Source organism: Anabrus simplex, chromosome 1 (assembly GCF_040414725.1).
Source record: "Anabrus simplex isolate iqAnaSimp1 chromosome 1, ASM4041472v1, whole genome shotgun sequence".
NCBI classification, from domain to species: Eukaryota; Metazoa; Arthropoda; class Insecta; order Orthoptera; family Tettigoniidae; genus Anabrus; species Anabrus simplex.
Window position 1 is genome coordinate 1,166,556,234 of NC_090265.1, and position 288,358 is coordinate 1,166,844,591.

Sequence of the window (288,358 nt, forward strand, 5' to 3'; positions counted from 1 at the left end):
GCTATTTTGAGCTACGTACCGCGCACGCTGATTGAAGCATTGAAGTAGCGCTACTTCTTCCGACTTGATTTACAAATATTTAAATTTCAAACTGAAAAGTTATAAGTTGTAGCGATCCGTCGCAAATGTTTTAATTGTAAAGCCTGCGGATCGAAATCAATAATGACGGATCAGTCTATCGCCACCATGAAATGAAATGTCGTATAGCTTTTAATGCCGGGATATCCCAGGACGGGTTCGGCTCGCCAAAGTGCAGGTCTTGTTTTTATTTAACTCCCGTAGGCGACCTGCGCGTCATAATGAGGATGAAATGATGATGAAGACAGCACATACACCCAGCCCCGTGCCATAGGAATGAACCAATTAAGGTTAAAATCGCCGACCCAACCGGGAATCGAACCCGGGACCCTCTGAACCGAAGGCCAGTACGCTGACCGTTCAGCCAACGAGTCGGACATCGCCACCATGATCGTTGCTAACTAATCCCTTCCTGTTTCCCTTGGTAATATCATTCTAACAGTTTTATCATGTATTTCCACATATCCACTGAAGTGAAGTTTTTTTTTTGCTAGGGGCTTTACGTCGCACCGACACAGATAGGTCTTATGGCGACGATGGGATAGGAAAGGCTTAGGAGTTGGAAGGAAGCGTCCGTGGCCTTAATTAAGGTATAGCCTGGTGAAAATGGGAAACCAGGGAAAACCATCTTCAGGGCTGCCGATAGTGGGATTCGAACCTACTATCTCCCGGATGCAAGCTCACGAAGTGAAGTTTAAGAGAAAACTTTGTTATTTGACGAAATGAATTTTCTAAACAATCAGCTTGTTGTTCTCTTTTGCTGTGGGGCTATCCATCTATTCTCGTAGAATACATAATATTAGTGCCGGGCTGAGTAGCTCAGACGGCACAATGCTGGCCTTCTGAGCCCAACTTGGCGGGTAATTAGATAGATATGTAACAATTAAACGTTACGCCTTCCCCTAAAGTACCATTTCACTTAGCGGCACGGTAAAACTGTACAAGACATAAGTGATCGAAAATACACTGCTGTTTGTAGAAAGTGAAACACTCAGAAGCAAAGGTCTGAAACACGCCAAAATCAGAGGACGTGTAGAACAGTGGAACCGTAATACAGTAAGTGATTTAAATTGCAGAGAGATGGCGTGCACGTAGGCCCAGCAGTGCCCTTCTGTGTCTGACTGGCCAGGGCAGTGTTACGCAACGCTCAGTCAGTGCGGAGCCGGTCATACGAAGTGGAAACGTGTACCTAAGTGCCACTATGCCTCGCCGACATCACAGGAGGGAATATCAGCGTGTGAGTGCGTTCGAACGGGGAAGAATGATAGGGTTCCGGTAGATGGGTCTGTCGTTCCGTGGCATTGCTGCTCGTACAGGGTACGCTGCTCCAACAGTGAGGCGTATGTGGAACCAGTGGAGAGAAGAGGACCGTACACAGCGTCGACAGGGTACTGGACGACACAGTGTGACCACAGCGCGAGATGACCGCCATCTTGTCCGCTTGGCCGTAACGAACAGAACAGCTTCGTCCACGGTGTTGGCTCGACATTGGAGCACTGCAACGGGTGTGGGGATGTCTGCATCGACGGTTCGACGCCGTCTTCTGAGGGCCGGACTGGTGGCACGCATGCCATTGCGCCGGCTTCCATTGACCAGCAACCACCAACGCCGCAGACTTCAATGGGCACGTGAACACCGACACTGGCGTGCTGAGTGGCAAAATGTAGTGTTTTCGGACGAGTCCCGCTTCAACGTGTCCTACAGTGATGGTCGCATACCCGTTAGTCGCCGCCGTGGTGAACGCCATCAGGCAGACTGTATTGTTGAGCGGCATAGCGGACAAACGCCAAGTGTGATGGTTTGGGGCGCAATTGCCTATAACATGCGATCTTGCCTCCTACGTCTTGAGGGCAATCTGAATAGCTACCGCTACATCAGGGAGGTTTGACAGCCCGAGGCACTGGCCCTCCTGCAGGCCGTTCCAGACGCCATATTCCAGCAGGACAATGTCCGGCCACATGTGGCGATGAATGTGCAAGCCTTCTTCGAAGAACAACGGATACCACTGCTTCCCTGGCCTTCCCATTCGCCGGATATGTTATCCATTGAACATGTCTGGGATATGGTCGGTCGGGAACTAGTTCGTTCAGGTCCTCCTGCAGCCACTGTTGATGATTTATGGACGCGCCTACAAACCGTGTGGCAGAATGTTCCCCAGCAGCATATTCAGGCTCTCTTTCATTCCATGCCACGACGTCTAGCGGCTCTGAATGCAGCGCGTTGTGATGTTACGCCGTACTGAATTTCCACGGTCACCGTGCAAGTACAGTTCGGTAATTGTAATCATTTGTGTCTTGTCATGTCCCTAATATGTGGAATAAATTGCATTGTGATCACAGGTCTCGGTCTTGGTGTTTCACTTTCAGCAATTTCTCTATAAATTTCGTTATGTAGTACAGTACTTTTCGACAGGACCAATACCCATTTTTTTTGGATATCATCCCCTCCCCAGAGAGTAAGTCGTATGTGTACTAAGTTTGCTTGAGAGCTATGCTTGAGCGTACATGCATACATCCATAATCTTGGTCAGATTGGACATTCCGACTGGGGCTGAAATATGACTTAAACGGCATGCAGATCGTCATAGTTCCTCTCGGGATTCGACTATGGATTCGACATTAACATCTGTGTGCTAGGGATGTCTTGACCCATCAGTCCCTTTTTTTAGATAGTAAGTCGTTTGTGTACCACGTTTGGTTGAGAGCTATGCTGGAACATACATACTTTCATCTGTAATCTCGATCATTTTGGACATATTCCTTTCCACCCCTTCTCACCGCTGTGCCAATGGTGCTGATCTTGGGTTTAAAATAATATCTAGAGTATGGCTATTCACCTCAGCGACCCCAAAAACTATGGATTCCACATTAATATAGGTCGTTTTCAATTATTTTTATACTTCACCCCCGTTTCCATCACCGCCCAAAGGAGTCCTATGAGTGTCTTACACAACAGTATATTTTTTCCAGATAGTAAGTCGTATGTGTACCTATTTTGGTTGGCAGCTATGCCAAACGTACATGCATAATCTCGCTGCTGTAGAATCTTGGCTGACGTTGCCATGGTTGTGGCAGTTCATTTCTTTTCAGAGAGCAGGTTTAGTGTGGTGACAATATCTCCATAACGGTTGATTTTAGGGCCTTAAACCATGGTTTACGGGCCCGTAGGGCTTACGGAGTTTTGTTCTTAGGGCCAAGGGGCTTAAAATGAGCTTTGTCTCGTCCTTGTACTACAAATTCGATATTTCGCCTATTTTAGCCTATTATTTTTATATCTTCCCCCATAGCACCCCCCCCCCCCCTAAACATTGTTTTGAAAATAAAATACAGCCCATGTCCCTTGGGGGTAATGTATACTTACATTATTAAAATAATTTTTAGAATCTGTCTACTAGTTCCTGAGATACAAACAAAATTTACTTCTTTATATACTAGTATAGATTAGGGATTTGATAACAGTGAATTTTGGAGCACCATGCCATGTCGAGGAACAAGTTATCATGCGAATTAAAAGTATTTTTCTTGTGTGTAATTAATCGGTTTAAATATAACCTTAGGTTGTTTCGGCTCGATTAAGGGTCCATTCGGTAGCTGATGATATCCTACGTGATATTTTGCGATCGGTGGATAACCTTAGTTTTAAAAACTTTTGGAGTGCGGTTACGGAAACTGAATCTTCACGGATCAAGTGAATCGACCAGCGGTGTTACTTGAAATCCGATAATAATTTTCAGGTTTCCTCTTTCCGTTGTTTTTATTATTGAATTATATTCTGGAATAGCAATTAACGTTTGAATTAACTACATATCAATAAAATAATTCCTGAGATCTTCGTATTTTTATTGTGTCAAAGTTATAACAGCTGTTTTGTTAATACACCAAATTTACTTTTATTATCGAATGCTCCACATCTATGAGACGTCAATATTTTCTTTTTATAATAAACCCATTTTAGCCCACTTCTTAAATTTTATTTCAAATAGTAATTAGATTTTCTTATGCTACCAGTCGATTGTGTCAACACGTGACTGACGAGCCCGGAATCTGCTGAGAAAAGAAGAATCTACATGTGCAAGAGCCAGAGGCAGAGGTTGATTATCGGTAAATAAGAGTGAAGTACACTCCCGGGAACTGAAAAAAAATATCTTGACGTAAGTGAATAACGCCCGCCACACTTGCATGGGACACTACGACAGGGCACTTCATGTGATGATGATCAAATGCGCAGCGCTGCTGACCCACCAGGATCCACCTTATCAGCCGTGCAATGTTGTAAGCTGGGCAACTGCTGGTCATCTCCAGAGTAAGTGGTAGCCAGTTTGCCGTGGCTTACGGGGGCTATCTGTGTCTGCAGCATGTACGTGAACCGATTTTGCAATTGGCGGTGTTTGAGCAAGGGCGTATTGTGGGCATGCGGGGGCCGGCTGGTCATACCGCAGAATTGCGCAACGCAGAGTGCATCGATATTGGCTGAATGGTCAGCCTACTGGCCTTCGGGTCAGAGGGTCCCGGGTTCGACACCCGGCCGGGTCGGAGATTTTAACCTTAATTGGTTAATTCCAATGGCTCGGGGGCTGGGTGTGTGTGTGTGTGTGTGTGTGTGTGTGTGTGTGTGTGTGACGTCTTCAAAATTAGAAATCATCCTAGGTAGGGTCCTCATCTTCATAGACATGCAGGTCGCCTAATAGGCCATCTACTAGAAAAAGACCTGCACCAGGCATCTCCGGAGGCCATACGTCATTACCATTATTTAGGCAGAAGGTGCATATGCCCGTCGGCCTGGGTCCGAACAGCGCGACGCACAAATGCATGCCAAGACCGTCGCATCTTACGAACTGAACTACTGAACCACTCCGGGACTTCACAACAAATCAGGGAAACTGTTGCTCCGGAGGTACCATGGAGGACTATTCGCAACCGTCTCCGTGAAGCAGGGCTACGATCCTGGCGTGCCGTTAGTGCATCTCCCGCTCACGCCCCAACATCGAGCAGCCCGCCTCCATTGGTGTCACGATAGGCGCTTATGGAAGGACGAATGGAGACGTGCCGTCTTCATTGATGAGAGTCGCTTTCACCTTGGTGCCAATGATGGTCGTACGCGTGTATGACGTTGTGCTGGTGAATGCCAACGTTTGGAGTGTATACGACAGAGGTACACAGGGCCAACACCCGGCACCATGCTTTGGACAGCCATATCCTACACTGACCGTTCTCCGATGGTGATCATGGAGGGAACATTTAACAGTGCACGGTACCTCCTGCCAACGTACTTCACTTATGCCAACTACATCTAACTTTAGTCTATCCATCTCCCTTTTCAGATTCTCGAACCTACCACAACGATTCAAACTTCTAACATTCCACGCTCCGACTCGCAGAATGTCAGTATCCATCTTCATGATGATCGCCCCCTCTCGTGTAGTCCCCACCCGGAGATCCGAACGGGGGACTAGTTTAACTCCGGAATATTTTACCCGGGAGGAAGCCATCATCAGTACATCATTCATACAGAGAGAGCTGCATGTCTTCGGGAGTTAGTTACGGCTGTAGTTTCCCGTTGCTTTCAGGCGTGTAGCAATATCAACACAGCTAAGCCATGTAGAGTATTATTACAAGGCTATATCAGTCAATCATCCACACTGCCGCCCTTGGAACTTCCGAAAGGCTGCTACCCCCTTTCGATGAACCATTCGTTAGTCTGGTCTCTCAACAGATACCCATCCGATATGGCTGCACCTGCGGCTCGGCTATCTGAGTCATTGCGACACGCAAGCCTCCCTACCGCGGCAAGGACATGTTATTAGCTTTGAATCATTGTGTACGGTTACGAGGGTGTTAGGATTAAATTAGGTTTGTTCTATAGTTATATAAAGTAGTTTTATTCTTATTGGGGATTAATTTATGGAAGCCCGAGGAGCCAGGATCATTGAAAATTAAAGGACGGAGGTGCGTTATAAGTGTCGAATAAGGAGACTCTTACAGGAGTGGCAGGTGACCTAAAGAATAGGAATTGAATGTTATGTTAATGTGCATGAGTTTTTCAGATTTGCAGAAGAAATCCCAACGTTGCACTAGAAAGGGTTTCCGAAATAATTATGCAAGCTAAAACATAGCGCTATGCACACGGCATGAACCGGGGTCTGTTACATGAAGAAAAGAGATTTTCTGAGTATATTCCGGTATTCTGGATGGCCTGAAGCAAGGTCAAGCACGTAGGCCTGTGAATTACGAACCTGAGGAAAATTATTCCAGACCGGAGATATATTCTATTATGTGTTATTGAGAATCCATACGCGCTTGCAGCTGAGTGCTGCCTGGTACTGTCTGGCGGAAAGGGGACTCATTAGCCATGTGACGATAAGAAGATGTGGAAGCGGCTTTTCCCTGTAGCTATTTGTATCTGCAGACAAATGTAGTATAAGTTATTGTTTGAAAGAGCGATGGTAAGACGGCCTTGCCAGTCCCCCAGTGAAGGTAAGGTCAATGAACGTCGCTCCAGAAGACGACCCATCACCAATCCCTCAAGACCAATGTGTATTTTTTGTGTTTATTTCAGACCCAGTGACTTATCTCTGATTTTTTTATTGTTGTGGTATGTTGTATGTTAGTGTTCGTATTTGTCTTCTTTTTTTAAATTGCTAAAGTGAAAGCTCGTATGCATTTTAGGGGTAGGCCTATATAGGTTCAATCCTCATCTTTGATTAGGGCTCATATTACTTTCAGTGTCTTTTTGGGGGTACCAGAAAGTCCCAAAGTAAGCATTCTTGCGGATTATGTGTCCCAAATTACATGGGAATAATTTTAATCTTAGTTTTCTTATATATGTGAAGTTTTCTGTTGCTTATCTCATGTACCAGGACGTTTAAGTACGACACAGATAGTCGAATCTGTTCAAACTTCTCTAAATATACAGTGCAGTGTTTATGTAACCGCACCACGGATTGCAAGATTAATGATTTTTGACTTGTTTAGACAGGATAGGTCCTGTTGCTACTTGATGGCTAATAACACTAATTGCAATGGAAATTGTATCGAGCTATCCAAGGGAATTTATTTTTCTTATCCATTTTTTATGTTTTAGCATTAAAAAAATTTCATGAAAATTTTAGACCTCATTCACGCACAGAAATTCAATTTCAGTCCTACTTACATCTTTGAAAGAGATCTTATTTGGTGGTTCTTGGAGACCAAAATTACGGACGTCACGCCGTCGATGCCGCTGAATTCGGCAGGTCAACAGAGGACAGGCAATACGGTAAATTATGGCTTATTACGTGATGTCTCATTTGTTTTTTAGTGATTTATTTGTTTGCCGACCTAGAAAGTGACAGTATATAGGCCTATATTACGTTTTGCTGAATAAATAACGGGAATGTTATTTTTCTTAATGGAAATTCCGTCATTCCCATCCAAGTAATTGTAAATAGAAGCCGGTACGCTTAAACCCCGTATCTTTGTAAACCGTAACAGGAAAATTGTAAAGTGGTAGTTTTCTTTGAATGTATAAATATAAGAAAAGAGAACTATGACAGTTAATAATGAGCGCAGTATAAATCAAACTGGAATATTTGGATAAGATCGGTTTTTCTTGCGATTGCAGCGGTTTTCGTTATTACTGTACCCCAATCAACATTTCGCTAAGTAGTGGAAGAGTGATTCGTAGTAACAATCGGACGTTACTGCTGCACGTTCCTGAAAATAGTGTTTGCTATCTCCCTTCAATGTGACGTATCCTTGCTACGTAAGCTGTCCGCATTACAACACGCCAGCCATTTCGCACTGAGCTAGCCTGGAGTGTGGCAGTGAGCGGAGGTGAAATATGGACAAAGTCTAGCTCAGAAAGAAAGAGAATAGAAGCTTTTGGAACGTCGTGTTACAGAAGAATACTGGTGGTGAGATGAGTAGATCTAATCAAGAATGAAGAAATACTGAAATTTGACCATAAGAAGAAATAGAACACATATTTGATTTTTGAGGGAAGTGTGGGCGGTAAGAAAGTTAGTGGTAGTCCAAGGCATGAATATGACAAACAGATTAGGGAAGATGTAGGATGTAATAGGTAGTTACGAGAAATAAGACCGTTAACATAGGGTAGAATGGCAATGAGATCAACAACAAACCAGTCTATGGAATGCTGACGAACCAAACAACAACAACAACAACAACAACAACAACAACAACAACAACAACAACAACAACAGTGTAGGTTACATGTTGGCCTAACTGCTGTCAGATGTCGCGTAAGATATGAGTAGCTGCATATGTTCAAGAAAGAAAGAAAAAAAGGCACATCTGATTCAGCCGGAATAGACGATCAAGAGTACGCAGTGTATCTACATTTTGGGCAGTTGGTAGTACTGAGAGTGATGAGGTATTGAGATAGGCCTACCATTTGTTGCTAACAGTCGATGGTCTTGAAGTGTAAGTTATACAAAGGAACTCCGGGTATTCTTCATCAATTGGTAGACAAATACAAGTAAGTTATTTGCCAAACAATAATCACTACCATCATCATTCTCAAAAGTATAACAGCCTATCTCTTGTTGATATTACAAGGAGTTCAAGCAATTCGTAAGGAACATTTATAAACTTTGATGTTGTGCACAAAAGTTTCGAGTTAACTCATGATAACGTGCGATTAGGGGCGCGCAACTGTGAGGTTGCATCCGGGAGACTGGGTTCGAACCCCATTGTTGGCAACCCTGAACATAGTTTTCCGTGGTTTACTATTTTCAATCCAGGCAAATGCTGGGACTGTACCTTAATTAAGGACACGGCCGCTTCCTTACCACTCATAGCCGTTCCTGTCTGTGTCGGTGCGACGTAAAGCAACTTGTAAAAAAAGAGTTATTTTTCTGTACTTCCAACTAACGACATTTTTACGGTTTTCGGAGACGCCGAGGTGCCGGAATTTAGTCCCACATGAGTTATTTTACGTGCCAGTAAATCTACCGACTCGTGACTGTGTTTGAGCACCTTCAGATACCACCGGACTGAGTCAGGATCGAACGGGTCAATTTGGGGTCAGAAGGCCAGCGCTTCAACCGACTGAGCCACTCGCCCCGGAAAAAAAGAAAAAGGAAAAAGAAAGTATATTGTTTGTGGGCAATAAAATACTAAGTGCCATACTCTTGTCAGCCTTTACGCTACTAAATAAATGTCTGTCTGTCAGGTCATCAGCCCAGAGACTGGTGGGATCCTCAAATAGTGCTACCAAAGGTTAGACCGTTATAGGGAAATTATAAAAAAACCGATGGCAGCGACGAAATCAGGTGAACTAGGCAAGATGAGGAGTGAGGTAGTTTGCCAGTGATTTCCTCACTGAGCTAGAAAGTGTTACTGCAGCAGGAACAAACGGGGCACACTGGCTGTGCTCTGAATGCCATTACTCAGCACCATCCATATCCCAGCGGCTACCATATTGTCACAGCCGTGGATGAGACTGGGACTTCGGTGGAAGCTACACTTTGCTCTGGTCTGTACCAACAGACAGATACAAAAGTGCTGCATCCATCAAGAAATGGCAGTAGGCAGACTAAATAAATAGGTAGCATAATTAGCAATTGATCCAGGTATAGGCCTAACTATTATTTTTTATAATAATTCTCAAATTGTGCCATACTTTCAAATTGTCTTAATATTGAGGATTTAATTGAGCCTTTCCTGTATTTTATCTCTATAGTCAATCGACGTACCGACACTCACGTCATTTCTGCTCTGATATTAAAAAAAAAATTCATTGTTCGGCGTCGCTGTATCAATTAGGCCTAGACTACAGTCGTAAAGTAGAGGTCGGTACAGTAGATGCAGAGTGGCCACGGCTGATCCGTGGTCCAACAGCTCTGCTCTACGACCTGCCAACCGAGCAGAGGAGGGGTGGTTACGGCTCTATCGTGGCTCTACGCCTCTGCATTCGAGAGACGGAACAGGCCTGGACATCACGGCTGGCCCCAACCGTCGGCTGTCCTGGTTTTCCATTCTCCTGCGAATCCCGGGATAATTCCTAGTAGGCCTATAACTTAGGCCCACGGCCGCCAACCCCCATCACTGTAACAAACCTTCAGGCCTGAGAGACGGCGGCACCGTCTTAGAGGCCCGGCTCCCTCTTCAAGGGAGGAGTGAAAACATTTTAGTTGTAGGCCTAGTAGCAGTAAAGTAGATCTTCTTCCTTTATTAGCCTATTATTATTATTATTATTATTATTATTATTATTATTATTATTATTATTATTATTTAATAATTTTAATGTTTATTATGTTCCACTAACTACTTTTGACGGTTTTCGGGGACGCCGAAGTTCCGGAATTTTGTCCCACAGGAGTTATTAAAGCACCAATAGTTGGGGTCGGAAGGCCAGCGTCTGAACAGTCTTAGCCACTCAGCCCGGCATTATTATTATTATTATTATTATTATTATTATTATTATTATTATTATTATTATTATTTAATAATTTTAATGTTTATTATGTTCCACTAACTACTTTTGACGGTTTTCGGGGACGCCGAAGTTCCGGAATTTTGTCCCACAGGAGTTATTAAAGCACCAATAGTTGGGGTCGGAAGGCCAGCGTCTGAACAGTCTTAGCCACTCAGCCCGGCATTATTATTATTATTATTATTATTATTATTATTATTATTATTATTATTATTATTATTATTATTATTAAGGTAATTTAGGGAGATCCCGACGTGAAGGAGAACTCGACACTTTTAAGCTTGGCACCAGTGGTAACTACAGTACTGAACAGGACAAACTTGCAACTACATTTGCTGAAGCCGTATTTTTTGTGCTCATGGTCATCCTGTTTGATGAAGATTATCACTGTAAATATAAGGCATATGAATAGTTCAAGGGGAGTAAGTAAGTGATATATGATTTAAAAGTAACTTGCTATAATATGATGGGTAGGTTGTGCAACGAAATAGGCAGATGTGCGATACTTTTAAGATAATGTTTTAGGTTAGGCGCACATAGCATGTTTACCTTCAGCTAGGTAAGTGTTGCGACCTCTTGCCTACCAATGAAACTCGAGGAGATCTCGACGTGTCGAGATCTCCCTGAATCTCTGAACCGGGATCCTATTTGGGGGGACAGGGTTTAATGATGCGTTAATACTACAGTTTAGTAGGAGTAATAAAAGATGACAATGTACAGTAGTGTATTAAGCTATTTATAATATTTTTGTAATGCGATATTTTTATAATAATGTGTGTATTGTTTTGTTAAGTTAAACAAAAATTACTGATGATAAAGTAGAAGTTTCGCATTAATAGTTTTGCATCCAAATGGTTATAGGTGGAGGATGCCACGGAGATATGTGTACAGAGGTCTGCTTGGACTATGGAATGCAGAAGATATGGCTGCTGCTATTAAGGACGTGAATGAAAATGGAACTACTTTGGCAACAGCTGCAAAGTATTTCATTGTTCTAAGGAATACACTCAGATCCAGAATACTACCTGGTATGTTATATCTACCAATAGAAAACTGGAAAAAGGAGCTACAATTGACAAATCTATAGAGGACCAGTTAGTCAACCATCTTTTTCATCTCGATTCTAAAGGGTTTGGGCGAACAGTGACCGACTTACGAGAACTGGCTTTTAGGTTCACTCAGAGGATTGGTGTTAAGAAGCATATTAAAAAAAAACAAAAGGCAATGGTTGGATATGACTGTGTTTTCCAAGAGCCTGGTACTATTTTCAATGCCAATTTAAGGCAGGGAAAATTAACAGTGAAAAAGGAAAGAAAAACCTGTTTTACAGCACCACGGCAGAAAAGGGATATACGGTAACAGTAATGGTGTGTTGTTATGCTATACCACCCTTTGTTATAATGAAAGGTGTAAGGCAAAGATACACTCAAAAGGAATGCCCAGTAGATCAGTGGTTGATAATCAACAGACAATCCGGATGCGCTTGATAAGGCATCAGCTTTATGAATAGAGATGTGTTGTTTCCCCCACCCCCCACAGTACTCACCGCTGCCAGCCGCTAGATGTGTCTAACTTCAAGAGCTTCAAAGTTTCTTTACAATGAGACCACCAGGAGCTGTGTTCGCACACATCCGGGAAAAGGGATTACTAAAGATAATTTTGGAGCCCTTATAAAGCTGGCACGGGACAAATCGGCAACGCCAGGAAATTTTACTGGCGGATTTCGGAAATGTGGCATTTATTCGTACAATCCTGATATCCTCCAAGACGACATTTTTTAATATGACCTTGTGCTGGACGAAAATGGTTCAAATCATTTACACGTTGGAGAAAATAGAAAATAATGCCAATAGTCCTACATTATCACAGGAACATGAAGCTTCACCTGCATTAACACCTCTCAGTTGCTCAGTTCAAGAATTGTCTCCTGTTCCTATATTAAGACTCCCATCTGGAAAAGGAAGAGGAAGAAGAGCGCAAGAATCCGCTACGGTGACTTCACAGGATTATCGGGAAAATTTAAAGAATAGTAAACGCGAAAATGAAAAGAATCCTTCAGATCGAAGGACAACAACGAGCACTCGGCGTGTGCAACGGAGAAGCTAGTTTCTCAAGCAGTCTTCTTTGTTCTGAGAATTACTGCGCGGTAACTTACGTGACGACAACCGTAATGAGGCACGGGTCCAATGTAGTGGGAAATGCGGAAAATATTTCCACGAGATGTGTGTGGAAAACGGAAACGATGAACAGTTTATATGTACCCACTGTGTACAATAGTTGTGTAACAATTCGGAGGTCCTACCTAGTGTCAGGTTCTCCGTAAGTGCGGGAGAAGTGGACATTATTGCATCTTTTATTTATTTGATAATTTAACATGTTACGAAATGTTATTTTTTGCTATAGGTAATAGAAAACATGAACTAACTGTGTACGAAATCACCAGGGAAATAATTGAAATATTTTACAAATAAAGCATGATCAAAATTACAGGTTTTTGCTTAACGTGTCGAGATATCTCTAAATTAAGTTATCTTATTATTATTATTATTATTATTATTATTATTATTATTATTATTATTATTATTATTATTATTATTGTTATTAGACCTATTATTATTAGACTGTTAGGCCTATTAGGTCCGTCTTCAAATATTCTTTGAATGTTTAAGTAAGGTCCGAAGTACACTTGGGTTTCATTTATTTATTTATTTATTTATTTATTTATTTATTTATTTATTTATTTATTTATTTATTTATTTATTTATTTATTTATTTTTAATTTTGCTTCATGTCGCACCGACACAGACAGGGCTTATGGCGACGATCAGATAGGAAAGTGGTAGGAGAGGGAAGAAATTGGCCGTGACCTTAATTGGGGTACAGTCTCAGTATTTGCCTGCTGTGAAAATGGGTAACCACGAAATCCATCTTCAGGGCTGCCGACAACAGGGTTTGAACCCACTACCTCCCGAATGCAAGCTCACAACTACGCACCCCTAACCCCACGGCCAACTCACTTGGTATTGATTTTATCTTGTTACGCTCGATTTAGGATGCTTAAGGCTATGAAGCCTTCTCTTACACTAAGCCAATGTTGACAATAACATGAAACTAATTTTCTGTTTACAACTGCTTGATAATTAGGCTCCTATATGAATTTGCTTTGCCACGCTGAGCAGTTCAGACGGTGTCCCGACATTTGTGGTCACGGAGATTTGCGGTCAGCACAAAATCAGGGATATTTGCGATCACTGAGATTGTTTATGTACCCAGATTGTGTCGGCCGAGGTGCGAGAGGTAACTTATCTGTCTCCGGAGAAGTGCGGTCATCACTCTAGTCGACCAAAATATTATGTGTAGCCTACTCGAGTTTGGAGGCTGTTTATGAAATATCCAATAGGCGTACAGAAAATTTAATAACACCATCATTTCCCTTGTTTTATGTCACGTTAGATCATGTAGGTGCGGAATGTATAATTCATATTTTAATATTTTTATCGCAGGTGGAACGCAAATAGTACCCGTTTTTAAAAGTGTTTCAACGATATGTCAACTTTAAGACATTGTTTCTCTAAGTAATCTCCTGTGACTGCAGGGAAATTTCTGTGAGTGGGCACATGTAGGTTAGGCTATATCTCAGTGACCGGAAATGTCCAGTGATTGCGAATCTCTTTGACTGCAAATATGCCGGCAACCGCTCATACGGTACAGTGCCAGTCTTCTGCGTCCAATTTGATGCGTTTGAACCTGGCTCAGTCCGGTGGTATTTCAAGGTGCTAAAATAGCCTACGGGAGCCAAGTGTCTGGATATTTAACGGCACAAACATGAACTGCTGCGGGACAAAATTCCGACATTTCTTTAGGCCTATCTTCGAAAACCGTATATTGTAAGTCATTAGCGGAACGTTAAACTAGTAATGTTCTTTTTTATTTTTCTTCACTCCCAATTAGGCCTACTTGGGGTGGGCACTTGAGCCCAGGTTTACGGCCATATGCCCTAACCTAAGTGAAGGCTTGTTTTCAACACTGCGTGTTTCTAATAGTTTATGTTATTTGTTTTACGTCCCATTCAGGGGCGTAGCTAGGTTGATTCAACCGGTGCACCGCATTGGGACCCCCGAATGATGACGTCGAATATTTGTGAGGTTCCTGTTCAAAAAGATGAAAGCTATTCCTTATTAGGCCTAATGCTTGCAACTGCATGTGAAAGAATTATTATTTCGGAAGAAACAAAAAAAAATATATAGCTACTAGCAGACGGTGGTTAAGTGAGGGGGCGATTCACTGCGCGTTCGCCGCGTCGTCTGGATACGAAAAGTCATTTTGACGATCTTTGTGTAGATCAAAGACTCACTGACCCAAATTCAAGTTTTAAGGTGACAATGTAGAGTACATGATTGACACTAGGCTATAGGCTATGCTCTCAACTTGACAACCGGTTCAAGGGCATGATGTCAATAGTGGATGATCAACTAGAAAAAGAAACGTTTGGCTATATCAGTTAGGGGCTCTATCTGGACCTTCTGCAGCGCGATCTCGGAGAGTTTTACAATTTTCGGAGACGCCATGGTTTCGGAATTTAGTCCCACAGGAATTCTGTTACTTGCCAGTAGGTAAATCTACCGACACAAGGTTGACATATCTGAGCACCTTCAAATAGCCTACTATCGGACTGAGCCAGGATCGAACCTATCGACTTGGGCTCAGAAGGCGAGTGAGCAACTTAGCTCGACAATTGCATGTTTCTGTGATTGTTGGTAATGTCGTATGTGTGTATATCAAGACGAACACAATTACCTATCCCCTGAGCCAAAGGAATATCTGGAAGCGGCTGAAATCCCTGACCTGGCCGACATTTGAACCCGAGGCCCTGTGAACCGAAGCATACTACTGTGACCATTTCAACAAGGAACAACTTCTTCTACCGAGCAACTGACTGTATTTTGTTTTGAGTCGCATAACTATCAGCTTGCATTCGGAAGATAGTGGGTTCAAACCCCACTGTCGGCAGCCCTGAAAATGGTTTTCCGTGGTTTCCAATTTTCATACCAGGCAAAAGCTGGGGGTGTACCTTAATTAAGGCCACAGTTGCCTTTCCTGTTATATTTGTGTCGGTGCGACTTAACGAAAATTGTAAAAATATCATCATCATCATCATCATCATCATATTATTATTATTATTATTATTATTATTATTATTATTATTATTATTATTATTATTATTATTATTATTATTATTATTATTATTGTACTCATGGAGAAGATGAAGTGTTCTAAGTATACCGCATTGCAAATATGTATAGCCTAATATGACACAAACTGTAACTAAGTTGTCAGAAAATGTATCTTGGATATATTTTTAAAGCACCTTCTTTTCAGCATAATTATGAAATAATTTTGTGTACGTATCTAATGAAGATAACAACAAACCTCAACTCTATCCTCCATCTTGTAGGCCGCACGTTTACATCACTTCATCACTGTGTGGGAGGGGCAGAACTAACCTCTGACGTTTCTCCGACAAACACGGGGGGGTAGCGACCAATCAAGTGCCGGCTGAGGGGCGTGGCTCACAGATGTAACAGGGGGGTGAACTCCGGAAGATCCTCCACTGTCTGTGTTTCACAAGTGGGAGATATTTTCAAGTGAGCATTAGTTTGTTGTATCAGCTCAGCAAGTTGCTACCTACTGAGTGCTTTCTGTAACTACCGTAAGTTCATCAGATAACCCACAGCATTTTTACAACAGTACTGAAACACACTGGCGATATTTTGTAGTCGAAATGGACAGCAAAATTATGGTCGACTTGCAGTTTTTTTTACTTATGTTTGACTAATACAACTTTAAAGATTTTCAATTTGTCGAAACACTAATTTATAGCATTAGAACATACTTGTAAAAACACTAATAAATAATGACATGTTTCGTTCTGTAAGAAAGGTATGTTGTAGAGTGTTATTTCGCCGTTGCGCCTTCGAAAACCGCTATGCGATAATATTTTTGGAGAAATACTAACCCGCAGCACATATCTTATGAAGATTGAGAATTCCTTGACAATATTCGCACAGTATTGGACATTAGATGACAGAAACTTACCACCTAAAGCTCTAAGCTAAAAATGTTTACAAAGCGATTTTTTCAGGCACTACACCGATAGGCTAAGTTATTTGTTATAATTAATGTTTCGACATACTTAGTCCCTTTAAACTTGTGTTAAGTGAGTCGTCACTGTAAAAGCAAGGCTTCCTTATTTAAAAAAAATATTTTTGAATGTAAACTCCTGCCAATTTCGACTGCATTTACAGTTCTGTTGACCGCATTATGTTGTCCATTTTAAGTGCAGACATTTTTATGTGTTCCTTTATCAGTATGATGTCTGAATTCGAGTGAATGGTGCGAAAATTGTTTGAAGAGGGAGACAGACAGACAGATGGAGAGATATGAACAAAAAAGTAATCACATGTAGGCTATCTTCTTTTCGATTTATTCGAAATGAGGAAGTAGATCGAAAAGGAATTTGATATTTAGGATTAAAAGTTTTAACCTATTTCATTTTCGTACTTTGTACTAGCGTAGTGACCTTCAATTCAATTCGTTTCCCAGTCGGTCGGGGATTTCAGACACGGTTCGTTAATTCCTCTTCCTCGGGAGTTGGTTATTTTTAATTGTCGTAAAACACAGCACATATTAATTTACCTACCACACTACCAACCACCACAGAAAAATGCAAAGGTGAATACATCCCTAACATAAGGTTGGTGTGAGGGAGGCCGTCTGGGATTAAAACTGGGCTTACTCCACCCCAGTGCAAACCCTAGATAAATGGGAAGAAGGCTAGGAAAGAAAACACTTCATTTTCATTTAACAAAATTCGAGACCATTCCACAGATCTCTGACAATTCGATTACCGTATGACTGAGTTTAATTATTCCACTACCTATGAAACCCGTCAATGACATTCTCGGGGACTGGGTATGCATGCGTGTGTCGTCTTTAAATAGAAAATAGAAATAAAAACAAATAAAAAAGATGAAAAATGACAGGTTAGTTTTTATACAACTGCAGTAGTAAGTTATTGTCATTTAGTAGAAATTAGTGTGTGAAAGAGAACACATCACATATAACAGCAATCAGAACAATGTCGATCAGTTAGGGCTTAAGATATCGTCGTTGCCGGGACAAAACCTCCTATGTGAAATATTTTAGCTTAGAAATTTGGTCGGTAAGGTTCTGTCATCTAAGGTGCAATATTGTGTGACAGTTGTCAAGGCATTCTCGCTCTTCATAATGTATGTGCTGCGGGTCAGTATATCTCCAAAAATATTAACACGTAGGAGGTTTCGTCCCGGCAACGACGATATTGTAGGCTACTACATTTCTTTTTCTCCCTGCTCACCGCTTTTAGGGTGTATGAGGTCAAGGGAGTCTTTCATTTTTACATCCCTTCATGACTCCTTCGTCTCGTACCGTACTCATTTTCTTCACGTTTTCCTACTCATTTTGCTGGTTAACTTAATTATCCAGCTGATCAATATGGGCTGATAGTAAACTCGCATCCTCATCCTGAGGTGGTGCAGCTCTTTTCAGGCATACCCCCAATGGAGGTGAGCTGCATGTACCACTTCAACCACATACCAGCCCTCTTGCTATTCATAAATCTCTGGCAGTACCGGGAATATAACCCGGGCCCCCGAGGACGGCAGCTTATAACACTAACCGTTACGCTACGGAGGCGGACATATGGACTGATTATCACGTGCTTTTGCGTTGTATTACAATTACAACTATCACTATCATTTAAGTCTTTTTTTTAATGCTATTTATTCTGCGCGTCGACCTAAGAAGATATTTTGTCCCTACTTTGCACCATATGTTATGAACCTGCGTGTATTTTGGAAATGGCGGAAGTGTAATGTGTTGAATGTGAGGAAAGGAACGTTAAGGACGACACAAACACCCAGTCCCCAGGTCAGGGATATTAGTCATTTACAATTAAAAACCGCAGACCCGGCCGAATCGAACCCGGGGCCGCCGGGTGACAGGCGGACGCGTTGCCCCCTACACCGCGGGTTCGGACATTGGACTCGTTACGATAACGATTACACATTGTTTCCATGCCAGGGAAGTTCGGCATTTAAATTCGTGATCATCTCCCTTATAATAGCCCGCACGGTGGAAACTTTACAGACTATGGAATGATTGGATTTTTTGGTACTATTTGCTTTACGACGCATCGACACAGATAGGTCTTATGGTGACGGTGGTTTAAGAAAAGTCTAGAAATGCAAAGGAAGTGACCGTGGCCTTAATTAAGGCACAGCCCCCAGCATTTGCTTAGTGTGAACATGGGAAATCACGGAAACCATCTTTAGGGTTACCGACAGTGAGGTTCGAACTTGCTATCTCCCGAATAGGCCTACGAGCTGATAGCTACGTGACCCAAACCACGCAGCCACTTGCTCGGTAATTTTAGGTTTTATGTATGTATGTATGTATGTAGGACTAGCTATCCATTCATAAATCGTATCTCCTTTGGACGTACAGTAGCCTACATCAGAACAATTCCCGTTGAGCACACTTTCCTATGCTTGTGTGTAAAGGAAAATGAACCTTACTGTAGGAATGTATGTTTGCATGACACATTTACTGACTCTTAGAGTATGATGTATTGAAGATTCATTTTACTTTATGTAGCTTTATGTGGCTGGGAGACATGATCAGTCGTAAGGGAAGCAAAGGACAGGAAGAGCATTGTCACATTCGTGGTTTTGACGCAGGAGCGACGATACGTATGTCTGTATACTTTATATAGGCTTACCATTTACGCTACTATAGTCTCGTTTCCTGATAAGGGTCGGAGATGAAGTGAGATAAAATAATATTCCCTGTTTTACGATCGGATGTCCTTCCTGACGCCAACCACAGTTGAGGAGCTAATGAGGATGAACTGATGAAGTTGGATAAGGTGGAAGGAATCAGCTGTGGCCTATGAACAGGAAATGTCCCGGCATTTGCCTTGAAGTACAAAAGGGAAACCACAGCACACCATTCTCTGGACAGCCAACGGTGGGATTCGAACCCACTCGTCTCCCAGATGTAGAGTTTGGCTCCATAGTCGTAACAAGTGCAACCACTCCGCTCCGAGGAATTGTAGGCTCCGTAACATTCTTCATGTACAGGTTTTAGATAGAACATATATTTCCGGACGTATCTAGAACTTAACAAATGTAATCATCATGATTATCTCATTTCCAAAGGTAAAAGTGCACTACACATAAAAGATCGGAACTTATGTTTTACAAAATTGTCATACTGTAGTGTTTTTCGATACCTGTACAGTTAATATTAACACAGAAATATGGCATTTTCTCTTTTGGTCCCCTTAATAGACCTACTGCTGTTAGTTTCAAATTCCAGCTTGTTTGAAAATGTGACTATTGAATGGTTCAAGAACAGTTCTGTTTTATGGTAACAATGAGATAGGATGAGGCTGGGACTGGGAAGTAGGCGACCGTCGCCTTAGTTAGGGTACATACAGCCTCTAGTATTTGCTGGTTTGAAATTAGGAAACCACGGAGAACCATCTTTATGTCTGCCGACTGTGGGATTCGAACCCACTATCCCCCAAATATAAGCCAACAGGTAGCCGCGTCGAACAGCGTAGCCAACTTACTCAGTGATTTAAACAAATTGTACATTATATGACAAAGGTTTTCTAACTGAAACTGACCAATATTCTCACATTTAACCACATTTTTAACGATACCAGCAATTTGTGCAAATTATGCTATATTACTGACCGTCCCAAGTCTATAAGGTGTCGTCCTGATTGCGAACAAGTGGGTACCTGAAGGGGATGATTTGAGTTTGACACACATTAACGAGTCAAGATTGCGGCCAGGCATAAAGTAGAGGCGCTTAAGGGGAATAATGAGCAAGAATATATCATTTTATATACGTCACGCTGCTTATCTGGGTGGATTGTGACAGCAGTATGCATTACTAGAGGCACCTACAGTATTCTGAAGGTGTTTAGAAAGCCGCTTTAATTAAGTTATTACCAGGGAGATTTGAATTTATTCACAAACCAGCTCTGGCAATAAAGAAAGCGGCCGTCAGGCTTTGTCATTCTAAATTAACCTAACATATAACAATCCCGTCACCTAAAATAAATGATATATTTAGAGTCAGTATTTACAAATATAGGGAGCCTCCGTGGCTCAGACGGCAGCGCGTCGGCGTGTCACCGCTGGATACCGTGGTTCAAATCCCGGTCGTTCCATGTGAGATTTGTGCTGGACAAAGCGGAGGCGGGACAGGTTTTTCTCCGGGTGCTCCGGTTTTCCCTGTCATCTTTCATTCCAGCAACACTCTCCCCTCTCATTTCATAGCATCTATGCGTCATTAATATTCACTTTGGGAGTGGCGACCCCATCGTACTAACAGCCTATACCTGCTTCATTCATTCCATCCCTGACCCGGTCAATGACTGGACAACAGGTTGTAGGTTTACATTTTCATTTACAAATATACATTTACGACTTTCCTCAACAGCTTCAGCACTACTGTCGAAAAATTAACCCTTAGTTGGTACACCAAGTTCTGGTACACACAATTGGAATACTGGGTAATAAAAAAAAAGTTAAAAGCATGTAAGAATAAACCCACTTGTTTCCATATAAACTGACTATTTCACTTCTTATGTATTATTATTATTATTATTATTATTATTATTATTATTATTATTATTATTCTAAAGGCTAATTAATGCCCTTGTCGATGCAACCACTCACTTCTTTCATTGGCATAATAATAATACCGGACGAGTAGGGTGTGCGGTTAGAGGCGCGCGGCTGTGAGCTTGCATGCGGGAGATAGTGGGTTCGAATCCCACTGTCGACAGCCCTGAAGAAGGTTTTCCGTAGTTTCTCAATTTCACACCAGGCATATGCTGGGGCTGTACCTTAATTAAGGCCACGGCCGATTCCTTCCAAATCTTAAGCCTTTCCTATCGCATCGTCGCCTATCTGTGTCGGTGCGACGTAAAGCCACTAGCAAAATAAGAAAAATAGTAATAATAATAATAATAATAACCTATTAATAACAAAACTCTTACTAATCCACCATAATCAACTACTCCTCTAGTTATGTTATACAATAAAAATGGTAAGATTACCTCAAAATAAATTATTAAACATTTCACTAAGAATTTTTTTAAATATGGTTATGTTATCTAAAACATCCCATTGTACCACTTAATGTTAATAGTCTACTACTAGAACAAAAATTACAAATGAGATTGTTTTGAAAATTGTAGGCCTATCTGTTTTATGTAGCCTATCTCACGTCAATACTAACCTCTTGTTCGCATTCTGGACAGGGTCTATTTAGTTGTTCGGAATCTGGACGGTTTTTGCCTTGTTCGCAACCTGGACTGTTCGCAATCAAGACATAACCGTCTATAAATCTGGAGGAGAACATGCTTAGAGCGACGTAGGCCTACTTATAAGCGGGAAGGACGTACACTGTCTCAGCTTAAGACGAGTCAGTTCATTCCCATGTCAAATGTAAACAGGAGGCAATTTACGTCATTTTTGACCTGGAAAAGCAATTTACCGTCTGCGTTTTAGACCTGCCTTACTTCGGGGGGAGGCTACACCTTTATTTATCTAAAATTTAGTAAAATTCAAATATTAGTGGCTCAGTAACTACAGTACAAATGCTGCCTAATCAATAGTGTTCATGCTTAACATACAGTTCTCATCGTTCATAAAAATACTGTTTCGATTTTTTAAACGCGTATTTTTAATCAAATTTGCATAATAATGATTTTACAACTAAATGAGCTTCCGTCTATAAACTGTGTGGACTCGGCTAAATTCCCAATATTAAGGAAAAACGGGAAGGATGACGCAGTTTGAGAATTATTGACAAAATATCAACTGTTACTGAATTTATGTTAGAGACTATTTATTTAGTTCCGTAATTCAAAACAATATTATAATGTACGCCTACTTATGCAATCCTCTTCTACCACATCCCCATACCTGTGGTGCTGCGGGTGCAAACTTTGTAGCACGTGAGGATTTGGTTCTGTTTTACGGCCGGATGCCTTTCCTGACGTCAACTTGTATGATATGTGGAGGGAGGTAATCTCTATAGCGTGTTTCTGTGGTAGTTGGTAATGTGTTGTCTGAATATGAATAGCAGAGTGTTGGGGCAAAGAACCAGTCCCTGAGCCAGAAAATTAATCGGACGCGATTAAAATCCCCGACGCGGCCGGAAATCGAACCCGGCACCCTCTGAACTGAAGGCCTCAACGCCGACCATTCAGCCGGGGAGTCAGACATATTGTATTTTTGCAATGGATTCACTTATTTGTAATATTTCGGCTAAATTCACAGCAAGGCGTGTGATTTCGCTGTAGTCTGTGAATTCATTGCTAATAACACTGCAAATATTAATAGCCCACTTGATAATAATAATACATATTTTAGAAGTACTCACCTTAAAGAAACCTGTCTTCTAAGCAGTAAACAGAATAAATTCTCAAGTTTCTTGATGCTACGACTGCACAATTTACAAGTTTTACCAGCAGAGTACAAGGTATTTAGAGGACGTAATAAGCCGATCAGACATCCCCCTCAGCCACAGTAAAGTAAAACTTCAGTTACTGCGGAATTAACGGATACTCCCCTTTTTTAAATCATTAAATAATTTCATTACAACATACTTTAGAATCTCTAAGGCATTCCTCGATATTTTTTCCTTAATCGTTATCTTTCATTATTTCTGATTTTTGTGCTAGTCGACGAATTATTTCTTTGAAGTAAAATAGGTCTACCATATTGGTATATTAAAAACGAGCCTGCAGCATGTTGTTCATACAAGTAAAATACACTAGCCTATCGTAAATTATATCACGTAGTTCTAAATATCCACAACAGTTTTTGCATTAGGGCCTATAATGAAATCCACATCCACGTGTAAGAATGAAAACGTTGTTTATGTCCGATGAACTATTTTACAGGAGAAACTATCTTAGAACTGTGTCTCTTTAGATGTACACATCTCTCTCAGTAGGTTTGATGATAATTATTAAGGTTAGGATCTCAAGGAGAAGTCATATCTTATTCCTGAGGTCATTCTACCCGAAACTTGGAAAATAACTGTGAATGATGGTTCCTGATACCGTTTAGAGCAATTTTATCTTGCATATAAATGCATATTTTGACAATTGTTATTGTTTCCGTCATATTTTGCTCTTCTTAGTGATATAAGGTCATATTTGGTTATATTTTCGGCATTTTTGTGTAACCGAGGCCTCGTTTTTAACAACATAGTCTACATGTTATCTGCGTCGATTTTGAAGCACATTATTTCAAAACACTGTAGTAGATGTATTTTTATTTCTTTTACAGAAATAGATAGGTAGCAGGTTTAGAAAATATGATTCTGAGAAATAGATGCTATATGAACGTACGCAGACAAATACCAAAAATCATGCTAGTACTTCATTTTTTTTAGGGAAACAGAATGAGAACCGCGCCTCAGGATTATTATACTGAATGAATGTATAAAGATTTACTTTACCTACTGTAGCTCTGTCAGTTTGCATCATTATATCGTCGCTGTTCGAGCAAAAGGTTATATATCACAATGCTCTTCCTACCCTTTATTTCCTTAAGACTGGTCACGTCTCCCAGCCATATATTTATATGCAGTCCATCAGAATAAAGTTCGTTGTGTTCATTTTGCTATGCCAGCGTGTAAAGGTAAATGAACCTTAAGTACATTATACTGTAGGAGTGCGTAAATAAGTTATAGAAACATTCATACCTTTACACGTAAGCATTGAAAATGAAATCGAAATGGCGTATGGCTTTTAGTTCCGGGAGTGTCCGAGGACAAGTTCGCCAGGTGCAGGTCTTGTGAATTTACTCCCGTAGGCGACCTGCGCGTCGTGATGAGTATGAAATGATGATGAAGAAGACACATACACCCAGGTCCCGTGCCAGCAAAATTGACAAGTGACGGTGAAAATTCCCGACCCTGCCGGGAATCGAACCTGGAGCCCCTGTGACCAAACGACAGCACGCTAACCATTTAGCCATGGATCTGGACGTAAGCATAGAAAAATGAACTCAACGAATAGTGTTCTGATAGACTAAATATCCATTTGTGGCTGGGAGGCGTGACCAGTCTTATGGCAAATAATACTGGATAGGAGGAGCATTGGAAGATAGCCTATAGCAGGGATGGCGAACCTATGCCACGCGTGTCACTAGGTGACACGCGAACACGATTTCGGTGACACGCCACATGAAAATAATGTTTAAATATACGTCTTGTACCAGAGACAATACATATCTTATAGCGTTTCACGTGTAAGAAATATGCAATATGGCAACACTGCTACACTGATAGGTCCGGAAGTCAATCGAGATAAGTGTCGTTTTCTGGTGGTTTTGTATACGAACGTCGCGAACATGTTTCCGGCGCTGAAAAGAACAGAAACTTTACAAAGGTAGTGATGACCCGATTTTTCAAGAACAGTGGACAAGAGAATTCGGACTGATAGAAAGATGTGTTGCCTGTGTTCGAAAACAAGTGTATCCCTCACATTTAATGTAAAGCGCCATTTTGAGACTTATCATTCAAATGTTTGTTCCATTCCAAATGAAGAAAGAAGGGAGTTCGTGTCACAAAATTTCGAACATTACACAAAACAACCTAGTTTTCTTGTATCATCTTTCCGGCCAAGGAAATATTTCAATCTGTATCCCAAAGAACATCAGTGCGTCTGTTTCCATCTGTCTCACTGCATAGTACAGCATGCATGGAAAACTGCTTTCTGACGGTGAGTTCTTGAAATAAACTTCCTTATTGATGTTCGACACATTATTTGAAAATTCCCTAACAAACAACAAATAATTAACAGAATGAAAGGAACGCCAGCCAGATGAACTGCTGTCAAGGATAGAATAATAAGAATGAGCGAAGAAGTTTCGGAGCAATAGGGAACATGCATGATCCGGGGTTTTAATTAAAAATATGCTAATCTGATACAAAATTGCATGCAGAATTCAAAAATGTGATCAGAATGTACAAATAATAACTCCAAACATGATAAAAATCTACGAAAATGTCACGTCACGCAAGTACGCGATCTCATTGGCCTGACGTCATCGTACAGGTTGACTGAATTAGCAGACGAAATAACACGCAGTGTGCTGTGAGAAGCAGGATACACTTCGCGTATTTCTACTTTACGTTGGTGTCTAGTATGGTTAAATTCGAGGTCTATACATTGGATAATAATCTGAGTGGTATATTTTAGACTTAAAATGAATCCTGTGCAGACAGTGAGGCAGAAAACTTATAAATGGTGTAGAGTTCCGATGTGCAATAGCACATCGCATACCATCCCAAACAAATTGTTTATAAACGTTCCAAAGACGCTAAAACTAGGGAGAAATGGATTTTGGCGAGCTGGAGAAATGCTGGTGATATATCGGAAAAGTCTACAGTTTATTTTTTTGAAAATTTTAACGTAAGATGAATTTGTTTGAATTTTCAAATCACTTTTCCATGTCAGCTGTTCTAGTGGTCAAACTTTAAATTTTAATGTATGATGCTTTATTTAAATGCTTCAATTACATCTTGGAATATGAAAGTAATAAACGGTGCATTAAATAATGCTGATTATTAAAGTATTCTCCAAACCTAACCTATGTTTTGGGTGATCCATGTCAAGATAATAAATCAAAGGGATTATGAACCATTTTGACAGCTCTAATTCTACCAATATATCTTGGCATGGGACAGTTATGTATGCCTTTATTGAAGAGCTTAATTGGTAAAGAAATTTAGGCTATATCTAAATACCCTATAATGTAGCAAAGAATATGCGTGTACATCATGAAAGGAAACGACGTGAATTTAACAAATGTATAACTCTACACAAAACCAATGCTTGTCTGTTGGAGTCTTATAAGTTAACAATGCTCAATTATAATAATTATCATAATATTAATGAAATAAATAACATAATTGCACACAGGTGAAAATAGTGATGTAGGTGTTTAAAATATAATCCAACTTAGCCTAAGTTTTAGGTTATACAAGCCAAGTCAATAAACCGAAGGGTAAAAATACCGCGCGAGTTGGCCGTGCGGTTAGGAGCGCGCAGCTGTGAGCTCGCATCCGGGAGATAGTGGGTTTTGAACCCCACTGCCGGCAGCCCTGAAGATGGTTTTCCGTGGTTTCCCATTTTCACACCAGGCAAATGTTGAGGCTGTACCTAAGGCCACGGCCGCTTTGTTCCCATTCCTAGGCCTTTCCTGTCCCATCGTCGCCATTATGTGACGGTGTGACGTAAAGCAAACAGAAAAAAAAATTAAAGTCACAGCACCCAAAGACATTCCTGTATTGAACGACTAAAATGTCACCAGGACACTTTTCTTTCCTGATATGCTCAGCTTGTTAAAAGCCAAATGTAATTAATGTTATTGGCTTCACGCCCCGCTAGCTACTTCTACGATTTTCGGAGACGCCGATGTGCAGGAATTTAGTCCTGCAGGAGTTATTTTACGTGCCAGTAAATCTACCGACATGAGGCTGACGTATTTGAGCACCTTCAACTACCACCGGACTGAACCAGGATCGAACCTGCCAAGTTGGGGTCAGAAGGCCAGCACCTCAACAGTCTGAACCACTCAGCCCGACTTGTGAAAACTAGATGAAGTCATATTTACCTTTATCATGTTTAACTTTTTCCCTCCACAAAGATATTTAATTCTCTTTCATGGGCCCCGGAAGTGGGTAGGCCAGTTGTCCCAACCATAAATATATATATTTTTTGGGAATGATAGATTATAGCCCTATAGTACTATGATCTTTCTTTCTTTCCTTCTTTCTTTCTTTCTTTCTTTCTTAATCAGTTTATCCTTCAGGGTTGGTTTTCTCTCGGACTCAGCGAGGGATTTCACCTCTACCACTTCAAGGGCAGTGTCCTGGAACGTGAGACTTTGAGTATGGTGATGCAGCTGGTGAGGAGGGCCATTACCTCGCCCAGGAGACCTCACCTGTTATGCTCAACAGGGGCCTTGTTGGAGGATGGGAGGATCGGAAGGGATAGACAAGGAAGAGGGAAGGAAACGGCCGTGGCCTTAGGTGCCTGGAGGAGAAGTAGGAAAATACGAAAAACCACTTCGAGGATGGCTGAGGTGGGATTCGAAACCCTTCTACTCAGTTGACCTCCCGAGGCTGAGTAGACCCCGTTCCAGCCCTCGTACTATTTGTTTTCAACTTTCATGGCAGAGCCGGGAATCGAAACCGGGCCTCCGGGAATGACACACATTAACCACTACACCACAGAAGCTGACTAGTACTATAATGCTACCTATATGTTTATGTTAGTGCTGAAATCCGATTTCTTACTTTACTAATGCTGAAAGCCCGAAAATGTAATGTTATTCTTTAATAGGGGAATCAGTCTAGAAGGAAATGTTGAAAGTGATGTGATAGATATCCAGGTTCAGTTGTTATCCTAATACTATGGGTTACAGTACATTGCACGTATATAAAAGATGCCACTTACAAACTTGCTTTTTATCCGCGAAATTCTGCGGCCACAAAAGTCACTATTTTTCAAGAATGATGACATCTACACATGATAGATTGTCTGATTGTGCTGTTTTGAACCTTTCTTCTGTCATTCTGAAGTTATTCGCGATCATGAATAATAAACAATCGGCTTTAGCAACGGCTGATGCACAACGGCTGGTAGAGCTCCATGCGATACGGGATCGTGACGTCACAGCGCGCCGCTTACGTCAGAGGCCGTTTCACTCGCCTTGCGGAAAGGCACTATTAAATATTTTTTTAATGGTAGAAAACAAGGCAACATACCACAATGTAATACGTTTACGTACTATTTCATTGGTGTACTTTTCAAAAAAAATATTTTTGAAAATGATGCATGTTCCCAATTGAAAGCTAATTTGGATAACTCCCAGATGTATGCAGTATATTTTGATGAAAGCATGGGTGTGACCTTACAACCAAGGACAGCTGTTTCTTCTGATTTCCTTGTGGAAATGTGATGACGTAGAAATTAGTTAAATTGTTGCATACGAACTGTGACAACATGGAAAGATAATGAAGCTAATGGAGAAAGTAAAGTCCACTGGCAATATTAGTATTTTTAATGTTTATATCCAATAATATTTATCTTTTTACAATTTGTTTTATGTCGCACCGAAAAGGCGACGACGGGATTGGAAAGGCTTACGAATGGGAAGAAAACCGCCGTGGCCTTAAATGAGATACAGCCCCAGCATTTTCCTCGTGTGAAAATGGGAAACCACCTTCGGGGCTGCCGAAAGTGGGGCTCGAATCCACTACCTCCTGGATGCAACCTCACAGCTGCGCGCCCCTAACTCCGCAGCTAACTCGCCCTGTAATAATATTTAATGACGAAGTGTGTTACAATGGGAGCTTATTATTTATTTATTTATTTACAAATAATAATAATAATAATAATAATAATAATAATAATAATAATAATAATAATAATAATAATAATAATAATAATAATAATAATAATAATAATAATAATAATAGGTATTCTCAAAACTGGCATATTTAAAAATGTATTTTTTGCAGTATTTGCAAAATACGACCATGGAAAATGCAAACAAATGTATGCAGAGGATGTATATCTAATAAATAAATAAATAAATAAATAAATAAATAAACCAGTAAATTAATTAAATAAATAACATATTATGAAACATAATTGTGAATTTGGTAAGGGAGTCGCGGGGGAGGGGGTGTTGTAGGTTGTAGCCATTCCTTAAAGGAAAATTACAAATGGCACAGCCAATAGTTGAGAATAATAAACCGTATATATAATGGCACACTTGGTGGAAAAGGTTCGCCATCCCTGGCCTATAGCATTTTGCCCGAACTTCAACGAAATGTATCTGTTCTACGCTATTATCGCTAAATAATTTTTGACAAGTTTAATGCTAGTAGTTTTTAAAATGCTATTTGTTAGGGGCGTCGACCTAGGAAGATCTTTTGCCCCTACTTGCACCATATGTGAGGAACCTGCGGGTATTACGTAAATGGCGGAAGTGTGACGTGTAGAATATGAGGAAAGGAACATTAAGGATGACACAAACACGAAGTTCCCAGGCCAGGAATGTTACTCATAATGCTAATAGTTCTCTAATACTTCCAACCTATCCCTAAAATCTTTAAGTCATATTTTCCCTTTTAGGGCATATTTGCTTGCATATTGTACTTCTTTAGGTCATAAACTTCCGAATCTTAATAATTATGTTGCATAACGCCTTAAAAATTTCTCGAATGGACGGTTTACGAAATGTTTATTTTGTAGATCTGTACCCTTTATTTACAATCCCGTTTATGTGACTTGCCCAATGCAGATCTTGCCTTATATTAACTCCTAAGGGCCGTTTTCCCCAAATGAGTTTAAACTAGGTTTATTTTAATCTGGTTTAAGTCTGAGTTTAAACTAACATTCATTTTCCCCATATTGGTTTAAACTTTGAATCAAGTTTAAACCTGGCTCAGAGTTAAACCTTCTATATTGTTGGTTTAAACTGCTGTTTATATTCAACCTTCTTGACATTTTATTAACGTATCTGTGATTTTCCTAATAGAAGGGTTAGTTTTGACTACCAGCACTTTAATGAAAAACGTACTAAAATTATAACCTAGTATTAGCATTAGAAAAATGGGAGAATTTATTGAAGTCTTTGGTTAAATAGGAAATAATTTTGATGTGCAAGAGAGGTTAAGAAGCCGCGTTCCAACAAAAGTTTACAATCTTGGAAAATCGGATGTAACGGAGTTCTTTGATGGATTTATAATTCATAAGCGAACAGCAAGGATTGTCTAGTATCGAAGAAGGATTCATTTAAAACGTCAACTGCACGAAATAATGCTATTTCGCTACAAGCAATGATTCTGGTTGCTTTAAGATATGATGCAGCAGGCATTTTTTTTTTTCATTAACAATGGGGACCACAGACCTTAAATTGCAGTCTCCTTATAATATTATATACTGTAAAATACTGTTGGTGGTATGAATACTGTAATGTGAAGCATAAAAATATTCCTACATAAGTCGTGTAATACGTCCGCTTTACATGCGGTACCTCGTGGCTGTGGTCGCTGAAGCGTTAAGACCGCATCGCCCGAATCCGTGACAAGACGGTTCGAATCCAATTTGTTGAAAATATTTTTACCATCAGAATGTTGACCGGCACGGTAGGAGAGGCGGTGGTATACAATTTCTAATCGCTAGATTATATATTTATAGGATCAGAAAAACAATAAAGTGTTTCATGCTTGCTAGCAAACTTGTAATAGAATAAATTATAGTGAATAATGTTTCATCGTATCTATTGCCAGCATACCAGCAATAGAAATATTAATGCTATAGGGAGAAGAGTATTATGCATACAGTACGACATATCGCGAACTTGGTTATGTTATAAACGAATATGGAATCAAGTAATACATCTCCAAATAATACATCCTCAGTGGTCTGTCTGCTGGATCCAGGTTTGTGAGATTGATCCCGGCCGAGGGCAATGGATTTTGATAGGAGATAGATCCCGGGCATGCTTGGAATTTGTTTACTTGAAATTCACATAGCCTAAATGTTGATTTTCTGAGGAAAAGGAATACCGTAGGCCTATTGCTGAAAGACCAGGATTTTAATATTTCAACGTTCCCGTGTGTTCCATAAGACAATACAGACATCAAAAGACACGTATTAGGCCCACGGTACTTGTTTATGGTAAAGCATGACAGAGAAAAATAAGAAATAAAAGTGCGTTCCAATAAATTGTAGACAGCAATAGGTAGAATTATATGACACAACACTTCGCACAAATGTTAACAATTTATTTATTAGTAAAGCTAATATCCCGCCGAATTTGTTCTTTATTCACTACGTACGAAAGCATTAATTCGCCACAAACAGCTGATATTATTACAAAAATGTCGGTCATTGAATTACTTGGCTCTGATTGGCCAATTCCAATCGACCATGCCTTCGACTATTCCTTCAGTGCAGCCAACGTTAGCGCCAACGACAGCTCGCCCGTTTAAACTAAACGAGTGTCAGAAATTGGTGGAGAAAATGGACGCAACTTTAAACTAGGTACTAAAGTTAAACGGGTTTAATTTATACCAGGTTTAACTCGATTTGGAGAAAATGGCCCTAAGGGAATCACAGTCCAAGGAGAGGAAATCAAAACCTTGAGATTTACCGATGATATTATTTTATCTGAGACTGCAGAAGGTCTCGAGAAGCTGCTGAATGGTATGGATGAAGTCTTGGGTAAGGTGTACAAGATGAAAATAATTAAGTCCAAACCAAAAGTAATGGAGTGCAGTCGAACGAAGGCAGGTGATGCAGGAAATATTAAATTAGGAAATGAAGTCTTAAAGGAAGTAGATGAATATTGTTACTTGGGTAGTAAAATAACTAACGATGGCAGAAGTAAGGAGGACATAAAATGCAGATTAGCTCAAGCAAGGAAGAGCTTTCTTAAAAAAAGAAATTTGCTTACTTCAAACATTGATATAGGAATTAGAAAGATGTTTTTGAAGACTTTCGTGTGGAGCGTGGCATTGTATGGAAGTGAAACATGGACGATAACTAGCTCAGAAAGAAAGAGAATAGAAGCTTTTGTAATATGGTGTTACAGAAGAATGCTGAAGGTGAGATGGATAGATCGAATCACAAATGATGAGATTCTGAATCGAATTGGTGAGAGGAGATCGATTTGGCTAAATTTGACGAGAAGAAGAGATAGAATGATAGGACACATCTTAAGACACCCAGGACTTGTTCACTTGGTTTTTGAAGGAAGTGTAGGTGGTAAGAACGGTAGGGGTAGACCAAGGTATGAATATGACAAGCAGATTAGAGCAGATGTAGGATGCGCTAGTTACGTAGAAATGAAAAGGTTACCACATGATAGGGTGGCATGGAGAGCTGCATCAAACCAGTCTATGGACTGATGACTCAAACAACAACAGGTACTTACAATGATATCGGTAAGGAAGTTTCACTCCATCAACGCAGTAACTGAAACTAAGAGAACTTTTTCTAATAGTGAAACTCACAACCTGACTTTTAACCCCGATTCTATCAGACATGTTTGCGAAATTAATAAGTGGTTCGATAGAAGGCAGTTGAGGTGTAGGAAAGGTTATTCCACTGAAGTTCAACTTGTAGGATTCCAGCAAGACATGCAGATATCTTAGAATCAGGAAGTTAAATGGACTGTACGGCGATTGACCTATTTAAGGCATTTGATAGGGTATATCATGGTAGACTTCTGGCAAAAATGAATGAAACTGGACTAGACAAAAGAGTGACTGAAGGGTTGTACATATTTAGGCGTTGAAGTAAGTATGCAAAGGATAGGGCATATAAGTCTCTGGTAAGATCCCATCTTGAATATCTGTATGGGACCCTCCTCAGGATTACTTGGTTCGAGAATTGGAAAAAGCCCAAAGAAAAGCTGCTCGATGTTTTCTGAGTCATTTCCGACAAAAGAGTAGCGTTACGAAAATTTGTAAAGTTTGGTCTGGGAAGAAATGGTGGAAAGGAGACGAGCTGCTCGACTAAATGTTATGTTCCAAGCTGTCAATGGAGAGATGGCGTAGAACGACCCTAGTAATAAATTTGAGTGGCCTTATGCCGACGGTAGGATAGGAAATGCTAGAACAGGAAAGAAAGTAACCGTGGCCTTAATTAATATACAGCTCCAGAATTTGCCTGGTGTAAAAGTTGGAAACCACGGAAAACAATCTTCGAGGCTGCCAACGGTGGGATTCGGACCCATCATCTCCCGAATGCATGCTCACAGCTACGCGGCTCTAACAGCACACTTCTGAGTAAACAATGTTTATTAAAATACCCATATATATCGTATTATCGTAAGAGTATCGATGTGTATTTCTATCAATGTACGATAGGCCTAAAGAATAATCGACTCCTACAAGTGAGTACTAGGAGCTGCCTAGCCGAGGCGGTAAAGGTGGAAGGACATGGGTTCGATTCTTCGTCAAGAAGTCGAACATTTAAGAAAGCAGATTCCCACTTCCGGTGATCAATATTGGGTTATGGTTTCTATCTGCACAATCACGTGGTGTCAGGAAGGACATTCGTCCAAAACCCAAATGAACCTGGGTAGCTCTAACGATCCCAGAAATAATTAGGATAAGCTGAAGAAACGTTTTTAATCTACTATGATACCGCCCACAAGAAAGTTTAACGAAATCTTATCTATGTCGAGTTGTTGTAAAACTTCCAAAATATTTCTGTAAATAGTTCATCGGGCACCATACAGCAACCTTTTAATGTATGTGCGGTTTCCATAGCGATCGAAATACTTTTCACGCAAATGTGGGATGCAGTTTTCGTGGATATAGTTTTTTTTTTCTTTGTCAACTTCATCAGCCTGACGACCACAGGTTCCCTACCTCAAATTGTTCAGTGGAGCATTCTCTATGTCCTGTTACATTTTTGCACGCCCTTACGAAACCACCTGCATAATAAAAGTCATAAGTTAAATCATACATGCTTGTGTCGCTCCATTGTTATCAAAATATATATTCTACTCATGCTTTCATGAAAACACTTACGAGAAAATATTTTATATTTTGCAACGTTTCTCATGAAAACGTTAGCATGGCCTTCGGTGTTAAAATAATAAACGAGATTCTACTCTTATTCAGATAAGTTTATCTCGAGGAGACACCCATCAAATTACACATTATGACAAAAAGTCTTGGTGGTAAAGGGCAACGAATTTCAGTACAATTTGTTTTCTAAAAGAGGCAATAGCATAGAGCAGGGGTGTTCAACATACGGCATTTTTAGTGCCCCTCTGGCTGAGTTTTTTAATGTGCTGAAGTTTCAGTTTATGCTCTTAAGTTATACAGAAAACCTAGTTAATAAGAACTTTGTTGTAATGGTAACTACAAGTCAAATTAATAGAACTCCAGTGTGTTCCCAATTGTCCGACTCATTGGCTGAATTGTTAGCGTTGAGGCCTTCAGTTCAGATGGTCCAGGTTCGATTCCCGGCCGGGTCGGGTTTTTAATAGCCTCTGATTAATTCCTCTGGCCCGAAGACTGGGTATTTGTGTTTGTCCCAACACTTTCATCTTCATATTCAGACAACAGTGTTGGCGTCACAAAAGGCATCCGGCCATAAAACAGCCAAATCCACATGTTCGACACAGTTCGCACCCGCGACCCCACAGGTGTGGGAAAAGCGGTAGAAAAGGATAAGAAGAAAGTGTGCTCCCAATTAAAGGAGTGTTGGCGGAGTGAAATCTTATTAACTTTTACAAGACGCTTAATAATGAAAATGTTTACGGCTTTCTTAAAATTTGCGAGAAAATACTCGTGTTTGCTCTGCGAGTACTTACATTTGTGAACAATGATGTTCAAAACTGAAGTTTATAAAATTAAAATTACGTTTCTGGATCAGTGATGAACACCTACATTCCATTCTGAGGGTGACTGTGTCAAATCTACCTCCAGACATTTCAAAACTGTCACTTCAAGCGAAGGCCTCTCATTAATGTGTAAGTTTATACGAAGTTAGAGTATTATTTACTTTTCTCACTTTGTGTTGTGTGTGTCAGGTTATTGTTTGTATTGTCGAATAGCCGTGTGAGAGATTGGTTGGTTAATTGGTTCATGATTAAAGAAGGGGCACCTGGGTGTGTGGGTGTATGTGTGTGTGCTAGGGGGAGAGAATAATGTGGTCACGGCGCGGTTATGAATCTGTCATTTTGTCCGCCCGCAAATTAAGTTGAGCACCCCTGACATAGAGTAATTTTCCACTACATATTTTCGTAATTTTAACAATACTTGGCCAACCTCAATGAAATCCGATGACATAGGCTATATGAATTACATGGAAGTGTTCAGAGAAAAAGAAAAACTCACTAAGTTCCTACGACACACGTTTGGGATCAAAGTGACATAGCCTTAAATTTTTGATTGGTACTGTACTTCTGGATTTAAAAACATGAAGCATTAGCTGATAATTTGAACGGTTCAGATTCGAGAGGGTTGTGGCAAGTACGGCAGTCGTAGCTATTGGGAACATACTTCACCCTTGGTTAAGTAAGGCCTTTGCACACACAATACGGGCTGCGACCACTTCCTGCGAACTCTGCCCTCAGCGGGAAGAACGACACCCAGTGTTTGGTAATATAGCATCATATCTATTAAACATGTCCGCCTTTGTGGTGTAGTGGTTAGTGTGATTCGCTGCCAATCCCGAAGGCCCGGGTTCGATTCCCGGCTCTGCCACGAAATTTGAAAAGTGGTACGAGGGCTGGAACTGGGTCCACTCAGCCTCGGGAGGTCAAATGAATAGAGGTGGGTTCGATTCCCACCTCAGCCTTCCTGGAAGTGGTTTTCCATGGTTTCCCACATCTCCTCCAGGCAAATACCGGGATGGTACCTAACTTAAGGCCACGGCCGCTTCCTTCCCTCTTCCTTGTCTATCCCTTCCAAACCTCCCATCCCCCCACAAGGCTCCTGTTCATCATAGCAGGTGAGGCCGCCTGGGCGAGTTACTGGTCATTCTCCCCAGTTATATCCCCCGACCCAGAGTCTGAAGCTCCAGGACACTGCCCTTGAGGCGGTAGAGGTGGGATCCTTCACTGAGTCCGAGGAAAAAGCCAACTCTGGAGGGTAAACAGATTAAGAAAGAAAGAAAGTTCTATCAAACACACACCAGTATGCGATAGAGATCTCATCCAGGACAGCGGTCTGTTGAGTTTAGAGTCTGTTGCCCACCTAGTGTATCGCGTTTTTTGGTGAAAAGGTACGGAAGGATTGATCGAAGAGGTGTAGAACCACCCATTTTCATACGACCGAGAACATGTCGGCTATAAAAACGCCGACAATAGAAACGTGGAGGGAGATAGGAAGTATCTGAACGGTAATTGCAACAAATATTTAATTAATTACATTTCCACAACTACTGATTTAATTATCATCCTAAGTAATTGCTCCGCTAAATAATTACTGATAATGTAATTATTAAAGCTATAAGTATATTTTAATTTAGACTGGATAGCAATACTAGAGGTGCAATGTTTTGTCGGCTTATCAAAAATGGAAAACTTGGTCAGTTCATTAAAGAATATTGTGTATATTTCATAATTGCTTAGAATGAGTTCAAGTGCTTTTCAATTATTTGTGAAATAGGCCTAGTTCACAAAGTATTGGCGAGGTTCCAGGCAGCGTTGTTTGCGCGGTACTTGGTGTTTAAGGAAGTAAAGCACGTGCTTTAGAAAGACTTGCTTACGTCGCAGTTTTTATCTATAATAAATGGAAGTGCCTGTCTGTCTATCTGTACGCGATGCCCAGCTAAATCTACGACACACAGGGATCTGAAATTTCTAACGTAGGCTTATTCTTAGACTATCTTTACGCCTATACAGGTTTCATTGATTACGTAAATTACTTTTAACCGTTTTATGTATTTATTTATAAATTTATTTATTTACTACCATGTACCAGCGGCATCGCCTGAGTTTATTAATCCAACCGTTAGATGTTTTTAAATAATTTATTTTAAAGCTAAAATATCTACATATGGGGGGAAGCATGGACATGTTGTAACAATAATTTGAATTCATTTTTTATTAATAATGATTCATATTGAAACTAAAAGCAATAGGGAGATGCTTTATGATTTTATCTATCAAAAATGCAATTTTAAAAATAATTTGAAAGTAATAATGTATCTCAGAATGAAAATTGAAAAAATGAGTGTCCCCTGTTGCAATGTAGGGATAAGTTGCCTATAGGATGGTGGAACACTCCATCTGAGTTTTCATTATTGTTAGAGCACTCTACACAGATAGAATATAGTATGGATTGTTTTTAGTACGCATCCAATGCGACATCCAATGCCCAGACACTGGACCCATTCCTCCTCTTTTTATACACGTTCCCGCAATTCAGACAATAATAGTTCTTTTCTTCTCAACAGGAGTCTACAAATGTTATCTTACTTCTCCGTCAAACACAGTTTTTCTTTTCATTGAGCCGGAGTTTCCCACACGGTTATTTTTCCTCTTGTTATTCCTTCTACCTGTCTGTTTCAAAACACAGTTTTTCTGGAGTGCCGGCAAGTATAACACAACATCTTGGTTTTCGTACTCTCTTATGGGATAGTGGATATTGAGAACATTTTAGAAATTTTTCTAATTGAAATATCACCGTCTCCTTTATTATCAAGAACGAGTTTTGCAGCTCCAATGGTGTCAAACCTTTTTCTGTTTTCGCTTTTTAATGTTGCTTGCCTAGAATTACACAACTAGGCTATATAAAGATCTTTCAAATTAAATATTACCTAGTTATAGAGACATACGATTAAGCCAAAGCTCAGATTCTAGTTTTACATGACTGTCGACATCGTGATCATAGTCACGGTTTTACGTGGAATCCAAACCACAGGGACGAGACTTTTCATTTCAAAAATCTCACATGCAGTGATCGGGATTCGAAGCTTGCCCGCCTTGGTGAGAATCCAGCAGCTATCACGCCCACAAATGCGATTATGAGAGAGCAATTATTATATATTAAGCGGCATATAGTAGTGTGAAGTCGGGATTAGTTGGAACGCCTGCTGGGGTTAGTTGCAACACCCGTTGCAAAATGCCCCGTTACGCATTCCTTGACAGAATTGGCGGTCATTTACAAATAACAAACCGGAGGCTAAAGCACGTATTGCAAGTTTGAACTAAAATAATTTTCCCTTCATCTTCATATAAAACTAGGACAAGAACTCTAAACGGTATTATCTACTAAATAAAATAACAAGGTCAGAAACAGTTACTCGCCAGGCAGAAAAACGGACAAAATCTCAGAACACAATACAAAAAGACCAGATATTCTGACATTCGTACTCAAACTGAAGGTCTAGAACAGTTGCATAAACTGTCACAGAGTGGCAGCATTTGATTGGAAATTTCCGAATAAAACGTAAGTGTTGCAATGTACCTCTGTTTCAACAAGCCCTGGTCTCCCCGATCTTGTGGCGACGTGAAAATAATCTTTTTGCGAGGGAGGCTGTATGCGACTTGCCGGCCTGCCTCCTATAAACATTTAGGCCTATGTATGTATGTAAATGACACATCTCCTCCTAAACCATTGGAGCAATATCAACCAAACTTGGTAGGTACACTCATGACTTAATATCGGAAGACGAGCACTGTGGGGGTAAGCCATCCCTGCTCCAGTTAGGGCTGGGAGTCAGGAGCGTAACGTATAAAAATAATCGAAAATAGTCTGGAACCCATAGTTTTTGGGGTCGCTGAGATGAATAGTGACATTCCGGATATTTTATAAGTCGAAGTTCAGCCCCTTTGTGGTGGGGAAGGGTGAGGGGGATAAGATATAAAAATAATCGAAAATAGCCTCGATTCCAAAGTTTTCCGCGTCACTGAGATGAACAATGGCACTTCGGAATTTTTTAAAGTCCAACTTCAGCCCCCTTTGATATAGGGGCGAACAAACGTGAAAAAAATGACAAAAATGACCGAATTTATGTATGTATGTGTGTCAACTAAATTTGGTACAGATATTACTTAATATCTGTGAAAAATGCAGTTGGGGTGAGACATCCCTAAAACCCCAAGGTAAAGGGTTGAAATATAACTAAAAACGACCGATATTAGTCTCGAGTCATAGTTTTCAGGACTACTGGAGCGATTTCGACCAAACAAGGTTTACATATGACTTACTGTCAGGAGATCGTGGGGATCATTCATCCATAGCACCCTTTAAGAGGGGGGGGGGGTTGAAATATAAAAGTCGGAAATAGTGTCGAATCCATAATTTTCGGGGTCGCTGAGATGAATAGTGATACTCCGGAAATTTTTGAAGGGGTTGAGAAAGAGTGAAGAAATGAAGTGACAAAAATGACCGAGATTATGGATGTATGTGTGTATGTTCTGGCATAGGCCTCAACGAAAACGGATACAAGTATCACTTACTGTCTGGAAAAAATACCTTTGTGGGGTAAGAGACCCCCTAGTCCTCTAGAGTAGGGGTGAAATGTAAAAATGATCGAAAACGACTGATATTGGGGTCGAAACCATAGTTTTCAGTGTCGCTGAGGTGAATAATGGCACTCCGGATGTCCTTGAATTTCATATTCAGACCCCATCGGTATGGAGATGAGAAGGGCTGGAAAAGAAAATGTTCAAAATGACCGAAATTACCGATGTATGTGCGTTTCTTCCAGCCCAGGCCTTATACAAAATTGGTATAAATATGACTATCTGAAAAAATACTACAGGGGTAAAACACTAATAGTACACCTAGGGGAGGGGGTGAAATATAAAATAAACGAAAATGATTGATATTGATGTCGAATACATTGTCGACGAGGTCGCTGAGTTGAACTGAGACACTCTGGATGGTTAAGTAATACTTCAGCTGCAATCGGTATTGAGGTTGAAGAGGGGTGAAAATGAATGTAAAAATAACCGAAATTGTGAATGTAGGCTACTTGGGTCTGTTCCAGAATAGCTCTCAACGAAACTTGGTACAGATATGAATTACCATCTGTAAAAAGTACTATGGAGATAAAACATCCCAACCCCTGCTAGGGGTGGGGAATAGGATGGGATGACAAATAAAATAATGGAAAATAACTGATATTAATGTCGAATCCATTGTTTATGCGTCGCTGAAACGAATTACTGTATGGCGCATTGGATACCGTTTAAGTTCACGTTCAACTTCCATTGAGATGGAGGCTAAGAGGGGCTTAAAGGTAAATAGTCTAAAATAACCGAGATTAGTGTTGAATCCACTACATATGTGGTCGCAAGATCCGTGGCAGTCTCAATAACAGTTGAAATCGTGTACATCATATGAATTTCTAAAGCGCCATGGGTAATTCCATAGGCTATAGCTGTCACTTATTATTTTTTCGAAACGATGAAATACTTACCATCAATTCGAGCTTTCACAAGGACATAGGTTTTACTAGAAAGTTGAATAAACCAAAACGTGAATTCAAACACTTCTAAATGACTCTTAAACTACATAATAGATAGTAGCCTAAATTCAACATCTAAAAAAGTAATTCTATACAAATTCACTTCATACATAACTAAGTGGTAGGCCTATCTTCCTCCCCTGCGAACAATGTCCCAATGAAACAGTAGACGAGCCGCAGGTGCAACCGTATCGGATAGGTATTTGTTGAGAGACCAGACTAACGAGAAGTTCGTCGGAAGCGGGGTAGTAGCCTTTCGGAAGTTAGAAGGGCGGCAGTCTAGTTGATTGACGGATATGGCCTTGTAATAATACTCAGCATGGTCTAGCTCTGTTGAAACTGCTACACGGCTGAAAGCAACGGGAAACTACAGCCGTAGCTAACTCCCGAGGACATGCAGCTCTCACTGTATGAATGATGTACTGATGATGGCTTCCTCCCGGGCAATATATTCCGGAGGTAAAATAGTTCGCCGTTCGGATCTCCGGGTGTGGAATACACGAGAGGGGGTGATGGATACTGACATTTTGCGAGTCGGAGCATGGAATGTTAGAAGTTTGAATCGTTGTGGTAGGTTAGAGAATCTGAAAAGGGAGATGGAGAGACTACAGTAGATGTAGTTGGTATAAGTTAAGTACGTTGGCAGGAAAAACAGGATTTTTGGACAGGCGACAACAGAATTATCAACACAACATCAAACAGAGAAATGCAGGAGTTGGATTGATAATAAATAAGGAAATAGGGCAGCGGGTAAGCTACTACGACCAGCATAGTGAAGGAATTATTCTCGTCAGGATAGACACCGATCCAATGCCGACCACAATAGCGCAGATCTATATGCCTACTAGTTCAGCGGATGATGAAGAAATCAAAAGAATATATGAAGAAACAGAAGATTTAATACAATACGTAAAATGTGACGAGAATCTAATTGTGATGGGAGAATGGATTGCAGTGGTAGGCCAAGGAAGAGAAGGTAATACAGTAGGAGAATTCGGATTGGGGCAAAGGAACGAAGGAGGAAGTCGCTGGTTGAATTCTCCACTGATCATAATTTAGTCCTTGCCAATACTTGGTTCAAACACCACAAACGGCGTCTGTATACGTGTACGAGACCTGGGGACACCGGAATGTATCAAATAGACTTCATTATAACTATGCAGAGATTAAGAAACCAGGTGTTGGATTTCAAAACCTTCCCAGGAGCAGATGTGGACTCTGACCACACCTTGTTGGTTATGAAATGCCATCTGAAGTTGAAGAAATCGAAGAAAGGAATGAATGCAAGGAGATAGGATCAAGACAAGTTGAAAGAAAAGGGTATGAGGGATTGTTTCAAGGAACGTGTTGCACAAGGACTAAATGAAAAGGCTGAAGGAAACAGAATAGAGGAAGAGTGGATAGTCATGAAAAATGAAGTCAGCAGAGCTGTTGAATAAATGATAAGAAGGAAGAAAGGATCAACTAAGAATCAGTGGATAACTTAGGAGATACTAGGCCTGATTGATGAACGACGAAAATACAAGAATGCTAGAAATGAAGAGGGAAGAAAAGAATACAGGCGATTAAAGAATGAAGTGGATAGAAAGTGCAAGGTAGCTAAGGAAGATTGGCTGAAGGAGAAGTGCTAGGATGTCGAAGATTGTATGGTCCTAGGAAAGGTAGATGCTGCATACAGTAAAATCAAGGAAATCTTTGGAGAAAGGAAATCTAGGTGTACGAATATTAAGAGCTCAGAAGGAAAGCCACTTCTAGGGAAAGAAGGCAAAGCAAAAAGATGGCAGGAAGATATCCAACAGTTGTATCAAGGTAAAGATGTAATTGATTTGGTTCAGGAGCAAGAAGAGGCTGTTGATCCTGATGAAATAGGAGACCCAATTTTGAGGTCAGAAATTGACAGAGCTGTGAGAGACCTAACTAGGAACGAAGCACCTGGGATTGATGACATTCCTTCTGAATTACTGACTGCCTTAGGAGAAACCAGCATGGCAAGGTTATTCCATTTAATGTGTAAATTGAATGAGACAGGAGAAGTGCCATCCGATTTTCGGAAGAATGTTGTTATACCTATTCCCAAGAAAACCGGTGCTATCAAGTGTGAAAACTACCGCACCATTAGTTGAGTATATCTTGCGTGGAGACTTTTAACACTTATTATTCACAGAAGAATGGAAAGACAAGTTGAAGCTGAGTTTGGAGAAGAACAATTTGGCTTCAGAAGAAATGTAGGAACACGTTAAGCAATCCTGAATTTACGTATTATCTTAGAGGATCGAATTAAAAAGGACAAGCACACGTACATGGCGGTCATAGATCTAGAAAACCCGTACGATGATGTTGATTGGACCAAGCTATTTAAAATTCTGAAAGTGATTGGTACCAGATACCGAGAACGAAGAAATTATCTATAATCTGTAAAAAAATCAGTCTGCAGTGATAGGAATCGAGGGCTCTGAAATAACAGCAGCAATCCAGGCAGGAGTGGGGCAAGGCTGAAGTCCCCCCCCCCCTCCTTTCCAGTGTTTACATAGAACATGCAGTAAAGGAAATCAGAGAGGAACTTGGAAAGGGGATCAAAAACCTTGAGATTTGCCGATGATATTGTTATTTTATCTGAGCCTGCAGAAGATCTCGAGAAGTTGCCGAATGGTATGGACGAAATCTTGGGTAAGGAGTACAAGATGAAAATAAATACGTCCAAAACAAAAGTAATGGAGTGCAGTCGAACGAAGACAAGCGATGCAGGAAATATTAGATTAGGAAATGAAGTCTTAAAGGAAGTAATTGAATATGGTTACTTGGGTAGTAAAATAACTAACGATGGCAGAAGTAAGGAGGACATAGAAATGCAGACTAGCACAAGCAAGGAAGAGCTTTCTTAAGAAAAGAAATTTGCTCACTTCAGACATTGATATTGGAATTAGTAAGATGTTTCTGAAGACTTTCGTCTGGAGTGTGGCATTGTATTGAAGTGAAACATGAACGATAATTAGCTCAGAAAGAAAGGGAATAGAAGCTTTTGAAATATGGTGTTACAGAAGAATGCTGAAGGTGAGATGGATAGATCGAATCACGAATGAAGAGATACTGAATCGAATTGGTGAGAGGAGATCAATTTGGCTAAATTTGACGAAAAGATGAGATAGAATGATAGGACACATCTTAAGACACCAGAACTTTCTCAGCTCGTTTTTGAAGGAAGTGTAGGCGGTAAGAATGGTAGGGGTAGACCAAGGTAAGAATATGACAAGCAGATTAAAGCAGATGTTGTATGCAGTAGTTACGTAGACATGAAAAGTTAGCTCAGGATAGGGTGGCATGGAAAGCTGCGTCAAACCAGTCTATGGACTGATGACTCAAACTCGTGTACGTTGGTGAATTATGAACGGAATGCCGGCGGAAAACGTGTCACCAGAGTTAAATGCGTAGATTCATTGTTGCTAGACAACGTGCATAAGATAGGTAATACAAGTCAAGGAGCCATTTTAAATCAATGGTGTAGGAAGCCATTTTCGGTCCCCGACACGAGGAGCCACATTTAGTCCGCGATATCAGGAAGTGCTTCTCTGTGCGTATATGTGCGATGCCCAGCCGAATCTGGGCGCAGAGAGCTGTAATTTTTAACGTATGTGAGCACAGCATTTCACCGATCACGCATGGCTGTGTCAAAGAGAAACTCTTGCTTCAAGAAATGAAGTTGTCAATGTCATCAACAAGCAACGTGTACAATAATTACCCGGTGTTGTACAAATTTAGACGTCTATTGACACGGCATGCAATACAGATGGGGCTATCATCCACACTACAGAGCTTTTAAACAACTAGGAGTCAACTGGAGTACCCTCGAACATCTGGGAGCGGACGATTATGGCACGGATTTTCCTTGTCAGGAATATAAATCCTCCTTCCTTCGACAGCGGAACACGACTCTCAGTCAAGAAACTGATTCCGAATATTATTGAAGCCACCGTCATTACTGGGCATGCCGCGGGCGAAGTAATATTCATTCCTCGGATTCATTTAAATAATCCCTTTGGATATTTAGTTGTCTGCAATTGGCAATTATTTTGAGTTTCGCTGCGTGCATCAACAAGGTACAAGGACAATTGCATAAAGTTGCAGAACTCAATCTTCGTAAACCGTACTCTTTTCCGTGGTCAGCTGAACGTGGGTTGTTCAAGAGTTGGAAAGGCAAACACTCTATACATCTTAGCTCCAAATGGAAATAGGGTTTATCCGGAAGCTCTATAAGGAAAAAGTACTTTGTTTTAATATAATATAAACCAAACCAAACCAAACCCTATGGCACTACAGCCCTTGAAGGGCCTTGGACTACCAAGCTACCGCTGCTCAGCCCGAAGGCCTGCAGATTACGAGATGTCGTGTGGTCAGCAGAACGAATCCTCACGGCCATTATTCTTGGCTTTCTAGACTGGGGCCGCCATCTCACCGTCAGTTAGCTCCTCAATTCTAATCAGGTAGGCTGAGTGGACCTCGAACCAGCCCTCAGGTCCTGGTAAAAATCCCTGACCTGGCCGGGAATAGAACCCGGGGCCTCCGGGTAAGAGGCAGGCACGCTACCCCTACACCACGGGGCCGACATTTTAATATAATATGGTATTTTATATTGTTTTAATATTATTTGTACCATATGCCGACCCGGTATCTTAAGTATTGCAAGTAACCATTTCAATACAAATAAAATAATGTAATTTAAATAAAAAAGGATTTGTGTTAATAAATAGGCCTATAATGGTTTTTATTTTGCTTTTAAATACATGGTTTAAAATATCTAACGGTTGAATTAATAAACGCGGGCGAAGCCACGGGTACATGCTATGTTATAATAATGTAATTATGTAGACAACAACAGACTTGGACCATGAGCTCCGCCGTGTCGATGTCAGTTTCTATAGCTCTATGGAAAATACTCCATTTATGAACTAATATACTAAGCCCGTTTTCCAGAACTCGTCAAGCTCTTGAGAGTCGTCGGTTGACTTGCTTTTTATGTGGGTCGTTGTTAGCAACAGTCTTGGGGGAGGGGCGCATTAAGAATGTGTGTAATATAAGCCCTTCATCACCAGCAGGGAGAATTGTTTTTCCGACAAGGAAATCACTGTAAAAGAATGAGTTTTCAGAAATACCGTGGTCAGTCAGTCTCTCGTATCTGTCAATATCTACCACTAGAAATTTGTATAAGGGGTCAACTATAGGCAGAAGAACTACGGAAAGAAATCGCTTAGAGCAGAAGTAATTTGAACCGCTGTTGGGTAAACATTTTATTTTTAAATGTTTCCCGTCGATGCTCTCTACACAGTTGGGGAAGTTCCATATTTGTCGAAGTTCTATCTCAGCTAATCTCCACGTTTCGGCGGTTGGCATAGATAGGTCTAAGGGTTGCAGTACATTCCAAATTTCTTTGCAGACTTCCCTTGTAATTTTTGAAACAGTTGAGTACCCAACTCGAAAGGAAAACGCAATAGTTTGATAGGAATCGCTGGTACCAAAATACTTGAAACAAACAAAACAAAATCTATATCACAAGTGACAGAACATTTGTATATTTAACATTTTATTAGAAATATCATCGTCTTGTAAAATATAAGGCAATTCGTTAGGTAATGATGAATAAATAGTAAATGCTTAAGTAAGGTCTAGTCTACTCTCTGCCAAAAGACATGAAAACGAAAAATGAAATAAATAGACAAAACGAAAATCCAAAATATTCAAAGCGGATTTGATGTCCCATACTTGAGACTCAGGTAGTTTAATTCTGGAAATACTACTTTACAAATGTGACAAAAAAATGGGTTATTTCAATTTTATCCACTTTTCCATTGTTTCAGGAGATTCGTAAAAAGTAAGTGGTGAAATCTGAAAGAATTCTGAATCAGATATAAAAATCTGAAAAAAAAATAAGTACGGGTACAGCTGCATAGACTAAATACAAAAAGTGTCCGTGGAGTTCCTGGATGGTTCATTAGTAAGGCCTTCAACAGAATCAAATATTCCATCCGAAAACCCAACATCAGGAACTGAACTTAATGGAAGCTTCCCCATGAATATTCCTGCTCCTTCAGGGAGTAGTGTTCCTGTGACTCAAGAGTAGCAATCACCCTACTCAAAGACGCGGCTATACCCAAAACAGGAAGAAAAATGCTAAAGAGCAGAGGGATGACGTCAAGCAACTAATAAATTATTTTTATACGGAAAACGACTCAAAAAGTCAGCCTGAAAAAGTAGATTTCCTTTTGAAGACCTACGCTGCAACATTAAAGATTTTTCTCCGAGAATGCAGGCCAACCTGAAAATGCAGTTTGGTAAGGCTGAACTCCAGAAATTGGTGAACATTATTCATATTCTTCATGTACTTCACGTTGGAGTTTACTGGGCTCAGATATAGATTTTACTCTTATTACAGCAGTAAAGATTCCAGTTCATTGACTGGTCAGTTCTCTCAAGTTTAGAGCACTTCTGCAGCTAAAGAACAACCTGTGCATACGGAACAATTTCAACCACAGGAGGCTGATCCTTCTGCGTCACTAATGACCGGAAATCAAAACACCACAAGACATTTCGTCGCTGTTCGGGCAAAAGGTCGTATCTTTCAATGCTCTCACTATCCATTATTTTTCTTAAGACTGGTCACGCATCCCAGCCATATATGGATACTTAGTCGATCAGAACAATACTCGTTGTGTTCATTTCCGTATAGCTGACGTGTGACTTTAACTACATTATACTGCAGGTGTGTAAACATACAATCCTAGAGTGTGGTACGGTAAGGTTTGTTTTTCTTTACACGCAAAAATAGGAAAATTAACACAACGAATAATGTTCTAATGCACTAAATATCCACATGTGGCTGGGAGGCGTGACCAGTCATAATGAATATAATGGATAGTAAGAGTGAGTAGCCTCCGTGGCTCAGACGGCAGCGCGTCGGCCTCTCACCGCTGGATACCGTGGTTCAAATCCCGGTCACTCCATGTGAGATTTGTGCTGGACAAAGCGGAGGCGGGACAGGTTTTTCTCCGGGTACTCCGGTTTTCCCTGTCATCTTTCATTCCAGCAACACTCTCCATTCTCATTTCATAGCATCTATCATTCATTAATAAATCACTTTGGGAGTGGCGACCCCATCGTACTAACAGCCTATATCTGCTTCATTCATTACATCCCTGACCCGGTCAATGACTGGAAAAACAGGTTGTAGGTTTTCATTTTCAGTAAGAGTATTGGGAGAGATAATGTAACTTTTACCCAAACAGCGACGATATACAAATGCAGAGCTAATTATTTTGCTTAGCAATACATTGGACATCCTTTTATTTCACGTAAATTTTGTTAGTTCTTCAATCTAAAGACATTTTGTGACATAAATTAAAATCACTTTTTTCTTTAAGTGGCAAAATTTATCATTTGCACTTTACAATAAATCTTGTTTGTTAAGTAGCCTATATTCATTATTTTCAATAATAAACCAAACGAAACGAAACCCCATGGCGCAACAGCCCCGAAGGGCCATGTTTTTCCAAGCGACCGCTGCCTATCCCGAAGGCCTACAGGTTGCGAGCTGTTGTGTTATCGGCACGACGAATCAAGGCAGCACTAGATAGATAGGCCACAAGGCTCGGACCGGATCGTCACAAAAGTGGCCCACGTAGAGCATGGCAGTCACCATGATATTGTTAATTTATTGAACCTTAACCATATAGTTAAACACGCCTTCAATTGTGGTTTTATTTAGGCTTGTGTACTACACGAGCTTCCTGCGGGGCAGTTTATATACTTTTCTTTACATAAACTTGAGCTGACGGTTTCATGTAAAAATTAAAATACATAAAAAGTGCGTATAAAAATTGTTTTAATATTACTAGGTAAATACATGATAGCAAATTCACAACAATAGTTTGGAACCTTTCTTAGAAATTAGGCTTCAGCTTAAAACTTACTGTACGTAATAATTCCTAAGGTTGCAGTTTATCAATTTTTCATTGCCGATTTATGAGTATCCTTACTTGCGGTTCTTCTTAGCCATGAGGTTGTCTGGGATAACTTTTGCACAGTTATTCAATAATATATTACAAAGGACGTATATACATTTGTCAACGAAATATTTAAAACTACATCTACTGCATGTTTGAAACATGACGTTTTCATTTTCCAGAACATTGCTGACAAGCAAATTTAGAATGTTTCTCTGAGAATCACTTATATGTTGTTATTTGAGACATCAGTCCATAGACTGGTTTGATGCAGCTCTCCATAACACTCTAACCCCTTGCTAACTTTTTCATTTCTACGTAAATATTGCATCCTAAATCTGCTGTAATCTGTTTGTCATATTCATACCTAGGTCTACCCCTACCGTTCTTACCACCTACACTTCCTTCAAAAACAAACTGAACAAGCCCTAGGTGTCTTAAGATGTGTCCTACCATTCTATCCCTTCTTCTCGTCATATTTAGCCAAATCGATCTCCTCTCACCAATTCGATTCAGTATCTCTTCATTAGACCTTCAGCAAGGTCTTGATTTCCTCTCCTGGGATTGCGATTCCCCTTCCAAATTTCTCTTTGATTTCCTTTACTGCCTGTTCTATGTAAACATTGGAAAGGAGAGAGACACACTGCAGACTTGCCCCACTCCTTTCTGGATTGCTGCTTCTTTTTCAAAGCCCTCGATTCTCATCACTGCAGACTGATTTGTATATAGACTGTAGATAATTCTTCGTTATCGGTATATGATCCCAATCACTTTCAGAATCTCAAATAGCTTCCTCCAATCAACCTTATCGAATGCCTTTTCTAGATCTACAAACGCCATGTACGTGGGCTTGTTCCTCTTAATTCGATCCTCTAAGATCAGGATTGCTTCACGTGTTCCTACATTTCTTCTGAAGCCAAATTGATCTTCTCCGAACTCAGCTTCAAATTGTTTTTCCATTCTTCTGTAAATATTACGTGTTAACATTTTGCAAGCATGAGATAATAAACTAAAATATCTATCTTCAATTCTCGCCATAATCTGTGATTTATTTATTTATTTATTTATTTATTTATTTATTTGTTTATTTATTTATTTATTTATTTATTTATTTATTTATTAATGTCTTTCTATACATGGCGTGGCTCAGGCTAAGAAGCCTGCTATTATACCAAGCCATATAATTATGCACCTGTGCGTTATAATTACTTAAAATTAAAAATAAGTGTAATATAATTTAAAGATAACATGAAATGTAATTTAACTGAAATTTAAAGTATCATAAAAATAATTTGAACACTTTAAAATGAATACTATTATTAAAAATACATCTCGAAAAATGTAAACTATAATGTTACTAACCTTACATTAACATTTTATTAATTTAATAATATAATATTTGAGGGTATTTCTTAGAGTAAATTAATCTCAATGTAGGTTAAATTTCCAGCTCATTCTTGTGAATAGCTTTAGGTTGCTTATGTCTCTAATTTTAGCCGGGAGAGAATTCCAGGAACGTATGGTCCCGGTACAAAAGAGTTGTTATGCGTACGACTGTGGTGAGTGGGAATGGACAGCAGGGATCGTACTGATGACCTTGAGGGTGCTCTACCTGAAGGAGAGAGGTAGTTAGAATCAAGTCTGACGTAATCTGGTTTACCTGTTTGCAGTATTTTGTGCAGAAGAGAAACAGCATGGTACTTACGTCTATCACATAATCTTTACCAGGACAATTGACGGAGGAATGAGCTGATGTGGGAATGGAGCGGAACATTCAGTATGAATCGAACGTGCCCGTTGAAGTTTAGAACCAAGTGAACAATTTATGTTATACTGGTAGTATTAGTCCTTGAACAAGCAGTTTCCTAGTTTTGACAGGTAGAAAGTCCCTCATTTTGTACAGTGAGTGTAATGAACCGAACGCACGTTGACAAATTTTCGTTACGTGCTCTGACCAACTTAAATACTAAACTTATAAAATAAATATTCCAACGTTCTTAACGGAGTCTTTCCGTGTTATAGGTGTTTCATTGATCTTGATAACCGGTATACTGTCCAACTCGTTGGCTGAATAGTAGGCGTACTGGCCCTCGGTTCAGAGGTTGCTGGGTTCGATTCCCGGCCGGGTCGGGGAATTTAACCTTCATTGTTTAATTCCAGTGGCTCGGAAGCTGAGTGTTAGCGCTGTCCCCAACATCCGTGCAATTCACACATCACACATAACACTATCCTCCACCACAATAACACGCAGCTATCTACAAATGGCAGATGTCGCCCACCCTCGTCGGAAGGTCTGCCTTACAAGGGCTGCACCCCGCTAGAAATAGCCATGCGAAATTATTATTATTACCGGTATACTGATGCTTTCTAATTTGACATGCGTTTTGTTAGATCCTATTATGTTGGCTTGCGATTTTAATGGGTTTACCTTCAGGCAGTGGCTACTAGTCCATTCGTTAATGTTACATAGGTGTTCGTTTAATTTCATGGTTCCTTCTTGTATGTCATTCGGCTTGGTATGAAAATACATTTGGATGTCATCTGCGTAGAAGTGATATTTACAGTTCGTCAGTTGTTCTGATTGGTTTTCATATATAGGGAGAACCGAAGGGGTGGTAATACCCCACCCTGTGCCACCCCTATCTAAGTATTTTGCCATCTAGATACATTATCTCCCACTGACACACATTGTCCTAGTACATGGATAATACTAACAGGGCGGCAATCGTCAAGGGTTGGGGGTACTATTTTTCGGCAAGGGTCGGATGATGGCATTTTTCCAATTATCATGAAAGATTCCCGCCACAAGAGAGGTGTTAATAATGTGCAATATTGTAAAAGAATGATGTCTATCGTTATTCTTAAAAGGGACAGCTTTAATCAGTCGTGTCCAGTAGACCCTGATTTTATGTCATTGAAGGCGCTCTTTACATCACCTGGAGCCACATGTGAGAAGTAGAATGTTTCTCCGCCATGCTTTCCCTTTGAAGATATTCTGTCAATAGTGGCTGTCTTGGTAATTCCGTTCGTCTGGACGTTCCTTGAGCTAAAATAATAATTCAGATCGTCCAAAGGTACATTACGGTTACTATCCTTTTTCTCCATATCGCGGAGAGCTTTCCATACAACAGCAGAGTTATGTGCATTTAAAATTTCACACGAGTAGTATATTTTAGCGTTTCTTATTGTTACGGAGTTTTCCGTGGTAGTTAGAGGTGAAAGAAGGTGCGGGGGTGAACAGGTCTCAGGCTACGAAATTAGAGTTAATTTAAAATTTAACAAGGTTATATTTTCTTAGCAAAATCAAGAAATGACAATAATGGCAGGTACAGAGTAGCAAGGTAACAAATTACAATTACAGTATTTACAGGATTTGGGCTTCGAGCCCCGAACTCACAATTCTTGGGCAATTAGCCCAACTTTACCCCAAAACAAGTTTTAACAGAGGGGCAGAAAAACCCCATTCATGCCCAGGAGCACTTGCCCCAAAATTGCACAGTAAAGCCTCCTTGAGGCACCCAAAATCAATTTCAAAAGAGCAATCCGCTCTCAAAGTTTAAGCCTATCAAAGGCCACACCAAACTCGACTTTCAAGCTGTCCTCCAAGGACATAGACACAGGAGTAAAAAGATACCCAACCTACTGAGGCCTATTAAGTGAAGAAACAGAAATATTACATGGCCTCGACAATACCAATTTGAGAGGAGGCGAAGCTGCACTCCTAATACATTTTGTTTAAAACCTAATCTGGCTCTAGGCCGCTAATGCAAGGGCTAATCCCATACTAAAGAGGTGACCTTAGAAAAGAAACAATTTACATTACTTTAAGGAAGAATAGTAGAGAAAATAAGTTCACCTCAATGCAATATGAGTGGGAGCTCGAGAGGGTTAAGCACTCTCTATCCCGATCTGCAGTTTAAAAGATAGAATAGATACTAAGTGTCTTTACATTTTAGGGAAAAGTTACATGGTGGAAAAGCTTCGGACCCGCCCCGAGAGTTAAACTGCTGAGCTAGCAAGAAAAGAAGTTATTAAACGGCCATTACCTTGTTGTTGAGCTGCTGCCCGAAGAAAGAGGCGCTACCCGCCCCCTGCTATGTACTTTACACACTGAAAGATGTTACTGAAGTGGCCTGGAGACCCTAAAATCAGCAGTTTATATACTCTCGCGGAAAGTTCGAGGCGTTTTTGGAATGAGAACACCCTCCCACAAAAACTTTATTGGCTAGGGTTAAGCAATATATCCCCTTTGGGGAAGATACACCTGATTGGTTATAAATTAATTAAAGAAATTCGGGATTGGCTAAATTCAAAACAAGGGGAAAGAAAGGGTTATACAGCCAACTTAAACAATAACAGAAAGAAATTTAACAAGAAACAAACTTTTGAAATAAAAATTTCTCCAAAAAACAGTTCTTTCACTTCGCACTAGGGTGCACTATTGTAGTTCTTCAGTAGTGTCCTCTAGAAGAGAAAGTTCACACTTCTTACTACAGGTAAAACAAAAATACATCAAAAACGACCCAGTTCAGAAACTTCAAAATTTCCAAGTAGTGACATCTTCACAGAAACTTGAAAATTAACTCATTAGATAAAGTTCAGACTTCCTCCAGTAGGGGAGTTTCAACTGGCGCAAAGTTTGAATTAGCGACGTGGATGTGTACCACCCGGTACAGACCTCCACCCCCCCCCCCCAAAAGTCCCTCCAAGGGGTAACACAGAAGAACGTAAACTTTTATTTCAACATAAGGTCCCAGCTATGATGTTGATACGGAAGTTAATTGCGGAAGTATTTACCAAAAATTTTTTTTTTTAATGATTGGATCCAGGTTCAAAATTCTTGTAGTAACTGTTGAAGTAATGTCTTTATGTCTGTAGAAGTTGAATTCTGAAGGAAACTTTTAGTTTTTAAAGTTGAGGAAAAATTTTCTAAGTCCACCAGGTATTGCAGTAAAATCCAAAAAAAAAAAAATAAATAAAAAAAAATAAAAGGTAGTAAAGTTGAACTGGAATGTCCATATAGCTGGATATGTACTTTTAACGTTGATAAGTTTGACGGCCAGATCAGCCGCCGCTGCTTGAGTTCAGAGGAGGCCGCTCGGACCCCTCAAGTACCCTGAGATACCGCTCGCCCGCACTATGAGAGGAGTAGTGGTGTTGAAGCACGCCGCGCCCGCGGCGAACATGCAGGTCGCGGGCCAGTTACAGGTTGTGCGCCGCACATCAGCCTTGGCCGGGAGGAGGGCTCCGGCTCGCCGTACACAGGTTGGCCTCACTGGGGAAGGGCGGGCCCGTACCCTGCCTCAGGAGCGGTACGGCGCCGCGCTGCTGCGGGGTCACTGAAACATTAAAGCTCGGCGGGAGAATTTTGTTGGACCATCATCATTTTTTGAGGGCACAGGCTTGTGGAGAGGTTGAGGGGCCAGCGGCGTGCAGATATTCATGGCATTTTATAAGCCACTGTGTGTTGTGGAGCAGGAGACGGGAGCGTGGTAATGGCCGTGGCAAAGACAGGATGGCAGTTTAACTGTGCGGGGAAGGTTTACAATAAATAATTACACACAAAGGAAACAGATTCCAAGGGCAGAAGGCCTTAAAAGTGAAACCCCTCAAACAAAATATAACCTTCATATTTCCTTCAGGATTATATGAAAGAAGTTAGCACAGAAATTATACAGGTTTCACCTGCGACAGGTGAACCCTAAATATCCTCTCGGTGGCTGGATTGCTTAACAATAATGTGACCGGCGTAAGAAAATCGAGAATTATGCACGGCCCCTGAAATCTGGGGGCAAGCTTGCCCGCGGGAACAAAATTTTTGACCATCACCTGGTCACCTATCTTCAAATTGGTGGGTCTCCGTCCACGATCATATCTTTCCCTAACCTTTTCATGAGACACCTTAAGATTGGCTTTAGCCTTCTTCCAAAGATCTTTAATGTTATCCGGATCTATTGTCTCAGGTAGAATGTCACTCAGAGACCAGAGGTTAGAGAGCGGCGTGTTGGGAACGAACTTGAACATCAAAGAAGCTGGAGTAAACTTGTGAGATTCATGAACCGCCGAATTCAAAGCAAAAGCTAACCAATGCAGGGACGTGTCCCATCTAGAATGATCTTCATGATGATAGGCAATAAGCGCGGACCTGAGATTACGATTAACCCGTTCAGCCAGAAATGGTTGAGGGTAATAAGCAGAAGTAGTCACATGAGAGATGGACAGGTCAAGGCAGAATTTACGAAATAAATTAGATGTAAAGGCCTTAGCATTATCAGATACAATATATTGACACGGACCAAAAGAAGCAAAGATAGAATTTAGACAAGTAATGGTGGACTGAGCGGTAGCCAGCTTAGTCGGAAATAACCAGGAAAATCTTGTAAAACCATCTACACATACAAAGATGAACTTGTTGGCATTTCCCTTTGACTGGGGGAAGGGTCCTACATAATCAATATACAGGCGTTCCATGGGGCGCGACGCTTGATGAGAAGACAAGAGGCCTACCTTGGTGGACATGGTTGGTTTACTAAGCAAACAGGATTTACAAGCCTTTACTAGTTCACGGATTTCACCGTCCATACCCTTCCAGATGAACCTTTCACGAATCTTTTCACGAGTTTTAAAGATTCCAAGATGCCCCCCCAATGGGGTCTCATGATAGTACTTGAAGATCATAGGTACAAGAACAGCTGGAACAACGACTTTCATATCTTATCATGCCTCGAAGGGCAACATAAAACACCATTCCTCAGTACATAAGGGACGACATGTTCCCCAGAAGAACAGAGCCAGCGTCGGATCTTCACGTTGGTATTTTTCAATGTCCCTAAAGAGCATGGGAGCATCTGTTAAGATGGCATTAACATCAGATAGCATGGACTCGGGAGGAGATGAACTATCGACCGGTTCATGGGTCTCAACGTCGTTGGAAAACATACGGCTGAGTCCATCAGCAACAACATTTTCGGTACCTCTAATATGCCTGACATCGAATTGGAAGGCAGAAATACGGATGGCCCAACGGGCTATACGACCAGTACGACGCGGCCTACCTAAGACCCAGCTTAAGGCTTGATTATCTGTCTCCAGGTCGAATTTGACATGTTCCAAATAGAGACGGAACTTTTCTAAGGCAAATAAGACTGCCAAAGCTTCGAGCTCATAGATGGAATACTTGGCTTCTTGAGCCGACAGAGTCCTAGATGCATAGGCGATGGGTCGCCTCCCTAGTTCAGTCTCTTGAAGAAGGACTGCAGCTACTGCTGACGACGACGCGTCGGTTTGGACGATGAATTTCTTTGAGAAATCAGGCATAGCAAGGACAGGGGCATTACAGAGCGCTAATTTAAGACCTTCAAAAGCGGCTTGTTGAGAAGGTCCCCACTCGAATTTGATGCCTTTCCTACGGAGAAGGTTCAAGGGCGCCGCTCTATTAGCGAAGTTAGGAATAAACTTCCTGAAGAAATTCACCATACCAATGAACCTGACGATACCTTTGATGTCCTTGGCAGGTTTAAAATCACGGATGGCCTGTGTTCTAGAATGATCGACTGCAACACCATCAGGTGACACAATATGCCCTAGGAATGACATGGAGGGCTTAGCGAAGGCAACCTTGGACAACTTAACAGTTAACCCAGCCTTATGAAGGCGATTGAGAACTTCTCGCAGGTGATCTAGATGTTCTTCAAAGGTCTCCGAAAATACGACGACATCATCCAGGTAGTGATACAAGTACTCAAATTTGATGTCGGAGAAGACCCTATCTAGCAGTCTAGTGAGTACAGCTGCTCCCGTGGGGAGCCCGAAAGGCACGCGGTTGTATTCATACAAATTCCAATCCGTGGCAAACGCTGTAAGATGTTTAGACTCTTCGGCAAGGGGAATTTGATTGCAGGCCTGATTCAGGTCCAAGATAGTAAAGAACTTGGCCTTACGAAACCATGAAAAGCAAGAATGAAGGTCAGAAAGGGGCACAGATTGTAACACCACCTTCCGATTGAGAGCCCTATAATCAATGACAGGCCTGAAGCCACCTTGGGGTTTCGGGACTAGAAAAATAGGTGAAGAATACGCCGACTTAGAGGGCCGAATAATACCATCCTTCAACATCTGATCGATGATTTCTTTCAGAGCCTTCATTTTAGGTGGAGATAGCCTATATGGTGGAAAACGGACAGGAATCGAATCCGTGACCTCAATTTTGTATTCGATAAGGTCAGTAACACCAAGAGTATCCGAGAACACCTCTGGAAACGACTGACACAGCTTACGAATACTATCAGCCTGCTCCTCCGGTAGATGTCTAAGGTCTAACAACATCTCATCCTGGGTAGGCGAAATAGATGAACATGATGCAGAATTACATTTCAATAATGGGATTTTACAATTAGACGCAAATTTGAAGGTGCACGACCTACTCTGAAGATCGAGCACAAGACCAGTGTGAGAAATGAAGTCAGCTCCCAATATAATGGGGCAAGACAAGTGCTTAGCCACAAACAATTTGATTTTCCATGTAAATTTAAAAATACGAATTTTGACATGTAAGGAACCTAGAATTTCTAATGGAGATGAATTAGCCGAAACATATTGGATTGGAGACAAACAATAGTCAGGAAGCTTACAAACAGATTTCAATTTTGAATACCATTCAGCCGAAATAATCGAACAAACACTGCCTGAATCTAATAGAACCGTTATAGGCTCATTATTTAACTCAATTTTGAGAAAAGGCACCGGTGCGGGGGTATCCGCCGCAATTCTAAGACATTATTTGGGGCATTCAAAAGATGAATTTGAAGACTGAACTTTCCCTGAATTTTCGACCTGTTTACCAGGGGCTGAGCCTCGGAAAGATGGATTAGTCGACTCAGCCGAAGCCACTAGTCACTTTTTATTATTGACATTGGTGGAATTTGCACCAGAGGTTCAGCAGGAGGGGGTGCTATTTGAATTTGGGCAATTCTTGGCGATATGTGAGAAAGCCCCACATTTAAAACAACCTTGTGAGGAACCAGCTCCATTATTTGCCCTACTAGATTTGATCAATGGACACTTGTTCCTAAGATGGTCAGGCGACCCTCAAGCATAGCATTTACGAGGTGTGACAGGTCGGCGAGGTGGAGGCCGAGGATTACCAAAAGAAGGAGGAGGTTCTTTCGCGACACGCAAAGAATCGGCGTATCTAACTCCTTCCGCTGAGACGGCCAATGCTTCAAGTTCGGAGAAGGTTTGCGGGCACGCCGCGAAACACAAGTATGACCTATACGATGGTGAAATACCTTCCACAATAGCTTGTACAATCTGATCCTCCGGAAAGTGAAGAGCAAACACCCTAGTATAGAACTTAATATCTTGGATGAAGTCTGCCAAGTTTTCATCCAAGCGCTGTACACGATAATAGTACTTCTGAATAAGGGAGGACCTTGCCCTAGCCGGGATGAAGTTAGCTAGCAAGTGGGCGTGGAAATCCTCAATAGATGATTGCTCGGCAATGACTCTTACTATTTTGTCTGAGAGAATACCAATTGCATAGGGATAGATGATTTGCAAAATCTGACATGGGGAAAGAGAAAAAACAAGAGCATGATCCTGAAATTCAACTAAAAACCTTAAGAAAGAAATAACTTCACTGGTAGTGTTAACAGAAAACTTCGAGATACCTCTGAGCAACATTGCCAATGGATGAGGCAAGCTGCTGAACCCAGGTGACATAGTAGGTAAAGTTTTAAGTGGCAAGGACGTTAATTCAGAACGTACATTATTCAACGAGGTTCGGCGTTCAGACTCATTGTCCAATGGGGCAGAGGTTGTTTGAGCTGCAATGGTTTTCCTATTGACGTCTCCCTTAGGAGGCTCTTCCTCGCTACCTACATTCACCGTGACGGGTTGATCAGTTTTGGGAGGAACTTCCCCAGTTAACAATTGGGTGACCTTACTAGATAATTCAGAAAGATTATCGAGAACCATACTAGCTTCCTTCCTCTGAACGTCATTCAACTTTAGAGAACTCTATTTGAAAAATGAAATAGCCTGGCTTGCACACGCTTAATTTGATTAGGCGAAGGATCATTTTCTTCAAAAAAACTAACTACAGATGCTAGCTCAGTAGTATTGTCAGTGATCGTGGAAAGAGAGTCGTCAATTTCTTTCTCTCCCAAGGTGGGGATGGAAATGGGCAAATCAAGGGACTCTCTAAGCTTATTTGTATCTACCGCAACCGTGCCTCCAGATTGCACATTACCGGGCGAGTTGGCCGTGCGCGTAGAGGCGCGCGGCTGTGAGCTTGCATCCGGGAGATAGTAGGTTCGAATCCCACTATCGGCAGCCCTGAAAATGGTTTTCCGTGGTTTCCCATTTTCACACCAGGCAAATGCTGGGGCTGTACCTTAATTAAGGCCACGGCCGCTTCCTTCCAACTCCTAGGCCTTTCCTATCCCATCGTCGCCATAAGACCTATCTGTGTCGGTGCGACGTAAAGCCCCTAGCAAAAAAAAAAAAAAGATTGCACATTTCTAATAGTTAACTCATAGATCAACTCCTCCTTGCGCAAATAGTTAAGATGGAGAACATCGCGAGGGCCGGGCATGATGACAGAACAATTTTGAAGAAAGAAAAATCAAAAAATTCCAGCAACTGAGAAAATTGTTTAGAGTTCAGATTAAAGCAATGTTTAGCCGTCAAAAGGGGCTAAATTGAGACCCATTCAACCACGCTCTGCTACCACTTGTTACCGAGTTTTCCGTGGTAGTTAGAGGTGAAAGAAGGTGCGGGGGTGAACAGGTCTCAGGCTACGAAATTAAAGTTAATTTAAAATTTAACAAGGTTATATTTTCTTAGCAAAATCAAGAAATAACAATAATGGCAGGTACAGAGTAGCAAGGTAACAAATTACAATTAGAGTATTTACAGGATTTGGGCTTCGAGCCCCGAACTCACAATTCTTGGGCAATTAGCCCAACTTTACCCCAAAACAAGTTTTAACAGAGGGGCAGAAAAACCCCATTCATGCCCAGGAGCACTTGCCCCAAAATTACACAGTAAAGCCTCCTTGAGGCACCCAAAATCAATTTCAAAAGAGCAATCCGCTCTCAAAGTTTAAGCCTATCAAAGGCCACACCAAACTTGACTTTCAAGCTGTCCTCCAAGGACATAGACACAGGGGTAAAAAGATACCCAACCTACTGAGGCCTATTAAGTGAAGAAACAGAAATATTACATGGCCTCGACAATACCAATTTGAGAGGAGGCGAAGCTGCATTCCTAATACATTTTGTTTAAAACCTAATCTGGCTCTAGGCCGCTAATGCAAGGGCTAATCCCATACTAAAGAGGTGACCTTAGAAAAGAAACAATTTACATTACTTTAAGGAAGAATAGTAGAGAAAATAAGTTCACCTCAATGCAATATGAGTGGGAGCTCGAGAGGGTTAAGCACTCTCTATCCCGATCTGCAGTTTAAAAGATAGAATAGATACTAAGTGTCTTTACATTTTAGGGAAAAGTTACATGGTGGAAAAGCTTCGGACCCGCCCCGAGAGTTAAACTGCTGAGCTAGCAAGAAAAGAAGTTATTAAACGGCCATTACCTTGTTGTTGAGCTGCTGCCCGAAGAAAGAGGCGCTACCCGCCCCCTGCTATGTACTTTACACACTGAAAGATGTTACTGAAGTGGCCTGGAGACCCTAAAATCAGCAGTTTATATACTCTCGCGGAAAGTTCGAGGCGTTTTTGGAATGAGAACACCCTCCCACAAAAACTTTATTGGCTAGGGTTAAGCAATATATCCCCTTTGGGGAAGATACACCTGATTGGTTATAAATTAATTAAAGAAATTCGGGATTGGCTAAATTCAAAACAAGGGGAAAGAAAGGGTTATACAGCCAACTTAAACAATAACAGAAAGAAATTTAACAAGAAACAAACTTTTGAAATAAAAATTTCTCCAAAAAACAGTTCTTTCACTTCGCACTAGGGTGCACTATTGTAGTTCTTCAGTAGTGTCCTCTAGAAGAGAAAGTTCACACTTCTTACTACAGGTAAAACAAAAATACATCAAAAACGACCCAGTTCAGAAACTTCAAAATTTCCAAGTAGTGACATCTTCACAGAAACTTGAAAATTAACTCATTAGATAAAGTTCAGACTTCCTCCAGTAGGGGAGTTTCAACTGGCGCAAAGTTTGAATTAGCGACGTGGATGTGTACCACCCGGTACACTTATCATCTGCGTTGTTTTATTTCGGAATCATTTACAGTTCATAAAATTGTCTTGTGCTGGATGTTTCACATAGTAACTATGGGCTGGGTCTCTGTCTTTCATTTGATCTCGAATTTCTTGATTGATCCAAGGGTTAGAGGGTATGTCTGTCGTACAAAGTTAATATCGTTAAAATGAGATACGTTGTCATCAATTTCCTTTATATACAGAATTGTGTGCCATGGTTTGCTATGAGCGTCCTCAATGAGGGCTTCTTCGTTCAATTTTTTTAAATCCATGTATGTGATCATCTTAGGCTTGTATTTTGGACACTTCAACGAGTATGCAGCGTAAATCATATCTTGCCGGGAAAGACATGGCACAGACATCTGTCCATGTGACAATATAGGGTCATTATTGTTTACAATGATTAGGTCGAGGAGTGTGTGCGAGGTTGCAACATGGTGTGTGGGTTGTAAGGGCAGAATTGCCATATTAATCGATTCAAACATGCATGTTCGTCGCCCAGTCTCAGTAGTTTCATTTGTCAGGCCAGTGTTAAAGTCCCCCATTAAAATCATTCCTGGATATTAAATCCTGTAGCGCTTCCTCTACATCCGTGATGTTTCCAGTCTTTCGTGGGCGATACATTAAGCCGAGTAAACACTTCGTACCACGAACTTCAATTTCTACGAACAAGAACTCCGGTCTATGAGAGTATACACTTGGTGATTTAAATATTACCTTATATTTCAAATCATCACGCATGAATATTCCGACTCCGCCTACAGGCTGTCCCTCTCTATCGTTCCTAACTAAAGTGTATCCACTCATTTTAATTAGTGCTGAAGGGATAGACTGCCGCAGCCATGACTCTGAAATCATTACAGCATGCAGATTACAGTTTGAAAATATTTCGGAGAATTCTGAGAAATGTGGGACAATGCTCTGTGTATTGATATGTGCCATTTGTAGGGAAGTAGGGTAGGACGCAGGAATGACTTTGAGACGGTTAGCGGTATTCTGCGAGGGGGATGGCACGACTGGGTAATGATTGACCTGCTTGATCAGTGGTGAAGGGAAGCTGAAATGAGAGACATTTCTTTCCTGGTTGCTTAATGCTGCCAAATTGAAAGTTAAATTATGGCAACTGATAGTAAGAAGCACCTACTGCAACAATAAGATTACTATCTAAATCAAAACTACAATTATGTGGAAAATTAACTTTGGTGAACTAAAATGACTGTGGGGGTTCTTACATTGCAGAGAGTCTGCTCATGGTTAGGGAATACAGTTCAAATCTGAACGATTATTTATGGCTATTTTACGGTTCCCTTGTATTACATATACGATCCCATCTCTAGGCCATACGTTCTGGACGGTAAATTTTGCGACTGCGTCCTGAAGAAATCGGAGTCTTGCTGGAGTTAGGTCCTCGCGGATGGTTTAATTCGAGCCCTTAAGTTTCTTTTTGTTCGTCAACATAGCATTTCTCTTACAGTATGGTACAAACTTGACAATTATAGGTCGCGGACGCCCGTTCTGGCTTTTCCCAAACCTATGAGACCTGTCAGTGCCATCCACGGAAAGACTGACCCCGATTTCTTTCGCAATGTCAAGAACTAAATTGTCAGTGTTCTCGTCCGCAGTTTCAGGTATACCGAACACACGTAGGCACTGCCTTCTTCGATACTTTTCCAAACAGTCAGTTTTTCCTGCAGTTCAGTTTTTAAATCACTGATTGTTTTGTCTCGCTCCTCCAGAGCCCTCCTAAGTTCTTCAATTACACTCGTATTAAAATTAATAGTCTCCTTTAATTGTTCAACTGAGTTTGATACCTGGTCCTGGATGAGGTTGGCAAATGTGCAAAGTGTCTCCTTGTTGCTCAGCGCTTCCTGTATGGCCTGTTTAACTATGGCTTCCATTGGCACTCGCTTTACCTTGCGTGGCATCATTAGTCTAATTTATTAAATTTTTACCTTTTGTTTTCACCAATTGCTTCACTAACACTCACTCGGAACCACTGCACTGGTAGAGATAATGTAACACATTCTGAGCTGCCACATTACGAAAATTCACCTGCTAAATTCACGTTCACCATGAGCCTCGTATTCTGCGTCTATGCACTGTCCGCCATACTTACACCATATTCGCCAATTCGTTCTCGTTGAAAATTTATTTCATGAACCCACTTCCGCTTCTTGGTATTTCTCGTATAAACAAAATGTTAAAATTTCCTCTTCAACAGAAGAACACTACATATTTGTATAATTATGTTTTTATTCTGCTGATAGCTCATGTTCTTTTCCGACCCCTACTGTATTAGAGCATTCGAGGTCTAGGGAGATTTTCATTTCTACGCTCTTCGCAGCCCTAGTCTTTCTTTAGTCATTTCTTGAAGTGTCGGATTCCTTCCAAGTTTTCCGGTGATTACTATTAATAGAGGGTAGTTGCCAAGTTCTACTTCCTCTTTAAACAATAACCACCACCACTACCATTGCCACCACCATCACTTCATCTGTTGAATAAAAGTAACTGGGCTTTCTAGCTGCCCGCACGCAAATGAAAGTTCTCAGGTTCAGTTCACATTACATGTGAAATGAAATATGTTGATTCACTTTTAGGCTTGAATAGATTTTACATAATGGGATTACGGAGAAAATGTGGCAATGAACATCCTTATCCCCTTAACTGTGTTTGACGCCTTTAGGCGTTCTTGTACTTCTAAATGTGTTCTTACGTAGGGTTAGCTTTCTATAGGCGTCTGACTATTCTTAATCACTACTGTCATCTAATATCGTAATTTAAAAAATTCCATTCATATTAGATGTGATTATTGCTGTCCTATTCATTTTTATCCGGTCTCACGCCGGTCGGGTAGTTCGCGCCTAGGCGGCAGCCCAACAGCTGTCTCGTGTTGCCTCGTACGGTCCGCGCCAAATTCTTCGTAAATAATGTATTTGTGTATATGTACAATGAAATAACTAAATTTGCGAGTTGTTGCCGTCGTCGTCGTTGTTGTTGTTGTTACTACGATACAGTTGTTCTGCGAACTCCGTTGTCCATGTTCTGATGACTTTTTGTAAATTGGTCTGTATATGATGGTAAACTGTTCCGTGTGACGTGATAAAGGCTTGGTTAGAAAAGACGTTGAATTATCTTGAGAATCCGCCGACCGGATGTAGGAATCACTCAAGAAAACGTTGTGTTGTGTGCCTGTCAAACCAGAGGCGACGGATAACTGTCTACTACTGTGAGGAATGTGACGTGGCACTTTGTGCTTGCCCGTGCTTCCGTATTTACCACTCTGTATGCAATTTCTGAATAACCTATGAACTATAAAAAAAAAGAGCATCCAGCGTTAAGAAAAGACTACAGGCCTTATGGGCTTTTACTTCTGTTGGTGTTACCCACTTTAGTTCTACATGTATATAAACATTATAATGAATTCCTATCAAAATGTATACTTTTTCTTATGAAACAAGGATTGGTTGTGCCATACAATACTAAATAAGACGTAAAATCATTTTGACATCTTTGAGTTTATCCTTTTAAATATCGTATATGCGGTTCAGTACACGGAACAGCCGGCCATGCTTGTCGCATTGCGCGCCACATTTCAGCGTGTAGTGCGGAAGTGTGTACAGTAGACAACACGTGTAATAACTCAGCTTAACCACTGCGAATCATCATTGGTGAGGTCAGTGCGGCATGTTTCCTTTTTTGTGTGTGTCACTCATTACAATGATTGGGAGATATTCGGCAGAGTGAAGTGATCGTCTTCCTGGGGCGCATAGTGTTTTGTTATAAATACAGTATAATTTATTGTGTTTCATTTTTCGTGTATTGCATTGCTTTTGGTTGTGTGTATCGTGTATAGTTTTTGTCTGTTTAGTATTTTTTATATAATCAGTCAGCGAGTAATACATTTAAATTATAGCTGAACATGTGAAAAGGATAAGTAGTGAAGTTGTCAGGAGAAAGGAACGGCAAATGGTGCTTAATTCATTTTCATATTTAAAAACAAAGCATCCAGGACGAAGTGTAAACTGGGTAGTAGATAAAGCCGCAAAGTTTTTAGGAATTTCGAAGACTTCCGTCTTCAAAATAAGGATGGAAGCCAGCGAAGGGCACTCCAGAGTCCCAGCAAGAAGCGGGAAAGGAAACAGTTAATTCGCAGTAATTCCAGACTCATTAAATACCATGATTTTGTCAGAAGTGAAATACGGCGCACTGTTCATGAATTCTATTTTAGAGATGAACCGCCAACTCTGAACACAATCCTCACTTCCGAAAAACAGCAACTCCGAACTACCTGATTTTAAGAAATCATACGAATAGGTCATTCAGCATTCCGTATTTTATGTTGCGGAAGAATATTTAAGTTATCGTATTTTGTGATAAACATGAAGCCCTTGCATCTGTTGTCACTTACGAGAAAATTTATCTGAAACTAGCAAGTTACCCGTGCTTCGCTACGGTATTATACTGAAATTTATAATTGAATGCTTATTGTTTTAGATATATAATCCGCCGAAATTCGCGATCTGACTCGTTTTCTGCGAGAATCCACCAAAATTCCCGATCTGACTCGTTTTCTATTAGATTACGGCACGTTTCCCCTATTTTTTCAATCTTCCTTTCCAGCAATCGATTTCGTACTTCCCGGGCTAGGTTCAGGTATACCTCCCGAGCAGTTGGGTCCGTAAATCTTTGCAATCTTTTCCTATAATCATTTTTAATATGGATAAAATCCTTCAGGAGATCCGGCGTGGTGTCATATTGGGTGCCTTGGCGGCACTGAACCCGCAGCCGTACTGCATTTTTAGTCATTACCCGTCCAGGAGCCGTTTCCAGCACGGTCCGCACATTTGACGACGGTCCGGAACATTATTATTATTATTATTATTATTATTATTATTATTATTATTATTATTATTATTATTATTACTATTATGTGTTGCTGGAATCAATGATGACAGGGAAAACCGGAGTATCCGGAGAAAATCCTGTCCCGCCTCCGTGTTGTCCAGCACCAATGTCACATAGAGTGACCGAGATTTGAACCACGGAACCCAGCTGTCAGAGGCCGGCGCGCTGCCGCCTGAGCAACTGAGTCTCCTTATAAGTACATTATGAATAGTAAAATCAATTGGTCTCGCCTCCTTTTACACCCCACCGCGGTTAAGTTTATTTACCCCCCCCCCCCAAAAAAAATTAAAAGAAGGCGTGTTTCTTTATGTTTAAAGGAGATTCCAAACACCAATGTTCACGTCTATTGCCTTCAGTTTTGAGATATCCCCATAAAAATAATTTACTTTTTCACTTCATTTCACACTAGCCCCCCCCCCCTCTCAAGTGAATTTTCCAGCAAAAAATACTTTTTTCTTTAATAGTAAAGGATCTTCTAAATACCAATCATCACGACTCTAACTTCTTCAGTTTTTGATTTATGTGTCCTCATGAAAGGAATTCCACTCCTGTACACTCCCGCCCCCAAGATGATCCCCCCCCCCCATACGCGATTTTCTTTTTTTTTTTAAAGAGATCCAAATACGAATTTTCACGTCTGTAACAACTTTAGATTTTTATTAGATGTATGTATTCTCATTCAATTAAGTCAATTAATTTTCCATTTCTGTTACCCCCCCCCCCCTTCATTGGTTTTTCCGAGAATACGTGTTTCTTTATTTTTAAAGCAGTTTGCAAATATCACATTTCATGTCTGTAACATCTTCATTTTTGAGATATCAGTAGCCTAATTAAAAGAATTCAACGCCATTTTCAGTCACTTTTATCCGCCCCCCCTTCCTCCCAAGTGATATTTCCGAAAACTAAATATACACGTTTCTTGATATTTAATAGAGATAGAAAATACCATTTCTCACTTCTGTAACATGTTACGTTTTCTCAGCTATACTGTAAAAATTCTCATCTTAAGATTTCACCCCTTTTGAGTTCCCCTTAAGTGGAGTTTCCAAAAACAAATCACCTATGTTTCTTTACATTTACAGGAGATTCCAAACACCCACTTTTTACGTCTGTAACATTTTACGTTTCCAAGATATTCTGTACATATAGTCTTTCAAAAAATTCACCCCAATTTGTCACTCCTGTTTTACCGCCATTAATTGGATTTTCCAAAAACTAAAAAATACGTGTTTCTTTATTTTTAAAGGAGATCCCATATACGAATTTTCAGTTCTGTAATATCTTCCGTTTCTGAGATATATGTATCCTCATTAAAGGCAATCAACCCATCTTTCACCCTTTTACACCCCTCCTATTGGGGTTTACAGAAAACAAAAAAATACATGCTCCTTTAATTTTAGAAAAGATTCTAACTACTAATTTTCACATCTGTAAATTTTTAAGTTTTAAGATGTGGACACACTCATTTTAAAAATTCACCCCCCTTTTCACCCCCCATTATTTGGATTTTCCAAAAACGAACAAATACCTGTTTCTTTATTTTCAAAGTAGATCCCAAATACCAATTTTCAGGTCTGTAATATCTTCAGGTTCTGAAATATTAGTAGCCTCATTAAAGGCATTCAACCTATTTTTCACCCTTTTTCACCCTTCCTATTAGGATTTTCCGAAAACAAAAAAGTACGTGTTTCTTTATTTTTAAAGGAGATTTCTAAATACCAAATTTTACATCTATAAACTTTAAAAGTTTTGAGATATAGATACACACATTTTAAAAGTTTCATCCACCTTTTCACCCCCCAATATTTGGATTTTCCCAAAACGAAAAAATACCTGTTTCTTTATTTTTAAAGTAGATCCCAAATACCAATTTTCAGGTCTGTAATATATTCAGTTTCTAAGATATAAGTATTCTCTTTAAAGGCATTCAACCCATTTTTCACCCCTTTTCACCCCTCCTATTGGGATTTTCCGAAAACAAAAAAATACGTGTTCCTTTATTTTTAATGAAGATTCTAAATACTAATTTTTACATCTCTAAACTTTAAAACCTTTGAGATATAGATGCATTCATTTTAAATATTCACCTCCCTTTTCACCCTCGCATAATTTGGATTTTCCAAAAACAAAAACATATGTGTTTCTTTATTTTTCACAGCGATCAAAAGTACCAATTTTGAGGTCTGTAATATCTTCAGTTTCTGAGATATAAGTAGCGTATCCTGATTAAAGGCATTCAACCCCTTTTTCACCCTTTTTCACCCCTCCTATTGGGATTGTCTGAAAACAAAAAAATACGTGTTTCCTTATTTTTAAAGAAGATTCTAAATACCAATTTTCACATCTGTAAACTTTTAAAGTTTTGAGATATAGACACACTCGTTTTAAAATTTCACCCCCCTTTTCACCCCCTTAGCGACGGAATATCCAAAAATCCTCTCTTAGCGAGCACCTACATCTTAATATGAATATATCCCCAAAATTTCATTTCGTTATGTCCGGTAGTTTTGGCTCGGCGATGATGAATCAGTCAGTCAGTCAGTCAGTCAGTCAGGACAAGCTACTTTATATATATAGATGAGCTGAAGGATACGTCACCGAGACAGAGATATCTCGCCGTCAGCTTCCTGTGTTGTAACCGCATAGTATATGTCTTAATAATGAAATGTTTCTGGGGGCTAATAGACTCAGCACTGCGCTCCCTTAAAGCAACAACGATCATGAAACTTTCTCAGATATAAGAAACAAGACAATCATTTCGGTTTCTGGATATGCATATTATTATTATTATTATTATTATTATTATTATTATTATTATTATTATTATTATTATTATTATTATTATTATTATTTAGTTCGCATCCCTGCATGTTCAAACTCTTCCTCTATTTCGAATGATACAGTCAGTGGGCTATTATCCTTAGAAACGTTATGGCAAAACGAAATTTCATTAATTACTGGAGATAATCTGGCATTTATATTATTATTAGTCTTGCAACAGCTGTACCAAGCGTTGTATAATTTTATGTCATGACTGTATTTCACAAGCAGTGTCCGAGCCGCGCTGAGTGAGCGAGTATGGCAACAGTGGAAGGCAGCAGGCCCATAAGACCTGTAGTCTTTTCTTAACTCTGGATGCTCTATAGAAAGTATGTAGACCCTATTGATGCATATCTGAAAACTTGAAAAAATGTCATAATAATAATGAAAGGAACACTTTTTAAATTCACTTTTGTATGAACACACTTTGTCTATATGTATATATTTACGGTTTACAAGGAAAACGGTAATAACATAATGCTATTGAATTTCTACTATATCACTCATAATTTAAATAAATCAAGTAAAATATATGTTTTCTGTTGAGTATTTGCATCTACGCCGGCCCATGGTGTAGGGGTAACGTGCCTGCCTCTTACCTGGAGGCCCCGGGTTCGATTCCCGGCCAGGTCAGGAATTTTTACCTGGACCTGAGGGCTGATTCGAGGTTCAGTCAGCCTACGTGATTAGAATTGAGGAGCTATCTGACGGTGAGATAGCGGCCCCGGTCTCGAAAGCCAAGAATAACGACCGAGAGGATTCGTCGTCCTGACCACACGGCACCTCGTAATCTGCTGGCCTTCGGGCTGAGCAGCGTTCGCTTGGTAGGCCAAGGCCCTGCAAGGGCTGTAGTGCCATGGGGTTTGTTTTTGTTTTTTGTGTTTACATCTGCCGCACGCTACTGTACCCATTCCAAAAGTGCGCGTTGCGCTGAATAATCACCCACTGGCTGGTTGATGTTATGAAACTATTCCCCAGTTAAGGGGTTATTGCATAAATAATATCCCCCTCAATAACTGTAGATATCATTCTCATCTTCGTGTGGAAAGAGAGATCTGGAGGGGAGTATTTGTGTATAAAGATGCATGTTTAATAAGCAAAATTAGGCTACCTTATATTTCTTAATGACATGTGGCTCCTGGAGGGGTCTGGTGCAGATCTTTCAAGTTTGACACCTTATAGGTGACCTGCGTGTCTGTGGGAATGAGACCCTATCTATGATGAATTCTAATGCTGAAGACCACACACACACACACACACACACACACACACACACACACACACACACACACACACACACACACACACACACACACACACACGCGCGCACAAATCTCCGACCGGCCGGAAATCCAACCCGGACCTCTTGAAACAAAGGCCAGCACCATGGGGCCGGACAGTGAAATTATATTGATCATATATTAGTAACATAAAATAGTTTACCTTATATGTATTCACATGAAAATATTTAACATTTTCAAACGTTTCTCTTAATTAGAAATTGTTAATAATAAATGGTCTTCAGTAATAAGAAGTAAACAATATTTCACTTTTTTCAGTCAGATAACAGACAACGTAGGTAAATATACGTTAATCAATAGACCTTGAAGAACTGAACAAACAGAAAATATAAATAAAACAATCGTTAAACTAACTTTTCCTTGCGTGTAGACTTTTCTTTATTTGTTTCGATATTTTTGACTCCACAAGTCCGTGAAACCATCGTGACATTCGAACTTGTTCCACCTTTGATTGTGTTGTGCGGGTTACAGGGCGGGTATCAATCAAACCAGCCGATGTAGAACAGTCTGGCCATGGCTGGGGCTTATACCAGCGGTGTCAAACTCAAACTGATGTGCGGGCCACATGACTTAATAAAAAAACACAGAGAGTCATCAGTCCAGATAAGAAAATGTCAATGTGGGCTTATGGTTCCATATATTTAACTGAAATGGATGCAATATAAATGATACTCTATTACAATCTTATGTAACTTAATGTGGAAGAATACTATTGCAATAAATGAACGCACTGCAGGAACAGTCATACACAATGTAAGTATGCAATATAAAAATTTACATTGCCATGTGGGGCAAAATAAATACCTTTTCCTGGAAGTCAGGCAAGTGTTCAAAATCTGGTGAAATGTTATAACAAGATACAAATTCCATAATAATAATTTGAAATTTTCATCTCTAAGCTGACTTCTTAACTGGGATTTGTACAATATTAAGAGGGAGAAAATCTTAGAATATAAGTGGTACCCAACATTAAAAGTATCTTAGTAGCATTCATGTTTAAACTGGGATAATTTTCACCTAAGTATCTTCAGTAAAATTCAGGTATGGGCACATGTTTCAGTGCTTCCTGTAAGACCAAATCACTCTGGAAATCAATAACTTCTTAAAATTTTTCACTATAAATTGTAAAAATAGCAGATTACAAAGGAAATTAAGATATCAAAGGTTGGAAATGTTGGGATTTCCCATGAACTTCGTTTTTGGAGACCACATACCAGTGTTTAATAATAGCTGATATGGGACGTACATTATTCTTCAATGCTGTTTATTGTTATAGAGAAGTAACATATAATTTCGTGTGGCTATTTCTAGCCAAGTGCAGCCCTTGTATGGCAGATCGTCCGATGAGGGTTGGCGGCATCTGCCATGTGTAGGTAACTGTGTGTTATTGTGGTGGAGGATAGTGTTATGTGTGATGTGTGAGTTGGAGGGATGTTGGGGACAGCAAAAGCATCCAGCTCCTGAGCCAGTGGAATTAACCAATGAAGGTTAAAATCCCCGTCCCGGCCGGGAATCGAAGCCGGGACCCTCTGAACCGAAGGCCAGTGTGCAGACCATTCAGCCAACGAGTCCGACATAGAGAGAAGTAAAGATCTAACTCTCCCACTGCCATAGCTTCATTTGAGGACTTGAATATGAGCATAGAGCTCTGTAGCAATTTGGTTCTTTTCCTGAAAGCAAATGTAATTAATGTAGGTGTTGTAAGATGTTAACCAGAACGTTACCCCGGTCTTGTAGTCCTTCTCCTCAATCCTATACTCTTGATAGGAAGTGGTGGCTTTCATGATTTTACTATCCTGATATTCTTTCTCCAAGTCTGGCGGTCTGTCACTAGTCTGTGGAAAGATTTCTCTCACCAGAGGCTGCAGCTGGTCCATCCATCTGATTGGGTGTTTTCCTTGCGGTCTCTTGCCATTGAATTTTGTCTTCATACAAGCTTCTCCAGAATCCCTGTACTTCTGGTGTTGTGTCCGAAGTACCGCAGGTAAGGCTAGCTGAGCCGCTCGAGAATCCTAGTCTGGATACCTAGTTCTTCAAACATGTACATATTGGTTAAGTGTTCAGTAGTGATGGGATATTCGATCATGTTACTGAATCGATTGATTTGATTCCGTTCACGTTACTGAATCGATACAGTGATTCGATTCACGGCACATTAGAATCACCGTTCCTATTACATCGTGTAGTGTCTACTGATAAGATAGCAGCAACAACATTCAAAGCTTGCTGCTGCGATCTGGTCTTCATTCTATGAACTACTTTCCTACGCGTCATCTAGCTTTCAGATACAGGTTTCTCCTGGCAGTCATCTCTTTGCATCAAATTTTGTTGTTAAAAAGCCTTTCCCCCACATTGACAACTCCATTAAATAAGTGTGTGGAATCAAATTAAAAAATATCTGTACGCACAATCATCAGTGATCAGCATTTAGAGCTGTCGCTCAGGTGGGAGATTCCCTATCAATTGTTTGCCTAGTCTTTTCTTAAATGATTTCAAAGAAAATGGAAATTTCATGGTATTCATGGTAAGTACACAAACAAAACAAATAACTCAAAAATGAAATGCAGCAAAAAAAATAGGCACTTGTGCGGTACTATACATGCTCGTTATATTACAGTACAAAACTTGCGTAGTTAGTAATAATAATAAAAATAAGAAGAAGAACAACTGACATAATTCAAATTTTGTAATCAACTTATGGTTTTCCTTCAGTCCTCTGAAAGTCACAACTCTATTATATATACAGAATTGGATGCAAAACTACCTGTGTTCGCAATAAGTAGTCTACACATTAAATATAAATCAGATAAGTTGCTTTACCTCGCACCGACAGAGACAGGTCTTATGGCGACTATGGGCTTGGAGTGGAAAAGAAAAGCCGTGGCCCTGATTAAGGTACAACACCAACATTTGCTTGGTGTGAAAATAGGAAACCACGGAAAACTAGCTTAACGGCTGCCTACGGTAGGATTCGAACCCACCTTCCCCCGAATGCAAGTTCATAGCTACGCGACCTTAACCGCATGGCCAACTCGCTCGGTCATCTTTGAAAATGTATCTCTTTCTATCAGTAGAGGATTTTTTTAAATCGTCATATTTTGTATAGGCTGCCCGAGATGAAGAGTAGCCCTGTGGTTTTCTTATTCAACATCATCTTATTTCAATTATTGCGTGAGTCGGCTCACTTATCCACTGTCCACGTACACCGGTGATCTTGTGATCGGATTATCGAAGTCTTGTGCAATGATGCGACATAAGAACTAAGAAAATACTGAGCGGTTCTTCCCAATATAAAACAGACAATTTCGAGTGGTCGCGAACATGTCTTATAGCTATAAGCTGGGCTAGAGAGTTGAGTTTAATTAATTGTCGAATATAAACTATGTTATAATACTGATTTTTAATACTGATTCTTTAAACTAATAAATATATGAACCTAATAGCCTACCTATTTACTAGCTAGTTGCTTTGGAATTATGCTTTGATTACCTTTTTAACACTGCAAATAAATCCATATCTTTTTAAACCTCACTGTAAGAAGAGGATAGTGAATGCAAATGGGTATTATTTTCAAATGAGCTGAGAGCGAGAGCCCGTCCTAGCGTACGATTCTTTCAGTGTGCCATGACTTTGCATGTCTCGCTGCAGCGGAAGTTCGGCTCCGCGCCAATGTCCGCTGAGCCGATATGAACCGTGTGTGTGTTGTGTCTTACTGAACCGTGATTGCGCACGATTCTTTCAGAGTGCCATAGCTCTGTATGTCTCGCCCGCAACTGAAGTTCGGCTCCCCGCCAATGTCCAGTGTGCCAATGATGAACCGCGCGCGCGTGTGTAAATGTGTGTTTTGTCTCTCACTGATACGTGAGTGAGCCACTCAGTACTGTCTGCTGCGAGTCAACTGAATCGTGTGACGTGAGCTCGCAGTTCCTGTGAATCGATTCACTCGGACGCTTGAATGAATCGATGCACTGCTTCGAATCAAACACTCAGTAGCCAACACTAGTGTTCAGTCCAAGAAATTCATAGAATGTGTCGGTAAACTCACATATCAAATCTCTCTATTTTCCTCTCATCTGTCTGTTTGATTGTTCTTTAAATACAACTCTTTGTCTGACACTCGCAACTAGATTATGGTTAGTTTCAATTAACAACTTCATACTTTGCCTCGACCCACGAGGAATTACATGAATATATGTATTCTATGTATGAAACCGCTGGCCAATGCTCACCTGCGGTGCGTCCAAAGCACTTGATAACTGCCGTGTTGTGTTGGATTTTACTATAACGAAATAACCCTCCAAACTGCATACTGTATGCTGTTTAAAACTGTAAACTGTGTGTGTTGTCTTGTTCCAGCATGATGAGTGCCGGCCCCGGCTATCCCACGACAGAAAAGGGCGCGCGGCGTCCCAAGTGTGCGCGCTGTCGGAACCACGGCATGATCTCGTGGCTGAAGGGCCATAAGAGACAGTGTCGCTTCAAGGGCTGTGTGTGTCCAAAGTGTAACCTCATTGCAGAGCGGCAGCGTGTCATGGCAGCTCAGGTACTTGTTCATCCATCTGGCTTTAGAATAAATCGTCGCTGTTCGGATATAACCTTTTGTGTTCGACTCGTTGGCTGAACGGTCAGCGTACTGGCCTTCGGTTCAGAGGGTCCCGGTTTCGATTCCCGGCTGGGTCGGGGATTTTAACCTTAATTGGTTAATTCCAATGGCACGGGGGCTGGGTGTATGTGTTGTCTTCGTCATAATTTTATCCTCATCATGACGCGCATGTCGCCTATGGATGTCAAATATAAAGACCTGCATCTGGCGAGCAGAACCCGTCCTGAGATATCCCGGCACTAAAAGCCATACGACATTTCATTTCATAACCTTTTGCCCGAACAGCAACGAATGCTCTAATGATAACCTATCCTAATTCGAGGTCGTAAAGCAATCACGGCTTCTCATTAGCCTTACAGAACCACTTACCATTCAGAAGCTACCGGTATTTACTTGCTTGTCTATTGTTTTCCCTAGTGTAAAATCAGAAAGGTTACTGCTGGTTATTTGGCTTCCTTGGTTTAGAGGTTAGAGCCTGTTCAGCCTGGTGATTGATTGTCAAGTGAACCGAGATATGCTTCAACTCTAGGGGGTAAAAATAGAACAATATAATCCAATACTATCTTCCACTACTTTCGGATCACCAGGAACTAAAGAGAGAGTATTCCTATACAGAAATGCAAATGCTTTTTATCAAACTTCTTATAGTTAGTTTGATTACAAATATACTAAACAATATAACTGAATTAAGAATTGTTTTGTACCAGGTTTACACATTATTCAGTTTTTTTAGTCCTAGGCTTAAAGTGGTGTTATATCGTCGCTGTTCGGATAAAAAGGTCAGATCTCACAATACTCTTCCTATCCATTATTTTCCTTAACACTGGTCGCGCCTTCCAGCCACATATGGATATGCAGTCCTTCAGAACAATTTTCGTTCAGTTCAATTTCGTATGCGAACGTTAAAGGAAAATGAACCTTAAGTAGGAGTGCGTGAGTAAATCATGCTAATATACATTCCTAGAGTGCGGTGTGGTAAGGTTCATTTTCCTTTACACGTAAGCATAGGAAAGTGAACAACGAATATTGTTCTGATGGACTAAATATACATACGTGGCTGGGAGGCGTGACCAGTCTTAAGGAAAATAATGGATAGGAAGAGCTTTGACACATTCACGGTTTCGATCTCTGAAACATAAACATAACTGTCGAGTACTGTCATAACATTTCTCAGTTACTTGTCACATACTGAATACCTGCTGATCCTAACACCACCTCCCTGGTATAAAACCACATTGGTTTTCATCCAACGTACTCTCAACCAATGATCGCACCCTGCTTTTCGTAACACTTTTCCTAATATGCTGATCAATGAAGTACTGCGATCGTTATTCCTGTTCCCTTGCTTATACATAGGTGCAGTTACAGCACTCGCCCAATCACAAGGTACCTCACTCCAACCCATGTTAATAATATTATTCTAAGAACCAATTTGATCCCCGCCTTCTAACCATATTCCACCTTTTCAAGTCTATTTTAATCTATTCCATCTGTTCTATAACGTTGTGGTTTATTTACTCTTTTCCACGTACTCGATGGTAATTTTACTGCCTTCATTCTTCTCCTCTCCATGAGCATCATTGTTTGGGATTTCTCACGTTAAAAGAGATTTTAAAAATATTCCTATCGTCCCTCTGGTGATTCCCTAGAATTTACAATAAGTTCACTTACCCAATCCACTGTACGTTTTCTTTTTTCTCTCTTTTCTCTTTTTACAGTCCAGAAAGATTACCCTATCACATGACCAAGCCTTTTAGACTATTATTACCAGAATTTTTCTATGATTTCTTCTTGGACCCTACAATGATTTCGTTCCACTCTGTTTCTTTCTTCTACGTACAATTCCCTACCTACATCAGTTCTTGTTTGGAACCTTTCTTCAGACGCTTTCTTCTTACGTTTGCAATCTGCTTTGTCATCATCATTCCATCAAGAGCGCTTTTCCCCATCTTTAAATACAGCCGTTCCTAGGCATTCCCTTGCGTTTCTACTACAGAATTCCTGATTACCACCTATTATTATTCTACATCCTGAACGTGCTGACAATCTATTGTTTGGAACGTGTCACTTATTATATTCGTGTACTCTTTAATTTCCTAGTCCTTGGAAAATTCTACCCTTATCCGTCTATATACAGATTTCACTTCCTTCCGTAAAAAGTAGTTAGTGGCACGTAAAAACCAATCGCATTATTATTATATCCACAGAAACTGTGTTGTGTGCCATGGTGTTCCCGATGACCAGCCAAACCACACACTGTTCCCTTCCACTTTTAACACCTGTTAAGAAGACTTTATAATCTCCTACCTCTTCCTCGTCATATCCCCTTTCCCGAATATCATTAACTTCCAACACATCCAGACACATCCTCTTTGCTGACACACCCAATTCTACTCTCTTCCTTCCATTATCCTCCATCAAATTCCATTTCATTCACCAAATTGATTTCAATGAGTTTTTTAACCTGTCAGAATAAGAGGGACTGTGACCCCCATAGGACTGAGACACACTTAGAATAATCTGAGATTGGTAATTTCTGTGAAGTAGGATGCTACCCTTACAGACTTGAAAGTTTTTATGTCTTAAAAGCTATCTCGGTTGATTATGCAATGCTGATGTTCTTTGAAGAGGACTTTGGGGACACGTGGAAAAATTTTAAACTGATTTTAACGTAGAATACGGTTTCTTCGGAGGATCCACTTGGTCAAGAATGACGCACGGGGGGCGTTATCTACAGTCATACAGCGAATGTGCGCACACCGTCTTGGTTAAAGTTACGACAAACCATTAAGTAATACTTCAGTATGGAAAAAAGAATATTTTGTATATTACGTAGTTCGTTTATCCAATTGCGTTTTTTAAACACTGTTCGGGTAAATATTAATACGATTCGCTATTTGAATAAGATTTTTTTACAATATGCTTTACGTCGCAGTGACACAGATAGGTCTTATGAAGACGATAGGATTGGGAAGGAAGCGACCGTGGCCTTAATTAAGGTATTGTCCCGGGATGTGCCTGGTGTGAAAAGGGAATCAACGGAAAACCATCTTCATGTCTGTTGACAGTGGGGTTGGAACAAGATAATAGTTATAAACATATTGTGAATACAGTAGTTATCTATTAACAATAACTTACGAGCTTAATACCTCTATGGTGGATACTTGGAATAAGTATACATTCCTTTAGAAGGAGTTAGTGAATCTGGATAATGAAACATAACAATTTTGTATTTATATATTTGTGCCTTGCCTGCTGCCATTTCTTGATGGATACAGTACTTTTGTATCCATCTCTTAGCACAAGCCAGAGTAAAGTGTAGCTTCCACCGAAGTCCCAGTCTCATCCATGGCTGTGACAACATGGAAGCTGCTGGGGTATGGGTGGTGCTGAGTAATGATATTCAGAGCACGACTAATGCATCTGAGTGTTATGAAAGGTGTTGCTCATAGGGTCAGTCGTGCTGCAATAGCACTTTCTGACCCAGTGAGGAAAGCAATGGCAAACTACCTCACTCCTCGTCTTGCCTAGTACGCCTCATATTGGTGCTGCCATTGGTTTATGCGGTTTTCTTATAACCGCATAACCTTTGGTGGTGCTATTTGAGGATCCAACCAGCCTCTGGGCTGATGACCTAACAGACAGACATATTTGTGCCGTTTCATTGTTATAAAAGCGTATTGTATACATGATGATTTCATGAAACCTGTTTGGAAATGTAAGCTACTTGCTTAATGCTGATAATCTAAAAAATAACTAATTCTTCCTCACATTTGGTAAAATTCTTTGTGATGAAAAAGCAGTCATCACCAACACAAATTCATTATATTTCTGACAACTGTGAACAGTAACAGAGCTACCAGTGATCTGTCAAGCTGTAACGTATCTCAGCTCACTTGATTCCATTAGTCCAGCAGACGGAGCAAATCGAATGAGTGCTGGCTGTTTGTGTTTGGTGTTATCCGCAGTGCCGCGGGGAAATACACCCTTCACCGCCTTCTAGACAAACATGAAACTCATACATTCATTTGGAGATACCAAGGGACTGTGCGAAGTGAGCCATGAGATGATCAGTGCGCAGTGTTGACTGTTCCAATGTAATGGAAATCAGGATTGGGTAACATCGGGATATTTCAAGCCAGAAGTATCTTTGATAGAATATTCTTACATGGTTAATTAGACATATTTCCGAATAGGATACGACTAATGAATACGTCCTCCCATATTAATAATTAATTTTATCTGCTAAATCCATAACATAGAGGAAAAATTGGAAGTATGATGCAATTTAAGAATGATAATGAAAATATTATATATAACATCTAATACTTATCTACTTTAGTACTTAAAGACAGTATTACAGTTTTCTTTTCCAATTAAATCACGAAATTGTATTACTTCGGCTATATCCGCAGCACTCCAGGAATTCCGCAGCACGGTACGTTTAATTCCGCAGTACTTTGTGAGTTCATTACCAATAACAATGCAATAATACTACCTGAAATGAGTAATACATATTGTAGAAAAACTCACCTTAAAGAAGACCGTCTTCCAAACACAGCAAACAGGATAAGTACTGAAGTTTCTTGATGCTTCCACCAAAGGGATCCGCTGTACAATTTACAAGCTTTATTACCAGAGTACAAGATGTTTATAGGACGTAATACGCCGATCAGATCTTCTCCTCACGCTGTGATAATGTTATATTTCAGTTACTACGGATTTAACCAAGCCCGTCCCCCCTACTTGAAGTAGACTTTCTGCTTATTATATCGTGTCGAGTACTCATGGGAACAGAAGCTACCCTTGTCCGTTGGCCATTTTTGATAAAACATGTCTCCAGCATGTATCAGTGGTGGTTGGTGGTTTGGAAAAATATTGTTACACAATGGATGCTAAAAGGGCATTTGAACATACTTTAAGAAAATTTGTACCTGATGAATTCTACAGAGATTACTGAAATACTATTTAATATGATTGCTAAATAGAAGTATAAGTTACATATTTTTAGAGAAAGTTCTTCAAAACAATTTTACCTAAATGAGGAACAACAAAATGTCTTGTTTCAATAGATCAAACTGAAATGCTACATTTTTGGTCTGCCAGCAGTCAAGGGAGGTAGTACCATGACGGGAGCTTCTATCGCCTGACATCTTACAAAAAAGACTTGTTTCAGAACAAAGCTTTAGAAAGTTAATGCCGAAGATAAGGTCTTAATTACAGTGTTGAATGGTGCATGTTGTTTTTATGCAAAATAATAGTAATGAATGTTATTTGCTTTACGTCCCACCAACTACTTTTTAAGGTCTTCGGAGACGCCGAGGTGCCGGAATTTAGTCCCGCAGGAGTTCTTTTACGTGCCAGTAAATCTACCGACACGGGGCTGTCGTATTTGAGCACCTTCAAATACCACCGGACTGAGCCAGGATCGAACCTGCCAAGTTGGGGTTAGAAGGCCAGCGCCTTAACCGTCTGAGCCACTCAGTCCGGCTTTATGCAAAATAAGCGACGGTTCTTTTCACTAGCCACTTTCAACAAAAGTCAACTTGAAACAGAAACTTTCCCGACGTATTCTAGTTTCCTCTGTAAGTACGTTAGTACCCATGCCAGGGAGGGTGGGAAACCTTTCTCACCAGAAAAACGAGCCACGGCCCTAACCTTCGTGGTGGGGACCCGCACAAGCCGAAATCATCGAACACCTACCTTCTGTAGGTCTGCAGCTTGCCAGCAAACGTGAAGGCTCCTACGGATGTACAAAACGCCAGATACAGATAGACATGAATTAAGGCTGTGGAATATTAGTCTAGAAACAGAATCGGGTATTCAGTAATTTGTCTTGCAGTTCAACAATCCTGCAACCACCCGCTGGAAAAGCCGAGCATGGCATGTTCTACGTATGTAGATAGATAGATAGATAGATAGACATGATTTATTTTAACTGGCAAAGTTAGGGACACGTGTCCCTGTCTTACACTTAACCAGTGAAATACATATGTACTGTACGCCATCTAATTAGCTGAAGGTCTATTTTAAAATACAATGTTGTCGTGAAAGCAAAATAGGCCCTATTCAAGAACATAATATTTTAGTATATTCGAATTTCGCAGAGAGTTCTGAATTTTCGAAATGTATAACGTAACCTGTTATCTGGGAAATTCGTGGTCAACTGTAAAGTTTGACTGATACAGACAATTGAATACTCTAATTAAGAGCTCATTTCTCTTGTTGTTGTTTCATATAGGCCTAAGTGATTCGAGACCACATCGTAAACATTCTAGTACATAAGGCTGGTGATATTTAACTACAACGATGTTATCTGAAATGCTAATAAATGTTTGAACTTCTGTGCATTTTGATTTTTCACCGCCCACAAACAACTTTGCATTGTTTAGAAAATTAGATATTATATGAAATTGTGTGCAAAATTTTCAATCAATCAATCAATCAATCAATCAATCAATCAATCAATCAATCAATCAATCAATCAATCAATCAATCAATCAATCAATCAATCAATCAATCAATCAATCAATCAATCAATCAATCAATCAATCAATCAATCAATCAAAATGTTTTCAAAGAACATGGAAATTTATCGATCATTTACCTAGATAAATTATTCCTCTCAACCTACTCCTCGTCCTATAACCGAATGAAAACCTACAACCTGTTTTCCGGTCATTGACCGAGTCAGGGATGGAATGAATGAATCCCCCATCTTGCGGTGAGGATAGGAATTGTGCCGGCTGCTGAGGTCTGTCGCACTCCTCTGGGACAATGATTAATGACTGACAGAGGGAATGAAATGATACTGGAGAGTGTTGCTGGAATGACCGGGCGAGCTGATTGTGCGGTTAGGAGTTCGCGGCTGTGAGCTTGCATCCGGGAGATAGTGGGTTCGAATCCCCCTGTCAGCAGCCCTGAAGATGGTTTTCTGTGGTTTCCCATTTTCACACCAGGCAAATGCTGGGGCTGTACCTTAATTAAGGCCACGGCCGCTTCCTTCCAACTCGTAGGCCTTTCCTATTCCATCGTTGACATAAGACCTATCTGTGTCGGTGCGACGTAAAGCCACTAGCAGGAAAAAAAGTTGCTGGAATCAAAGATGGCAGGGGAAAACAGGGTACCCGGAGGAAAACCTGTCCCACCTCAGCTTTTTCCAGCACAAATCTCACATGGAGTGACCGGGATTTGAACCACGGAACCCAGCGGTGAGAGGCCAACGTGCTGCCGTCTGAGCCACGGAGGCTTATCCTATAAACGAATATTTGCCTTAATTCCTCCGTTTAAATTCCAACTTTATCTTCATAGTATGATCCTTCCTACTTTTTAAAACCTCCACTCAAGCTTATTCGTCTACTTATGTCATTCCACGCCATCTCTCAACTAAGAGCTCGGAACTTACCACTTATTGCAAGAAATCAGGTTCATTTCCCGTATAAAATCTTTTTTTACATTAAATCAAAGAAAGCAAACTTCCACCTGTCTGACACCATATACCTGCCATCAGCAAATAAATAATTTGTAGCACTTGCCCCGCTCGTCAGGAACATCCTCAGCCACATTACATTGCATAGGCGAAACTGCAAAGAACCTTCTGCTTCTCCTCAAAATATCCCCAAGAGTACCCTTAGTTTCTACGGACTTAGCCGAGTCTCCCCTGCTTGTAGCAGACTTTCTGCTTATTAGATCCTGTCGAGAACCCATGGGAATATAAGCTACTCTTGTCCGCTGGCCATTTTTGTTCTGTACTCAACATCTCTTCGGCTTTATTTAAATTTTCTATTTTACTTCTGAAGAAATAAACTGAGGATAATGATCATTCTTGGACTACCGGAAAATGCTGTTGTCGGTTAAGCTCAAATATCAATAGTTTGTCCAAACAGCTCTGCAATGCATTTAGGGTCCTGCGAATGTTTGTACGCTGAACGATATTTCAGCAGAGGCGACTGTTCGCCATCAGACTAGGGGAGCTGCAAATCTGACTTATAGAGAACAATGCAGGAGCTCGATACACAGAACGGGGTTTGTTAATGCTATATACTAGTAATAAATGGCCTATGTTTGTTCTAAGCAATATAATAATGTAAACAAACGTGTGCAGCCCTCCCAATCCAATTGTAAGTGATAGCAGAACACGAATGACAGATTGTACACAACAGTGTTACTGATTTATGAACATGACTTTTTAGCATCTTTTATTATAAGTAGTCTGATTTTCAACCTATATAAATTTTTTCTTTTAATGTCTGGGACTTAGCGAGTTCGTCGTGCGGTTAGGGACATGCAGCAGTGAGATTGCATTCGAGAGAAAGTGGGTTCGAACCCCACTGTCGGCAGCCCTGAAGATGGTTTTCCGTGGTTTCCTATTTTCACACCAGGCAAATGCTGGAGCTGTATCTTAATTAAAGCCACGACTACTTTCTTCCCATTCTTAGCCCTTTCTTATCCCATCGTCGTTATAAGACCTACCTATTTCGTATCTGTGTCAGTGAGAAATAAAGCAACTTGTAAAATATATATCTGGGATGCGGTAGCCTATGACAATTTAAAATAAATGTACATGTTAATTACTTCTTATGCATTTTTTCTGTTATCTCCAAACGCGATTCTAATTTCTCTTTAATATTATAAAAAACATTACATAAATTATTTATCAGAATTAGCTCAAATTCTCTGTTTTTCTTCAAAACGCAAAATGTAATGCTAAATTACAAAATTATAAAAGCTACACAATACCAAAGTTCTGTTTTCAAAACATTTCAAATGATCACCCCTACTTGAACTCTCGACACTCACATTTTCAAACGCGGTGTTGTATTGATTTAATTTAAACATAGCTACAAAGAGGCTAGCAAGGAGTTTAGCAACAGCTAGCCTGAAAAAGACGAAAACAATTTATTTATTTATTTATTTATTTATTTATTTATTTATTTATTTATTTATTTATTTATTTTAACTTTCCCTAACAACTGGAGGTTGCCTCTGAGGACAAAGTGTACAGTAAAGTAGGACTGAATTTAAAAGTAATTGCGTGGAGTTGAGTTGATAGTAAGGGATGATTGTTTCATATGTTTCCTTCTTTTCCTCAAGAACCTCACTGATATTAGAAAAGTATTCTAAGGGCATTAATACGTTGAATTACTGTCTTCCAGAACTTCCTGTGTCTGCAATAACATGCTGTTAAGCGGGAACTTGCAAGTTTTCTTTCAATGTGCATCTGATCATGTTATCTAAACCTTCAAGAAAGTTTACAGGAGATTTCTCGGAGGGAACTGTTTGGAATTGGCATATAAGAGATGGACAAATTGAAGTATTCCGAATGAAAGAAATGTGATTAGTATGCAAAACAGTCGAGGATAATAGAGATTCTAAATTGCATCTTAAGATCAATTATTGAAGCTTGCGGACTGAATTATAACACACTCAAAATCTACACCCAGATATTTGATTGACTCTCCCAGGTACATGCTCTTGACATCACCGCCGTAAGTTGAGACAGCTTCAGCAACGAGTTCATTATCATAACAGAAATATTGTTCGTAATATTAAAGAAACACAATTACCAATACGATTAACTTATTTGTATAAGAAAATACGTTTATTTGTGCAATCTTTGCCTCTCTGACTTGATCGTTAGGTAGGGTTAGAGTAGTGACCTTCAACTTTCTCTCACAGAATCTCCTACAAATGACACACTTCCACATGATGGCTCTTTATTTTCCAAAAAAAAAATCCGAAGAATACCTAACAGTGTATTTCCTCCTACGTGACTGAACATGCATGTAATGTATCGAACGTTGAAATACTGGAAAATCTCCTGGCAAAACCGCTGAGCTAAGAAACTCTTCTTGATCCTACCTTTCAGTTATTCGTGTCTTGACTTGAAAGAATTGTAGTGAAACAAGTCCTTTACTTTTTTTTCTTGAAAGCTTTCCTCCTGAACTAGTCTTCTTATGACTACTCTTTCAGCTCCTATAAATTCCGAACATGTCAGGTGTCGCTCGTTTTTGTTCTCATTCTGACAGTTGTAAATAAATCTCCTGATTCACACTATTAACCTTATTATACGCAAGTAGAACCAGTTTTTCCTTAATACGTCTTCGGTGGCCAAAAGAATAGTAACTGTCTTCCGTATTTTTGCTGATGATTTACTCTTCGCTTGCGATACTTTCTTCCAGTAGCCATTCTTCTGGACGATGGTACAACCAGGGAGGTCCTTCCCACCAATTTTAAGTTGCTAACTGAATGGAAATATACCCTCGGCGTGGTATGTCTGCAGGATTGAGGGACCCTGGTATGTGTCTCTATGATACATTGGGCTTAAGCTGGTGAATTTTTACTATCAATGTCCAGGAATTTTCTCCTCGAATCTATGCCAACATTGTGGTCGAAACAGTTCACATGAAGAGAACTTAAGTACTGAATATTTCCCATATGGTTGACACCGGACGTGAACTAACAGTGGCTTCCACAATTCCAGCCGAGAAATTGTTGGTCGTTTAATAGGTGCTATTCTTACTTTGCTTGGAGCAGCTGAACGTACAGTATATGCCCGTCGAGGTTTCGGAACGGAAATATACCACTGCAGAAAATGGATTCAGGCTCGCATCACAAAAAGCATGTAGACTGATACTCAGTGCTTTCTACGCTAACGCTTCTCGCTAGCTTTACCTTTAATTAATCTTTATCTTCAAACCATATCAAAAACTTGATTCTGATTTCTTCATGAACTTCTTCATCATATAGACTATGATTTATGTACTGAAGTATTAATTTAGGAAGAAAAGTAACAGGTACCCAAGAAAATCAAAGATCTTGTGAGCAGCCGAGGGTACAGTTCTTTCGTAACTTTAACAGGAAGCTGTTTCGTTAACTTGGCACAGTTGAGACTGTGACTGTCTTGCTTCCGGTCCCACTCTATTCCTAACACGGAAAGAGGTTGAACTGATTCTTCAAGGGTTACATCTGCATACTCCAACCCTCTAAGGCCGAATTTGTGCTTACCAAATACATTTTGAGCTGCCTGGATAAACTGCTGTAGGTCACGTTCGTTTGCAAATCCTATGTCACAGTTTACGATATAAAATCTTCCTTTCAACTGGGTAACGATACTGGATATGACAGTGTCCCTTTTCTCTTGCGCCTCCTTCCAGGCTTGTTCCAACAGATCATCGATAACTGTACCAAGCAGAAAAGGACTCGAAGAAACTCCAAATACGTCTCGCTTATATGTAAATGGTTTTACGTCTTCCTTGCCCCACAAAAACCTCAGCAATTTCTCGTTCTTCTGGAGCCAGCGAAATCTCCATAAAAATCTATCCGTATATCAGCTAAGACACCTTTCTTTTTCCAGAAACTCATTAGTAAAGTCGGGATGAGCTGGACGAGATCTTCGCCCTTTTCTAAACAGTCATTGAGAGATGGATTGCTTCCATTCTCAGCAGACGCATCAATGAGTGGCCTCAAAGAAAGTGTTCGCTTCATCTTCTAACTGTTTCCCCATTCCTTTTTTCTATAGGATATTCAATACTTAGCACATATAACTGACACAAATTTCTGACCTGCACAAGGTTAAACATAGTCGGAGTAATTCGTGTTTTTGAAAGAAAGTCTGCAATGGAGGACTTGCCAAAGATTGTACAACCTAAACGAGTCTTAAATGGAGTCAGTTCTCCAACATTCTAACATTCCTCAGTGATCAGTGGCCTTAGGTAGTCATCCCCAATGAAAATCTCAGTATCATTATTATGATCAACATACAAATTACACAATCCAAAATCTTTCACGCTTGTAGTCTGCAACCGAGGTACGTCGTTAAAAATCTTGTGTTGATTGCAAACAATTAAACTAAAGTGAAAGGTGTCTTCTGCGCTCTGAACAACCAACGGAAACACATCATGGAATATTGGAGAACTAGTATGACAACCAAAAACGACATGAGTCATTTCTATCCTCTCAACTGGTCTAAGGTCTTGTTTTTCAACACTCTCAGTCAATCTACGAACGCTCCGATGCCGAATATAAAAGAGGACATATCACTTTCACTCTGCTACAATGAACAACTTACAGAAAAAGAAGTTTGGCGGTAAATACAAAGGAAATCAGAGCAGCAACTTGTTACTGACCTTTCTTTAGATGCCAAATCTTCCTTCTCGTTTTCATGCTTCATCCTCGAAGTATGACGAATAGTGAGGTCTCTCATATAAGGAACAGCTGGGTTATTGACGACACTTCTTCGCTGTATGACCAAACTTATGCCAGTTAAAACAAGCACCCCTTTATTGACAATACGCTCTTCTTCTTCTTCTCCAAGGGCATATCATTAGTTCGAAAGCAATCTGAGGATGAATGAGTATCCTCGTGGCTAAAAGTGCATGTAATAGCTGCCTTCACGGTACATACCAAGCCATATGGAGAGAGAACCAACTTTTCGCGAGGAGTTTCTGATCTTATTTTATCTAAGACACCATTAATCTTCCTGGTTAATTGAAGATAGTTGAGATGGGCGAAGTTGTACTTTTTTCTGGAACAGTTCCGGTTGTTCCTGTTTTGAAAAATACTATGTTCCCAATAACATTTCCAAAATAACAGTAAAAGGTTTAGGCAGTGAGGAATTAGAAAATATTATCGAACCTCATAAATGCTCATTCGGAAATTGGTTCCTCACTGTTTTTTCTTTTTAAAAATGCTATTTGTTCGGGGCGTCGACCTGTAAAGATCTTTTGCCCCTTACTCAATGTTAGTTTCATGCTTTTAATATCTGTAGAAAACTCTGAAACATGGTTTTATTACAGAAACAAAAAAATGGGTATTATAAAACCTGAGAAAGAAACACCTTCATTAAATTAAGTTCATTTTTAGGCTTGATCTGTCGTAAAATTTTTCATTTTTCAGGTATTTAATAAATTTTATTACTCATAAATTAGTTTCGACAGACAGAAGAAGAGTTATAGATTAACTTAAGTTTTTATCTGACAAAATAAGACAGATACCAGTCAAATATGAAACATGTAGGCCTTGTTCAATAACATTTAGTATATTGATATTGCCATGTTTTTATATGCCGGTATGTATAATAGTCTATTGCTATCACTTCTAATGAACACATTGCAGTGGACAGCACAACATAAACAGCCGTAAATCGCGGTAAAAGAATACTTTAACGACGCACGTGGTTTCACGCAGCAAGAATTCATACGAATAAAGATTAAAAATCAGTGTCATGCACACTTACCGTGGATCACTGTCTGTCAAAATGCTGACAAAGATGCACGCTTCTACGTCTTACAGTTTCATATTTCGTGGGTTCCCTTCCCATTCCCCTTGATGTTCCAGTGCAGTCAAGTTTCAAAGAACTTCGAAACCAGTGCAGAGAACGAGCAGTCACGTTCGCCCGGAGTCGGAACAATCAGCCAACCAGCGGAACATGCGCGGTTCTCAAACACCTAAACCTATCAAGACCGTTGGACTCGCTCTTGGACCAATCGAACTGAGTGCAGGCGATACGGAACACTGTTTTTTTGGAACAGGGTATTGCACCGCCGAGTGCAGGCAATAAGGAATACTGCTCTTTCGGAACAGAGTGTTGCCCCGCCGAGTGCAGGCAATACGGAACACTGTTATTTTGGAGCAGAGTGTTGCCCCGCCGAGTGCAGGCAATACGGAACACTGTTCTTTTGGAACAGCGTGTTGCAAGACCAGTCCCGTCGAATGCAGGGCCCTGTCTCATAAACCATTTTCACTAACATTTTTAGTAAGAGATCAGTAATATCAACTAATATTATGAGTATTATGTTTCATAGAGTTATTAGGTACAGTAGAACCACGTTTGTCCGATAAAAAGGGAGAGGAGCCACTTCGGTTGACGCGTTTCTTCGGATGGCACATAGTAAATATTTTCGGAAGTTAAATATCGAAATAAAAATGCATAAACTCTGTTAAGCAAAGGTGCATACTGTATGTTAACATTACAATGTTTACATAATGTCACTCATTGTGTAATATGAGTGATTTTCTTCTGAATTTTCTTGGTGCAGCGCTGTCGTGCAACTACGTCGCTCCATCGTTTAATCAACAATACATCACCTGGTGTAGATTCATTGCTTTGTTCAATAAAGCGCAAAGCAATCTGAAATAATTAAACAATGAATTGTTTTGTTACTAGTGAACTGAATACTGTATACAGTAATTTTATTACAGTACTGTAATTAAAGCGTGTGGCACTGTATTTTAATAAACATTCTAAATCAATCTTACCTCCAATGCATTAATTCGATCATCTGCTGTAACTCGATTCTCAGAACTGCTATTGTCAAGATCGGAGTAGTCTGCATAATCTTCATGACGATAATACAGTAATAATAATAATTATGATAGTAATATTAATAATAATGCAGTAATAATAATAATAATAATAATAACAATAATAATAACTGATTTGTTTTATGCTATACGTACATCCTGGCATAAGTCATACATAAAAATTGGGTTTGCCTAATAGCTCTCAGTACGTATAGCAAGAGAATTACTAATATCGACGGCTAGAACGAGAGGGTAAAAACAAAATATTAAAATACAATTTTGCCAGAGCATTTCGGTTAAGGCGGGTTCCAGTTAAGCGAAGCTCGGTTAAGCGGGATTCTACTGTAATAATATTAGTTAGGCCTATTAGTTTAAGAGTAAAAATTATTAGTAGATATCCCTAATAATATTTGTAAATTGTCTCATAGACAATATAACTAATAAAAGTTACTCCTATTGTTGGGATTGTTTCCATGAGTGTATTTTGATTCATAATCTATATTATTAGTGAAACCAAAGTGAGTGGTCTTTTAATATTTTGGTATAAAATTGTGAAGATCAGTGAAATGGTAGACTCTGATTCACATAGTATAAGTTCGTGTGGCTGTTTCTAGCCGAGTGGCAGCACTTGTAAGGCTGTAACACCCTCTGATGAGGGTGGGCAGCATCTGCCATGTGGAGGTTACTGAGTGTTATTGTGGTGGAGGATGGTGTTATGTGTGGTGTGTGAGTTGCAGGGATGTTTGGGACAGCACAACACCCAGTCCCCGGGCCATTGGAATTAACCAATGGATGTTAAAATTCCCAACTCGTCCTGGAATTGAACCCGGGACACTCTGAACCGAAGGCTAATACGCATACCATTCAGCCAACGAGTCTGACATTCAAACAGTGATGAGGAGCTAGTGTATATTCACTATCCAATGAATTTTAGACCAAGAACAGCCTGTAATGATATGGAACAAACATGTGAATACAGTGAGAGATTTAGGTTGGATTACAGAACTTTTGAATATGTGCTTGATAGAAGAGGTAATATCTTATAATGTACCACTGCAAGGAATGAAGCACTACCATCAAAACAGCAGCTTCAGATTGCACTCAGCTGGTCAGGTAGTGATACACAGTATCATTGTGTTTCTGATGTACATGGTATATCAAAAGCTTGAGTCTGCAGAGTTATGTCAGTGACAAATGACACCCTTCCTCATGATGTAGCATGTTGGTTGGCTGACTATGGCGAAGTGCTGCATTTGTCATATTCACTTAACTTGGCGGTATTCCGTTACTTTGTGGAGTACTTGGTGGAACGCTAAAAATTGATGTACCAAGTGCGTATGAACCAGCATTTGCTGATCGATATGGAAAACATTCCTTGAATGTAAAGCTCATATGTGTACCAAATTTAGAATTCTACAGTTGAGAGCGTAGTTTGGCGACCATGGGTATCTTAGCTGAGTCCTGGCATTGCTTACGCTTACTTGTTCCAGGCTCGTCACTTTCATCTATCCTATCCGACCTCCCTTGGTCAACTCTTGTTCTTTTCCAACGCCGATAGTATTAGGTTGCGAGGCCTAGGGAGACTTTCACTTTCACGCCATTCGTGGCCCTTGTTTTCCGTTGGTCAATATCATTTATCGAAGTGTCGGATCCCTTCCATTTTTTCTCTCTGATTAGTATTATACAAAGGATTGTTGCCTAGTTACACTTCCTCTTAAAACAATAATTGGTATTGTCAACGATGCTAGGGCTCTAAGGCTAAGTGACTTGAACAGTAAGATGGCTAATGGTTGGAGACCTTTTCCTGGTGCAGTTTTGCCCGGAGACTCAATCTATCCTTTTATACTTGGCTTCTACCACCAGTAAACCGAGATTTTTTGCTAGTCCATCTGAATAAAGCACATAACAAGATATAAAGCAAGGAGGGTTATAGAGTGTGCAATAGGCTGCAACCCAAAAACTTTCCGCAAAGAACATTTCTTATTTCACATTACTTTCAATTCTTTTACCGGTACTCATTCTCCTATGTACCCAAAAGTCAGAACAACGAAAACAACAAGTGAGCCTATTGAACATATGGATTAATAGCCAGTTGTAGTCAAGCACTAGCCTACTGCTGGAAACAAACACAAACCAAGAACATATGCAACAAACCGATTCTAACCTCCAATTGGATCAGATGACTAATGAATATTATGAGTGAAGACATTTCATTAGTTTTGTATACATCTTTATGAAGCAGAATTTGGTAAACTAATCATTATTCTTATGTGTTATATTATTAGTTAGTTTTATGAAACAGGGCGATACGGAACACTGTTCTTTCGGAACAGGCTGTTATCCAAGAGGACCCAATAAAAACAACCTGCAGCTTTGTGAAGGAAGCAGATATATCTAGGTGGGAATGAAGGAAAAGGTAGCAAAAGATCTTAGAGGTCGACGCTAATTAGGAACTAATATTTAGAGGCCCCATGAAGAAAAGAAGAAGAAGGAAGTGTAATATACCTTGCACGTATAATTCAATAAATAAATCTTCACAGCGAAAACGTGCTCAAAGAAATTCCACAGCCTTACCGTATTTTTCTGCTTTGATGGGGAAACAATTTACCTGATAATGGGCTCGTGTTCTTGGAGTCAACCACTCCGTATGATGGAGAAGTTTTTCTCCATCACCTAACTCATTACTTTCATTAAGTCTTTTGAACTGTGCCCAAAATGGTAGCCGGTGTTTAATCTATACAGAGAACTTCACAAGACTCAACTTGGGTAACTTCGTTAACAATCTGCTGGGCTGAGACATGTCTGAAGTTATGGACTGAACGTCATCTGGCACATTTGCTTGGAGAATCTGTTCATACCGGCTATAATGTGTGAGCCATTTCTACCTATAGGATTCAGATATCTCAAACTCCCGATATGAATTCTCAACTTCAATAGTGTTTCTAACCTCCCAAATCTTGTCATCCACCGCAAGCAAGCGATCTTTATGTTCAATTATTTTAAATCACATCATAATATCTCGTCTTGATGCAGTTGCTTCTTTGACAATCTCTTCAAAAGAATGAGAAACAGGTGTAAGAAAACCACGAAGTTGTGTCTGCTCTTTATATCGGTATCCGTCATTGTGTACTCTGTTCTTGAAGCTTTTCTTTCGAAGTTTTACGAGACCTTGTAAATTGTGCGACCTAAGAAGTCATGTTATGGTCGGCAGATGTTATGGAAGTATAGTCCGTAATATTAATGAAGCACAATTACAAATCCAATTAACTTATTTGTATAAGAAAAGATGTGTAATCGCACAGTGTCTAAGATACTTAGAGCCGAACAATTCGTAAGAAAAAACACAAAGCAAATGATCAGAATAGGTCCAACTTATACTGACTTGGAAAGATTGATATGCAAACCAATCTCAATGAATCTTTGAACTGCTGTTCGTGCAAGAGAAGAGTTTTTATCTTTGCCTATTATGTCGATATCATCCCCGAAGCCTAAGCCTGGCTTAAAAAAGTGTGTTAGGAAAAGTCCATATTCGGTTGCAACAGGCTCCTCAGTGAGTTCGCTTGCGAGTTGCTTTACGTCGCACCGACACAGATAGGTCTTATGGCGACGATGGGAGAGGGAAGGGCTGGGAGTGGGAAGGAAGCGGCCGTGGCCTTAATTAAGGTACAGCCCCAGCATTTGCCTGATGTGAAAATGGGAAACCACGGAAAACCATTTTCAGGGCTGCCGCCAGTGGGGTTCGAACCTACTATCTCCCGAATACTGGATACTGGCCGCACTTAAGCGACTACAGCTATCGAGCTCGGTCGTCAATGAGTCCCTCCAGAATATTATTACTTGCAAGATTGTGTACTTAACACTGGAGATAAAGAAAATCCCTGCAAAACGCCCCTCTACGTGCATTGGGTTGATTGTAAAGTGGTTAATTTCAATTCAATGTTATTATTTCCTTCTTGTATGATAAGACCAGAAAGTTTTGAGGAAGCAGTGGGACTTTCGAGAGTTCTTCGGAAATATGCCTATGGTGTCGAAAGCTTTCTAAATATCTAGGAAAATTGTGGTAGCATTACTTCTGTTTCTCCACGCACAATTTAATATTGACTGCAATAAGGGTGTGTTCATTACTGTGCCAGAAGAATCTGTGAAAACATTTTGGCACCCAAGTCAATGTTTGAGGTTAAACAACGTCTAAGTACGGCTGCTATGTTGAAAAACTGCTAAAGACATTGTTTAATCTCATATTTTAGGAGTTAGTCGCAATCAGAGGTTATGTACCATAATCATGTTGAGACGATTCCGGGAAGAAAGTTTAGTCCGACAGCCTCTTGTGGGTCGTCTGGTTCGAAATCGCAGCAGTTCATTTGAATTGTACGGGAAGGCACAGTATAAAATACGATTTTCAATATATAAGTTAATATAAGGGACTTGTTTCTTGAGCCTGGCGCAAGAGAGAGTCCGGTTACTGTCACTTTGGCTACAATTCTTGACAAACGATGTATATTATTGTATTTGGGATAATTTCCCTGGAATAATAGGTCACATCGACTACATCTATATCAGAATAACTCGTCCCGATTGTCAGAGGGCTGTCACATACATCATCCAGGAAGGATTCAATATACTTACTGCCAAGTTAGCACACATAATAGTGACACTACAAAGTAGGTTGTGTGTCTTTGGATTTTGTTTGCGGATACTCGTCGCGCTAATTCAGTTCAGTTTTCGGCAACTATGTCAGGAAAACGCAAGGACTGGGAAGGACGAGCCGTGGACATAACAGTCCCACTATTTTTCTGGTGTAAAAATGGGGAAACTACGGAAAAATGTCTTCAGGGCTGCTAAAGGTGCGTTTCGAACCTACGAACCTCCAGAAGTAATATCATTTCATCGTCCTTTCGCAGATGCTTTAGAGATTATACTCACCGTAAGGCTCCTTTCACACTACACGGTTTCGACCGTACGGCAAAAAAACCGTACGGCGACATTCCTTTAGTGGCGCGAAGAAGAGCATTAGACCTTTCACATTACACGGCACGGCAGCCGTTGACTCAGTGGCGCACACAGCTAAATGCATGTTTTCACACTGCACTGTTTTTTAACCGTACGGCAGCTCTCGAGTAGCTGTAGAGGAGATAACGCGAGGGTATCTAGACACAACTTATACGTATTGGTATCGTAGTGTTTTATTGTTTTACTTTGTTATTAAAATGTTCAGTGCATTGCTTTGTAGGATTTATCGTTGGTTTTGTGAAATGGCTGACGCAGATTCTGAAATTCTTATTACTCTGGTCCATACTGGGACATAACGCTAGACATTTATACAGTAGTGGCGATTGTATTGGACGTGTGTGTTGGGGGAGGGGGGCGAAATGTACAAACAACAAAACGTACCCGGGTTTGTGGTGTATAGCGTGGGGGTGTGGGGGTGTGGGGGTGTATATACACCAAAACGTTTAAGAAAAGCTCAAAGTGGTAGGCTAATTTCGACTGAGAGGTAAAGATTGTCAGACTACCAACATAAGTGCGGTAATAGTTTTTTTTTTAAGATTTTGATTCAATACCATACAATAAAACTTTCATCAAAGGAACAATTTTACACATGCACTAAAATTAAAGAGAAGTACGGTGTGATAATACAATTAAAATTCGTTTAGAATTTGACTACACACTACGAAACTAACACTTTAACGAGATTGCCAGATAGACGAAAACGCGCGGCAAGCGAGTGAATCATATCTCAGCGTCCATGACCTTGGCAATAAAATATACCCCTGCTACCCTTCCTCACAGGACATGCAAAGTCTCCACTACTTGGTATGGCGCTATACAAATCGGTTAGCCGCGACAAACTACATTCTGTGCGTATTCCCGCTAATAATTTTATTGATAATTAAAGAAAATAAAAGAAAGATTTATCTGATAAGACAACAGGGCTTGTACAAATTGCTTTTTTAAATAATTAAATTAAGTCCTTGTTTCAGCCACCTAAAATGGAATAATAATGTAATGTTTTCTCCACTAAGGGGCTGCCTGGCCGAGGCGGTAAAGGCGTGCTCGGTCCGCCCGGAAGGACGTGGGTTCGAATCCCCGTCAGGAAGTCGTAAAATTTAAGAAACGAGATTTTCACTTCCGGAGGTGCATATGGCCCAGGTTAATTCCTGGGGGCAAAGGCGGCCGGGCGTAGAGCTAACCACGAGTGGTATGAGTTGTATCTCAATAATCAGAGTTCGATAGAATAGTGTTATTGTCAAGTACTAGCGATTCTTGGCGAAAGATAAACAACAGCACTTCAACAAGCAGGAAGCGAATGACTCAACCTTGGTGAAGCATCGAGCAGCAGAACGCAGGGAAGCGTGTAGTATAAAGAATTCTGCTCAGTTCAAGTTTCCACAAGCAGCGCAAACCAGTTCCCTAACACTAGCGATGCATCGTACAAATAAGTTTCAGGCCAGTTTACCTTCCACTCCTCCAAACGCCTTCATGGCCTGTACGGAGGTGTCTTTGTTCTTTTCCTCCCTCGCCCCCCTAATCGCCGCTACTGCATTTATAAAGATCGGAATGCGACAAGAAAAGCCTGGCGTGAAGTTTACTTAGAAATAAAACCAGATTTTGATCTAATTAAAGACAAAGAAAAAAGTGTGTTTGGTAACTTAAGTGTATTTTCAGTATATATATATATATATATATATATATATATATATATATATATATATATATAGTGTATATTATTACATAATACAGATTCACAAATATATACTTATAATACAATTTCACAGTTTAATATACAGCCACAAACTACTAATATTAAGAAATCATCCTATTATTAAAATGACTCTCTTGTATGACTAGCATCAAGACATGCACTGAGTTTCCCACGGCAAAAAAAAATAAAAAAAAAATAAAAAAAACCGTACGGCACAAAAACCGTTGCAGTGTGAAAGCAACATCCACGGCAAAAGAGCCGTACGGTCGAAACCGTCACCATAATCAAAGCTAGACTTCCTCGTACGGTGGCGTGTCACTTTAGTCTCGATAATATTATGAGATATCATTTCAGTCGAAAGCAATATTCTTATCTGTGGGTGAGTCATAATGCTCATGCTTAGGCATAGTTGCGCCGGACCGACGAATTTCATTGCTTGAGACAAGCGAGCACTTGCTTGGAAGGTACGTCCATTTTCATTTTCGAACCAATATTAAACTTTAAACGATGTCTAGCCAAACACTGGCTAAATATTTTTTATGTAAAGGAATATTTACCGTGCGTAACTTAGACGTTGTCTAAGGCTTAAAACTAGTCTTCATTTCTGCAATCAGCCCTAGGAGTTCCCGTCGCTCGATCACTCTTCTCAGAACTTTAACTCCACTGAAGAATTTGACGTCTAGAAGGGCATCTGGGCGTAAAAACTCGTTACGAAGATTCATCTCACTTCGTACCCGATCCTGTAGGGAAACGGTACAAGGGATGTATACACTTCTCAGAACTGACACATTTGTGATTGGTCGCCATTTAAGAACTAGACATCTCATCTCCAGATTTAAATATTAATACTGTTCTTGCTTTCTAGAAGCAGGGTGGTTCATGTGAGGCCTCCAGCATACGTGTAGCTATAAGAACAATTTTCCTGTCCAGTCTAATAACTATCAGTAACACGCGATGACTGGGCGATTTTCTGAATTTCTGATAAAATTTCCTCTTGAGAAATGATACACTGATACGTGTAATACAAATTAACTATCTGAGGATCTGGCATTTAATTAGGATATGAACTACTGATGCTGTTGTTAACCGAAAAATTATCTTCTATAGGGCTTTAATTGAAGTTTTACACTGGGGTCCATTATTACTAGCAATAAGGTGAACTGCTGTTATCCTCTGATTACAGTATTGATGTTGCGATTATTGCTATTCATGTTTTGCTTGTCTCTTTTCCCCATCCCGCTTGTGGACCTTTCTGATTTAAATAGCCATGTGCATTTCCTCTGAAGACTTCGATCCTTTCTAGCTTTCCTTAGTTCATAATACCTGCGAAAGGAGTGCTTAGGTTAGGGAAGAATATCGGTAGCCTAGGCGAGAAACTGTGTAAATTAAATGTATCCTTTCTAAAAGCTGACTTTCATCAATATTCTCCTCGAATTTCCTTTTCCATTCCATATTTTCTGATTTGAATAGATCAGTAATTGAGTCAGAATAGGAACTGAAGTAAACGTGTATTCTTCTCGCGAAGTAGTGAATGTCTTTACAGATCTCTCCCCCCTACCCTCACAATTGGAGGTTAGCTGCATGTACCATTTTAACCACATACTAGCCTTCATGCCAGTCTTAATTTGTGGCAGTACAGGGGATCGAACCAGGGCCACTGAGGATTGCATCTAATAATGCTAATCGTTACGGTACGGTATGGAGGTGGACAAAACAACAAGTGTTATCCTTGATCGTCGAGAAAGAGGGAGCAGACATCAATGATCAAGAAGCGTTGCCAGAAATATTCGTCTCACGAATCGTTCAACATCAGGATGAGATTTGCTTGTGTAAATGATAATGCCTTTTTCTTCCACAAAACTGATATTGAAGTTATTCGGACATCGCTCAATTGGATTGTGTGCAAGAGAAAAACAACTGTAGCTACTAGTGATGGGATGATCGAATACTTTTAATAATCGAATAACCTCCAACCGATTATTTAAATAATCGAATGAATTTCAAATATCATTCAGCTCCACCGCGTAAAATATTCGGATGCGTCATGAATCAATTGTTTTATTTAAGCGTGTCGGGTGGATCATCGATTGAAATAAGCAAATAGATGAACTCATATGTAACAGAAATACGCCTTTTTCCAAACCTATCCGCAAATGTTGAAACTAAATGAGTGAATTAACTCTCTTAATAACACTTTTCATTCGATTATTTCGAAAGCATTCACAATTCAGTTGCCTCATTCATTCGAATGCAGCTCCGAATGAATAATCGAAAAAATAATCGAATGGAGTTTCGAACGAGTAATCGAAAAAATAATTGAATGGAAAGATATTCACTATTCAACTGCCTCATTCATTCGAATGAATAATCGGAAAATAAACGAATGAGGGATATAATCGAATAAGCGATTACTTTGTATTCGATTATCCCATCACTAGTAGCTACTTAGTTCATCAGCACCTCGGACGGATCGAGAGCAAGCTAAGAGTTAGGGTACGTCCAAGATGCACGCTGGTTTTCTGAGTCAGACAGTCGGCGCTGAATGTCTGACTCCGAGTGGCAGGTGGGATGTGGCCATTATGAAAGCTGGTTGTCAGCGCAGACAGAGCTGCCACAAAAGAAAAGATATGAAATACAACTGATCAGTGTAGCATGGAACTAACAAGAGAACAGGCTGCAGCTCTATTGCTGCTAAGTGACAATGTTACAACCAAGTTAAAACGAATGAGAAGTGATATACATCCAATAAATGAATTGAGATATATTTACGGGGAGTACAAACACCTTTCTCCACAGTTACTTGTCGACGAAAACAGATTTTTGAATATTTCAGAATGAGTTCGGATACGTTTTGTTTTATTTTGTTAAAATTTGAACACAGGCTTACGAAGAACTGGGCGAATTACCACACTCAACACGAAAATCAACAGCCTGCGCGGCAGGTTGTCTGAAACCAGAATGAACGAATCATTCCGGTAAATATCTGAGTCAGACTACCAGTGCGCAGGCTTCCTGCGTGCAGGTGCATTATGGCCAGTCCCGCTTAAAAACACAAGACATACTTATGTCGACTCGGCGCCGACTGTCTGACTCAGAAAACCAGCGTGCATCTTGGACGTACCACTACAACATTCTAATGTCTTTAGAGCTGGCCAGAGAATGAGACTCTAGTACACCAGGGATAAGAAGCGGGAAATAAGACAAATGGTGATGGTATGAACGGTTATTCTTGGGGCAGGTGAATCACTTATAACAAGACATTAACCTCACCAAATATTAGTTGATATATTGATATACGAACACGTAAAATAACATCAATATTGACAACGAAATAATACAAAGCCTACGTTGAGCACTGATGTTGAGATGAACGCAATATCAGCTGTATCTGAGAGGATAAGAATACGTATTACATAGTATAGTATATGGACGAGTGTAAACAAAATGCACCTTCTGGATAGCCTTACAGCTCTACCGTCGGGAGGCGGAGGGGTGGTCCCCACCATCGGCTCACCTGAGAATGGTTTTCCGTGGTTTTTCCATTCTCTCGCACTAAGGCAAATGCCGGGATAGATCCCTTTTATAGGCCACGACCTCTACCCAGTCACCTTCTCCGCACCACACATTACCTCTACAAGTTACAAATCTCCTTGGGCTGTAGGAGGCCCGCCGTACCTCGTCAGGGTACGGAATACGGAATGAAAGCTTGCTTAAAAAAAAGAAAAATCATATACCGTAGCAACTAGGGAATAATATTAACTGACTCATCATGTACAGTACCACTCAAAAGTATTTTAATAATAATGTTATTTGCTTTACGTTCCACTAACTACTTTTACGGTTTTCGGAGATGCCGAGGTGCCGGAATTTAGTCTCGCAGGAGTTATTTTTCCGTGCCAGTAAATCTACCGACACGAGGCTGACGTATTTGAGCACCTTCAAATACCACCGGACTGAGCCAGGATCGAACCTGCCTAGTTGGGTTCAGAAGGCCAGTGCCTCAACGACTCAAAGTACGTTTTCAGCAAGTTGTTGTTTATTGCCAGTTCTGTTTGTGTGTGAGCACAGCACTCAGTCAAGTGAGGCAGTGTATAGTGGTATGTAACCGTTGTACCATCCATAGAAACACATTTTACGTTGGCTCATATGTTTTTAATGTAATATTCCGAATAGTACGAGGTGTGTTCAAAAAAGACCGAACTTTGTAAATTACGCGCAAACCGCAACATTGAGCGAGTTGTGACTGTGGCGGCGCCTAGCGGCAACTTCTGACAACAGGCCGCTGCTTTCCGCATTCCATTGCCTGCATTATCAGTTAAGTTAGAGCCGTTGAAGTGATTTCGTGTGTCACATGTTCGTCGAATTCTATAATGAAACAGCTTGAAGAACAACGCGTGTGCGTGAAGTTCTGCTTCAAAGTTGGGAAAACGTTTGTGGAAACATTTGAAATGTTGAAGACCCTAGGCCTGGGCGACCTTCCACATCAACAGACGACCGAAAAAAGCACGAATGAGTCGTTCAAACATCAAGGTGATGCTGATTGTGTTTTTTGATTGGAAAGGCATTGTCCATCACGAGTTTGTACCCGAGGCCAGAGAGTGAACAAAGAACTGTACCAGAATGTTTTAACGCATTTGAGAGATGCTGTGCGCAGGAAGAGGCCTGAACTGTGGGAAAACAAATCCTGGATGTTGCACCATGACAATGCGCCAGCACATGCCTCTCTCTCGCTCCGCAAAACACCAAATTCCTGTTGTGCCCCATCCGCCCTATTCTCCCGACTTGGCTCCAGCAGACTTTTCCTTATTCCCCAAATTGAAAACCACCTTGAAAGGACATCGTTTCCAAGACATTGACGAGATCAAGGAGAATGCGACGAGGCAACTTCGCGCCATCAAAGAAAGTGCAAGAAACGTTGGCAACACGCTGTTGATAGTGCAGGGGACTATTTTGAAGGGGACAGTCTGTGAAATGATGTAAGCTACATAATAAAGTTTTTCTAGCCACAGTTCGGTCTTTTTTGAACACACCTCGTATATCGTGCTATTAAATGGTAATACGTTATATTTATATACTCACTTATTTTAAGATAGTTGTGAACATTACAAAACAGAAGAAATATTCTGTTGATCTTAAATATCTTTAAAGGAGGGAAATCTCAATCTAGTGTTGCTAGGAAGTTTAAAATATTCAGCTGCTGGAAAATATGTGGAATGGGCGTCAACAATAAAATGAAGTGTACACAACAAACCCAGGTCACTTCGGATTTGCAAATCAACCTTGGGGTGGACAGCATAATTCGAAGCAATCAGTTATTGATCCTAAAAAATCTGCGACGAAAATCATTAATTGTCTACAACAGCACCATGTCTGGTTTTTCATGTTTCCACCGTAAAGCAACGTTTAGCAGCTGCTGCTTTAAATCGTCGGCGAGATGCAAGGAATAAAAAGAAAAAGAAAGACCAAGTCAGAGTTTGCAATGAAGTATGTTATATGGAGGAGTAAATATTGGTTGAATGTCTTACGGAGTAATGCGAGTAAGTTCAACTGCGCGTTGACTGACGGTATCAGATTTATTTGTCGATCGACAAACCAGTGAAAGAATATACGCCACCAAGGACCAACCATTAAACATGGAGATTGTAGCATCATGGTGTGGGCTTGTTTTTCCAGACGTGGAGTTGGTCTTCTCACACGAATAGAATGGATAATAGATCTACTACATGGAAAGAAGAATAATCCTCGAAACGGGATATTTCAGCAAGACAATTGTCCAAAGCATTCCTCCGGTCGTATGAAGAATTTGTTTTCAGTGAATAATGTCAAAATTTTGGATTGGCCAAGTCAAAGCCTAGAACTGAACCTCGTTGAATATGTCTGGGAGAAATTGGACACTGTCGTTGCACGTCATTTCTGGAAATTATGTCGATTTTATTTTGCTAGTTGCTTTACGTCGCACCGACACAGATAGGTCTTATGGCGACGATGGGACAGGAGAGGGCTAGGAGTGGGAAGAAGGCGGCAGTGGCCTTAATTAAGGTACAGCCCCAGCATTTGCCTGGAGTGAAAATGGGAAACCACGGAGAACCATTTTCAGGGCTGCCGACAGTGGGGTTCGAACCTACTATCTCCGAATAGTGGATACTGGCCGCACTTAAGCGACTGCAGCTATCGAGCTCGGTATTTCGATTTTAAAACTGACATGTTTTGTAACGCTTTCGATTACATACATACATAGATTGATTTGTTTAGCACGACAATAACTGCCCTGCATTTTATGTGTCCTGAAAAAAGTTTATATTTAGTTGGAATTCCTGTGGGTTTGTTCTCAAAGATTCTTATAAGAATGCTATGTCTATTTGTAATTCCGTGAATACAGAAAGTCGTTCGGGATCTCTAGTGACGAGTTTGAAGGCCAGTGGCAACGCTGTTATCAATTTGAGCACGTAAACACGGGGGGTGATGACTCACGTCAGTACTAAGAATGTGCGTGTAGAGTTTCGTGACATTACCTGCAATGATGCCGAAGCGGATTGACCCTTACTGGGAGGGCTGCATAACAGCCCTTTCCGATGCAAAATATAGCTTTTCTGCAATCCAAGGAATGTGCAAGAAGCGTGATTTCTTGATATCAAAAAACGGTAGCTGTGCTGTATTGAATAAAAAGGGCAAAGACAGACTGGGGATAACTCCAGAGCGGAAAAAGCAGGCAAATTCACGACCAGCCATCAGCCGTACGTGGTGAGGAAAGTGAAGGCCATTGTCTCAGGTGGTAACCCTGCCCCCAAAAGGACTATCGCACGTGAGTTGGAGATGTCTGTTCCAACAGTTAACACCATAATCAACAAGGAACCGCTATTAGAGAAGTGACATAAGTGCCGAGTTCACAGTTGTAGCCTCGTCACATTTCGGAACGTCTGATTAATGGAAGAGAGCTGTACGAGAGCTATCTGGCCGGGAACAGATGGAAAATGTGGTGACATTAGACCTAACATATGAGTAACTTAGTGACTGTAACAAATAACGCTCGTTTACTACCACCCTAGAGATAAAAGAAAAGAATGCCAGGAAAATTTTCCAAATGGTTTCATGATCATCGCTGGAGACTGCTACAACGGCAAGTTAACCATTCGCCGTGTCGCTAATAATTTGAAGGTGAACTTTACATATTATCAGCATGAGGTTTTAACACCCAGTTACAGCACAGATATCTCAGCACTGTACGGAAGGGCGAACAATCAGGTATGGGAACATCCAGCCACACCTCTCGTTCCACTCGTCTGTTCTTAGAGAGAATGGAGATGGACATTGAAATCCGTGCAATTTATTTTACTGACATTCCGACGAAGAAACCCGGTGAGTCACCCATGGACTTTTGTGCATTTGGACTCTTAAAAAGGACCTGTCAAGACTAGTGAGATAAATAGGTATGCTAACTCTGTGAAAAAGTCAGCTGAAATGGAAATTACGTTTTCGGGCTATAGCTAGAAATGCTGGTTTTTCCAACTGAGCATGCTCGTTGGTGGAGACATGAATTTTCATAAGCTAATTACCCTTCAAACATCACCCCCAGAGATCCCGAACGACGTTCTGTAGTTGTACAGCATTTTATGCGGCTGGTTTTGAATGTTGCAGGTTTATTTTTAGGCATCTTATAGGTGAGTGCCGGACCCGTGGTGTAGGGGTAGCGTGCCTGCCTCTCACGCGGGGGACCCTGGTTCGATTCCCTGCCAGGTCAGGGAGTTTTACCTGGACCTGAGGGCTGGTTCGAGGTCCACTCAGCCTACGTGATTACAATTGAGGAGCTATCTGACGGTGAGATAGCGGCCTCGGTCTAGAAAGCCAAGAATAACAGCCGCGAGGATTCGTCGTACTGACCACATGACACCTCGTAATCTGCAGGCCTCCGGGCTGAGCAGCGGTCGCTTGGTAGGCCCAGGCTCTTCAAGGGCTGTAGTGCCATGGGGTTTGGTTTGGGTATCTTATAGGTGACTTTTCAGGGTGAGAGTTGTACCTCAGATTTTGGTTGTTGATCGGGACATTAATAATCTGTCTTTCCTTGACATTTCCTTAAAACAGCTAGTAGGCTTGGAGAGATTTTGTCTAAAAATGAATGATTGACACATATTTTGTCTCCTTTAGTTTAACTATTGTACGTTGCTCAGTTAATGCATTTGAAGTCTACCGAGGAAGCTGTGCATTCTTTCATGTTATGTCTTCCTACGCGCAATGGGCAAGTTTCTTCTGATTCACAATTACATAGTTTGTGGGTGTATCGGCTGCACTTTTAGAAGTGTTATGAACTCAGTGGGCCACTGGACGGTGAAGAAATACGAACTCGTGGACACCTAAAGGAACTGTCTAAATTTGAAAACAAAATAAAAGTTGACATCTTTCAACGAGCAAGCAGTTAATATTGGAAAAAGACCTGTGTAATTAATTGTATATAGGGTACTAATTAACACTGTCATTATGCATAAAAAAGCCTGTAGTATTACTTTCGTCCGCCTATGTGGTGTAGTGGTTAGTGTGATTAGCTGCCACCTCCGGAGGCCCTGGTTCGATCCCCAGCTCTACCACGAAATTAGAAAATTGGTACGAGGGCTGGAACAGGGTCCACTCAGCCTCAGGAGGTCAACTGAGTAGAGGTGGGTTCGATTCCCACCTCAGGCATCCTGGAAGTGGTTTTCCGAGGTTCCCCACTTCTCCTCCAGGCAAATGAGGGGATGGTACCTAACTTAAGGCCACGGCCTTCCCTCTTCCCTGTCTGCCCTTCCAATCTTCCCATCCCCCACCAAGCACCCTGTTCAGCATAGCAGTGAGGCAGCCTGGGAGTGGTACTGGCCATCTTCCTAAGTTGTATCCCCGACCCATGTCTCACGCTGCAGGGCACTGCCATTCAGGAGGTAGAAGTAGGATCCCTCGCTGAGTCCGAGGGAGAAACCAACCCTGGAGGGTAACCAGATTAAGAAAGGAAGTTTTACTTTCTGTAATGGAACATGCTGTTGATAAATTATTTATGAACAGTATTTACATTATACGTTATTGACATATATTATACGTTATTTACATACATACATACATCTTCATTATCGAGAGTTGTGGCTTTCAATGTTCAGTTTGCAAACCTCTGTGAATTAACTATCTGCCTCTACAATCCTCTATTTACAACTACCTCTATTGCCTCGTTCAGTTCCGTACCTTCCACAGTGACTAAAATTTATGTCCACCCATCGTCGTCTTGGTCTCATTCTACTTGTCTTAATATCCACGGCCAAGTCAATTATTTTTTATTTAACTTACCATTCTCCATTCGTTTCACAAGATTCCACCATTGAAGCTGGTTCATGTGCACAGTTTCGTCTATTGAATCTTTTCCTAACCGGATCTTTTTCTACTCTCCTGTCATTGTTTCCATCTGTTTGTAGCAACAATCATTCTCGCTACATTCAGGTCTATTGCTGTTTAAAAAAATACTAAAACAACAATATTTTGATATATTCATGTACTGTATATCCAACTCATTGGCTGAATGGCGAGCGTTGAGGCTTTCTGTTCAGATGGTCCTGAATATGAAGAGGATAGTGTTGGAACAAACACAAACACCTAGTCCGCGGGCCAGAAGAATTAATCAAGGGCGATTAAAATCCCCGAACCGGCCAGGAGTCGAACCCTGGGTTCCTTGGATCAAATACCACTCAGTCATAGAGACCGCCTTCATAACGTAGCTGTTAACTCTATTAGCTGACGTACCGGCTGTGATTCCCGCTACTGCCAGAGATTTAAAAATGGCAGGAGGGCTAGTACGTGGTTTAAAAGGGACATGCAGTTCACATCATTGGAGGTGTTCTCTGGAAAGAACTGCACCACCTCGGGACGAGGATATGAATTTACTCTTTACACCACCATTGATTTTGTGTTAATAATAATAATAATAATAATAATAATAATAATAATAATAATAATAATAATAATAATAATAATTTCGTGTGGGTATTTCTAAGCTGGTAGAGTCCTCGTAAGGTTGACCTTCCGACGAGGGTGGAAAGCATCTCTCCTGTGTGGAAAACTGTCTCACTTCTGTGGAGGATAGTGTTGTGTGTGGTGTATGAGTTGCAAGGATGTTGGGGACAGCACAAAACTCAGTTCCTGATGACAAGGGCATTAACCATTTAAGATTAAAATCCTCGATCCGACCTGGAATTGAACCCGGGGCCGTCTGGACCGAAGGCCACTACACTCAACACACAGTCAAGGAGCCAAACACTCCAAAATGATTATCACCATTAAATTTAGGATTTTCTTTGAAGCTTGTCTGGTGCAAACCAAACAGTTCCGTTGGACACCGAAGAGCTTCATTGTCCTCACCACACTTGTGTAAAGATGTAATCAATATGAAGTCTGCAGGACGAGTGGGGTGACGTTGTGTGTATATGTGAGACGCCTCAATCTGTGCTAATTCCCACATCAGCTGCTTAACGTACAGCCAGGCACTCGTCAAAATGGAACACACCAATTCATGAGTGTTCGTTGCAAGAATTAATGTTATGACGATTGCTGATGATAGTTAATAATAATAATAATAATAATAATAATAATAATAATAATAATAATAATAATAAAATATATATGTATGTACCGGGCCGGCAAAATGAAACCGGACTGGAAAATATTTACAACAGGACAGACGCGGGATTGATCCTTGTCAATGAACATCACAGAAGATGGTGGGAATGGCCTCATCTGCAGAAATGAAAAACCGAGGATCCAAGGGTCCTGATTGCACTTCACTCAGAAACCACCGGCAGAACTCAACACGCGAAGATTCGTTTGGATGCTTTAACGCATGCACAACACGCGAAGATTCGTCTGGACGCTTTAACACATGCACATGACGCGAAGATTCGTCTGGATGCTTTAACGCATGCACAACACGCGAAGATTCGTCTGGATGCTTTAACGCATGCACAACACGCGAAGATTCGTCTGGATGCTTTAACGCATGCACAACACGCGAAGATTCGTCTGGACAATTTAGCGCATGCATAACACGCGAAGATTCGTCTGGACAATTTAGCGCATGCATAACACGCGAAGATTCGTCTGGTCGCTTTAACGTATGCACAACACGCGAAGATTCGTCTGGACGCTTTAACGCATGCATAACACGCGAAGATTCGTCTGGTCGCTTTAACGCATGCATAACACGCGAAGATTCGTCTGGACGCTTTAACGTATGCACAACACGCTAAGATTCGTCTGAATGCTTTAACGCATGCATAACACGCGAAGATTCGTCTGGACGGTTTAACGTATGCACAACACGCGAAGATTCGTCTAGACGCTTTAACACATGCACAACACGCGAAGATTCGTCTGGACGCTTTAACACATGCACAACACGCGAAGATTCGTCTGGACGCTTTAACGTATGCACAACACGCGAAGATTCGTCTGGACGCTTTAACGTATGCACAACACGTGAAGATTCGTCTGGATGCTTTAAGCATGCACAAGACGCGAAGATTCGTCTGGACGCTTTAGCGCATGCATAACACGCGAAGATTCGTCTGGTCGCTTTAACGTATGCACAACACGCGAAGATTCGTCTGGACGGTTTAACGCATGCACAACACGCGAAGATTCGCCTGGACGCTTTAACGTATGCACAACACGCGAAAATTCGCCTGGACGCTTTAACGTATGCACAACACGTGAAGATTCGTCTGGACACTTTAACGTATGCACAACACGCGAAGATTCGCCTGAACGCTTTAACGTATGCACAACACGTGAAGATTCGTCTGGACGCTTTAACGTATGCACAACACGCGAAGATTCGTCTGGACGTTTTAACGTATGCACAACACGCGAATATTCGTTTGGATGCTTTAACGCATGCACAACACGCGAAGATTCGCCTGGACGCTTTAACGTATGCACAACACGCGAAGATTCGTCTGGATGCTTTAACACATGCACAACACGCGAAGATTCGTCTGGATGCTTTAACACATGCACAACACGCGAAGATTCGTCTGAATGCTTTAACGCATGCATAACACGCGAAGATTCGTCTGGACGGTTTAACGTATGCACAACACGCGAAGATTCGTCTGGACGCTTTAACACATGCACAACACACGAAGATTCGTCTGGACGCTTTAACACATGCACAACACGCGAAGATTCGTCTGGACGCTTTAACGTATGCACAACACGCGAAGATTCGTCTGGACGCTTTAACGTATGCACAACACGCGAAGATTCGTCTGGACGCTTTAACGTATGCACAACACGCGAAGATTCGTCTGGACGCTTTAACGTATGCACAACACGCGAAGATTCGTCTGGACGCTTTAACGTATGCACAACACGCGAAGATTCGTCTGGACGGTTTAACGTATGCACAACACGCGAAGATTCGTCTGGACGCTTTAACACATGCACAACACGCGAAGATTCGTCTGGACGCTTTAACGTATGCACAACACGCGAAGATTCGTCTGGACGGTTTAACGTATGCACAACACGCGAAGATTCGTCTGGACGCTTTAACGTATGCACAACACGCGAAGATTCGTCTGGACGGTTTAACGTATGCACAACACGCGAAGATTCGTCTGGACGCTTTAACGTATGCACAACACGCGAAGATTCGTCTGGACGCTTTAACGTATGCACAACACGCGAAGATTCGTCTGGACGGTTTAACGTATGCACAACACGCGAAGATTCGTCTGGACGCTTTAACGTATGCACAACACGCGAAGATTCGTCTGGACGCTTTAACGTATGCACAACAGTAAATTTGTAAAGATACACATGCAGGTCCTTTTTGATAATGTTTCGACACGACGATCTGGTAATTCCCACCTGCACAGATAAACGGCGTTCAGATTTCGTTGGACTTCGTAAAAGGTTTTCCTTCACTCTAGCAATGTTTTCTGGTGCTCGAACTCTTTTCGGAGACTTATGGTTTTTTATTCGCCACAGAGCCAGTTTCACGTCATTTTGCCACTAAGTTTTGCATTGCAGATTTTGCTGGAGGTTTTACGAAAATTCCAGTCGTTAAACTCTTGCGCAAACAGTTCCGTAGAGGTTTTTCAAGAACCGTGCTTTGCATAACACTGGACAATGAACACGCGCTGTTTTATCGTGAGCATTATTTTGTGTTGCATTCAACTGGTCACTAAGCACGTCTGCTTCCCTCACTCACTCACACGTAAGGGCGCCGTACTCGGAACAGAGCATGCGGCAGACGCGCACGCGCAGACACGTGACAGCAACCGATTGGTGCATCGAAATCACAGTTCCCAGCATTTCCTGTGATGGGCAGTTCTCCTGTCAATTCCGCGTCAGTCTTATAAATAATTTCAATTTTATTTTGACCATCCTCTATGTTGAATCCTCAACAAGCAGCATTAGCTGTTATATTTTAAAAATATAATTGCTTTTGGTTTCACGTCGACTCAGAGTGGTCGTACGGTGACAGTGAGATAGGATGAAGCTATACTGGGATGGAAGCGACTGCGGCCTTAATTATCGTACAGCCCCTCGCATTTGCCTGGCGTGAAAATTGGAAACCACGGAAAGCCATCTTTAGGGCTGCCAGCAGCGGGAATCGAGCCCACCACCTCTCGAATGAAAGCAAAGAGCTACACGGTCCAAACCGCACAGCCAACTCGTTCGGTATCTGAGTTAATATTTAGTTCCTATTTTTCATATTCATCATCTAACTCCTGGTTTAATATTGGACCTAAATGTTTTGAGGGCAAGGATCTGTAGCGGAGTGGGTACAACTATGAAAAGTAGCCTCAGCGGAATTTCCGTTCAAACGGAATGTTGCGAATATTCCGCTCTAACTGAATGTTGCTTGCGGGCTTTTCCACATTCCTATCCTGCATAGTATATGACTCCCTGCTCTAGGAGTAATCACAGAATCAGAGACGTTGTACTTCTCTTAAAAAACCAACAACGAGAAGTATCAGCCTTTCCATACGTGAAATCTGAGATAAATTTTAATGGAAAGAGAACTTAAACTGCATACCTCAGTTTGGATGAAAGAATAGAGAACACAGTAAAAAGCGATCTCATTCTTACGAAAGATGGAATAAACTCGATGAAATGTAGTCCCATCCCATGACTTATGACCTAATGCTTACACGGTTGGCTAATTGTATATAAAATGTTTCAACGTATTTGATAATTAAGGTACAGCCCCAGCATTTGCATGGTGCGAAAATGGGAAACCACGGAAAACCATTTTCAGGGCTGCAGTCAGTGGGGTTCGAACCTACTATCTCCCGAATACTGGGTACTGGCCGCACTTAAGCGACTGCAGCTATGGAGCTTGGTGCTGGCCGCTGTCATCAACCAACCGTGATAAATGAACACTAGCGCATCCAAGCCCAACTGCAATCGCTTCTTTAATACGCAATATACTATCACGATAGATGATAGATATACTGGTATATTTGAAACATTTAGCTAGGCAGTGTATTAAACTATTCCATTCTGATAACCATGTTTATTAAAAAGCTAGTTGCAATGTGAGTGACGGCTGAGTAGCCTAGCTCGTTGCTTCTCATCAAGAGGGATAATAATGAGAAAGAATGAATTAAATCAATTTTCTCTCACACTTTTAACCGCACTTCGGACTGGCAGCTTTGCAACCAATTCAGTTTCAGAAAACAGTTTTCGTCTATTCAAAGTTGTAATCTATCTGTATTCTTTGTTACATGATACTGTAGAGTAAATACAGTTATTTACATCTTTTCACAAATTTTCACGTTTTCCCCGGCTTGAAATCAATTTTTTTGTATTGGTATGACATAGGCCTTACACATCATATCTCGACTTAGAAACTGAATGTTGAGTATCTTATTGGGTGTTGCTGCGTTCTAAATACGTACCTATAGACAACAACTTGCAATTTTTGTATGGCATCCACAAGCACACAATCCCTGGGAGGTGGTGGTGATTATTGTTTTAAGAGAAAGTACAACTAGGCAACCGTACTCTATATAATATTAATCAGAGATAAAAAGTGGAAGGGTCCCGACACTTCAAAAATGAAGGTATCAGGCAAAGAAAGACAAGGGCCACGGAGGGCCTTAAAATGAAAGACCCCCTATCCCTCGGAAACCTAATATCGTCGGGGTCGGAAAATAACAAGAGTTGACCAAGGATGGTTGGATAGGATAGACGAAAGTGAGGAGCCTAGCACAAGTGGAAGCAATACCAGGACTCATCTAAGGGCACTGTGGTCGCCAACCCACGCTCGAAAGTTCAGAGCTCCTGGGGCCTCTTTTAGTTGCCTCTTACGACAGGCAGGGGATTGCGTGGGTGTTATTCTACCGCCCCCACCCACAGGGGGATAATACCTGGGGTACGAGGAGTAAAAGCTAATAGAAATCTCGCGTGGAACGATTCACAACTATTCGGCGTCCAAACAGATGAAACTGATTCTGAAGCGCATACCCTGGAGGAAAATGTGCATCCACGCCGATATAATTTTTCAGCAGATTAGTAATCTCTTCTTCCGGTTGGTGTGAATTCTAAGACAGAGACATCACCAAGTTTCTCTGCATTCAAAAGCCTCAGTCCAAATGTTCTGCGCAACCATTTTCTTGTTTGAGAGTTTGATTCCCTGTACTCATTAATCAGTCCCAAAGACTGGATTTTCTCCACTGTGCTCAAGTTAAGTAACACATGGCAATAATAATAATAATAATAATAATACAACATAAAGTATGTCAAAGCGGTTCGAAAGGATGCAAGGGACAACTCATTGCTGATGCAGTTGTATGCGGACCGGCCAATACTATGCATCGCAACCTGTGCACGACATACATAGATTACAAGAAAGCTTTTGATTTCGTACCGCATGGATGGCTACTAATAGTGCTGGAGATTTATAGGGTTGATCCACAACTCATCAACTTCCTGTCTGACGTCATGCTAACTTGGAGAACAAGAATGCATCTCAATACATGTACAAGACACATTGAAACAGATACCATAAGCATACAAGGTGGAATATTCCAAGGGAACTCCTAAATCCATTGTGGTTCGTCTTGAAAATGGATCCATTGTCAAGGCTATTGAACTCCACTCGATTTGGTTATTCCATCAAGTCCAAATCACGAAGCCAGTACCGATTTTGTCACTTTTTGTACACGGATGACAGCAAACTGTATGCAGCCAAGCAGCAACAGATTGAACAACTACTGAGAATCACTGAGAACTTCTCGAAGGACATTTGTATGGACTTTGGGATTGAAAAATGCCAAATGGTTAGTATGGTCAAAGGTAAATTATGTGAGGAAGATTCGTTTGAGCTGAGAGATGGGCGATCAATCAAAACGATGATTTCAAATTTGCCTTACAAGTACTCGGGTATCAAGGAAACATCGCGCACAGAACAGACAGTGGTTAAGCATGAATTGGTTGAGGAATTTGTTAGACGGGTCCGATTAATCCCAAAATGAGGCCTGAGCAGCAAAAGTATGACTAAAGCAATCAATATCTATGCGGTACAAGTTATTAGCTATTCCTTCGGAGTTATCAAGTGTAGTAAGACTGACATCGAAAATCTTGAAATGAACCTGCGCTGCCTGATGACCAAGGAACAAAAACACCACCCAAAGTCGGCAGTTGAGCAACTCCCTCCCGGTGGTCGTGGTATTGTGGACATTGTAGCTCAGCTAACATGGCAAGTAGTGTCACTGAGGGAGTATTTTCATACATCAACTGAAAATTCAGACCTCCACTGAATGAGATGTGAAGTGGATGATATAACTCCGTTACTTTTTCACCACCAGCGAGAAGTAAGAACTGATTTGCAATTATGAAATACTCACCTTCCCGTGAGTCAGGTTGAGTAGCACCATCCGTTGTTTAGACGAGCATCTCCCAGCGGTCTGTCGGTATTTGAGAGTGCTGAAATGCAAGGCTCATGTTCATAGACTTACTAATTCGATAAAGAACTCTTCTGTCATGAATGCACTTTCTGTGACTATTTGTGTTTCAAAACATCACATCGCTTGAATATTTTCTGTATCTCAGAGACGCTAAACAGACAGTGAAGTGTGCCTGCGCAATAATGCATTCTGTAATATTATTAGTTGTTATGTTCCTATTTCCTTATTGGTTATAGCATCTGTTGTTCTTTCTCCCTTCCCTTCTCAAACGTAGTCTTGATGGTTGGCTGCGTTCAGTGCATCTCTCTCCTTTTTGACTTTATTTTGACTTTATTTACTTGTCTAGTTAGGGGTTCTTGGCGAACCCAAGACTGTTGGGCTGCGAGTATCGGAGTGTAAGTCTTGAGTGTATGGTGAGTGAGAGGTTGATGATTCTGGCAGTGAATGGGCGTGTGAATTTGTAAGTGTTTGCGTTCTTCGTGTGTGTGTAGTACATATGTTCTGGGCTCGTAAACCATTATGCTCCTTGCTCTGATTGCCTGTATGGCATTATTGCTCTGATGCTTATTGTCTAAATGGGCCTAACATCTAGGTCATCGGCCCACATTATTGCTTTAACCATGTTCTTCGTTGATCCAGTATGCCCTTTACTACCTTTGTTTTCTGTATGATTTACGTAAGAGAGGTGAAAATATGTTCGACAGAACCTCAACTATGTTGAATGGTATGTTCAGAATTAACTTTGTTATTTGAAATCAGTCGAAATACGCTCCGGTCGGAGAATTTCCTTTGGGGAACTTTATTGAACTTTAACTTACTTGTCTTTCTACCTATGTTTGCTCCTTGTATTTTTTAAAATATTTTTTGCTGAATTGTGTAAATATGAATTACACATGATTAATCGGTTGTTAAACACATTCCATCCACCTCTATTTCCACTCTAGCTAATTCCTTCCCCAAGCTCCTAATGCTAGTAACTTCTCATGCGGTAGCAGAGCGTGGTTTAGATCCACAAACCTCTGGTTTATGGACCCAGCATGCTTCTATATTCAAAAAGTGTATTTTAGGTCGATGAATAGCCATAATAACCAGGTGACTCACATGAACCGCATTCAACAAACTTGATTGATCAGAAGAACCATCAGGTTCAGGAATTAACGTCGACTGATTAACGTCAAGAGTTTCAGGAAAAATTTCCTTTGCCACTCTGTTAAGTGGTGGCTTGCCTAGTCAACTCCTGTTGCTTCGCTCACCTTTGAACGTTTGGGTACGATCTCGTTGAAGTACTGGACATTGAGGACCTAAATGTGAGGGAGTGGCACACTCGTAACTATTATACTTACTTTTAACGGGCTGAGAACCGGAATTACCATTGCTGTGTTTAGAGATCTGTCGTGTAGGACATGCATTTCGTAGATTATCAACATACACAGAAAACACCGTGGTGTTTTGTCTATAGAAGGCGGAAGAGGACAAAAGCACTACTAGATGACCGTCTGTTGATATTCCGGAGTGAGTCCGCGTATTTCACTCCTTTTGCAGCTACACAAGATTTTTAATAGCTCAAAGAAAGAAGTAGGCCTGAATACAAATGACAAATAAGACCTATATTCAGGTATCAGACCTTCAACACTGGAACTCACAATCTCATTTTCCGATTACTTCAGGCGCAAGTTCCTCGAATACATTTTAATTTCCTTAATATACTCGGATACTGATTCATTAAGTCTTTGTACTCTAAAGAAATAGCGTTGCACTGAAGATAATTGTGCTCTATTAGGAAATTCCAAATAGAGTCACGCTCAGGCATAGCCACAGCTATGCGACCGGCTAACGCTTCAGATGCATACTGATAAATGATTTAAAAATGAAATAGCCTAATCTTGAACCTCATACACAGCACTGTGCACGAGACATTCAGTCAGAGTTCGTAAGATCTCAATAACTTGTTCGATAGAGTCTATAGAATCAGACTTCATCCTTTTAATAAATAACTGAAGCGGATGGGGTAGCTTCGTGAAATAAACAACCAAAATCATTTTTGGTAGCACACGAGTCAGCGCTGGACAGAAGGCCGTGAACAGAGGGTAGTTGCGAAATATCCTGATCACTAACTTCTCTGGGCTTACTTCCAACTTTGACAGAAGACAAGTTATATCCTATTCTCAAATTATACTCAATTTTACCTGATTACAAGACTAAGAGTTTTCACATCATCACATCAATCGCAAATAATAACCGGAGATCAGACACATAGTTCCTATAATGCAGAAGGCGAGCTTTAATACGACGAATCTGTTTTCGACTGACGTTAACTTGAACTTGACTAAACTAGGCCAGTGTGGACTCGATTTATGACAGAGAAACCTCTATACGACCTAACGCAATTTCGAGAATAATGGAAGGTTCACAGCTCGATAGAATATCAGGGTCTATTAACGAGCAACGAAGCAATTTAACGCTATCCTCTAATGTGGCCGTCAACCAGCCGTAGCCGTGTTGAAACACCGGATGACGTGAGATCTCCGAAGTTAGGCAACATTGGGCGTGGTAAAGATTTGGATGGGTTGCCACGCACTATTGGTGGGGGTCAGGGAATGGAGGAGCAGAAAGGAACTAGCCACCCTACCGTACGTAAACACCGGCTCACGCACACCTTTGCGGAGGTTCGGACCTGCCTTCGGGCGGAATACACCCTTACCTTTTCCTAATGTGGCAGGAGGTGAACGCCCCTAATACTGAGTTCATAACTTAGTTCGCTACTCTTGTCCCTATGAACAGGGTCAGTTGACCCTTGTGCATTCTTATTAGGATCCGTCGTGTTTCCTTTTTGTAACAATAACAAAAAAACTAGCTAAGACTGACTTTACAGGTGATAACCACACCAAATGCTACCACCTGAAAAGCCTGAGAAGGGAATAGCATAAAGTCCTTAGGAAAGGAAGTGCCCAGAGGCGAAAGGAATGTGGGTCGAAAGTGTATAACAGCTAGTTTATCATCTGTAATTCATATTTACACGACTCAACAACAAACTTTGCAAAGAGGAAAATAGGCCTGAAGGCAAGTATGTTAAAGTTCAGTAAAGTTACCAGAATAAAATTCTCAGACCGGAGCGTATTTCGACTGATTACAAATAACATAGTTAATTCTGATGTACTATTCAACATATTTGATGTTCTCTTGAACATATTTTCACCTCTCTTATATAAATCATACATAAAATAAAGAGTAAAAGGTATACTGGCTCAACCAAGAACATGGTTAAAGTAATACTGCCATACCGGCAATCAAAGCAAGGGTGCATTCTGGGTTACGAGTTCGGCACATACACACAGCACACACAGAGATCACGAACACTTACCATTTCATTGCCACAATTATCAACCTTTCACTCAACATACACTCAAGACTTCCACTCCGATGCTCACAGCCCAGCAGTCTTAGTTTCGACTATATACCCCAACTAGAGATGTTAGTTGTCAGAGAAATAGAGGGAAAATGAGGGAGTTCCACTGGACGCAGCCAACCACCAAGACTACGTTTGAGAACGGAACGGGAAGGAACAGGAGGGGGAACACCCCAGACAGAAATAGAAAACATAGCAACCTATTACAGAATGCATAATTGCGCAGGTGCGCTTCAAGTGTCTGTTTAGCGTCTTTGAGGTACAGAAAATATTCAAGAGGTAATGTCTAGCGATGTGATGTTTGGAACACTAACATTCACAGAAAATACATTCGTGACACTTCTCAGAGAACAATTATGGCACTCACGCATGTATTAGGACATCATTTCAAGAGATGCTAAGCACGTAACATTATAGTTAGTTGTATATGGTTTTAAAATTTACAAACAGCTCTATGTAGGATACGAACCAGAGAGACGTGGATTTCAATAAATTCTCGTTTCCATTGAGTGGGAATTTAAAAGTTTTGTACGCAGATGGCCCAAATAGTGAAGGATGTAGGAAAACAAAAAATGTCAGTATATAAAAGCAAGGGAGCAGCAGTAGTAGAATTATGTATTACAATTAAAAATATGACAATAGGAACTATATTTTACTGAAAGGAAATTAAACGCGATAACTTAGTGGTTGATGGCAGTTTACAAGAATAGGGCCATAAGGCAAACAATAAGGAAAGTCAGTAATCTTTGGATATGGAAGTGGCATGTCGACTAAAAGACTGCACATTAACAAGAAATGTATAGATGTAAAAGCGATAGGTAGAATTGAAAATGTATTGAACAGAGAATGGAAGAAACCAGGAAGAGCAGCAAACCTGTGTGATATTATCAGAGGAACGTGAGAAAAATTTCTAAGTAAGGTCGAAATAGAGAATAAGTATGTATCTAGTAATAAGCGTATACCTAAGGAGGTAACGTTGACTCTACAGCTTAGTTCAAATCCAGGAAGTATCCCAAAATTCTAAGTTCGTCTTATTAAAGATAAGGTAGGACTTATGGGGGCCTGGTTCCTTGGCTAACGGCCTTCTGTACAGGGGATCCAGAGTTGTTTCCCGGCCGGGTCGGGTTCGTTAACCACGTCTAGTTAATTCCGACTCGGAGGTTGAGCCTGTGCTTTTGTCCCAGTGTACTCCTCTTTAACAAATTCGACACCAGATATGCTCCACTACCTACCACCTCAGAGACCTGCAATTTTGAGTACGTCTCTCCGCATCTGGCCGTAAACTAAGACGAAATCCGCTTGTCGGCATAGTTCGCACCAGTAGGCTAATAGTACCCCCTCATTCTCCTCGTTCACTAAATATCAGGATGTAGCTTAAAATTTTAAATGTAGAATTCGGTAAAGTAAATGAAATGGGAGTGTCCGAGGACTTGTTCGGCTCGCCATGTGCAGGTCTTTTGATTTGACTCCCGTAGACGACCTGCGCGTCATGATGAGGATGAAATGGTAATGAAGACGACACATACACCCAGCCCCCGTGTCAGCGAAATAAATCAATGATGGTTAAAATTCCCGACCCTACCGGGAATCGAGCCCGGGACCCCTGTGACCAAAGGCCAGCACGCTAACCATTTAACCATGGAGCCGGACTTCGGTAAAGTAAACTAATTTTACTTCAATTATTTTTGTAACATTTTGAGTGCACTTTTATTTTTTTTTGTTTTTTTTGTTTTTTAGAAAATAAGTTTCTACATTTTAAACTTCACACTTCTGGCAATTTAATTACAAATGTTTTGGGATTATCGTTTTTTAAATTACATATAGTAACGACTTTGAATTTTATTAAAACAAAATTGAAGAAAACGAAATTTAATTAATAATTTTCCTTACTGTAGCAAACTAATTAATTATTTAATCAAAATTATTGTTCTGTAGTTCCTCTTATTCAATACTTCTTGACCCATACACACTCACGAAACAATAGGCTATCAACACATCTCAGAGTGCCTTTGTTTACACAACGATGTAACAAATCTGCCTTTGTCTTTTTGTTTTGAGAGATATGTCATTAGTCTCTGCCGCATTGAAAGTGAAGCCATAGAAACCAAACATATTATGTATAAACAAGATGAAACTATATCCTACACAACTTTCGTGTTTTCATGGTTTTGGTCATTTATTTATTTATTTATTTATTTATTTATTTATTTATTTATTTATTTATTTATTTTATTTATTTGAGTCAGCCAAATGGCGTCTCTCCCTTACATTGGCATTTACAAATGCCATGGCTGCGCCAAACCAGCCTCATCCACGAAGCCACAAAAGTGTGAGAAAAGCGTGAAAAGAAGAATTTATAAGATACGTATATAAGCTAATTTTATTTTAATTATTTTTGTAACATTTTGTTAGTTGGAATATTTTTAGTATTTTGTATTATAAACTAACTGCAAATATTAATAATCATTACAATAAATGAATACTCTCTCTCTCTTTCTCCATCAGCTGGTCAACCGTGATCGGGAAAAACAGCGTATTCAGTTCACTCATTAATTCATTTATTCAAAGAGTTGAAAAGCTATCGACTGGCTGAGAAACTAGTGATGATATTACTGAACTCCGCTAAGGAAGATATTTTTACTTCAAGATGACAAAGGCTAATATTTTGGAGTTAATTCTCTCCCTCCTATATCCGACTTCTCCGTGCTGTAAGTGCTGTCGTCTAATGCGCTCTCTCCCCACAGTAGGCGATACTTGAGATTATGTGTTAATACTGAATCTAACGAGATCTTATGAACTGATGGTGGGGATGTGACTCCTGCCTCTCCGTGGGTGTTCTGCGACTGTACCTTCCTCTTTGTTGACTCTACGCTTTTCCATTAGCTGTGGCGACCCGCAGTCACTGGAGCCGTGCCATTTGTTGACAACCGCACTTAAGAGTCGGCTACAGGGCCTGCTAATATCTGTGGAAGGGAGAAAATATTCGCTAGTGATACCTAGGAGGTTTTCTACAAGTACAAATAAAATGGGTTTTAACCCTTCCAGACCTGAATTCTTCTTCAGAATAAACAATTGTAATTTTATATCCTGAAATTACAAAATATTCTTAAAGGCAATACACTTCTTACTTTTACCTTAAGTACATTATACAGTAAGAGTGCGTAAATAAGTCATACAAACATATATTTCTAGAGTGCGGTACGGTAAGATTCATTTCTTTACACGTAAGCATAGGAAAATCCAAGGTAAAGTAATCTAAAAAAAGAGTTATTGGAAGCACATCCTTAAATATCCTACTACCAAGAATGAAAAGTGCAGGAAATGCAACAGCAGCTCAGAAACCGTTGAGCACATCATCAGCAACTGCAGATTCCTAGCGTCAACATCGTACACTGACAGACATAATGATGTACCAAGAATAAATTGACCTGACCCGATCCTTGATCTACAACGGGGTGCCTTACTACAAATACACCTCTCTGAATAAAGGGTATTATTGAATAAATCCAGCCATAATCGCAAACACTGGAAAATGAAAACCTTTAACCCTGCTGAGATCGCACAATACAGACAAAACAGCTCCGCACAATAGACCAGACATAACATTAACAAACAAAAGAACCCACACATATACTGTATCTCTTTGATATCGCTATCCCGATTGACCACAATATGAAACAGAAATACAGCTGGGGAAGATCGACAAATACTGTATACTCCTTCGGTTACGGAAGCAGCAAGAATCTGGAAACAAGAGAGAGTGACAGTTCTTTCTTGCACTGGTCTTACACAAAAGAAAACTTAAAGACACTCAGCTCTCCATCCATGGCACAAAAGGGTGCAATACGCTACGTAGGCGGACTTAATAATAATAATAATAATAATAATAATAATAATAATAATAATAATAATAATAATAATAATAATAATAATAATACACACAAGACGGTTACAGGTTACAATCAATAAAGACAACAGAAACGTTCTCAAATATCGAAATTGACATTAGGAAAAGACGAATGAAATTCTTCGGTCATCTCACTAGATTACCAGGAAATCGATTCACAAAAAAGGATAATAGATTATGTAACCTCACTTAAGAATTCAACACCCTGGCTTAACGAACTTCGAAAGGACCTCAAAAATTCAAACATAAGTTCAAAATACATTCTAGAAAGGGACATCTTCCGACACAAAGTAAACATTTGGGAAGCTACATCAGAGCAACCACAACAAAAATAGCACAGACCAAAGTAATTGGAAGAACACAAACAAGCCTTGTCGGAAAAAATGAAAGCCTATTGAACAAGAAGAAGAACCCTCAGAAGAATTGATTGAGTTATTTGCTTAACGTCTTGTAATATTGGGAGAATTCGGTAATAATAATAATAATAATAATAATAATAATAATAATAATAATAATAATAATAATGTTGCAAATGAACTAGCAATCTTAAAAATGCACCATCCCTTTGACGAAATCCTGCGCACGCCACTGTTTCATTCTTCTTCAAGCAACATTTAGGTGAGGGTGGGGCTGCCATAGAAGATCGACTGCTGCACGGCAGTAGTCATGTCCCCGCAGCAGAGCCTTAATGTGAAGCTAGACACCATTCAACCCTCCAGTCAGCCGAGAGAGAGAGAGAACGATTGTGCTGATAAAGTAGCTGCTAGAGTTTCATTTGTTTGAAGAGCTGTGTTTGATTGGTGTTTGTTAATGTGGTATATAAGCTAAAGCTAACAGACCGACCATGTTGTGTCTAATGAAAACATATTTAGTTGTTAAGTCAAGAGGGGGAAGGCCTGCAGAAGACTATACGTCAGAAAAACAAGTGAGAAACAGAGAACACACTGTCTGTGACATTCACTTCAGTTTAAAAATCTTATCCCAGCCTGCCAAAGTAGTATAAACAGCCATCGGTGTTGCCACAGAAATAACTCAGACTGGGTCACCCAATGCTGAGAGTTGCTCTAAATATTGCAGTGATAATTTAAATAAAGAATATAACTCACATGAACTCAGCACAAGTTGGATGGCTTACGTTAGGAACTTATTGCAATACCATCATTATCTACCTCCTGAAAATGTCTTCAGGAAGTGCTCCTCCTCCTCCAGGTCGACCTGAACAAGAGGACATCTTCATCCGTTCGGTACCGCTTGACTTACACACCTCTCGTATCATTCAGTCCCTCACTCTGTCTTAAAAGGCTGAGTGAATTGGCTTATAAGAACTGATCATTCTTAAAGAAAGCTGAAACCTCCCAAAACTCAGTACATTTAACATGTTTTTACCACTAGTCCTTTTCATCAGTTATTTCTCTCATGGTTTGCCTTTTTATAATATCTTACTGTTCTAATCAGGTATATCACTCATGCTCAGTTTTCTTCGGTTAGTATCAATGTTGCTGTGATAACAAGCAAGTTGCCATTTATAGCGACCTGAGTAAGCGCAGGCCCATGGTATGTGGCTGCAAACAGAGCACAGTGGGAACTGACTGATCCTATAGGAGCCTCACTGATTTTGATAACTTGATTTAGAACTCGCTATCTTCTTCCTCCGGGCCTTTTCCCAATTACCTGGGGTCGGTACTTTTACGGTCGGACGCCTTTCCTGACGCCAACCTTATGTTGCTTCTTTCTGTGGTGGCTTACAGTCTGATGTATTGTACGTAAATGAAGATGCGTTTTAAATCGAGCAAAAATACCCAGCCCCCCGAGCTAGAGGAATTATCTAGACAAAGTTAAATCCCGACGCAGCCAATAATCGAGCTGGATCCTTCTGCATCAACCATTAAGCCAAGGAGTTGGACTGACTGAGAATTCACAATAATGATATTACATAGAAATAAATGTACGACTTTAATATTCAACTTAGAATGATAATAGACAAGTTCCTCTTTCGAAGCTTGTAATTTGAACACGTCCGTTTGCAGTGATTATAACTTATCAGCAAAAAATCTTTATTAATTGCCAAATGGAAATGAATATATGATATTCGGTAGTTTAAAGAGAGGTTTTAAATACAAACACTGGATTTAAGTTCTTTTGTTAATATCTCATCCTCCAGAATAACATTAACATTATGTGATCTCTAATAGGCTACCTCACGCCAATGTTAGCATTACAAATAATCTTCGTCCATTGTTAAAAGTTAAGTTTCTATCCTACAAAATCTTTCAGAGTTTTCCAATCATTTGTTAAGAAACTGAATCTAGGAGCATGTTGTCTGAAATCATGTATTTATAACTTAAATTGTATCCGTTTTTCAAACGCTTCTATTGAATCTTCTCCATATTTCCGTCTGACTCAACTTTCCAAACTGGCGTTCCGATTTTTAAGGCGTCCTATTCGCTCTAAAAACCATGGGCAAATTTTGCTTCCCGTTGGTATTTTTGCGACATAGGAAAGAATCACCCTTTTGCAGCATAGCATATTCACTTGCTATGATGGAAGGATTGTTCCAATACCGTACTGTATCTATTCTGAACTGCCTCCTCATGCGCAGTAATATAAATGCTGTTTCAACAGAAATCAAGGACTAGTTCTAAACTTCGAGTTCTGGTCATGCGCATTACATTCGAATAATAAGTGCCGTGATTGCGTACTTCCCATTTTACGAGTGCTATTTCCGCCTTAAGGAAGTTGTGGGAAAAGCGTAAGAAACGTAAAGTAAAAATTGGAACGGATTTCCACCTATTTCTAATTCTGTAATTCGTCAATACGGAAATGAAGATTATAGATTACGTAAAGTAAAAGGCACATGGAACGTACCCATGATCGCGTATGGCACACATTTTAAGGATTTACACCTTTCTGGTGTGTATTGCTCATGGCAACTGATAATATTCAACTACTCTAATGCACGTGGACGAAATGCTGATTTATATTTTGGAAATGGAAATGGCATCTTTGGAACAGACACTCCTCCTTGGAATAATGAGAACATTGACCATCCGTCATTAAGGAACTTGTAATTGGTAGATAAGGTTGTTATTACGTGCTCCAACAAAACGTTACCAAAAATCAGTTCTGGAATCGTTCTGAGTTGTGCATGCTCATTAAGAAAATTTTGAACTAGTACAGGTTCGGAACTGTTTGTTGGAACAAACCTGAAAACATACCAAATTACTAAATTTCCCATTGAAGTTGTCACATCAGTGATTTCCTGATTAAAGCAGATTGTTCTTCCTAACATGAATGACAAATGACCTAATTTTTAAAAGTATTTTCAACAGTGTATGCTAGTTATTTTCCGCTAGATACAGGTTGCCCTGTAGATAAAGCAATCCGAACATAAATTACAGAACGTCTTAGAATCAGGTCGTAAAAAAGATTTTCATATATCAGTCGTAACAATTACACGCCAACGGCCGTAGCCGTGTTGAAACACCGGATCCCGTGAGATCTCCGAAGTTAAGCAACATTGGGCGTGGTCAGGAGTTGGATGGGTTGCCACGCGCTGTTGGTGGGGGTAAGAGAATGGAGGAGCGGAAAGGAACTGGCCACCCTACCGCACGTAAACTCCGGCTCAGGAACACCTCTGCGGAGGTTCGGACCTGCCTTCGGGCAGAATAACCCTTACCTTACAATTATACAGTCCAACTCCTTGAATAAATGGTCAGCGTACTGGCCTTCAGAGGGTCCACGGTCGATTCCCTGTCGGGCCGAGGATTTTATCTGCGTTTGGTTAATTCTACTGGCAGTGGACTGCGTGTTTTTGTTCGTCTTAGTCTTCTCTTCATCAACATACACATTTTATCAACCATCACAGAAACACGCAATAGTGAATTAATCCCTCTCTATAGGTTATGTGTCAGGAAGGGCATCCGGTCGTAAAACTGGACGATTATGTATGCAGACCTCAATCAACTGAGTAAACGGCCAGGGAGAAGAAGTCACAACAGTTATAACATTACTTTTTCAAAATAGCCACCAAGGCCACCCAGTTTATTGTCCAGTCTGAACACTGCAAGTATGGCTGTTCAACGCTTCTGTAGTCCCAGCTGGGCACACCTATTGCCCCTGTGGTAGAAAATGATACGGAACTCATGGTCTTGAAAATGTGTAAATTTATGTAGAATTCGGAAATAAAATGTGAAGAACACAATTTCATATCCTTACCACCAGGTTCACATGGTTCGTAGTTTACGTCAAACTTTCGACTGTGACCCCGACACAGCCCAGTTCGAGCTCTTTGTGGAGGTGCAAGAAGAAATCGTCCTTGCGCTTTGAAATACCGCTGTGACAATGTTCAGGGGAGAAATACTGACCCGCAGCACATGTGCGGCAACGAAAATTCATTGACGTAGTTCATGCAATACTGTACTTTAGATAACAGAAGCTTATGGAACAACGGAGAGTGCACAGAACAACCAGTTGTCTTATGTCGACACTTGAAGAACTATCAGAAGAAGAAGAAAGCAAAACAAACGCGGGTTTACGTTGTAAAAACTGAAGATCTTGAAAACAAACTTGACAGTTTCAATCTCAGAAACGAACACAAAGATAGTCGACAGCGAAAGCAGAGCCTTCTGACCCCAATTTGGCAGGTTCGATCCTGGCTCAGCGTGCTGGTATTTGAAGGTCCTCGGATATGTCAGCCTCGTGTAGGTAGATTTACTAGCACGTAGGGAACTCCTGCGAGACTAAATTACGGCACCTTGGCGTCTCCGAAAACCGTTAAAGTAGTTAGTGGGACGTAATTATCTCGACATCTCAAACAAGCTTGTTGTGGATAAAGAAGAGCAACTGGAAGTTTGGAAAACTGCAGAGTTGATGTCTTAAGAGATGATTAATCACAATCCGATGATGTCGAAGAGAAACTGGATGGTCCAGATATTTTCAAGGATGAGCTGAAGAAAGCCTTAGGCTTATCAAAATCTGGTAAAGCCGTCGACCCTGATCAAATGAATGCATAAATCTTTAAATGGATAACGTTAATAACATCGACTTCCTTTTGAAGCTGTTCAACCACATCTACACCAGAGGGAGCATTCCTGCAGGTTAGGTGCCAAGTAAATCGAACTTTAAACGATTTAGTGATTACGCGCTGATAATGTTAATGAGTTCACTCTGAAACTGTTTGAAGAATACTACACTCCCGAATTTGGAGATAAAGGAAAACACCAGAGAAACTCAGCCTGGTCTTAGAATCGGTCTTTGTACGAAAGAACACCGATACCTATGCAAATATTAATTCACACATGTCTTGACCAACAACAAACTGTAGGAACTTGCTTCATTGACTAGGAAAAAGCTTTCGAGAACTTTGGACATGACATACTTCTACATCAGCTGAAACATACTGTGCTTGAGCGATAAGTTAAGATTTGACGTTACAGAGAAGCTGTATTTGAACCAAATAGCTCTCCTCAAAATTGGAGACCGTGTTACTGAGGAGATCCCGACGAAAATGATGTGGGATAAGGCTGTATCCGCTCTCCAATTCAGTTTTTGGTGATACCATTCACTGTGGAGATGACAACGCGATATTTGTTGATGATTTCGATCTTCAAGTCAATGAAATAAGCAAGGAGTTTGGTCTTAAAATAAACATTAAGGAACCTAAATTCGTTATAGTCAGGAAGCAGAAAATCACCAGTGCTGTTATCATTTTAGACAAAAAAGGCACAGAATATATGTCACGGTTCAAGTACCTTGGATTCTGGTTAACACGGAAAGGGGATCTGGATATAGAAATAAAAACGAGATTCTTCATCACAAGGACTGTGTTTTTGATGTTAAAACATCTTTATGTGCATTCTCTAATTCGAGAATCGATAGCATTTAGTGGAGTGTTATGTGTTACTGCTAGTGGTTTATGGTGTTGAAGTACGAACTCTAAATGCTTTGTCAGTGAATCTACTGCTGGTATTTGAAGTGAGGATGTATACAGAGTGTTCAGGATTTGTTGAGAAGACCAAATCAGCCACAAGGAGGTGCACCGTCAAGTCAGAAAATCATGTGATTTCTTAAACTCAGGAATGCAGCATATTTCGGTCCATCTATAGAAATGACAAATCCTGCCTGATACAACTGATCATGGAAGGTAAGAAGAGAAACGAGGACATGGGCGGAGAGGACCATCCTAGATGAGCAGTGTCCGACAGTGGATATGGGAACTCGGATAGAGGAAACAAAATGGAAAAATGTCTAAGATGATTACTAAAGCCCGAATTTTTATGCAGAAACATGTTAGATTGCACAGTAATTTGGATAGTAGGAAGTGTCGGCCACCCGCTCTTCCATAATGTAGCAACGGTACCATAAATTGTAGGGGTTCTGATGGGGCCGTACCCCTAAATTTTATGCAAACCTCATAGCATAATCGTTGTGAAGTTAGACTATACTTGCTACTCGTTTCAGTAAGTTTGCATTCTAACATATTAAAGCATAAAAAGCCGGGCTCTAATGATCACCAATCTTCTGCGAGGAGTCCGGCTCCATGGCTAAATGGTTAGCGTGCTGGCCTTTGGTCACAGGGGTCCCGGGTTCGATTCCAGGCAGGGTCGGGAATTTTAACCTTAATTGGTTAATTTCGCTGGCACGGGGGCTGGGTGTATGTGTCGTCTTCATTAACATTTCATCCTCATCACGAAGCGCAGGTCACCTACGGGTGTCAAATCAAAAGACCTGCATCTGGCGAGCCGAACATGTCCTCAGACACTCCCGGCGCTAAAAGCCATACGCCATTTCATTTTTTCATTTCTGTGAGGAGATGATACAGAAGAAGATGTGGAAGTAAGCTAAATACAAGCTTTGAGAATTGTCATACAGAGGTGAATAAGAGTAGGATGCCTATAAATTCTGAACTTTAAAGATTTATCACGTAAAGTAGTAAAATTTCATCTTGTGTTGATGATTAGTATAAGGTTTACCCAAATGAAACTCAGACTAGTGTCTAGAAACATACACTATAAGTATAGGGCAAGATACGCCATAAAGAAACCACATCATACTAATGATTTGAGAGAGTGAACTCCATCATCCATAATGAAGGACGCTGTTATTCGTTGAAACTCTCTTCAGCGGTACCAGGAACCGCGTGGTCGGTGGTAAACTCTTCACGGTTTCCTTCAGCTAACCAGATACGTGACTGTCGTGGCACTAAGATGTGTGATCAGTTAAGACCACAGCCACTGCCCTGACAGTGTGTTCTCGAGCGTTACTGTGGAGAACAAGCACACTTCGTGTCAGTGTTCCCGATAAAAGCATATTCTTTGCACAAGAATTAAATCACTCCACTTTACATTCGTTTGGAAGTGACCATTAAATACGAATGTTGCTTCAACTTTTTCTTCTACTTAGCGAACGCGCGGCTCAGATTGACCACCTCTTGATTTGTTACTGTTGTCCCGTCAATTATCTGTAGTGCTGCCAAACCTGTCTCTGTTTCAATTGAACATTCCTTACCTGTTTACCTCTAAGAGTAGATACATATTCAGTAATGCTTTTCCAAAAAGTATACATACGTGTAGAATATACAAACTTATTCGATTAGTAAGGGTTAATCGAAATTGATGTCTGGTTCAATAGATGATTGGTCATTGTCTTGGTCATCTGGACTGCGGGTCCTGGATTCGGTTTCCAACCGGGTCGTGGGATTTTAATTGTAAAAGCCAAATTCCCTTTGCTAGCGGACAAATTGTTTATGCTGTCACTAACATTCGTGCAACTCCCACACCATACACGATATTATCCTCGTCCACACTACCGTACAGTTTCCCATGCATGGCAGACGACGCCCTCCCTTATCGGAGGGTCTCCTTACAAGAGCCTCATCTGGCTATAATAGCCACACGAAATTATTGTTATTATAAAAATGTCTGTGTGTAGTACGAATATTACTACTCCTATGATGTAATATCAAATTCTCAGGAGAGATCTAATCACCTCAAATAATTACAATTATTATTTTTCTTCCTTGCCTTTTCTCAGTTACTTGGGGTCGGTGCTTATCTGGATTAAGCCAAGTTTTACGGCCCGAAGGCTTTCCTGACTCCAATCCTATGTGGAAGGATGTATTCACTATTGGGAGTTCCTGTAATGGTTGGTATTGTGGTGTATTATATTTAAATGAGGATGTGTATTAATATGAACACAAACATCCAGTTACAGACGCAACCAAATTCCTGTTCTAGCCAGGAATCAAACTTCAGCCCTCTGAACCGGAGGCCATTACGCAGACTATTCAATCAAGGACCCAGATTACCAGGACTAAGTATATTATTTTACAATACTACTACTACTACTACTACTACTACTACTACTACTAATCATCATCATCATCATCATCATACTTGGTTGGCCTCAGCCATCTTATATAGGCATTTTAATTTGACATATTTTAGACTGCCTGCGATTCAATTTCAATGTTCGGTTTTACTCTACCAGTAAATCTGATCTCTTTAGGGCGAGCTATGGCTGAGTTTTAGTTAATTTTTCGGGTAAACACCAAATGTGTCACCTCACCAGAGATATTTTGCATGTCGACATCATTAAATATGGAGTGTCAAGGCGACTTTTTTTTTCACCTTTCAAAAATCCGACTACCTCTGTCGGGTTTACACCCGCGATCTTCGCATCTGGTGGCCAGCACTCTACCACTGATGCAAAATTGTTTATATTTCACTTTTTTGTCCATGCCAACATATTTCTCTAAAAATTAAGAAAATATGTACGTAGCAAACTTAATTTGGGTTTAATAGGTTTACAGTAGCTGTAGTGTTCACGATCTTGAGCAACCATTGTCAAAGTGACCTGAGAAAATTGATATTCCCTCGTAATATCCGTTCATGGTAATTACGAAGTGACAGGAGCTTACGAAGGCACAGAGCATCTGTTGACTTTCGGTGGTAACTTGTCGTGGAAACTTCTTGTGTGCAATCCCTGTCGGCTTTGACGTGAAGTGGATGTCCATGTTACCATCAACTTAACTATCTTAAACGTGTACAGTTTATTGATTTCATACAGAATGAGATCACTAGTATTTAAAACGAATAATAATAATAATAATAATAATAATAATAATAATAATAATAATAATAATGATAATAATAATAATAGGTATTTAACGTTCCTCCATTTACTGTAGATTGTATAGGGACGCCGAATATTGCTCTAACTCAGGATTGTTCAACGACGGACAAGAAGAACAATACCGATTCTGAGGCAAACAGGAAATCAAAACAAAACACGAACATTCACAGTGACATTAAGAAACGCAGGTTAAGATTTTATCGACATATTAAAAAAATGGAGCCAGAAAGGTTTACAAAACAAATAATCGAGTTCTGTAAAAACAAGTAATGCCAAAAGAGACGGAATGAAATGGATTGGTGAAATCAAAACCGATCTGAAACAGGAAAGAATTACACCAGCAGTTGTCCAAAACCGGGTAATCTTCAGATCCAAAATTCAAAAATGGTAAATTGGCCAAGAGGAAATACCAAAGACGATTATAACGACTTGATCTGAAGATAGAAAGGAAACCGACATTAAAAGAATGAAATAAATATATTCACAAAGGAAGGCAAAAGCACGTCTCTAAATAGGCCTACATTGCTTAGTTCTAGTTGGTTTATTCACTAATAATAATAATATTACATATTTAACGTCCTTTCAGTTACCGTACAGTGTATAATCAATCGTTTGGGGATACCGGAGTATTGCTCTAAATCAGGATTGTCTAACACGTCAGACGCGGGTTTGTTGCATTTAAGCACTCTTAATGCCAAATGAATGCTTCAATATTCTATTCTTCACGTCAAGTTGAGTATAGAAGGCGATCGTCTGGCCCAACTACACCACGCAGCCGGTCAGAGATGAGCGGGTGGTTTTCCTTTATGTTTTGCTAAAACCTTCAAATAAATTGATGTGACTGGTTAGGCATACAACATCTGGAAATTTAGACTTGTCTGTTATACACTGACACTGTTTGTTTGCAACAGTGACACACTGTCCGGCTACATGGCTAACTGGTTAGCATGCTGGAGTTTGGTCCAAGGGGTCCCGGGTTAGATTCCCGGTTGGGACAGGTACTTAACCTTCATTGGTTATTTCCTCCGCTTCGCGGATGGAAGGTCTCTCAAAGGGGTCAACTCGAAAGACTTGTACACGGGCCGCAGCACACCATTAAGTGGCACAGTATCACATACCCTCTCAGCATGCTTTTGCCTATCTTTGTTTCTAGGCACAAATGCAACAGTGGATTATTGGTTATGAAGTAAGTTACTTTCTATTTTCGGTAGTATTTCCTGCTGCAGTCAACAAGTACATAAGTAATTTGTAATTTGCATTATAGAGAGGGGATTTTTGCTTCTGAAGAAAGGACCATGGGGGTCACTAAGCCTGCAATAGAAATGAGTACTAGGTTAATTCCTGGGTGACAAAGGCGGTCATACATAAGGAATTTACAATTCTAAAAAAATAAATATCTCGGCATTTTGATATTTTTCATCCTACGAAGTAATTTCGAATTTCTTGCTGTTGATTAAGTTATTGTCTTCTTCTTCTTGATCCGTTTACCGTCCAGAGTTGGTTTTTCCCTCGGACTCAGAGAGGGATACCACCTCTACCGCCTCAAGGGTAGTGTTCTGGAGCGTGAGACTTTTCGTCGGGGGATACAACTGGGATGATGACCAGTACATCACCCAGGGGGCCTCACCTGCTATGCTGAACACGAACCTCTTGGAGGGATAGACAAGGAAGAGGGAAGGAAACGGCCGTGGCCTTAAGTTAGGTACCATCCCGGCATTTGCCTGGTGGAGAAGTGGGAAACCACGGAAAACCACTTCGAGGTTGGCTGAGGAGGGAATCGAACCCCCTCTACTCAGTTGACGTCCAGAGGCTGAGTGGACCCCATTCCAACCCTCGTACCACTTTTCAAATTTCGTGGCAGAGCCGGGAATCGAACCCGGGCCTCCAGGGGTGGCAGCTAATTATACTAACCACTACACCACAGAGGCGGACTTATTGTCAAAAATAATTTTCACGTGCTTCTCTATACTTTGAAACTAATCGAAATGGCTATGACTTCCTGAAATTTGTTGAGAACACTTAAAGCAACTAGCAAGAAAAAAAAAAGTCTTCCTTACATATTAATACTTTCAAACTTCTTCACATTTTTATCAGAAAATGCTATATGTAATAGGAAACCATAAATCTTGTTCAAAGGATAAGGATTACATAATCATGGTTCACTGAACTTACAATAGGTGCAAAAATACGGTGTGGGGGAGGGATTTCAAAAGATATACCTGCCCTAGAACAAGGGGTACCGTACGGAAACAGCATAATAATAATAATAATAATAATAATAATAATAATAATAATAATAATAATAATAATAATAATAATAATAATAATTTCGTGTGGTTATTTCTAGCCGAGCGCAGCCCTTGTAAGGCAGCCCCTCCGATGAGGGTGGGCGGCATCTGCCATTTGTAGGTAACTGCGTGTTATTGTGGTGGAGGATAGTGTTATGTGTGGTGTCTGAGTTGCAGTGATGTTGAGGACAGCATAAACACCCAGCCCCCAAGCCATTGGAATTAACCAATTAAGGTTAAATTCCCCGACCCGACCGGGAATCGAACCCAGGACCCTCTGAACTGAAGGCCAGTACGCTGACCATTGAGCCAACGAGTCGGACAGCATCAAAATGTTACTAATGTATTGCTACTGCAATGTTCATAAAGTAGGCCTACTTATAAGTATAAAGTGGGGTTATATATTTTTAATTCTCAAATTCCCCTGCTGTACAGCTATCCCCGACGAAAAATACTTTTTCTTTGAATGAACCATATAAATGGTGATTTTGCAATTGACAGTGACTTGCGCAAAACATCTAAACAAATATCTTTCAAAACCAAATTTGAACAAAAAGAGTAGCATTACAAAAAAAAAGTTGCATATTTTGGGCTGGGAAGACTTGGGAGAAAGGAGACAAGCTGCACGATTAAGTGGTATGTTCTAAGCTGTGAGTAGTGAGATGGCGTGGAATGGCATTAGTAGACGAATAAGTTTGAGTGGTGTCTTTAAAAGTGGGAAAGATCACAATATGAAGATAAAGTTGGAATTCAAGAGGACAAGTTGTGGCAAATATTCGTTTATATGAAGGGGAGTTGTACGCCTCTGTGGTGTAGTGGTTAGCGTGATTAGCTGCCACCCCCGAGGCACGGGTTCGATTCCCGGCTCTGCCACGAAATTTGAAAAGTGGTACGAGGGCTGGAACGGGGTCCACTCAGCCTCGGGAGGTCAACTGAGTAGAGGTGGGTTCGATTCCCACCTCAGCCATCCTGGAAGTGGTTTTCCGTGGTTTCCCACTTCTCCTCCAGGTGAATGCCGGGATGGTACCTAACTTAAGGCCACGGCCGCTTCCTTCCCTCTTCCTTGCCTATCCCTTCCAATCTTCCCATCCCTCCACAAGGCCCCTGTTCAGAATAGCAGGCGAGGCCGCCTGGGCGAGGTATTGGTCATACTCCCCAGTTGTATCCCCCGACCAAGAGTCTGAAGCTCCAAGACACTGCCCTTCAGGCGGTAGAGGTGGGATCCCTCGCTAAGTCCGAGGGAATAACCGAACCTGGAGGTTAAACAGATGATGATGATGATGATGATGATGAAGGGGAGTTAGGGATTTGAATAACTTACCAAGGGAGATGTTCAATAAATTCACAATTTCTTTACAATCATTTAAGAAAATGCTAGGGAAACAACAGAGAGGGAATCTGCCACCTGGGCGACTGCCCTAAATGCATATCAGTGTTGATTGATTGATTGATTGATTGATTGATTGATTGATTGATTGATTGATTGATTGATTGATTGATTGATTGATTGAATACTAAAATGAAGAAAGAACATTTTTTCAAAGGACTTTCGATAGAGGTTTTAGGTTTATACGGGCATAAATTTGTCAGCTGCAACATACACAAGATTGGTAAACGTCGTACCAACATGAGTGGTTTTCAGGCTGTGAGAGGAGAGGTAAAGGATAGAAATGGGAAGGTAACGACGAAATCTTAATTAAGGTACAGCCGTAGTACTTGATTGGTGTGAACATACAGTCGAACCTCGATATCTCGAACCTCCATTACTCGAATTTTTAGTATCTCGAAGTAACTTAAATTTCCCGGCTGTTTGTCTCTATTCTTCAAGTGTATTTATTTTTCTATTACTCGAAATTCGGTTACACGAATACTTCTTCCCTTGAAGCAAAAAATGCTCTGTAACTCTAATTTTGTGCAACATTAACTGTGCAATACAGCATTTGTGGTTTGTGAGGAAGAGTTAACAAGTAAAGAACGGTTTACAGTGATGCTGGGAGCTAATATGACGGGAACCGAAAAACTGAAACTTCTAATGATAGGAAAATCGGTGAAGCCTCGTTGTTTCTCGGGTGTCAATTAATTACGGTCACGTTCGAAAGCAAACCCCGAAGTCGCGGATGACAAGCTCCATTTACGAATCTCGGCTGCGTGGTATTGATGAGACGTTTCAACGTGAAGGCAGAAAGATTAACGGTAACAAACATAAGAGATTAACAGATTTTTTTACAAAGGTGTTAACCGAGGTATGTTTCATGTTTCACCACCGTATTTATTGTATACTGTCTTCTAAAAAGTGACTATAATAAGGTTTATAATGAAAGTGATGCCGTAAAATAGAGTTTGTATATTTTAAAATAGGCCTACTGTTGACAATAATATAAGGCCGTAGATAAATATGATTCAATTATGTGCTATACATGCTCAAAAACAGTATTCTCTACATCAGAGGTTTCCAATTTGTAAGGTATCGGGGGCCATTTTGGAGACCTTAGTCATGTTCGCGGGCCACACTTGAATAGGCCAATTTTCCTAAAATTCCGCAAATAGCACGGAAGCACCATTATGAAATAAAATGCATAGTTCAATTGAAATGAGGGTTTGATCATTTTAATTGCTTCAAACATTATTTTAAAATTGCATAAAGGAGTGAAATTTGGAGCCGGCTGAGTGGCTGAGACGGTTGAGGCGCTGGTCTTCTGGCCCCAGCTTGGCAGGTTCGATCATAGCTCAGTTCGGTGGTATTTGAAGGTGCTCAAATACGTCAGTCTCGTGTCGGTAGATTTACTGGCACGTATAAGAACTCCTGTGGGACAAAATTCCGACACATCGGTGTCTCTGGAAACCATCAAAAGTAGTCAGTTGGACGCAAAAATAATAACATTATTTCTTGAAGTTTAGAAATTAAATTTTAAAAAAATAACCTGTTGGGAACAAGTGAATACTTGAAAAGAGGAATTAGTATTAAAGAATAATTAATTCTGACTTGGGTTAATATGGTGTATAAAATTAATAAGTTTTTGAACGACCTAATAAATATTTTTGTGACTTTTCTTCACGTTATTTATTACAGTGCACTAGCGGGCCGCAAAAATGGCTTCGGGGACCACATGCGGTTCGCGGGCCACCATTTGGAAACCCCTGCTCTATATCTTGAAATTTCGATAACTCGAAATAAAATTTAGCTCCCGAGGTGATATCGAGGTTTCACTGTATTATTTTACGTCCCACTAACTACAATTTTCTGTTTCCGGAGACAACATGGTGCTGGAAATTATGTTCAGAATATTATAATTTTCGCACTTCTTCGCGCCACAGTTTTATGAAATGTTCTCTGTTTGATTTTTTCCCAGCATATAGTTGTATAACTCACTGAGGCGGACCAAATGACACCTCGTACGACGCCGGAGTCGCACGCCACCCTTTGTACTTCAAGATGGTTGCACTATTCCATCCCCCGATGACGTCTTACCGAGGTTGTCCGTGTTGTATAGAAATTATTTGTATTTCAAAACTTCCATGTGTTTGTAACGATCACCGGGCCAAATACAGTTCCGACACTATAGACGTGCCCTGCGTAAAGATCTATAATCTCCTGACTCGTTAGTCAATCATTGCCAGGTCAGACAAGACGGTCTGTATTTTCAATGTTGGAAACTGTCCGGCTCCATGGTTAGCGTGCTGGCCTTAGGTCACAAGGGTCCTGGGTTCGATTCCAGACAGGGTCGGGAATTTTAACCATAATTGGTCAATTTCACTGGCAGGGGGGCTGGGTGTATGTATGGTCTTCATCATCATTTCATCCTCATCATGACGTGCAGGTCGCCTACGGGATTCAATTCAAAAGACCTTCACCTGCTGAGCCGAACTTGTTGTCGGACACTCCAGCCACTAAAAAAAAGTCATACGCCATTTAATTTAATGTTAGAAACTGTTAGCAATGTTGGCAATGTCAAATTGTGTTTGAATTTAATTATGTATTTTATTTATTTTTAAATATATTTATTTAGAGCTCGTAACTAGAACAGAATACCCCCAACCCCTAGCTCCGGATCGCCTGGAACTGGGGAGAAAGTAATCATTTATTGTAATCCAAATTACTTTAATGTTTAAAACATTCTATAGCAGACAAAGTAGGGTCTCTATACTATGAAAAGTTAAAATTAAGCAATTTCCTCAATTGTGCCTAAAGTTCAAGGGCTAAAAGGATCCAGAAATGTTTCAAATTGCGAGTCTTGGATAGCTCTATCAAACTAAAAGACAAATTTGGAAACATCACTTTCGGCCTAAATGCAGTTCCGGAAAAGCAGCTTAAAATCGCTTATTTCTTTACTCCTAGTCAAATTAACTGTTTTGCATAATTCTTTCTGTAATGTGTTACTTGGTTCAACGCCCTCTGATTTTAGAAAAATTTCCAGACCGAATGTAGTTGTAAGGGCTTAAGTGAAACTCTACAATGACTGACATCAGCGCTCGTAGTGGTAGAAAAGGTAAACGACTAATCTTTTTTTAATGCTATTTGTTCGGGTCGTCGACCTATAGAGATCTTTTGCACCTACTTGGACCATGTGATATGAACATGCGTGCAATTGGAATTGAGGAAGTGTAGGGTGTTGAATATGAGGAAAGGAATGTTAAGGACGACACAAATACCCAGTCCCCAGGCTAGGGATATTAATCAATTACAATTTAAAACCCCTGACCCTGCCGGGAATTGAACCCGGGGCCGCCGGGTGACAGGCGGACTCATTGCCCCCTACACCGCGGGGCCGGACAAACGACTAATCTAATCGACGGGATAATGATTATAAACGAAAGTATTGTAATATTCAGGAATAAATAAATATATTCTAGTGCTGTATTATATATTTTATTTACCTAATATTCGTATCTCATATCCCTTCTTCCGCTTTTTTTCGTCATGAGGCCTCTAAATATTACCTCCTAATTAGCGTTGACCTCTATGATCTTTTGCTACATCTCATATTCCTAGGATAATTTCAACATTGAGTTGCTTGCCTGAAGTCCTAAAAGTCTAGATTTTTGATACATGCACGATTTTCTTGTTACAAATAATTTATCTATTACTTCATTAAACATTACAGTTAGGCCTAATCACTATTTACACATAAACTCTAAACTGTCGTTTTAAAATGGTATTCATTTTTCTCCTAGGCTTTGTTGTATAGTCTGTGTTAGTGCAAGTATTCATTAATGTCACGAGTCTGAACTGAATTATCCTCAGCTTACAATAGCACTTGCGAATTAAGTCAATGACTGTATGAATGGATGAATTATTGCATCACTGAACTTTATTCATGCACATATTTATGAATAAACACTCCTCTGTCCGGCTCCATGGCTAAATGGTTAGCGTGCTGGCCTTTGGTTACTGGGGTTCCGGGCTCGATTCCCGGCCGAGTCGGGGATTTTAACTTCGTCTGGTTAATTTCTCTGGCTCAGGGGCTGGGTGTTTGCGTTCGTCTTAAATGCATAAGTTCCATTCATCAATTCAGTTCATTATGAATCAGTAAAATACAAAATTGTAGCTAGCTAAATTATCGTTAAGACCGAAAGCCAAAATTTTAAATTGAAAGAAAAACACTCCTCTCTCCCAGTTCTGGATAACCACCACCTGGGGAGAGAGGTTTACTAATTGAATGAGTAATTGAATGACTTGAATGCTTTCAGCCTCCATCTACGCAACCCCAGCAGCTAAGGTGAGATCATTCCATGTATGTATAAAAAGAACGAAAGAAAATACTCCTCTCCACCTGTCACGGATAACCACCAAAATTTGAAAAACCTTATCATTGATTGAAGGAATAAATGAAACAATGAATCAATGATGAGCTCGTTTACATTGTCTTGGCTCTTTCACTATAAGGAATTTTCCTTGTATATGTAGCCTATTTCATCGTAAAACAACGCATGTTGTAGAAGCAAAATTAAGTTCGGAGATTTACGTGACTGTTGATAGCGGGACGTCTACTTTTATGTGGAATCACTCAGGCAGGTCATTTCGTTTGAAATAGCCTATCCCACATTGATTGGCCGGCAATGAAACTGCAGTCGCCTTGGTGATACTCCAGTGACAATATAACTCGGTTTTTACTGTCCAGTTTTTAAATGGGCCATACATATACCAACATTGTTTGGTGAACATGGCCTTTTTGTTTTAAAGCTCACGAACCAAGATCTCTTACACGTGTTGTCTCACGAACCATGTGAATTTGGTTCGTGGAGTGGACAGCGATGAAAATGAAATGGCGTGTGGCTTTTAGTGACGGGAGTGTCCGAGGACAAGTTCGGTTCCTCAGATGCAGGTCCCTTTATTCGACGACCGGAGGGGTCCTGCCCATCGGGATGCAGATGAAATGATGATGAAGACGACACATACACCCAGCCTTCGTGCCATGGAATTAACAAATTATGGTTAAAATTCCCGACCCTGCCGGGAATCGCACCTGGGCCCCTGAGAGCAAAGGCCGGCACGCTAAACATTTAGCTATGGAGCCCGACAATGAACCATGTCCATGTGCGTGCAGTGGGTTGGGCAAACATGGTCTTCCCGGCCGATATATACTTTGCTTACGTGGTAGTGCGATAAGTGAGTCAGACTGAGGACCTGCCGGCCGGCCTGCGGGCACGTGACAGCCTCTGTTTCTCTACTCCCTCGCATCTCTGTGAATTTTCTGGAAGGCGAAATGTTTATATATACAGTAAAAGGTGGCTCAGATGGCAGACACCAACTTTCTGAACCGAAGGTGCTTTAGTTTTAGTCCGGTGGTGTTTGAAGGTGCTCTTGTGAGCAAATGTAAAAGTACTCCTTTTCTTTTTTTCTAAATATGCTTACCCTTCAGGGTCGGTTTTTTTCCACGGACTCAGCGAGGGATCCCACCTCTACCGCCTCAAGGGCAGTGTGCTGGATCGCGAGACATTGGGTCGGGGAATACAACTGGGGAGGAGGACCCGTACCACGCCCAGGCGGCCTCACCTGCTATTCTGAATAAAGGCCTCTTTGGAGGGATGGGAAGATTGGAATGGGTAGGCAAGAAAGAGGGAAGGTGGCCTTAAGTTAGGTACCATCCCGGCATTTGTCTGGAGGAGAAGTGGGAAACCACGAAAAACCACTTCCAGGTTGGCCGAAGTGGGAATCGAACCCACCTATACTCAGTTGACCTCCCAAGGCTGAGTGAACCCCGTTCCAGCCCTCGTACCACTTTTCAAATTTCGTGACAGAGCCAGGAATCGAACCCGGGCCTCCGGGGGTGGCGGCTAATCACGCTAAGAGACAGAAAGATACTCCTAGGGACAAAATTCCCGCGCTCGGTGTCTGGTGTGTGGTGGGGGCCATGTAGCTGTTCGTTTGAATTTGAGAAGGGTAGACTCCACTATCAACAACACTGAAGATGGTTTTCTGAATGGTTTCCCATTTTGGCACCTCTCCACGGTAGATTCTTTCCTGGTCCTGACCCTTTCGTATCCCACAGTTGCATTAAAATTTCGCCCTAAGTTGGTGCAATGTTAAACCACAAGCAAAAAGGAAAAATGTTCACACGTAAGCTCTAGTAGAATTAAAGAAACTGATGTCTACTTTCTACCAACAGGTGGCTCTGAAAAGACAGCAGGCAGCTGAAGATGCGATTGCCCTTGGTCTTGTGGCAGTGACCACAGGTGCAGAATATGGCTACCTCCCACAGGGACCCATCTTCGGCATGGCTATCACTGCTCCCGAAGAACATCAGAAAAATAAAGTCACAGGTGAGAATGTTAAAGAATCCGACAGGCAAACTATGACATTTCCTATTATAAACCGTGGCTGCTAGCGATATGGGAACAATGTTTACGATTTACAGTGTGTAGAATTTAATTCGCACGAATATTTTTCATATTTCACAATGCTTTTGTAATATTTTCATTTTTCTTAATATCTTCAATTTACTGGAAATACGTTGAGCTTATTATGTCGTATTCAGTACATAGAGTGCATGCCGAAGATATATTAAGTACAAAACAAAAATGGCCAACTGGACACCAGTTGAATCCTGACCTACACCTTTCCGATTTCGTGTTGATGCTTTGGCGATTAAGCTGTGGTTGCCTATGTCATATCTGTTCTTTTGGAACGAAATGAGATACAGCACAACTTTAGAGTGCCCCTGAAGGGCCACTGGTGTCTGGTCAGCGATTCTTCTGTAGTAAACATCTCTTCCGTGTGTACTAGACGTATTAAACACAACCTAATAACATAAAACTTTATTTCAGTTACGATACAGTCGTGAAAATTTTACACATCTTTAAATTAGTTAATATTTTTTTAAATTACAATTTTTCGCCTTAAGAAAATGAAAAGGTACCTTTCTTATTCTTGAAATATTTCCATTAGCAATGATCTGGCATCTCCAGGGGGTATTTAAATTTAAGGAATTAATAAGAGAAGTAGCGCACATACAACATATGCACATTTGGTACTTGGAGGTAAAACAGTGAAATACCAGCAAATCGTCGTTGTCAGGACAAAACCCCCTATGTGAAATATTTTAGCTTAGAACTTTGGCCGGTAAGGTTCTGTCATATAAGGTGCAATATTGTGTGAATATTGTCGAGGCATTCTCGCTCTTCATAACGTATGTGCTGCGGGTCAGTATATCTCCAAAAATGTTATCACATAGGAGATTTTGTCCCGGCAACGACGAAATATTGCATGATGCAAGTATTCTCCCATTACATCAGGGCTGGCCATGAATCTCGCACAGAAGAAGAACTTTCACGCTCATATAAGTCACTGGCATTTTACCTGTACACTTTCCCCCCACTCTTATTTTTTAACTTGTCCTACTTTGCCAGTCTCGCCATTTGCAGCTTCGCTGTGAATTAAATGCACTCATCAACTCCCTTTCCACAGCTCGATGCAAGAAACAGATATACAATCTGACAAGATGAAATGAAACCCTGATAGCTGGGTGACGCGAGCGCCGAACTCTGTTCCTGGGATTTGCGAGGTAGCAACAAAAAAAAACAAGCCTTCTGACTTAAAATAAAAAGAATTTGCTTTATGTCGCACGTACACAGAGAGGTCTTATGGCGACGATGGGACAGGAAATAGCTAGGAGTGGGAATGAAACGGCCATGGCCTTAATTAAGGTGTAAACATGGGAAACCACGGAGAACCATCTTCAAGGCTGTCGACAGTGGGGTTCGAAACCATTATCTCCCGGATGCAAGCTCACAGCTGCGCGCCGTAACAGCCCGGTGGTCCAGTGACAAGACAGCGTGAAAGGAATAGAGCGAGGGAGGGGGCACTATGTTGACGCTGTTTAGCTGCGAGAGAGTTAAGGAAACATGTATGCTCAGACTCCACCCTCTCCTGAATGACGTCATTAGCGACCTTACTTCACAGATTCCGTGAACACAGGATAGTTATACGGAGGGAGGGGGTGAGTATCTGTGTGTGGGTAAGAGTGAGAGAGAACAAAGCAGCGGAGTAGAATGGCCAGATCAACAGCATGGGAGTTATCAATTTTTTTTTAAAGAAGACTGACATTAGGCGCGGTTTGTGTCCACTGTATTGCCTTTTCAAAAAGAACATTCGTTTACCTGAAATTTCAGGAAGAAGTGCAGGTGAATATTGTCTTACTGGGTACTCTCTTAAACATACCCTCTTCCAGAAGAACATCCGCTGTACGTGTAGCAACTAGGGTTCGATCAAGAGCAGAGGGTAGGTTCGAGTATCACTACTGATCTGCATTTAGGGCAGTCGCCCAGGTTGCAAATTCCCTATCTGTTGTTTTCCTAGCCTTTTCTTAAATGATCGCAAAGAAATTGGAAAATTATTGAACATCTCCCTTGGTAAGTTATTCCAATCCCTAACTCCCCTTAAGTCGCATATTTGCTGGGGATTCAGATCAACTTGTCAGACTGGAATTCTCGCAGTTTCCTCGTTAGTGACCGGCACGCTTTCGAAGTCCACACTGGCTTCCAAGTGAAATATGTCATTTACAAAGGGAGTCATCTGTTATTGGTTGATAGTCGAGACGGTGGCCGATCCTGTTTAACCGTTCGAGTAGCCGTTCGTTAAAATTAAATTACGAGAACTATGCACAATATAATAACGACATACTAGTGTTGCAGTCAGTCTTTCTCCGCTTGTTATTGACCCTTTTGCGTACCTAACTGCTTACGTAAGGGAATACTGAATGAAAAAATGAAATGTTACTTAACATTGTTGTTGACTGCCGGCATGATATAAATCCTCTGATTTCTTCCTGTGATATGCTGCGATGTTTAAATTGAAATACACTGACTGACAGAGCAAATGCAACACCAAGAAGGAGTGGTCAGAACTTTATGCCAATTGCAGGGTAGACTGACGTCACTGAGGTATGCTCATGATGTGAAATGCGCTGCTGTGCTGCGCACGTAGCGAACGATAAATGGTGACACGGCGTTGGCGAATGGCCCACTTCGTACCGTGATTTCTCAGCCGACAGTCATTGTAGAACGTGTTGTCGTGTGCCACAGGACACGTGTACAGCTAAGAATGCCAGGCCGCCATCAAAGGAGGCATTTCCAGCAGACAGACGACTTTACGAGGGGTATGGTGATCGGGCTGAGAAGGGCAGGTTGGTCGCTTCGTCAAATCGCAGCCGATACCCATAGGGATGTGTCCACGGTGCAGCGCCTGTGGCGAAGATGGTTGGCGCAGGGACATGTGGCACGTGCGAGGGGTCCAGGCGCAGCCCGAGTGACGTCAGCACGCGAGGATCGGCGCATCCGCCGCCAAGCGGTGGCAGCCCCGCACGCCACGTCAACCGCCATTCTTCAGCATGTGCAAGACACCCTGGCTGTTCCAATATCGACCAGAACAATTTCCCGTCGATTGGTTGAAGGAGGCCTGCACTCCCGGCGTCCGCTCAGAAGACTACCATTGACTCCACAGCATAGACGTGCACGCCTGGCATGGTGCTGGGCTAGAGCGACTTGGATGAGGGAATGGTGGAACGTTCTCTGTGTTCTCCGATGAGTCACGCTTCTGTTCTGTCAGTGATAGTCACAGCAGACGCGTGTGGCGTCGGTGTGGAGAAAGGTCAAATCCGGCCGTAACTGTGGAGCGCCCTACCGCTAGACAACGCGGCATCATGGTTTGGGGCGCTATTGCGTATGATTCCACGTCACCTCTAGTGCGTATTCAAGGCACGTTAAATGCCCACCACTACGTGCAGCATGTGCTGCGGCCGGTGGCACTCCCGTACCTTCAGGGGCTGCCCAGTGCTCTGTTTCAACAGGATAATGCCCGCCCACACACTTCTCGCATCTCCCAACAGGCTCTACGAGGTGTACAGATGCTTCCGTGGCCAGCGTACTCTCCGGATCTCTCACCAATCGAACACGTATGGGATCTCATTGGACGCCGTTTGCAAACTCTGCCCCAGCCTCGTACGGACGAGCAACTGTGGCAAATGGTTGACAGAGAATGGAGAACCATCCCTCAGGACACCATCCGCACTCTTATTGACTCTGTACCTCGACGTGTTTCTGCGTGCATCGCCGCTCGCGGTGGTCCTACATCCTACTGAGTCGATGCCGTGCGCATTGTGTAACCTGCATATCGGGTTGAAATAAACATCAATTATTCGTCCGTGCCGTCTCTGTTTTTTCCCCAACTTTCATCCCTTTCGAACCACTCCTCCTTGGTGTTGCATTTGCTCTGTCAGTCAGTGTATTTTCTTATATATTAAAAGTATTTTACTTCATATTACGCATAATGTAGACTTGCAGTAATTAAAAAATCAAGTGTTTTCTTTGTTGAATGAGGATGTGTCCAAGATAAGCTTTATACGATAAGAAATGAATGGACACAAATAAGTTTTCATGGCGCAGTAAATTACGCCCATAACGACGTTTTGCTGAAGCGGTGATGGATCTTACACCCAGCACAAATGTACGACACACAGATACATGCAATATGCTTCGCAATCTTTCATTGAAGTTGCTTGCTCGCAAGTGACCGAGACTTCTGAAGTTTCATAACAGAAATCTTTCATACACGTATGTTGTAGGCCTACCTAATATTGACAGAGTTTATCTGCTTTGTGATGGAAGTGTGAGAAATAATATTAAGGAACTTTTCATAAGTTTTCTCTTGCTTTATACGAGGAAGAACTTACTTTGAAGTTGCGAATTACACTGCAGATCGATCAGTTCCATCTGTAATTGATCTGGGTCGTCCCAAATGATACAGTGAATGGGAGAAGACAGACAGGAAATATCATGAAATCGTTTTTAAGCATGCTCTTTAAGTTATAAACTTACTGATGCATAATATTCAAATGTAGCACATTCATGGACAGCATTCAAGTATGGAGTTTCACTGTGTTTCCACACCCAAGTTAGCTTTCCCAAAATGCAAGACTTCTGTTGAATGATTTCACTTTTTCCATATATAAGAAATGGCATGGGTTTCACCTTACACAGTAACGCTGCGAACGTTGGAATCATTGGGAATATCAGCTAGAGACACGGAAGGTCTGCTGTTCAACCTGGATCTTCCAATTGCGGCTCATTTCAGTTTATTCTTGTTCCAAGAAAATAAAGCAGTTCTCAAATAATAATAAAATCCAAAACTTCCACCTTACTGTTCTTCTTCTTCTTCTTCTCCTCCATATTCTTCCATTAAAATGGTTGAAGCTGCTGATAAGTCAGTTGGTAGGACATGAGATAATTCACAGTGCGTACAAAATCTTTAACGACATCTTGAAACTTCGTTGACTTGGCGGAAAGCGCCTGTTGGTAGAAAATGCAATGAACGCTAGGTAAAGTGAGCTGAGTGCGCACAAGTCTTTCCGGAACAAGGCATTTTGATCGTCTCACATGGTCGGTATTCCAGCATAGGAAACCGATATAAATCGAATCCAACCCAAAACGGCTGCGTCGATTGCGTCTCGTGCGTCTCATAATATATCCGCACTTGTAGGTACCATGCTTTCGAACTTTCTGAGATTAACAGGATACAGATATTCTATTACATTAACCAATCGCAAATGGTTTGCTCAATCTTATTATTTTCATTGCTGTGTTTTAACTGGCGCATAATGCCAGTGAGTCACAATTTTCTCCCCGAAAGTGAAACACAATGAAATATTATTAAAATGAAAACCATAAAAAATAAAACATGAACATACATACAAATGAAAACTTTAGGCACAATCTAATAGCCGAATACGGTCATGCGTCCGAAGATCCCGAAGCTTTCCATCGCGTTCTCTGCCTTCATCCTTGTGGAAGCATTATAAAGGCGTTTTAGAGAATATTTTTGGTCACTGGAAGTAGTTCGATGGCATAAAAAATAATTTGAATTGTTCTTTTCAAACAAAAGAGAAAGCTGCAGCTCCCAGTCGTTTTCGAAGGATTGTGTAGTGTCTCCACTTCTTCGCATTATCGATGCACTTTGCATGTTATCATGTGTTACTACAACACTGAGATAGTTGAGACCCAGACGAGTAACAATCAGTCTAATAACATGCCTGACCGCCAACTGGTTGGTTGATCAGACAGCCTTGTCACTCTCCACCCAGCTCTAACGGAATTCGAACTCTAAATACCTTAAGTAAGTTGATATTGTATTCTGTACTGTACTTAGAAATATTTTTGTTGAATAAAAACATCATTACCGTGTTTTGTTGCAGTTTTCAATGCATTGTTTAACAATATTTTCCAGGTAAGTTTCTCATTTGCATGAAAGCACATATACTTTCACTTAGGTTGAAGAGTCGGTAATCTTTTGGTGTAAGAAATTGAACTTGCTAACAACTGCGCTACGTTGAGTCTTGGCTGCTAATACTGTAACTGTACACTCATCAGCATATATTTTATAATTACGTATTTGAAATACGGTTGCATTCGGTCATGTCAGGGACTGCTGCTTCTTTACGTCCGATGGTCTGTCATGCGGCTCTGTCACCAAGTACTGCAGCGCGCTAATGAATGCTCAGTAAGTCAGTCGATCAGTCCTTGATGACATAGTGGTTCATTTCGCTGTATCATCTTTAGCTCCAGAGCGATTAAAGCACCTTAGATTCTGAATTCGCTTCTTTGGTTTTGCATTTCTAACACTTGTAAATTATTCTCTAAAATCCATGTTTTCTTGGTGGTAAGGTGAGACTCATGTAATGACTGTACTTGTTTCAGTGACATGTCCCTATCCGCCCAGACGTCCTCTACTCACTGCAATAAACGATCACTAGTGACGCAACGCCCAAGTGAAATCGTATTTTGAATGAGGAATACATGTTTTTCGAATACTCTGAATGTTTAAAATCCGAACACACCACAGCCAGATTACCGGGGTCCTGCTTCATTATATTTTTGGGGATTTGAATACACTGACTGACAGTGACAATGCAACATCAAGGAGGAGTGGTTCGAAAGGTATGTAAGTTGGGGAAAAAACAGAGTCGGCACGGAAGAATAATTGATGTTTATTTCAAACCGATATGCAGGTTACACAATGCGCACGGCATTGACTCAGTAGGATGTAGGACCACCGCGAGCGGCGATGCACGCAGAAACACGTCGAGGTACAGAGTCAATAAGAGTGCGGATGGTGTCCTGAGGGATGGTTCTCCATTCTCTGTCAACCATTTGCCACAGTTGCTCGTCCGTACGAGGCTGGGGCAGAGTTTGCAAACGGCGTCCAATGAGATCCCACACGTGTTCGATTGGTGAGAGATCCGGAGAGTACGCTGGCCACGGAAGCATCTGTACACCTCGTAGAGCCTGTTGGGAGATGCGAGCAGTGTGTGGGCGGGGATTATCCTGCTGAAACAGAGCATTGGGCAGCCCCTGAAGGTACGGGAGTGCCACCGGCCGCAGCACATGCTGCACGTAGCGGTGGGCATTTAACGTGCCTTGAATACGCACTAGAGGTGACGTGGAATCATACGCAATAGCGCCCCAAACCATGATGCCGCGTTGTCTAGCGGTAGGGCGCTCCACAATTACTGCCGGATTTGACCTTTCTCCACGCCGACGCCACACTCGTCTGCGGTGACTATCACTGACAGAACAGAAGCGTGACTCATCGGAGAACACGACGTTCCGCCATTCCGTCATCCAAGTCGCTCTAGCCCGGCACCATGCCAGGCGTGCACGTCTATGCTGTGGAGTCAATGGTAGTCTTCTGAGCGGACGCCGGGAGTGCAGGCCTCCTTCAACCAATCGATGGGAAATTGTTCTGGTCGATATTGGAACAGTCAGGGTGTCTTGCACATGCTGAAGAATGGCGGTTGACGTGGCGTGCGGGGCTGCCACCGCTTGGCGGCGGATGCGCCGATCCCCGCGTGCTGACGTCACTCGGGCTGCGGCTGCGCCTGAACCCCTCGCACGTGCCACATGTCCCTGCGCCAACCATCTTCGCCACAGGCGCTGCACCGTGGACACATCCCTATGGGTATCGGCTGCGATTTGACGAAGCGACCAACCTGCCCTTCTCAGCCCGATCACCATACCCCTCGTAAAGTCATCTGTCTGCTGGAAATGCCACCGGCCTGGCATTCTTAGCTATACACGTGTCCTGTGGCACACGACAACACGTTCTACAAAGACTGTCGGCTGAGAAATCACGGTACGAAGTGGGCCATTCGCCAACGCCGTGTCCCATTTATCGTTCGCTACGTGCGCAGCACAGCGGCGCATTTCACATCATGAGCATACCTCAGTGACGTCAGTCTACCCTGCAATTGGCATAAAGTTCTGACCACTCCTTCTTGGTGTTGCATTTGCTCTGTCAGTCAGTGTATACCTCACTCATAAGATAATAAGCTCTCTCGTATCGTTCCCTCAATTCTGTGGATCGTGATCTCCGAGGAAACCGTTTTCGACCATTGAGTGGGAACTCATCCACGATCTTACTGTCGGGAACATTTCCAAGAATGATCAGTTTTTCTATGCTGTCATTCCCATGTCGCATAGTGTATCCAAATAATTGTACAACTACACGTTTACATATCGATGATAATATGATTCTGGCGTTGAGCTGGTTTATAATGGAATCATTGGTGCAATCGACCAAAAAATTGCCGCGAAGGACACGTTGGCCAGGCCTGATGTGGGATAATGTGTTCTTTTCTTCTGTACTTGGAAGTTTGATTGTTTACGAATTGTCTTTGCAGATGACAGCGAATCGGTGGCATCTACTTCAGCGACACCAGTCGCGTCTCCTGACCCTGATGGTGCCACCTCGGAGCCAGCAGAACAGCCTATGCGCGTGTCTCCAACTCCCGCGCGGCCCATCACCAAGAGCCCCACTGTGACGCCCGCCTCCCTTGAAATGTTAACTCGGCTTTTCCCGCAAAAGAAACGCTCAGTACTAGAGCTCGTTCTACGACGCTGTGGGGACGACTTGCTCAAAGCTATTGAGCAGTGTGTACCTCGAGATTCTTCTACTCCAGTTACTCCTGTTTCAGCTTTCAAACCTGTGTCTCCATCTTCCAGTATCGTGTCTACTGAAGTGACAACTCAGCAGCCACCCACTGCACATCAGAACAGCCTACCGTTTGCAGCCATGTCGTCCTTGCTGGCCCTGCACCATCCGCAAAGTACAAGTGCTGCCCCAAGTCCAACAGGACGATTATCCATGTTGTACCCTCCAGGAACTTCTGATCTGCTCTTCCAGCCACCACACCTGCCTTTCTTCGTACCCCCAGCCTCCTTCTACGACGCCGGATCTGTGTTCCTTCAACCATACCACCGCACCGTTCCGCAGGGACAGGCGTCTGTGTGCTGCAATCTGCCGGGTTGTTCTGAGTGTCCCAATCTAACCAGCAAGGGCGATACCTCCCGCAAGAATTTCTCTAAGATGTCTGTCACCTGAACAAGTTTGAAGACAATGCATACAGATACAGTTCTATTGTATGAGTAGCGAATGAGAGACACTTCTTTCTTAGGTACGGCCAGACTGAAACCTGTAAATGGGTAGTGATGCTTTTTATAGAGAGAGAGAGGAGAGGACAGAAGTAAATGAAAGTAGTTGAACATGAATTTAGAGAGGTTAGACAGTGAGAGCAAGAGAAGTGAAGGGACAAGTGGTGGGGTACAAAATTACTCTCTAAATCATTAGCAACTTTCAACTGGCTGTACCCAAAACATTCCTGAAAATTAGTGATCTCTCCAGAAAAGGCAGCAAGTTCTTCAATCATTCACTCAGTGGACGTCATCTATAATGCTATGAAAAGAAACTGTGTGACGGAATATGTGATAGGCGGACAAAGTTACTGAGACAGGAAATACGAGGTAGAATCCAAAAGTTCAAAAACTCAGTGTATAGTTCCTAGCGTGAATACTTTTGAAACATTATTGTTCATCTACCTTCAAATAAACCCCTTAGGTAACTGTGACCTTTTGCGAGTGTTGGTAAAGCTACTGGAAGCACCATTAGAATCCATTATTTGCTAAGTCCCTTAATACCTTTTGTGATGTTACTTTCACACCCATTTTCTGATGCAAAATGATAGCCTGTCTGATGTATCTTCATACATGCAAAGAGGCAAAAGTTGCAGAGGGCTCAATCAGATGAAATTCAGTGTTAGGTGTGGAACTCCGAAAGCAGTAGCAGAGATCTTCTCCATACAGAATTATTGTCCATTACAATGTGCTGAGTATTTTGACTTTTTTCCTAATGTTTCATCTCAGTTTACAACTTTCAAATTGGCTTGTACTACTTCATGGATTTCTCTACTGGAAATGTCGTATGACTTTTAGTGACGGGAGTGTTCGAGGACAAGTTCGGCTCGCCAGTTGCAGGTCTTTTGAGCTGACACCCGTAGGCGACCTGCGCGTCGTGATGAGGATGAAATGATAATGAAAACGACACATACACCCAGCCCCAGTGCCAGCGGAATCAAACAGTTATGGTTAAAATTCCCGACCCTGCACTGGAATCTAACCCAGGACCCTTGTGACCAAATGCCAGCACGCTAACCATTTAGCCATGGAGCCGGACATTTCTCTACTTCATCTATAGTAACAGGACTGAGAGAAACTTCAAGAACAAATGAACAATAGAGTGCAAACATGGTTTTAGTGTACCAGCTAAGGCAATGGAAATCTATTCAATTTTATGAACAACTGAGTTTTATTTAATGATATAGGTAATTATCGTGGATAAATGTCACATTTAATACAACATGTAGTCGTAAGAAGATTAGAGTAGACAAGGACACTTTTCAGTGTGACTTGTTCATAATCATGGATTATCATGGATGTTAATAACAACGATAGCAAACTTTTCACTTTGTGGATTTTCAAAATGTCCGTTATTATGAAGTGTCCATTATTCAGAAAAGTAAATGGATTTGGGGTCACATTTTTCATATGAGACACGCACCGCTGTAGTCCAAGAACAGACCATGTTCCATTAATAAAATAAAGTTTAGCGGTAGTCTAATACAGTAATGCAAAACACCTAGTATAGGGTCGTTGAAGAAAGCAAACCCACAATGCTCTTCTTATCCATCATCCTCCTTAAGATTAGTCACGCCTCCTAGCTACATATGGCTATCCAGTCCATCAGAACTACGTTGTGTTCATTTTCCTATGAGAAATGACCCTTGAATGTCTTATACACTGTAGGAGGGGGCGAATACGCCACGCAAACACACACTCCTACAGTACGGTAAGGTTCATTTTCCTTCACACACTCGCATAGGAAAATGTACATAACGAAATTTGTTCTGATGGACTGAATATCCGTATGACTGGAATGCGTGACCCGTGTTAAGGAAAATAATGGATAGGAAGAGCGTTGTGTCATACGAGGTTTTGTTTCTTCAGCGACGATAGGGTACATTAGTAGAATGTAGTGGAAATTATATAGATCAAAATGAAAGCAAATGACATTAATTTTCCTGTTTTCTTTAAAGAAATCGGACGTGATATAATGTGCCCTATAGCATCCAGTTTCTTTCAAGCAAGCGCTGAGAACAAACTGGAAGTGCTATAGTTGGTAGAATACTCACCTAAATGGTTCGTAAACCCTGGCACATAGCTTACCTTAATTCCTAACTTCCTCTTCTACAGCTCCAGACTACAAAGCCGGCGAGTACGGTGGCTTAAATAAGGGCGTCGATAAATTCAATTGAAGAGGAACAGGATAATTTGGGATTAAACTACCATAAATTGACCTTAATAACTTGAGTTGCAGACTAAAATGTCATAATCAAATAAAAATGTTATTTACAAAAGAGAGAAATGAAATGCAAATGCTATCTGGATAGTTAATGAATTCAATAAATTTGTAAATGAATTTTACAAATGGTACTGCCAAAAAGGGGCATCTTCAAATATTGTCAGATTTCCAGCAAGGAAGTTCGGTTAGGTCTTCATTATCGTAGTTTGCTGAGTGATTTCCTTACTGCTTTCTCACGGTGCAGACAGATTCTATGTGTAACGGTGTTCGCTTAAATAAAGGTTAATAATGAGTTAGAGGTGAATAACTTCGCTTGATTTTAATCTAATGACTTCCCTGTATTGGGAGATATTTACATTACACTACAGGACACCTTAACCTATGAGACAAGTACTTAAAATTAAACATGCAAATCTCGTCGCTCACTATTCTGGAAATGAACCTACGACCCGTCTTGGATCTATGCAATACCTCAACACGAATCTAAATGCAAGTACAATACAGTGGCACCGCACGGAGTAGCGTGGACATCACCAAATTCCTGTAAAATAAATAATACAAAGATATGCGTTTTTCTTTTCAGCTTTCAAAGCTTGCCTTCGACCTTGTTAAGAATGTGTCTGCAATGGCAATGACCTTGCCTTGGCTAGGGCACTGATAGCCCAAACAAATGACGTCAGAAACTCACCCCCCACGACACAATTCGAGAGAGGGATTTGCGACGGCCATCATGGATTCCACACTTGATTTATTGGCTCACACAGCTGACGATGAATGGTTTCGAACTACTGTGAGACTTCTTTCACTCATTATATGCCCACAAATAATAAACGGAATTAGCCGACATAGTTAATGAATTCAATAAATTTGTAAATGAATTTTACAAATGGTACTGCCAAAAAGGGGCATCTTCAAATATTGTCAGATTTCCAGCAAGGAATCAATCGTGAAACCGTAACTCATATATTTATTTTTGTGAGTATATCTGCACGCAACATTGCTCATCTACAGAGCCATTTAATCTCTCATTATCGTACGCTTATACTTGCGTATCTACACACATTTGGGATCATTCTATCTCAGCATCTCTGGGCTGATTAAACTTCTATATCTCGCCTGGGCCTTATCTCTCAGCATTGAACAGTCTGCCTTTCGAATCATTAAACTTATATATCTCGCCTGGGCCTTATTTCTCAGCATTGAATAGTCTGCCGTTCGCATCCCGCTTATTGTCTAGGAGAGTGTTGGAAGGAGCTGATACGAAGATCTTAAAGCATAAAACGCTGATCACTAATATGAAATTATATCTCTAAGGCATACACATGCTGTTATCTAGATAGTTCAATTAAGACACAAGGTCCGCCTATCACATTTTCCAGTTCGCGCAGGTCATTCTATTGTGACTGTACAGAATAATCCCTCCTTTAACTGACTGACAAATTTATGTACACAAACAAAGAAACAACTAGAACTGTGACCAATAGAGAATAACACACCCATAAATAAACTACACTACCAATATACGCCTGTCCTGAGCGCAAACTTTAAATACATAGCCACCTGAAGGGCAAAGTTCATTTTACAACATTAGTGAAGCTTAGGATAGCTTCACTATCTCATACTTAAATGGTAGAATCTGTCTGGCCTTAATTCGTTGCTCATCATAACGATCCTCCATGGCGGACTGCAGTTTTTAGCAGATCATGCTACTGCCGTTGACACAGGGCAGCACTCCTCGGCTCGAGTCCAACAACCTCACCACGGTCTTCTGTCTTCTTAACTGGAACACTTTATATTGATGTCTCGTGCGGAACGTGATGACCCAATGCTGCACAATAATGGATCTTCTTCTCCCAGCCGCTACTGATGTCTCGATCGGACCGTGATGATCCAACGCAGTACAATTATGGATCTTCTTCTCCCTGTAGCTACTGAAGTCTCCCTTCACCTTCTCGTACAGCTGGGCACGCCGTGATCTATTAGCACTTGTGGGCGAGCGTTTGTGCCACCTAATGCAACTGGAAGGAAATGCAGTGTTAACATTTGTATCCGGTCAAATGCATATTCCCTTATTTCGCATATCAGTGCACTCCTGACGTTTATCTGCCTATAGTTTGAAACTGACAATCACGTGAGATCACACACAGACTTCACTCCTAATAGTATGTACAAATAAAGTTCCGTGCTACTTCCTTCTTTCGCCTACGCCACACTAATTAATGTATTTACAGTTTATGGCGCTTCCTTGAGAACCACGTAATGTTCATTTGTAAATGGTCCATTTTAATGCAGTTAGATTATATTGTTCCTTTCGAGCTTACACCGACTTAAGAACAAGTTAGCGTTCAGACTACACTGGATTTCGACTTATTCGAAGAATAACTGTAGTGAATAAAAATTGTTTCTTACTCGTATCATCTTAATGGGCTTTCTGCTCAGCTTATGACACTCGATTACTGTATTTCCTGTACGCTTAAATACACAGACCAAAGAAAAGTTCTCCAACTTCGAATCACAAGTGTAAAATGCTTTGTTCTGTCTAAGCGCAATCGACACACGAGACGTACCTCACGATCTGAGTTGAATGAAGAGAATGATCTCTACGTCCTCTCAGCTCAGTATTTACTGTGAGTGACTATCCCAAGCCACGCTATGATTTTCCCCACTTTAGCCACTTTAATTCCTTGTTTGGCTCTGGCTTGCTTCCCACAGTACTCGAGATGATGATCAATTAATTCGAGATGTTAATTACCTAATTGAGACATATCAAATCGCTCAGAAAATTACTCTCATTATTGCTGTCGTATATTTTCTAGATTCCATCCGTGGACGGAGATGCTTCTCAAGTTTTATTCTGACATGCCTGTATTCTCCCGCTTTTTCTCTTTCACATCTTGGGTACAGAAAATTCCTGACTTGAAGTGGTTGGCTTGATTTATCTCCCTCCTTGTTTGGTAGGGAACCGCATCCCAAGCGAAGCTATGATGCTCTCAAAAAACGCGCACTATTGCGTCATATTTCACCATATTACGCCATTTCTTTGTGGTCTCATCTACTGATGATGATTGCATAAATATTACTTCCTATAGCCCATGAACAAAACGGTTCAACATAAACACTTTCAAGTTGATTTTCTAGATACCTTTCTACTTCTGAAATGGTTTAAGTCCCTCAGTATCTTCGCAATCGATGAAGTAATTCTTCACTTGCCTCAACTTTTTAACAAGAGCTTAACAACTTATGAATTTATTTTTTGAAATACCTTTTCAGTTTAGACTGAGTTAATTTACAACTGTTAGGTTGTTCAGTCTGCCGAAACTAACTTTCAGTAATGCATTTATAAACTACCTGAAAAGTAACCCTTCTTTCTGGTTGTTTTTTCAAGTATAATACTGTTACCATATGGACGCTGCTCGAGCAATACCTCGTATCCCACAATGCTCTTCTTATCCAATATTTTCCTTAATACTGGTCAACTGGCTGTATCCAAAACAACCTTACCGTACCGTACTGTAGTAATGTATATGTTCATGAAGTATTTACATACTCCTACGGCATAATTCATTTAAGGTTAATTTTTCCTTACACATTAGCATAGGAAAATTAAGGCAACAAACGTTGTTCTGATGGACTGCATATTCATGTGTCGATCAGGATAATGAACGCAACGAAAATTATTCTGATGGACTGCGTATAAACGTGTGACTGGGAGGCGTGACTAGTCTTAAGGAATATAATGGGTAGGAAGAGCATAGGAACATACGAGGTTTCAGAAGTAAGCCATCGATATGCATCTCACCTCTGTTATGGATGTGCCTTAAAAGAGCTCCACCACCTGGCGACAAGGATACGAGTTTACTTATAATTCATAAGTAAATCGGTTCGTAAGTTATCATGCTCTGTTCCCCACGTACGTTCTTTCCATTCTTCAGCTCTGTTCTATTTTATCCTGGTATATTTCGTTGCATTCTTGTATTTTATTACTTTCTATTTATTTCTTCTATCACATTCGTCCCTGATTCCTCTGATGTCCTCTCTGACACTTCTCACGCACAGACGATGTGATAGAACGTCTTAACTGTAGCTTAATGTTGTCGTTAGCTCCCACTTGGAGAGCTGTGCAGCGTACTGTGAGCCATCTGGTGACGAATGAGCGTACTACTACAGCTCCAACACTAAAGCATTCTTAAACTCAAACCCATATTATTGTAGAAGTCTTCGGTGTGAACAGCAGAGATTTTCTTCTGAAGATGCGGAACAAACTTCTCTGTGAAACTTAAAGTGTTTCACCTTGTTTTCTTGACACGGCATAAACCCAAAAGCCCATATCATGTCCACAAGTTCAGATTTATTTTGACACTAGCTGGTACCCGTGGCTTCGCTCGCGTGGATTTCTTAATTTGTTAAAAGTAATTGATTCTCGGCACTGCACTAAGATATTATCTGAAAATTCCTGAAGTATAAAAACTCAGCGAAAAATTGAGTTTCGTTTATCCCAGTTTAGTATTGGCTTTTGGGGCTAAGCCGACGAAGCTACTGGCAGACCTAACTCTGGAACTTGAGATATTGCGATATACCGGTAGAATTCTACATGTCAGAAACAGTTCTTTCTCAAGTCGAAAACAAAAAGAAAAACACACGTTTCTTTATTTTTAAATGAGATTCCAAATACAAATTTAAACGTCTGTAACATCATCAGTTTTGAGATATAAGAATCCTCATAAAAATAATTTAACTCCTTTTTCACCCCCGTTAAGTGGCTTTTCTGGAAACAAAAATATACATGCTCCTTTATTCTTAAAGGAGATCCCAAATAGCAATTTTCACGTCTGCAACATGTTAAGTTTTTGAGATAAACTGTAAATTTATTCGTTTCAAATGTTCACCCGATAATTCAGTTTTTTCCTCTTATTAGTGCATTTTCCGAAAACTAAGAAGCATTTCTTTAATTTTAAAGGATATTCCAAATACCAATTTTCACGTCTGTAACATCTTTAGATTGTATGGTATATATATCCTCATGTAAAGGAATCAACTCTACTGTATAGTCACTTATATTCAATCCTCCCCCTCCACTTTAGTGATCTTTACAAAAACAAAAAAACTAAATATGTATTTTTAAACGAGGTTCCAAATACCAATTTTCACGTCTGTATCGTCTTCCGTTTTTGAAATATAAGTATCCTCATAACAGAATACATCTCCTTCTTCACTTCTTTTCAACCTCGCTATCCTTAAGTAGATTTTACGAAAACAAGAAAATGAGTGTTTCTTCATTTGTAAGTTCAAAATACCATTGTTCACGTCTGTAACATCTTCAGTGTTTGAGATATAATTATACCCATAAAAATTATTCAACCCTTTTTCGGTCCTTTTCTCCCGCTTATGTGGATTTTCAGAAAATGAAGAAAAGTGTTTCGTGTTTTAAAGGAGATGCCAAATTCCAATTTTTATGTCTGTGACATGTTTAGTGTTTGAGATGTACTCTTTTTAATAATTAACACATTTTTCCTTCCACTCATCCCCTTAAATGGATTTTCCAAAAATAAGAAACGACGTGCTTCTTCATTTTTAAAGGAGATGTACAAATTTTCACGTCTGTAACATCTTCAGTTTTTAAGATATGTTTCCTCATAAAATTATTTCAACTCTTTTTGCACTTCATTTCACTCGCATTTAGCGGAATTTCCAAAAACAAAAGAATTTGTGTTTCTTTATTTTTAAAGAAGATTCCAAATGCCCATTTTTACGTCTGTAAACTTTTAAGTTTATCAGGTATAGATATACACATTTAAGAAACCTCTCCTCCCCCCGTTTTCACCCCTTTAGCGACGTAATATCGAAAATATCTTCCCTTAGTGAGCACCTAGAATGTAATATAAGTGTATCCCCAAAATTTAATTCCTTTATGTCCAGTAGTTTTGGCTCAGCGATGATGAATCAGTCAGTCAGGACATGTTGTTTAATGTACTGTATATAGACTAGCCGTTACCCGTGATTTCGCTCTCTTGGATTTCGTAATTTCATAAAAATAATCGCTCCTCGGTACTGTACTAACACATAATCCGAAAATTCCCAAAGTATAAAAACTCACAGAAAAATTTAGTTTCATTTACACCAGAACCTCTTTGTAAACGACGTTTGTGGTATTGCCTTTTCGGGCTAAGATGACCAGGCTACTGGCAGAGCTGATTCTGGAACATGCGACATAGAGCTGTCCATGTAAGAAACAATCCTCTCTCAAGTCGAAAACAAACAAATACTTGTTTACTTTTAAAGGAGATTTCAAATACCAATTTCCACGTCTGTCCATATTCTCCGTTTTTGAGATGTAAGTACCCCCTCAAAAAATTCAATCCCTATTTTTGGTCCTCCCCTCCCTCTCCAAATGGATTTTCCGAAACAAAAAGTACGGGTTTCTTTATTTTTAAAGGAGATTCCATGTAGCAATTTTCACGTCTGTAGCACCTTCAGTTTTGGAGATATAATTATCATCACGAAAATAATTCAACCACTTTCCCACTTCTTTTCACCCCCGTTAAGCGGATTTCCCGAAAACAAAAAAGTATTCCTTTATTTTTACAAGAGATTCCAAATACCACTTTTCAAGTCTGTAAACTTTTAAGTTTTTGGGATGTTGATAGTATATTCATTTAAACATTTCACCCCCATTTCACACCCTTAGCAACGGAATATCCAAGAATCCTTCCTTCGTGAGCACCTACACGGTAATAGAAATGTTTTTCCAAAAACGAAAGAATTCGTGTTTCTTTATTTTTAAAGAAGATTTCAAATGCCCATTTTTACGTCTGTAAACTTTTAAGTTTATCAGGTATAGATATATACATTCAAAAAACCCTCTCCCCCCCGTTTTCGCTCCTTTAGCGACGTAATATCCAAAATATCTTCCCTTAGTGAGCACCTAGAATGTAATATAAATGTATCCCTAAAATTTAATTCCTTTATGTCCAGCAGTTTTGGCTCTGCGATGATGAATCAGTCTGTCTGTCAGGACATGTTAATTTATATATATATATATATATATAGATTTTACACTTGTGAAACAGTGTCTGTATCCGTTATGCACACAATGTTATCAAATAATACAATATGCAGCAAAACGAACAGAACAGAAATGTCAAATATGCTCTCAACATCAAACAGTACAGCACTGAATATGCTCAGAAAGCTGTCACTGGAACGATAATAGCAAGATGGAGCTAAGTCCACAGCACGAGAAGCTCGCTAGCTCTTCTGTAACAACACTTTGGAGACCGCTTGATGTTCCTGTACTCTTGCGACACCCAGAATCTCCCGTTCGCAAATGCTTAAATATAGAGCATACTGAAAGTATCCGTTTTCCGTTCAGATGACCCAACTACGATTGTTCCCAAATTACGATAGAATATACAGTCATGTATGTGTCCTTGCGGCAACCTGCCTTCATCATCGTGTTCGACTATCTATAGGACCGTTATGAACAAAGCGTGAGACATGGGGGTACACATGTTTTATACATGCTGTATCGACGAAATTAGATATGTGTTGCCTTTGATACCTTGCACGTCATAACGACGTATCTTGATGTTCAGAGCATATTTGTAATTTCGGTATTGTTTGTTTGTTTCACCGCTTACTGTACGTATATTGTAGTGTCTGCGTCCATTATTGATAATGTCCGCTGTTGAGAAGCAATAATGCCCATGTATTCCTTCCAGAGAACTAAAAATAATTCGTCGTTTGGAAAAGTCCGCTATCGCAGTACTAACGTTGTGTCCCTCGAGGAGACCGTAACCGAATTGCGTTTTTAAAATAAATATTATAACTGTGGGAAAACAATCAGGTCTGAAGCGGTTATTCTAAGTTGAAGTGTGCTAGCAAGTGCTCACCACCACCTGAGCAGTACAAAGTGATCAGATATGCTTTACTCCGCCGCGTGCGGTGTTTTTCCTATGAGCGAACTCCCCGCTCGTTCGCTGCGTGGGAGAAGGGGATGATGCGTTATGACTAGACAACGGAAGTTTAGGCTCCAAATGGTAATGTTTTAGGCGCCTAAACTAGGCTCCTCAACTGCTATATTTGGACACTAAAATGAATAATAGGCAGATATATATATAACTAAGCAGATATCAAGAAAACATTAAAACAGTGAAGTAAACGACCTTAACTTAATTTTAATGTGCAATATCGGTATTAAAAGAAACCAAAAACATTTCACAATCGGCACATTTAAGGCATAACTCACAATTACAGACTGAGGTTAAACATCATGTCCGTAGTTTTTTTTCTTTTTTTTTTTTTGCTACGGGCTTTACGTCGCATGTCCGTAGTTGGCTTTACGGTAAATAATAAGCACTTTCTCTAAATTGTCAATGGAAAAGTTATGGCGTTTGTCACTAAGTATTAATTTGTACTCTGAGAGAGAGCATTCAACGTCAACTGAAGACACAGGGCAATATTTTAAGTTTTTTGATATGATGAACTGGGATTTCACTTTCACCTTTCACTTTAGACGATTTTATTTTCGGCATTACGTTTTCTTCAAGTGAACACGTTGAGCTCTAAAGACCAACACGTACCAGATGTGCAGCTGTTGTTCTAGTGAAAGATGAAACTCCAAGATTTGACAAGGTTCTCTTTATAAAGGTAAAGAGACTGGGACGTTCGTATTGTGTCACTAATTGCTGGGCTTACCAAAGCTGGGAAAGGGGAAGGGGTTGCTATCTGTCCTTGTAGTGTATGAAGGTACAGGTTCATAATAATCGTCGTTGACCTTTGAGTTACAGGCTCTTTAAAAATAATGGTACAGTAGGCTATTATTATGAATAGTGTAAAGTATCAAAATTAAAAAGGAAATTCAGATCTAACAAGGAAAAAACTAGTCAGTCTGGAAATTTGGCACTAGAAATAGACTTAGAATGGAAAATAGGCGCTCACGTCAAAATGGGCATTTTTAAGCATTATAAAACTGCTTTATATAGACCTCAACATTCATGAAACATGTAAATTATGAGGTGACGCATGCAGATGCTAAGGAAAAATATAGGCATTTGCCTAAAATCCGCTGTCTAGTTATGTCATTACATGGTTTGTTCCCTGAACCCGGCCTTTGTTTTTTGTGCGGGCACATCCGTGCTAGCTGACCTTGTACACGTGTCAGATGTCATAGCCGTATTTCAATAATAATAATTATGTTATTTGCTTTACGTCCCACTAACTACTTTTACGGTCTTCGGAGACGCCGAGGTGCCGGAATTTAGTCCCGCAGGAGTTCTTTTACGTGCCAGTAAATCTACCGAGGCTGGCGTGCAGTATTTGAGCACCTTCAAATACCACCAGACTGAGCCAGGACCGAACCTGCTAAGTTGGGCTTAGAAGGCCAGCGCCACTCAGCCCGGCCAGCCGTATTTCAGCTGTTCCCAAGTCTTTGTGTGTGGTTTATTTTTTCTTAATTCTGTAATTAGTCATGAAGGGTATTATGGTTCGTACGTTTTCAGCAGTGCAGCGTATCTTTATGTACGATTCATATCTGGTAACTCAGCTCGTGAAGTTCAAAGCTGGTTTCAAGAACGATTCAGGGCCGTAGACGTTCCATGTCGTAAAACAGTCCATAATCTTTAAAATGCATTTCAGGAAACTGGAAGTATCGAGGCTAAGAAGCCTGGAAAGCAGTGCAAAATTCTCTGCCGAAGAAAAATTTGATGTCATTGGTCATTGAAAAGTTCTCTAAAAAAATCAGTTCGTCTTCTTGCACAACAAGTGCGAATTTCATATGGGTTTGCGCTAAGGGCTACTAAATTATTACACTTAAAGCTGTTAAAAATAACCGTGGCACATGCTCTTCAACCAGGTAATCCGTTACGTAGGCTCACATTTTACGAATGGAGTCTCATATTTTAAGAATTAACAAATAGGCCCAGATTTAATATTCTCGGACGAGGATTGGCTCCACCTTCATGGCTGTCTGTGTACAAACGCTGCTGGAGTGCTGTTAAACCTTACTTCGCACATTATTGCCCCTGAAAGACGCTAGGGGCTTTACGTCGCACCGACACAGATAGGTCTTATGGCGACGATGGGATAGGAAAGGCCTAGGAGTTGGAAGGAAGCGGCCGTGGCCTTAATTAAAGTACAGCCCCAACATTTGCCTGGTGTGAAAATGGGAAACCACGGAAAACCATCTTCAGGGCTGCCGATAGTGGGATTCGAACCTACTATCTCCCGGATGCAAGCTCACAGCCGCGCGCCTCTACGCGCACGGCCAACTCGCCCGGTCCTGAAAGACGCAAAATTCATCGTAGGCTTATGGTGTGCCATCAGTGAGGAGATAATCATTACGACCAATAATTATTTTTGAGAATACGCTTGATTATTCTATGTAAATACCCTACTAACCTCACTTTATCAGAAAATTAACTGACAGGAAGCGTTGAAATGAATGAAAATGAAAAACTACAGCCTGTTTTTCAGTCTTTGACCGGGTCAGGGATGTAATGAATGAATCATATATAGGCTATTAGTACAATGGGGTCGCCACTCCCAAGGTGATTATTAATTACTGATAAATGTCATGAAATGATAATGGAGAGTGTTGCTGGAATGAAAGATGACAATGAAAACCGGAGTACTCGGACAAAAACCTGTCCCGCCTCCGCTTTGTCCAGCAGTAATCTCACATGGAGTAACCGGGATTTGAACCACGGTATCCAGCGGTGAGAGCCCGACGCGCTGCTGTCTGAGCCACGGAGGCTCATAGGGAGGGTTGTTCTGCTTTTTCTCACCAGGGCTCCACCACTGCTCAACTCCGCGAATAATTCCACTAGGGAAATTAACAAGTGATTCAAAATGAGGGCAAACGGACACCGTAAGACATTTTGGACTATTAAGATATATACAGTCCGCCTCTGTGGTGTAGTGGTTAGCGTGATTAGCTGCCACCCCCGGAGGCCCGGGTTCGATTCCCGGCTCTGCCACGAAATTTGAAAAGTGGTACGAGGGCTGGAACGGGGTCCACTCAGCCTCGGGAGGTCAACTGAGTAGAGGTGGGTTCGATTCCCACCTCAGCCATCCTCGAAGTGGTTTTCCGTGGTTTCCCACTTCTCCTCCAGGCGAATGCCGGGATGGTACCTAACTTAAGGCCACGGCCGCTTCCTTCCCTCTTCCTTGCCTATCCCTTCCAATCTCCCCATCCCTCCACAAGGCCCCTGTTCAGCATAGCAGGTGAGGCCCTGGGCGAGGTACTGGTCATTCTCCCCAGTTGTATCCCCCGACCAAGAGTCTGAAGCTCCAGGACACTGCCCTTGAGGCGGTAGAGGTGGGATCCCTCGCTGAGTCCGAGGGAAAAACCGAACCTGGAGGGTAAACAGATGATGATGATGATGATGAAGATATATACAGCTGAATTAAATATTATATTTTTTTCACTAAAATTAGCGTTGCAATCTAGGAAACAAAATATTAATATGCTTTAGTAAGTCTGTTGATGTATCAGGATTAATTAATTTATCAATCCTTGCAACAATGTCCGTTTGCCCTATAGGATAGGGGCAGACAGACACTTCGTGGGGCCAAATGGACATCACTTCTTTTCACTCACTGTTTTTTACTAAACACATTTGACATTCAAAATATTTATCTTCACATTTTCAACACATTTAACATGAAACCACAAATAGCATTCCATCCAGTTTTCACCTCTTTTGTATAGTTTCTTGGAAACATTCCAGGATTCATCTTTGTTGCTGCTTTTGCTCCGTGATTTATTTCGTTGAGACCATTTTCCGTTTCTTCAGTTGGTTGATATAGTCTGGTGATGTCAATTCAATGAGCTCAACCTTCAAGAATCACGACCTTACCATGGATACCAAAATGCGGCTCCTTAGGTGCTATGTGTTTTCAGTTCTCTTTTACGGTGTAAAACTGGAAGCATTTGAACTCTGGCTATACAGAAGAATGTTGAGAATATCATGGACTCAGAAGATTACAAACGTTGAGGTTCTACGCCGAGCTAAAAGAGACTAGAGCTGATCAACACCATCAAGTGCCGTAAACTACAATATTTTGGACACATCATGAGGAATCAGAAAAGGTATGAGCTGCTTCAACTTATCCTGCAAGGGAAAATAGAAGGAAAAAGATCTCCTGGGCGAAGAAGAATTTCCTGGCTCGACAACCTTAAAACCTGGTTCAACAAAACATCTGCAGAACTGTTCCGAATTTCAATGGATAAAGCCCAAATAGCCATGTTGATCGCCAACGTCCGAGGCGGACAGGCACGTTAAGCAGAAGAAGAAGAAGAAGAAGTCAACATTTTCGAATCCTGTGTTGTCCTTCTTTTTACTCGAGATGTAGAAGTCGACGATACAGGACTTGGCTCAGCAAAACTAGGTTTGTGTTGAAGGTAGCGCGTTGCTCCTTGCTGCCTTCTCCAAAGTTGGAGCAATGAGATCCATGACCATCAAGATTTAACACAACTGGGCCGGGAGGTTTCATACTAATAAAATGGTCAAGAAACTCTGAAAATTGTTCCCATTTCATGTAACCGGACGCGGAGAGATCTACTTCTGTTCCCGGAGGCATTCCAGTTTCATAGTCACCATTCTGCCTCCGTCCCTTCATCAGGTGAGCTCACAAAGTGACTTTGAATAACGAGATGCTGAAAAATATTTCCTGTAGCAGAAACACAAACCATGACACTGACTGTTTTTCCCTTCTCACAGTTCGTTTGACAAACATCGTCTTTCTTGCCATGTTGAGATATGACTTCCTTTGGTTTGGAGATTAACTGCAAACCTGTATCATCATAGTTGAATTAGATGAAAAAATATCCGTACACACTATCATCAATGATCCGCATTTAGAGGCCACACCAGGCAAATGCTGGGGCTCTACCTTAATTAAGGCCACGGCCGCTTCCTTCCAACTCCTAGGCCTTTCCTATCCCATCGTCGCCATAAGACCTATCTGTGTCGGTGCGACGTAAAGCCCCTAGCAAAAAAAAAGAAAGCTTCCTTCCAACTCCTAGGCCTTTCCTCTCCCATCGTCGCCATGACCTATCGGTGCGACGTAAAGCCACTAGCATTTAGAGCTGTCACGCAGAAGGGAGATGCCCTATCAGTTGTTTGCCTAGTCTTTTCTTAAAATATTTTAAAGAACATGGAAATTTTATTGTATTCATGGCAAGTAGCCTGCACTATACAAAACAAAAAAGTTAAAATATTGAAATACATGAAAAATTGGTACTTGAGCAGTACTACGCATGCTTATGATACTAGGGCACAAAACTTACCTAGTAAATAATAATAATAATAATAATAATAATAATAATAATAATAATAATAATAATAATAATAATAATAAAAGCAAAGCAAAGCATGGAGGCCCATGGAGGAGTGGAAGGTAAAGGCTCCCACCATTGTTAACCTTGGCACGTGATGGGGTAGAGTGGTTGGCTCTACGCCCGGCCACCTTTGCCCCCAGGAATTAACCTGGTACTCATTTTTGGTGTAGGCTGAGTGAACCTCAGGGCCATATGCACCTCCGGAAGTGGAAATATAGTTTCTTAAATTTTGCGACTTCCTGACGGGGATTCGAACCCACGTCCTTCCGGGCGAACCGAGCACGCCTTTACCGCCTCGGCCAGGCAGCCCCTAATAATAATAATAATAATAATAATAATAATAATAATAATAATAATAATAATAATAATAATAATAATAATAATAATAATAATAATAATAATAATAAGGGAGTTTAACAGAACTCAAATTTTATACATTCACTTGTGGTTTTGCACAGTTCTCTGGAACGAAGAACATTGAATTAGATGTCTAAATGTGTGAATTTGCAATAACTAGCCTACATATTAATATAAGACAAATAATACCACTCCGGTACATCAATACTTCCTTATTAAGTTACAGTACAAAAATTACGTACCGATTAATAATAATAACCGACATAACTCACATTTTATACAGTAACTTATAGTTTTCCACATTTCTCTGAAAATCACAACTGTTATGTATAATTATATGTAAATACCTGTGTTCACAATAAGTAGCTTACATATTAAATATAGGGCCTAAATCAAGTAAGTTCTTTACGTCACACCGACACAGGTAGGTCTGTTGGCAACGATGGGGTAGTAAAGGGCTAGGATAGGGAAGGAAGCGGTCGTGGCTTAATTACGGTTCAGAAGCAGCATTTGTCTGGTGTGAAAATGGGAAACCACGGAAAACCATCGTAACGGCTACCGACGGTATGAAAACATGTCCTGGTTTATTCCAAAGATTGTCTTCAATCAACTTATGATTCGAACCCATCATCCCCTGATTGCGAGCTCATATCTACGCGATCCCAACCGCATTGCCAACTTGCTCGTTCATCTTTGAAAATAACGTATTTTTCTATCAGTAGAGGATTTTTTTAAATCGCCGTCTTTTGTATAGGCTATCCGAGAGGTACAGTAACCCTCTGGTTTTCTGATTAAACATCTTTTTATTTAAGCTATTCCGTCAGTTGGTTCACTTACTCTCTGTCCACGCACACCGGTGATTTCGTGATTCGATTATTGAAGTTTTGTCCAATGATGCGACATACGAACTGAGAAAATACTGAGCGGTTCATCCCAGTTTAAAACAGACAATTTTGAGTGGTCATGAACATGACTCATAATCACAGAGTAGGCTAGAGAGATGAGGTGAATTAATTGTCGAATATCAACTAAGTTATAGGTAGTACTGATTCATTAAACTAATAAGTAGAATAACCTTAGCCTACTTATCTACAGGTACGTACATTGGAATCATGTTTTGATTACCTTTTTAACACTGCAAATAAGTCCATCTGTTATTTAAACCTAGCTGTGAGAAGAGGTCAGTGAATGCAAGTGGGTATTATTTTCAAATGAGCTGAGAGCGGGAGTCTGTTATAGCGTATGATCCTTGCAGTGTGGCATGGCTCTGTATGTTTCACTGCAGCGGAAGTTCGGCTCCCCACCAGTGTCCAGAGTATCGGTAATGAACCGTCTGTGTTTTGGGTCTGACTGATCCGTGATTGTGCCACACAACACTGTCTGCTGCGAGTCAGCTGAATCGTGTGCCGTGAGCTCGCCGTTGCTGTGAATCGATTCACTCGGACACTTGAATGAGTCGACACACTGCTTCGAATTATACACTCAGTAGCCAACACTACTCGCGACATGCTGAACGCCTCATATTTACGTGCTAGCCTGACCTCTCCGCTGCTACCTTCCACATTTTTTCTTGCTTTTTTCACCCTGGCCTTTCGTCCTATGGATCAACGTAATTACGATAGAAACATATTTTCCGTCTTATTATTAACTCAGTTCAGTCCTTTTCAGTGTGTTGACGAGTACAGAATCATACAAGACACCTTCAAGATTTGATTTACTGATTTGAGCTACGCTTGATCTTGAGTGGCGATTTCCTTTCTCGTGTTTTTATGGTGAGAAGATGGAAAACTTTTTTATTGGTGAATAAACAGCTGATTAGCTTGGAATATCACTTCGGTTTGTAGAAAAACCTGATGAAAAAGACTGAAGAAAATGACAGCAAGGAAAGCACTGAAGAATATCCCACGCCCGCAAAAAGGAAACGACTGTCAGAAGGACGACGATGCAAAAATAAACCGATCAAGCTTTGAAGGGAAGGGAAAAGGTGTAAATGTGACAACAGACTTAAGCCAAGGAACCGTACATTGTGTAACGTGTGAGCTCTGGAAAAACATTAAAGTCAGGAAAATTGAAAACAAATACTGGGAAAATCCATTTACTTGAAGAGATTCAATTCTAGCCAGTTGTAGTCGGCCCCGAAAGTTCTGATTCTGTATTGACATGAATTAAAAATTGATGACGATATTTTTGGTAATGAAATGTAAGCTGAATCAAACCAATGTATATACTGTAATTAGGTAGATATACGCAAACTGTAACCTTTATAAAAATAAAAAAATAAAAGCTGTCATTGGAGGTCATAAGTCCTCATGAGAAGAGCTAATAGAAATGTTTTTCACGATCTCGTATTAATACTGTTTGTTTGAATTAATGAAGCTGATTACAGGTAAGTATTAAATATCTGGAAAGTTTTAAACAGACGGTGAAGCATGGTGCATGGCGTGGTCCCACGACTTTCCCTGTACCGGCCAGCTGCTGATCCATATCATTCTACATCAATATGAATACAAACAGACATGAAAAGAATGCAGTTACGTATTCAACAGTCATCCAGTATAATTATTTGATATATAAAGATTACACCACGACCATGATCGCAATTTTCCAACCATCCCGAGCCGAGAAGAACTTACCTTACATAACTGATAACAGCCTTTCTGATTTGAAACGTAATTTGCTGAAATTTATAAATGATGTATGAAACATTTCAATGTATATTGTGTTAAAGTTTGTATTCCATAATATAGTAGATTTTTGAGAAACATTTTTTTTAAATTTGACATGTAGCTGAAATAAGTGTAAAAATGGACACTTCTTGCTTTTCACTTGCGATAAAAATATTAAAATATAAATTCCAGACCTATATTATCTAACGTGAAATGATACGAGAAATGCAAATTCGTGACTTCGTCCCGAGGTGGTGAAGCTCTTTTCAGGCACGCACCCATTGGAGATGAGCTGCATGCAACTTACCCATTTAATCACATACCAACCCTCCCACCAATCTTACATTTCTCGCAGTACTGGGAATCGAACCCAAGTTCCCGAGGACGTCAGATAATAACGCTAATCAAACAATGGAGGTGGACGATGAGAAGTGATGAAATCTACCGGACTTAACAGAAGTGTCCTTTAGTATTTAGTTCATAATAATTAGGAAAACTGATTATTTAGTCTCCATTCACAGTCTCCTATGCAACTGAACCCTCCCTGAGCGATGTTGACTCTAGTTCCAGGCGGTTATCTTCCAGCTATGAAGAATGTGACATGAATTGGTGCACGACCGGTAGAAGAACCATACATCCTCACTAGTCAGATACTCACTGTTGTTTACTTAGTAAACTACCATCTTTAAATCATATCACCTTCGTCATTTGAGACAACCTAGTAAATTAGTAATTAAGCTTATGAAAGCGTTTGTTTTGGAAACATGACAGAAGTTCAAATGTTCTATTAATTTTACTAAATTAAATACACTAAGAAAGTAGAGAAAACATAAAGACCCTCGACCCTAAAAAACCAAGAAATTTAACAGTGACGGCAAACAAGCCCTTCACGCTAAGCACATTAACTTATCATACCAAAAACTATGGTAAAAGGTGGAAAATTCCGCAGCTAAGGCTGGCATGGCCGGTCGTGACTTGCCTGCCAAAGGCAGGGCGGAGCCGCTAGTGCCCGATAACACTTGCCTCTGCTCGCTCCATTCGTAACGTGGCCATACGTGCCAATTTTCACAGGACAGACCCAATGTTTGACCTAATGTCTCGCCTCACTCGAAACGCCTGGCGAGAGAGCAAAATGTAGCACTTTCGAGAAATATTGTCCCAATTTTGATCTGATTTGTCATACATAAAACTGACATGAAAGATAAACATATTTCTTCTCATAAAGATTGGTACAATGGGAAATATTGCAAGTAACCTAACCCTAGTTTAGCTCAGCCAGAAGATACAGCACTGCGTGATTGTAATTATCATGTTAAAAATGTAAATATGGTAATAACCGTGCTGAGAAATCTGACACAAGTTGTATTTAGCTCCACGATTCTTGGCCAAGGAGTACCATCTTTCGAAAAATTTCGAGGGGGGGGGGGCGTAGGGTTGGAGAGAATTTTTTTTTCTATTTGCTTTATGTCGCACCGACACAGATAGGTCATATGGTGACGGAAAAAATGTGTGCCGCTTTTTGATGCAAGAAAAATGGCCACATTATCCGAGTGTAATATTCAGACATCGAATAAGCGGTCTTGGTCGGTTTTTGTTGTGGGTTCGCCTCGCCGCACCGCTCAATGAAACGTCTCTCTCTCTCTTTCTCTCTTGACACAAACGTAACTTTTCCAAGTACGCTTTCGTGACACAGTCAGTTAAATACAGCGTGGGTAGGCATGAAATATAGGAGACGAATGGCTTTTACGAAACCAGAAAAAGAACATTTGGTTTCGTGTACTCTTCTGAAAGATACCCATTTCACTTATTTTAAGGGATGAAGATGCACAGTAGGCCTATTAATGTTGATCAGCTGTAGATTCCTGACGTGGTCTGAATTTAATAATATTATTGTTTTTACGTCCCAGTAACTACTTTTTGACAGTTTTCGGAAACGCCAAGTTGCCGGAATTTTATCCCGCAGGAGTTCTTTTACGTTCTAGTAAATCTACAGACACGAGGCTGGGCACCTTCAAATACCACCGGTCTGAGCCAGGATCGAACATGACAAGTTGGAGTCAGAAGGCCAGCGCCTCAAGCGTCTGAGCCACTCAGCCCAGCAGCCTAGATTTAATTAGCTTATTGCTGGGATACATCAAATTCGTCTTGCAACTGCAGCCGTCACTGGTAGATCTCTTTCACGTCTCCTCGGCTCCACCACCTCAAAATCATCATCATCATCATGAACTGCTGGGTGCATTAAAATGTGCACAACTACAGTGCATCTCTTGCAGACAATCTGTTACTCTTCCAGTCCTTAAAACGGTATCTCTTTCTGGCTGGTTGTGATAATGCACTTAAAGACTATAATATATAATTTCGTGTGGCTATTTCTAGCCGAGTGCAGCCCTTGTAAGGCAGACCCTCCGATGAGGGTGGGCGGCATCTGCCATGTGTAGGGAACTGCGTGTTATTGTGGTGGAGGACAGTGTTATGTGTGGTGTGTGAGTTGCAGGGATGTTGGGGACAGCCCCCGGGCCATTGGAATTAACCAAGGAAGATTAAAATCCCAGACCCGGCCGGGAATCGAACCCGGGACCCTCTGAACCGAAGGCCAGTACGCTGACCATTCAGCCAACGAGTCGGACACTTAAAGACTGTATGTTGAGGGTGAAGAAAGATATGTAGGCTAATACGGAACTGATGATGAAATCATGAAGGCTTGCCCGAAATAGTTTGTTCTGAGTTGATGGAATATTCTTTCATTCTTTCTTTCTTTCTTTCTTTCTTTCTTTCTTTCTTTCTTAATCCGTTTAACCTCCAGTGTTGGAGCTTCCTCTTGACTCAGCGAAGTATCCCACCTCTACCGCCTCAAGGGCAGTGTCCTGGATCGTGAGACTTTGGGTCGAGGGTATATAACATGGAAGGAGGACCAGTACCTCGCTCAGGAGGCCTCACCTGACACGCTGAATAGGGGCCTAGTGGGTGATGGGAAGATCGGAAGGTATATCCAAAGAAGAAAGAAGGAAACGGAAGTGGCCGTGGACTTAAGTTAGGTACCATCCCGGTATTTGCCTGTAGAAGAAGTGGGAAACCACGGAAAACCACTTCGATGATGGCTGAGGTGGGATTCGAACACCTTCTACTCAGATGACCTCCCGAGGCTGAGTGGACCCCGTTCCAGCCCTCGCAACACTTTTAAAATTTCGTGGCAGAGCTGGGAATCGAACCCGGGTCTCCGGGGATAGCAGCTAATCATAGTAACCACTAACCCACAAATGCGGACTTGGAATATTATACGAATTATAATATTAGAGTTTGGTTATAAGATGAAGTACTTAACTATAGCCTGCAAAAATTATTACGTTAATGACTGAATGATGCACCTCTATAATTTTCACACATTTGTCGCACACAGCTCAGAACGTCCTGATTTTCATTTTTATCAAGCATATTGAGATCACGGAAACTCCTTGGCTGAACTGTCAGCGTTCATACCTTTGGTTCAGAGCCTCTCGGGCTCGATTTCCGGCCACGTCGGGGATTTTAATCATGATTGATTAATTCATATGGTTCTGGGACTGAGTATTTGTGTTTGTCCCAACACTCTCCTCTTCATATTTAGACAAGACATTACACTACCAACCACCACAGAAACACGCAATAGTGATTACATTCCTCCATATAGGGTTGACGTCAGGAAAGGCATCCGGTCGTAAAACATGGCCACATGCAAGTGTGTTGCACAGTTCTCACACGCGATTCCACATGTGTAGGAAGAAGAAGAATAATGAGAACACGGAATGAGGGTCACAGAAAGGTAGCAATTTTATGTTTAGAATTAATTACGACCTTCTCCCACGGAACAGTAAAGCCTCGATTTTTCATCCTGTTCAAAAATGCCTGTCTTTAAGTAGATATCTAACGGGCGCCAGGAAATGTTCTCCGCAGTGCCTACCTGCTGCTGCGTGAGGGAGCGTGAGCAGTTTAGTTGGCAGCACGGTGTCATACCTGTCACCCTCGCTCGCCGAGAGGCCAAGTTCAACAGGATAGCAGTACAGGGAAGGCCACCACAGCTGTGGGCTGTCGAAATTTTCAGTGTGTATTGCATTAAGCGAGCATTCAGATAGATTATTTGATTAGTGCAACAGGATACAAGCGGTAATGTTTACTACTGAAGAGAGAGCTTTTGCGGGGGAATACGCTTTTCGCGAAGGCGATCGGTTTACAGAAAATGTAAAAATAAAATTTCAGGCGTGGTTTCCTAATTCAAAGTGTCCAAACCCGGATACCGTTCGAGATTTGATAAGTAAATTTCGGGTGACTGGCTCAGTTCATGATGTGCCGGGAACAGACAGGCCTACGGTTTTAACAGACGAAAAAGGACTGATGAACTTAAAGTTAATATCATTAATTATGTGCAGTCCATTACGTAAGACACTTAAGTTAAAGTTTTCTACAATATATGTAGACGTGTTGAAGCCTGTCTTCGAACAGAAGGACAACGCTTGCAACATCCGTTATGAATTGATGTGGTGAGTACAACATTTACTGTTTGTTGTTTGTTTGTTTTGTTTTGATACAATCGGCATCAGCCGTGCTGCCAACTTAACTGCTGATGTCACCTCGCGCAGCAGCAAGTAGGCGCTGCGAAGAACATTTCCTGGCGCCTTGTATTAGGCTAGTTGATAATTACAAATATATAGGGCGGTCAGAAACAACGTTTACCGGGTATATGAGCTTAGAGGATTTATCACACTGACAAGTAATATGAAAATATAATTCGATACCTGGCGCCGTTGTCATTTTATAAACTGTTGAAGTTAGCCAAGTCCGCCTCTGTGGTGTAGTGGTTGGCGTGATTAGCTGCCACCCCCGGAGGCCCGGGTTCGATTCCCGGCTCTACCACGAAATTTGAAAAGTGGTAGGAGGGCTGGAACGGGGTTCACTCAGCCTCGGGAGGTCAACTGAGTAGAGGTGGTTTCGATTCCCACCTGAGCCATCCTGGAAGTGGTTTTCCGTGGTTTCCCACTTCTCCTCCAGGCGAATGCCGGTGTGGTACCTAACATAAGGCCACGGCCGCTTCCTTCCCTCTTCCTTGCCTATTCCTTCCAATCTTCCCATCCCTCTACAAGGCCCCTGTTCAGCATAGCAGGTGAGGCCACCTGGGCGAGGTACTGGTCATTCTCCCCAGTTGTATCCCCGACCAAGAGTCTGAAGCTCCAGGACACTGCCCTTGAGGCGGTAGAGGTGGGATCCCTCGCTGTGTCCGAGGGAAAAGCCGACCCTGGAGGGTAAACAGATGATGATGATGATGATGATGATGATGATGATGATGAAGTTAGCCAATCAGATCACTTCGCGGGCGAACCTAAATTAGCTTTTCGAGGTGAGGTTGCTAAATCTGCACTGGCTTAAGATCGGCTTGAGAACCATGCCGAGAACTCAGCACTAAACATAAACACACCGTGGGTTTCAACCGGTGTCACCGTAGCAGGCGTGCTATGGCGCGAACCTATCATTTCGGAGGTCCGCGTTCAAATCCCTCCCATGGCGATTTTCTTTTTTTTCTTCCATTGGTGTTCTCAAGCAGGTTTTTAGAATGTATTCAAGAACAAATCTTTGAGGCAAAGTCGACTTGATACCCACCAAAGTCACCATTTTCCCATTCATAGTGGAGACTTTGCGGTAAATAGACGGGCTGAGAATTTACTTCAAAGTCGGCAAAGGCCCGTACATTGACTTCGCAAAGTCTTCTGTAGAGGATAATACAATGGCAGACATTGTGGACATAATCCAAATTGTAAAAGAGTTTAAATATCGTCACTCCTTTGCCAAAACCGCCAATGTGACAATGCTCTTCCTATCCATTATTTCAATTACGACTGTTCACGCCTCACAGCCACATATTGATATACAGTTCATCAGACCAGTTTTTTGTTGATTTCATTTTTCTATGCACGTGTGTAAAGGAAAATGAACATTAAATACATGTTCCCTCGGAACGGGTAAATATCGTCGCTGTTCGGGCAAAAGGTCATATCTCACAATGCTCTTCGTCTCTATAATTTTCCTTAAGACTGGTCACGCCTCCCAGCCACGTATGGATATACAGTCCATCAGAACAATTTTCATTAATTTTCCTATGCGCACGTGCAAAGGAAAATGAACCTTAAATACATTATACTCTAGGAGTTAGTAAATATGTCATGGAAACATACATTCCTACAGTTCGGTACAATTAGGTTCATTTTCCTTTTCACACGCGCATAGCAAAATGGCCTAAATGAAAAATTGTTCTGATGGACTGCATATCGATATGTGGCTGGGAGACGTGACCAGCCTTAAGGGAATAGGAAGAGTGTTGTGAGATATGATATTTTGCCCGAACAGCGACAATATGTCATGCAAACATAAATTCCTGCATTACGGTACAGTACGGTACATTTTCCTTTACACATTAGCATAGGAAAATGAAGTCAACGACATTTGTTCAGATGGACTGCATATCAATATGTTGCTGGGAGGTGTGACTAGTCTTAAGGGAAATAATGGATAGGAAGAGCATTATCACATTCATGGTTTTAGCATAGGAGCGACGATATGTCTAGGAGGTTACCCGAACCTCACAGACTCCTCGTTGAATTATGCGAGATCCGCAAACCCGATAGCGAATTCAAAATTAGTTACAGTTTCAGTAAACGAACTATGTTAGACATCTTCGGATTTTCGATGGTGCACTAATGAGAGAAAATCAAAGAGGACTACCTATTCCTCCAGTACAATTGAAAATTGCTTTAACATTTTATGCCACGGGTAAATGTGAATTACTAGACTTATTATTCACTAACTCATGTACCCGTGCTTCGCTACGTAATTCTACACTGTATACAGACAGAACTCTAGGTTTATTAGTATACACGTTGTGAGTAAGACTATATTAAATTTCATAGCTCTTAACGTTACCCCAGGAACACGATGGGGAAGTCAGTATACGTCTTTCCTCACGTGAAGACTGGGTTAGGGAATTTTCAGTGCAATGGCAGGCTCTCTAACCCACAATGAAGTTGGGGATATTTCATGATGATGGTAGGCCCAACTTCCTACTGCCAGACGGAATCAAGTTGGACAGTTTCCATCATATTGCCAGACACTCACTCTCTGCCTGGCTTTGTTACATCCTCAGAAAGACTGTCTTTGTGGTTATCCCAACTGAAGTCACCATACGTCATTACAATGATGACACTAGGAATGTCGCGATTAAAAGCTAGGCTATCATATGAAATACCCGATCAAATGAAAAACCGCTCATTTTCTAACTTCTAACGAATAGTAGGGCCTACTACGCTGCCGATCTGACAGTCGAAAGTTCCCGAACTGGAATGACCAGGCCGCAGATAGCCATGAACACTCCTCCGCCATTATTCCTGTAGGTATGAACATTGCTTATTCCAAACAGTGCCACAGAGTAGGGATCAAATAGCTGGAATACTATGATGAACCAGTGTGTTACGTACCGCTAGTATCAGAAAATTTATGAACCAGAGCAATTGCATGCTAAAGAAGAAAGTAATCTAACTTCCCATGTACTTCCCACAAATATTCAGGCATGCTGTTATAGTCGGTACGCATCAGTATTCCCATCTGTCGGAGATAAGTGGTAGCAGAAGACATAAAGCACATCACAACAAACGATGGTCAATGTAATGTTATTGTTGAACAATTTTATAAGCTTTCGATGTTGTAGGCCTTCAGATTTAGTTGTCTTCCCACTCTGTGATATTAGGGCATCGAATGTAAAGAGTCCTCCTTCTCTTCAAGACTCCCTTGTGTCTTATTCCTCAAGCGATCGTTCTTTTACGATTTTTATCTCATTTTTATAATCTTCTTCAAACTCTTCTTTATCGATGTGGTCCGATGACCACGCGTTTTTACACCTTAAGAAAATCATTTCAAAATCCATCACCAGTTAAAACGATTGAACAACATCTCTATGTCAGCAATGTTTGGCGTAGAAATGGACTAAGCAACAAAACTCTAAATTCATCTAAATTCATGATTTCCTCTTTAAACAATAATCACCACCAACACCAGTCTTATCATAGTTGCTAGATAAAACTGAATAAAACATAAATGATCCGAAATTGTATTCTGTATAACTTTTTCATATTGTACTTTTCAATAGGACCCATAACATTGGTAATTAAAAATTACATTTTAGGCACCTTCCTCTAATCTACCATTTCATCCGGGCTGAATAAAATTATGCATAGCCTATACTGTAGTTCCTTGTTCCCCGACTCTATATACCGATTTTTATTAAATTCTGTTCACCTATTTTCTCGTGGCTCGGCGTTGATATGGACTTGGCAACAAAAATTGAAATTCATGAATATCTCTGTGTTCATAGCCGGTATGAAAAAATGTATAAAACATAAATGATCGGAAATTAAATTTTATATAAGTTCAGTTATGTAGTACTTTGTAACATCTGCAAGCTATTGATATTATTAAATGAATAAATGGCGACTAAGTATAAATAACAAGATTGGGCGCCACCTGCAAAACAATTGCAGGAATAATTAACTCTGTAGAGCAACGAGCAACTCCCTCTCCCACGGCAAACGTCATCAGGCAGACGAAGCTCCAGACTTACAACCTTACCTGTTGCTGTTTACCCCTGAAATTAAATTTGGTTAGCATGCCAGGTTCATCGTTACTCCACTGATAAAAGATTCACTGCAAGTTTCATTCCATGACCTTACTCCCAGAATAAAAGAAAAAAATATATGACAAACACCAACAATAATCATCACTTGATGTGACCGCACTCGTGTTTGCCGTTCACAAAAGTCAAATCTACAAACAACTAAAACAAACACCAACAAAAAAACATCAGTTGACTAGGCCAACTCGTGTTTGCCGTTTACGAAAGGGCAAATATACAAACCACTAAAAACCACCAACAAAATTATTTTCACTATATACAATTCACAACATGCCTCCAGGTAACAGTCTTACGGCACTCCCCACTGCTATAGAAGAAATCCTGAACTAGTAAAGAAAAGTACGATGACTTTCCCTACTTACGGATGCACCCTTCTTTACGAAGAACATCCCTAACCTTATTTACACTATTCTTCATTGATGACTTGAGTCAATCCCGATTGCCGCACAGGTTAGTGTGACGCCTCACGTTCCTCCAACTGAGAAGCTGCATACTCGGCCGACGATTTCCTTTACCAAGAATTCGCTCTGTGCCAACCACACATCCACACCAGAATGTACATTCAGTATGCACCACCACATCCACTGTACATTATCTCATAGAAGAATTATAGTATAATTATTATACAGAGTTTGAGTAACAAACAAACACTTATTAGCGTATTTTACTGAATGGCCACCGAGAACTCGTTAGCATCTGTGATTATAGAGTGCTCACTCCGTAGGCCTAATGGATACTGAAGAACAATAGAATAACGCATAGCAACGCATAGGAAACTGCTCAAAGTAGCTACCGCTCATCGCTTCGAATGAGAAACAGAATCAGAATAACTTGCCGCACACGCGAACATACTACTTATATAGGCTTGCTACATGTGGTTATAGCGTCCCGAAAAGTTTACTGGTAGCAACGCCCTCACAGGCACTTCTTAACGCGTCACTCATTCAACCCAACCTCGTTTAAAACAAAGCCGTCGTATTGGCTATCGTGCGTCTGATGTGACATAGAGCGTCCACTCATGTACATCCACATTGATCAACTCCAATCTTCAGCCTATACTACCTGCCGTACCACAGGTTTCCAAGCCACTTTGTTGCAACGCTTTCAACTGACTTCAACCGTCTATCCTGATACAGCCACTGTTTTCCATGTTGCACAATTCTTGGGCAACCTAAAATACACTGCCATGCCATGTACAGACTCTTACACAAATTAAAGTTACACAGATACAAAATTACCTACTACAAATTCTTATTATAATATTATGGTTTTACATTATAAATGAACAAAATTACATGATTTTCATGACTTCAATATTACGAATTATCTTACGAAAATTTCCTAACCTAAAAAGTGGGGATCATACACTTGTACAGTTAAAATAGTTTTTACACCTTAAGAAAATCATTTCAAAATCCATCACCAGTTAAAACGATTGAACAATATCTCTATGTCAGCAATGTTTGGCGTAGAAATGGACTAAGCAACAAAACTCTAAATTCATCTAAATTCATGATTTCCTCTTTAAACAATAATCACCACCAACACCAGTCTTATCATAGTTGCTAGATAAAACTGAATAAAACATAAATGATCGGGAATTGTATTCTGTATAACTTTTTCATGTTGTACTTTTCAATAGGACCCATAACATTGGTAATTAAAAAATTACATTTTAGGCACCTTCCTCTAAACTACCATTTCAACCAGGCTGAATAAAATTATGCATAGCCTATACTGTAGTTCCTTGTTCCCCGACTCTATATACCAATTTTTTATTAAATTCTGTTCACCTATTTTCTCGTGGCTGGGCGTTGATATGGACTTAGCAACAAAAATTTAAATTCATGAATATCTCTGTTTTCATACCCGGTATCGTAAAAATGCATAAAACATAAATGATCGGAAATTATATTTTATATAAATTCAGTTATGTAGTACTTATCGATAGGACCACTAATAACATAAATATATCATAATTAAATTTTAGGTCTTCCCCTAAACTAACATTTCGCTCAGCGTGATTAAAATTTTTTTATGTCGTAGATTATAGTGACTTATTCCCGACTTTACATAGCGATTTTCATTAAATTCTCTTCAGCCGTTTTTACGTCATGCGCATACATACATAGATACATACGGACAGACAGACAGATGGACAGACAGACATTACGGAAAATTAAAAAGTTCATTTTCTTGATACTGTGGACACGACCGACAGAGAAATACCATTATTTTAAAATTTGAGCAACGTACAAATAAAACTCTTATTTTATCTAGGCCCTATGTAGATTGTAATGCTTTTACAAGTAACTGATTGAGGTTATGTTACATTATTATGCGTAATGTTCTAGTTGTAGACCTAATTTTTTTTTTTGTTATGGGCAATTTTCAATTATCCTAGTTTCTGCTGACTTATGACGTGTTAGAAGGGCATCTGTACTGACTGCCGGAAAAGGCCTCAGTTTGTTTTTCACAAGCTGACAATCTTTTTGTGTTATTTTATTTTGTATGTATGTTCGATCCTCAGTTCTATGGATGGTTGCATCCTCAACAGCTGCGCCATTAGCTTTCTTAGATGGCCTACATGGCTAAATGGTTAGCGTGCTGGCCTTTGGTCACAGGGGTCCCGGTTTCGATTCCCGGCAGGGTCGGGAATTTTAACCATCATTGATTAATTTGTCTGGCACGGGGGCTGGGTATATATGTCGTCTTCATCATCATTTCATCTCATCACGATGCGCAGGTCGCCTACGGGAGTCAAATCGAAAGACCTGCACCTGGCGAGTTGAACATGTCTTCAGACACTCGCGGCACTAAAAGCCATACGCCATTTCATTTTTTAGGCATCACTATATATAAAGAGGCGTACTAGGGAAATGAGGAGTGAGATAGTTTCCCGTTGCTTTCATCACCGAGCTAGAAGTTGCTATTACGTATCAGTCTGCCAAGCCTACTGAAATACATGCATCATCCGACCATATGAGCAACATTTTTACACCATTCATAGCAGGGACTGGCTGCAGAAGGAATGGCATTACCAGCATCACTCATACCTCAGTCAAAGCCAAGGATAAGACTGAGACAGATCAATGAAAGTAACAAAATTGCTCCAGCCTATACCTGAAAACAAAGTGCATTGTAAACACTAGGTCCCACCAGCAAAGGCATTATTTTATTTTATGGTTGAGAGAAAGAAAGCACGAAAAATCACGATACACTAGGCCTGATCAGAAATAACTAAAAGTGCTTGACAGAAGCCGTTCCCCTCTTGTTTTATATTTTTGTTACAGACAGTATCATTGCCATCCAAAATACAGTTCATAAAATCTCGACTTTGCAATGTCTACTTCAGGCAAAGTCGACTTCGGAGAAATTAGCGTCTATGAAACAGCCTTAGAGCAAAGTTAGACTTTTCTATCAAAGTAAACTTCGTAAAGTATCCGCTCAAAGTCTTCTTCTTGAATACGACCCTAAACAACGAGCAGATTTAGTAACACAGTGTCACAAAGCCCATTTAAACTCTCCCTCGGAGCGATCTAATTTTTTCAGTTAATAGAATGAGAACGGTAAGAGATATCGAATTACTTCTTTCAAATTTGTTATCAGTATGACCCTCCGTGGCTCAGGCGGCAGCGCTTCGGGCTCTCACCGCTGGGTTCGGTGGTTCAAATCCCGGTCACTCCATGTGAGATTTGTGCCGGACGAAGTGGAGGCGGGACAGGTTTTTATCCGGGTACTCCGGCTTTTCCTGTCATATTTAATTCCAGAAACACTCTCCAATAGCATTTCATTTCATCTGTCATTCATTAATCACTGCCCCAGAGGAGTGCGACAGACTTCGGCAGCCGGCACAATTGCCTTCTTTGCCGCTAGATGGGGACTTCATTCATTCCATTCCTGACACGATCGAATGACTGGAAACAGGCTGTGGTTCACGTTGTTTTCCCGTCCATCTTGTAGATTATCTTATAATAATTATAATTTCGTATGGCTATTTCTAGCCGGGTGCAGCCCTTGTAAGGCAGACCCTCCGATGAGGGTGGGCGGCATCTACCATGTGTAGTTAACTGCGTGTTATTGTAGTGGAGGGTAATGTTATGTATGGTGTGTGAGTTGCGGGGATGTTGGGGACAGTAAAAACCCCAGCCCCCGAGCCACTGGAAGGTTAAAATCTCCGACCTGGCCGGGAATCGAACCCGGGACCGTCTGAACCGAAGGCCAGTACGCTGACCATTCAGTCAACGAGTCGGACTGCAGATTATCATCATACTGTACTATTATCACCAAACAGTAATTGTAACTGCAGTAATTAAACTCACCTCGTACACATTGACAATGACACTACAACATGAAATGAAATGGCGTACGGCTTTTAGTACCGGGAGTGTCCGAGGACATGTTCGGCTCGCCAGGTGCAGATCTTTTGAATTGACGCCCGTAGGTGACCTGCGCGTCGTGATGAGGATGAAATTATGACGAAGACGACACATATACCCAGCCCCCGTGCCAGCGGAATTAACCAATGATGGTTAAAATTCCCGACCCTGCCGAGAATCGAACCAGGGGCCCCTGTGACCAAAGGCCAGGACGCTAACCATTTAACCATGGACCCGGACATTGACACTACAAACTTGCTGAAACTTATGAAACCATAGTACCACTAACTGGACTGAAGGTTCTTTTTTCGCCTTCTCATTCATCTGTGGCCTCTTCAAATGGTTTCTAGAAATCCGTAATTCTTAAGGAAAGCTCTTTTTAAATCATATCACTGTAATCTGTAAATGAGATTCTTTTCTGTCAATAATGCAAGTTAGTTGTATTCAGTGAGCATTGTGTACAAGCTGTTCCAACGTGTGCTGACCTCTTTTTTCTTTTTCTTTTAGAGATGAATTCAAAGATGTGCAGGGGCAACTTTTCTTCATATAACGTACAATACATTTTGAAGTATTTTCATAGGTCACACCTCCTTATCCCATATCATTCACCATCATTCATTTTATCTTCATTAGCTCTTCAACTGAGGTTTGCGTCATGAAGGGCATCCAGCCGTACAACATGCTGTATACATTCATCTCACCTTATTCCCGACCCCGTATCAAGAACGGGACTAATGGGTAGACAAACAACAACATTGTTGAGGCGATGTTCGGGGCATACAGACAAGTATTCACTCCTTACCCTGAAGGCCTAAGGCGGGTCATCGTTCAAGATAAAGTTCCGAACGTGTGACTTAGTGCTGTGTTTAATGCAATGAGCAGCATAAGGAAGTCGTTCGTATTTTCCGCAACTTTAAATTACATTGTACCCTGGTCGGTGCCAAAAACAAAATTATGTAACATTTTCGGTGAAATGTTCCAATCAGCCATCCTCTGTTTCTTTCATAATATTCTCTCCAGTCTTCTTAAAATCAGAGAATTTACTTGTAAATAAAACATTATTCACAAGAGATGGATCCGTGTTTATGTAATGTGCTGTAAGCTGACTGTGCGAATCAGTCTACGTATCTACTGTCGCAGCACATGCCTCATTACCAGTTTCGTTAATAATATAATGCACTGTGACGTTTCTAATTACATCAGCCTGTTCATTGACATGTATAATTATTATAGTAGAATGATGTGGCATTACATCTGTAATGCTGACTTATCCATGCCCTGATCGTAGATTTATTCATTCTTGGCCCAGTTCCTTCAAACCTTCGCCAGTAACAGTATTGCAACACACTTTGCTATAATACCGTAAGCCAGTATACCTGAAGGAGTTGTGCCATTGTAGGATTTCTTGGAACTGTGTTTATTGAAATGTGTGCCCATAAGTTACTCTTACAAATAATCTCCGCTGAATAGTGCCCAACATCAATATTACAAACCTACTATCTACGTAACCGTGTAGGAACTTTAAAATAGCTCTAAAGAGTTTGTCACTATTGCACTGTTAATTCATTCAAGCCCACATACAAGCATTGCTTAACTAATGTAGAATACACTGTTGTTTATTATTATGTAAAAAAATGTACGCATAACTGTGAAAAATAAAATGATGTCGTTCCCGACTGAAAACACAAAATGTTGAACAATTTGTGCATGATACGATTATAATTTCACCTGCCGCAGCCCAGTGCTCCCTGCAATCAGCTGCGCGCGGAACGACTGTCGTTTGTTTGCACGCTGGGAAGGTTGTTGTCAAGCAGTGCTCAGTGCTGCCAACCTCTGTACTTAGGAAGTGATGAGTGAGTGGTGCTTCGATTGCTGGTGGTGGTAATTATTGTTACTCGATTGGTCTGCACTGATTCTTGCCGTGTGGACGTTAGAATAGGATCTGGACAAGACCATTGGTCTGATCGGTTAGAAGCCGCGAAGTGACCCTAGGCCTCTAGTTTCGTGTGGAAACACGATTGGTCTGGACTGGTTCTTGCCGTGTGGACGTTAGGATCTGGACTGGTTCTTGCCGTGTGGACGTTAGGATCTGGACTGGTTCTTGCCGTGTGGACGTTAGGGTAGGATCTGGACTGGTTCTTGCCGTGTGGACGGTTAGGATAGGATCTGGACAAGACCATTGGTCTGATCGGTTAGAAGCCGCGAAGTGACCCTAGGCCTCTAGTTTCGTGTGGAAACACGATTGGTCTGGACTGATTCTTGCCGTGTGGACGTTAGGGTAGGATCTGGACAAGACCATTGGTCTGATCGGTTAGAAGCCGCGAAGTGGCCCTATGACTCTAGTTTCGTGTGGAAACACGATTGGTCTGGACTGGTTCTTGCCGTGTGGACGTTAGGATCTGGACTGGTTCTTGCCGTGTGGACGTTAGGGTAGGATCTGGACTGGTTCTTGCCGTGTGGACGTTAGGGTAGGATCTGGACTGGTTCTTGCCGTGTGGGCGGTTAGGATAGGATCTGGACAAGACTACTGATCGGTTAGAAGCCGCGAAGTGGCCCTAGGACTCTAGTTTCGTGTGGAAACACGATTGGTCTGGACTGGTTCTTGCCGTGTGGACGTTAGGATCTGGACTGGTTCTTGCCGTGTGGACGTTAGGGTAGGATCTGGACTGGTTCTTGCCGTGTGGACGGTTAGGATAGGATCTGGACAAGACCATTGGTCCGGATGGCTACAAGCCGCATTGTTTCCTTTACATTTTTTTTTATTTGTGCTTTTATTCAGCCGCGGTTGGTAACGCAATGTATTAATCAGCATTGATGGCAATGACGTCACATTCTGTTCACGTTGACCAATGAGAATGCAAGTAGCTACTTTAGCCGTGGCTGAAGACGGGTGCTGCTATTTATTAGATTATAAAAGTAAATGCAATTCTTGGGCGGGAAGGTAGGTTCCTAGACATCGCAATGAACACATCTCTCCTCTGAAAGTAATTCCAAGTACGATTTGCATTATTTTCGCTTTCTTATAATGTTATACACTCTGGGATGCGGAAGGTAAAATTATACACGTGATATGTACCCTGTCGACTTGCTGCTTTCGTCTACAACCAACAGAAAGTTATTCCAGGCGTCAATTCTTAGTCCCTTCCGTTTCTTCAACGTGTGCACATTGTTTTCTATCTTGTTTATTTCTACGCTTCATCGCTGGGCGAGGAATACTGCGTATCTGACAATACTATTCTTATCCATTATGTCCCTTAAGACGCCTCTTAGCCACATAAGAATATGCAGTCCATGAAATGAAATGTCGTATGGCTTTTAGTGCCGGGATATCCCAGGACGGGTTCGGCTCGCCAGGTGCACGTCTTTCAATTTGACTCCCGTAGGCGACCTGCGCGTCGTGATGAGGATGAAATGATGCTGAAGACAACACATACACCCAGCCCCCGTGCCATTGGAATTAACCAATTAAGGTTCAAATCCCCGACCCGGCCGGGAATCAAACCCGGGACCCTCTGAACCGAAGGTCAGTACGCTGACCATTCAGCCAACGAGTCGAACTATGCAGTCCATTAAACCAATTTTCATTGTGTTTATTTTCCTATGTTGGTTTATGAAGTAAAATGAATCTTAAATACACTACACTGTAGGAGTGCGTAAATACTCATGCGAACATACATTCGTACAGTGCGGTACGGTAAGGTTAATTTCCTTTTTGCACATAAGCATAGGAAAATGAACAGAACAAAAATTGTTCTGATGGACTGCACATCCGTGTATGGCTGGGAGGCGAGAACAGTCAAGGAAAATAATGGACAGAAAGAGCATTGTCGGATACGCGGTATTGCTCGCATACCGACGACTTGCTTCCTCATGCTGCATGGCTTCAGACAGACTCAGCGCGGATGAGATACCTGTGCTGGCTGTAATTAGGCACGGTGAAAGACAAGTTTAAGTTCACTGGCGTCAAATATTACCTAGAATCCGGTTCTAGCTCGACCACAAACATTCGTGCGGGTAGTCGAACCAGTTAGGCTATGATCGCTTATTCCTTTATGCAGGACTCTAGCTGGTGGTTCACTCGGAACCGGAGACGCTTACGTGGAGGTCTGGAACCACTAGAATAGGAGTGCTACAGATACTTCCACACACATTACTAACCTCTATGCTGGCTGATAAATTTAAATGGCAATTTTCTCGTTAAATAAAGGCCAAAAATGAAAGCTCTCAGACGGATATCTGTTTAATATTGAGGTAGATCAACCTCCAAAAGTTTAAACGAAATAGGTGACCCAATCCCTGTACGACTATTTTCTCGTTAAATAAAGGCCAAAGGTTCAAGCTCTCAGACAGATATCCGTTTGAATTTCGAGGCAGATCAACCTCCCAAATTTTAAACGAAATGGTTAACCCAATACGTGTGTCCCCTCCCTCCTTATGAGAGAAAATACTATCACCTCCTATTAAAACGCGTGATTTTGTCGGATACGAACAAGTTGTTGTGCAATCCCTTGTTCGCCTGGCCATGAATTGAAGGGTACTTAAGTATAACGTAACACATCAAAGTGTATGGAATATTAAAGAACTGACAAATATGGGAATGAAATAATGGAACACCTCAAGATCTGTTGATATTTTGAGATATTATAAACTGCAGTAGACAGGGCTGTCTATAACTTGATGTAAGAAGGTTCACCACAGTTTGGGCATAGCATTGGACGAGTAATTAATTATGAAATATTTACGTTACAAGGACTCAAAATGAGGTTTTAAGTATGAGTGACGGCTCGGCCGGAATTTCGAAACGAATAAAATACTTCAGCCTATGTAATATACCGGTACTACCGGTACGATATTGTCACTTAGAAAACAATACCGTCTATCTGACAATGCTCTTCCTGTCCATTATTTCTCTTATGACTGGTCATGCCTCCCAGCTATACAGGTTTATGCAGTCCATAAGAACAATTTTCGATGCTTTCATTTTCCTATGCTTGTGTATAAAATAAAATGAACCATAGTATTCTGTACTGTAGGAATGTACAGTATGTTTGCAAGACGTATTTACGCACTGCTACAGTAAAACGTTTCTAAGGTTTATTTCCCTTTACAAACAACCACAACACTACGAAAATTGGCTGGAAGGCGTGACCATTCTTAAGGAAAATAATGGATAGGAAGAGCATTGTGAGATAAGCGGCATTGTTTCTGCAGCGAAGATGTTTTATTCCATACTATGGTGAATTTATTTTTATGTAATTAATATTAAGATGAAACCCTTATGCTTAGTTCAGGGCCCACCTTTAAACAATCGACGCCATGCATGAATAAAACGCTTTTTGCTTTTTTTTGCTATTTGTTTTACGTCGCACCGACACAGATAGGTCTTATGGCGACGATGGGACGGGAGAGGGCTGGAAGTGGGAAGGAAGCAGGCGTGGACTTAATTAAGGTACAGCCCCAGCATTTGCCTGGTGTGAAAATGGGAAACCACGGAAAACCATCTTCAGTGCTGCCGACAGTGGGATTCGAACTTACTATCTCCCGAATACTGGATACTGGCCGCACTTAAGTGACTGTAGCTATCGAGCTCGGTCATGAATAAATCAAGAATCAGTCGACATATGTATAGGCTTACCCACATAATGTAGTGTATACATCTCGTAAGTATCCAAACAGTTATTTTACAGCACTGAAGAAGATGTTTGATGGCATGTTTGTATGTTGATAGAAGCTGAATCCTGTTAGTAACTACAGCATTGCTAAGTTACATTTTTCACATAATTTTGGAGAATGTAAATATAAGAAATTCGACTTAACATTAAATAAAGTCTGTATTCGGATAAGATAGTGAAAATTGCCTTTAAATAAAATCGGACAAGTCATATACCAGATGTTAGACCTTCATTAGAGAAATATTCGTGCCAATTTGCAAACCGCTTTCGGTATTCTAAGAAGAATTTTCAACCTGAACATGCTCTAAGTGCATCTCTGCGACTTGAGGAAGAAAAATTCCATAAAATATCAGGGTCGCGGGGAACATTAATACAAACTTCCCATAATACAAACTTCCTATAATGTTTGCAAAGTTCAAAATGAAATATCAAAACATTTATGCCATTTTCGTTATTTGAAATGTAATCATTTTTACAACAACGAATGAGAAGCGAATTTCCAAAAGGCACAAAATCCAAAAATTGTGATGATAATGGAAATAATAATGTTATTTGCTTTACGTCCCATTAACTACTTTTACGGTTTTCGAAGGCGCCGAAGTGTCGGAATTTAGTCCCACAGGAGTTATTTAACGTGCCAGTGTATCTGTCGACACGAAGCTGACGTATTTGAGCACCTTAAAATACCACCGGACTGAGCCAGGATCGAACCTGCTAAGTTGGGGACAGAAGGCAAGCGCCTCAACCGTCTGAGCCACTCAGCCCGGTGATGATACTGAAAAAACACTTTTGTAGGAAGATCCATAATATGAAAGAAATAGAATCGACAAAACGGCCGATGTCCATGTCAAACAGGGCATTGAAAGTCACTTATGATGCCAATAAGCACCAAATTCAACGGGGTATCCATGCAGCCAATCAGGAGTTCCAAGCAACGTGACCAGCGGAAACAAAACACTGTTTAATTTTCATTGTTGTATTCGATGATTTCATAATATATTATTTAACTAATCTGTGCCTTCAATATAAAATCACTTAATTTTGATCATTGTATATTTAAATACAATTAGTTTTCTGGTGACTGCAGTGATATTAATGCTTCTCAGATGGGAGTATTTAGAGTTTCATTGCTAAAAAGTGCCGAATCCATCCTTTATTGATTACTTCTTAAGCTGCAAGCGTTTTAAAAGAAATGCTTTGCATTAAATACATTTATTCTATATGGACGTAATAAAAGCATTAAACTGTTAATTTAAATTTTACACTGAGCGTTTTTCCTTTTCTGTAAAATTTTACTTTTGGATCTGGTATCTGATCGAAATTCCGCCTCTGTGGTGTAGTGGTTAGCGTGATTAGCTGCCACCCCCGGAGGTCCGGGTTCGATTCCCGGCTCTGCCACGAAATTTGAAAAGTGGTACGAGGGCTGGAACGGGGTCCACTCAGCCTCGTGAGGTCAACTGAGTAGAGGAGGGTTCGATTCCCACCTCAGCCATCCTGGAAGTGGTTTTCCGTGGTTTCCCACTTCTCCTCCAGGCGAATGCCGGGATGGTACCTAACTTAAGGCCACGGCCGCTTCCTTCCCTCCTCCTTGCCTATCCCTTCCAATCTTCCCATCTCTCCACAAGGCCCCTGTTCAGCTTAGCAGGTGAGGCCGCCTGGGCGAGGTACTGGTCATTCTCCCCAGTTGTATCCCCCGACCAAGAGTCTGAAGCTCCAGGACACTGCCCTTGAGGCGGTAGAGGTGGGATCCCTCGCTGAGTCCGAGGGAAAAGCCGAACCTGGAGGGTAAACAGATGATGATGATGATGATGATCTGATCGAAATAATCTTCTCAAGTTTTCACACGGCAAACAATCATAAACCCTACTAAATGTGGTATCAATCGCAAATCCTCCGGCGAATTCGTCATAGTGAACAATAAACCCCAGAACACGGGTTGCATATCCTGGAGCAAAAAATGTACCGTAAAAATATCTCTCGTTCACTCCTACAGGAGTCGTTTACCGAGAGGATTAGACTATCGTGATTTCATTATCTTACAGTGCTACAGACTTTCCTGAATTACTTTTTTTCGCTATTTGCTACTTGCTTTACGTCACACTGACACAAATACGTCTTATGGCGACGATGGGACAGGAAAGGCCTAGGAATGGGAAGGGAGTGGCCGTGGCCTTAATTAAGGTACAGCCCCAGCATTTGCCTGATGTTAAAATGGGAAACTACGGAGAAACATCTTCAGGGCTGCCGACAGTGGGGTTCAAACCCACTATCTCCCGGATGCGAGCTCACAGCTGCGCGCGCCCAACCGCACGGTCAACTCGCCCGGTGAATAATATGGAACAATAACCCTGAACAGCCTTAGAGAGGTGAATCATCTTCAGCCTTACCTCACTCCTTTCTGGGATATTGCTTGTTTCTCATAGCCCTCGATTCTTATCAATACAGACTGAATTTTGCACAGATTGCAGATATTCAATCGTTCTCCGTATCTGTTTACGATTTCATGTAGAATCTCAAATGGCTTGGTACAATCAACATTATAGAATGCCTTTTCTTGATCTGCGAACGCCATGTACGTGGGCTTGTCCTTCTTAATTTGATCATCTAATATCAAACGTAAAGTCGGAATATCGTCATGTGTTCCTACATTCCTTCTGAAGCCAAAACTGGTCTTCTCCCAACTAGCTTTAAATTGTCTTTCAATACTTCTGAAAATACTTGTAATAAGTGTTACGACTAACAGTGTGGTAGTTTTTACATTTGTCAGCACCTGTTTTTTAAATGAATATGTATAATAATATTCTGTCTAAAATCAGATGCCACTTTTTCTAAATGGAATAACTGCACTATGCCGCCTTTTCCTAAGGCAGTCATTGTATGACGTCATAAATTCCATGTTCCTTGCTACTATTTAGATCTCTTAAAGCTCTGTCAAATTCTGACCTCACGTTTTGGTCTCCCATTTTATCAGCATCCAAAGATTCTTCTTGTTCCAGGACCTTATCATTTACTTTTTTCTTTGATGTAATTGTTGACTGCGTTTCTGCCTTGTCTTCTTTTCCTAGAAGTAATTTTCCATCCGAGCTCTTAATATTCATACACCTAGTTTTCCTTTCACCAAAAGGTTTCCTAGATATGCATATATTCAGCTTCTACATTTCCTACAACCGTACATCCATCAATATCCTTGCACTTCTCGTTCAGCCATTCTTCCTTAGCTGCCCTGCACTTTCCATACACTTCATTCTTTAATCGCTTGTATTCTATTATTCCCTCCACATTTGTACTTTTGCCGTTCGTCAATTATGTATAATATCTCCTGAGTTATCCATTCATTCTTACGGACCTTAATTTTCTTTTTAATTTCTGTTCAGCAGCCCTCTTGATCTCATTCTTCACGACTGTTCACTCTTCATCTATTATATTTCTTTCAGCGGTTTCATTTAGTCCTTATGGAAGACGTTCCTTGAAACAACCCCTCACTCCCTTTTCCTTCAACTAGTAAAGATCCCATCTACTTGCATTCCTTCCTTTCTTCAACAGATGGTATTTCATTACCACGAATTTGTGCCCAGAGTCCCCGTCCCCAGGTGTTGCAATCCAACACCTGGTTTCTGAATCTCTGCCTAGTCATAATGAAGTCTATATGATACCTTCCCGTGTTTCCAGGTCTTGTATCTCACTTTATACCCGATCCCGTAAATAAACGGGAGAATCTTTGGAGATACATATCAGTTAATCATCCAAATTGTCGTTCTTGCAACTACCGAAAGGTTGCTACCCTTCTTCCGACGAACCATTCGTTACTATGGTTGCTCGACAGATGCCTATCCGATGTGGTTGCATATACGGCTCGGCTACCTCCTTCGTTGGCGTGCACAAGCCACGCCACCGCGACAAGGCCACAGAATTTACACGATAAAAACCAAGAATGTCACCAGAGATCTTTCTATGGTGACACCATACGAAATGCAGTGCCGAAGAAGAGTATTTCACTCTTAAAGTATACAATTTCCTGCACTGCGTTTCTTAACCATTTTCCTAATTATAGTTGGCTCTACAAGTAAACTTGAACCAGTTTTATATTCGGTTGCCCTTCTTGACGCCAATCTCACGTGGAGGGATGTATCCACTATTATGTGCTTTTTAGTGGTTGGTACGGTGTTGTGTTATGTGAAAATAGAGAGGTATGTGTCAAAACAAACAAAACATCCTGTCCCCCAGCCAGGAGATTTGCCTAGAAGTGGCAACAAAAATGCGGTCTGGACGGGAACTCTGCCCAGAGCTGTCTGAACCGACGGTCAGAACGCTGAACCTTCAGGCAAGGAGCCTAACGCGACGCCTATTGTGTTTGAACCGTCAATCCACGCATTTCAAGGCAGAAACTCCACCAATGAGCCACGGAGGAGATCGGTTGCAAACTGTTAAATAATTTTAAAAGACAAATAACTAACAACACTGATTTATTTATATTTCTTGATGCTTCCTGGAAGGAATCGTAGTTCAGTCCATTGATTGGTCGGCTCGGTATGCAGACGCCTCGGAATGTCTGCGTCATTCTTGAGAGTGTGTCTCAGGCTGCTTCAAGGCTTCGGACTCCTCAATAACATTAATTTATAAGGAGTAGTTAACTGACGTGGCGATCACTATTTCTAGTGCAGGTTTTCATGCTGGTTTCAAATCGGAAAACCGTTTTGCTCTATCGCGTCGGATTTTGAAGATGTTAAAAAGTTTTATTTTTCATGGAAAAGCGTAGTTCGAGAATTGTTTTCAATGGTTTTCTTTATTTTTCATACAAAGCCGAACATTTCCTTTTGATTTTTTTTATTGTCAATGGCAGTGGACATCATGGTGTCCAGAGGATGAATAAATTCAACAAATCTGTATTGCTACGTGCGCTGCTGTATAACAAACAAATCCAGTAAGTGCCATGTGGTGCATGAGCACTAATCGTAGCTAAGGAAGTGTTCATTAGATCTCCACGTAGCAATCAGTGCTCTAGTGAAACTTCTGTCTGTGGAGTTGTTTTCCTTGGTAAAATGTTAAACCTATGTAAACGGTTGATGTTATATACCTCAAGAACGGTCGTTGATGGAGACAAAACGGTTTGTATATTTTTAATCAACACGTTTTAGCTGTATTTGTTGAAATGCTGTGATTTTCTCATAAAAATAAAATATTATACATATATATATATATATATCTTGTGTTGGTTGTAAGAAATCTACATTAAGGTTATGTGTTGGTAACTCAGGTGTATTATTCCTTGCAGAAATCGAGTCGATTTGACTAGCTTGTTTTTTATTCTTTGAACTGCTAGATGGATGTGATTGGCAGTTGTGGGCAACAGTTTACAATAAAAGATGTGTGTGATGTAGCTGGTGTTTTTGTCATAAAATTTGTTTGTCTGAACTGGTGTTATGAGCTAAAATGAAGAGATAGCATCAGTATTTGAACGCGTGTTGGATACCAATATATCCGCCGAAAGTCATTTTTTCTTGATCAGTGCAATAAATTCCGCAGTAGTTATTTTTCTTCTAACAGTTTAACGTCACACTAATTCAAATAGGATTTTGGTGACAATGCGGTTGGAAGAAGCAGCAGTGGTACCAGTTATGTTACAACCCCAACATGTGTTTGATGTGACAGCAGGAATATATGGAAAATAATCTCCAGTGCCTCCTATCTAACTAGTGTATCTGGGCAGTTTTCTTCCAATACCTTCTCGGTCGTTTAATTACAGCAGTGTTGGTTACAACGGGCGCCTAGTCGGGGTATAGAGGCGAGGCAAACAGACGGGAGAGAAGTAATGACAATAGTGGGCCGATTTATCATAGCTCAAGTGAATGATCACTTCTAATGGCAAACCAAACAGTATCATTGCAACAGCTCCATCCATCATCTTGAGGGGAACTTGCTATTACTGCTGTCAACATTCAAATACGCAGGCAGTTAGTATGCTTGCTTTAGATCGCACATAAACTTTACGACTTGATGGCATGTGTTCACTATTGACAACGTACAATTTGAGAAGACTCCGAGCCCTTTGGTATGTATGTGGAAAGTAAGGCCAGCAAAAAATTATCTTATGCTTTGCATAAACAACTTAAATATAGGCCTACTAGTACATGAGCCTGTCTTCGACAATCGAAATTACTATCTATAAAATTACTGGAAATTCTAAATGGACTATTAATATATCTTATGAATAAAAGTTACACCTTCCAGTTTTTATACGGCATTCCAATGGAATCAAAACAGGCATTGAAGTATTTTCTTACAAACTATATTGAGTACAGTTATAGCTCGGAGTTGTACTTTGACGTCTATGGATTTGCGTACTCTTGGGAAAACTACATACAACTGTCCAAAACGAATCACCCTCAACAACGTCATATGCCCTCATTCCGTATGAGCACGGCGGAGAGCTTTGGAATTTAATCCAAGCTTTTCGCATGCATTCTAGTAATTTTTAATTTCGTGTGGCTATTTCTAGCCGAGTGCAGCCCTTGTAAGGCAGACCCTCCGATGAGGGTGGGCGGCATCTGCCATATGTAAGTAACTGCGTAATTATTGTGGTGGAGGATAGTGTTATGCGTGGTGTGTGAGTTGCAGGGATGTTGGGGACAGCACAAACACCCAACCACAGGTGTGGGAAAAAACGGTAGAAAAAGAAAGAAGTCAAAAAGTTTCGTGATTTCCAGGAAACTAGGGAAACGCGGGAGGTCCTATATGGTAGAACAGAAGAAGGAAGTTGGAGAAAGGATGAAAAGGTACTGGCAGAGAGTGAAGTGCGAGAAGGCTAAAAATACTGAAAAGACTATCAAACGTGGTCCATAGACGGCCAAAAGGAAAATTAAATAATAATAATCTATATAAATAAAATTGTAAGGGGTCCGCTGTTTGTTTGTCTGTTTGTCTGTCTGTTTGTCTGTTCCACCATCACGTCGAAACGGCTAAATAGATCTCAACCAAACTTCATATTTAGAGTATACTCATCCCGGGGAAGGTTTCGATGTGCATATCACTTTAAAATAGTTGAATACACGGGGGGTTTATAGGAAAACCAGAATGGTTTTTCCATCATCACGTCGAAACGGCTGGAGAGATCTCAACCAAACTTAATATTTAGAGTATACTTATCCCGGGGAAGGTTTCAATATGCGTATCATTTTAAAATATTTGAATACACGGGGGGTTTATAGGAAAACCAGAATGGTTTTTCCACCATCACTTCGAAACGGCTGGATAGAGCTCAACCAAACTTTATATTTAGAGTATACTCATAGTGGGGAAGGTTTCAATATGCATATTATTTTAAAATCTTTGAATAGACGGGGGTTTATAGGAAAACCAGAAAAACCGCTTTCTCTTATAATATTGATTTTCTGTAAACTTCGTTTAACGTACGTGAAACGTCTCTTCATTATAAACAACTTTCGTTATGTTCATAATTTACCTTACTCTTCACATGACGGAGAAATTTAGTTTTCCGCTGGTATCATGCTCTGCATTGAGTGACCGACAGACCGACAACGAACCTACAGGTTACCATGGCAACGTCTCTGACTGCATGCCAGCAGGGAAGTAACGTATTGACATTTTTCTCATTATGCTTTTACATTCGTGGTTGTTCCTTGGGTAGAAGGCAAGAGAGGCGTCAATCGGCCTATCCGAGGGATATTGGCGGAATATCGTTGGATGTTATAACCGCCCTCGAATAGATTAAGTAATAACACCATCAGTCATCTTATTATTTGTTTACCTGGGAATCAGTGGACCTAAATTTCTCCTCTGTTACCGCTTTATTATATCCATAACTCACACTAGCATAATTTATTGAGGGGCATTTGATTTTCCAATACATTCACTTGGCATTTACATATTTGTCGTTATCCGGGTGTCCTCAGTTATAACCCATTTTCTATTACTTTCAACTTTCTTAACTGTATTATTTTCTTCCTTAATTGCGCCGTATGTACGCGAGTGCTACAAACTACTGGATGTATTTCTACCAAGACTCATATTTAGAATATACACCTGTCCTTGATAGGTTTTAGGGCAAATATTGTTTCTAAATCCCTGAACTGACTGGAGGTTTATACGAAACCGAAACAGTGATTTTGCACTTCCACAAAATATACACAACCAAAGTTAATTTAAATCTACCTGCCTTGGTAGAAATTAATTTCTAAACCTTTTTTCTCATGTGTATCATTTCGATACGAGGATTAATAACGGAGATATCATTAACGGACCGTTTTTCTGTACAAGTCCCATCGGACTTAACTCACGAGCGGGTGCGTGTAAAGCGTATTCCTTACAACTTGAAAACTACTGAAGACATTCAAACCAAAATTTATATTTAGCATCCACCTGTCCAAAGCCAGGTTTTAAACGTAAATAAGATTTCATGTTCCGGGATGGACTGGCGGTCTATAGGGAACCGAAATGGTGATTTTACTCTTCCACAATATATACAGAACAAGACCAACCTGACTGGAAATCGACCAAACGTGATAGAATTCCACCTCTAAACCTTTTTTCATGTGCATTTTTTCGTCAGGAGGATTAATAAGGGAGATATCATGAATGGTCAGTTTTGCGGGTTAAGTCCAGCGGACATAGCCCAAAAGGTGTTTTACATGGAGCAGATTCCTTATCAATATAAATCCAATCGTAACGACTGTGTACCTCTACACTGACTATTTTGGCGAAATTTTCGTACAGCTTTCCGTTTAAGGGGTAATAATGACCATCTCCATAATTTTTGGTTTAGTTTCCTGAAAGTCCTAATTTTTACCCGCCTCGCCCAAAATCCAGATTGCGGCATAATTTGCCAGAAGAAAAAGAAGATAATTGAAATTTGACAAAATTATACGTTTTAGCCTGTAACGAACGGAAAACATCCAAGATCATTAAATTTTTCACTTTTTATCCCCGAAGAATATCGAAGTATGCAGGCAATTTTTATGATGGCGCAGACCTTCGGAAATTCCTATCACATAACAGATTGCACAATCTCCGTTCAATTTGGAATGATCTACAACCTTGGTCTTATGACTTTTTGCCGTATCTGTATACATTTTACGTTTGATTTTTCTCTATTAATCGATGTTAAGTCAATTTGGAATTTTCACAGCATAATTCATACTTTCGATTACTCATTGAAATACAGAATCATCAAACTCTTCACGAAAATTGGCCCACCCAGTAGCCATATGTGAGCCAAATGCTATGTATGTAGCTGTCACATAATTATCCGAAATGTAATGTGAGATAATCTTACAAAAACGTTACCCTGTTCCACGTTTCTAACTCAGTCTGACCCAAGAATAGATGACATATCATAGGACCAGCCATTTAGGCCACTAAATCCGGCGTGTCTTATGGTATAATCCTTTGTCGATATGACGTACGTTTAGTAGCAGTTAATCTGTAGGCTACATGAAGGTCTTCAATATTGTAAACACGCATATACTTTCGTATGTCGATCTATATATATTCACTGATGTCGATTTGTAGCGATCGAGAAAGGGTGGGTCTGCTATTGTAATCAGTACTCCCCGCACGCACTTTGACTGGCAGTATGAAAGGGTTCCTTCTCCAACTCCTGTGTAACTGTCATTAGTAAGGAAGGCCTACAATAGTAATGAATAGTTCCCTTCTCGATTTGACTTGCAGAAGGCAAGTGAGCATGCAGTTTTGTTTATAACTCCCCTACCCGATTGTGTTTGGCAATAGGCAAGGGTGCCCGCCATTATAAAGAAATGTCCTCATCTAAAATGTGACTGGCATTAGGCATAGTGGCCCGCTATTTTGATGGAAACTCACCAACTTGGTGTGACTGGCAGTAAGGTAGCCGGAAGTAGGAACATGGACCTGGCATTATAATGATAACTGCACAACTCAACTTCGAGTGATAGTAGGGTAATTGCCTGCCATTATAATAAAAACTCCTCAACTGTAATCTGTCTGGAAGTAGGAAAGGGGGCTGCCATTTTAACGATACTCCCCAAATCGATTCTGTCCGCGTAGTAGGCAATGGGGCCTGCAATTATAATGTAAACTTCCCAACTCGATTGTGAATGGCAGTAGACAAGTGAGCCTGCCGTTATATCACAAATACATAACAAACTTTTTACATTGGAAACAACGTACGGGGACCTCCCCATGCTCTTTCTCGGATAACGCTAAGAGACATGCAATTTTAAAACAATCTTATTTACTGCATGTATACTATTTACGTCGATATTCGAATACAATGTAGAATACCGTAGCGAAGCAGGGTACATTCGCTAGTAATAATAATAATAATAATAATAAGAAGAAGAAGAAGAAGAAGAAGAAGAAGAAGAAGAAGAAGAAGAAGAAGAATTACTGAAGTGAGTAACCCATTCACACAACAAACACACTGTGACTCATACCAAACCAAACCAAACCAAACCCCATGGCACTACAGCCCTTGAAGAGTCTTGACGTGCCAAGCGATCGCTGCTCAGCCCGAAGCCTGCAGATTACGAGGCGTTCCTCTCGGCCGTTATTCTTGGCTTTCTAGACCGTGTGACTCATACAATTCAGTTATATGTTCCCAGAAAAAGTTTTCGATAGGAAGATTTGAATTTATGAGAGGAATTAAAGTGCCGAATGTCCATTGGGAGTGTATTCAAGAGTGTCTATGCAGTTACTGAAAAGGAATGATTGTAAAATTCGTTCGATTTAATGGAATTTCAAGTAGGAAACCAGAACGGGTACTAATTTCATGGAATGAGGAGAGGAAATGAAAATTAGAAGATAGGTAAGGAGGAATGTTCGTCGAGAGCAGTTGGTAAACAAGTGTCATTAGGAGAATGAAAATTCCTTCATTCATTTATGCGTAGTAGTATTAGTGTAGTACTACTGAAGATGGTAATTGCGCTACAGAATTCAGGTTCTGCATTGCAAGATCGAAGGCTCCATTTTTGTTGAAATACACTCTACTCTGTATCAGTAAATTACGTCCCCACACACGAATGTTTGCAACAGAAATTACAGACTGTATGCCTCTGAAATCTGGACACTACCGTCTGAAGGAATTAAAAATTTAATGCTCCTGTAGGAGTATGGAAAATATCTTGGAAAGGTTTTAAAAATGGTAAACCAGGAGATCCTCAGTACACCTCATACACAAGCGGCGTTTTTCCTGGAGGGGATTTACGATGCGCTATTCCGAATTCATTAAGACAGAATCAGAAGGTTTCATTCTGAGTTCAACTTGGCCTCTCTGATCTCAGCTCAGTCCAGTGAAATTTGAAGGTGCTTAAATACGCCAGCTAGATTTACTGATACGTAAATGATCACCCGTGGGTCAAAATTCCGGCACCTCGGCGTTTCACTAGGGATCTTGCTTTCATTGGTGTCAGTATAATCAGTCCATCATTTACGTGTTTATGTCTAACTCTGATTCAAGTGTATCATTTATAACATGGACGATTTCTTCTTTATAATAGGCCAGAAAGTGAGGATGAATCCTCAGCCGAGGCCGTCAGGTCCTAGTGCTATGTTGGGAAAGTACCTACCTTCGGATAGCTTCATAATTTTCTTCCTTGCTCAGACGGGTATTCAGACTTTCTTGTACACGATTTGTTATTCTTGATCGAATGGCATCAGAAACTGATTTTGATTGTTTACATCCTTCTGCGAGATTTCTTCAAGGAGCGATTGGAAGTAGCTTTCGACAGTATCTTCATTTTCTGATGGCTCGTACTCTCCTCTCCCGATGGTAATACCCAGTGGCGTATGCTAGGATCAAGACGTTGGCTACCATTAGACTTAGGTTACTCCTTCTCGATAGTTGGTTTAGTGAAGCCTTCAGCATTTTTGAGTTGCAGCCAACAGCCAACGGAGAAGCCTGCTGTGTTGTCAAGGCTGCTTCACAAGCTAGTGCCCTGGCCACTGCTACTGCCAATACTCAACACCTGACCAGAGAAGATGGTACCCTAAGGTTTAGCAAATTAAGGTCCGGCTTTGTGACTAAATGGATAGAATGCTTGCCTTTGGTCCGATAGCCCTGGTTCAATTTTCAGAATCAACTCCCTTACACTGTTAATTACCCTGGCTTGGGGACTGTGGTTTTATGATGACTTCGCCATTCATTTTATCCTCATTAGGTCACCACCAAGCTTATACAGATGCCATGCATTATTATTATTATTATTATTATTATTATTATTATTATTATTATTATTATTATTATTATTATTATTATTATTATTATTATATTAAATAAATATGTTGAATTTTACAGCGGTCGTACCCATCGTGGTTAATTAGCTTCCTCGAGAGATCGGTGGTGGTGTCCGACCCATGATCACGAGTTCAATTCCAACCAACAAAAGAGAACATTAAACCTGAAAGAATGCATTTCATTTTAGCAGACCAGCCTATAAAAAGAAAACTATATTACTCCTATAAGAGCAGCCCTGCAGTGTCTTCCTACAAGGATTTAGAAATAAGCGGGAGCTTTGTTATCTATGTAATTAAGTCAGAAGTATGAGGTGAGGGAGTATATACGACGTTTAACGCGTGGTTGATAGCAGTGGCGATCTGGCGGAACGAAGCCTAGCACAGCCATCAGCCAATCACTCCGGTCCCAGCACCTATCGAACATACGTCAGCAAGCCGCGTGAAATGGGTCGAGGGGAGTGGAACAATGTGTCAGATGCTTACATTATGGTGTGCTTTAGATTTCCATTGTTCTCAATTGTGGTTCGGGCTTCACTGAAAGCATTCGTAGCCCTCACGATACGCCAATGGCTATACCATTTTAACATACAGCTCCTCAACTGATTTAAAATGGAAGGGGGTGGATTTAACAATAAACTGGAATAAGAATGAAATGAAATGGCGTATGGCTTTTAGTGCCGGGAGTGTCCGAAGACATGTTCGGCTCGGCAGGTGCAGGTCTTTTGATTAGACTCCCGTAGGCAACCTGCGCGTCATGATGAGGATGAAATTATGACGAAGACAACACACACACCCAGCCCCCGTGTCAGCGAAATTAACCACTGATGGTTAAAATTCACGACCCTGCCGGGAATCGAACCCGGGACCCTGTGACCAAAGCCAGCACGCTAACCATTTAGCCATGGAGCCGGACAAGAATACTCTAGGAGTACCTTAATCAAGAACTTTCAGAATAAAAGATACTTTATTTCTTGATTTTTGTAATGAGAATGGCAAAGAAACCCCTTGAAAAAAGTGTTTTTTGTTGTTTAATTTTCAAGGATAGGAAGAGTTTAAATAAAATGGAGTTCACGTTTCAACGAAAAGAAGTATATTTGAGAAATAAAATGAGGAAACATTACATTCTTCTTCATGGAACACAGCTTTTCGAATAACGAATTGACGAGAAATAGGGGAAAATTATCAGAAAATCTCGATCCAGGTGGAGGGGGATGCCATATTTGCTATTTATTTTCCATCAAACCTACAGTAGACAAGCCGAGACTGGCGAGAGGAGCTCTGGCGGGTGAGTCGCAATCTTGTGTGACGTCACGCCGTTAGTCTGACTTCCTGTGGACTATAGTACTGTACTACCTAAACGCTGCACGGCTTAAAATGAAGTTTATCCACTGGATGATGTTTATAAAGAACAATGCTTCCAAATATTTACAAAAAGTAAGTAATTGCATAGTAAATAAATGAAGATAAAGTTCTGGCAACAAAAATAAAATATCAGTACCTACACGATATTCCCCCTGAGTGCTTATTTCTTACTTTATTTTTAATTTTTTTAATAAGTTGCTTTGCGACGCACCGACACAGACAGGTCTTATTGCGACGATGGGACAGGAAAAGGCTAGGAGTGGGAAGAAATCGGCCGTGGCCTTAATTACGGTACAGCCCCAGCATTTGCCTGATGTGAAAATGGGAAACCGCAGAAAATCATCTTCAGGGCTGCCGACAGTCGGGTTCGAACCCACTACCTCCCGAATACTGGATACTGTTCGCACTTAAGCGACAGAAGCTGTGAAGCTCGGTGTACTTCTTACTAGTGTTATAGCATCTAATATTATTTTGTTACGACCGACGGTCATGAACAAGGCTATTTTCTGATGATCTATAAATAATCAAAAAACGCCGTATTACGAAGGCAATTTTGACCTAAAAAAACCTTTAAAATTGCTCCAAAATTACAAGAGACATGTTTTTTTTTTGCTAGTTGCTTTACGTCGCACCGACACAGATAGGTCTTATGGCGACGATGGAACAGGGAAGGGCTAGGAGTGGGAAGAAATCGGCCGTGGCCTTAATTACGGTACAGCCCCAGCATTTGCCTGGTGTGAAAATGGGAAACCGCAGAAAATCATCTTCAGGGCTGCCGACAGTCGGGTTCGAACCCACTACCTCCCGAATACTGGATACTGTTCGCACTTAAGCGACAGAAGCTGTGAAGCTCGGTGTACTTCTTACTAGTGTTATAGCATCTAATATTATTTTGTTACGACCGACGGTCATGAACAAGGCTATTTTCTGATGATCTATAAATAATCAAAAAACGCCGTATTACGAAGGCAATTTTGACCTAAAAAAACCTTTAAAATTGCTCCAAAATTACAAGAGACATGTTTTTTTTTGCTAGTTGCTTTACGTCGCACCGACACAGATAGGTCTTATGGCGACGATGGAACAGGGAAGGGCTAGGAGTGGGAAGGAGGCTGCCGTGTCCTTAATTAAGGTACATCCCCAGCATTTGCCTGGTGTGAAAATGGGAAACCACGGAAAACCATTTTCAGGGTTGCCGACAGTGGGGTTCGAACCTACTATTTCCCGAATACTGGATACTGGCCGCACTTAAGCGAATGCAGCTATCTAGTTCGGTGTCAAGAGACATATAATAATAATAATAATAATAATAATAATAATAATAATATATTGGCTTTACGTCCCACTTACTACTTTTGCGTTTTTCCGAGACGCCGAGGTGCTGGCATTTTGCTTCGCAGGAGTTTTTTTACGTGCCAGTAAATCTACCGACACTAGCCTGACGTATTTAAGCACCTTCAAATACCACCGGACTGAGCTAGGATCGAACCTGCCAACTTGGGGTCAGAAAGCCAGCGCCTCAACCGCCTGAGCCACTCAGCTCGGCAGACATGAAATCAATTTCAATTCCTAGGCCTATTTTTCTTTGTAGGAAGAGAGGTTCTGAATTTTTTACCATTTAGATTGGTAATTAATTGCTATCAATACTCTCAAATGTTGACAATATGTAAATAAACTGAAGATAAATCTCTGAACCATGTTTATAAGAGATACTGACAGGAAAAATAAAATATAAGCACACTCAGCCACCACTTGTAGGAACTGGAACGAAGTGTTCAAGAATAATTCAGCTATCATATAATCTTTTTGATAGATATTTTAATACGGATTCGTTTTTTAAATAAGGCTGTAGGTTTAATTAATTTTAAAACTGTATTTTATTGTATGTACAGGGTTTATTGGCATACTTTGTTCGTAGCCTCTTTTTTTTGTTTTTTTTTTGCTAGGGGCTTTACGTCGCACCGACACAGATAGGTCTTATGGCTACGATGGGATAGGAAAGGCCTAGGAGTTGGAAGGAAGCGGCCGTGGCCTTAATTAAGGCACAGCCCCAGCATTTGCCTGGTGTGAAAATGGGAAACCACGGAAAACCATTTTCAGGGCAGCCGAAAGTGGGATTCGAACCTACTATCTCCCGGATGCAAGCTCACAGCCGCGCGCCTCTACGCGCACGGCCAACTCGCCCGGTGTTCGTGGCCTCAGAAGGCTACATGTGGGGGGGGGGGCTTGAAAATGAAATAAAATACAAATTAAATTAATTAATTAATGAGCGAAACTGATTTGAAATATGAACATAGGAGACAATGTACTGCATTATTTACCAAATGTTGTGTTAATTTGAACTGACTGATTGAACAAAAATGAATTTTACTGATGTAGTTTCCAACAATTAGTTCTAGTTAGTTGTTACGTTTTACTTTCATTTACTGAGTTGCAGTAACCAAGAACCTCATTGAACTGCAGCTCTTCTGAAGAGACGAAGATGCGGGAAATGGACAGAGACAGTTGGTTGCAACAACAAGGCATAGTCTGCAGCAAATTATAACGATGGGCTGCAGTATGCAATAAACACTTTTACCCAAGTTCTCAAACTTGTAACTCGGACAATTAAAACTAACAATACCTGATACACAGAAAACTGTCTTTCTACGTCAACTGAAACAATAGGGGCATAGCTAAAATATACAATATCGGTGGTCACTAAATCACTATTATCTCGTGCCTCGAGTGAGAATTGTTCTCCAGGAAGAACCTTGACTATTGTGAAAGATTTTTGAAGGGGTGATTAGACTGGTCCATTACAGAGGGTTGGACATTGAAGTAAAAATACTGAACGTGTAGAAAAATCTAAAACGAGTAATAATTGCAAAAAAAGTGAAAAGGAAATATGAAAAATCAATTATATCGTAAAAGAGCATCATGGTATTAATGTGGATATTGGAAAAGAATTCTACTGAAATGCCTCCAAAATTAAAAAAATGAACAAAATTGCACTTGGAACACATGTTCAAAAAATATCTTAAAATTCTCTATTTATCACAAAACATGTAAATACTGAATACCAGGAAGAAATGACATTTCAAGCAAGGAAATGGATACACGAATATAATTAGCCTCAGTACTACAAAATAATTATGCAGCCTAACATACCTTGAAATGGAGTTCTTAGAAGCCATACTGCACAAGTTCTTTCTTAATTCTCTTGCGGTGAAACTGACCACATAATATTGATTTTTATTTTCTTCAAAATTAAACCTATGTCCCAATTTAGAAACAAGCTGCACTTGCCATCTAAATTATGTATTTGTAAAATTTGTAAAATATTCCATTACCTTTAAAAAATAGAGAAACACAAATAATCTAAATTTCAAATTATAACAAGTGAGCTCAAACTATGTCACCATGTGGCATTTACTAAGCGATCGTTTAATGATTCGATGCATTTCTCTCTACTGCACTATATTATACATTTCCCTTCTTATAATTCCACAGGAATAAATATTGCACTTCTTGTTGACCTAATATGCCTTGTGTACAATCCGTAAACATTGTTTATAACATCTATGCTCTGTCCTCAGTTATTACCTACCGATATTCAAGTTATCAGTCTTTTTAATTTTCTTGAACAGAGCCTTCGTGGCTGAGGCAGCAGTGCACCGGCCTCTCACCGCAGGGTTCCTGGTTCATATCCCGGTCGCACCATGTGAGGTTAGTGCTGGACAAAGAGGAGGCGGGACAGGTTTTTCTCCGGGTACTCCGGTTTTCCCTGTCATCTTTCATTCCAGCAACACTCTCCATTCTCATTTCATAGCATCTATCAGTCATTAATAAATCACTTTGGGAGTGGCGACCCCATCGTACTAACAGCCTATATATGACTCATTCGTTACATCCCTGACCCGGTCAATGACTGGAAAACAGGTTGTAGGTTTTCATTTTCAGGAAGTGTTGAAATAAAATGGAGTTTACGTTTCAACGAAAAGAAGTATATCTGAGAAATAAAATGAGGAAACATTACATTCTTCTTCATGGAACACAGCTTTTCGAATAATGAATTGACGAGAAATAGGGGGAAATTCTCAGAAAATCTCGATCCAGGTGGAGCGGGGATGCCATATTTGCTATTTATTTTCCATCAAACCTACAGTAGACAAGCCGAGACTGGCGGGTGAGTCGCAATCTTGTGTGACGGACGTCACGCCGTTAGTCTGACTTCCTATGGACTATAGTACTGTACTACTTAAACGCTGCACGGCTTAAAATGAAGTTTATCCACTGGATGATGTTTATAAAGAACAATGCTTCCAAATATTTACAAAAAGTAAGTAATTACATAGTAAATAAATGAAGATAAAGTTCTGGCAACAAAAATAAAATATCAATACCTACACGATATTCCTCTTAAGTGCTTATTTCTTACTTTATTTTAAATTTTTTTTATAAGTTGCTTTGCCACGCACCGACACAGACAGGTCTTATCGCGACGATGGGACAGGAAAAGGCTAGGAGTGGGAAGGAAGCGGCCGTGGCCTTAATTACGGTACAGCCCCAGCATTTGCCTTCTGTGAAAATGGGAAACCACAGAAAATCATCTTCAGGGCTGCCGACAGTCGGGTTCGAACCCACTACCTCCCGAATACTGGATACTGTTCGCACTTAAGCGACAGAAGCTGTCAAGCTCGGTGTACTTCTTACTAGTGTTCTAGCATCTAATATTATTTTGTTACGATCGACGGTCATGAACAAGGCTATTTTTGATGATCTATAAATAATCAAAAAGCGCCGTATTACGAAGGCAATTTTGACCTAAAAAATCCTTTAAAATTGCTCCGAAATTACAAGAGACATTTTTTTTTTTACTACTTGCTTTACGTCGCACCGACACAGATAGGTCTTATGGCGACGATGGAACAGGGAAGGGCTAGGTGTGGGAAGGAGGCTGCCGTGTCCTTAATTAAGGTACAGCCCTGATGTGAAAATGGGAAACCACGGAAAACCATTTTCATGGCTGCCAACAGTGGGGTTCGAACCTACTATTTCCCGAATACTGGATACTGGACGCACTTAAGCGAATGCAGCTATCGAGTTCGGTGTCAAGAGACATGTAATAATAATAATAATAATAATAATAATAATAATAATAATAATAATAATAATAATAATAATAATATATTGGCAGGAGTTTTTTACGTGCCAGTAAATCTACCGACACTGGCCTGACGTATTTAAGCATCTTCAAATACCACCGGACTGAGCTAGGACCGAACCTGCCAACTTGGGGTCAGAAAGCCAGCGCCTCAACCGCATGAGCCACTCAGATCGGCAGACATGAAATCAATTTCAGTTCCTAGGTCTATTTTTCTTTGTAGGAAGAGAGGCTCTGAATTATTTTATCATTTAGATTGGTAATTAATAATTATCAATACTCTCAAATTTGGACAATATGTAAATAAACTGAAGATAAATCTCTGAACCATAAATCTCTGATATGCCTGACAGGAAAAATAAAATATAACCACACTCAGCCACGACTTGTAGGAACTGGAACGAAGTGTTCAAGAATTATTCAGCTATCATATAACCATTTTGATAAATTTTGATAATACGGATTATTTTTTAATAAAGCTGTAGGTTTAATTCATTTTAAAACTGTATTATATTGTATGTACAGGGTTTTTTTGGCATACTGTGTTCGTCAGGGCAACCTCAGAAGGCTACATGTGGTTGGGGGGGTCTTGAAAATGAAATAAAATACAAATTAAATTAATTAATTAATGAGCGTAACTGATTTGAAATATGAACATAGGAGACAATGTACTGCATTATTTACCAAATGTTGTGTTAATTTGAACTGACTGATTGAACAAAAATGAATTTTACTGATGTAGTTTCCAACAATTAGTTCTAGTTAGTTGTTACGTTTTACTTTCATTTACTGAGTTGCAGTAACCAAGAACCTCATTGAACTGCAGCTCTTCTGAAGAGACGAAGATGCGGGAAATGGACAGAGACAGTTGGTTGCAACAACAAGGCATAGTCTGCAGCAAATTATAACGATGGGCTGCAGTATGCAATAAACACTTTTACCCAAGTTCTCAAACTTGTAACTCGGACAATTAAAACTAACAATATCTGATACACAGAAAACTGTCTTTCTACGTCAACTGAAACAATAGGGGCATAGCTAAAATATACAATATCGGTGGTCACTAAATCACTATTATCTCGTGACTCGAGTGAGAATTGTTCTCCAGGAAGAACCTTGACTATTGTGAAAGATTTTTGAAGGGGTGATTAGACTGGTTCATTACAGGGGGTTGGACATTGAAGTAAAAATACTGAACGTGTAGAAAAATCTAAAACGAGTAATAATTGCTAAAAAAGTGAAAAGGAAATATGAAAAATCAATTATATCGTAAAAGAGCATCATGGTATTAATGTGGATATTGGAAAAGAATTCTACTGAAATGCCTCCAAAATTAAAAAAATGAACAAAATTGCACTTGGAACACATGTTCAAAAAATATCTTAAAATTCTCTATTTATCACAAAACATGTAAATACTGAATACTAAGTTCTGCATCACCAGGAAGAAATGACATTTCAAGCAAGGAAATAGGTACACGAACATAATTAGCCTCAGTACTACAAAATAATTATGCAGCCTAACATACCTTGAAATGGAGTTCTTAGAAGCCATACTGTACAAGTTCTTTCTTAATTCTCTTGAGGTGAAACTGACCACATAATATTGATTTTTATTTTCTTCAAAATTAAACCTATGTCCCAATGTAGAAACAAGCTGCACTTGCCATCTAACGTATGTATTTTGTAAAATTTGTAAAATATTCGATTACCTTTAAAAAGTAGAGAAACACAAATAATCTAAATTTCAAATTATAACAAGTGAGCTCAAACTATGTCACCATGTGGCATTTACTAAGCGATCGCTTAATGAATCGATGCATTTCTTTCTACTGCACTATATTATACATTTCCCTTCTTATCATTCCACAGGAATAAATATTGCCCTTCTTGTTGACCTGATATGCCCGAGGGCACACACTAGGGTACACATACATGTTACTTGTGTACAATCCGTAAACATTGTTTATAACATCTATGTTCTGTCCTCAGTTATTACCTACCGATATTCAAGTTTTCAGTCTTTTTAATTTTCTTGAAAAGAGCCTTCGTGGCTGAGGCGGCAGTGCACCGGCCTCTAACCGCTGGGTTCCTGGTTCAAATCCCGGTCGCACCATGTGAAGTTAGTGCTGAACAAAGCGGAGGCGGGACAGGTTTTTCTCCGGGTACTCCGGTTTTCCCTGTCATCTTTCATTCCAGCAACACTCTCCATTCTCATTTCATAGCATCTATCAGTCATTAATAAATCACTTTGGGAGTGGCGACCCCATCGTACTAACAGCCTATATATGACTCATTCGTTACATCCCTGACCCGGTCAATGACTGGAAAACAGGTTGTAGGTTTTCATTTTCAGGAAGTGTTGAAATAAAATGGAGTTTACGTTTCAACGAAAAGAAGTATATCTGAGAAATAAAATGAGGAAACATTACATTCTTCTTCATGGAACACAGCTTTTCGAATAACGAATTGACGAGAAGTAGGGGAAATTCTCAGAAATTCTCGATCCAGGTGGAGCGGGGATGCCATATTTGCTATTTATTTTCCATCAAACCTACAGTAGACAAGCCGAGACTGGCGGGTGAGTCGCAATCTTGTGTGACGTCACGCCGTTAGTCTGACTTCATGTTGACTATAGTACTGTACTCCCTAAACGCTGCACGGCTTAAAATGAAGTTTATCCACTGCATGATGTTTATAAAGAACAATGCTTCCAAATATTTACAAAATGTAAGTAATTACATAGTAAATAAATGAAGATATGTTCTGGCAACAAAAATAAAATATCAGTACCTACACGATATTCCTCCTGAGTGCTTATTTCTTACTTTATTTTAATTTTTTTTTATAAGTTGCTTTGCGACGCACCGACACAGACAGGTCTTATCGCGACGATGGGACAGGAAAAGGCTAGGCGTGGGAAGGAAGCGGCCGTGGCCTTAATTACGGTACAGCCCCAGCATTTGCCTGGTGTGAAAATGGGAAACCACAGAAAATCATCTTCAGGGCTGCCGACAGTCGGGTTCGAACCCACTACCTCCCGAATACTGGATACTGTTTTTTTTTTTTCGCACTTAAGCGACAGAAGCTGTCAAGCTCGGTGTACTTCTTACTAGTGTTATAGCATCTAATATTATTTTGTTACGATCGACGGTCATGAACAAGGCTATTTTCTGATGATCTATAAATAATCAAATAGCGCCGTATTACGGAGGCAATTTTGACCTAAAAAATCCTTTAAAATTGCTCCGAAATTACAAGAGACATGTTTTTTTTTTTGCTACTTTCTTTACGTCGCACCGACACAGATAGGTTTTATGGCGACGATGGAACAGCGAAGGGCTAGGAGTGGGAAGGAGGCTGCCGTGTCCTTAATTAAGGTACAGCCCTGATGTGAAAATGGGAAACCACGGAAAACCATTTTCATGGCTGCCAACAGTGGTGTTCGAACCTACTATTTCCCGAATACTGGACACTGGCCGCACTTACGCGAATGCAGCTATCGAGTTCGGTGTCAAGAGACATGTAATAATAATAATAATAATAATAATAATAATAATAATAATATATTGGCTTTACGTCCCACTACCTACTTTTGCGGGTTTCGGAGACGCCGAGGTGCTGGCATTTAGCTTCGCAGGAGTTTTTTACGTGCCAGTAAATCTACCGACAATATCCTGACGTATTTAAGCACCTTCAAATACCACCGGACTGAGCTAGGATCGAACCTGCCAACTTCGGGTCAGAAAGCCAGCGCCTCAACCGCCTGAGCCACTCAGCTCGGCAGACATGAAATCAATTTCAATTCCTAGGCCTATTTTTCTTTGTAGGAAGAGAGGTTCTGAATTTTTTACCATTTAGATTGGTAATTAATAATTATCAATACTCTCAAATTTGGACAATATGTAAATAAACTGAAGATAAATCTCTGAACCATAAATCTCTGATATGCCTGACAGCAAAAATAAAATATAACCACACTCAGCCACCACTTGTAGGAACTGGAACGAAGTGTTCAAGAATTATTCAGCTATCATATAACCATTTTGATAAATTTTGATAATACGGATTATTTTTTAATAAAGCTGTAGGTTTAATTATTTTATAAACTGTATTATATTGTATGTACAGGGTTTTTTGGCATACTGTGTTCGTCAGGGCAACCTCAGAAGGCTACATGTGGTTGGGGGGGTCTTGAAAATGAAATAAAATACAAATTAAATTAATTAATTAATGAGCGTAACTGATTTGAAATATGAACATAGGAGACAATGTACTGCATTATTTACCAAATGTTGTGTTAATTTGAACTGACTGATTGAACAAAAATGAATTTTACTGATGTAGTTTCCAACAATTAGTTCTAGTTAGTTGTTACGTTTTACTTTCATTTACTGAGTTGCAGTAACCAAGAACCTCATTGAACTGCAGCTCTTCTGAAGAGACGAAGATGCGGGAAATGGACAGAGACAGTTGGTTGCAACAACAAGGCATAGTCTGCAGCAAATTATAACGATGGGCTGCGTATGCAATAAACACTTTTAGCCAAGTTCTCAAACTTGTAACTCGGACAATTAAAACTAACAATATCTGATACACAGAAAACTGTCTTTCTACGTCAACTGAAACAATAGGGGCATAGCTAAAATATACAATATCGGTGGTCACTAAATCACTATTATCTCGTGACTCGAGTGAGAATTGTTCTCCAGGAAGAACCTTGACTATTGTGAAAGATTTTTGAAGGGGTGATTAGACTGGTCCATTACAGGGGGTTGGACATTGAAGTAAAAATACTGAACGTGTAGAAAAATCTAAAACGAGTAATAATTGCTAAAAAAGTGAAAAGGAAATATGAAAAATCAATTATATCGTAAAAGAGCATCATGGTATTAATGTGGATATTGGAAAAGAATTCTACTGAAATGCCTCCAAAATTAAAAAAATGAACAAAATTGCACTTGGAACACATGTTCAAAAAATATCTTAAAATTCTCTATTTATCACAAAACATGTAAATACTGAATACTAAGTTCTGCATCACCAGGAAGAAATGACATTTCAAGCAAGGAAATGGATACACGAATATAATTAGCCTCAGTACTACAAAAAATTATGCAGCCTAACATACCTTGAAATGGAGTTCTTAGAAGCCATACTGTACAAGTTCTTTCTTAATTCTCTTGAGGTGAAACTGACCACATAATATTGATTTTTATTTTCTTCAAAATTAAACCTATGTCCCAATGTAGAAACAAGCTGCACTTGCCATCTAACGTATGTATTTTGTAAAATTTGTAAAATATTCGATTACCTTTAAAAAATAGAGAAACACAAATAATCTAAATTTCAAATTATAACAAGTGAGCTCAAACTATGTCACCATGTGGCATTTACTAAGCGATCGCTTAATGAATCGATGCATTTCTTTCTACTGCACTATATTATACATTTCCCTTCTTATAATTCCACAGGAATAAATATTGCCCTTCTTGTTGACCTGATATGCCCGAGGGCACACACTAGGGTACACATACATGTTACTTGTGTACAATCCGTAAACATTGTTTATAACATCTATGTTCTGTCCTCAGTTATTACCTACCGATATTCAAGTTTTCAGTCTTTTTAATTTTCTTGAAAAGAGCCTTCGTGGCTGAGGCGGCAGTGCACCGGCCTCTCACCGCTGGGTTCCTGGTTCAAATCCCGGTCGCACCATGTGAAGTTAGTGCTGAACAAAGCGGAGGCGGGACAGGTTTTTCTCCGGGTACTCCGGTTTTCCCTGTCATCTTTCATTCCAGCAACACTCTCCATTCTCATTTCATAGCATCTATCAGTCATTAATAAATCACTTTGGGAGTGGCGACCCCATCGTACTAACAGCCTATATATGACTCATTCGTTACATCCCTGACCCGGTCAATGACTGGAAAACAGGTTGTAGGTTTTCATTTTCAGGAAGTGTTGAAATAAAATGGAGTTTACGTTTCAACGAAAAGAAGTATATCTGAGAAATAAAATGAGGAAACATTACATTCTTCTTCATGGAACACAGCTTTTCGAATAACGAATTGACGAGAAGTAGGGGGAAATTCTCAGAAATTCTCGATCCAGGTGGAGCGGGGATGCCATATTTGCTATTTATTTTCCATCAAACCTACAGTAGACAAGCCGAGACTGGCGGGTGAGTCGCAATCTTGTGTGACGTCACGCCGTTAGTCTGACTTCATGTTGACTATAGTACTGTACTACTTAAACGCTGCACGGCTTAAAATGAAGTTTATCCACTGCATGATGTTTATAAAGAACAATGCTTCCAAATATTTACAAAATGTAAGTAATTACATAGTAAATAAATGAAGATAATGTTCTGGCAACAAAAATAAAATATCAGTACCTACACGATATTCCTCCTGAGTGCTTATTTCTTACTTTATTTTAATTTTTTTTTATAAGTTGCTTTGCGACGCACCGACACAGACAGGTCTTATCGCGACGATGGGACAGGAAAAGGCTAGGCGTGGGAAGGAAGCGGCCGTGGCCTTAATTACGGTACAGCCCCAGCATTTGCCTGGTGTGAAAATGGGAAACCACAGAAAATCATCTTCAGGGCTGCCGACAGTCGGGTTCGAACCCACTACCTCCCGAATACTGGATACTGTTTTTTTTTTTCGCACTTAAGCGACAGAAGCTGTCAAGCTCGGTGTACTTCTTACTAGTGTTATAGCATCTAATATTATTTTGTTACGATCGACGGTCATGAACAAGGCTATTTTCTGATGATCTATAAATAATCAAAAAGCGCCGTATTACGGAGGCAATTTTGACCTAACAAATCCTTTAAAATTGCTCCGAAATTACAAGAGACATGTTTTTTTTTTTTTGCTACTTTCTTTACGTCGCACCGACACAGATAGGTCTTATGGCGACGATGGAACAGCGAAGGGCTAGGAGTGGGAAGGAGGCTGCCGTGTCCTTAATTAAGGTACAGCCCTGATGTGAAAAAGGGAAACCACGGAAAACCATTTTCATGGCTGCCAACAGTGGTGTTCGAACCTACTATTTCCCGAATACTGGATACTGGCCGCACTTACGCGAATGCAGCTATCGAGTTCGGTGTCAAGAGACGTGTAATAATAATAATAATAATAATAATAATAATAATAATAATAATAATAATAATAATAATAACAATAATAATAATAATAATAATATGTTGGCTTTACGTCCCACTACCTACTTTTGCGGGTTTCGGAGACGCCGAGGTGCTGGCATTTAGCTTCGCAGGAGTTTTTTACGTGCCAGTAAATCTACCGACAATATCCTGACGTATTTAAGCACCTTCAAATACCACCGGACTGAGCTAGGATCGAACCTGCCAACTTCGGGTCAGAAAGCCAGCGCCTCAACCGCCTGAGCCACTCAGCTCGGCAGACATGAAATCAATTTCAATTCCTAGGCTTATTTTTCTTTGTAGGAAGAGAGGTTCTGAATTTTTTACCATTTGGATTGGTAATTAATAATTATCAATACTCTCAAATTTGGACAATATGTAAATAAACTGAAGATAAATCTCTGAACCATAAATCTCTGATATGCCTGACAGGAAAAATAAAATATAACCACACTCAGCCACGACTTGTAGGAACTGGAACGAAGTGTTCAAGAATTATTCAGCTATCATATAACCATTTTGATAAATTTTGATAATACGGATTATTTTTTAATAAAGCTGTAAGTTTAATTATTTTATAAACTGTATTATATTGTATGTACAGGGTTTTTTGGCATACTGTGTTCGTCAGGGCAACCTCAGAAGGCTACATGTGGTTGGGGGGGTCTTGAAAATGAAATAAAATACAAATTAAATTAATTAATTAATTAATGAGCGTAACTGATTTGAAATATGAACATAGAAGACAATGTACTGCATTATTTACCAAATGTTGTGTTAATTTGAACTGACTGATTGAACAAAAATGAATTTTACTGATGTAGTTTCCAACAATTAGTTCTAGTTAGTTGTTACGTTTTACTTTCATTTACTGAGTTGCAGTAACCAAGAACCTCATTGAACTGCAGCTCTTCTGAAGAGACGAAGATGCGGGAAATGGACAGAGACAGTTGGTTGCAACAACAAGGCATAGTCTGCAGCAAATTATAACGATGGGCTGCAGTATGCAATAAACACTTTTACCCAAGTTCTCAAACTTGTAACTCGGACAATTAAAACTAACAATATCTGATACACAGAAAACTGTCTTTCTACGTCAACTGAAACAATAGGGGCATAGCTAAAATATACAATATCGGTGGTCACTAAATCACTATTATCTCGTGACTCGAGTGAGAATTGTTCTCCAGGAAGAACCTTGACTATTGTGAAAGATTTTTGAAGGGGTGATTAGACTGGTCCATTACAGAGGGTTGGACATTGAAGTAAAAATACTGAACGTGTGGAAAAATCTAAAACGAGTATTAATTGCAAAAAAAGTGAAAAGGAAATATGAAAAATCAATTATATCGTAAAAGAGCATCATGGTATTAATGTGGATATTGGAAAAGAATTCTACTGAAATGCCTCTAAAATCAAAAAAAATGAACAAAATTGCACTTAGAACACATGTTCAAAAAATATCTTAAAATTCTCTATTTATCACAAAACATGTAAATACTGAATACTAAGTTCTGCATCACCAGGAAGAAATGACATTTCAAGCAAGGAAATGGATACACGAATATAATTAGCCTCAGTACTACAAAATAATTATGCAGCCTAACATACCTTGAAATGGAGTTCTTAGAAGCCATACTGTACAAGTTCTTTCTTAATTCTCTTGAGGTGAAACTGACCACATAATATTGATTTTTATTTTCTTCAAAATTAAACCTATGTCCCAATTTAGAAACAAGCTGCACTTGCCATCTAAAGTATGTATTTTGTTAAATTTGTAAAATATTAGAATACCTTTAAAACATAGAGAAACACAGGTAATATAAATTTCGAATTATGACAAGTAAGTTCACCATGTGCGTAAGTTCTTGCCTTATTTACTAAGCGATCGCTTAATGATTCGATGCATTCCTTTCTACTGCACTATATTATACATTTCCCTTCTTATAATTCCACAGGAATAAATATTGCCCTTCTTGTTGACCTGATATGCCTGAGGGCACACACTAGGTAACTCATACATGTTACTTGTGTACAGTTTGTAAACATTGTTTATAACATCTATGATCTCTCCTCAGTTATTACCTACCGATATTCAAGTTTTCAGTCTTTTTAATTTTCTTGAAGAGAGCCTTCGTGGCTGAGGCAGCAGTGCACCGGCCTCTCACCGCTGGGTTCCGTAGTTCAAATCCCGGTCGCTCCATGTGACATTTGTGCTGGACAAAGCGGAGGCGGGACAGGTTTTTCACCGGGTACTCCGGTTTTCCCTGTCACATTCAATTCCAGCAACACTCTCCACTATCATTTCAGTTCATCTACCATTCATTAATCGTTGCCCCAGAGGAGTGCGACAGGCTACGGCAGTCGGCACATTTCATGTCTTCGCCGTTAGATGGGGGCTTCATTTTTTAATTTTAATTTTCATTTTCTTTAAGTATCTTAAGAAGCACTTAGTTATTTATCTAAGTTTCACCGTGCTTGATAGCTGCAGTCGCTTAAGTGCGGCCAGTATCCGGTATTCGGGAGATAGTAGGTTCGAGCCCCACTGTCGGCAGCCCTGAAAATGGTATTCCGTGGTTTCCTATTTTCACACCAGGCAAATGCTGGGGTTGTACCTTAATTAAGGCTAAGGCCGCTTCCTTCCCACTTCTAGCCCTTTCCTGTCTCATCGTCGCCATAAGACCTACCTGTGTCGGTGCCACGTAAAGCAACTAGCAAAAAAAAAAAAAATTATCTAAGTTTAGTTCATACAAAGGGCAACACCCTGTCCAGTTCTGTCCAGTTTATCCAGAAGTTTATCCGCATCTTAAGAAATCCTGAATGTAGTCTAATAACGACATTGTATGCCATGCCAAACTGACAGTAAACACTACTTCATCAGTAAGTTATTGTTAAATTTCCTCTATCCAAGTCCTTTACAAAATCATAAGATGAATGAATTTCTACGCCTTTATTTACTGGAGTCAAGAACTGCACATATCACATCTTGATTTACGTAGAACATGTCAAGCAGCAAATCCCCTAAATATGTCAGTATTGTCCCTTGTATCACTTGGAATTACAACCGTTTCGAGGTTTTGGTCCATGATATCCAAAACACTATTCAGGTGAAGTCACTGTCATACTTCCGTTGAGTTGGTGTCAATTCTTTCAACAGCAAAGAATTCTTGAACCTCAATTTTCTCTCATTTTCTAAGACCTGAATGTAAGTAATGTAGTAATTTGCGCCACTTAATTGTCTATAGCATCCAAAACGGTTCTCCAAATTGCCAGTCCGAGATTTTCCTATCAAAATATAATCAATTCCTTATTTTTCAAATAGATATGGAATAATTTCAAGGAAGGATTATAGATTTGTAATCAATGACTGAAATGACTCAGCAGTTAAAGTATTTTCTATTGGAACAGACACTCACCAATGACACATTTGATTTAGAAATTGGACTTGCATGTCTCTTGAACTTCTAATTGGCTCTCAGTAAGGATCATTGAATCTTTTTACTTCACACACACTCTTAACGTTAACAATTTTCCACCAGTTAACAATGATGTTAATGAAAATTACAGTTTGATTGATGTGTTCAGAAGCACCAAGGAGATCTTTTGTTCGATGTTTCAAGGCCACAATGTCATTATCATTGAACATTTTCAATGCCAAGATTACGTCCTGTTTCTGAATTGCTGATGGTTAAAACATTTTGGTGAAAGTGCATGTCCATACTTAACAAGACATTCACTTCCTTTCTCACACACTAATTCTCAATGCCTGTATTGTGCTGATAGTATACTAGTATGATCGTTCATGTCAGGAAAGCACAGGGTTTTATTTATATTTCTTTTAGTTGGCCAATTATTCCTAATACATTTCAAAACATGGGCAGTGTCAAACATAAAGATAAACCTTTCTGCCTTTCTGTTTAGATTATTATTGTCTGCTAGTAGTCTAAGCACTTTAAAACCAATTTTTTCCAACATGTTCAAAACATCCGTCATGAAAGACTTCAACTGTTCACTTGTCATATTAATATCTGGTATAACGGCCTCTACATCTATATATTTTGATAGGAGGGAGGATACCATGAACACTCGAGCTGTTTTAGCATATTTCTGAGCATCAGAAGAACTAATCCCACAAATCTTACCACCCTTAAATGAGAGTTGAGTCTGGATGTATATTTCATCCATCACCAGAGACACTAACAGTTCATGTCGTTTTAAGTGCTTAATTCTGATTTCCAGGCTAATGCCGGGATGGTACCTAATTTAAGGCCACAGCCACTTCCTTGCCTGTTCCTTCCAATCTTCCCATCGCTCCACAAAGCCCCTATTCAGAATAGCAGGTGAGGCCGCTTTGCAGGGTACGTGAGAGTGGTAAAAGCAATAAATAAGTCACACTTGCTTAGTGCACTATACGCAGATGAATAGGGAACATAAAGGCTAGTATCATACTTTAGTTGTTATGCCTGATAGTTTTTGGAGTCTGTGACAGATTTAGTTGCTCTACAATAAATCTCAAGTGTTCATTCTCATCATAATTAGGTAATGATTGTAAGAACTGCGTAGCACAATCTATCTCTAACTGTAGGCACTATTTGAGCATTTTCTATCTGTGATATGATACTGTCTATAACACTTCTTCTTATTCTTAATCTGTTTACCCTCCAGGGTCGGTTTTCCCCTCGGTCACAGCGAGGAGATATTGCCTGAAAGTAGCAGGAACGGCTTCTCTGACGGAGCTTGGTAGCTTACTCCACAGTCGTGCTGTAGAAACGACGAAAGAGTTCATGTGTCGTGTTGTACGATGGGGTGATATAGATGAGGGTGTGTCTGTTTTTAAGTGTAGTCAGATGACCACTAAAAATGAATGTAAGGTAAAGAAGGCATAGGACATGAAAGTTATGGCGTTGTTCTGGTCTTAAGCAGCCAAGTTCGCCATAGGCCGGGGTGACATGGTCGTAGTATCCAAAGTCGCTTAAATAGCTCTCACACACATGCGTCTAGAGCCCGTTGTAATTTGTCAGCAAGAGTGGTAGTCAGGTCATTGTAAACTACATCATAATAATCAAAATTAGGTAACACCAATGTACAGACAAACCGTTCTTTCATCATCCCAGAAAAAAAATCTTTAGAATCAGCGTATAGAGTACAGAGCTGAAAGTACGCTTTTCGGAAATACTCGCTGTGTTTTTCGTCCAAGAAAGATGTTTATGCAGGATTATTCCTAGATCTTTGACCGATTTCAGTATTCCATATGTTACTCATGCTTGTATTACTTTGGAAGAGGAACATTATCCTTGATTTGGGAGCGAATTTTCGGGTGAGAAAATACGATTGCTTGAGATTTTGAGTCGTTTAACCTAAGTCCCTGCAGGTCCATCCAGTTACAGATTTCTTTGTTGAAAATCTAGTCTCTATTGCTTAAGGCAGTCCTTCCAGTTCACAATATAATGATAAATCGCCCGCTTATAAGTGGTGCCTGCAACTGTGAACTGATGAAGTGATATCGTTTATATAAATAGAGAAAAGAAGAGGTCTTAGAAACAGACTCCTGTGGGTCTCCAGACTCTACGGTTCGCCAGGATTAATATTGATTATAATTACATTTTACACGCTGCTGACGTTCGCAAAGATATGAGTTCATCCACTGGAGACTGTTCGCTGAGAGATAAAGCTAGTATAATTTAGAAAGTAGTATCTTTGTTTCAACAGAGTCCAACGTTTTATAGAAGTTAAGAAGAGTTAAAACTGATACTTCTATTCTGCCCATAGTATTCTGTGCGTCATCTATAACCTAAAGTAGTGTCGTAGTAGTGTTATTATTCTGGAAAAAGCCATACTGGTATTCGTCATGGATATTGTGCTTTTGGAGATAGCTCTAAAGTTGCTGGTGTACGACGTATTCTAATGACATTGAATGACCTTATAGTATGCATATTGGACGGTAATCACTCACCTCTTCAGAAATAGGTACCTTTTATGAGGGGGACGACAATGGCAGCTATCCATAGTGATGGATATGTCCTAGTCATTAGGGAATAATTAAATATATGAGTTATGGTTTAGAGGATAACACCAATTATTCGTTTAATGAGTTCGCTTTCTATATTGCCGATCCCTTTGGACTTCGATTTGATTGTGAGGATGGCTTGTCTGACTCGCGAAGGAGTGGCATCATAAAAGTAGAATTGTTCTCTGCTGGGAGTACGAGTGTTGTAGTTTCTAGCAAGTACTGTTTGTTCTGCGGCTTTATCAGTTGTGTTTGGTACAGTGATAAAGTATTTATTTAGTGAATCTGGAGATACTTTGATAGGTGGATAATTTCTGTCCTTGCCTGTTCCCATGCTCCTTAGTTCCTTCCATGTCATGGCAGGTCTTCTGTTTATGTTTAATAAGCTGTATGCTTGTCTGATTCTAGCGTTGCGTACCGATGGGATGTTCTGTTTCGGAGCCGTGTATACTTGTCAAACTGCGGTTGAGTAAGTTGTCATTTAAACAAACTATGGGCTGCAACACTCCATCCCATTAGGTCTTTCGGTTCCAGGTTAAGCCACGATACAGAAGCTCGTGTCGCCAAGACTGTTTTAAGCGGAGCGTGTCGGTCTCAGAGTTCAAACAAGAACTCATTTGGTTTACCTACTTTAGCGTCAGTTTTGTCGGCTGTCAGTATGTGGTACCATGGAACGAATAATAACTGTTTTCGAGTCTGATGATAAATCAGTTGGAAAGAAGACTCTATATAGAAGAGCGACGGCATCAAAAGGTGCATCTGTTATTGCTGTTTAAACAGTTGGTCGACTGTGTCGTGATGGATAATACCTTTATATCCTTTCATCGAAGAAAGAAATGAATGACAGTACCTGAAGATCGCGCTTCCACGTCAGTTGCCGAATTTTATAAATGTATCCATGGCATTTCAAAGTCCAATGTTAAGTTTGTAAGGATTGTAGAGCACTTTGCGAACTTGAGAGGATACGAACTTTTTAAAACCAGCATGAACGAGCTTATAAGATGGCGGACAGGAGAGCCAGAATTCCAGTGGTAGGTATATATGATGTTTCTCCAGCTAAGGAGAACTGGAGTAGGCCTACGTATACCCAGAAGATGGGAGTATAAATGTGAACAAACTGCGCCCACGTGGAGGGTATAATTTATATTACACTGTTAATATTAGTTTCTTTGCCTGCAAAATTGGATAAATAATGCTCCAGTATTTGACGTATAAATAGTTCATAAGGGAAGCAGAATCCGGGAACTGATGCGTGATACACCAGTTTTAAAACTCTATAACCAATCGGCAGCAGTGAAAACCTTTGTATTCGTATCTTGTGCAATACTGTACGTAGCAGTTTTGGAGTTGTTTCAATTTATTTAAAAGAGGAAACTGTGTTACCGTAGCATTATACAGTAATTGAAGTGTTATTAAAGATGCATTTCGATAAGTAAGGCAGCATTTGCTCCTAAACACACTCTTATTGAACGACACTGTGCAATCTAACTTGCGAAGGGCACACTGACGTACATTTCCAAAGAATATTCTATCATTAGGATGGATCGTATCAGAATTCTATACGTAGAAGTATTTTAGGATCCGCTCCCCACCACGTACGAGTTACTACACACAGGATGTTGAGAGATTGATGGATTTTTGTAGCAACATGTTGAAGGTGTGTACATGTTACTTTGCTGTCGAAGTATAAGCCCAAACGTCTTGCTGATTTTCGAAGAGGAAAGGAGTGTGGACCGAGCTTAATGATTCATGTGGTTAGCGTTTACCGTTTCTGAGATAAGATTACCACTAATGAAATTGTCACAGACAGAGGTGAGCTGATCTCGAATTTCCAAGGATACCGAGATAAAGCATCATCAGCTAGACATAAACAGGTTACCCAGAAGCATGAGGAGGTTGTGACCAAAACAAAAACCAACTGTATATTGTAGTATTTCAACAGCTGGACTGAAAATCTCGTCGAGTTCCGCAACTTAGAGGGTACACATGAGGGGACTTAATACAGTATATCACCTTGAGGGATTCTCTCAGTCACAGTACGCGGATCAAATAAACTAATGTTTTGACCTAGAGCGTAGACTACACGATTACTGAAAAGAATGTAGATAGTTCTGATGTACTGCACTGGGAGACACAACGAATGTAATTTTTGAATCAAGTCCACGTTGTCGTAAGCTCCACCTACATCCAAAAACATTGCTGCCAGGTAACCTTGAGAGCAACACATGCGTTCGAAGTCTATGGTGTAGTGTAGTCTATGGTGCAGTGTAGTGTTGTCCTAGATTTGCGTAAGCCGTGTTGAGTACTCAGAAGTAGTTGTTTATGTTCAAGCCACCATTCCAAACGTGTTCTAAGAACCCGTTCAAAGATTTTTATGACACAAGAAAATGCCTCATTGGGATCCTTACCAGGTTTAAGAATAGGGACAATCACATGAGTAGTCCAGGCAGAAGGGAAAATCCAAAATTGCATGATTGCTCGAAACAGTTGTAGTAGGAGGTATTTATCAAGTGCGAGTAAATGAAACAGCATTAAATAGCTAATATTTTCATACCCTGGAGTTGTGGATTGAGTATGTTTTAAACTTTCGAAGGAGAGATTCTTCTAAATGCTCGCTGGTAGAAGTGATCTTCGCAGGACTGCGTGACACTGAGAGTGGATCTGAAATACTGTGTCTAAAAATTATTCCGTCCAACAGTGAAGACTCTGATGAGGGGCAGATTTATTTTTGAACTTATGAATCATTTTCCAAACATCTGAAATTGGAGTGTCCCTGGAGAGTTTCTGAAAATATGTTTTCAAACTGGTTCGCTTGGTGTTCAAGGAATTTCTTCACCTATGGACATCATGTATACGCGGTTAATTTTACCACGTTGTTGATCGTTTATAATTACTGAGCATCTGACATCGTTTTGCTACCATATTGGAATATTCGGAATTTCAACAAGGAGCAGGTTGGGCCTTCGGAGTTTAAGTTCGTTTTTGACCGGGACCTTTCTAACCAAAGGCCAGCACGCTAACCATTTAGCCATGGGGCAGGACAATGCTTCGACATTGTACATAGTGTCTTTGGATGTCAATCGAAGTATGATACTGAAAATGGAAAGACTTCAACCTTTTCACTACCAAAAGATGAAAATCTCCGGAAGGCATGGCTTAGAAATATTCCGATAGATTTTTCAAAATTAAAAAGTCCCACTATCTGCATTTAATATTTTGAGGAATCATGTGTCATTAGAATGGACAGAATTATTTCGTTCAAAGGGGAATTGATAGAATATCAAAGAAAAATACCTAAGCTAACAGAAAATGCTGTTCCCACTATATTTCCTAACACACCTTCTTACTGTTCTAAAAATATTCCCAAAGTAAAACGCCTTGCTGATGTACAGGATGAACATTTAAATCTGGCTATTCGAGGAAACATTGAATAAAATAAACAGCACAGGGAACCTATTAGGCCGTGTTACGTACATGACCTAGAACGACCTGCAAGTATTGGTGAACACAGAGTTAAGCTTCTAGCAGATGGCTACTCTCCCGGGCCTGGCACGGGAGTGGGAGAGCCATCATTAAAAATAACTCTTCCAAAACTCTCAGTGTGCCGGTCCTGTGGTGTAGGGGTAGCGTGTCTGCTTCTTACCCGGAGGCCATGGGTTTGATTCCCAGCTAGGTCAGGGATTTTTACCTGCATCTGACGGCTGGTTCGAGGTCCACTCACCCTACGTGATTACAATTGAGGAGCTATCTGACGGTGAGATGGCGGTCCCGGTCTAGAGAGCCAAGAATAGCGGTCGAGAGGATCCGTCATGCTGACCACACGACACCTCGTAATCTGCAGGCCTTCTGGATGAGCAGCGGCCACTTGGTAGGCCATGGCACTTCGGGGCTTTTGCGCCATGGGGTTTGGTTTGGTTTGGTTTGGTTTGGTTTGGTTTGGTTTGGTTTGGTTTGGTTTGGTTTGGTTTGGTTTGGTTTGGTTTGGTTTGGTTTGGTTTGGTTTGGTTTGGTTTGGTTTGGTTTGGTTTGGTTTGAAACTGTCAGTGTACCCGCAACCCCAGGCCATACAGTAAGCACTGAAATATCCATAAACAATTTACGATGGTTCTAATTGTCAACATAAAAGAATAACATTCTCTATCACGAATTGTTGCTTTTCGCTGGCAGTTGGTGGGGATTGCTGTTTTCAAAAACATTCTCTACCATGAATTGTTGCTTTTCGCTGGCAGTTGGCGGTGATTGCTGTTTTCAGACGAAGTACAACTAGCCAACCATCCTCATAGACAGACATTATTGTAGCATCTTGGCCCGGTCTGCGTACTCTAGTGGTCACTGCTTCAAAACTTCCAATTTATGAATGCTCTTCCACCATCTTCCGGTGTTGCACAGAATTTTTGATGATTAGAGCGACACCGTCATACCTTTTCTCGATTACGACATATGATATGGAATTATCGAAAGCTTACAATATATTCGGACTTTGTCTCAGATGATGGTGCTGTAGGTAAATTCCGGTTTTCGATCTTACGCTGTAAAGACCTCTGTTCGAAACCAACTTTCAACCTATTAGGTCGTGTTACGTACATTTATTACGTGTTGAAGAGATGTTAAGTACAGAACGAAAATGGCCAACCGGACATCAGTGCGATCCGAACCCACAACTTCCCGATTTCACGTCGGTTGCTCTACCAGTTGAGCTATGGTGGCTTAGGTCATGTACGTAACACGGCCTAATAGTTGAAAGTTGTTTTCGATTACAATGCGGTCGTGAAAATTCAATATCCATTGGCTTGGCCATCATCGGGCGACTTAAACGCACTCTACAGTGTGATGGCAGTTGTGCCGCACCTGTAGCTTAGATCCTTTCCAACAGAACAAGGATGACCAAGGCCACCATAGCTCAATTGGTAGAGCAACCGACGTGAAATCGGGAGGTTGTGGGTTCGGATCCCACTGGTGTCCGCTTGGTCATCTCTTCAACGCGTACTAAATGTACGTAACACGACTTAATAGGTTGAAAGTTGGTTTCGATTACAATGCGGTAGTGAAAATTCAATATTCATTGACCTCTGTTCGAGTTCACTGACCGGCTGTTCCACTGTAAGATTTTAATAATCATTGGGGAAGATGGTAATCATGTCTCGGATTGCTGTTGGATGAATGTTGCTGGACGCTGGAGATATAAGCTGACTTCCTATGAGTATAATATTATTATTGAATATTTGCTCGCTTAGTTGGTCGCTTGTCTTAACAGAAATGGATAGTCCCAATGGGGTTGGGGAGGATATGGATTGTAAATAACCGGAGTAATGTGTACCGGATGGAGAATATAAACTAGCTGGAAAACTGGGGGAAAGGAGTTGGGGTTGCGGGTTAAAGAGGTTGTGACGGTTGAAAGGGTTTATGTGAATGTTACCTGCGAGGAAATTTCACAGAAAAGCAATATACCGTCGCTGCCGGGACAAAACCTCCTATGTGAAATATTTTAGCTTCGAACTTTGGCCGGTAAGGTTCTGTCATCTAAGGTGCAATGTTGTGTGAATATTGTCAAAGCATTCTCGCTCTTCATAATGTATGTGCTGCAGGTCAGTATATCTCCAAAAATATTATCACATAGGAGGTTTTGTCCCGGCAACGACGATATATTTGTTTACAGAGAGGGGTACGGTAACCTGGCTGTATTTACTGTAAATGACCATGTTGAGCAATTAGTACTGCTCGGCATTGAACTCCCTCTAGTTTTGTCACGTTCTCTATTGTAGACGGGTGCCAGGAAGGCAGCCCGTACAATATTGGTCATACTAATGTCAAATAGGCCGTCTGAACTGCTTTCTTTCTGCCTCCCCGATCTGTGTATGAATCCCAAGACTCTGCATTCTTTGCACCTTATTTCCTCAACATGCTTGTTTCATTATTTAAATTGCTGCAAATACGAATTTCAAGTAATTTTATTGAGGTGTAAGGCAACAGGTTTTCACCACACAGTGAAATTTGGTGTTGTAACGGTGATCTCGCTTTAGTTAAGAGGATATATTTACATATCTGTACATTTATAGACATTCTATTTATTTTGCACCACAGAGCCACATTATCTAGATTTGACTGTAACCTATTTACATCGTTCTCATTGCGAATGGCCCTTTGAACGATGGTGTCATCAGCGTACTGTGCCATGGTAGACGATATACAACCTGGCAGATCCAGCGTAAAGGTCGTGTACATAAGCGACCCTATCACACTATCTTGAATCACACCCGATGTGACCAAAGTTTGGTCTGTCCTGGACGCACTGAACACAACGCACTGCGTTTGAACCACCAGGAATGATCGAAACCATGCCAGCAATTTGTCTTGAATGCCATACTTGTTGAGTTTTAACAACAGTCGTTGATGAGGTATCCGATCAAAGGCTTTACTCCAGTTAATGATATTGGTTTCGCTGCAGGAACGCCTTTCTATATAAATCAAAGCTTTACATCCAATAGAGAGGTGGTTTTAGGGTACTTGAAGTTGCTCGAATACGACAAACTTTGGTAGATTTATAGGCATGTAAAAGATTGCCCGCGGGACACAACGTCTGGTACTTTGCGTCTCTGAAAACCATAAAAGTAGTTATGGTACATAAACCTAATAACTTATTATTATTTTTATTATTATTATTATTATTATTATTATTATTATTATTATTATTATTATTATTATTATTATTATTTTGCTAGGGGCTTTACGTCGCACCGACACAGATAGGTCTTATGGCGACGATGGGACAGGAAAGGCCTAGGAGTTGGAAGGAAGTGGCCGTGGCCTTAATTAAGGTACAGCCCCAGCATTTGCCTGGTGTGAAAATGGGAAACCATGGAAAACCATCTTCAGGGCTGCCGATAGTGGGATTCGAACCTACTATCTCCCGGATGCAAGCTCACAGCCGCGCGCCTCTATGCGCACGGCCAACTCGCCCGGTATTATTATTATTATTATTATTATTATTATTATTATTATTATTATTATTATTATTATTATTATTATTATTATTATTCCTTCAATTCTGAACAGCTGGAAACTGTATGATGATGTTGAGGCTGACATGCCAAGATCATTGTATTAGTGGTATTAAGCTGAGATCTATTTTCTGCACTGGAGACGGCCTCACAGATACATGGTACACCAGGTGGGAGTTTTGAAGTAACTCTACGCGCCGACCACCCAACAGCTAATGTAGTCTGCGACCTTCCAGCTGTGTCGTGTCAAGCAACCAACCACCATATGTCTGCACAAAACATGATAGCCTCTTTCCCTTCACTACACCAGCGCCGGAATAAAACTGAAGCGAATCATACCCAGCGGAGCACAGTGGAAGTTGGTTAATCCGAACGTATTTATTTCGACAACGTGAATAACTCTAACTTTTATTGCGGTCATTTGACATTGCCATAGAACGCTACGTTAAAGAAATCTTCTGTAATTCGATTACTTTTTGGATAATTCAAACTAATTCCTGACGGGATTGATTAGCAAAATTATTATTAATAGGCTATTATTATTATCATTATTATTAACAAATCGTAATTGGGAAATATCCTGTTGACAATGGTCACTTACAGTAGTGTGATAATAAAGCTAAAATGTAATTACCCAACAACAACAACAACAAGAGCACAACAACCAAGTCCATGGAAAGAAAATATTACAAGAAATAGTACTCTTAGAATTATCTGTCCGTAGTGAAAATGAAAACCTACAACCTGTTTTCCAGTCATTGACCGGGTCAGGGATGGAATGAATGAAGCAGATATAGGCTATTAGTACGATGGGGTCACCACTCCCAAAGTGATGTATTAATGACTGATAGTCCGACTCGTTGGCTGAACGGTCAGCGTACTGGCCTTCGGTTCAGAGAGTCCCGGGTTCGATTCCCGGCCGGGTCGGGGATTTTAACCTTAATTGGTTAATTCCAATGGCACGGGGGCTGGTTGTACGTGTTGTCTTCATCACAATTTCATCCTCATCGCGACGCGCAGGTCGCCTACAGCCGTCAAATAGAAAGATCTGCACCTGGCGAGCTGAACCCGTCCTGGGATATTCCGGCACTAAAAGCCACACGACATTTCAATGACTGACAGATGCTATGAAATGAGAATCGAGAGTGCTGCTGGAATGAAAGATGACAGGAAAAACCGGAGTACCCGGAGAAAAACCTGTCCCGCCTCCGCTTTGTCGAGCACAAATCTCACATAGAGTGACCGGGATTTGAACCACGGTATCCAGCGGTGAGAGGCCGACGCGCTGCCGTCTGAGCCACGGAGGCTCTATATCTGTCCGTAGTATTATGTCATTTTAGAATTTCTGTCTTACTTTTATGTTTTTAAATTTTATTGTTTATAGTGGTTAAGTGTAAGAGAGGGCCGTGAACCCTAACTTCGCCACAAATGTAAGCCAGGAATAAATAAATAAATAAATAAATAAATAAATAAATAGCTTAACATTCTAAATACAGCATCATCATATACAAATTCATACACAACTTAAGTAGAACCTATGTCCAGTGCTTAACACTACGGTTTACGATACTATAGGTTGAGCTTACTACTAGCTTAACATTACAAGTCATAATAAAGTGAAGTTGAAACATAATTACCTAACAACAATTACAACAACAAGAGTACAACAGGAAATTCTATGGAAAGAAAATATTACAAGAAATACCACTAGTTTTAACATTCTAAATCCAGCCTCATCATGATATTTATCACGTGATATATTGCGATCAAGAGTGCTGGGATTAGAGATGTTTCGAAAGTAATGCATGTTAGTTGCTGATTTCAGACAATAGTTGACCCCCCCCCCCTCCGTCCCAGGCACTCGTTATCATTAAGTAGGCCTGCTTTTTTTTTTTTGCTACTTGCTTTACGTCGCACCGACACAGATATGTCTTATGACGGCGATGTGATAGGAAAGGCCTAGGAAGTGGTAGGAAGCGGCCGTAGCCTTAATTAAGGTACATCCCCGGCATTTGCCTGGTGTGAAAATGGGAAACCACGGAAAACCATCTTCAGGGCTGCCGACAGTGGGGCTCGAACCCACTATCTCCAGATTACTGGATACTGGCCGCACTTAAGCGACTGCAGCTATCGAGCTCGGTAGTAAGCCTGCTGTACTTCAGTCTAACTGCAGACACAGACGAAGTTACCGTAGTAGTTTAGTTTTCCTTTTAAAAGTGTGCATTTTATACTGCGCTCTGGGAAACTTCAGTGAGTACAGTACATCGCGCACCATGAAGCACATCGAGAAATTAAGGTGCTAACTTATGTTGAAGAGTAACAAAATATGAGTGAAACGATTTTCCAATTGCTCAATAAACTGAAAGAATTTTGCCTGAATTAATGATTAAATGCAAAAAAAAAAAAAAAGGAGAAAGATATCGAGCTTCTTCAAAAAAAAAAACTTTAAATTATGTACCTGCAGAAGATCTTGTGTAAATACATATATTTTCTTTCAGTAAATGAATTGATTTCATGCCTATTTTAATTAAAACTTTTAAGCAATGAAACTACTTCCGCTTCTGTGGTGTAGTGGTTAGTGAGATAAGCTGCCAACCCCCAGAGGCCCGGGTTCGATTTCCTGCTCTGCCACTAAATTTGAAAAGTGGTACGAGAGCTGTAACGGGGTCCACTCAGCCTCGGGAGGTCAACTGAGTAGAGGAGTATAGATTCCCACCTCGGCCATCCTCGAAGTGGGTTTCCGTGGTTTCTTGCTTCTTCTCCAGGCAAATGCTGGATGGCCCCTAACTTAAGACCACGGCCGCTTCCTTCCCTCTTCCTTGTCTCTCCCTTCCGATATTCCCATCTCCCCACACAAGGCCCCTGTTGAGCATAGCAGGTGAGGCCACCTGCGCGAGGTACTGGTGCTCCTTCCCAGCTGTATCTCCCAACCCAAAGTCTCACGCTCCAGGACACTACCCTTGAAGCTGTAGAGGTGGGATCCTTCGCTGAGTCCGAGGGAAAAACCAACCGGGAGGGTAGACGGATTAAGAAAGAAAGCAGGGGTAAAAAGGAATAAATGAAACTTGTCTAATTTTAAATGTCGAAAAAATCGATATTTTAATCGGACTTTACGAATTAAGTTCTACTGTGGTTATCTAAAAGAAGCCATGTTGTACGTAGTTTTACTTGTCTGATAATTCCGTTATCATTGCCTCGGGACATCCATATCAACATAGGATCCAAACCAGACGGTTCCAAACACCCATATGCATTGAGTGGCCGTGGTTCAAGACTCAGTTACCATGGTCAGAAGCCAGTGAAAAGGCACTCGACTATCACACCCACAGTAGGGGATGCTGCTTAATAAATTCATCATTTATTTATTTATTTATTTATTTATTTATTTAAAATGTCTTGTTTTACACGCTGGAACAGGGTTATGAATCCTGTTGTTCTGACCGACCATCTAAATATGAGAACGTACAGTATTATACGTACATACAGTTTCATTACAGAATGTTATTCCTTTCAGCGATCAGTCTGCAAGCGTCTGTGAACTGCAAACGCCTCCACAATACTCTATTTGCAACTAGCTCCAAGACGACGTATCTGTTATATTTATATCATTACAAACTGAGTCTAACCATCTTAGTCTTGGTCTCCTTCTACTTCTCTTACTCTCCATGACCGAGTCAGTTATGAAACAATGAACGAACGCTCTTCTCTTCCAGTCACGGATGGCCATCAACTGGGGTGACTTAACTGTAAGAATTATATGCAGTTAGTTTTGTTAGTATTAGAAAATTCCAAACATATTCCAATCTATGCCGGGCCCGCGGTGTAGCGGTAGTGTGCCTGCCTCTTACTCGTAGGCCCTGGGTTCCATTTCAGGCCTGGTCATGGGTTTTAGCGGGACCAGAGGGCTGGTTTCGAGGTCCACAAAGCCTAGGTCATTACAACTGAGGAGCTATCTGACTGTAATTTAGTATCCCAGGTCAAGAAAGCCAAGCTGAGAGGATTTGTTGTACCGACTACACTAATCTGCGACATATTTTAAATGCTCTCATTATTTCAAATTTTTTTTCCATTCCTCATTTTGCCACCTACTATTCTCATCCCTTGCAAACGCATCTTTTTCCCTACTATCAATAATGCATTTTGTGTAAGCTTTATTGCCTCATCTACTTGGTTATTTTCAATCGCTAGTCTTATTCCTTTCTTAATAATTTGAAACGTTCTCCCCTTAATATATTCCTTGGAGTCTACGATAAGGTCTTTTCTTCATCTATATTTGGACATTAATTTCTCTCTCTAATATTCCTATGATAATTAGCCACACTATTATCCTCCTTACGTATCAAATTTAAAATTAAGGATAAGTGAAGAGATTCTACCCATCCTTCAAATGTTATCAATGTTATCATCGTCACTTGCGTATTGATAGTTATTAATGTGAGATATCGTCAGTGAAGAGGCTTGGAATATCATGGCTCTCAAGACACGAATAAGCTCCTTTCTCAAAGCCTTTCGACTGAAAAATATCCCTTTTTCAAGTTGTTAGCCTTACTTCTTGTTACTCTCGCTGTCTCCATTTCTAAAATACTGCCTTCTGGTGAACTAATAATTTCCTTACCCTTATTGTCCTCCTGTGCTTTGCTCTTTTTTAAGCTCAGACCATGACGAATATAAGACCACTACAGCACGATAGTTTGTGGTCCCGCCACTGCAAGCACTGCAGGCAATTATATCCAACACGTGCCTCTGTATTTCCGGCAAGCCGGATATAGAAAAGTGCGGGAGACGTAACTTTGCAAGATATTTCAGTGAATAAGTTGAATTTTCTTTACTTTCAGTTCCTAAACTCAGTTTATTGTTCGTTTTGGACTCCAAGCATGTACCTTATGTCGTATGATTAATTTAATAGTTCAGCATGCCGTACTGTTTTTTGCCTGGCTGTAAGTCAGGCTATGATAGAGTAGTTGATGATATGCGATTTCTTCACCACCAAAGATAGAAATCAATTTGAAAAATGGGCCAGAGCTATTCCACGGAAGGATACTGAGTTAACGCATAATAGCAGAATTTGTCATGTCCATTTCTCTGATGATTTGATAGTAAAATAATTTTATAGTGAATGGTGAAAAGTGGATATAACTCGAGTGAGATGGAAATTACGTCCAGGAGCAGTGCCTCACATTTTCTCTAATTTGCCGAAATACGTTTCAAGTGAGATAAAGTCCCGTGAAACTCCCAACAGGAAAAAGAACTTCAACGCCATCAGGACAAAATAAAGAAGATTGAAACGGGAGTGCAGCAGCGAATGGGGAATTAAAAGTTCAGTCTAATGTTGATAAAACTTTGGGTCATCTAGTGTACTTTCTGATGTCGAAAAGACAATATTATCGCTCAAACGGCGCCTAAAAATGGTAATCAAAATTTGATTCGAGCTAGATCAAGTCTGAACTCAACAAAATTGAGAAATAAAATGCTGGAGAAGCAGGTTAGATATACACAGGCATTTAATTATAGCGATAGCAAACACCTTAGCAAGAAGGAAAATATGATACTGTAATTTTCACCATACTTAAGAAATGCCATGTGAAATTTTCTAATGGAATGAGGTACAACATTGAAGTTATTTTAGAGAGCTTATTGTTGAGAATAAAATCCCCGAAATGATTCCTTCATTGTCGGTGACATAAACTCTTGCCTCTGCCCTCAGGTAATTACTTCACAAAAATGTTTAAAGGGCTTAAGTGCCCGTATTGTGCCATTTCACTGTTATAAGAAGTTCCGTCCGTAAGAAGGACAAAGATGGAGCCCAAGTATCTTAGAATAATTAATGTCAAAATGTCTGACCACACCGCAGGCGAAGGCAAAAGTATTCATCTCAGGCGCTAGAGAAAGGAATTTAGATCCAGAAGGCAGTGAAAAAGAACGAATGTGAAGATTGTTACTAACAATTACTGAGAAAAAATCAGAAAACGAGATTGATTGCTACTTAAAAAGCAGAGTTGAAGACGAAAGCAACTACTTCCAAGTTTAAAGAGGGTATCGACTAAAGATCAGCTCAGCGGAAAAAAAGAGCAGACCTTTTAGTTTTAGAAGTTACGTCGCAAAGCAGCAGAAGATTAATAATTTAGTTCCGCGCACTTCAAAATACGTGGAGAGTTGAAAATACACTACGACAAGCTTACGTCACGGGAGTCTCTGCTGACGTGTTACACGATATCACCAAAGTTAAAGGGTTACAGAAGTGGAAATCCTGTAATAATTCCGGGATAGATAGAAGAGAGAAAATCTGTTTATTGTAAATCATAGAAATATACTACCCCAAGAAGAATATTTGACAAGTAGATCAGCTCTTTCAAAAGAAACAATCTTTCGCATTAGATAGATTATCACAGCTATTTATGATGGAAATGCTAACCGATCTTGTTTGCTATTCTATTCCAACTAGTCCAGAGATGAGCAAGATGTTCTAAGAAGATGAAAGGCCAGACTGCCCAAATGGGTGCCGTCGGATGACGTTGCCTGCCGAGAGATGACCAAGCCCAGAGGAGAATTATGCCAATATTTCCCATTCACCTAGGGAAATGAAAGGAGGTGTATCAATATGTCCTGTCAGCTGGACATATGCCGACGTCTGGAGCTGCTGAATACAGATAAGTCTTATTTTTAAATTAATGTAGTAATGTTTTTATATTCATATGTAAGTGTAATATAATTTGCTAATTGGTTCCGTGCGGAATAGTGAAGCGACGAAAGTGGTGTAGTGGATTAGAGCAAAGGAGGAGAGGTAATCTTCATATATGAATGTCAAATCCATAGATAGGTAGTCAATCAGTGATGAAAGCCTACGTTCGAGATGTGATCCATGTAGTGTGAAATACGGAGTTCGTTAAAGTGACAGTGGATTCTATGCTATGTCAAAGAGAGATTTAGGTACGCGGGTACATTGGTTATGACAATAAATGTCAAGTTAGGAACCAGCAGTAGGATATGCTTGCTAAATAGACAAATGTGTTTACGTTAATTGAAGGTTATGATGGAATGAAGGTAATAATATTGTGAAATATGTCCATGAACCGTGAGTTAAGTAATAAGGGCCACGATTTAAGGAAGTGGACCCATATCTAGTAAAGGAGACGGAATATATGTTTGAAAGTGTAATAATGATTATTTTAAGAGAAGTTGATATGAGATTGATAATTTACAATGGTGATAGTTATTGAGTCTTCGCGAATGTGAGCACGGTAACGTAGTAGTGGACTTAATGGTTTTTCATGTTGAGTTTTACTAAACTGGAAATGAATATATAGCAATTTCATGTAATATTTCTCTTATGAGCAAGCATAAAAAGTTCAAGTAAGATCGGAGTGACACCTGTTGGTTAGCGTGCACACTTGGTAGTGTCAACGAAATCTCAGTTAGGAGGATGAATTAAACACATGTACTGGCACAGATGTCTTCTAATTTTGATCTATTATCAGGCGAAAGGAAACGTAGTAACTTCTTAGGCAACATCCTATCACTGATGACTGAAAGAAAATGTAGGAATTATATTTCATGGCCAAGTCTTCACACAATGCAGACCACCTTAGCTAGCATATTTCAGATGAAACTAGTAGTGTAGTCGTTAGAATATATAATGTCGCACGTATATTCAACTTAAATGATGAGAAGATTCAGATCTTAGAATGGTATGTGGATCTTATTGGTACTTATTGAACCATTTATAAAATTAGATTAATTTAGAAGAAGACTTATCGATATTCACGCAGAAAAGGAAGAGACAATAAGGAGTATGAATATTCAGAATTGTAAACCAATCCAATTACTTGTAAAATATTAGGGAACTATCCTCCCAGGTTGATATTTATAGGTATCTATTGATACGTTGCGAGAGATAGGAATAACTATATATCAGCAGATTAATATGAGCTCCGAGGGAGAGCTAATAAGTAACTCAAACTTCATAAGGAATAGAAGGAAAATTCCAATTCATGAAATATGGTTTAGGCCAAGAATGCGTACTGTATATCCTGAAACTACCCTCAGTCTACACTCTAGTTTGTAAGGACTCATGTTGTAAATATTTTTCTCTATTAGGGTGCACCCAGCTAAGTTTTAATTACCCAGATAAGTTTTAGTTGCTCAATATGTTTTAATTACTCATACAAGTTTTAACTACTCAAATATGTTCTAAGCTATTTCACAGATTTTAATTATCCAAACATATTTAATTTAATCGTTTCAATCTATTAATTTTACACTTTATTTCGGTTTGATCATTTCTTTAAAGGTCTGAGATGATGAATTTAACATTTTGGACTCGTGATTTTTAAGTTGCTAATTACGGGCTGGATGATAATAATGTGCAGCTGAATAATTGGTTATACGAACTGCATAATTTGCCGTATATTACGTTCTGTCCTCGATTTTTGTGCAATCAAGATTTAAGCACTCAGTGCAATGGATGTCAGTAGATTTGGTTTAGAGGATGACTAAATCGAGCAACCTTTCCTTTATAATGCACAGTGGGTGCCGAACGGGTCAATTACCGGCGGATTCTAGATAAACAGCACTGGCACATATTTTACCCGATACTGACATTTTTTAATTTCTTCTTGCGTCAGAAGTATGGAAGTATTGAGTGAAAAGATTATGTGGAGAAGCTAGAAAAGGAAAGAAAATGATTAATTATGTATTCGAGTAAAAGAAATAGGTGGACCTAAGAAATTAAGGCCATGTTTGCTCGAATTGGATGGAATGGTTAGATGAACATGCAGTTTCCTCTATCAGATTTCTTTTTAGGGAGGATAGATTAACATTCGACTTTTGGATTGAAACAATTATATAATAAACAAGATATGTAAAATTTAAACAGTTCTTTCAATGTGTTTCTTAGCGTAGAGACTTAGATTTAAGTGGATGAATGCTGCAACAACTTGGTAGCGTAAGAAATATAATAAGCGACGAATGAAAGTTATTTCTGTGTGTAATTTAAGTTTCCTTTGGCTCCGTATGGTATGTCTTTCTCTTATCCGGAACTCACAGCCCAAATGATAGAATTATATTAGTCGGAAAAATCGTAATTATGCTAGCCTGGATCTAATGCGTCCCCTCAGGGAGCCGGGAACGGCGCATAAGAAATTTGGCCCCCAACAGTGGAGCAAAATAAGGAGAAAGGCGCTGTGCGAAATGAGGAAAAGGGCACACACGAATGGTCGCCAATCATAAGAATTTGACTGCCCAATCGTGTGGCAATTAAGGAGAGAGGTACATACGAATGATCGCCAATAAAGAAATTAGCCCCACAACGAGGTTGTAATTCAAGAGAAAAATGTCGTGGGACGTCAAGGAAAAAGAGTCATTAATCACATAGAAACTGACACAATAAGATTGTAAATGGAGAAAGGTCACTACGCATGAGGAATACAATATGATAAGGTAAATTAGAGTGAAAGGAATACCGGAGTAACTTGACAGAGGAATGGATGCCAGAAATAAGAGGAAGATGGTCGGGTAGTTGGAGAGAAAACGTAGAAGTATTGCAGAATTTGGTTGGAATTGAAGAAAAGAGTTATCATCCGACCTAACCGTGGTAAATTGGGGGAGAAGATGATACAGTAAGAGGAGGAAATCAGCAAGATGTGATAGTAGGAGACGAGTTCGTGAACTCAGGATTTGAAGGACTGAGAATTATTTCTGGATTAATAATAATAATAATAGTGTGTTAGTATTAATAGTATGTTAAGGAATGTTGTAGTTTGTAAGTAGATTTTAAGAATTTTTTTTTTTTTAGTTTCTTGCAAGTATTGATCTAGAGTGAGGGTTCTCAGGAATTGGAATTGAAGTTAATGGAACGAATATTCATGCTCCTTGGCTAGAATGGGAGGCAAGGTCATCTTTAGGTACTTAATTTGGGTAGTTAGGCCTATTTATTTGTTGAATACATATACTAATATTGTGTATAGAGTGAGATTGGAGTGTTGAAAGGGTTGGTTTGTAAAGGATTGAGGGGAGTATTAGAGCACTGTTAGGCAATTAGAGATTTCAAAAGCAACATTAAGCCAACATGACGACATTAAGCCAAATGAAGGCGCAGATCGAGCAATACCAGAGAGAACAGGAAGAGAAACAAGAGGAGTTTCAAAGGGAACAGAGAGATAAGCAGGAAAAATGTCAAAGAGATCAAGAAATGCAGGAGAAATGCCGGAAAGAACAGGAGGAGCGATTGAAAAGAGTTGAAGAAACAGTGAAGGAAGTGAAAGCAGAGCAAGGAGGATGGGCAGAGAAGTTCCAACAGATGATGGAACAGATGATGGAAGAAGCCCGGAAGCGTGATGAAGAAGCGAGAGAGCGAGGAGAAGAAGCCAGAAAGCGGGACGAGAAACAACAGGAAATGATGGAGAGACTGTTATCTGACCGGGGAATACAATTCACATCCGTGCAATTTAAAGGGGCAATGAAAGAACTGTTATCTCACCGGGGAACACAATTCACATCCGTGCAATTTAAAGAGGCAATGAAAGAACTAGGAATTAAACATACGTTCTGCTCAGTGAGACATCCTGTATCAAACCCAGTCGAAAGATGCATGAGGGAAATATCTAAATTTTGCCGTATCTACTGTCCAGAACAGCATTGGAAGTGGATAGATGTGATTAAAATAATTGAAGAAAGCATCAACAACACGGTCCACGAGTCTAGTGGAGAAATACCGAACTTTGTACATCATAAGGTGCAGCCTTCGAGACCTTGGGATATGGTAATTGATCTTCCTACCCAGCCAAATTTAAACCAAGACGAAATCAACCAGCGAGTTAGGGAAAGAATGCTTAGACAGTCGCAAAGAAGATTAAGGAGAATACGCCACAAGAAATTTCGGCCTGAATTGAGGGAAGGAGACCCAGTATTAGTCAAAAAGTCCTTAATTTCCAACGTGTCAGCAAAAATGTTTGCTAAATTTATACCTTTATTTGATGGACCATACATAATAAGAAAATCTTTCAATAATAATGCTTATGAGATCAGTGATATGGACGGAAAGTACAGGGGTATTGTGACCGTTCACAACGTCACCTATGGTATGTCATGATATCCAGGAGATGAAATATGCCGTTTTCCGCGTCATTCTACGATAAAAACTGCCCAAGTTAGAATTTTTCTGCCCGCTCCAGGACTCGATTTGCAATATCCAGAGTCGCGCGACCCAGCTCTAGTTGCTGGTAATTAGCAGCAAGGCGATGCAAGAGCGCTTGTACTCAAAGTTTTCTCCCTCCCACCGCGAGCGAGATGAAACGATACGCGTTATCACGTGACAAAGAATCTAGGTCACTAGCTGAGCCCAGAGAGTAGGTCCAACGTGAAAACTAACATTATACCCTGTTTTCCTCGCTTATTCACCACTGCCAACTTAACGCATTCAACTGTTTTATTTCTGTTAATTTTTATAAATCGCAAAATACCCAATGGATAATTGAACGCAAACATTCATTTGAATCAGAGAATTTTACGCATAATTATGAGACCGAGAAGTGCTCTACTTAACTGACAAAGCGGTAACTACGCTGTAAACAAGGGCGCGTCTTAATGACTAACAGATGTTTGACCCTAACCGTAACAGCGAACACAAGGAATCCCCTGTGCTCGTCATCATTCACCGCCAGAGACAAAAGGACGCTTTTAAGATTGCTTCAGAACCTACGAAGTTATTTTAATCACAGTCACTCAGTGGAGATGGGAATACAGGAGCTACATTTTGATACCCTGTTCGTCACTGTACGTTGCGTACTAACGGACCATCGTGTGAGAAAGGATTGCATTTTTTCCCCCACCCTCAGCATTCGGGTCTCTAGCGTAGCGCGCCTATATAGTCATGAGCTGAGGAGGAGACACTACCCAGTGCATTTCAGTGAAGCGCCAGTACGGTAGTATTTCGTCGTGGTTTGTGTGTGAGTCGTTTGTGAAGAAATAATCTTGTAATTTGAGCAGTGTAATACAGTGATTCATTAAAGTCTGTGAGTATGTGGAAATAATCACCCTCTGAGTGAGATGTTAGCGTGTACAGTGTGCCGCAAATTAATAAATAGGAACGGTACGAAACCGTAATAACCGATGTCCGTGTGTAGAAAGTACAGTTGAGAGCTCGACTTACGGCTAAGTGCATTAGAACAGGCCTGAACTAGTATCATGAATACGAGAATGCTAATACATTAGTGGCCTAACCACTGTCGTTTCTAGGGAAACTAGTGAAATTTCTGGGCCTGTAATCGCTGCCTACAAGGAGAGTAGATAAATGAGAAGGGATTAATGTCGGGCTTCTGGGACATTACCGACATTGGGTTGGAATGCTCGTGCTATTGAGCAAATCCAACCATATGTTCAAATTGTGGTGTGTAATAAACTAACGCATTCACTTGAGATAATTTCCCCTCATTTACATGTCTACGAGAACGCCGGAGTGAACGCCGACGTCCAGTTGAATGCCAGAATTTTGCCTGTGTACCGGAGTGAACGAGTCATCTAGCTGTTTGCCGGAATTTCGTCTGGTAGCCGAGAACGTCTGGAACGTCGCTGTCATGTGTATGACCTGCCAGGAAGTCATCATGGGTCTTCACATCGCCGATGACGTGATGCAAGCAGTTTAAATCCATGGAGTGCCCTCTTGTAAAGCTGTGAACGTGGTATCCAGAAGGCTGAGTACATTTCCAAGTATTTATATCTTTGAAGGTCGTGTCCCATTGTAAATATGTAGATTTTTCACTTAGACATAACGTAGATTGCAAGCACGCCATTTCAGAGGGATAATAATTATAATTTCATTTTTATTTGGGTCTCTTATAGAATACTTTCTTCATGGTTTGGGAGCGACCATATTTTACTTCCATTTGTTTTTACAAGGGTTTGATAATGCATGACGTAAATTTAAGGACCTCAGATTAATTAAGTGTGAAGTACTGTCAAGTAAAAGGGCTTAAATATTCTACGTAAACGACTCCAGTTATCATCTTTCGACAGCCAATAGGAGTCCTCAAGGATATCTCAGTAACTGACTTTTTTTGTTGTTTTTGTTTTTGTACTTCACAAGCTTTTAGGAAATCCTCCTTACTAGAAATTAAAACTGCTGGAACAACGAATGGAGCATGAGATTGGGGTATATATCTTACATCGCTAATTAGTTCGCGAATGCGCAAGTTAATTTGGACCCTGGTGGCAGGAGATCATCATTAGATCTGCATCGTGGTCAGTGTACCGAGAGGAAATGAAATGGCTGAATAGGCTGTAGCCATAATATATATTGTGAAATGAAATGTGAAATTCCCTTGGAATCTGTCATTAAGACACGCGAGGCGCATATCGCGATGTGAATATGCTGATTACGGCCGGATATAGGGCCGTGATTTGTGTGATGCCATGGTGGCCAGTAATGAAAGAAGTGAATAGATTATTTGGCGTGAAGCCATTGCCCGAGAAGGCTTAGTAGACCGCTCTTTGAAAGTGTGGCACGGGTAGCTCACAGCTGGAGTTTTATGAGCCCCTTTAAACGGGGGAGTGAAGGCGTTTTCTTCAGTGAAATAGAACAGATACAAGTGGCGAGTTTCTTTTCCTTTCGGTACAAAGATTACGCGTGTTAATTTAAATAGAGCCAACGTCGCAGAGATTCCAAATGAGCATTAAATGAAGGATCCCTCCAATTTATTTCTTTAATTATTCACAGCGTATAGGGAATTCCAGGTCAGATATACCCTGTCTCAGAAGGTCCTGAGTTCATTGCAGGAGACAGTAAAGCTTACTGTCACAAGCGGCAGGTGAATAAGGCCACCTGCGGCTCATTGTGGGTATGTGAAATGTATATATTCTTGTCCATTTGTTGCAGGTAGTGCTATAATAATTTGTTTATGATGTCTGGTATTGAAGTCACTAAATGCTTGTCCATAGGTAACATCGTTGTGTAAATAATGTCCTGATATATGTGTTGATAAAAATCCTAATGAAATGAGCGTGTCTATTATACTGCATATTTGGCAACGTTTAACCTAAAGTAGTGTTGTAACGCGACTTTCAAAGGATTGGGAGTGTAAATTGCCTATTTTAGTTCATACGATACTAGCAAACTTATATCATAATTTGATGCAAATTGAATATATTAATTCTCGGCAGGTAAACAAATTTTACACCGGGGTGTGTCCATAATGATTAAATATGTGTGTGATGTAATATAAGTGTAAAGTGAAATAATTAGAGAGAAAACACCTCTCTAAGTCTGAGGTAGTGTAATAGTTCGAGAGGGAACGCCTTCTTAAGTTTGAATATTTAAACGTATAATGAAGTGTAGAAAAGGACTACCGAACATTTAAACGTCAAGATTACCCAAGTTCCTATATGTAAGATGTTTGTATGGCATACCCATGTAAATAACGTGTTTCACTAGTATAAGTAAAAATTTGTTATACAAGATATTGTCTCTCATCTCATTAGTAATGAAATGGTATTCCTCTCATAATTAACTTTTCCCCTACTATAGAGACTATTACTAAAGGACTTACCGCCCCATCGGACAGTCCACAGACCCGAAAATGCGATACCGACTCAGCTAGCGAACTATTCTAGTAGGGGAGGGTGAGGCTTCGACAAACCGGGCTGAGTTCGAAGCTCACCGATGGTGCTCCATTCTAACGTCATATTTATGAACAATGGTAACTGGTTCATGTACTGATGCCTTGGAAAGGTTACAGTATCCATAACGCGTCCAATATGAAACTGTATATTAAGGAATAAGACCGATGAATACAGACGGATGTTCCAGCTGAAGCAACGAGATTCGAACCGGAATGCCTCAGTCTAAAGATAGATCGATCTTTAGCATATGAATGTTAGAGGGAAATATATAGACAGAAGAGCGCAAAAATGAACAGTGAAAAGCCACATTGATATGTTAAGAATCAAAGTTATTTAAATAAGTGTAGGGGAAATAATGTGCCATTTCACTGTTATAAGAAGTTCCGTCCGTAAGAAGGACAAAGATGGAGCCCAAGTATCTTAGAATAATAAATGTCAAAATATCTGACCACACCGCAAGCGAAGGCAAAAGTATTCATCTCAGGCGCTAGAGAAAGGAATTTAGATCCAGAAGGCAGTGAAAAAGAACGAATGTGAAGATTGTTACTAACAATTACTGAGAAAAAATCAGAAAACGAGATTGATTGCTACTTAAAAAGCCGAGTTGAAGACGAAAGCAACTACTTACAAGTATAAAGAGGGTATCGACTAAAGATCAGCTCAGCGGAAACAAAGAACAGACCTTTTAGAAGTTACGTCGCAAAGCAAGCAGAAGATTATTAATTTAGTTCCGCGCACTTCAAAATACGTGGAGAGTTGAAAATAAACTACGACAAGCTTACGTCACGGGAGTCTCTGCTGACGTGTTACACGATATCACCAAAGTTAAAGGGTTACAGAAGTGAAAATCCTGTAATAATTCCGGGATAGATAGAAGAAAGAAAATCTGTTTATTGTAAATCATAGAAATATACTACCCCAAGAAGAATATTTGACAAGTAGATCAGCTCTTTCAAAAGAAACAATCTTTCGCATTAGATAGATTATCACAGCTATTTATGATGGAAATGCTAACCGATCTTGTTTGCTATTCTATTCCAACTAGTCCAGAGATGAGCAAGATGTTCTAAGAAGATGAAAGGCCAGACTGCCCAAATGGGTGCCGTCGGATGACGTTGCCTGCCGAGAGATGACCAAGCCCAGAGGAGAATTATGCCAATATTTCCCATTCACCTAGGGAAATAAAAGGAGGTGTATCAATATGTCCTGTCAGCTGGACATATGCCGACGTCTGGAGCTGCTGAATACAGATAAGTCTTATTTTTAAATTAATGTAGTAATGTTTTTATATTCATATGTAAGTGTAATATAATTTGCTAATTGGTTCCGTGCGGAATAGTGAAGCGACGAAAGTGGTGTAGTGGATTAGAGCAAAGGAGGAGAGGTAATCTTCATATATGGATGTCAAATCCATAGATAGGTAGTCAATCAGTGATGAAAGCCTACGTTCGAGATGTGATCCATGTAGTGTGAAATACGGAGTTCGTTAAAGTGACAGTGGATTCTATGCTATGTCAAAGAGAGATTTAGGTACGCGGGTACATTGGTTATGACAATAAATGTCAAGTTAGGAACCAGCAGTAGGATATGCTTGCTAAATAGACAAATGTGTTTACGTTAATTGAAGGTTATGATGGAATGAAGGTAATAATATTGTGAAATATGTCCATGAACCGTGAGTTAAGTAATAAGGGCCACGATTTAAGGATGTGGACCCATATCTAGTAAAGGAGACGGAATATATGTTTGAAAGTGTAATAATGATTATTTTAAGAGAAGTTGATATGAGATTGATAATTTACAATGGTGATAGTTATTGAGTCTTCGCGAATGTGAGCACGGTAACGTAGTAGTGGACTTAATGGTTTTTCATGTTGAGTTTTACTAAACTGGAAATGAATATATAGCAATTGCATGTAATATTTCTCTTATGAGCAAGCATAAAAAGTTCAAGTAAGATCGTAGTGACACCTGTTGGTTAGCGTGCACACTTGGTAGTGTCAACGAAATCTCAGTTAGGAGGATGAATTAAACACATGTACTGGCACAGATGTCTTCTAATTTTGATCTATTATCAGGCGAAAGGAAACGTAGTAACTTCTTAGGCAACATCCTATCACTGATGACTGAAAGAAAATGTAGGAATTATATTTCATGGCCAAGTCTTCACACAATGCAGACCACCTTAGCTAGCATATTTCAGATGAAACTAGTAGTGTAGTCGTTAGAATATATAATGTCGCACGTATATTCAACTTAAATGATGAGAAGATTCAGATCTTAGAATGGTATGTGGATCTTATTGGTACTTATTGAACCATTTATAAAATTATATTAATTTAGAAGAAGACTTATCGATATTCACGCAGAAAAGGAAGAGACAATAAGGAGTATGAATATTCAGAATTGTAAACCAATCCAATTACTTGTAAAATATTAGGGAACTATCCTCCCAGGTTGATATTTATAGGTATCTATTGATACGTTGCGAGAGATAGGAATAACTATATATCAGCAGATTAATATGAGCTCCGAGGGAGAGCTAATAAGTAACTCAAACTTCATAAGGAATAGAAGGAAAATTCCAATTCATGAAATATGGTTTAGGCCAAGAATGCGTACTGTATATCCTGAAACTACCCTCAGTCTACACTCTAGTTTGTAAGGACTCATGTTGTAAATATTTTTCTCTATTAGGGTGCACCCAGCTAAGTTTTAATTACCCAGATAAGTTTTAGTTGCTCAATATGTTTTAATTACTCATACAAGTTTTAACTACTCAAATATGTTCTAAGCTATTTCACAGATTTTAATTATCCAAACATATTTAATTTAATCGTTTCAATCTATTAATTTTACACTTTATTTCGGTTTGATCATTTCTTTAAAGGTCTGAGATGATGAATTTAACATTTTGGACTCGTGATTTTTAAGTTGCTAATTACGGGCTGGATGATAATAATGTGCAGCTGAATAATTGGTTATACGAACTGCATAATTTGCCGTATATTACGTTCTGTCCTCGATTTTTGTGCAATCAAGATTTAAGCACTCAGTGCAATGGATGTCAGTAGATTTGGTTTAGAGGATGACTAAATCGAGCAACCTTTCCTTTATAATGCATAGTGGGTGCCGAACGGGTCAATTACCGGCGGATTTTAGATAAACAGCACTGGCACATATTTTACCCGATACTGACATTTTTTTATTTCTTCTTGCGTCAGAAGTATGGAAGTATTGAGTGAAAAGATGATGTGGAGAAGCTAGAAAAGGAAAGAAAATGATTAATTATGTATTCGAGTAAAAGAAATAGGTGGACCTAAGAAATTAATTTTTTTTTCAATATCAATCAATACTGATCTGCATTTAGGGCAGTCGCCCAGGTGGCAGATTCCCTATCTGTTGCTTTCCTAGCCTTTTCCGAAATGATTTCAAAGAAATTGGAAATTTATTGAACATCTCCCTTGGTAAGTTATTCCAATCCCTAACTCCCCTTCCTATAAATGAATATTTGCCCCAGTTTGTGTTCTTGAATTCCAACTTTATCTTCATATTGTGATCTTTCCTACTTTTATAGACGCCATTCAAACCTATTCGTCTACTAATGTCATTCCACGCCATCTCTCCGCTGACAGCTCGGAACATACCACTTAGTCGAGCAGCTCTTCTTCTTTCTCTCAATTCTTCCCAGCCCAAACATTGCAACATTTTTGTAACGCTACTCTTTTGTCGGAAATCACCCAGAACAAATCGAGCTGCTTTTCTTTGGATGTTTTCCAGTTCTTGAATCAGGTAATCCTGGTGAGGGTCCCATACACTGGAACCATACTCTGGTTGGGGTCTTACCAGAGACTTATATGCACTCTCCTTTACATCCTTACTACAACCCCTAAACACCTTCATAACCATGTGCAGAGATCGGTACCCTTTATTTACAATCCCATTTATGTGAATACCCCAGTGAAGATCTTTCCTTATATTAACACCTAGATACTTACAATGATCCCCAAAAGGAACTTTCACCCCATCAACGCAGTAATTGAAACTGAGAGGACTTTTCCTATTTGTAAAACTCACAACCTGACTTTTAGCCCCGTTTATCAACATTCCATTTCCTGCTGTCCATCTCACAATATTTTCGAGGTCACGTTGCAGTTGCTCACAATCTTGTAACTTATTTATCACTCTATAGAGAATAACATCATCCGCAAAAAGCCTTACCTCCGATTCCACTCCTTTACTCATATCATTTATATATATATAAGAAAACATAAAGGTCCGATAACACTGCCCTGAGGAACTCCCCTCTCAACTATTACAGGGTCAGACAAAGCTTCACCTACTCTAACTCTCTGAGATCTATTTTCTAGAAATATAGCAACCCATTCAGTCACTCTTTTGTCTAGACCAATTGCACTCATTTTTGCCAGTAGTCTCCCATGATCCACCCTATCAAATGATTTAGACATGTCAATCGCGATATAGTCCATTTGACCTCCAGAATCCAAGATATCTGCTATATCTTGCTGGAATCCTACAAGTTGAGCTTCAGTGGAATAACCTTTCCTAAAACCGAATTGCCTTCTATCGAACCAGTTATTAATTTCACAAACATGTCTAATATAATCAGAAAGAATGCCTTCTCAAAGCTTACATACAATGCATGTCAAACTTACTGGCCTGTAATTTTCAGCTTTATGTCTATCAACCTTTCCTTTATACACAGGGGCTACTATAGCAACTCTCCATTCATCCGGTATAGCTCCTTCGGCCAAACAATAATCAAATAAGTACTTCAGATATGGTACTATATCCCAACCCATTGTCTTTAGTATATCCCCAGAAATCTGATCAATTCCTGCCGCTTTTCTAGTTTTCACCTTTTGTATCTTATTGTAAATGTCATTGTTATCATACGTAAGTTTTATTACTTCTTTGGCCTTAGTCTCTTCCTCTATCTCGACATTATTCTTGTAACCAACAATCTTTACATACTGCTGACTGAATACTTCTGCCTTTTGAAGATCCTCACATACACACTCCCCTTGTTCATTAATTATTCCATTAATTATTCCATGTTTGCTCGAATTGGATGGAATGGTTAGATGAACATGCAGTTTCCTCTATCAGATTTCTTTTTAGGGAGGATAGATTAACATTCGACTTTTGGATTGAAACAATTATATAATAAACAAGATATGTAAAATTTAAACAGTTTTTTCAATGTGTTTCTTAGCGTAGAGACTTAGATTTAAGTGGATGAATGCTGCAACAACTTGGTAGCGTAAGAAATATAATAAGCAACGATTGAAAGTTATTTCTGTGTGTAATTTAAGTTTCCTTTGGCTCCGTATGGTATGTCTTTCTCTTATCCGGAACTCACAGCCCAAATGATAGAATTATATTAGTCGGAAAAGTCGTAATTATGCTAGCCTGGATCTTATGCGTCCCCTCAGGGAGCCGGGAATGGCGCAGTATGGAGTTAATACGCATAGCATAAATGCTATTTCATATTTTCTTAAGAATGAAAAGAGTGATAATTTACGTTATGGTGTTGTTATTTTTTTATGAAGTTAAGCTAATAGTTTTTCAATAGTTTTTCCCATAAATTAGATAGATTAGTTAATTTAGATGAAAATACACAGACCTCCAGAAGAACTTGCTTGCAAATCACGCACTAATGTTAATGTTCGTACCTTTTATGCATAATTGGGTGCAACCAGTTGCTGTTTTTGCAAGCAGAAATGCTACTCCAAGAAACATTCAGGCAAACATTCTAATACAGGTGATTTCGCAGTTTTAAAGGCTGGGGCGATGGTGGTTAGCTTTACTTGCGATGGTAGTCAGGCAAATAAAAATGGCTGGACATCGTAAGGGGTCAGTAGCCAGACAAGTTCTCTACAACCTCACATCCTTAATCCTGCAGATGTTAAGAGAAAAATCTGGGCTTTCTCCGACTTCGTGCATGTATTAACTTGCATAATAAACCACTTTTATCATAAAGAAGAACTTCACCATAATTACAAATTCATTATATTCAATTTTTATAAGGACCTGTTTACAGAAGGTCTCACAGGATATGCTGGGCTTAGAGCCTGCTTCAAGCTGACAGTTTCTCATTTAGACTCATCATCGTTCCAGAGAATGAATGCTAGGCTTGCCTTCCAACTTTTTAGTGACAGTGATGCTAAATGTATGAAATTTTACAGAGAAATGGAACTGGTTGAATTAAAAGGTAATGAGGACAGTGGGACATTTACCAGTGATAAATATTGTTGCTGATGCACTAAGTTCATTTATTCCTTCTCAGGCTCTTCGTAGAGGTTCTCCTTCTCATACAACTTTTGTTAATTTTCTTCAAACTGTGAGATATGCTAATAGCACTTTTGCCTCCAACGGAACCTTGGAATCTCTGGTGGTAACCCTACAGAGTACTTTGGAAATGTGTGAATAGCTTTGGGAAAGAGTTTATAAATCTGTGTTAACAGGAAAGCTCCCCAGGATCCCTTGGAACGGCAGTTCGGAATTATGCGTTCTTTCAGTTCAGATGATCACCCATCGACAATAGATTTCCTTCATTTGCATCTATTTAAATGTGCCTATGTCCCCATAAAGCAGGCTTTAAGTGCTGGAGGAAATTGCGAATCTAAACGGGAGGTGATCTTGACCTCGTATGCTAATCAGATGAGTATCTTAACCAGCATGTGAAAATGCATAATAAGACAGTAAAACAATCAGTGGAAACTTCCATTAAGAAAAAAAATTGTGGTTCAAGATGCAGTAAATATCGAAGACTGGGAAAGCTCTGTACCTGAATTTGGTAGCACAGTTCGAAACTCTTCGATTGAAAAATGTTTAGTATACCATTTTGCTGGTACGTTGTTAATCACGCTTCTAAATTTATTAAGTGTTCTTCCTGTGCCCATTCTCCACGTGAGAATAATCAAAGTAAATTTTCAGTTCTCACCAAAATAAAAGACTATGGTTCAAGCAACTATGAAGTGTTTTTAACAAGTCCTTCGAGAAGTGTATGTGACATTATTTTCCAGGCCGAGAAAGTAATTAATGGAAAACTGAACACAAAATCGATGTGGAGCGAAATATTTTTGATTGTATCGATTCGAACGAAAAATGTCAGTTGATCCTTCAGAAGCTGGTTGTTGTCTTCAACATGTTTTGGACATAATTCCCAGACTTGTTTATCATTAGCTGAAGTGCCGATTTTTCTTCAAATCGAAGGAAATCCGGCGAGTTTTACAATCTTGAACATCCGCCAAATCTTCACCCAAGCTTTCGAAAGTCCAGTAACCGATAAACTAAGTTGTTTCATGGGTGTTTGTATTAATTTGCTGGGAGTTATGTGGTATTTATCTTCATATATACACTCCAATGACCTGTGATTTTTCGATTGTACCCTGTCGAGGTATTTAAATTGTAATCACTCATTGCTTTTTAAAAGACAATACATATACTTGTCAGTTACGGAGTAATACGTTTACTCTGGCAACATTTCTAAGACCAGCTGGTCGGTATTTTGGAGCTTGCCCACTCTAGCGCTGCCTGGCGGGCGCGCTTGAACTCGAGGAGTACTCACACTTGTTCTTATATTCGTCATGCTCAGACTTTACCTCCAGCCACCAATGTCTTTCTTCAGTACTCTGCTCCCCCACTGGGCCCTAGACTCAGGTCGGCCCGAGGTCAGCTGTTCGGACGTCTACCTCTTCCGCCAGTTCAGCTGTCGGTCCTCTTCCGTTCATCGACTCTGTAGTGCGATTGTCCCTATTGTTAACCGTCGCTGTGCGGGCAGAATTCCTACTTGCAGCTGCCTCGCACATTCCAGTATCTGTCGGCCGAGTACATACTTCCTAAGTCAGTGAACTCAGCTGCTTATCCGTTTCCTTTAGCTGAGATCGAGTCCAAGTTCAGGACCAATTTCGGTCATTTACACTGACTTAGCAAATGTCATGGGATAGTCACCTAATGGCGTGTGGGGCCTCCTCTGGCCCTGCGAACTGCAGTGAGACGCCATGGAAGTGAGTCGACAAGTCCCTGGTAGTCCTCTGGACACAGTTGACACCAAATCGTTTGCAGAGCGGCCGCCAGTGCTAGTCTGTTCGTGGGTGCAGGATCTATGGCACGGAGCCTGCGTTCCAGGACATCCCAGATATGCTCGATAGGGTTCATATCGGGGCTCTTGGGTGGCCATGGAAGTCGTTGGACCTCCGCTGCATGTTCGACCTGTCCCGCCTCCGCTTTGTCCAGTACAAATCTCACATAGAGTGACCGGGATTTGAACCACGGACACCGGCGGTGAGAGGCCTGCGCGCTGCCGCCTGAGCCATGGAGGCTCGCTATATGAATCTGTGTTAGCAAAATTATACGCTGCCTGACACAAAAACTGAAGCATCCAGAAGAAATGGTTGGATGTCAATGTAACTTCGTTCACATACACACCATCGGCGGGTATGTAAATTATTAGATTTGCAATTCTCTGTGACAGTTAGAACGGCCACCAGACTGTATTGGTGTCGTTGTTCGTGTTTAGTATTGTATCAGGGGAGTGAACAGGGTTAGATTTTGAGTGATCACTGCGAAGGACTCGTGTAAGACAGCGTTATTAGCACCTGACAGAGGTTGAAAGGGGCCTCATTGTGGGTCTCCATTTGGCCGGCTGGTCGAATAGTACATTATCCAGATTTGTAGAGCATTCGGATGTGACAGTCGACTACATGGGAACGTGAGGGCAGGCATACTCGTCGTCAAGTTTCCGGTTAACCACGTCTGACCACCACAAGGGAGGAACGCCGTTCAGTGGCACCAAGCACATCGTAACCGCTCCACATCTGCGCCTGCCATCCGAGAGCAAGTAATACACTCCCCGCAACATTCTGTGCCATTGGTCGGTGACCAGCAGCAGCCAGACAAGGGAATTATCGTCCTTTGCGTAGGCTGCCATTAACACGACAATACGAACGGCTACATTTGGAGAGGTGCCGTGACCGGGAACATGGACTGCTGATGAATTGTTTTGGAGAGGCACAGCGGTATTGTTCCTGATGTCGTGGTGTGGGGATCCATCGGGTACGACTTCTGCTCACGGCTGGTAGTGATTGAGAGAATTCTGACGGCGCAACGGTACGTCACGGATATCCTGCGCCCTAATGTGTTACCCCTTTCAGACCGAGTACGCACAATTGTGCGGGTTCGTATTTTAGTTATCCCTGGCCGTATTTGATGTTTATTCGGCGCTAGACCGGACTGCAGTGATTGTGCGGGACTCGTGGCGTATATTTCAATTGCTTTTAGTATGCGCTTGACCGCCAGGGCGAAGGAAAAAGAGTTTAAAAAGCACAGTTGATCGGCGAGATGACGGGAAGCAGTAGTGCCAAAATTAAGTATTTATTTATTGCATGTATATTAATCTAGAAGCTTTACTGAATAACGGAATATATTCAATGAAGTGTGTACATTGGTTAGTGAACGTAAATTTTGCAGATACATCATCGTATGTGATACAACGAGGTTTTGAATTTTGATACGCACAATTGTGTGGGTCCTGCTTTTCGGATGTTAGTTTTTATTTTGTAAAATAAACTATCAATTTGTGTACTGAGGAGCATTTTAGTAAGTTTTTGACATACAAACAAAAATTCACACCTCCAGTTTTCTTTCAGATCTGAAAGGGTTACATCTCATGCGACAGTATCGTGGTGCCATTTTTCAACAGGTCAACGCTTGTCTACATACTGCACTTGTCTGTATGAACTGTCTGCGTGATATTGAGGTACTCCCGTAGCCAGAATATATCCAAATCTGCCCCGATAGAACATGTGTGGGACCAGCTTGGACGTCAACACCGTCCCAATGTCAGTACCCAAGATATCAAGACCCAGTTACAACAGTTGTGGGCCAGCTTGTCTCAGGAAAGGCTACAATGGATTTGTGACACCCATCCCAATAGAATCACTGTAGCCTATGCATCCAGGCCAGAAGGGTGCAACGTCATACAGATAAGTACTGCCAAGTTCTTTGTAAATTAGACTCGATTTTGAAATCGCTGAAGTAACATCCCATGCCCTTTCAACACGTGAAGTTTAATTTCATTTCGTCCTCCCCTTCTGGATGCTTCAACGTTTGGTCAGACAGCGTATATAAAAAGCAACATTCAGAGATTTCCTTCCTATATAACGTGATAATCACGAATAAGGACTTTTTAAATCACAGTTCCATTGGTTTAATACACCAAAACCACACATCATTTATAACACAAAATAATACGAACGCAAGCGCAACATCTTCTCAGATCGCCATATTGAAAATGAATGTATCCATTCAAATGACAATTTTGTTAATCCTTACCGTTTATATATTTGTTCCAATTCTTTCACTACTAATTATTTTCAAAGATTTAAATTACTTGTGTACACTGCCACATATTAACCAGATCTAGAATCAGAGAGTACGACACACGTTTCTCGATCATTTCGATTAACTTATTTCATGAGGTCAGTGCATGTTAGACAGTAATTGTAGTGAATGTTGAAAAAATAATTAATGACCCTACACATAGTGTCTGTTTGCTGGTGAAACAACATCTCTCTGGTAGCTCATTTTGAAACACATATACGGAGGACAATTAATAATTATTTATTTAACATATTTACATCAAACACTTCAGACATACAACAGCGCGCCGCGACCATTGCTAACTGACTACCTGAAACATAACAGCTCAAGTCCCGTTTACCCTCGACCCTTGGTTCCGAGACAAGTCCAACAGTATCCATTTAAAGCAGAGACAGCAAGAAAGGCAGTGCCTCAGCTTAGAAAGAAAACAAGCTAAAACTGGAGGGTCGCATTGTGCTGTGCCTTTTCACACTCTCGCTCCCCTGCCGATAGCCGGGGTGTGGTTCCGTCCGGCTGGCCAGTAGTGTTCCAACATTCCGGCCGCCAAGAAATGTCAATTTCTTAAAATATACAACTGCAAAGGTACACATAATAAAGTTGAAATCACAAATTCAGATAAAATCACACTAGACGAGTTCACAATACAACACTCAATATCTACAACACACACAAATCACTCTTCGTCGTTTGGAAGAGGGCACAGTTTATTGATAGGCCTCTTCAATATCCCACGAGAGGTGCGGACAGTAGCCACACGCACTAGTCCATCTGATCCTGGGTGAACGTCCGTGATCACTGCCAGTTTCCACATTAATGGTGGAAGATTATCCTCCTTTAACACCACCAGTTCTCCAGGTTGCACATTTGGACTGGAGTGTGTCCATTTTGATCGCTGCTGAAGGTGATGCAGGTAGTCGTTTGACCAGCGGTGCCAGAACCTTTGCATTTGCTGCTGTAGTATTTCCCATCTAGTCAGTAGGTTAAGCTTAGTATTACCTAGATCTGGCTGGGGAATGGTAGTGAGAGCTGTGCCAATCAGGTAGTGACCTGGAGTAAGGGCTTCAGGGTCATCAGGGTTGCAGGACAAGGGAATAAGGGGCCTGGAGTTCAGGCAGGCTTCTATTTGGCAAGTGAGGGTGGTCAGCTCTTCATAAGTGAGACACATAGTTCCCATGACGCGGCGAAGGTGGTACTTGAAGGACTTCACGCCAGCCTCCCATAATCCGCCAAAGTGTGGTGCTCCAGGAGGGATGAATATCCATGTTATTCCTTCTTGTTCTGCGAAGTTTCTGACTTCCGTTTGCTGTTGACAGGACCTAATCACTGCACGAAGTTCTCGGTCCGCTCCAACGAAGTTTGTCCCGTTGTCGCTGTGGATGGACTGACATCGGCCACGACGTGAGACAAATCTCTTCAATGCCGCTAGGAAGGCTTGAGTAGACATATCGGTTACAACCTCGAGGTGAGTTGCCTTAGTGGCCAGGCATACAAATAAGGCAATATAACATTTCTGCCTTGACTGTGATGGCTTGGAACCAGTCTTTATGTAGAACGGCCCAGTATAGTCTATCCCACAGTTGTAAAATGGTCTAACTACTTCTAAACGAGGGCGTGGCAGCTGACCCATCAGCTGTTGAGCAGTGTTTGACTTCAGTTTCTGACAAATCAAACAACGGTGCAAAATTCTTCGGATGACATTTTTGCCATTAACAATCCAATACCGCTGTCTAATCGATGATAGTAGAAGCTGTCCGCCGGCATGCAGCATACGTCTGTGCTCTTGTTCAACAATCAACTTCGTAAGGTGATGATTTGCAGGCAGTATAGCTTGATGCATGTGTTCATACGGTATGTTGGCTTGTTCAAGTCTTCCTCCTACTCTCAGGATATTCGTACTGTCTAACATCGGATTTAGAGTTTTTAATTTGCTCTTGCTCTGAATAGGTTTCTTGGACTGCAACTGATGTATTTCTTTAGAGTACGATGTCAACTGAGCTATTCGTATGCAGTGGAGAATTGCGCTGTTGAGCTCTAGAAGGGATAGTGCACCTGTTGCTCTGCACCCACGAGTTGCCCTGCAATTTCTTGCAAATCTTAGACAGTATGCTACAACATGCTGCAGTTTGGTAAGCTTGGAAAAGCGGTTGATAATATTATCGTCAGGAATCGTTGCGATATTACATGTCACCTTGAACCTCTCTTCAGGCAGCACTAGTGGTAGTCTAGTACTTGCAGAGGAAGGCCACATATCATGGTGTTGCTGTAGCCAGCTTGGTCCTTGCCACCATAAATGAGTTTTACCCAGCTCATCAGGGCAACATCCTCTTGATATAATGTCTGCTGGGTTGTCTTGAGACGCCACATGTCTCCATTCACTGTTCTCGGTGCTGTCCTGAATCTCTGATACTCTGTTTGCTACAAACGTTTTCCATTTTGTAGATGGAGCAGCTATCCATGCCAAGACGATGGTTGAATCTGTCCACAGGACGACTTTAGAGACCGATAGTTTCAGTGCAGGGATAATCTTCTTAACCAACCGTGCAAGAAGAAGGGCTCCACAGAGCTCCAGCCGAGGAAGTGACAGCCTTTTCAAAGGAGCGACGCGTGATTTAGAGCACAGTAGTCTGGCTGAGGTATTACCTTGGATGTTAGTTGATCGTATGTAGATACAGCTACCGTAAGCCTTCTCAGAGGCGTCACAAAATCCATGGAGCTGAATATCCTTGATAGGGCCATTAACCAGGACACGACGATCGATTCGAATCTTTTCAATGGAAGGTAACTGATAGTATAGTGTCTCCCAAGCATGTGATATTCCTGGATCCAAAGGTTCATCCCATAACGTCTCTTTTAGCCACAACTGTTGTAGAAATATTTTTCCCAAAATTACCACTGGACTAATGAGTCCCAAAGGATCAAATATGGATGATACTGTTGCGAGAATACTGCGTTTAGAAAATGGTGGAGCGTGGGGACTTGGTTGAACATTATTAACTATCTGAAACTTGTCAGATGCTGGATGCCATAACAAACCTAACGTCTTTACATTCTCATCATTGTCAAGCTGTAGGGGAAGTTGAGTCTCTCGATACTCTGGAGGAACATTCTCAAGAATAGCTGGATGATTACTGCACCATTTTCGCAGTGAAAACCCACTCTTTCTTAACAAATGTATCAAGTCCTGCTGCACGAGGAGAGCTTCATTTACAGTTTGTGATCCAGACATACAGTCATCAACATAGAAGTCGTCTAATAGGGTTTCAGATGCTCTAGGAAGTTCATGAGCGGCTTCCATTGCAATCTGATATAGACATCGTGTCGCAAGGAACGGGGCGCTTGCCATACCATATGTAACGGTCTTGAGCTGATATTCCTGCAAGGGCTGCGATTCGTCATTTCTCCAGAGAATACGCTGGTAAGTGCAATCTCCTTCATCTACCTGTACCTGTCTGTACATTTTCTCTATGTCAGCAGTGAACGCGATCTCGTGGGTCCGGAACCTGGTGATTATAGAACACAAATCTTGCTGGACTGTTGGCCCAATATAAAGTAAATCGTTCAAGGAAATTCCACTGCTGGAACTAGCAGAACAGTCAAATACAACACGTAGCTTTGTGGTAGAACTGGATTCTTTGATAACCGCGTGATGAGGTACATAATATGCAGGAATCGCAGAAGGGAGTGTCAGTTCCATGTGCCCTAACTCTTCATATTCCGTCATGAATTTCACGTATTCTCGTTTCATATTGGGTAGTTTGCGTAATCTTCTCTCTAGATGATAGAATCGCCTGGCTGCCATTTGAAATGAGTCACCCAATTTTCTCGGGTCTTCTCTGAACGGCAGACGAACAACAAATCTTCCTGTAGAATCCTTTTTGGTATGTTGCACGAAGTGTGCTTCACATTGCTCTTCTTCATTCGTACGCGGAGTTTGATGCAACTCTTCGATCTCCCAAAACCTTCGAAGCTGCTGTTGGACTTCAACATCTGTCTTAGCAAAACATGACAGTACCGGCCGCCGTGAGACACCTGAAGGACCGTCATTATTTGTGTATCTTCCGGTTAAAACCCATCCCAGTTTGGTTTCTTGAAGAATGGGGTGATTAGCATCTTTGGTGAGCTTGCCTGTCTGCTGAATGTACGGAACGACCTCAGCTCCTAGAAGGATGTCGATCTTGGAGGGCTTATAAAACTCGGGATCAGCTAAAACAATGTGCTGGGGAATGTTCCATGTAGCAGAATCAATCCTGTGACCCGGTAAGTCATCTGTTATCTTAGGTAGTACAAAACAATTTGCTGAAGTTGTAAAGTCACTAGTGCATGAGCCAAGATCTATTGAAACACTGTACTTGCATTCTGAAATGGTATCACCTATTCCCTGGACAGGTGTTCTGTTGGGCTCTCTATGCAACCTTAATCGCTGGGCACACGACTCGGACATAAAACATGATTGGGAGCCTGAATCTAGTAGAGCTCTACATGTTTGCCACTTTCCATTCCTATCCTTAATTCTGATGCGTGCAGTGGATAAAAGGATGTGTTTACTTGGTTCCACCTTTTGTGAATAATAGCTATTGATACGTGACTCTGATTGTGCTGAAGTACTCGCTCTCTCGATGTTGCGTGACAGACCATGTTGTTGAGTAAAGTGTTGAGGTGTAGTGTCTGCATGTACTAGAGTATGATGCCATTTACCACAAGTGCGGCAGGTACCAGATTTACAAGCCTGTACCTTGTGATCTCCCCGTAAACAGTTGAAGCACAGATTGTTGCTTCTTACAAAGTCTTTGCGCTCATTGACAGAAATACGTGCAAAGTTACGACACTTACTTAGTGTGTGAGCTTCGTTGCAGTACGTGCACTGCGGAGTGGTCATCACATATGACTTCTGGGTTTGAAGCTGCTTACGATTGGATGGGTAATTCGTTCCGGTGTTCAAAGGGGTTTGTTTTACAGGCAAAGTAGAACTCACAATCTCAATGGACTTGCATTTCGTTTCCAAGAAGTCGCAGGTATCTCTAAGAGTAGGAAATGTCTTGGGACTCAAAGTAGTTTCGTACTCTCTACGAATTGACGCTTCCGTTTTTTCAAGAATTAGCTGTGAAACAATCAAATCATCTAAAGGTACATTTAGCTCCAAGGCCTTGAGAGCGTTCAAATTGCTCAAAGCTTGATTGAGTAGAGCACGGAGTTCATTCGCTGATGGCTTATTCATCGTAGGTAAGTTCAATAGATTCTTAAGATGTGCGGATTATTATAGCGATTGCAAATCGTATCGAAAGCCACGTTGAAGTTGGAGCTAGTGACTGGGAGGTTTGCTATTAGTACGTGCGCTTCGCCCGTTAGAGAACTCAGTAAGTAATGAAATCTTTGAATGTTATCCAGCGATTCATTGTTAACTATAAGACTCATGAACGTGTCATAAAAATGTCTAAATCCAGTTACATCACCACTGAAGGTTGGTAGGTTTATGGTAGGGAGCTTAATTGCCTTCTTAGTTTCACTTAAACAAGACTGACTGTCACTAGAACGAGAACTACTGGGGCCAGCAGCTTCGGTACTCAATGCGATTAAGCTATTCATTTTTGCTTCTGTATCGAAATACATGGTTTCAAAGTGATCTCTGTCTTCTGCATGCTGTTGGAAATCCTCAAATATTTCTAGCTGAGATTGAGCAGTTTCAAATTTGTCACGAATAATAGGCAGTTCCTTCAAACGAACTACGATGGCCTGATTATTTGAATCCGTTTGAAATTCTTGTACGAATTTCGCGAGACGCGTGAGGCTGGCTTTCGCTACTGCGCGAGTAGTGACTAATTTCTTCCTGCTAGTCTCATCCATGCTGACAGATAAGGACCGTAGAAGAGGAATGCACAAGAACAATAATTAGGAACACTGGATCAATAAACGGGCGAGGATGACATGACTAACAATATTAGGTAAGAAAGGATTGGTTGTTGCCAGTCTAGGTACTTACGTCTGCCTGTAGATATGCTTCGGCCTGGAGTCGAACTCGGGCGCGCCGCCAGATCCAGTAGGTTACTCAGCTCTCCAGTGGAATTCTTCAACAGCAAGCCGGCTTGTATAAAACGACCGGCGAAAAGCACACAACACGGCACTGGCTACCGTACGTAAAGTAGCGTAACATACGATACGAACTGAGAGACCCGTGCACGAAAGTTTACAATAAGTTAGCATTCGTAACATTCGGCGGAAAACTATTCACAATATCCGGCCCGGAGGACCAAAAAATGTCTGTTTGCTGGTGAAACAACATCTCTCTGGTAGCTCATTTTGAAACACATATACGGAGGACAATTAATAATTATTTATTTAACATATTTACATCAAACACTTCAGACATACAACAGCGCGCCGCGACCATTGCTAACTGACTACCTGAAACATAACAGCTCAAGTCCCGTTTACCCTCGACCCTTGGTTCCGAGACAAGTCCAACAGTATCCATTTAAAGCAGAGACAGCAAGAAAGGCAGTGCCTCAGCTTAGAAAGAAAACAAGCTAAAACTGGAGGGTCGCATTGTGCTGTGCCTTTTCACACTCTCGCTCCCCTGCCGATAGCCGGGGTGTGGTTCCGTCCGGCTGGCCAGTAGTGTTCCAACACATAGGCAATTTTACAACGAATTAAACAATAATATATTCAAAAATAAGATGTGTCGACTGGAACATTATTCAGGAGTTAACTGAACAATCTAGGATGATGTAGATGGCTCCAGATCTGTGTATTTCATCTGAGTTACATGTTTTGTCGATGTAGCTGACAGACGCCCACTGTAATTATAATTACAGCACACACTAAAAATATCATAAATATACATACAATTCTTGACGTCAGAGGTAAATTATCGTAAGCGACATTTCACTACCTTTACAGGAGAGAAGAAGGGAGCCTTAAAAGCAGGACGAATCGACAGTTCTGACCATGGAAAACTTTTTTTTTGCTAGTTGCTTTACGTCGCACCGACACAGATAGGTCTTGTGGCAACGATGGGACAGGAAAGGGCTAGGAGTGGGAAGGAAGCGGCCGTGGCCTTAATTAAGGTACAGCCCCAGCATGTGTCTGGTGTGAAAATGGGAAACCACGGAAAACCATTTTCAGGGCTGCCGACAGTGGGATTCGAACCTACTATCTCCCGAATACTGGATACTGGCCGCACTTAAGCGACTGCAGCTATCGAGCTCGGTCATGGAAAACTAGAGCGGCGGACTGCATAAGGCTGAAATGTTGTATGATCGTTGCTTTCTCCTAGCACATACGACAGTATCACGTAGCTTGTGTACAATCCTGCGAAACATACAATAGTTAACCCATAAGAAGGCAAGAGCAAAACAAGTCACATGAGATAAAAACCTCAAAAACGTCCTTTTTTTCATTTGTGACAGTTTACCTCAGACTTCAGAATTATGCAATAGAAATGTGGAAAATATGGACAAAAATAAAAGAAATATGTACCTGAAATAATGTTAACTTATTCACTCACTTATTAACATGCATCAATGACTACTGAAAGCAGCATCTCAACAGATAACTAGAAGTCTTTCAATGTCTTCTAGAGACAAACAACATCTAACATCTGTCCAAATTAATGTATACCGAGCTCGATAGCTGCAGTCGCTTAAGTGCGGCCAGTATCCAGTATTCGAACCCCACTGTCGGCAGCCCTGGGCTGTCCCTTAATTAAGACCACGGCCGTTTCCTTTACACTCCTAGCCATTTCCTGTGCCATCGTCGCCACAAGACCTATCTATGTCCGTGCGACGTAAAGCAACTTGTAAAAAAACTATTGCCTGAGAAAAATCTTTTAATGCCAAATCACGTGGTTCGACAGTATTTATGCCCAGGTGCCGTAAATTCGGAATATTTAGTTTATTACAGAGTGAGTGGCTGTGGGGATTGACTCACGTAGCTGTCATCTTGCATTTGGTAGAATGGGTTCGAACATCAGTGCCGGCAGCCCTGAAGATTGCTTTTCGTTTTCTTCACATTTTCACACCAGGCAAATGTACCTTAATGAAGGCCACGATCACTTCATTCCCGCACCTAGTACATTTATATTCCATCGTCGTCATAAGACATATCAGTGTGGGTGCGGCTTAAAGCAAATTGTATTCCATGGAATAAGATCAAATCAAAATGTATTAACAGAGAACTGATGTTTGACCTGTAAAAGAAGTAGTCGTTATGTGCTTCCTTCTTCCCCACTTTTGCCGTAATATGCATAGTTGCAGGGGTGAGTTGCTCAGAGGTTGAAGTCGCTGGCTTTCTGAGCCCGAGTTACCAGGTTTGATCCTGCCTCAGTTCGATGGTATGTGAAGAGGTGTCATTAGTGGAAAGCTGGAAATCTGCACAAAGCTCGTGCCGGTAGATCTACCTGTAGAGTACATGAATGAACTCTTGCGGCGCAAAGTGTCCGGTTCCTCGGTATCTCCAGAAACCTTGGGATGAAAAGCAACATTATTAAGAGCAGCCTCAAACGTCCTAGATTTTCTCTCTGCTATCAGCACCGTTCCCCAAATGTCTTCTTAAATCTGAGCGCATTCAAATGGGCCTCACGTTCAGAAGCATTCTCAGACGCCCTAGACGAGGCATGGTGTTTTAAAGCATTGAATGAAGATTTTCCACTAGCGGCTCGGTTTTTAGTTGCCATACAAACAGCCACTAACTCTCACAAGTGTCACAACCTACCTACTGACTCCAAACAAGTTCCAGTTAGCGGTACGGTACCTTATGCGGCTTAATCGGCGAAATCATAGACTGGAAGGCAAAAATGCACGAAATAAATAGTGCGTAGTACCACTCAAAGGAAAGAGAGTCCAGGTTTCAGGATTAGTACTTGTATACATACGGAGAAATTAAGGAAGAAAGTAATACAGTTAAGAAAGTTGACGTTAATTGAAGATATGATAATAACTGAGGACAGCCGGATGGGACAAATATGTAAATACAGCGTGGATGTATTGGAAAACTGAAATGTCCGTCACTAAATAGTGATGATATGAGTTAACGATTTAAGAAAGCGGTAACAGAAGATAAATTTGGGAGCAGGGATTCTTAGGTAATCAGATAAGAAGATGACTTACTGTGTTATTACTTAAGCCAAAAGAGGCAAGTCTGAGGCAAGAAATTAAAGCAGAAAACGGAAGTAGAAGAGAAATAGAGTAAAATTACAGCAAATGTCAGAAAACACCAGTGAAAATTAAATGTATGGTGAATGAAAGTGGATAAGAAGGTGGAATGAATCGGCTGTGGCCTATGAATAGCGATTTTGTGATATCTTTTTCTACTTCTTCTCATTATTATTATTGTTAATATTAGTAATTAATAGCCAGATAGTGGTCCATTTCATTCAAATATCTGTTGTCTTTGATGGGATTACTTTTCTTGGCATATAGAGCAACGAAATCTAATTTAATCAGTCAGCTACCAGTGGAGGACTTCTCTAATTCTTCTTCTCATTATGAACATTGTTATTATTCAACTAATGTTTTCTTTAATATGATGATGTCTATAAAATCAGGCTATAAACATACGAACTTTGGAGTAGCGAAGTCATATGCTCACATCGGACTCGTAAGTCCGGAACTACAGATCCGTCAGGAAAAAGCGGCTTATTGAATACTTTATTTCAATAGTATCTATAACGTGGCATATATTTTAAGTCAAAACTTGAGACCACGACCGTATCACAGCCCCTTCCAATATGCTATTATTATTATTATTATTATTATTATTATTATTATTATTATTATTATTATTATTATTATTATTATTATTATTATTATTATTACACGAAGTGGCGCACGGAGGTTGTATGTGTGTTTTGTTGTGGTGCATGTAACCTTCGTTTCCTCCCGCAGGTTGATGTGGCACTAGTGCTACGGGCTCGCCTGTTCCCTTACCGCCTGTGGCCACGAGAAACAAGATAAAGTGGCTCTGTCTTATCAAATTACCAGAAGTCACCACTGTTTACTTTAAATCAGTTTCAGTAAGTGAAGGCGAGGCCGCAAATCGCATTACCTTCACCAAAACTCAACCAATCTGAACAATTGGATTAGTGGCCGATGTCGCAGTCGCCTTAAAGCTGCATAGTGTTTGCACTGTTGTTCATTCATATACATCACATCACGACCAACAGTCCACCATACTCAGACTGTATGTGTGTGTGTGTCTTTGTGGAAGGGGTGGGTTGTTTGATGCTCGTGAATTTCTGTTCAACATCAGAACATGAGCACTCGTTGTTTTTGTGGGCAAACGGAAGATGCTACTAAGGAACGGAATATTTTCGCGAGGCCCTGAATATTTGAAAGCATAATATTTTTTCACTAGCAAGATACCCGTGCTTCGCTACGGTATTATACTGAAATGTATAATTGAATGCTTATTGTATTAGATACATAATCCGCCGAAATTCGCGATCTGACTCGTTTTCTGCGAGATTCCACCAAAATTCCCGATCTGACTGGTTTTATATTATTTTACGGCACGTTTCCTCCCGTTTTTAAATCTTCCTTTCCAGCAATCGATTTCGTACTTCCCGGGCTAGGCTCAGGTATTCCTCCCGGTCAGTTGGGTCCGTAAATCTTTGCCATCTTTTCCTATAATATTTTTAATATGGATAAAATCCTTCTGGAGATCCGGCGTGGTGTCATATTGGGTGCCTTGGCGGCACTGAACCCGCGGCCGGACTGCATTCTTAGTCATTACCCGTCCAGGAGCCGTTTCCAGCGCGGTCCGCACATTTGACGACGGTCCGGATTATTATTATTATTATTATTATTATTATTATTATTATTATTATTATTATTATTATTATGTGTTGCTGGAATGGCTGATGACAGGGAAAACCGGAGTATCCGGAGAAAAACCTGTCCCGCCTCCGTTTTGTCCAGCATGAATGCCACATGGAGTGACCGGGATTTGAACCACGGAACCCAGCTGTGAGAGGCCGGCGCGCTGCCGCGTGAGCAACGGAGGATCCTTATAAGTACATTAATAACAGTAAAATCAATTGGTCTCACCTCCTTCTACACCCCACCGAAGTTAAGTTTATTTACCGCCAACCCCCCCCCCCCCACCATAAAAAATTAAAAGAATGCTTGTTTCTTTATGTTTAAGGGAGATTCCAAACACCAGTGTTCACGTCTATTACCTTCAGTTTTGAGATATAAGTATCCCCATAAAAATTATTCACTTTTTTCACTTCATTTCACAATAATCCCTCCCCTTAAGTGAATTTTCCCGCAAATAATACTTGTTTCTTTAATAGTAAAGGATCTTCTAAATACCAATTATCACGACTCTAACTTCTTCAGTTTTCGATTTATGTGTCCTCATGAAAGGAATTCACCTCCTTTACACTCCCGCCCTCCAAGATGGTTTCCCCACCAAAACGCGTTCTTCTTTGTTTTTAAAGGAGGTCCAAATAAGAATTTTCACGTCTGTAACAACTTTAGTTTTTATTAGATGTATGTATTCTCATACAATTCAGTCAATTAATTTTTCAATTCTTTCACCCCGCCCACCCCCCCACCCTTCATTGGATTTTCCGGGAATACGTGTTTCTTTACTTTTAAAGCAGATTGCAAATATCAAAATTCACGTCTGTAACATCTTCATTTTTGAGATATCAGTAGCCTAATTAAAAGAATTCATCACCATTTTCAGTCACTTTTACCCCCCCCCTTCCACCCAAGTGGTATTTTCGAAAACTAAAAGTACACGTTTCTTTATGTTTAATAGAGAGATAAAAAAATACCATTTTTCACTTCTGTAACATGTTAAATTTTTTTAGATATACTGTAAAAATTCTCATTTTAAAATTTAACCCCCTTTTAAGTTCCCCTCAAGTGGAGTTTCCAAAAACAAATCACCTATATTTCTTTACATTTAGAGGAGATTTACACCCACTCTTTACGTCTGTAACATTTTACGTTTCCAAGATATTCTGTAGATATAGTCTTTCAAAAAATTCACCCCAATTTGTCACTCTTGTTTAACCGCCATTAATTGGCCTTTCCAAAAACTCAAAAATACGTGTTTCTTAATTTTTAAAGGAGATCCCATATGCAAATTATCAGTTCTGTAATATCTTTCGTTTCTGAAATATGTGTATCCACAATTAAGGCATTCAACCCATTTTTCACCCTTTTACACCCCTCCTATTAGGATTTACAGGAAACAAAAAAATACGTGTTTCTTTATTTTAAGAGGAGATTCTAACTACCAATTTTTACATCTGTAAATTTTAAAGTTTTAAGATGTAGACACACTCATTTTAAAAAATTCACCCCCCCTTTTCACCCCCCAATATTTGGATTTTCCAAAAACAAAAAATACGTGTTTCTTTACTTTTAAAGTAGATCCAAAATACCAATTTTCAGGTCTGTAATATCTTCAGGTTCTGAAATATAAGTAGCCTCATGAAAGGCATTCAATCCATTATTCACCCTTTTACACCCTTCCCATTGGGATTTTCCGAAAACAAAAGAATACGTGTTTCTTTATTTTTAAAGGAGATTCTAAATACCAATTTTTACATCTATAAACTTTAAAAGTTTTGAGATATAGATACACTCATTTTAAAAAATCACCCCCTTTTCACCCCCCCATTAATTGGATTTTCCACAAAAAGAAAAATACGTGTTTCTTTATTTTTAAAGGAGATCCCAAACACCAATTTTCAGGTCTGTAATATCTTCAGGTTCTGAAATATTAGTAGACTCATGAAATGCATTCGACCCCTTTTTCAACCTTTACCACCCTTCCTATTACGATTTTCCGAAAACAAAATATACGTGTTTCTTTATTTTTAATGGAGATTCTAAACACCATTTTTTACATCTATAACCTTTAAAAGTTTTGAGATATAGATACAGTCATTTCAAAATATTACCCCCTTTTCACCCCCCCTTAATTGGGTTTTCCAGAAAAACAAAAAATGCGTGTTTCTTTATTTTTAAAAGAGATCCCAAACATCAATTTTCAGGTCTATAATATCTTCAGTTTCTGAGATATAAGTAGCCTCATTAAAGGCATTCAACCCATTTTTCACCCCTTTTCACTCCTCCTATTGCGATTTTCCGAAAACAAAGAAGTACGTGTTTCTTTATTTTTAATGAAGATTCTAAATACCAATTTTTACATCTGCAAACTTTAAAAGTTTGGAGATATAGATTCACTCATTTTAAAAATTCACCCCCTTTTCACCCTCCCATTAATTGGATTTTACAAAAGCAAAAGAATACGTGCTTCTTAATTTTTAAAAGAGATCAAAAGTACCAATTTTCAGTACTGTAATATCTTCAGTTTCTGAGATATAAGTACCGGTATCCTGATTAAAGGCATTCAAACCATTTCCCCCCATTTTCTCCCTTTTTCATCCCTCATATTGGGATTTTCTGAAAACAAAAAAACACGTGTTTCCTTATTTTTAAGGAAGATTCTAAATACCATTTTTTACATCTGTAAACTTTTAAAGTTTTGAGATATAGATACACTCATTTTAAAATTTCACCCCCATTTTCACCCCCTTACCGAAGGAATATCCAAAAATCCTCTCTTAGCGAGCACCTACATCATAATATGAATATATCCCCAAAATTTCATTTCTTTATATCCAGTAGTTTTGGCTCGGCGATGATGAATCAGTCAGTCAGTCAGTCAGTCAGTCAGTCAGGACAAGCTATTTTATATACACTGACTGACAGAGCAAATGCAACACCAAGAAGGAGTGGTCAGAACTTTATGCCAATTGCAGGGTAGACTGACGTCACTGAGGTATGCTCATGATGTGAAATGCGCCGCTGTGCTGCGCACGTAGCGAACGATAAATGGGACACGGCGTTGGCGAATGGCCCACTTCGTACCGTGATTTCTCTGCCGACAGTCATTGTAGAACGTGTTGTCGTGTGCCACAGGACACGTGTATAGCTAAGAATGCCAGGCCGCCGTCAACGGAGGCATTTCCAGCAGACAGACGACTTTACGAGGGGTATGGTGATCGGGCTGAGAAGGGCAGGTTGGTCGCTTCGTCAAATCGCAGCCGATACCCATAGGGATGTGTCCACGGTGCAGTGCCTGTGGCGAAGATGGTTGGCGCAGGGACATGTGGCACGTGCGAGGGGTCCAGGCGCAGCCCGAGTGACGTCAGCACGCGAGGATCGGCGCATCCGCCGCCAAGCGGTGGCAGCCCCGCACGCCACGTCAACCGCCATTCTTCAGCATGTGCAAGACACCCTGGCTGTTCCAATATCGACCAGAACAATTTCCCGTCGATTGGTTGAAGGAGGCCTGCACTCCCGGCGTCCGCTCAGAAGACTACCATTGACTCCACAGCATAGACGTGCACGCCTGGCATGGTGCCGGGCTAGAGCGACTTGGACGAGGGAATGGCGGAACGTCGCACAGTGTGCCGAATCCCCGATCTAGGTGGAAAAAATTAATAACGTCGTTAATAGTCCTGGGATCCTATTAAAAGTTGGCACTATACCGTTTTCGAGGTCGCTGAATTCATATATCTGGCATCGTCTAAAGTGTACGATGTTCGGGGGTAAATATATAGGGGTGAGGGGCAAGGGGAGATTTAAAAAATGACCGAAAGCAACAAAAGAATCGTCCATTTACGGGAGTAAAAACACGATTTGGATGTGTATATTATAGTTTATAACAGTGGTAAACATACTATTTAAAACTGGATAAAATATGAATAACAATGAGAATTTCAGTCCAGTATTCTTGTTACACCTTATTTGAGGGAATAGACGAAGGCATTGTATGTAAATTCTTCCAGATTGAAAACGTATTTTAAATACGTAGTTTTAGTAAAACACACCTTACACACGAAAACAATATTATATATATTATATTTTGCATATAAAAAGGTTAAGATTACACTCGGAAACATTTCATAAAAAACGTGAAAGGATCATATTACAGTATTTGCAAGTAATTGTCTCATCAATCTCATCCTGTTCATAATAACATCATGTCCAATGTTCAATCGTCCCCTGATTCGTCTGTAGAGTCCAGAGAATCGTAGTCGTTGCTATACTGGTCTTCTTCATTTGATGTGAAAGGATCTTGGGAGTCAGTAAGTAACTCAATAGCTTCCATAGGTAGATTACCAGGAGTTTTACGTGGCATTGTTCGGTACTTGTTTATTAAGGGATTTGATGTAATCAACAACATCTTAAGCTGCTACATTTTCGAGTATGAAGTTCACGAAACCTCCGACAATCTTTATTTCTAGCTTCTTGAGCTTCTTCAGATAAAGTTCCTATTGGCACAAGAAAATGTTTAATTACTTGAGTAATGTGTACTAATATGGTATGCACAGTTACGGGCATATAATTCCATGGATATAGTTTGACATACAAAGCCGCAGTTTGCGCACGAAATTCTTTGAATTTATTCACATTTATTTCAGAGCCAGAAGAAAGAGCAGCTAGTAATACACAATATCTTTTTATTAAGCCTTCATCTTTTCCCGCTTGATCGAAAAGAATCTTCAGCAGCAAACGCGACCTCCTCCAAACTACGCGATTCGGTAATATCAAAACATTTTGCTTCTTCGTCTTTATGGAAGAGTCCTTAAATTCCATAGGGTGACGGCCGGCTTTGTTAGGTACACAACTTCTTTTTGGATCATACGCTGGATCAATGTCGTCTTGTTCACTTAACACGATGAAATCCGTCACATTTCCCTAATCACCGAATTTTTCTCGGAATCGTTGTTCTCTTCTTCCTGCACTCTCCCTTTTTTGTTGATATTACGGGATATCAATTTAATTTTGTTTCTTAGCTCCAGAAATTGAGTGTCAGTAAGATTTGTAGGCTCTAATTTATCCATAACATATTGAAATATGATTTCCAAATGCCCCTTTTTACGACATGACCGCCACGCGTTGAAATATTCTTCTCGCGGTAACGCCCACATAGTCACTGAAAATAAAAAAATAAACCATCATGCACATTCGTGCGCAACCAAACCACTACAGATCCTGAATCTACATTAAATTTCCCATCGAATGACGTTTAAAGTAAAGTGGCACTATGAGGCACTCATAAAGTTTTTTTCGAGCAAATCGTAAAAACAATCTAATTTTCTACAACTGCTTCTTTTACAACGCACTATTAATAACTTGTTTACTGCAGAACGCTTGTATTATGCTTAAAATGAGAACACATACCTCTTTTCACTATTCCATGAACCACAGAATACAACACCTCGTTGAACTTACTAGAAACACAACGTTCGGTTCTCTCCGACACCTCCTATCAACTGAGTTGATAACTGCATGGAAGATGTTTCAGCACCTGTCCCCTCCATCCTACGTACCAGAAAGCGAAAAGAAAGACTGATGGTCAACATCTGGTTTGTTTACTATCGAATGAGCCAGGTTGCGCTTTGATTGGCGACAGTGAATTTTTTCCACCTAGATATGGGATTCGACACACTGTGCGTCGTGTTCTCCGATGAGTCACGCTTCTGTTCTGTCAGTGATAGTCACCGCAGACGAGTGTGGCGTCGGCGTGGAGAAAGGTCAAATCCGGCCGTAACTGTGGAGCGCCCTACCGCTAGACAACGCGGCATCATGGTTTGGGGCGCTATTGCGTATGATTCCACGTCACCTCTAGTGCGTATTCAAGGCACGTGAAATGCCCACCGCTACGTGCAGCATGTGCTGCGGCCGGTGGCACTCCCGTACCTTCAGGGGCTGCCCAATGCTCTGTTTCAGCAGGATAATGCCCGCCCACACACTGCTCGCATCTCCCAACAGGCTCTACGAGGTGTACAGATGCTTCCGTGGCCAGCGTACTCTCCGGATCTCTCACCAATCGAACACGTGTGGGCTCTCATTGGACGCCGTTTGCAAACTCTGCCCCAGCCTCGTACGGACGACCAACTGTGGCAAATGGTTGACAGAGAATGGAGAACCATCCCTCAGGACACCATCCGCACTCTTATTGACTCTGTACCTCGACGTGTTTCTGCGTGCATCGCCGCTCACGGTGGTCCTAGATCCTACTGAGTCGATGCCGTGCGCATTGTGTAACCTGCATATCGGTTTGAAATAAACATCAATTATTCGTCCGTGCCGTCTCTGTTTTTTCCCCAACTTTCATCCCTTTCGAACCACTCCTTCTTGGTGTTGAATTTGCTCTGTCAGTCAGTGTATATAGATTTTAAGTATACAGATCATGTCACTTTCCATTTTGAAATACTTCGGTTGTTAAGGATTAAGCTTATGGGAAATTTACAGACTGCTACACTGAACTTTCAACTTTTGATTGAAGTAACACCGCAATATCTTTCCTCTGTTCTTAAATACCTCTCTTTCGCTCATTACCATTACACATCATCCTTTTGCCCGGCTCCATGGCTAAATGGTTAGCTTGCTGGCCTTTGGTAACAAGGGTTCCGGGTCCAATTCTCGATAGGGTAGGGAATTTTAACCATAATTGGTTAATTTCGCTGGCACGAGGGCTGGATGTATGTATCGTCTTCATCATTTCATCCTCATCACGACGCGCAGGTCACCTACGGGAATCAAATCAAAAGACCTGCATCTGGCGAGTCGAATTTGTCCTCGGACACTCCCGGCACTAAAAGCCATACGCCATTTCATGTCATCATCCACTTCCTCGCTTACTATACCCATGAACTGCACATTAGTGCACAGCCGTTCATTACTCGAGTCTGGTACTAAAACAGGGTACGGAATTTTCTCCCACTGAGAATTATGAACAACATTAGCCTCTTGTGATATATCTTGCCGGGATTTCCCCTAAGTCTATAGCCATTTTGTATGAATGCTTGGGGTGAATGCCAGCACGAATGACGCACGAAAGTACGTTCATTATTCGTAGGTTAGATGTCTCTTACAATGGTGCATATTATGTTATAGGTGACTTGTATTATGGCGCTCTAAGTCACGTAGATGTCTCCGACAGTGGTGCATATTATGTTATAGGTGACTTGTATTATGACGTTCTAAGTCACGTAGATGTCTCCTGCAATGGCGCATATTATGTTATAGGTGACTTGTATTATGGCGCTCTAAGTCACGTAGATGTCTCCTACAGTGGTGCATAGTATGTTATAGATGACTTGTATTATGGTGCTCTAAGTCACGTAGATGTCTCCTACAGTGGTGCATATTATGTTATAGATGACTTGTATTATGGTGCTCTAAGTCACATAGATGTCTCCTACAATGGTGCTTATTATGTTGTAGGTCACTTGCATTTCCTTTCCTCTGCCTGTGGTTATCGCGTCGCCATAGGAACTAGTTCAACACCATGGCAAGTTGATGCTATGGTAACTACGGTGTTGTCATCCCAACAAACAATACTTTTGCCCCTCTGAGTTCTTTACCATGTCGTATATCTCTGGAGCTTGTCCCTTCATCTCATTGTGAATTCCATTCTCTGGATCTTTGCCTGTAGTGCCGTATCTGTAAAATTACAGGTGACCCAGAAGTACAATTCCGGTAAAAAGATTGCTGAAACATAAACAAAAGGGCAAGTGTGACATATCACCAGGTACTGATCAAACATCAGTACCATGGGAGCAGCACACATCCCAAATTGTTGTTCATAATCAGTATTACCATGATGACTCTTTCTTTAATAAATAGCAAAATTTGTGAGATAGCCTATGGAAGTGCTTGAACACCTGACCTTGTACCCATGGATGAATTGCTTGCAGCTGTTCCTGCCGTAATATTCCACCATGCATTCATCAAAATCAAGATCCGTCCCTGCTAAAAGAAATATAGGACTATGTAATAGTACTCAAGATAACACTTCGCAATTTGTGCATACGTACAATAGATGACCTTAAGTCAACCAAAGTTTCATTTCTTCAATACATATTGCTGTATGATAGTAACAGCAGTGTTTTAATACCTATAGGAGTACTATTTGCAATTATATGTATATATACTGCATAGCAACATGAACATAGAACATTTATGAACTCGTTAAGCATACGAGTTGTGTAATCTAAAGATAATCATTTGTGAAATATCCAACTTACTCGAAGTGCGCTGTCATAATTCAGTCATTGTGACTGTGCCATCAAATGAGAGTGCGTCAGAACAATGTGTCGATAAATATTACTTACTTATGTGCTCACACACATTTGTCAGACGTTTCTTTAATTGTTCTATACAGTTCGCAATCAATTCCAGAGTTATACAAAGTACTGCACGCAATCTAAACGAAATAATGCAGGCGTTAAAGGGTTTACTGCGTTGATGGGGTGAGAGTACCTCACAGGGATCCCTGTAAGTACCTAGGTGTTAATGTAAGGATGATCTTCGTAATATACAGGCCTTCGGGCTGAGTAGCGGTCTCTTGGTAGGCCAAGGTCCTTCTGGTCTGTAGTCCCATGGTATTTGTTGTTTTTGTTTTCATTTGGCTAATCACATTAACGAGGTTGTAAAGAAAGGTTGCAGATCTCTCCTCGTGGCCATGAGTGTAGCAGACTCCAATTAGAGTGTGGTTCCAGTGTATAGGCTTACTTATTATGAGAAATGGAAAGATTCCAAGGAAAGCTGTACGAGTTGTTATTTGCGATTAGTACGAAAATGTTACAAACTTTTGGCTGGGTAGACATGGGAGCAACGAGACGACCTGCTCGACTAAGCAGTATATCGATTGGTTTACTTCTAACATCTCGTATGTTCCAATTCTAGGATGCTACAGCAGCGAGATTATGCATGGCAACGTCAGCTCCAGGATTCTAGAGCAGCGTGATTATGCGTGTACGTTTGGGCATAGCTGCCAACCAAAGTTGGTACACATAAGACTTCCTATCTGGAAAAAATATACTGTTGTGTAAGGCACTCATAGGACTCCTTTGGGCGGGGTTGGGAAGGGGGTGAAATATTAAAATCTTACTACTGTATATACAGTATAAAAATGAATGTATGTGTGTGTGTGTGTGTGCAAATGACACATCTCCTCCTAAACAAGTGGAGTAATTTCAACCAAACTTAGCACACGTATTACCTACTATCGGGAGACGAGCACTGTGAGGATAAGGCATCCCTAGCGCCCTTAAGGGAGGGGGTCGGGGGGTTATTTCTAAAAATAATCGAGAATAGTGTCGAAATCATAGTTTTCGGGGTCGCTGAGTTGAAAAGTAATACTCCAGAATTTTTTAAAGTCCATGTTCAGCCCTCTTTTACGTGGGGAGCGAGGGGGGTGTTAGACATAGAAATAATTAAAAACAGTTTCGAATCCATAGATTTCAGGGTCTCTGTGATGAATAGTAAAACTTCGCAATTTTTACAAGTCCAAGCGGGGGGCGCAGGGGATGAGATATAAAACTAATCGAAAAACTATATTTAAATCTTATTTTCATCCTTTTACTATATATAAAAACTAGCAAGATACCCGTGCTTCACTACGGTATTATACTGAAATTTATAACTGAATGCTTATCGTTTTATATATAACCTGCCGATATTCGCAATCTGACTCGTTTTCTGAGAGATTACGGCAACGTTCCTCCCATTTTTCAATCTTTTTTCCAGCAATCGATTTCGTACTTCTCGGGCTAGCTCCAGGTATTCCACCCGATCAGTTGGGTCCCTAAATCTTTGCCATGTTTTCCTATAAGCATTTTTAATGGGGATCAAATCCTTGAGGAGATCCGGCGTGGTGACGTGTTGGGTGCCTTGGCGGTACTGAACCGGCCGCTGGACTGCAATCGTAGTCATTACCCGTCCAGGACCCGTTTCCAGCACGGTCCGCACATTATTATTATTATTATTATTATTATTATTATTATTATTATTATTATTATTGTTGTTGTTGTTGTACTGGACCCCACAGCATGATGCAAGATCTCTACTTGGCGGTAAATTACATCTGCTGCCATTGTCATTGATGACAGTATGACCAGCACCATTGTCGCCCGTAGGCAAGTGCGCAGGACTTCTGGCGATACGAATGACATACTTCCGTGTATTATTGACCTTATTATAGAAGTGAACAATTGCACCGTCAATCTTATATCTATCGTTTATTTCAAATGTGTTTAAATTTTTATTTATATGCCAGAAGAATCTACTGTAATCTAAGAAGGTTCTCCAAATGAAAAGGTAGCTCTTGAAAACGAACCCAGGAAAGATTAAAAATGATCGGTTTATGATCAGAATAAGTACATTGAATATGCACAGCCTGTTTCCAGTCATTCAACCGGGTCAGGAATGGAATAAATAAGCCCCCAGCTAGGGGTGAGGATAGGAATTGTGCCGGCTGCCGAAGCCTGTCGCACTCCTCTGGGGCAATGATTAATGAATGACAAATGAAATGAAATGATATTGGAGAGTGTTGCTGGAATGAATGATGACGGGGAAAACCGGAGTACCTGGAGAAAAACCTGTCCCGCCTCCACTTTGTCCAGCACAAATCTCGCATGGAGTGACCAGGATTTGAACCACGAAACCCAACGGTGAGATGCCAACGCGCTGCCGCCTGAGCCACGGAGGCTCCTTATAAGTACATTAGGAACAGTAAAATCAATCGGTCTCACCTCCGTTTTCACCCCACCGCGGTTAAGTTGATTTAACCCCCCCCCCCAAAAAAAAGATGGCGTGTTTCTTTATGTTAAAGAGGTTCCAAATACGAATGTTCACATGTTTTACCTTCAGTTTTTAGATATAAGTATTCCCATAAAAGTAATTCACTTTTTTCACTTACTTTCACATTCCCCCCCCCACCTTAAGTGAATTTTCCGGCAATAATTATTTGTTTCTTTAATAGTAAAGGATCTTCTAAATACCGATTATCTTCAGTTTTTGACATATGTGACCTCATGAAACGAATTCAACTCCTTTTCACACCCGCCCCAAAGATGATTCCCCGCCCCACCCCCCAAAAAACGCGTCGTTTTATTTTTAAAAAAGATCTAAATACCAATTTTCACGTCTGTAACAACTTTAGTTTTTATTAGATGTAAGTATCCTCATACAATTAATTCAATTAATTTTTCAGTTTTTTACCCGCCTCCCCGCTCCCTTCATTGGATTTTCCGAGAATACCTGTTTCTTTACTTTAACAGGAGATTCCTAATACCAGTTTTTACGTCTGTAACATTTCACGTTTTTGAGACATACTGTATATATAATCTTTCTAAAAATTCACCCCAATTTGTCACTCCTGTTTAACCCCCATTAATTAGATTTTCCAAAAACAAAAAGTAAATGTTTCTGTATTTTTAAAGGAGATTCCATATACTAACTGTATGGCCTGTAATATCTTCAGTTTTTGAGATATAAGTATCCTCATTAAAGTCATTCAACCCCTTATTCACACTTTTCACCCCTACTATTGGGATTTACAGAAAACAAAAAATACGTGTTCTTTTATCTTTAAAGGAGATTTTAATATCAGTTTTTACATCTGCAAACTTTTGAAGTTTTGAGATATAGGTACAGTACTTTTAAAAATACACCCCCCTTTCACCCTCCACCCCATTTCGATTTTCTAAAAAAAATACATGTACTTCTTCTGTAGTGAAGTCATCTGCAGTATTTGTTAGTTGCGGGTGTGATTTTTTGCTTGTGTCTTGTACTGAATGAGAGTTATGCGATAAGCCTACGTGTGCAAACTATCACATATAAAAGACCTCAGCATTGGGGAGAAAACAGATAAATAATAATTTGTATGGGCTCGGGGGGTGAGGGCCCCATTTAATTGCATTTAATAAATTACTCCAGATCCCAAATACCGATTTTCAGGTCTGTAACATCTTCAGTTTCTGAGATATAAGGATCCTTATTAAAAGGCATTCAACCATTTTTTACGCCTTTTCACCCCTCCTATTGGGATTTTCCGAAAACAAAAAATACGTGTTCCTTTATTTTGAAAGTAGATTCTAAGTACCAGTTTTTACACCTGTAAACTTTGAAATTTTTAGATATAGGAGCGGGAGGTCTATGACAATAGTTAGACCTCTCCCTGAGTTTGAATTCCCGCTACACCGAGTGACAACGGTGAAATCTAACAGAAACTGTCTGAACTTTACCATAGAAACGAAGTTCAATGTATCTTAACTACGTGTCTCTACTGCTGATTCTAAGTGCCGCCTAGTGAACTGAAGTGTAATTATCTTGACTGTAATTGTTCATATTTTAAGGTTTGATAGCCTGATCCTCTTTCAATATATAAATTATGTACAGGTGCGACGTCGAACCCGACCTTCCATGCATAGACCATTCACCCATCGCGTAAGACATACCATGCTAAGCTGTAGCCGTTCACTATTCTATGGAAGAAGATCCTGTCTGTACCAAAATGAACTAACTGACTTGACATCTTCCGCCGTGAGATAATCCACCCATCTGTCTACCCATTGACAATCACTACATCATCACATCATGAGGACAATAACAACAAACGTAACTAAAAGGATTCACCTTCCGAACACTATATATCTATTGCCAAAGCTACGTATTGAAATAAAGATCTGAATGTGGAATAGAAATGCTTTAAATCATTCTGAAACAACGTCCGAATTTTACCAGCAAGAGAACAAATATGCCTAGCAAGGCATGTGACAAAAATCAGTGCAATTATCTCTCCCCAACAGCTGGCCCGTTCGGTTCAACTCCTTCCACTTGACCTAGCCCTCATCCCCACTGACAAAAGTTATTAAAACCAAATAGCTTGTTAAAACGCACAATTCAAGACACTAATCTAACGTGCAGGAGTATCATCTTACTGTAGTAACGAGAACTGAGTCACAAATAATTTAACAGCTGTCACCAACATATCAGAGGAATTATTATGACAATAGAGATCTTTATCTACAACCCTGACAACAATGTGCAACCACGGAACATCATATCCTTCAATATTCTCCCACAAATACCTTCCTACGGTCTGGAATACCAACAACTTCATCAGGACTTATAACCTGAAATCAAAAACATCATTACCTCGCAAAATACCATCGCTACTTCACAATATGCCGCATCACTACTTCACAACCTATCTTTGCAGGGCTAAAAGGCCTAAGTAGACTGTTAAATGATGGAATTACATCCTGTAAATAATTTTCTAAAGAGTTTGAAATGTTTACTTCGAGATGGTAAACAATAATAACTTATATATGTTAGCAGGAACATTTTTACCTTTATTAAGGCAAACACAAAACTGAAAATATCTCAGTTCCATCTAACTATGGCATAACGCACTGTCTCACTTAGTGAATCATTTATCATCCTTCTTACCATTGTCATCTTGATGTTTGCTATTAGTATCTGAAACATTCAAAATGCGCACACGCTTTGTGGTAAGTCTATTTCGATCACAATCGCACTTGCTGTAGAAACTTCCAGCTTGTATGTACTAAAATGCCGGTTGAAGATATGACCAGATTTCTATGTCTTCTCCCTGTCTCCCCAGAGAAAAACAACCGAATCTTGACCATGTGGCGAATACAGCGTTCGACGGTCTACATTCGACTAATGAAAACTAATTTTATCATCTTGCCCACAATGTTAGTTAAGACAGCTACAACATATCATCGTATACACATTAGCTTAACACTGGACCTAGTGGTTAAGCTCCTGAAATGCTTTAAGTTACTCGTAATATTATTTAACAGACATTCCTAATGAATTTGATCACTGTTTGTCATATAGCTGTACTAAAATGTTCTAATGCGATTCTCATGGTTGCAAGTGATCAGAGCTCGACTTATCATCTCGAACAACCCAGTCTCGCGACCAAGTTCCCAAACTGTGCTTTAAGGGAATATCACTCCTATATTGTCGAGCGACGAGACGTCCTCTCTTCATCACGTCTAAGAAATGTGTGTACCGCGGCATGATGGCGTGCCCTGTGAGCCAAACCTGCATGTCCCGCCAGAGTATATAAAAATTACAGAAATTCTCAAATTTCACGTAAACCACTTAAAGATGACTACAAATTACAGATAAATTTATGGCCATTCCAGACATGATCTTCATTTGGTTAATTCAGCCTGACTTCTGCCTAAAACTCGACATCATCGATCGCACTCTTCACCCTCCTCCATTTATGTATTCGTACACGCAATATCTGCGACACGTGTCGGTTTTTATCTCGTAATATCTGTTGTGCATTTCCAAGATTTATTCACCGTAATTCATATAAAGTTCCTCTCAGCATTGTTGCAAATTATGAGAATTAATTATGCCTCAAGGGCTTAACTATTCCTGAAAGTAATTTTAGGCCAATGCCGCCATACTTTCACAGACTGGCACCTTGAAGACGACATGGCTCTGCCGGATTTCCAAGTGACAAACGCCGACAAATTGGCATTCTCTCCTGAGAAACCAACAGAATTGGGTCATGGTTAACCCTCGGCACTGTTTTCATTTCATGACTAGGAACTGAGATTCATTTTTAAACAGATTATACAAGTTTGGGAAATTCTGTGATCTTTGGCATCCTCATGGGCTGTCATCTTGGCAGAGCCGTGAATTTTTCGTAGAACCTTCCCTCAGGGTATGAAACCGCCGCTCTTCGCACTAATACCAGGTCATTTTCCTTTAATGAATTGTGAAATGCTTCGTTTCTCACCCATCTCTGACGTCTGGCAGCTTGACGTCACAAATATTAGGCTGTTTGTTTGATGCACAGCTACTGGGAGGGTCGTGGGTCACTTGGACACTGTATTAAAAAGTACCAAGGTCTTGCTGGACACAAATTACAATTATTCTAAACGCAGATGGTATCTTGCCAACAGACTCTTAGAAAGTGTTATTTATACAGTTGGCTATAATGGGCAAGTAATCGATCAAACTTCAATGTTCAGTAGGGCAATAGATCCTGAAAAATGTAGCTATCATTTTCATAACCCTCTCCAAAGGGTTTTCCTCGGTGTGATGGGCAGAGCTTAAAATATGCTCGATGTCAAGACGTTGAATTTTTTGTTTAAATTCTGCCGACGTAAATTGCGAACCATGGTCGGTTAGGGAAAATTCCGACTTTCACATGGTCGGAATAACGTGTTCATTTATAGCATGGAAAACGGATTTTGAGTTCGCCTTCTTCACAGGCACCAAAGAAGTGAAATTGGACAATACTTGAATGGTCACAAGCATGAAACGGTTATCTCTTCGGGATTTTGGAAGAACTCCGTAAATGTTGGTAGCGTAGAGTTCCCCTGGCTTAGATGGTAACAATGAGATCGGCGCTTGTTTGATTAAGAAGGTATTAGCCTTAATCCGTTGACAACTATCACAGGTGATTACGATCTCACTCAAAGTTTTACGAAGATTCGTCCAAGTTAAATTCTCCTGAATAGTAGGTGCCACTTTATCTATCGCACTGTCCTGTGATACGGTGAGTGTGCCAGACTACGTTCTTGCACAAGATAAGAGTACCAAGAGGGTGACTGCAGTATGATTTTTATCGACGATAACGTTCCGTTTGAATGTAAGTAGCTATCTGGCATTCTTTGAACATCCTCACGCCGTCGATCGTCAGGTTGTATCCTGTCGTTGAAATATTCAACTAGTACTTCCATGATCGGATCTACTTGTTGAAGGCGAGGTAGTTGACTAAACTGGAGTAAGAAATTCCTGTCTTTCCGAACCAATTCTAAATAATTCATTTCACGTGCACCATCATTTGGGCTGTGGTTGAAAATATTGGCCAATACATTTGAACATCCAGAGCAATGTTCGATGAATATACTGAACTGTTAAGAAAACAACGCCCAGCGTGCAACTCTTTCGTTAGCCATGACAGTTTTCATTACGAAAATGAAGGCTTTATTGTCTGTTCGTATTACCACATGAAAAGCATTGGCTATCTTCTTCGAATCTTGGAGGAATTGCACAATAGCCAACATTTCTAATTCCGTCCTGCTATATTCGATTTCGTGAGATCGTAGTTTTCGGCTGAAGAAAGCTAAGTATTTCTCCTCATGTGGACTACCAGGATATTCTATAAAAATCACGGCCCAAATGCGAACTGAAGAGGAGTCAGTCTGGAGAATAATATCGTTACTAAAAGTTCGGATACCCTAACTTGATTCCGTTGGACATAAGTTCCTTGGAACGAATAAATGAATCTTCGCAAGACTGTTACAATTTCCGTTTGTTGTTCTTGTGTAAGAGCTATTGCAAAGATGCGACCATTTCAGTGCAGTTGTGACAATGGTCAGCGAAGAACAGGCATGTACCTAGAAACTGTCTTACGTGCTGAGTTTTGAGAGGACGAGGAATATTGTTGCTTGCCTGATTTTGGACTGGGTTAGGACGGGCACCTTCTCCATCAACGACGTGTCATAAAAAATCTCCCACTGACATAAACGTAACTTTCTGAGGTTAATATTAAATCCAGTACTCATGAGATTTCCCATCAATTTATCTAGATATTCTATATTTTCCATTACGTATTTCGAAGTCAAAAGTTTGTCGTTTATAGTCATCAGTTCCTTATCCTCCTCAATTAGGTTTCGGTCCAAAGCACGGATTAAAGCTGATCCGGCGTTTTTAAATATGAATGGAAAAGTTAGCCGCTGTTAGCGGTGAGAAAAGGTTGTGTACTCCGCGTTCTCCTACTAGCCGCGCATGTCACAACAACTGTACTTGTTAAGTAAACAGGGGGCTTTGTGTTTCGAGTTCTACTTGTGTGAACTCGTTTAATTATTTTCAGTGAAACAGTAAAGATATAAGTAATATCATGTGAACAAAATTTGCACGGAGAAATGCTCTAAAATGCATCCTTGAACGTGAGAACTAGCCGTCGACGTGGTATGTACATAATTGGATCCAATCACTGCTCAAGCTCTCATCGGAACAAATCGACATGATTCAGCTGGACAATCTGGAAACCGCAACAAACATTAAGGTAATTTCAACAGTGGTTTATGAAAGATTAATATGTAATATGTAACTACCAAGAGATTCAGGAAATAACGTTAAGTGGTGGTCGAATGTCCGAATATTGAATGTTCCCCCGAAAGTGCCTATGGAGACAATTTCATTAACGTTAGGTAAATACGGGAATGTGGTAGAAAACAGGGAAGAGGAGTGGTCACAGCAATACCCCTTCCAAGTACGCAACGGTATACGTGCTTCTTATATATTGACGGATTTCGTGCACAGGTAATTTATGACGGCCCTGCTAAGACATGCCTTGCTTGTGATTCACCCAGTCACTTAAAGCCGGACTGTCCGCTACGCCAGAATCGCTTAGCAGAGAGGAGTATAAACACTCCTACAGACACACCTGTGAACTCCACCGTCAGTGAGCAAGCCTCCGCTAGAAAATTTTCAGCCTCGCTATGCGAGCCGCACAACACAGCCAGTAAACAAGCCCCCTTGGGCAGCTAGACACAATGCGGAAAACACAGCACACATCCTGTTATTGATAGGAATGAATTTCCTACGGTCAGGGAGAGTCAGAATAAACGTCTGAAGACTGAGTTGGAACCTATCATTTCCAAATTCCTACCTGATGGAAACTGTGAACAAATCATTGAAACTGAAGACGTCCCTACCATATCCTTGGCCACAGCAAGCTCCACACTTACCCAGGAGTCCTTGAATTACGTGTTGGATACACCAAGGATCCCCTTAATCCTTGATCTTAGCCAGATCCCGAACAATGCATCCCCCTCCCTCTAAGACGGAAAATGAATGTCAGATACACACGACGGAACAAATGTATACTGAAATATCAGAGGACGGTATGGAAAACGTAGAGTGTAATGGAACAGATAAACAGAGTAAGTTGTCTTTGCCTAGAACGCAAAACATAGTAAAACACACAATACGTCATCCACGGTGGACAAAAGTTTGAAGGACAGTCAACAATCACACACTTCCTTAAGCCATAGGGACCCACGTATACACACAAGAGCGACGAGCGGAAAGGGTCTAATGCTAAATCATCTGTACCTAACTGACTCTGCAACAACCAATAACTGTCGAGTCTATAAATAACCGTCTACGCAAAAATGAATATAGAATTTTGACATTTGGCTCTCCCTTTCTGTCTTTTTATGGTGTACCGAGCTCGATAGCTGCAGTCGCTTAATTTCGGCCAGTATCCAGTATTCGGGAGATAGTGGGTTCGAACCCCACTGTCAGCAGCCCTGAAGATGGTTTTCCGTGGTTTCCCATTTTCACACCAGGCAGATGCTGGGCCTGTACCTAATTAAGGCCACGGCCGCTTCCTTCCCACTCCTAGCTCCTTCCTATCCCATCGTTGCCATAAGACCTGCCTGTCACTGGCGTATACTGAGAGCTACCAAGGCTATCGGTGAAGCCCAAACCTCAGTTGAGAATGATGGAAGTCTAAAGCACATAACAATGTAGGCATCTGACACACTGTTCCATTTACAAAACTTGAAAGCAGTGAGAAGAAACGTGGCACGTATTTTTGAGAGCTAGGCATCGGAGACTGATATCGCAGCCTAGACTCTCGCCCCTCTTCCCTTGACTCACCCCAGCGGCTTGCTGCTGTATATCAGATTGGCGCGGGGACCGGGGTGATAGGTGTGCTATTTTTTTATAGGCTTCGGTACGTCAGATCGCCACTGCTAACTATCAACCATGCGTTACTCATCGTATATACTTCCTCACCTCATACTTCTGACTTAATCATATAGATCACAGAGTGCTGGTATTTCACTTCTGTTTACTTCTACAGCCTTGTAGGAAGACACTACAGGACTGTTGTTATAAGAGAAATATAGTTTTCTTTTTATAGGTAGATATGCTAAAATGGAATGCAATCCTTCAGGTTCTCTTTTGTTGGTTGGAATCGAACCCGTGATTATGGATCGGACACCACCACTGATCTCCTGAGGAAGCTAATAAACCAGTGAATGATGGGTACGACAGCTGTAAAATTCAGCATTCGTATTTAATAATAATAATAATAATAATAATAATAATAATAATAATAATAATGGTGCATTTCATCTGTATAGGCTTGATGGTGTCCTAATGAGGATAATCGAACCCACCTCTACTCAGTTGACCTCCCGAGGCTGAGTGTACCCGTTCCAGCCCTCGTACCACTTTTCAAATTTCGTGGCAGAGCCGGGAATCGAACCCGGGCTTCCGGGAGTGGCAGCTAATCACGCTAACCACTACACCACAGAGGCGGACACGTTATTAATTAAAAAACGGAAGTCGGTCAAAATTATATGTCTGTTGGTCGAACAAAAACCTGTAAACAGTTTCGACTTTGCTTCCAGTTCGATATGATTGTATGACATGCTTAATGGGTGGTGCTCGATAATTTTCTGGGATAAGTTCTTCGTATAAGGATATCACATCTAAACTGACTCTTAAAGAACCATCAGGCTTCCTTACACAGAACAGGGGATTCGCAAATGGCTTCGGAGGTTTATAAACGGTCTCACTACTCGCCATTCACTTGATAATTTGTTTGACCAGAGGACATAATTCCTCCGGAACGGGATATGGTCTTCGTTTGAACGGCATCCAATCATTTACTGCAAATGCATACACAAAATTAGGAATATTCCCTGCTCGGAATCACATACTGGAAGCTGAATGGTCAGTAAACGCTTCAGTAAATCTTTCTCTTCTGGAGAACCCTTAAATTCCGCCACCTTGTCGTCAATCATTGACTCAAAATCCACGTCCTTGCCTGTATGCATAATATCATAGCACTTTTCCAATTTCCCTAATTATCGCATCATCAGAAATGTCCTCCAAAATAACTTTATATACTGCTTGGTCCTCCCTGAGATCTCTTTCTAAAGTAAATTCTATCAGTTATTCGTATTTGTAAATATAACTCCTTCCATTTCATTCACTTGTGTAGATTTGATTTGATGTAGACTTAGGAAGCGTGTGAATTTGAAATAAGCTGGTAGTAGTCGTCTGGTATGGACTCCTTAAGTTATAATTCAGACTTATAATAGTAATAATCATGATAATAAATAACCCATTTGAGCGTTTAACAAGATAACAATAATAATATTATAGACTTGTTAATAATATTTGTGTGGTAGGATGTGCTCAATATTTTTTTAAATTCAGTCATCTTGTATAGTGGAATGAAGAATAGGGAGAAGTCATCTATTGGGGCATGCTATTTCATGTCATGTCCATGTAACTGAGTGTTCGTAGCTTTTACTCAATGGAATTATTAATGATGGGGAGGACAATTAAACGAAGTTGGATTAATATTCAAAGTAAAAAATGTTAGAGCAGCCGTAATTTAAGAATAACGTCTGAAGATGTAAAATGTTGAGTGTTTAATAAGGTAACAATATAATTTTATAGACTTGTTAATGATATTTACGTGTGGTAGGATGTACTTCAGTTCTAATTCAATGCAATAGGTGAGTGGTTTACTTTTTGAAAAATACAGAGGAATATCGTACTTGAATTTCAGTATCGTTGTGAATTATTAGTGAGTAGTAATATCAGTTTGAGAATTAGACGTGAAACCAATGTCAAGATTATATTTATTCCATTTCAAATTAATTCTACAATTTAAACGAATTGTAGTTCCATTGGTTGATAATTTATTTCCTTGTCGGTGTCAATATTTAGCTTACCAGGCGGAGATTAGGTACTCAAGGCTCATCTTTTTAAGTGAAACGCTCGTACTAAACATTTTTGAAGATCTCCGGCATACCTGCGTATTTCCTTGTCCCTTCCATCAGGTATTAGTGATACGAACACACCTCGCTTTGAGGAGTTTCGTGTTTCTACCGCCAAACGGGTGCAATACATACACACATACTAAGACCTTCCACCAGTTTGGAACAAACATTTCTTTAACATACATCATGAGATCATAGATGGCAGCTAAACATTTAATATTCATGCATGAATTACGACGAAATCGAGATTTAATATATTATTATTATTATTATTATTATTATTATTATTATTATTATTATTCGTGTTTTATAGCGACAATTCTCATAAAAATATACTTTCAACTGTTTTCTGCAATGAGAAGTAGAAGCTAATTGGTTGATTTGAAGAAGCGAAAGATTGATAATGATTAATAGTCAATGAGAATGAAGAGGTAATGTGAATCTAGTTATTAATATTATAATTGAGATAATTGGGATTGAATTAGAGGTTACAAAACGTTAAAAACGATTAATTCTATCATAAAATCAGTTGTCTTACAGTAGTAGGGAAGTGTACCTTGGCCTACAGCAACTATGGGATATGTGTGTGTATCACATAAACGGATATTTCTTTCCAGGTTTCAGGTAGGAACGTTATATGGAAGCCCGAATTGTATCATTGAGTGCAAAAATGAATATTTATTTAATAAGGTGAGACAGAATGTGTGCAATGGCGACTGGCAGATAGTGATGACAAGTTCGGATGTGATAGCATGAATCTTCGTAAGACATGTAATATGTCTTTATTATACTTATTAAATTAGTGAGCATTATTCCTCTACATAATTTTCGTTGTGATGAATTAATTTAATTAATTATTTTTAGCTTAAATACTTGAAGGAGAATGATTGATCATAGATCTACAATATCGACTGGATAACTTGATGATGGATAACTCTTGCTAACATATGGGATGGTAGTTTATATCATTTACAAGTGGAGAAGTGAAGTTGTTATTTACTATAACGCACGAATTATATGTGGATTTAACTTAAGTATTGTACCCGTCCATTGCGGCTGTAATTACAAAGGAATTATAATTATAGTATTGGCAAGCTCAATGAACTTGACATACGTTTGAATGACCCGGTCAAACACCTAGTGCGGGACCTTGAGAGCGGGCAAGTCATCCGCACGTGCCGATAAGAAGAGGATGCGTTGTTTCTCTCTCTCTCTCTTTCATCAACCAGTACGGGCCTTGACTGAAATTCAGCTGATCTGAAGACGGGGTAACATTGCGCAGAGCTACGTTTTCAAGTCGAAAGGTTCAAGAATATTCCAAGGTGAAATATATTTAACCAATAAACATTTACATAGGGAATACACTGACTGACAGTGACAATGCAACACCAAGGAGGAGTGGTTCGAAAGGGATGAAAGTTGGGGAAAAAACAGAGACGGCACGGATGAATAATTTATATTTATTTCAAACCGATATGCAGGTTACACAATGCGCACGGCATCGACTCAGTAGGATATAGGACCACCGCGAGCGGCGATGCACGCAGAAACACGTCGAGGTACAGAGTCAATAAGAGTGCGGATGGTGTCCTGAGGGATGGTTCTCCATTCTCTGTCAACCATTTGCCACAGTTGGTCGTCCGTACGAGGCTGGGGCAGAGTTTGCAAACGGCGTCCAATGAGATCCCACACGTGTTCGATTGGTGAGAGATCCGGAGAGTACGCTGGCCACGGAAGCATCTGTACACCTCGTAGAGCCTGTTGGGAGATGCGAGCAGTGTGTGGGCGGGCATTATCCTGCTGAAACAGAGCATTGGGCAGCCCCTGAAGGTACGGGAGTGCCACCGGCCGCAGCACATGCTGCACGTAGCGGTGGGCATTTAACGTGCCTTGAATACGCACTAGAGGTGACGTGGAATCATACGCAATAGCGCCCCAAACCATGATGCCGCGTTGTCTAGCGGTAGGGCGCTCCACAGTTACTGCCGGATTTGACCTTTCTCCACGCCGACGCCACACTCGTCTGCGGTGACTGTGACTATCACTGACAGAACAGAAGCGTGACTCATCGGAGAACACGACGTTCCGCCATTCCCTCATCCAAGTCGCTCTAGCCCGGCACCATGCCAGGCGTGCACGTCTATGCTGTGGAGTCAATGGTAGTCTTCTGAGCGGACGCCGGGAGTGCAGGCCTCCTTCAACCAATCGACGGGAAATTGTTCTGGTCGAAATTGGAACAGCCAGGGTGTCTTGCACATGCTGAAGAAGGGCGGTTGACGTGGCGTGCGGGGCTGCCACCGCTTGGCGGCGGATGCGCCGATCCTCGCGTGCTGACGTCACTCGGGCTGCGCCTGGACCCCTCGCACGTGCCACATGTCCCTGCGCCAACCATCTTCGCCACAGGCGCTGCACCGTGGACACATCCCTATGGGTATCGGCTGCGATTTGACGAAGCGACCAACCTGCCCTTCTCAGCCCGATCACCATACCCCTCGTAAAGTCGTCTGTCTGCTGAAAATGCCTCCGTTGACGGCGGCCTGGCATTCTTAGCTATACACGTGTCCTGTGGCACACGACAACACGTTCTACAATGACTGTCGGCTGAGAAATCACGGTACGAAGTGGGCCATTCGCCAACGCCGTGTCCCATTTATCGTTCGGTACGTGCGCAGCACAGCGGCGCATTTCACATCATGAGCATACCTCAGTGACGTCATTCTATCCTGCAATTGGCATAAAGTTCTGATCACTCCTTCTTGGTGTTGCATTTGCTCTGTCAGTCAGTGTATTTGATTTATTTTTCTGTTGAGGAATGATGTCGAACATGTAAAGACATGAGGCTATTCGTACCAAAAGGAGTAATTTCCAATCGTCTTCAAAACTGAGTCACTGACACCATTGTATTGTACTACCAGCCCTCTACTAAACTGTGTTGTTCTCTTCTTAGCGAAAAAGAGCATCGTCCGATAGTTTCATGGCATGGAAGTATAACGTTGCTTTCAAACAGAACAATCTCTGCTATCTGTTGGAATCAAGTGCGACAATCTCCACAACTACCAATCAGCTATTTCTGTTCCTGTCATGTAAAGGCTGCCATGTTGGTTCTGTGGAGTTATACTGTCCTATTAATTTGACGGATTTGTAGTTAAATTGGAGGTATTTTCTGTGTTTGAAATTACATGAAGGTTCACGAACATATTACAATATCAAGGCAAGCTGTAACTTTCTTCGTAGTGTTCTGTGATGGATGCGATACCGCAAAACTGGACACCGGTGTGAACCACAAATGCGAGCAATTGGGCCCGGGTCAAAGAATGCGCAGATCAGTTGTTGATAAAATACTGAGGTAATGTCCGGCTCCATGGTTAAATGGTTAGCGTGCTGGCCTTCGATCATAGGAGTCCCGGGTTCGATTCCAGGCAGGTTCGGGAATTTTAACCTTAATTGGTTAATTTCGCTGGCACGGGGGCTGGGTGTAAGTATCGTCTTCATCATCATTTCATGTCCGACTCGTTGGCTGAACGGTCAGCGTACTGGCCTTCGGTTCAGAGGGTCCCGGGTTCGATTCCCGGCCGGGTCGGGGATTTTAACCTTAATTGGTTAATTCCAACGGCACGGGGGCTGGATGTATGTGTTGTCTTCATCATCATTTCATCCTCATCACGACGCGCAGGTCGCCTACGGGAGTCAAATAGAAAGACCTGCACCTGGCGAGCCGAACCCGTCCTGGGATTTCCCGGCACTAAAAGCCATACGACATTTCATTTCATTTCATCCTCAACACGACGCGCAGGTCACCTACGGGTGTCAAATCAAAAGACCTGCATCTGGCGAGCCGAACTTGTCATCGGACACTCCCGGCACTAAAAGCCTTTCGCCATTTCATTTCACTGAGGAAATAACACCCTGTGCAGAGGAGGAGGAGGAGGAGGCCAAAACTGAAAACATATCGGAAAGCGCTATCAGTCTAAATGTTATGTTCAGAACAGTAAAAGTACAAACTTTCCTGTACAGATGCTGTTCTGAAGCCAATTGAATTCAGGCACTTCAAATTTGCTCCAAGTAAACGAGTAATGCTAACGCGAGGTACCAACAAAGTTTTTTTTTGCTATTTGCTTTACGTCGCAATGACACAGATAGGTCTTATGGCGATGATGGGATAGGAAAGGCCTAGGAGTTGGAAGGAAGCGGCCGTGGCCTTAATTATGGTACAGCCCCGGCATTTGCCTGGTGTGAAAATGGGAAACCACGGAAAACCATCTTCAAGGCTGCCGACAGTGGGACTCGAACCCACTATCTCCCGATTACTGGATACTGGCCGCACTTAAGCAAATGCAGCTATGGAGCTCGGTACCAACAAAGTAAGAGGAGAGACAGCACACCGTACCGACACTAACATATCTATGTTCATTGTAAAGAAAAACTGTTCCATGTCTGAACTAAACCCCATGGAAATATTTGCGAAAAACCTTACGGAACTTATCAATTTTTTTTTTGCTAGTTGCTTTACGTCGCACCGACACAGATAGGTCTTATGGCGATGATGGGACAGAAAGGGGCTAGGAGTGGGAAGGAAGCGGCCGTGGCCTTAATTAAGGTACAGCCCCAGCATTTGCCTGGTGTGAAAATGGGAAACCACGGAAAACCATTTTCAGGGCTGCCGACAGTGGGGTTCGAACCTACTATCGCCCGAATACTGGATACTGGCCGCAATTAGGAACTTATCAAAAGCTGCACTGAGAGACGTTTCGAAGCTTTTGTCATCCCAGTTCGGTGAAGCTTGGGAAACGCTTCCCGATCTTCGATACTGTGTGGATGTGCTCCACAAAGCAGAAAGAGAGGATGAAAGCGGAAAGCGGCGAGAATCCGCAAGATGATTTTTTGTGTAAAACTATTTACGATTTTGTTCCTCTTTTGATGGTTTAATTCATATTTGAGTTTTGACCAGTGTTCATCATACTGTAATCCAAATCAAGGAATTTTGTATGTAGTTCTAAAATTAAATATCGACAGCTAGCCTTAGTTTAGAAAATTTTCTTCCTTTTGTTTTACTGATTTTCGGAAGGATAAAATCTTTTGTTAATTACCGCATACACAATTTTATTGTACCCTGTTATTATTATTATTTATCTATGTATATAGTTTCAGTACATAGTCACAAGTCCGTACAATACTACAACTCTAGGTCTAGTTTGTTGATCCAGTCAACTGCATCATACGAAGTGCGGGGAATGTCCATTAGCTTTACTTTGAAAGCTCGAATTGGGCAGTCGGCAACAATGTGGTGGATTAACTGAGAAGGAGCCCCACAATCACAATTTTTAGAGCTAGTCCAACCCCATTTGCACAATAGATAACCACATCTTCCTTGTCCAGTTCTTATCCGACTGATGATTCTCCAGTGTCGCCTTGGAAGATCAAATCCTTGTACACGGTTAGAAGGGTTCTCAACTGGATGTTTGTTGACTGCTAATGACTGATCCCACTGGACTTGCCATAAACTGTTAACATGAAGAGGGCTTCTTTCAAGATCAGTTGCTGTACGTCAGGGTGGTTTCCTTGATTTCAGTAGCTGATGTTCAGTGTTTGTAATATCTTGATGGATGGGTAGTCGGGCGTTCTGTTATTATCTTTCCGTACGTTTAGAAAAGCTTCTGATCGCCTTAGGGCTGGAGGTAGAATGTTGCTGAGAACAGAAAGCCATAGCGCGTTCATGCTCCGAATACACCCCGAGATTATGCGCATTGCCTGATTGAGTTGTACATCAGCATTCTTAGTGTGAACACTATTGATCCAGGAGGGGCAGAATTATTCAGTAACATAATAATGATAAGGCTAATGCTGTTGATCTTATAACATGAGTATTGGCTACCCATGATGTACCAGCAAGTTTCTGAAGAATAGTATTTCTAGTTTTAATTTTAGCAGCTACATTTGAGAGATGTTGTTTGAAAGTCAAAGTTCCATCAAGTGTCATTCCCAAGTATTTTGGTGTGTTGCAGAACGGCAACAGTGATAAGATGAGACGGAACTGTCCGAAATCACCTCTGGGTCAAAGAGCGAACAAGAAGGAGATGGGTGGTTCTTTTCAGGACTCTCAAGTTCGTAGAATGTAATGAATGTATTGAAATATATCGAAATATTTGCAAATCTAAAATCGAATGCGTTTCATTATGTTATGTCTTCTGGTAATTCCGTCTAGCTAATATTATCCGCCACTTTTGCAACAATATTAAATAAACGTACCTTATAGTGCCATTCTTACCGTTTAGAATATAAATAATATTATAATGGTATTTATACTAAAATAAGGAATAATAATAATAATAATAATAATAATAATAATAATAATAATAATAATAATAATAATAATAATAATAATAACAATTTCGTGTGGCTATTTCTAGCCGAGTGCAGCCCTTGTAAGGCAGACCCTCCGATGACGGTGGGCGGCATCTGCCATGTGTAGGTAACTGCGTGTTACTGTGGTGGAGGGTAGTGTTATGTGTGGTGTGTGAGTTGCAGGGATGTTGGGGACAGCACGAACACCCAGCCCCCGGGCCATTGGAATTAACCAATTAAGGTTAAAATCCCCGACCCGGCCGGAAATCAAACCCAGGATCCTCTGAACCGAAGGCCAGTACGCTGACCATTCAGCCAACAAGTCGGACAAAATAAGGAATGTAGGTATCACAATATTGTGTATGTCATTATCAGAAAAAGCAATCACCATGCATTCCGATATCAAAAAGAGCAATGTCCACGAAAATCGTTTGCTCTGTGTCAAAAGGGGCAATCTCCAAAATAACATTTAAAATATCAAATTAACTAGATCGTAACTAATCATATGCTTGGTTTTCTTTGATTATTGGCATACATCCTGTTCCTGTATACCAGGGCCTCTCAAACGCCCAAAATCTCACGCGTGCAGATAGAGGCGCAAGAGCTCCGTGCACTGTGCATCGGTGCCGCTCGGTGCCGCTCGGTATGGCTCGGATCAACGCTTCGTCTCTGGGCTACTCGGCTATGCTCGGCTCTACTCGGCTATACTCGGCTCAACTCAGCCCGGATTTGGAGCGCTACGGCGCAAGTGGGGGAGTGGGAGACAGGCGGAGCGAGCGAGACAGGCGTGAGGAAAGAGAGAGTTAGCGCTATTGCTCCAAATCGAGGAGTGGGGGGTCTGCACTCTGGTCAACCAAGCCAAGTCGTCTTTTGCACCGTGCACGGTGCATGCACCACGCGCATGCACCCTGAGAGGCCCTGCTGTATACAAAAGACAAAACAGAATCAGGTACAGTGATTAGAAATGCATTAGATAAGAATAATACTCCTACTGTAACATGCGGGAAGGTGAAGATTGCTCC

At 40.6% G+C, this 288,358-nt stretch overlaps 1 protein-coding gene across 2 annotated transcripts; it reads left to right on the forward strand.

The window, feature by feature from the left end:
• Positions 1–16,157: 16,157 nt before the first annotated feature.
• dmrt93B (doublesex-Mab related 93B) lies at positions 16,158–148,717 on the forward strand. Of its 2 annotated transcripts, XM_068228628.1 has the most exons (4): positions 16,158–16,222; positions 74,222–74,408; positions 138,741–138,894; positions 147,303–148,717. In XM_068228628.1, the coding sequence occupies exons 2-4, from the start codon at positions 74,223–74,225 to the stop codon at positions 148,001–148,003; spliced, it is 1,041 nt and encodes a 346-aa protein (XP_068084729.1). In that variant the 5' UTR covers positions 16,158–16,222; position 74,222; the 3' UTR covers positions 148,004–148,717. The 2 variants fall into 2 exon arrangements, with proteins under 2 accessions (XP_068084729.1, XP_066993569.2); XM_067137468.2 differs by lacking the exon at positions 16,158–16,222 and having other exon boundaries at positions 74,154–74,408.
• The last annotated feature ends 139,641 nt before the right edge of the window (positions 148,718–288,358 follow it).

Coding starts and splice junctions, on each gene's coding strand:
- dmrt93B (XM_068228628.1), top strand. CDS start 74,223: ATGATGAGTGCCGGCCCCGGCTATCCCACGACAGAAAAGGGCGCGCGG. Junction 74,409..138,740: donor AGCGTGTCATGGCAGCTCAG/GTACTTGTTCAT, acceptor TTCTACCAACAG/GTGGCTCTGAAAAGACAGCA. Junction 138,895..147,302: donor TCAGAAAAATAAAGTCACAG/GTGAGAATGTTA, acceptor TTGTCTTTGCAG/ATGACAGCGAATCGGTGGCA.